Genomic DNA, 288358 nt, shown 5'->3' with positions numbered 1-288358 from the left:
TTGATAAGATCCTAAACCAGGGCAGAGGGGATGGAGAGAGGGATCTGACACTAGAGAGAGTTCAAGGGTAAAACTTGTAAAGCTTAAGATAAGCGGGACGAGGTGGCAAGGAGGTTTCTTGCTTGAGTAACTGTGTAAGTGAGTAAATTACATCTCCCTGTCCCTTACTCCTTCCTGACAACATCAGGATGACAATTAAACTAATTTTATTCTTTAAAAGTGTAGCCATCCTTAAGTTAAATCCTTACCGGTTTTGGTGAATTCTCTGCCTTTTATGTCCAAGGGAAAGGCCAGAAACTTGCCTTCTCAGCCTCCTTTGCAGCCAGGATCCACACACAGGAATCCAACTCTACTTATCAGAGATACTAGAATTTTTTTGGAGCCTAGTGACATGAAGAAGGGGTGCCACAAAATCCACTTTGGTGACGGTGGTCTCTGGTAGATGCAGTCCCTGGACGGGTCAGAGGCAGAGGTGTTAGAGACGACCTCCAGACCCTGCCTTTTGCACGAGGTGAGCTGGTGTCTCTACCCAGTGATGCAACAGTTGTGTCTCCTCAGGGCAGCTCTGTGGTGTGTTTGGGGGGTTATTCCTGGAGACATAACCTTCAGCCCTTCCAGGCAGTCTATGAGTTTTCTAATAGCCTTTCATAAATCTCTTTTCTGCCTAAACTAGGTAAAATGGTTTTGTTTGCAACTAAAATCCCTAAGTGATACACTTCTCCCTGGTAGTTTGGCTGCAAGCAAAAGAAACCTCCTCCTTCTGATTAAAATAGGTAACTGGTTGCCTCAAAGTAAAAGTTACATGATGGCAGCACAATCATTATTACAAATATAGAGTAAGCCTTTACTTTGTGCCAGGCACTCTCATAAGTGCTTTATGCAGGTACTTCATTTACTTCTTGCATAAATTATCTCAAATTTACCAATGAGGAAAGGAAGCTGAGATATCCCAGTATCACACAGCTAGTAAGGGTTAGAACAAGCCACTTGAACCCTGGCAGTCTGACTCCAAATCTGACACTCTTATAACTACCCTAAACTATTTTGGTGTTAGAGAAGCTCATCGTTTATGCAGCCTTATAGTTCATCCAGTCCAAGTTGTATCTCATACCTGATTTCCTTTATTGCACCCCCAAGTGGAGAGTGATTTACTCTCACTAGGGAAAGTGGGGGTATGGGATGGTATTAAGAGGTGGGCGGGGGGGGGGGGGTTCTTTGAGAGTTGATTAGATCATGAGGGTAGAGCCCTCATGAATGGGATTAATGCCCTTAGAGACCACAGAGAGATCCCCTGCCCCTTCTGCCATGTGAAGAAACAGTGAGAAGACAGCTATCTATGAACCAGGAAGTGGACCCTCACCAGACCCTGGATCTGCTACTACCTTGATCTTGGACTTCCCAACCTCCAGAACTGTGAGAAAAATAAATGTTGTTTAAGCCAAAAAAAAGAGAGAGAGATTAAATGAAACAAGAAGACATCCTTGAAATCCCTCCATTTCTAGGAAGCAGGTACCAGGCTGTACTGGTTAGAATGTGTTTGGCTGCAAACAACAGAAGCCCCAATAAGTAGTGTCTTAAATCTTACAGATATATATGTCATTTATCAAGAAAACAGGGTGTAAGCAGTTCCAAGTCTGGTTAAGTAACTCCAGGTTATCTTAGATCCAGGCTTTTGTATCTATTTTGCATTCACAGAGGATTAGATTTTTAGCTTCAGGCTAGCAAAATGGCTGCCCTAGATAGCTGCAGGCATTGTGTTTTTTCAAGACTGCTTTCAAAGTGGGAAGTTGGGTGTGACAGCAAAACCTCCTTTCCAAAAAGATACTCAACTTCTAAAAGTCTCACTGGCCATACCTATGTTTTGAGTCCTCCCCTAAACCCATCACCAACAAATAGGAATGAGATTATCATGAATGGCTTAGATGACTCATCACCTGAAGAAGGGTTAGTCCTACTTTCCCTGAGTACTTTGCTATCTGCCTAAGACCTGAACAAAATCTGGGTTCTGGATCAAGGAAGGGGGTGTGTGGAAGTTTGGCTGTTGGGTAGGCAGTAGATAGGGTTTGCCACAATAGACTGTGGCATCAGGACACTGGGCTTCTGGTCTAGGCTGATTTGTTTATTTGCTTAAGAAATATATTTTTTAATTAGTGTTGAGTGCCATGTGATCTTTGGACCTGCCCATTACTTGCTGTGTATTTTGGCAAGTCATTTGACCTCTCTGGGCTTCAACTTCCTTCTCTCTAAAATGAAATGGCCAAAGTAGATGATTTTGACAAAAAACAACTGAATCCAAAAGCGGGCGGAAGACCTAAAGAGACATTTCTCCAAAGAAAACATACAGATTGCCAACAAACACATGAAAAGATGCTCAACATCACTAATCACTAGAGAAATGCAAATCAAAAACACAATGAGGTATCACCTCACACTGGTCAGAATGGCCATCATCAAAATACCTACAAACAATAAATGCTGGAGAGGGTGTGGAGAAAAGGGAACCCTCTTGCACTGTGGGTGGGAATGTAAATTGATATGGCCACTATGGAGAACAGTATGGATGTTCCTTAAAAAACTAAAAATAGAACTACCATGCAACCCAGCAATCCCACTACTGGGCATATACCCTGAGAAAACCATAATTCAAGAAGAGTCATGTACCACAATGTTCATTGCAGCTCTATTTACAATAGCCAGGACATGGAAGCAACCTAAATGTCCATCGACAGATGAATGGATAAAGAAGATGTGGCACATATATACAATGGGATATTACTCAGCCATAAAAAGGAATGAAATTGAGTTATTTGTAGTGAGGTAGATGGACCTAGAGTCTGTCATACAGAGTGAAGTAAGTCAGAAAGAGAAAAACAAATACCGTATGTTAACACATATGTATGGTATCTAAAAAAAAAAATGGTTCTGAAGAACCTAGTGGCAGGACAGGAATAAAGACGCAGACGTAGAGAATGGACTTAAGGACATGGGGATGGGGAAGGGTAAGCTGGGACAAAGTGAGAGAGTAACACTGACATATGTACACTACCAAATGTAAAATGGATGGCTAGTGGGAAGCTGCTGCATAGCACAGGGAGATCAGCTCGATGCTTTGATGCTTTGTGACGACCTAGCAGGTAGGATAGGGAGGGTGGGAGGGAGGCTTAAGAGGGAGGGGATATGGGGATATATGTATACATATAAGCTGATTCACTTTGTAGTACAGCAGAAACTAACACAACATTTTAAAGCAATTATACTCCAATAACGATATAAAAAAATAGTAGATGATTTTGAGGTCTTTCCTCATATGCCACTCATATCTCTTCTGTCTTTTATAACAGGTTTACATTAAGAACTATAATTTTTGCTTTAGACTAGTGGATATGACAAGCAATAGGATAAGCATGGTGTGTCTTCCAGGGTTTTACCCAAAGATTTGGAAGGAAAGCCTTTGAAATTTTTGTTTTCTGTTATGTAATTGTGGACCTATTATGGAATATGGTGCAAAATTCTCATACTTGGACAATGGCCACGTCTCTTTTGGGGATATGTGTTTGTTCTTCTCTGTAGCTAGAAAACTTTGTGTGTAGCAATGACTAATGTTTTCTTAATTCAAAAAGTGACTTAGATTATTTACTTACCACTTGGGTCTGCAGATTATTTACTTACCACTTGGGTCTGCTTTCTAGATGAGAGGTTCTCAACCTCAGCACATTGATATTTCAGGCCAAAGAATTCCTTGTTGTGGGGGGCTGTTTATGCATTGTAGGGTGTTTGGCAGCATCTCTGGCCTGTACCCACTAGATGCCAGTGACAGTCCCCTAGGTGTGACTACCAAAAATGTCTCCAGACATTACAAAATGTTCCCGGGGGATCAGGGCAATTGCTCCAGTTGAGAACCAATGATGTAGATGGATTAATATTTGAATTCTTACTCTGCCTCTTATTCAGGATTAATAGTTCTGTGACCTTGGGCAAGGTGCCTGATAAATTTCAGCTCCCTTATCTGCCAAATAGGGCCAGTTCATAAGATTGTTGTCTGCATTAAATGAGGTCACAGGTATTGAGTTTAGTATGATACATAGTCTTAATAGGTCTTCTATGAATTTTAGTTCTCTTTCTCTTCGGTTTTCTGGGGATGTAGAACTTTCCAATTGGAAGGGATCTTAGAAGTTATCTTACCAAAATTCTTCATTTTATAAATTAATGAAGGCCATATAGGTAATCTGTCTTCTCAACCCTAAATCTGTCTTTATACTCAACTAATGCAAAAGAGACATATCAAGGTGGAATTGTATAGAGTAGATAAGTTCGAAGGCTTGCCAAGGTTGATTTACAAGATTCTTGCCCCTGTAGATTTCCTCACGATGTATTAGCTGTGAGAGAATTCCTGAAGCACTAAATTCCACTTGTGACTCAGACTGAGTTCAAATGTTTGGTTTCAGGGACCATCAATTGTCTCTTTGGAAGCACTTGTCCTGTGCACTTTGAATGTTGGGGAATGTTAAACATCGAAACAAAACATATGGAAAATGAGAGTTAATGCTCTGAGCCAGACAAACTTAAAAAAAAATTTACAGTCATCAAGAACATATAACAGGGGCTTCCCTGGTGGCGCAGTGGTTAAGAATCTGCCTGCCAGTGCAGGGGACGCGGATTTGTGCCCCGGTCCGGGAAGATCTCACGTGCCGCGGAGTGGCTGGGCCCGTGAGCCATGGCCGCTGAGCCTGCGCATCCGGAGCCTGTGCTCCACAACGGGAGAGGCCACAACAGTGAGAGGCCTGCGTACCGCAAAAAAAAAAAAAAAGAACGTATAACAGCTGTTCAAGAAACAGAACAGAAAAAAAGAATCAAAGATTAATGGGTAACTCCAGTTTTGCTCTTTCTTCTCTGTCAAGGACAGGGCTATTCTGACGAAAAAGACTGGGACAAACTGATAAAAGGGACTAAATCCCTTGAGAGGGGAGATACTGGGTAAAAGCTGTCCTAAAAGAGTTTGTCATCTGGACTAAGCAAATCACTGCATGAGCTATTGGGAGATTTGCTGGTGAGACCATACAACCACTGTTGATAATCTGAGGGACTCATAGAAAATAGGAATCATACTGAAGGACTAAGTATGGGCAAGTATCTTGATTTTCAGGAAATACAATTAATTTTCCCTCCCCACACTCACGAACTATGAATTCATGAGTTTGGCACCAATTCTAGGCAAAATTCCATAAAAGATTATTCTATTAATGCCTTATGAGTGCTTACAAATTAAGCAGAAATGCCTCTAAGTCAGTAGCATTTCAGTAGAACAAGTCATGCCAGAGTAATCTAATTTCCTTTTTTGATTCGGGCTGTTAGAATGGCTGAGCAGGGTTGTAGAGTGAGCACAGAATATCCAGATGACAGCAAGGCATGTCTCTTGTGACATCATTGAAGGCAAGATGAGGAAAGATGGGCAGGATACAGATATCATGTGGTGGCTGCATAATTGTGTCCTGTGAATAACAATTAATGGATCGATAGTGATAAGAAAGCAGATCCCCAGTGGCTACTGCAGGACATTGGCCCTGGGCCTGGGCCTGTACACACTTTATTAGCATATTAACCAGATCAGACAATGAATGTGCCATACCTTCGGCTCTCTGGGAGATCTACTTTGTCCATAGGCTTTAATGAAGTGATAGATGTGTGTAGTCATGGTTTGCGCCAAGTGACCCCAAGTTCCAGGGTACAGCTTATTGAACTCATTGCTCTAGGGATATGTGATCCATGGTATTGATCCTTGTAGATCTGGCCCCTGACTACCTCTCTAGTCTCATTTTTGCTGCTCCCTTCCCCATGCTCCCAAGGTTTAGCCATACCAACCTGTAGTAGCCTGCACACACCAGGTTGTTTTATGCCCCCTTTATTTTGTACATTTTCCTCTATCTGACTTTAGTGCCTTTCTTTTCTGCCTACTTCATCTGCCTGACAAGTTCTTACTCATATTCAAGACTCAGCTAAATCTTTCTGTCCTCTGTAAAGCCTTTCCTTTCCTTCCTACCCTTTTCTGGCACCATTCCTAATAAATTCTTCATCTGAATTTTGGTACTTGTATCCACGGCTGTTTAATAATTATCACAATATATCAATAACTTATTTACTTATCTATTTCCCCTGCCCTCTGTTCTCTACCCCCACCAATTATTGCCCATACTAACACTTCCAGCTCATTGAAGACAGGGATTGGATCCCATCCAGAGCCTGGTATATAACAGAGGCACTCAGTAAAGGAATTAATGAATAAAAAATGAATGAATGAATAAATAGCTTGTGTAAAATCTGTTATTCTGGCTCTCTATTACTGAGTTTCAGCCTGCTGAGCATCACAATTACATTTCTATGTATCCTAGGTGCTTAGATGCAGCTTTCCAAAGGATTTTTAAAAAATACACCAAAGAGGATTCCTTTCCCCTCTAGTCACCTGCTGTCTTAATAAAGGCTTGTAAATGCATTGAAGCAGCAACAGAATCCTTTATCAAGGTGCACACAAACCATACTACCACAACCTTACAGAGCCTCACAGGGCTGTTAGTGCCTTGATTCACTGGGAAGCACACACCAAAAGCCCAATTTTTCAAGACTCCCCTCCTGTGGCACCCAAGAAAGCACATCTATGCGACCTAGATATCAGGAAGAATTTTTAGGAGTGTTGTCTGCACTTTTGAAAAGGGAGTTGAACCTTACTCATCTTATCTCTTTCCTTGACTCAGAAAGTAAGTACCACCTTATTTAAATGCAACCAGATCAGGGAGGCGTGAAGAAGAATTCAGCCTTCCTGGTACTTTAGGAAGAGTCTAATTATTATGGGAAGATCTGGACCTTTTAAAAGGATGCTTTATGGTATAATGAAAGAACTAAAATTCAAATGGGGGCAGCAAATGCAAGTCAGCAGGCATTTATGTCTGTGCCAATTATTCAGTTATAAGTAGCTAGACCAGGCAGCGTTTGTTGCAGGTTGGCAGAGTTGCTCGACTGGAAGACTGGCAGCCTGGCTTGCTACCAACGTCCCTGAGTCCATTCTGGTCCCCATGTAATGGGAGTTGGCATTTAGCACCCTCCAAAATGCAAGGGATGATACTCCACTTGTGATCCTTCACGCTCAGAGCCAGGACTAGCCTTACACGTAAATTCCTGCCAAGTCAAGGGGCAAAAAGCCTGGGGTTCTGGAACAGGCAGAGCAGGGTGTGAATCTGCAATGAATCACAGCATCTGAAGGAAACTCAGACCCAATTAATCACCTCTAAAGGGGCATCTGAATTGATTAATAATGTATATATACAGACTTTTCTGTTTTGATCACAAAGCAAGTGTGAAACACTTACAAGCTTATAATCCTTATTATATGACACTCTGGCCTGTTTGTAAAACCTCCATCTGAAGCTCTCATAGTGCTTAATGGCTAGTGCTTATTAATAATAATAATGTCATATGTTTAGGTAGAACTTTCCAGTGTGGCCTCCATGTTCTCATAATGCCATAGCTAGGAAACTCTAGAGCAGTTGGATCCTGCTTTGTAGTTGAGAAACGATGGTTAGAGGGCTCAACAGAGTGTGAAGATAAGTAGAAACTTAACATGCTTGTGGCTGTTTCTACAGGGGAAGTGTCATGGGCGAAGATCCCTGCAGATATCAGGATGGGGCATGCCTTTTATTTGCTGTGGTTCAAGCTCCCCACTTGTGGAGACAAGAAGACACTGGATCACACTCACTGCTCTTCTCTATTTGTCATTTGAGGTCTAGGGGCCTGAAAAGACATCTGCAGGACCTAGAGAAGGTAAGGCTGGGCTCAGAGAGAGAAAAAAATGTGTTCAACACCCGCTTTTAGCCTCCTCAGAATAACAAGAGCATATGAAGTAATCAGGGCTTTGTGGGGTCCACTTTCAGAAAGAATAGGGCGAAGATAAAGTTAGATCCATGACTTACACTGTGGTAGTACATTTTATGTGTCAACTTGGCTGGACCACAGTACCCAGATATTTGGTCAACCACCAGTCTAGATGTCTCTTTGAAGGTATTTTTTAGATGAGATTAACATTTAAATCAATAGATTTGGAGTAAAGCAGATTACAGATGGTCTCTGACTTAGGATGATTCAATTTACAATTTTTCGACTTTATAATGGTGCGAAAGCATACTCATTCAGTAGAAACCATACATAGAACTTAGAATTTTGATCTTTTCTCAGCCTAGTGATATGCAGTAGGATACTCTCTCGTGATGCTGGGCAGGGCAGGGGGCCGCAGCTCCCAGTCAGCCATGCAATCACGAGTGGAAACCACGGATACGCTTACAACCATCCTGTACCCACACAACCATTCTGTTTTTCACTTTCATATAGTATTCAATAAATTACGTGAGCTATTCAACCCTTTATTATAAAATAAACTTTATGTGAGATGCTTCTGCCCAACTATAGGCTAATGTAAGTGTTCTGAGCATGTTTGTGGTAGGCTAGGCTAAGCTATGGTGTTTGGTAGGTGTATTAAATACATTTTTGACTTTCATCGAAAAAGTAATCCCATCATAAGTCAAGGATGATCAGTACCCTCCATAATGTGGGTGGACCTCATCTAATCAGTTGATGGCCTTAAGAGGAAAAAAGACTGAGGTCATCTGACAAAGACGGAATTTGGCCAGCAGGCAGTCTTGGGACTCAAGCTGCAACATCACCTCTCCCCTGGGTCTCCATGTGCTGGCCTGCACTGCAGACCTTGGACTTGCCAGCCTTCACAATCACATAAGCCAATTTCTTAAAATCAATATCTCTCCCCCCACCCTGGCCCCGCCCCCCCACAGTTCTGGAGAACCCTAACTAATACACATACCATGTACTAGAGTAAATTCAGTTGAATTAAAGAGTTAAATGTAAACAAACAAAAAGGTAAAAGTACTAGAAGGAAATATTGATAAATATTTTGGCAGGAGTGGGAGGGAATGAAAGCTTTTTTTCTTTTCTTTTTTTTGGCATGCTGCGCGGCATGCAGAACCTTAGTTCCCCGACCAGGGATCGAACCCGTGCTCCCTGCAGTGGAAGCACAGAGTCCTAACCTAACCACTGGACCACCAGGGAAGTCCTGAAGGCCTTTTTAAAGCATGCACACCACAGGCAGAAATCATAAAGGGAAAGATGTACAGATTTGATGAGGAAAAGTCCATATCTTCTAACTGTCCAAAAGTATCATGTAAAAAAGTATCATATAAAAAGGTAAATGATGAACTGAGAAAAATTCACAATATATGTTTCAGACTAAAAGTATATTTAATACACAAAAAACTGCCATAAAGGAATAAATAAACTATCCTAATAGAAAAATGGGTAACAAAATGCAAGTCGCAAAGAAAAACAAATGACCAGTAAACATAGAAATGTATTCAATATCAAAGAAATGCAAATACAAATAAAATGTAATTTTTGCCTATCAGGTGATCAAAAACTTAAAAGGATGCTCATATGCAGTCTTATCAATGTTGCAACAAAAGGGACCACTATTGGTGGAATGTAAATTAGAACACCTTATCTTAGACTTCCTTAGATTTCCATGCCTAAGATTAACAACAGACAAATGTGCAGACATTTATGGAAGTATGATAATCCCTGCAATATTTATAATAGCACACACTTGAAAACAACCTAAATGTCCATCAATGTGGTCTTAGTTAAATAAATTATGATAAATCTACATAATTAAAATGGACTTGTGAGTTATATTTATTTAACTAGGCAGATGCCCATTATTTATTAAGTAAAAGGAATTACAGAAAAATATGTACAGTACAATCCCAGTTTTGCAAAAATGTGTATCATATATGTATATAAATCAACATTCTTGAATAGAAGAAAGACTGGAAAGAAATACACCAAAGTGTTAACAGTTGTAGATGGAGGGATTATGGATGACTTAAATTTCTGTTTGTGTGTATGTGGTGGAAAATGGGGAATGTTATCTATACAATTTTCTACTATAACTCTATATTACTTGTATAATAAGAAAAAAGGCTATTATTTTTATTTTTACAGTACAATATGAACGGGGTGGAAGAGGTGACAAGGTGGGGGTGGGGCCAGTAGAATTAGGAACTAAAAATCAGGGGCAACAATTTCCAGAACTTTGTAAGAGTTCAAAAACTGCTGTCCTAGTGTCACATTTGTTATTTTTGTCATTCTTCTGTTTCCCTCACTTGATTTGGAGTATACTTATGAAAAATGGGGCATATTTTGGGGAAGCAGAGAATGGGGGAGGCAAAGAGACTGTGTCCTGTTCATAACCTATGTGATAGGGGTGAGAGTGGGAGGCAACCCTAGAGAGGGGGCATACAGCCTGGAAAGAGAATAGAGAGTAGACAACCCCTAGGGCCACAAGGAGACAGGGGTGGAATGGCCACCCTGAAGGAAGCAGGAGAGTTCAACCTACCAGGAGGTAGGAGTTTGGGGGCAGACACATATGGGGTAGGCCCATCCCAAATATTTGCTGGCCTCGCAGCAAGAGGCCCATATACACATCTCCAGATGTGCACTAAAGTTTGAAAACCACTTCATACTCTATTCACAAAAATCCAGCAGCCCTGCATGTACTTCATAAGGGGAAAATTAAAGGATTCTTCTCTGGAGAAACTGTTCAAAGGTGGAAAGCTTATATATACTGATGCCCCCTGTGAAGAAAGCCAGCTTGCCCAACAGTCAAGCCCACCACTTATCAAGCCTTAGCCATGCAAAAACAGTCTCCGTCAGCATTCTAGTTCCTCATGATTAACCATGAATGGACAATCAAGTACCGCGAAATATTTAGGGAAAGCCTCCAACATTAAAAAGAGAGACCGAACCAAGTAGAGGGGAAAAGAATACAATATATGGAGCAATACCTAAAAAGTTTAGAATTAAAATTCTCTAAAAGGGAAGAGAAGATACTGCATCCCTTAAACAAGAGCAGAGTGCCATGGTTTAACAAAAGAGGTACAATCAGAGAACAAAACAGAACATATAGAAATAAAATAATATGGTACCTGAAAGTTTTAGGGATTCCCATGACTACCCACACATTCAGTGATTCTCTAGAAGGACTCAGAGACGGTTGTAAACATGGCTATTATTTATTACAGCAGAAGATACACAGCAGGATCATAAAGGGGAAGACACATCAGGCAGAGTCTGAAGGAGTCCAGCTCAGGCTTCCAAAGTTTTTCCTCTGGGCAGCATGGGGTTGCTATAGAGAACATGCTTTGGCTTACAGCAGTGAAATATAGAAACCTGTACAGTGTTTTTGCCAGATAAGCCCTCTTAAGACTCACAGTTCACAGCTTTTATTGCTAGTCATTCAAGTATTCTCTGCCTGTGCAACCAGCCACAATTACCAAAGTTCCATACTCTCAGGAGAAAAGCAGGTGTTCATCCTAAATCACATTGTTTGCACAAACAACCTAAGGCTGATAGGACAGAATTCAGTGCCCCAGGCACTCAAAACGCTTTTATCACTTAGTAGCATGGAGTGCATACCAGAGACCAAGTTCCCAGGAGCCATCTTTAAAACCTCCTAGAGATAGCGCCATCAGATTTGCTATGTTAACTCTTTCCTGAAGACTGAAACTGAAAATTCCATAGAAAAAAATGAAAGACAAAATTGAAAAAAATCTTTTGAGAATAGGATGGGAAGAAAGATAGAGCAACAGAAAATAGAAAAATGATAAAACTAGGAAATCAGTCCAGGAAGTTTGACATCTAAGATGAGCAAACAGAAAAAAATAGATGGAATAAAAGTCATAATAGAAGAAAAATTTCCAGACCTGAAGAACCAGAGTTTCCAGATTGAAAGAGTCCATTACCAACACAACCCAGTAGAGGCCCATGAAGAACAGATTGTGAGCTGTACTAACTGCCTTAGTGTCTGGGACCTCCAGCTACACCAAGCTGACATGTTGCCCATTGTTTGCTCTTCAACAGTTCATGAACGTTTCAGTTGATTTCTTTTTACCTGCTTATCTGACAACCACCACTTTTTTCCATTCTCTGCCAAAAGCAAATGTTTATGTGTCTTATTTCTCCTTGGAGGAGTTTGTTTGGAATTTGTGTTACTCAGTTGCCTCGTGAACGGAGCTCTTTGGTGTTCTAAAAAAAGAGTTATCATTTTTAAAAGATTTTTAAAAGGGTTGGAAATCTTTTTTTTGGTAGTTTTATACATCCTAAGGGGAAGTGGGAGTTGCATACAGATTTAGGACCAATACCTGCTGCCATGCCTGGTGTTTACAAGCCCTAAGATTTTTCTGGGAAAATTATTTTAAAAATTAGTTCACATGTTATCAACATCTCCATCTTCAGCAACTTTGTTCGCAATTTCCCCTGGTTTGCTAAGTCACTGAGGAAAAAGCATCTCTATTTGTTTTTCATCTTCCAAAAATTCAATGGTCTCATTTATCCTTACTTTTTCCATAGTCTTTATTCTTGTGAGTTTTTTAAAATTAATTTTTGTTGGAGTATAGTTGATTTACAATGTTGTGTTAGTTTCTGTTGTACAGCAAAGTGAATCCGTTATACACATACATATGTCCACTCTTTTTAGATTCTATTCCCATATAGGTCATTACAGAGTATTGAGTAGAGGTCCTTGTGCCATACAGTAGGTTCTCGTTAGTTATCTATTTTATATATAATAGCATGTATATGTCAGTCCCAATCTCCCAGTTTATCCCCCCTCTTTTCCCCCTTCATAGCCATAAATTTGTTTTCTACATCTGTGACTCTACTTCTGTTTTGTAAATAGTTTCATTTGTACCATTTTTTTTAGATTCCACATATAAGAGAAATCATATGATATTTGTCTTTCTATCTGACTTACTTCAGTCAGTATGACAATCTCTAGGTCCATCTTGTGAGTTTTTAAAAAACTTTTTTATTCCTTTATTATCAGTTTATTTGGGTTTGGGGAGAGACTGAAACAATATACATTTTCATTCTTTCATGTTTATATTGGATAGCTGAACACAACTTATGTAGAGACTGAATCATGACGTGACTTAGCTTTATGTAGCTAAGCTACATAAAGCTTTTTTGAAAAAAATAAATTTATTTATTTATTTTTGGCTGCATTGGGTCTTCGTTGCTGTGCGTGGGCTTTCTTTAGTTGCGGCGAGCAGGGGCTATTCTTCGTCGCAACGTGCAGGCATCTCACTGCAGTGGCTTATCTTGTTGCAGAGTATGGGCTCTAGGCACACAGTCTTCAGTAGTTGTGGCATGCAGGCTCAGTAGTTGTGGCTTGTGGGCTCTGGAGCACAGGCTCAGTAGTTGTGGCTCACGGGTTTAGTTGCTCTGTGGCATGTGGGATCTTCCCGGACCAGGGGTCGAACCTGCACTGACAGGCAGATTCTTCACCACTGTGCCACCAGGGAAGTCCCTTTTTTTTTTTTTTTTTTACAGAACATGGATTTTTAATGAATTTCATACTGCAGTGAAGACACTGAACACTTAAAAACAATTACATCAACACAATAAAAACACCTGCTCCTACACAACACTTATAAATGCACACTTTTCCCCCAAAAGAAACTTTTTTTCACAGATTTAAGCAACAGATGATTTACATACATTATTTACTTTATTTTTTTAAGAAAAATTATTTTAAAACACTGATATTTTAATTTTTAATAACAATGAGGCATCTCTCAGTGAACCTCTACACCTAAGTATACTGGGACACTACTGTTGGGAATTACTGAGCCAGTCAAACAGCTTAGGAATTTTTGCTAAACTTTCCATTTTATTTTCCTATGTAACTGTTTCTTTTTTAGCTTGAATTATTGAGGACATTTTCTCAGCTCTTCATTTGGCTCATAAGCTCTCTATTTTCTGACTAACCATTGGTATGTAAGTTGTCATGGGGTGTGATTGGCCTCTTTTTGGTCAACACCATTTGGAGACTAGTGATACTCATCTAACAAAGGATAGAAGGCCAAAGACCTCAGGGTTTTTCAGTGAAGGCCCTAAAAAGAGGGTGTCAGTCTGTAAGTGGACATGTTTCCTCTCTTCTTAGGGAACTACAATTTCTCTCCTTTGTCTTAGAGTTCAAGTGGTCTTACAGCTTATTAGTAAAGAGAAGTTATTCAGATATTTCTCATTTAAGACATCTTCCAGCAGTCTGGAGGTCAAGAAAATCTTAATAAGTCAGTCATATTTTATAGTTTTATTCACTAAGATTTATTAAGATGAAGCGGATTTCTATGAGTCTCTCTATTACAAATACAAAATGAAATATTTTTTTATCATGGTAGAAGACACATAATACAAAACTAAAATGAACTAGTTTTTAACATGAAAAACGTGTACAACCTTTGTAGAGTCCCTTCCCCTCTCTGGGCCTCAATTATAAAATGAGCTTCTAGGACTAAATAATTTCTGAGGTTCCATTTGTTATTTTTTTAGCAGTTTTACTGAGATGTAATTCACATACTATGTAATTCACCTCGTTAAAGTGTACAGTTTGGTGGTTTTGGGTGTATCGCATTGTTAATTTTTTTAGTTGTGGTAAATATATAAATATAAAACACAAAACAATATAATATACATATACAAAAAATATAAAACATAAAATTTCTCTTTTAACCATTTTTAACGATGTAAGTGTATAATTCAATGGCATTAATTGCATCCACAGTGTTGTGCAACCATCATAACTATTTCAAAAACTTTTTTTATTATTCCCAAATAGATAATTCTATTCTAGCTAAAACTCTACAAAGACCCTCAAACCCAAACTGGAAAAAGACTAATTTAAATTCCCAATCCCAGTGTTATTAGGTCTGTTATGTGCTATTACGCATTTATGTACACTCTGAGTGTTTTCTAAGCCCCATCACAGGCACATTAATGGCTCTAAAGAAAGTCAGAGCAAAAGGGGAGAATGAAATGTGGGTTTTAGTTGGATCTTGTAATTGTGAGCCACCAGAGAGTCTTCATACTCCCGTCAGCAGGTTTCAGTTAACTTTCAAATTAAGCCAGATGGCTTTCAAAAAATATCCACTACCAATTGGTGAATTTGGGAGCTTTTGGAGGCTGTAACCACACATTCTCTCCAGGAAGTGACTGGAAAGCTGTTATGGATACCCCTGCTAAGAGAGGCTCCACATGTCCCTGAATATTCCTTCAGGGTTTGTGAGTTGTTCATCGCACAAGAACTGGCTGAAATTTTCCTTACACATTGCAGTACCTTCTTTGGATTGTTGCTGGATTAATATCTTCATGAGGTGAGAGAGAAATAAAACTAGAGAAGTTGCATCTGTTTGCACATTGACCACATAAATTAAACTTGCTGTCTTTGTGACCTCAGCCTGCCTTTTGTCTGTGAAGAAACTTCAGCCAAAGAATAAGTTTAATCAGAGAAATGAGAAAATGCAGAAACAAAGGAAAACAGTCAAAGGAGACCAAATAATAATAATAATGTAGTCATTAAGCATAGTCAAAGACCTATAGTTCCTCAAGTGCTACAGATAATATTCTGAGCCATATACTGTGAGCTGTCTTATAGATACTGAAACCCCCACTGGGTGGAAGAAGTTAACTACATGATGACTAGACTGCAGCCATGACATAAGCTGCCACAATTCCGAGAATTTGCCTCAAAGAAGTGGAAACAAACTGACCCTGGAACTGAAGACTAACTGTACCTAACACAATCAAGGTGACACTGGTCAGACCACCGATGACCAATTTCAAGATGACTGTCAGGGCTGACTGTGCTGTTTCTGCATGTAGCCCCCTCCTTCTGTCTATAAAAGCTCTTGTCCACTGGTTGTTGCGGGGGAGGGGAAAGGGGGAGTTGGCCTTTGGACAGGAGTCTGCACGCACCCTCCCCCCACAACCCCCATGGCCGGCATCCAAAATAAAGCAAACTTTCCTTTCCACCAGCTTGCCTCTTTATTGGCTTTTGAGCGGCAAGCAGCCAGACCCCACTTTCAGGTGCACTTGGAGTTGCCATCTCCTTCCTTCCTTGTTCTTTCTAAAGTCTTTCAGGGACACTGCTCCATCCATTATTATCCAGAAATTGCACCAGTGAGTAGAAGGCTTAGGGAAGTGAGTTCAGCTGCCCTAAAATAACATGAGGTGCCTTTTTAGACAGTAAATTCTCCACCGCTGGGTGTTCAAGAAAATGTTGGATCATTAGGTATCAAAGATATGGAGGGTTGTTCATGGAGGTGGTAGGGCATTGAGGATGATCAATAAGGTTCCTTCAAATTCTGGAATTGTAAGACATTGTGGGTAGCGTTGCATAGTGGTAAAGAATTTGGGCTTAATCATACAGACCTAGATTCAAATTCTGGATCCTTTACTTAATTAGCTATGTAGCTTTTTTTTTTTTTTAATATTTATTTGTTTGGCTGCATCGGGTCTTAGTTGCAGCACACAGGATCTTCATTGCAGCGTGAGGGACCTTTCGTTGCAGCGTGCAGTCTTCTTTCTAGCTGTGGCGCATAGGCTCCAGAGCGCAGGCTCAGTAGTTGCAGCACGTGGGCTCTCTAGTTGTGGTGTGCGGGGTCTAGAGCACGTGGGCTTAGTTGCCCCCGAGGCATGTGGGATCTTAGTTCCCTGACCAGGGATCGAATCCGTATCCTCTGCATTGGAAGGCAGATTCTTAACCAATGGACCACCAGGGAAGTCCCTACTATGTAGCTTTAAGCAAATTATTTTACCTATTTTTATACTATCTTCATCAGTAAAATGAGTATAATTATAAGATTAAATAAATTCATGCAGGGGAATGCTTAGAACAAGTGTTTGGCAGTTTAATGCATACTTAGTAGATGTTAAGCATTATTGTGATTTTTATAAAAATAGTAAGAGCCACAGCTTTTGAAAAATGAATTAAAAGTTCTGTGCTTATAACCTAGAGCTGCTTCTCAGTATCCATATGACTCTGGGCAAATCACTTCACATGTCTGGGCCTTGGTTTCCTAGTCATAGATGTTTAGATACCATTTCTTTTAAGACTCTTGAAGCGTCTTTCTTTCTTTCTTTCTTTCTTTCTTTCTTTCTTTTCTTTCTTTCTTTCTTTCTTTCTTTCTTTCTTTCTTTCTTTCTTTCTTTCTTTCTTTCTTTCTTTTCTTTCTTTCCTTCCTTTCCTTTCCTTTCTTCCTTTCTTTCTTCTTCCTTCTTGTCAAAAGACTAAGATGATTTTTATGGGATAGTAGTTTCTTAGGAACATTAAAAGACTGAAAGCCAGCCTGGCCTTATGGGCAAATTACTGAACCAGGTGTTCAGCCTCTGCTCTGAGTATTGAGAAATTAATTTTGTGCTGTCTTGATATGCAACCTTAGACCACTGTTCGATAACTCTGTGGCTAGGTTTGTCCAACAAAATTGGAGGTAACCACCCCTGCGTTCTCTTTGCCAGCAAGGAATGGTTTGAGGTACAGTGGGATAAATTTATTAAAGCAGTTTGGGGACTTCCCTGATGGTCCAGTGGTTAAAACTTTGCACTCCCAATGCAGGGGGCTGGGTTCGATTCCTTGGTCGGGGAACTAGATCCTGCATGCCTCAATTAAAAGATCCCACATGCCGCAACTAAAAGATCCCGCATGCCGCAACGAAGATCCCGCCCGCGACAACAAAGATCCTGCATGCCCCAACTAAGACCAAGCGCAGCCAAATAAATAAATATTTAGAAAAATAAAGCAGTTTGATTTTCATTGAAATAAAGTGGCCTTTGCTAAATGTAAGGTCATATTATTTTTATGAGCTAAAGAATCACTTCGGAATCTATAATTGAAAAGGTTAAATCATCTCACTTTTTATATCAAAACTGAGATCTCTGAGAGTGCTTGAAGAGGGATGCTAATTTTTGATTTCACAAGGAGAGTGGAGCCATCGATGATCTATTACTCTTTCATTGTTGTTGCCATTAAACATCAGTTTTCCTGCCTCTGTATAGGAATTCTTAGAGTGTATGGTTTGCTTTTTGGACAATTTTTGATTCTACTCTTGTGAAACTGGGCTTCTCAGTTCTCGTTTTTATGTTACCCCTTGTGAGATTCCTAATCCACTGGAAAGCTGTGGGAGTCCTAAGGATGGAGAGAATGGTGGAGGTGGTGGTTAAGTCTTCTGTTGTATCTAGACTTTATAATGATTGGGTCATGAGCAAGAAGAGGGAGTTAGCCAAGTCTTACAGGATCAACTGGGGTGTTTCTCCTGAGATTCATGTGGGGAATTTGAGTAAGCTGACATCCAAGAGGGTTGAGCTTGTACCCAGATGAGGGGAGGGGGAAGAGCACAGGTAGGTAATAAAAAAAGAGGAGAGCTTGAAGAGTCTATGTAGAGAGGCTCAAATTTCCATCTATGCATGGGAGATCTGATGTCTCTGCCTTATTCCCCGGGTATCTCTCTCTCCCATAATTCCAAAACCAATTTTCTAATCCATACTTCTCTATGGGGCCCCAACCCAAGATATCCAACTGTGGGATGTCCCACAGTTACCTCATACATGTCCCATACTGGACTTAGAACTTTCTCTTACCTCAAGCTGTTCTTCCTCTTGTATTTTAATCTCTTAGTTCAATCAGCCATCCAAATATCCAAGCTAAAAAATCTGCAACCATCCTCAACAATTCCTTCTCCTTGACCCTGCACCACTCATTCAGTAGACATTTACTTACCATTTACTATGTACCATTGCTAGATATTGTGCTGTAACAGGAGAGACAAAGATTATTAAGACATGACCCTGAATATAAGCAACTCAGTTCAGCAAAAGAAGCCAACAGGCAAACACAATACACTCAGATACAAATCCTTTTTTTTCTGTCTCTTAAATGATTCTTGAATCCATTTCCCCTCTCCATTCCCACTGCCAATACTTAAGTTCAGAGCTTTTATTTGGCCCAGATTACTGTAATTATCTGGCATAGTTCCTTCTTTCCGTTCCTATTCTGGAAATACCCTACTCCCAGAGTAATTGTTTTAAAGGCACACTCTGCCTCAACCAAACACCTTTCCAGTTTTGCCTCCCAGCATTCCACATGTCACTCTCTATACTACTCCTCACCTAATTTTAGTCATGAGAGCTTTTGTGGCCTTGAACATACTATTTCTCTGCCTAGAATTCCCTTCTCTATATAGTGGATTTTTATTTCTCCAGTTTATGTCCCTTCCTCCATGAGTCTTTTCTCAAGAACTTAGACAGGACTTAATGCTCCCAGAGGACTCTTTATACCTCCATTTATACCATCAATTATGCTGCATGTTTTTGGATTCATGTTGTTATTATTATCTTTTACTTTGTTTTTGTTTTTTTAGTGTTTTCTCACTGGCCTGTACCCTCATTAAAGGCATATATCTTACTCCTATTTCAGTCTCAGGATGCTAGACTCAGCAGAACCTTATGGATCATCTAGTCCAATCCTTTCATTTTACAAAATGAGGCTGAGAGAGAGAGGCAGGGACGCACCTGAGGTAAAGTAGCCACCTAATGCCAGACCCAGGATGAGAGAAACCAGGCCTTGATTGTTAGAATAATGCTTATATTACTCAAGCTCCCTTTGTAGATCTGAAGGTAGTTCACAGCCAATCTGGACATATCAGTACAAAAGTGTACTTGTTTTCTTAAAGTAAATTCACTTTTTAAAAAATTGTTCAGGTTCCTCTTTTCCTATGCCTTGGTGATTTCATCTATAGATGTCAAAAACTAATAGTTTTTTATACCCCAATCTATGTAGGAACACAATTCCATTGTATGGATGTACTAGACTTATTTACCTATTCTCCTATTGATTGACATTTAAGTTGTGTTCAATTTTTAAAATTGTAAACAATGCACATGGTGCACAAATTTTAAAATTTTATAAATTTATTTATTTTTGGCTGCATTGGGTCTTCGTTGCTGCGCTTGCGGTGAGCGGGGGCTACTCTTCGTTGTGGTGTGTGGGCTTCTCATTGTGGTGGCTTCTCTTGTTGCAGAGCACGGACTCTAGGCACACGGGCTTCAATAGTTGTAGCTCACGGGCTCTAGAGTGCAGGCTAGTAGTTGTGGCGCACGGGCTTAGTTGCTCTGCGGCATGTGGGATCTTCCCCGACCAGGGCACGAACCCGTGTCCCCTGCATCGGCAGGCGGACTCTCAACCACTGTGCCACCAGGGAAGCCCTGGCAGGCGGATTCTTAACCACTGAACCACCAGGGAAGCCCTTAAATTTTAGAATGTTAAATTTTTAGCTTATAGTTGATTCATTGATCAGACATTTATCAAGCTTCCATTCTGTGCCTGACACTGTACCTTTTTTTCTTTTAACATCACCAGTTAGAAGAACAAGCTCTGCCTGTCAGTTCACAAGATGAAAATGGGATTTCTTGATTAACCTTCCAGCCCATAATAAACTTCATCATGAGAGCTATAATTTTAAGAGAGCCTGGTCTGTACAGCTACTGTGCCAGACATTTTACAAGCATTTATCCATAGATATGTAACTAGTATTCTCATTGTACACATGAAGAAACTGAGTCCTAGAGAGGTTAAATAAGCTCTGCAAGGACACATAATGAATAAGCAATAGAAATGAGTTCATTCATTCAACAAGTTTTGTTTTGTTCTGTTTTTTTTGGAGGGCCTACTAAGTGCCAGCCATTATTCTAGAATCACATTGGGAAGTAATACAATGGTAAGTAAACCAGATATGGGGCTTACACTCTGACTGGCAGACAATAAATAAGCAAATAAATGTAGATATTCATAGTGTGTCAAATTGTGACAAGTGCTGTGAAGGAAATGATTGGGTGCAATGGCAGAGAGCGTTGGGGGGCAGGGTGAGGAAGACGGCTGCTTAGATTGGGTGGTCAGAGAGGCCTTTCAAAGGAGCTGACATTTAGCTGAAAGCATGAAAAGACTAGGCAGAGTTCTTCCAGCAGAGGCCACAGCTGGTTTGAAGGCCTGTAATGGGAAAAATCTTGGCAAACTCTGATGTGGCTGCAAGGAAGCTGGTGAGGTCAGGGTGGCCCAGGATGAGGGTGGAGAGAAGGCAGCTTTGATGCTACAGAATTTCCTAGTCTGTGGGTAGGAATATGCATTCTATTTGCCATGGAATGGGACAGCCATCAAAGGTTTAAGGAGGAGGTGAAATGGTCTTATTTATATTTTTAAATAATCACTTTGACTTTTCTGTGAATAAAAGTTTAGAGAGAGGAAAGAGTGGAAGTCCTGAGACAAGTAAGGAGGACATGGAATCCAGGTAGGAGATGACCAGAGCTTGGGCTTGGGTGGTTGTATTAAGGAGGGAGGGAAGGTGGTAGACCTGTCTGTTTCTTGGTGGTGTAAATGGCAGGGCTGTGTGACCTTAGTATCTGCCTCTTCCAGTGCCACAGTAATTGCAACTCGCTGTCTGAGAAGGGAGAGGTCTTACAGAAGATTCCTTTTTCTGGAATCTTTTAAACTCTCTCTGTTGGCTTCTGAAAGTTGAATACTCTTTTCTTTCAAAAGACTTGAAAATGTCTTTGTACTCAGTTCCACCACCCACATTTGTGATGCGCTAGTAAAACACTTCTGCAAACCAGGGCTAGTGCTCACACTGACTCCTGACTTCATGCATTTTGCAAATGCACAGCTCAGTGAATGTGACTTCCTGCTGTTTGTGGTTTACAATGCTGCAAGGGATGACTTTCTATGAGGCAAAAACTGATAATGGTCTCTTATTTTAAGTTACAAATAATTGGGTGGTAAAAGGAGCAGAGGAAGGAAACCCTAAATGCTTTGAATGAATTATTGGATTTATAGCATCTAAAGTGACATTTCTTTTTTCTTCTTTTTAATTTTTAAATATGTTTTAAAAATTATTTTCCCTTTTCTCAAAAACAATGAATATTTATTACCAGAAAATAGGAAACTACAAAAAAGAAGACCCACAATTCCACTTATCCAGAGATATCCCCTGTAATGCTTTAGTGTACATGAAGTTAACTTTTAAACAATCAATTTGCTTTATTTTATTTTTTAACATCTTTATTGGGGTATAATTGTTTTACAATGGTGTGTTAGTTTCTGCTTTATAACAAAGTGAATCAGTTATACATATACATATGTTCCCATATCTCTTCCCTCTTGTGTCTCCCTCCCTCCCACCCTCCCTATCCCACCCCTCCAGGCGGTCACAAAGCACCAAGCCGATATCCCTGTGCCATGCAGCTGCTTCCCACTAGCTATCTACCTTACGTTTGTTAGTGTATATATGTCCATGCCTCTCTCTCGCCCTGTCACAGCTCACCCTTCCCCCTCCCCATATCCTCAAGTCCGTTCTCCAGTACTCAGCCATAAAAAGAAATGAAATTGAGCTATTTGTAATGAGGTGGATAGACCTAGAGTCTGTCATACAGAGTGAAGTAAGTCAGAAAGAGAAAGACAAATACCATATGCTAACACATATATATGGAATTTAAGAAAAAAAAATGTCATGAAGAACCTAGGGGTAAGACAGGAATTTGCTTTATTTTTACTAATATTAAAAATCAGTCATGCTCATTATATACAGTCTAAAGAATATAAAAAATTACAAGTAAGGTAATTTGTCATCCAAATGCAGACATTGGTAACATTTTAATATGCTGTCAAGTCTTTTTAGTGTGCATATTTTGTATAATTGATATACCATCTATTTATTTTTCCACTCAATATTGCAACCAAATAATTTTTCTGTGCTATTACAAGCTCTTCATAATTATTGCATTTAACCACTACATAAAACTGCAATCTGTGTTTGCTACAATGTGCCTTGAATTCCTAACTGTAAAACAATAAATACGTAAAATAAAAATAATACCAACCTCACTGGATTGTTGTGAGAATTAAATGGGTTAAGTGAGTTGATGAGCACAGAGCCTGATGCATTGTTAGCGTTTAATCAGTGTTAGCAGCTATCATTAATTTCTTCCTACGAATTTAGTCTACTTCATTTTTCATTGTTTTATGTAAATCCTTAGTGAAAATCTTGTCTACAAAGCTCTTTCTGTATGGATTATTTCCATTTCTTTTAGAGTTAATCCCCAGAAGTGAACTTACTGGGTCAGAGGGTGGGCATAATGTTAAGAAATTTAACACTGTGTTTGCAAGCGTCCCCACAGGATACGTTGGACATATTGAGATTTGGATTTTGTTACAAGGGGCTGCCTTGTTGGCAATTGCTGTGTGTAGGTGGGTGGTATCACAGGAGATGACCTACAGGGTTAATATTCTGGATTTAGAATAATATTGATTCTCAGTTGCAATATAGAGGAGAGGGAGGCATGCCTTCCTAACTGGGTGTAGCAGAATCACCTAGGGAGCTTTTTAAAAATTTTTTCCCTCTTCCCTCTTTTCAGCATCCTTATGCACCTGCTATGTCAGCATGGGACATGCCTTTTCCTTCTGAAAAAAATCTCACCATCTTCTCTCTTCCACATCACTGATAAAATAAGCACTTTACAGATAGAAGTGTATCATTTCCTTTACCTGTGTTAGACGGGAGAATTTTGAGAAGCAATCAGTGGTTTAGGTGATGGCAAGTAGTGGTTAGGACTTGGTCTGAAGCAAAAGAGAAGATTGTATCTGTCAACTTGGAGAAAGATGGCGGGTGCATGCCTGTGGCTGCCTGTAGTGGTCCACAGCTTTGTTCTGGGCCCCACTAGGAGACTATCTGCTGAATTTAAAGTGTGTGGTGCTTAAGGCTGCTATGGAACCACAGTTATCTTTTTGTTCAGCTCTGAGATCAACTTTCAGGCCCTGGGCTGTTCCCTTTTAATTCCTACACCTCCACCGTGGTGGACTCCTTATCAAAGCTGCTGTTACTCATCTTCCTCAGCCAGCCTGACTATTGATGGCACACAGATTTTTGGTTTCCCCTTGCCACGCTGTTCAGTTGGGGCTTAGCTCACCCCAGCCCCAAGTCTGGCCAGACTCTTTCATCTCCTTGGCCACAATAATTGGTTCAGAGGTGGGCACATGACCCAAACTGGAGGTTTTTTCTTGGAGCTATGAGGAAAAACAGAAAAGTCTTACTTTGAGGTGCAGGCTATATGGATGATGTAAGTGCCAGCTGCTGGAAGCCACTGTGAAACTTTCTGCCCTAGGAGAGGATGAGGCCATATGCAAAGAGAGCAGAGGGAGAGGTGGAAGGAGAAATCGGGAGCTCAAGGACACTGCTTGAACTCCTGGTTTTAGTTGTAGAAACTACAGTCTCTTTTAATACCTTTTGACCCCTTTTTTGCATTTCGTCCACTCCCCACCCCCCACCTCTGGCAACCACCAATCTGTTCTCTGTATCTATGAGCTTGAGATTTTGTTTTGTTTTGATTTTACATATAGGTGAGATCATACAGTATTTGTCTTTCTCTGTCTGACTTATTTCATTTACCATAATGCCCTCAAGGTCCATACGTGTTGTCTCAAATGGCAAGATTTAATTCTTTTTTTATGGCTGAATGGTATTCCATTGTGTATATTACATACCACATTTTATTTATCCATTCATTCACTGATGGACACTTAGGTTGTTTCCATACCTTAGCTATTATAAATAATGCTGCAATGGACATGGGTGCATATATCTTTTCCAGTTAGTGATTTCATTTTCTCTGGATAAATACGTAGAAGTGGAATTGCTGAATTGTATGGTACTTCTATTTTAAATTTTTTGAGGAGCGTCCATACTATATTTTATAGTGGTTATACCAATTTGCATTCCCACCAACATTGCACAGTGGTTTCCTTTTCTCCACATACTTGACAACACTTGCTGTTTCTTGTCTTTTTGGTAATTGCATTCTAACAGGTGTGAGGTAATAGCTCATTGTGGTTTTGAGTTGTATTTCCCTGCTGATTCGTCATGTTGAACATCTTTTCATGTACCTGTTGGCCATCTGTATGTCTACGTTATTATACATCTTGATGAGTAGATAATATTATAAACACTTATAATTCCTTGCAGGCATGGACACAGGTAGCACAAAAATTGTAAGTGCTCAAGAAATATTTGAGTATTAAGTATTAAATAAATGAGTGAATGAGTCAATGGCATAGTATCCTTAACCAATTTGGTTTCAGAGCCAGAGTTTTTTTTTTTTTGTGGTATGCGGGCCTCTTACTGCTGTGGCCTCTCCTGTTGCGGAGCACAGGCTCTGGACGCGCAGGCTTAGCGGCCATGGCTCACGGGCCCAGCCGCTCCGTGGCATGTGGGATCTTCCCGGACCGGGGTACGAACGCGTGTCCCCTGCATCGGCAGGCAGACTCTCAACCACTGCGCCACCAGGGAAGCCCAAGAGCCAGAGTTTTAAAGATTAAATCATTAACCAAGAATGGGCAGGATAGGTTGATCCATGGCATTTAGTAAGATTGCTTGTTAAGAGTTCTAGATAAATTCAGGTGAATTGAAATAAAAAGTTCCAGCTAGTCCAGAATGGCTCAGAGCTGCTTCTACCATGCATCAAAGTAGCATTTCCAGAAACCTGGCACTGCCCTCATTGTCAGGACTGAATCTTAGGAGCATTCTTATTTATACCACCAGCACACAGTCTCTGTCCCTTTTTTGGTTTCCCAACTGTCCTAGACAGGAGTTTCTTCATAGGTGACACCACCTGACAGAAATGAGAGTCCCAGGACATTCAAACCATAAAGCTCTTCAGAGATCACAGCTAGTAAAAAGATACGGACATATACTAATGAGTGTATGAAGGCCCAGAAAGGTGGATTAACTTGCCCAAGGTTACACAGTCTGGGCAAGAACTGGCTGTGAACCTACATTACATGACTAACTGTGTAAGACTCCTTCCATACTACTAGTGGTTTCGAGATCTGGATGCACACTCACATGACCTGCAGGAGCAGCTGTACTGCAGACTCATTAATATGAAATTCTGGGGGACATAAAGCTCTCCGTTTGATTTCAATATATAGCAAGTTTTGGAACCACTGCAGGATCCTGTGTTTTGCTCTTAAACTTCTAAGACCCTTTGTGACATCAACCCAAAGTGTGAGACTCAGTTCCAGTCTGAGTAATGCCCTGATTTAGGGACAGCTCGTTTTTCCCATGCTTTCGATGAATACTTAGACAAACAGACCATGGAAACATTTTATTACTTATAAGCAATCGCATATCCAATATCTCAAGTGTCCTCCCAACAATATTATATTATCCCTGTATTTCCCCAAAGAAACGAACAGTCAGAGAGGGAAAATCACTTGTTTGAGATCATCCAGGCAGTAAATAGCAGTTTGAACCTAGCTCTCTCACTTCAAATTATACATTGTTCCACACTTCCTTTTTTTAAAATATTACTTATTTTTTTAAATAGGTACATCATGCACAAGGTAAAAATCCAAGAGGTACAGTGAGTGAAAAGCAAAGTAAGACTCCCACCCTACCCTGCCTTAGTCTGCTATCTGTCCAGTTTTTCTCTCTGAAGACACCGCTGTTACATGTTTCTGATGTGTGCTTTCAGAGATTATCTATGCATTTTGAAATGCACACATATGTATTTGTCCAGCCTCACCCTCATAAACGGTAGCTTAAAATGCACGCACAGCACCTTGATTGTTTTTTAACAATATATTTCACCTTGGTATACACAGAGCTGCCTCGTTGTTAAATGTTGCATAGAATCCACTGTCTGTGTGTCATATGTTATTTGACCAGTTTCAGTTTGAATAACATATATGTTGTTTGTAAGCTTTTAGCATCACAAACAATTCTGCAATAAATATCCTTATACACATATCATTTCAACATGTGGGAGTACATCTGTGAGCTTAATTACTAGAAATAAGTTTGCCAGTAAAAGGATATATGTATATTTAAAATTTTGACAGATCTTGTCAAATTACCCTACCCAGAGGTTGTGCTGTTTTGTACTGCCTACAGCAATATATGAAAGTGTGTATTTTTCCACACTCTTGGCTACAACGAGTTATTAGTCTTTCAATCTTTGCCAATCTGATGGGTGAAAAAATAGTAACTCATTGGAATTTTAATTTGCACAAAGGTACTTTTAAATTTAAAAAGTTTTAGGGGATTGAACTACAGAGTGAGATTGCAAAATTCCAGAGTACTTGAGCTATGGTTTACTTCCATTTTGAGGAAGCAGTTAATATAGTCCTTCTCCTTAAGCTTTAGAATGATCTCTGAAATTTGGAATTTTGCAACCTTAACAGTTCCCTGGCGTGGGTTTATTCTAAAGGGAGTTATAATTATTGAATAGCTATTATGCGTCAGTTCCTCTATAGGTGCTTTCATGTATGTAATCTCATTCACATTAAGAACACCTAACAACCTTTTGTGGTAGATATTATGACCCCCAGGTTTCAGCTGAAGAAAGATAGCTCCAAATACTTACCCAAGGCTAGCAAGAAGAAGAGGTACTTACAGCCTGTACCACCTGATTTAGAGCCTGCACTTTTTCCCCATTATACTATGTTAATTCTAAGAAAAGGACAAAACATGTATAACCTTAATAAGTCCCTTAAGTCCATGCAGCTCATTCTATCCAGTTACATTTAAAGCAGAAACAAGAGTCCTTCTAAAGAGAGTTATTAAAAATGAATTCTATTCTTTATTCAAGTCTGTTAAGGAATATTGAAAGGGCTCCAATTTCTAGCCTGAACTGCTCTTCTCAAAAACTTCCTCAATCCAGATTCTTTTCCACCCTGAATCTGCTCTGGAGTGTCTCACATCCCAACCTCCCATATTCTTCCTCTATCCCCAGCTCCATCTTCTTCTCTTCCTCCTTCTCCTTCTAGTTGTGATTTAAAAAAGACCACTCAGGGCTTCCCTGGTGGCGCAGTGGTTGAGAGTCCACCTGCCGATGCAGGGGACAGGGGTTCGTGCCCCGGTCCGGCAAGATCCCACATGCCGCGGCGCGGCTGGGCCCGTGAGCCATGGCCGCTGAGCCTGCGCGTCCGGAGCCTGTGCCCCGCAACAGGAGAGGCCACAACAGTGAGAGGCCCACGTACCGCAAAAAAAAAAAAAAGACCACTCATACACACAACATGAGATCTACCCTCTTAACAACTTTTAAGTGTATAGTTCATTATTAACTAATTGATAACATTAATTATTAACATTAAGCATAATGTTGTACAGCAGACCTCTAGAGCTTTTTCACCTTGTGTAACTCAAACTTTACACACATTGAATAGCAACTCCCCACTTCCCCCTACCCCAGTCCCCGTCAATCACTGTTCTACTCTCTTCTACGAATCTGACTACTTTAGATACTTCATATAAGTGGAATCATGCAGTATTTGTCCTTCTATGACTGGCTTATTTCACTTAACATGATGCCCTTGAGGTCTGTTTTCTTCTATGTCCCCTCTTTCCACTATATCCCAGCTCTTATGTAATTCAACTTGATATCTTGTTAGGTTCTTTCTCTGCTTCTTAGTCATATATATCTACCCGTTCTACAGATTCTGCATCTCAAAACACAGAAACTGGCCCAGCCAAAAGAGAGGGAGAAACTAAATGGAAAAGAACACGCATTCTTTTATACAAAGAGAAAATTATAAAGCTCACACGCTTATTGAATTTTGTTAGAGCCACTAATAGATGTCTTAGACAGAAGACTTAAAACTAGAGTTTTAACTGGGAAGATGAGAGAAAAAGTCAGACTGAAACAGAGAAAGGAGGTACAATTGGAATATGTTGGGTCCTAGCACTGCAGTATCCATTGTGGTAGCCGTTAGCCATATGTGGCTATTGAGTACTTGAAATGCAGCTAGGTCAAATTGACACGTACTGTAAATATAAAATGTAGATTGGATTTTGAATGAAGACTTAGAATGAGAAAAGAATGGAAATATTTCATTAACAATTTTTAATGTTGATTGCATGTTGAATTGACAATATTATGAATACATTGGGTTAAATAAAATATATTATTAAAATTAATTTTACCTGTTTCTTTTCACTTTTTAAAATGTGGGACAGGGAGAATGAAAATTATATATGTGGCTCACATAATTGGACAGAGCTGTTATAGAAGGATTCTCTGTAATCAAAGTGCAAGGTGAGGGCAAGGTGCTAAGGCTAGAAAAAGTTGAGGGACTAGGAAGAGGAAGAAGGACAAATTGCGGGAAGCAAGAGGGTCCTGATGTCAGACTTTTCCAATTTCTCCATTGTCTAAAAGCTGTCCTAACTGTATTACATGCACATTACAAACATAAGCACAGTCATATGTGTATTTTATTATATTTTATAATAATTCCCTAATTTGGCTTTTTTGGGTGATTTCTCTCTTTTTTTCCTTTGACTTCTTTATGATGAGATAGAAGGGTACTGTCTTGCTAATAATATAAACTTCATCAAAAGACAATGTTCCAGAGCCTCATTTTCCTTAACTGTAAAATGGGAACAAAAATCTCGTCCCACATATTTAATTAGGTTTTGTGAGGGTCATTAGAAAGTAGAAACTGTTTGACAAATAAAAGTGGTTTTTCTGTGTTGTCATTTGAGAGAGCCAGAGGTCCTCCTCCATTCCATCAAATCTGAGAACATTATCTGAATCAAAAGAAACTTGAAAAGAATCTGCATAAAATTTGGAAGATTTGGGAAATTATGCTGCTTTCCTTTCTATGTTCAACTACATATTTCTGATAAATTGGAGTTGGTGATGGGTGGAGAGGGGGATTAACTGAAGGTGAGATTGCACGATGCATGGTGGGCTACTGAGGGGGAATTCACTCAGCGGCAATGTGGCCTAGAATGGGTATGAAGGGTGGTTCTAAGTTCAGCATGTCGTAGACAGAACAATGGCCCTCCAAGGATATCCACATATCAGTTCTCAGCACCTGCAAATGTGTTACATTACATGGAAAAACGAGACTTTGCAGATGTGACTAAGTTAAGGATATTGACATGGGAAGGCTATTGGGGTGGAGGAGGATGGGACAGTGAAATCACAAAAGTCCCTATAAGAGAGAGGCACGAAGGTCCAAGTCAGAGAGAGAAGATATGACAACAGAAGCAGAGATTGGAGTGATGTGCTTTGAAAATGGAGGAAGGAGTCATGAGCCAAGGAATCAGGGCAACCTCTAGAAGGTGGAAAAGGAGAGAAATATTCTCCCCTAGAGCCTCTAGAAAGGAACACAGCCCTGTGGACACCTTGATTTTAGTTCCTAAGACCCATTTCAAACTCTGAACTTTACAAGTGTTAGATAATGTTTGTGTTGTTTTAAGCCATGATGTTTGTGGTTGTGGTTTGTGGTTATTACAGCAACTATAGGAAAAGAATACACTGAACAATCCTGAACCATGAGTACAGCTTGTAGAGAAAAAGAATTGTGAGGACAAAATGGAAAAGTTTTTTCGATAAATTCTGTAGTACTTTAGAAGCCACATGTGGGAAAACCTCTAACTGAACTTATCACAGGAAGGGGTCACATATTCCTTCTTATTTCACAGAAGCATTGTTGGTTGGAATGCATTGCCAGGGATAGGCACCAAGGAAACAGGGGGGATGATGGTGATGGGAATAGGCTCTGGTTCCAGGGACATAGAACAGCTGCATATTGGGACAGCAGGAGGTCATCTCAGAGAAGGGTCTCTACATGCAGATTCTCAGTTGAAGATTCCTGCCTCAGTTGCTATACTAACAAGGGTCTAGAATGATATTTTAAGTACTCCCTGTCCACTCTGGGAGCTTCCAGAAGTACCTGAGGAGTACTAGAATTAATACTAATTAATTAGTATTAAGTACCTGAGGAGTATTAGTATTTCTAATGTATTAGAAATCCTACTTGAGTAGAAATGTCTTTGAAACTGGTGAATATTAGGTATGAATGATAATGTAACCACATTTGTTCTCATAAGTTGATGCAGTTGGACCATTTGCTCTATACTACTACAGTGGGTGGCTTTTTGACTTGGACTTTTAACACTGGCACCTGAAAATGGGCTCAAATTTAGGTCCAACGTTCTGAAAACTAAAAAAGTTATTTTTATTTGATGGCAAGTATAGACATGAAATGACATGAAACTATTGTCTTTACTTCTCTCACTTGGTATGAAATGCATACACTTCACTGCAGAAATAGTAATGTGTTTGATTATGAGGTGCTGCTCCAGACTTAAGGGTGGAGTGTTATGTAATATATAGTAAATACCTGCTATCTCCTTAAGTCTAAATCTAAAAGCATTTAATCTTAAGAGTTCAGATAAGGGATTATGGAGTTGCAAATGGGACCAGCCATTTACTGGGCATACTGGACTGGATGGTGTCCCCCCAGAATTCATGTCCACCTAGAACCTCACAGTGTGACTTTATTGAGAAATAGGGTCTTTGCAGATGTAATTAGTTAAATTAAGATAAGGTCATACTGGATTTGGGTTGGCCCTAAATCCAATGACTTTGTGTCCTTGTGAGTGAAGAAACACAGAGAAAAAGGCCATGGGACAATGGAATTAGAGACTGGAGTGATGCAGCTACAAGCCAAGGAATGCCAAGGATTGCCAGCAACTATCAGATGCTAGGAGAGAAGGATGGGTGGTTTCTCCCTCAGCTTCTGGGGGAACCAACCCTGCTATCACCTTAATTTTGGACTTCTGACTTCCTCAACTGTGAGAAAATAAATTTCTAATTTTTTTAGCCACCTAGTTTGTGGTAATTTGATATAGTGGTCCTAGAATATTAATACACTGGGCTAGAACAAATTTAGTTGTAGGAATAACAATTGGAGTTAGAATTTTGAAAGTTTGACTAATTTATTCAACAGAATATCTCATTCAGTAAAAGAATAGTAGCATAAGTATAACTTACACAGTGATATTACACTCTCTTTTTAACAATTTTAATAGGATATTCACTGCAACACTGCTTTTAATAGAAAACATTGAAAACTAATTATATAATTATAACGAATAGCAAAATCAATTACAATACATCCATACTATAGAATAATAACCAGCTAAAAAAATTCATGCCTTTGAAAAGCCTTTAATGGCATGAGAAATTGCTCGTGTTGGGTTGAAAATAGGACACGGGAGTTGTCAGAACTCATCCCATTGTACATGCTATATTATGCATTTCAGTGTCTATGTCACACGCTGAATGTATCTCAAAAAAAAAGAACTATAAACAGATATTGAATTCTAGTCAATAGATTTGTTTTTTGTAGTGGCATGAGTTTCATGAGTGGCATGAAACTACTTTTAGTGTATCTTAGGCTTAAGCAAGTAAGTAGATATATTGAGGATAATGGAAGCCAGTTTTTTCACTGTTGAGGAAGGGAGTTAAAAGTGTGAATAGCTGGAATTTGAGAGTATTCTCTGAAGTGTTGGACTGGAACTGGAGCTGTTAGTTTGGATTCATGATTTTTTAGTATATATATTTAAAATATATTATGTATAGATAGATGGATATAGAAAATTTATAATTATATAGGTATGGAAATAATTATATGTAGATGGATAGATAATTTCTAGCTCTTTCTGCTGAGAGGGCCTAGAAGAAATGACCAAGTAGTAAAAATGAGCACACCTAGCACTCAGAACTTGGCTTCTAAATACCACTTTCCAGTAAAAGGAACTAAGACTCCTTGGAAAAATAGCTGATTTCAGGACAGGGTTGGGGAAAGCACAAGATAAATCTGGATCATCTTGTACAAGAAAGAAAGGAATTTCTTAAAGAACAGCAAGAACATATCAAAAGGGCACAGAAGCCAACTTGAAGAGTTCCCACTGGCTAAATATGGGACAATTTGTGCATCAGAATAGATAATGATAGTAATGGATTATAACCCATTAAATAAAATTAAAATCTATGAGGCCATACTTATATCAATAAATGAGTAAATAAAAAATGAGAAGGGAGGAGAGTTCTTTCAGTAGGATACCAACTGCCAAATATAGAAGGAATGATGGAGATAGAAAACCATTAATGGATGCTAAAACTAGTGGATGAATGAGGTTCACTAGCGGGTTTAATGAGGAATGGAATGTTTATATAGTCTCAAATCATCTCCTCATAAATCACGTATTAATTTTAAAGGAAAATAGTCACGTTAGGGTGGAGAGAACTAGCCGAGTCTACTAAGTGATCAAAGTTAACAAACCAATATTATTTGTCTCCTGGTGAGATGCACTGAGAAGGATATAGCATTACTTTGGTAGAATTCCTGCCAAAATGGCAAAACCTGAATCTGATCAGACAAATCCAAATTAAAGGACATTGTACAAAATAACTGGCTTGTACTCTTCAAAAATAGCAAGGTCAAGAAACACACACAGAAAAACAGTGAGGAACTGTTCCAAGTTAAAGGAGACTGAAAATTGTGAGAATTAAATGCACCTAAGATTTGATTTTAGACCAAGAAAAAACTATCTATAGAGGACACTTATGGGACAACTGATGAAATTTGAATAAAGATTGTGGACTGTGAATTGCAGCAATGTTAAATTTCTGGATTTTGATAGTTGTACTGTGGTTATATAAGAGAATCAATGTCATTATTCTTAGGGAGTACACACACTGATTTTTCCAACTCACTCTCAAATGGTTCATACCAAATAGCAGGCATAAATTTAAATTCACATACATACGTAGGACGATAAAGCAGATGAATCAGCTGATAGATGAATCTGGGGAAAGGGCATATGAGGGTTCTTTGTGCTATTCTTGCAACTTTTCTGTAGGAAACATTTGAAATTATGTTAAATTGTTATAAAAATAAGGTACAAACCTCTTGTAGTATGATCATAAGTTTGAAAGTTTAAAATGTTAAAATATATTTATTTACCTTATTTATATACATAGGAAAAAACTGGAAGGAAATACAATAAAATACTTTCAATGATTATGTCCCTGTTTAAGTTTTAGGGGTTATTATAAAGTTTCTTATTTATATTTTAAAAATGTTTTGTTTTCCTACTACACTTGGAATAACGTCCAACGGCTTTAAATGTCCACTGACCTCTTCAGAGGGAGGTATTGTTTATCACTACGTCTAAATAGCCACTCTCCTCTTCCCCATCACATCCTGTCCCCTTTTTCTGGGTTTGCGGTGTCAGCTCCTTTTAATGGCAGAATGTTGGAAACAAACAAACATCCAATCTCAAGGAAGGATTATATATATTATGATACAGCTATATTCTGAACTATCAGGCAGTCTACACTCTGGAAAATCTGTATTATGTGTTATTTCCCAAAAAGAGCTTGGCTCTCCTGTTTCCTGGCTTGCCGTCAAGCTGTTAGAATAAATTCCTTTCTTTAGCTTTCTTCCCTTTCCTTTTGGGCAACTGGAGATAGCCAACAGAACCCAGAGTTCAATTTCCATTGCTTCTTTGCTTACTAGCTGTACAACTTTAGTCAACTTTCAAGTAATTGAAACTCTGAACTGTAGTTTTTCCATCTATAAAGTGGGAAAATTAGTAGTGCCTCGAGGGGTTATTGCAGGATCAAGGGGATGAAGCACTTACGGCCTTAAGCAAAGCACCCACTTCACGGTGAGCGTCAAAGGTCGGTTCTCTTGAGAACTCTTATTTACCCCTTTTTGTGACATCCACATGGTCCCCAGGCACAACTAGCTGCTTAATCCTCGGTGCTCCAGTGGCTTTTTCTTCTTTTTCCTACGAGAGCATTTGCCAGGGTGGATTGAGATTTTTCTTTTTATAAGTTTCTCTTCCCTAGCTGGGCTGAGAGCTTTTCCATGAGCACAAATGTGCCACTTCTATCTCTGTATCCCCAGTGCCTAGCACAGAGTCTGGCGAACAGCAGAGCTCAATAAAAGCCTATATATAGAAAGTGGGGAATTCCAGTTCTAACGACATTTCTCCCATGAAATCTTTTGATACTCTAACTAGGAATAATTTTTCCCTCTGGTGAGAACTGAGTGCTCTGATCACATTCTGCCTTGAACTGTAGTTATTTGTGAGTGTTTTTTCTTTTTAATTTACCCTTGCACCCCCTCCTGCAGCGCCCCAGTCATATGATTGCGGGAACTGCATCTTATTCATCTCTGAAACCCCAACAGTGTCGGCCCATGCATTCTATCATTTGTTTAAGATACAATTCTTGAGCAAGGAGCAAGGGATATGACTCAAGCATTTAATATACAATACAGTTCTTGCCTTTTTTATGTAGGCCTGTTCAGCAAACCACTTCCCCATTGCACAATGAATTCGAGGGTGGGGTTGCTTTCAATGTTAAAATCAGTTAGGGTTACCAGAAGTCATTCACCTACCTCTGAATAAAAAATATTAATTCACAACTTACCTCAAATCCAGCCCTCTCTGTTTTACCAAGAATGTCAGGATAAGAATCTGAATCATTATACATGTGCAAAATAAAATGCAAACACTGAGCAGGACAAGCGTTATTGGAACTGATGGGAAGATAAAATCTGGAATAAATGATAGGATTATAGTTCCCAAGGTCACAAAAGTTTTTAGAAAATTGTCTGACCTTAGCGGCAATTACGTTACACTACTACTTATGGCTATTTAAGATTAATTGCATTGGTTGGCATTACGTTATATTAAACTGACACTGTGGATATAGGACAGCTGAATAGAGATTTGCCAAAGCCCAGTAGCACCTTGGTGAATTTTTTTATCCATTGAACAAATGTTTACTGAGCTTCTATCATGTGCCAGCTCTATGGTAGAAATGGCTGATAAGAGGTAAATATGACAGACCCTGCCCTTGCTTTCATTTTTTTCTTTCTTGCTATTAAGTAATCCAAGTTGATTGTATTTATCCTGGTCACTAAACTTGCAGATTTGCCGTGGGGAATGAAGAGAATATTTATATAGCATTCAGATGTTTTTTTTTTTAATTTTTTTTTTTTTTTTTTTAAATTTTATTTATTTATTTTTTTGTGGTACATGGGCCTCTCACTGTTGTGGCCTCTCCTGTTGCGGAGCACAGGCTCCGGACACACAGGCTCAGCGGCCATGGCTCCTGGGCCCAGCCGCTCCGCGGCATGTGGGATCTTCCCAGACCGGGGCACAAACCCGTGTCCCCTGCATCGGCAGGCAGACTGTCAACCACTGCGCCACCAGGGAAGCCCTCAGATGTTTTGATAGGCACTATGTAAGAACTCTGTATGATTAGTCTCCAGCACAATATTAATGTGTTAAAATCAACCGTGAAATTGCATTTCTAAGGCCCTTTTGCTTTTGACTTCAATATTTCTTAATAGACAAGTCCACCAACTCTCATTTGATTATCAGTTTTAAAAATTAAACTTGTTTTCACCATTTAACAGAGAAATAGTGTTTTGATTCCTCTTAGAATATAAATGCTCCACTCCGAGTGATATTTCATAGAGTTGTTTTTCTTTAATATCCATATTTCCTCCTCAGTCTCACAGAACATTAGAACTAGAAGGGTACTTGGGTATCATCTAACCTAATGCTGGTCAAACATTTCCATTCTTTGCATAACATTTGAATGTGCCTAGGGACTTCCCTGGTGGTCCAGGGGCTAAGACTCTGCGCTCCCAATGCAAGGGGCCTGGGTTCAATCCCTGGTCAGGGAACTAGACCTCACATGCCGCAACTAAAGGTCCCGCATGCCGCAACTAAATATCCCACACGCCACAACGAGTATCTCGTGTGCCACAACTAAGACCCGGAGCAGCCAAAAAAAAAAAACAACTTTCCCAATTAAAAACAACAAGTGCCTCTTTTCTGAAGACCCAAGGTTCTGGAAAATTTTTGCATACCAAACTGTATTTCATTATTAATTACTAATATTTCATTTTTCTCATTTTCATTAAAGACGTTACTGCTAATCATGGCTTCCAATTATTATGAGGCAATTAGAATTATGGCAGTGTGGCTATTGATTCTGGGACCCAAATTACTTGGGTTTGAATCTTCCCTCCACCATTCACTAGCTGAGCAACGTTGACCAAATTTCTTAACTCTCTGTGCCTCAGTTTCCTCATCTGTACATGAATGATAACAATAGTACGTATCTCATGTAGTTGTGAGGATTCCTACATTATTGCAGCCCCCAAAAAGAAAAGGGCCCCTTTGTTATCTTGTCAAACCTAAAAAGCCTTCTATATAATATTAGGTTTCTAATAAAATATTAGAAATACTTTAGCTTGTGAATATTCATTACTACCTTTCAAGACTCCAATGAGTTTCTAGGGAATTGCTATTTGAGGATAAACTTCTCTTTAAAGATGAGGAACTTGAAACTCAGAGAAGTGAGCTGCTTGAGGACTCCCAGCTTGTTAGGGCCCGACTGGCACTGGAACCTGGAACTTCAGATTGGAGGATTGTGCATCTATCAGGCTAATTAGAAGCCTGTTCATAAAGGTCACAAATACACCCAGATCATGTGGTGTGAAACAGACATAGGATGGGAACATTAGAAGCACTTACTGTCATGGGTTCTGTGCCCACTGAAAGCAACCAAGCATTGAAATTCCATTTCATTTGGAATAACAGAAGCCCCTTGACATCTATAAGGAATATCTCCAGAATTTGGAGATTCCAAATTATCAAATATCACTGCAGAATATAACTTCCTTCAGAAAATGCATTAAAGGATAACCGAGGAGTTGAAGTAACCCCATAAAAACCCTTATTAAAGTCTATAAATATTAGACTTTTAAAATAGATACTGCCACAGAAATAAAGTTGACACTATATGCTAATATTATTACTGAAGCAAAGCAAACCATGAGCTTACCTGAACGTACAAAACTTCAGGGAGGACGATGGGTGCCAATGACTGCTGCTGCCCAGTGAAGGGCTGACGGATGGAGCAGTGATCAGGAGTGGCCACACGGCAGGATGAAGTCAGCAAGGCCCTGTACAGAGCTGCCCCACTAACTGCAGACTCTGGGCCCTCAACTAGACTTACTCACTGGGTGCTGAGTGGCCTTCTCAGCTGGTCCCGACGGTTTCCTAGTCCTGTCTCAACCTACTACCCATAACTACCTGTCATGAGCCATCTGGGAAGCTCCTGAGGAGTGGAGATTTGAGAATGATAAACCCAAGAATGCCAGTGGACTGCTGTACTCAGTGTTGCTTAATATTCGTATATAATGCTGAAGGGGCTGTAAATGGATACACTCTTTGGGAGGACAATTTAATATTTCATTATTATTATCATTATTTTTTTTTTGCGGTACGCGGGCCTCTCACTGTTTTGGCCTCTTCCGTTGCGGAGCACAGGCTCCGGACGCGCAGGCTCAGCGACCATGTCTCACAGGCCTAGCCGCTCCGCGGCATGTGGGATCTTCCCGGACCGGGGCACGAACCTGTGTCCCCTGCATCGGCAGGCGGACTCTCAACCACTATGCCACCAATATTTCATTATTGTAAGTTTTAAAAAATATCCATTTCCTTTAATCAGTAAATCCACATCTAGAAATCTACTCTATGGGAATAATTAGAGACACATGGACAAAGAGATATTCAGAGCTGTCTAGCAGCAGTATACTATAGCAAAATATAGGAAACAATCTCAATGCCCATCAACAGGGAACTGATTTAAAAAATTATTTTATGTTTATACAGTGGAAAACTGCACAGCCATTACAAATGATATTTTCGGGTAAAATTTATTGATGTGGGAAAATACTTATAACACCGAGTCAAAAAATCAGAATACAAATCTATACATGCACATTATGATCCCATTTATATGAAAAACTTTATGTCTTCAAATAGAAGATTGAAAGGGAATACACCAAAGTATAAACAGTGGTATATTTAGAGGTGGGATTATAAGTGATTTTTATTTTTCTGTATATTAATTATATCGTTTCTACACTAAGTATGTAGTACCTTTTATTTATTTATTATTTTTAAATTTTACTTATTTATTTATTTTTGGCTGCATTTGGGGCTTTGTTGCTGTGTGTGGGCTTTCTCTAGTTATGGCGAGTGGAGGCTACTCTTGGTTGCCGTGTGCGGGCTTCTCATTGCGGTGGCTTCTCTTGTTGCAGAGCATGGTCCCGAGAGCACAGGCTCAGTAGTTGTGGCTCACGGGCTCTAGAGTGCAGGCTCAGTAGTTGTGGTGCACGGGCTTAGTTAGTTGCTCCGCAGCACGTGGGATCTTCTTGGACCAGGGCTCGAACCCGTGTCCCCTGCATTGGCAGGCATATTCTTAACCACTGCGCCATCAGGGAAGCCCTGTAGTACCTTTTAAATCAACTACCTTTATTAAATAATACATGTACATATTTACAGAATTAAATATGGAATGAAAAGAAATCCAGACACTTAGTTCCTCTTCACATAAACAACACTATTAACAGCTTCTTGTGTATCATTCCAGAGATTCTATGCTGTAGGAGTGGGGTGTCATGTGTGGGTATAAATATGTGTGTGTATTACATTCATTCCTTAACAAATGGAAGAATACTGCAAATACTGTTTTATATTTCACTTAGCAGTACAGTTTGGAGATCATTCCACACTAGTAAATATACAGCTACTCAGTTGGCTGCCTAATATTCCCTAGAATGAATGGAAACATAGTTGGTTTAATCAATCCTCTATTGATGGAGGATTTAAGTTGTTTACTATCTTTTGTTATTACAAACAATGCTACCATAAACAGCCTTGTCTATGTGTCTTTAAGCACAGGTACAGGCATATCTGTACAGTGAATTCCTTGATATAGAATCATTGAGTCAAAGGCTTATACAGAAAAAATACATACTCAAATTTTAAACATTTATTTAATGATCATAGCACATGATCCAGAAACAGTTTATTTAAAAAATATTATAATAAAAATATAATAATCCTAAATATCTTGTTTATTTAAAAATATTATTATTTTGTTTCATTTATCATGATGTGTCTTTCCACTATAAAATAAACAGCAATTTGTTGCTGTTTACTGCAGAGGCTATGTCTATCTTGCCCGTTATAAGTATCTCCAGTATCTGAAATGGTATCTGACCCATCCTAAGTAATTCAACAAATACTGATGGGATAAATGAAAAAATTTAAATGCAGTTTTCATTACTGGTCACTCATAATAATATCACATCCTTATCTTAAGTCAAGTGTTCTAGAAGCAGAGCCTGAGACAGGGTTTTGGGTGTGAGGGACTTATTGAGGGCATGCTCACCACCCTGTCTGTAAGGGAAGGAGGAAGCAGGATGGGACAAGCAAGCAGTCAGGTAAAGATGTCACTTCAGGTAAAGTCTAGCCTTGGCCTGACCCAAGGGGAGCTCTGGAGCATAAATCGCACCACAGAGTTGGTCCCATCCTGAGGTGAGGTGCTGGATATTTTAACCCCTCATCAATCAGTTTTGGGGCTGCAGGCTGAGGGTGAGGGGAACATAACCTCCTAGGAGAGTCAGCTCCTGTGCTGCAGAGGGCAATTTCTGGAGACAGGAACCGTAGTGAGCCATTAGCAGTGAACACGTACCGCAGTTGGGGGATAGCCAGGCACCAACAGGGCACCAACAGTGTCCAATACACCAACTCAACTACTTCCTAGTTTTATTCACATAAAAGAATTAATTTGTAAATATACTCATTGTTCTTCCTAGCTATTGATTCTAAAATTCCTTACTCCTTATCTAATATACATATATGTGCAGGAAGGTAAGCAAATAAATTCATCGTTTCCCCTAAATAATAAAGGTTGGCACAGTATTATCTTCTAATAAAATGTGCTTGCTTCCTTTAAAAAATATACTCAACACACAGCAAAATAAATAAAATAAATTTAGCAAAAGAAAAAACGAGTTAAATTTAGTTCAACTTTTGGCAAAGAACTAAGTAACACTTTCATTGTGCTCAAGTACATATTCTCCTGATTTGGACTTTGTTAATGGATTGCGGTTGGTGATTGTGCTTGAATTTTGACAAATGTCAGTGTTTTTTTAAAGAAATTATTTTATATCGAGGTAACGTTGGTTTATAACATTATGTTTCATGTGTACAACCTTCTATTTCTACTTCCGTGTACACTACAATGTGCTCACCGCCAAAAATTTAGTTTCCATCTGTCACCATTCAGTTGATTCCCTTTACCCATTCCCTGTCCCTGCACACCTTCCCCTCTGGTAACCACTACTCTGTTCTTTGTATCTGTGTGTTTTTGTTTGGTTTGGTTTGTTCATTTATTTTGGATATGTTTGTTTTTTATATTCCACATGGGTGAAATCATATGGTATTTTTCTTTCTCCATCTGACTTATTTCACTAAGCATAATACCCTCTAGTTTCATCCATATTGCAAATGGCAAGATTTCATCTCTGTTTATGACTTAGTAGTATTCTTTTGTAGACATGTATCACATCTTCTTTACCCGTTCAACTGTTGAGGGGCACTTAGGTTGTTTCCATTTCTTCGCTTTTGTAAATAATGCTGTGATGAACATAGGGGTGAATATATCTTTTCAAATTAGTGTTTTTTTTACTCTTTGGATAAATACCCAGAATTGGGTAGTTCTATTCTTAATTTTTTGAGGCATCTCCATACTGTTTTCCATAATGGCTGCACCAATTTACATTTCTACAACAGTGTATGAGGGTTCCCCTTTCTCCACAAACTCACCAACACTTGTTATTTTTTGCCTTTTTGAAAACAGCCATTTTGACAGGTGTGAGGTGATATTTCATTGTGGTTTTGATTTGAATTTCCCTAATAATTAGTGACATTGAGTACCTTTACATGCATCTCTTGGCAATCTGTGTGTTGTCTTTGGAAAAATGCCTCTTCATCTCCTCTGCCCCCAATGTCATTGTTTTACAGGTTTTCTCTTTCTGAGGTTTCTGAAATATTGGCTTCTAGTTTCAAAACGCTCCCTGTTTTGGCAGCAGTTAGCGTAACTCCAAACACATACCAGAGGTGACTGATAATTAGAAAGAAACCTAAAGATTGATTAATCCAAAACTCTAAGTTTACAGGTATAGAAACTGAGGCTCAGAGAAAGGAAATGACTTAGCTAAGGCTGCATGTTGTGTTAGAGGTAGAAACAGGGTTGGACCCCAGTCATCTAGTTTCCCTTCTAAGCTCTCAAAATGACTGACTACTGGTTCCCACAAAGGTACATTAAGCCACAGAGATGGGTTTAGCTTGGATTAAAACTTCTTGTTTCTTTTTTATAGCCTTGACAGTTTTTTCCCAGTGACAATCAACTCTGGAAAAAAACCAACAACTTTGGGAATGAAAATTTTCTGTGTACCCACTACAGTGTATTCAAGTGTGAAATGGGACAAAGACCAGAACAGGTTAGACTTGGATGCTGTGTGGGGAAATTCCTCGACACCTGAGCATTTTGGATTATTCAGGAAATGACTTAGAGACTTGGCTTTCCTCTGTATTGTTGCTCTTGGAATTGCCATGAGGCCAGGGAAAGAAATGGGGCTCACACTAATTATTTACAACAGCTTTCCAAGGGGATCAGAGTTTGTTCTCAGTGAACAGATTTTAAGATCCCAGCCCTTCTGCATCTTCATCCTAAGGAGGCTGGGCTCTGACAGGTTACTCTGTCTCAAGGGAGCAGTGGAAGTCTCAAGGCGAGACATCGACACAGAAGGGTAATTACAGTCTTTAGACAGAATAGGGTTATACATAATTAACAGAGTTGCTTGGTTCCCAAGGGGTCAACACTTGCACAACATTTTCGGTGGATAAGAAGGAAGAAAGCAGACATTTCTAAGTCTAAGAGGATGTTTGGAAGTCTTGCTTGGGCCTATAATTTTAAGAGGGCTGTGTGGTTAAATGCAAATATATGAGCTCAGCCCTCTTGAGCTCTGACCTTCCAGGAAGGAGAAAGAAGCTCATTTTATAGACAAGGAAACAGGCATAGAGGGGAGGTGACTAACCAAGGCCACAGAGCTGGTAAACAAGTCAAACCTGAGCCATAAAACCTTAGCTGCTACTCTACTTCCAAGATGACCAAGATGCATTTCCTAGTGTTTTCTTCCTTTCTAATCCTCTAGATAATAATAAACTATATAAATCAAAGAAAGCATTTGGTATGAGCAAAGTAGGAGTCTACCTTGGTTTCTTTAGTTTGTTTCATTGGGTTTTTTTTGCCAAAAGGTATAAACCCATTTTGTTTTTTCCTATCCAGGCAAAATAGGCTCCATCCCTCACATCTTTGCCAAAGGCCACCTCCTTGGGAATTTCTCATTCCACTGTATCCTAGGATTCTCCCCTTTTAAACATTCAGGTCATTTCTATGTTTATAAACTCCATATTTGTGTCAGGCCTGCTCTGAATTTTCAGGGTCTGGCATCTAGTAAAGGCTCAATAAATGCTGGCTGTAATGAATTCAGGCTGACCTGAGCAGGGCAGTGGCACAGTGAGCACTGTGAGACAGCAGTGTTCTCATGGGTTCAGCTGCTCTGGGGGGCTTCTTCCTTCTACAGCCCCTGGATCCAAGTGACATATCCATAGCTCAGTAGGGAAGAGATAGGCCCAAGTCTCAGGCACAATACACAGGAGGCACTTGCCTAGCTCCTCTACTATTTCTGGGCAGGACAACTCTGCTCCTCCATGCTCTGTGCTGCCTGGAAACCCTCCAGCCAGTAATCATTCTTAGGTTTCAAGTGTATAGCTCTCGATTCCCCTTCCCTTGAGAGGGTTAGGCTTGGTGCCTGGGACGACATGCCCCGTATTCTCTGAATAAAATAAAATTAATACCCTTTGCCCAATAGCATTTGCCATTTATCCATCCCTCCTTTTAAAATATATATTATTACATTTTTTTGCTATCTTTAAAATTACCCTGTGAGCTAATTTTGCACCCATTTTACATATGGGAAAACCAAGGATTGCTGAGGTTAAATAATGTGCTGAAATACACACCCCAGTAAGAGTGAGGACTCAAACCTGGGACGTTTGACTCCAAATCTCATGTTTTCCCCACTTGGGAACAAGGACCATATCTCATGCACTTTGTAACCTATGTAGTGCTTCATAAAGAGTCCTATCCCTTACTGAATGGAATGAAAGGGCTTTCCTATTGATAGAAGCCAGCTGCACAAATCACACCCAAGAAGCACCATGAGAGGCGATTCAATAGGAAGGGGGTTGTGGACCAGGGCTTGACTGTATCCATTTTCTGTATGCCTACTGCTAACCTTCTGGGGCCAGTAAACCTTTCACCAGTGATTCAAAACGAAGAATTTCCAATTCCAACGGGACTATAAACCTCATCTGTGTGCTTAAGGCTGGGAAATCTTTTTCCTAAAATATTTGCACCTCACATTGAGATTCTTCCATTCCTTATACTTTATTTTTCCTCCTTTATTAATTCATTTTGTAAATGTTTATTGTCTACCATGTGCCAGGTACAATTCTAGGCACTTCATCCCATCTCATCCTCCACCTTCCTTCATCCATTCATTCATTCCTTGAAGTCACTTATTATTAACTGTGTATAAGGCATGGATTTTCATTTGTTCTACATTTTTATTGAACTATCTCTGGGTTAATTAGGGAAGAAAATGAGAAATTTAGCGGCAGTTTTCCCAACCAGCTCCAAGTACCTGCCCCATGGAGATGGCAGTGGGGAGAGGGGGGTGGTTAGGTCCAAATGCACACAGCAGTGAAAGGAGTTGAGTTTCAGCCATGCCTTTTACTGACTGTATGATGTGGGGAAACCGCTTACCGTCTCAATAGTCTTGGTTTTATCCTCTGCAAAATGAGGATTACACCACTTACTGCATAGGGCTGTGGAGGATCATATGGGAATTCAAGCAAAAGTGTCTATTCTAGCAAAGGGCTCACTGTGGCCAAAGTTCTCAGCACATGAGATGATGATGTCAGTCCCCAAGCAGCTTTCTTCCTGCCAACACCACCAAGCAGGCGGCTCGGAGGCATCTTGACAACATCGGGCAGCACATGATCTCCCCTAGTCACCTCACAGAGGCTGTGAGGAAGGGTTATGTTAGGGCAAAAGACAGTCCAGTCACAGCCTTTGTCTTTATCAGCCTGAGCAGCAACACAGTCTTGGAGCACAAGGCAGTGACATTCCAATTCCCTGACTGAGCACTCAAGGAAGGGGGTTCTTGGAAAGAGATGAGGGTGGGAGGGGGCTGACTGGCAGATCTGCAGCCTTTTCTGCTCCCCTTGCATTTCCCTTTCGGTAGTTGCCTGTTTCCCGACCTCTTCAGGAGAAGAGCTGAGCTGCTTTTGTTTTTGTGATTCTGAGGAACAGTTGGGGCACTGAGGGGCAGGTAGGGACAGGAGGAGTGTATTTGGTCCCCTGCCCCTCCCTGGGAGATGCACTTTTTGCCTCACAGGAAACCCTATGCCTTCCACATGCATGGAGGTGGGCCAACTCCCCGATGTCTAGGACTCAGAATGGAATTTTCAGGAAAGCAAGGCATTCCTGCCCTTTGAAGTTCCCATCCTGTTTTCCATCTGTGTGCACCGCAGTGTGGGTGCTCAGTATGTGTGCCTTATGAATGGAAGTGTCCTCATCTGGGAAAAGTCACAAGAAAGAAGTCACTTCACCTACTGGCAGACACAATTGCAGCTTCCTTCTGGGCTAGTCTGGGATTGAAAATGTGTTCATTCAGTTATAAACTCACCCAGTAAACACCATATTTAACAAACCATGAGCAGTGCACTCTGTCCTTGCCCTCAGTGAGCTAACAAGACAACTATCTCCTAGAAGGGGTTGTCACTTTGTACTTCTGTAATGGAAACCTGCAATCAATGGAAACTTCCAATGATGAGAACATCTTTCTCTTCCTCATGCCTGGGCCACTCATCCCATAGAGCTTGAAGCTCTCACATAGGTCTGTGGGACAGGGGATGCGGGAACCTGACCTTGAGCTTTGAGCTTTTTATCCCTCAAAAATGGGGCACAAGATCTCAAATCTGCTGGTCTCTCTGTGATCACAGTACAACTTCCTTGAGTCTCAGTTTCCCCATCTGCAAAAGGGAAATAGTAATGCTAGTTTCACAGGTTTCAGGTAAGGATGGAACCAGGAGGGTGCCTTGTAAAATGCTCTACACATGTGGGTTATTAGCACTACGGCCAAAAAACCCCCACCTCAAACCAGGGACCATTTGTAGAAACTGCCCTCTATTGATTGGATGACCTTGAGCAAATTATAATACATGAACTCGCTGTGGCTCAGTTTCCTCTTTTGTAAATGGGAGGCCACCTTGTCTGTTCGAATGCAAGATTGAAAATAACGCCGGGGCATGCCCAGCACCTTGTCGGGTACATAAGTGGCGCTCAGGCGGTGGTTCTCTCCCCCGCACCATTCCTTGACCTCATTTCCCCATGGAGGACTGAGTGACAAGCATTTTCCAAGTCTGCTCGACGCCCCCGCCGCCCCATCGACTCCTGCCCTGCCCCCTGCCACATCCGCAGCTCGAAGAAATGCAGACTTGGAGAAATTTGCGAAGAAGGGAACCAGCCGCCGAGCCCGCGCACGCGCGCCTGGGCCGCCGCCAGGATCAGCGCCTGCTAGTTACCTTTCACCTAGTTCGGCCGGCGAGCTGCGCGGGGTAACTCGAGGGCAGACGCGGAGCCCAGTGCGCCTGCGCGCAGCTCGCTCCCAGCCGCCGCTGGGCGGCCAGAATGTCTATTTTTTGGTGGTTTCCGTTCCCCTCTGAAATGAAGGGTGTGGGCTTTGTGGATGTGCCCTAATTTCGAGGTCTGTCGGGGCTGGGCACAATCTCAGGCCGGCGGTGCGACCGAGGCCCCCTGAGCCGTCACCCCCGGGCATCCCTTTGCCTCGGACACCGCATAACTTCTCATCCCTTCTATCTGTTGTCTTCACGTTCCGCCTTCTTCCACAGCTGGCGGCGATTCAGCTCTGACATCTAGGCACATCGTTTTCCACAAAACGCGGTTAAGAAAGGAGCCCCGGGCTTTGAATGGAGCACACGCCCGCGGAAAAGCCAAGTGGGCACAAAGTTAAAGTTCCCATTTCTGCCAGGGAGGGGCACGGACCTAACGACAGGTTTGAAGTGAAAAGGAGCACATTCTCGGGGTTTTGTTTGTTTTTCCTTCGCTTTTCAAATGGCTACGTTGAAGATAGCCGAGGCTGCCGCGCGCCTCGGGGTTACTGCCGGGCACTGGGCGGGGCGTGAGCAGCGCTGGGGGAGGGAAAGACTTCCTCGCCTTCAGACGCAGCAGTCGCAGAAACGCTTTCAGTCGTCTGGCGAGGTTTTCAGTTCCCAATCACACAATCCCAGCGACGGTTTTCAGGAGTCCTTGTTATCTCTTCTGCTTTAGGGTCCTTCCCTCTCCTGACATGCCACCGATTTAGGGGCAGGGAACAAGATCTAAGATACGGAATAAGAACCAGATGCGTGCAAAAAACATCCCTCTTCTTCCTGTGGCCTGTTCCCGTCTTCCTTCCTCTGGTTCCTGCAGTACAGCCACAAACCCAACCATCGACCAGAGTGATTTAGGATAAGCCCGGTTCCCTCTCCAGGATGGGTATCTTCACGTGTAAGATGTAGGAGTTAGTACGGATGATCCCCCAGGCCCTTCAACATTAAAGTTTAGGTGACAAATCCTAAGATTTTCAATTTCATAATGTTATGTCTTCTCCATTTCAGACAGGGCTAGCAGGCAATGCTGTTAAAGAGAATTACCATCAGAGTTACAACGTTGTTCCGTGACTGGACATTTCGAGGTTTTCTAGGTTTCCTTGAAAGGTTGTGTAACTGTCTCAACACATTACATTTAAGGTTAAGTATATTAGATCATTTTCCCAATGTACTAATAGACATGAGGGCACCTACCCCAAATTATATTTCTTTGACTCTGCCATTGCCTCCAGCATGGTGTATAATGCAGCCAGTTTATTCTCTTAATGAGTAAAAGAAAATTCGTGACTTGCAGGGATAGGGGTCTTATGCTTTCATTTTAATATGAATAGATTTTTAAATAAAACTCATGAGCAGATAAATATATCACGTGAGGAAAAAATGTGAAGGCTGAACATAGAGAAACCATTTAGAACAATGTTAATCTGATAAATCCTAAATGAGTCTATACATTTTAACAGAGAGTATAAAGTCCAGCACTTAGTTAAAAAATTTACTGACATACTTTACGTGGAGGATGGAAATAAAGTAGCAATAAATACAGAGCTTCTTTACATTTCTACCATATGTAATCCCTATGAAAATGCTGTGAGTTGAGTACAAAATAATGGTTTCCATTTTGCAAAGGAAGAAACGGGGGCTAAGAGAGGTTGAACATCTGGCCCAAGGCCACACAACTGGCATGTGATAAAACGAAATCTAGGGTTTCTAAGACCAGGCCTTCTGTTTGAGTAGAGTGCCTTCCGATAATGGGTTGGTGTGTGTGTGTGTGTGTGTGTGTGTGTGTGTGTACTCAGGCGATCAAGGAGGTGGGAGCATGCAGAAGTGGAGAGAACAGATTTGTCTGGATGTGGGCAGAGGATGGGCATTTATAATTATTATTATTATTATAGCTGATATTTATTGAACTTTACAATGTTCCAGGTACTGCATTAGCACCTTGCATGCATGAATTCATTTAATTCTTTTAACATCCTTATAAGGTAAATAATATTATTTTTTTCAAATTGATAAGATTTTATTCTGAAGACAATATAAAATAAGGTTCCATATAATGGTAATATTCATGTGTCCTTGTATTGGATTTTTTTTTATACAGCAGGTTCTTATTAGTTATCTATTTTATACATATCAGTGTATATATGTGAATCTCAATCTCACAATTCATCCCACACCCCCACCCAACTTTCCCCCCTTGGTGTCCGTAACATTTGTTCTCTACATCTGTGTCTCTATTTCTGCCTTGCAAACCAGTTCATCTGTACGATTTTTCTAGATTCCACATATATTAATTAATATACGATATTTGTTTTTCTCTTTTTGACTTACTTCACTCTATATGACAGTCTCTAGGTCCATCCACATCTCTACAAATGACCCAATTTCGTTCCTTTTATGGCTGAGTAATATTCCATTGTATATATGTACCACATCTTCTTTATCCATTTGTCTGTCCCTGGGCATTTATGTTGCTTCCATGACCTGGCTATTGTAAATAGTGCTGCAATGAACATTGGGGTGCATGTGTCTTTTTGAATTATGGTTTTCTCTGGATATATGCCCGGTATTGCTGGATCATATGCTAATTCTATTTTTAGTTTTTTAAGGAACCTCCATACCATTCTCCTTAGTGGCTGTGTCAATTTACATTCCCACCAACAGTGCGAGAGGTTCCGTTTTCACCACACCCTCTCCAGCATTTGTTGTTTGTAGATTTTCTGTTGATGCCCATTCTGACTGGTGTGAGGTGATACCTCATTGTAGTTTTGATTTACATTTCTCCAATAATTAGTGATGTTGAGCAGCTTTTCATGTGCCTCTTGACCATCTGTACGTCTTCTTTGGAGGAATGTCTATTTAGGTCTTCTCTCCATTTTTTGATAGACTTGTTTGTTTTTTTAATATTGAGCTGCATGAGCTGTTTATATATTTTGGAGAGTAATCCTTTGTCCTTTGATTCATTTGCAAATATTTTCTCCCATTCTGAGGGTTGTCTTTTCATTTTGTTTATAGTTTCCTTTGCTGTGCAAAAGCTTGCAAGTTTCATTAGGTCCCATTTGTTTATTTTTGTTTTTATTTCCATTACTCTAGGAGGTGGATCAAAAAAGATCTTGCTGTGATTTATGTCAACGAGTGTTCTTCCTATGTTTTACTCTAAGAGTTTTATACTGCCCAGTCTTACATTTAGGTCTTTAATCCACTTTGAGTTTATTTTTGTGTATGGTGTTAGGGACTGTTCTAATTTCATCCTTTTACACATAGCTGTCCAGTTTTCCCAGTACCACTTATTGAAGAGACTGTCTTTTCTCCATTGTATATCCTTGCCTCCTTTGTCATAGATTAGTAGACCATAGGTGTGTGGGTTTATCTCTGGGCTTTCTATTCTGTTACATTGATCTATATTTCTATTTCTGTGCCAGTATCATATTGTCTTGATTACTGTAGCTTTGTAGTATAATCTGAAGTCAGGGAGTCTGATTCCTCCAGCTCCATTTTTTTCCTTCAAGACTGCTTTGGCTATTCGGGGTCTTTTGTGTCTCCATACAAATTTTAAGATTTCTTGTTCTAGTACTGTAAAAAAATGCCATTGGTAATTTGATAGGGATTGCATTGAATCTGTAGATTGCTTTGGTTAGAATAGTCATTTTCACAATATTGATTCTTCCAATCCAAGAACATGGTGTATCTCTCCATCTGTTTGTGTCATCTTTGATTTCTTTCATCAGTGTCTGATAGTTTTCTGAGTACAGGTCTTTTACCTCCTTAGGTAGGTTTATTCCTAGGTATTTTATTCTTTTGTTACAATGGTGAATGGGATTGTTTCCTTAATTTCTTTTTCTGATCTTTCATTGTTAGTGTTTAGGAATGCAACAGATTTCTGTACATTAATTTTGTATCCTGCAACTTTACCAAATTCATTGATTAGCTCTAGTAGTTTTCTGTTGGCATCATTAGGATTCTCTATGTATAGTATCATGTCATCTGCAAACAGGAACCGTTTTACTTCTTCTTTTCCAGTTTGTATTCCTTTTATCTCTTTTTCTTCTCTGATTGCCGTGGCTAGGACTTCCAAAACTCTGTTGAATAATTGTGGCGAGAGTGGACATCTTTGTCTTGTTCCTGATCATAGAGGAAATGCTTTCAGTTTTTCACCATTGAGAATGATGTTTGCTGTGGGTTTGTCATATATGGCCTTTATTATGTTGAGGTAGGTTCCCTCTGTGCCCACTTTCTAGAGAGTTTTTATCATAAATGGGTGTTGAATTTTGTCAAAAGCTTTTTCTGCATCTATTGAGATGATCATATGGTTTTTATCCTTCAGTTTGTTAATATGGTGTATCACCTTGATTGATTTGCATATATTGAAGAATCCTTGCATTCCTGGGATAGATCCCACTTGAACGTGGTGATCCTTTTAATGTGTTGTTGGATTCTGTTTGCTAGTATTTTGTTGAGGATTTCTGCATATATATTCATCAGTGATATTGGTCTGTAATTTTCTTTTTTTGTAGTATATCTGTCTGGTTTTGGTATCAGGGTGATAGTGGCCTCATAGAATGAGTTTGGGAGTGTTCCTTCCTCTGCCATTTTTTGGCAAAGTTTGAGAAGGATGGGTGTTAGCTCTTCTCTAAATGTTTGGTAGAATTCACCTGTGAAGCCATCTGGTCCTGGACTTTTGTTTGTTGGAAGATTTTTAATCACAGTTTCAATTTCATTACTTGTGATTGGTCTGTTCATATTTTCTATTTCTTCCTGGTTCAGTCTTGGAAGATTATACCTTTCTAAGAATTTGTCCATTTCTTCCAGGTTGTCCATTTTATTGGCATAGAGCTGTTTGTAGTAGTCTCTTATGATGCTTTTTATTTCTGCGGTGTCCGTTGTAACTTCTCCTTTTTCATATCTAATTTTACTGATTTGAGTCCTCTCCCTCTTTTTCTTGATGAGGTTTATCAATTTTGTTTAAAGAACCAGCTTCTAGTTTTATTGATCTTTGCTATTGTTTTCTTTGTTTCTATTTCATTTATTTCTGCTCTGATCTTTATGATTTCATTCCTTCTACTAACTTTGGGTTTTGTTTTTTCTTTCTCTATTTCCTTTAGGTTTAAGATTAGATTGTTTATGTGAGATTTTTCTTGTTTCTTTGGTAGGATTGTATTGCTATAAGCTTCCCTCTTAGAACTGCTTTTGCTGCATCCCATAAGTTTTGGATCGTCGTGTTTTCATTGTCATTTGTCTCAAGGTATTTTTTTATTTCCTCTTTGGTTTCTTCAGCGATCTCTTGGTTATTTAGTAACGTATTGTTTAGCCTCCATGTGTTTGTGTTTTTTACGTTTTTTTCCATGTAATTGATTTCTAATCTCATAGCGTTGTGATCGGAAAAGACGTTTGATATGATTTCAATTTTCTTAAATTTACTGAGGCTTGATTTGTGACCGAAGATGTGATCTATCCTGGAGAATGTTCCGTGTGCACTTGAGAAGAAAGTGTAATCTGCTGTTTTTGGAAGGAATGTCCTATAAATATCAATTAAATCTATATGGTCTATTGTGTCATTTAAAGCTCGTGTTTCCTTATTAATTTTCTGTCTGGATGATTTGTCTATTGGTGTGAGGTGTTATTATTATTATATAATAATAACACTAGTATTGTGTTACTGTTGATTTTCTCTTTTATGGCTGTTAGCAGTTGCCTTATGTATTGAGGTGCTCCTATGTTGGTGCATATATATTTATAATTGTTCTATCTTCTTCTTGGATTGATCCCTTGATCATTTTTTAGTGTCCTTCCTTATCTCTTGTAACATTCTTTATTTTAAAGTCTATTTTATCTGATATCAGTATTGCTACTCCAGCTTTCTTCTGATTTCCATTTGCATCGAATATCTTTTTCCCTCCCCTCACTTTCAGTCTGCATGTGTCCCTAGGCCTGAAGTGGGTCTCTTGTAGATCCCATATATATGGGTCTTGTTTTTGTATCCATTCAGCAAGCCTGTGTCTTTTGATTGGAGCATTTAATCCATTCATGTTTAAGGTAGTTATCAATATGTATGTTCCTATTACCATTTTCTTAATTGTTTTGGCTTTGTTTTTGTAGGTCCTTTTCTTCTCTTGTGTTTCCCACTTAGAGAAGTTCCTTTAGCATTTGTTGTAGAGCTGGTTTGGTGGTGCTGAATTCTCTCAGCTTTTGCTTGTCTGTAAAGCTTTTGATTTCTCCATCGAATCTGAATGAGATCCTTGCTGGATAGAGTAATCTTGGTTGTACGTTCTTCCCTTTCATCAGTTTAAGTATATCATGCCACTCCCTTCTGGCCTGTAGAGTTTCTGCTGAGAAATGAGCTGTTAACCTTATGGGAGTTCCCTTGTATGTTATTTGTCGTTTTTCCCTTGTTGCTTTCAATAATCTTTCTTTGTCTTTAATTTTTGTCAAGTTGATTACTGTGTATCTCAGCGTGTTTCTCCTTGGGTTTATCCTGCTTGGGACTCTCTGCACTTCCTGGAGTTGGGTGGCTATTTCCTTTCCCATGTTAGGGAAGTTTTTGACTATAATCTCTTCAAATATTTTCTCGGGTCCTTTCTCTCTTCCTTCTCCTTCTGGGACCTCTATAATGCGAATGTTGTTGCGTTTAACGTTGTCCCAGAGGTCTCTTAGGCTGTCTTCATTTCTTTTCATTCTTTTTTCTTTATTCTGTTCTGTGGCAGTGAATTCCACCATTGTGTCTTCCAGGTCACTTATCCGTTCTTCTGCCTCAGTTATTCTGCTATTGTTTCCTTCTAGTGTATTTTTTATTTCAATTATTGTATTGTTCATCTCTGTTTCTTTAATTCTTCTAGGTCTTTGGTAAACATTTCTTGCATCTTCTTGATCTTTGCCTACATTCTTTTCCCAAGGTCCTGGATCATCTTCACTATCAGTATTTTGAATTCTTTTTTTTTTTTTTTTTTTTTTTTTGCGGTACGCGGGCCTCTCACAGCTGTGGCCTCTCCTGCCGTGGAGCACAGGCTCTGGACGCACAGGCCCAGCGGCCATGGCCCACAGGCCCAGCCGCTCTGTGGCATGTGTGATCCTCCCGGACCAGGGCACGAACCCGCATCCCCTGCATCGTCAGGCGGACTCTCAACCACTGTGCCACCAGAGAAGCCCTCTGAATTCTTTTTCTGGAAGGTTGTCTATCTCTACTTCATTTAGTTGTTTGTCTTGGGTTTTATCTTGTTCCTTCATTTGGTACATAGTCCTCTGCCTTTTCATTTTGTCTATCTTTCTGTGAATGTGGTTTTTGTTCCACAGGCTGCAGAATTGTTGTTCTTCTTGCTTCTGCTGTCTGCCCTCTGTTGGATGAGGCTAAGAGGCTTGTGTAAGCTTCCTGTTGGGAGGGACTGGTGGTGGGTAGAGCTGGGTGTTCCTCTGGTGGGCAGAGCTCAGTAAAACTTTTATCTGCTTGTCTGCTGATGGATGGGGTTGGGTTCCCACTCTTTTGGTTGTTTGGCCTGAGGTGACTGAGCATTGGAGTCTACCCGGCTCTTTGGTGGGGCTAATGGCGGACTCTGGGAGGGCTCACGCCAAGGAGTACTTCCCAGAACTTCTGCTGCCAGTGTCCCTGTCCTCATGGTGAGCCACAGCCACCCTACCTCTGCAGAAGACCCTCCAACACTAGCAGGTAGATCTGGTTCAGTCTCCTATTGGGTCACTGCTCCTTCCTCTGGGTCCTGATGTGCACACTACTTTGTGTGTGTCCTTCAAGAGTGGAGTCTCTGTTTCTCCCAGTCCTGTCAAAGTCCTGCAATCAAATCCCCCTAGCCTTCAAAGTCTGATTCTCTGGGGATTCCTCCTCCTGTTGCCAGAACCCCAGGTTGGGAAGACTGATGTGGGGCTCAGAACCTTCACTCCAGTGGGTGGACTTCTGTGGTATAATTTTTCTCCAGTTTATGAGTCACCCACCCAGTGTTTATGGGATTTGATTTTATTGTGATTGTGCACCTCCTACTGTCTCACTGCAGCTTCTCCTTTGTCTTTGGATGTGGGGTATCTTTTTTGGTGAGTTCCAGTGTCTTCCTGTTGATGATTGTTCAGCAGTTAGTTGTGATTCCGGTGGACTCACAAGAGGGAGTCTCTCTTTCGCCAGGATAAAATTTCTTCTGGACTCTGCTGTGTACCTTCCACTCTCTCCTCTTCAGAAATAGGGCTTAAATAGTATTATTGGCTCTTTTGAGCAGCCAAGGAAACTGGGGCCTAGAAAAGAGAGGTGAGTTGTCCAAGTTCTCACAGGAAGCAGTAAAGCAAGGATTCACCCTGGGACTGATTCCAGAGCTCAAGGAGGACCTTTCTTCTAGGGGTTTCCCTTGGCTGAAAACTCAGGATGAATTAGCAATGAATGTGAACTCAAAGGGACCTCAGGTTGTGTGACTAGAAATACAGGGTAAAGGATGAAGTGAAGTGTCCTGCTCTCCTATATGATGGTCAGAGGCCACCTGGGAGGCTGAGCTTAGATCTGGGCATCATCTATGAAGACATGGACACTTACCATAAGATGACAGCCAGGAGCTGGGGGTTATCCAAGAAGAAGGGCCCATGGAGGAGCTCTATTTGTCTCCTCTGACCTCTGCCACCACATTGGGACACTTTACATTCCCAAGGCCAAGCACAATATATGAGGCAATGTGCTGTAGTGATAACAGCAAGGGATTCTGAGCCAGATCCATAGAGTTTTGACTCTGCTCATCCCTTCCCAGATAGATCATCTTCGGTATATTCCTTAACTTCTCTGAACCTCAGTTTTCCCATTTATAAAGTGAGGAGAATCAGACCTACCTTGCAGCATTGCTGTGAGAATTTATTGAGATAATGTATGTTTAGTAACCATCCTCTCCCTGTTTCCCACCCCCATGCAAACACCGAGCAAGGATGATTTTAATCTTTGGCCAAATAGTTTAATCAAGTCCTTAAAAAGGATAATTTCACATCTTCAGCAAGGTATTTATGAGACTGAAGTGGTGGTCTTTAAGGGTTTAGCCAGTTTTTTTTTTTTTTAAATAGTGGACTGGAAAGAACTTAATGGATTTGTCTGTATAATGGAACAAGAAGAATTTGGAGTCTCAGGCAATCTGAGGCAAGGATTGAGGGGGAGAGATAGTATGGAAAGGGAAGAGAGAGGAGGATTTAGGATCCTGGAAGAAGGCTGAATCCTAAAATGTGGATGTGGTCAAAGACATTATAAAGAATAGGGATGACTGATACTGAATTTAAAATTGATTGGGTGTTGTAACATAACCCTCCCTTTTCCCAAAGGTTCAGCAAAGTTTGCTACCTATAGGAACACCTTGATAAACTTTGTGTGGATATTAATTTGAGTTAAACATTTGGGGACACAATGTATAGAACAAAAGAGTCCTCAAACAGAATAATTCTGAAGAAGCTGGTATTTAGAGCCTGAGCTAATGAAGAAATATAAGATACCCTTGGGAATTCAAGGAACTATCAAAGTCTGTCTAGCTGTAATTGGCTTTACTTTGCACTGCCAAACGGAGGCAAGGCTGCTCCCTCTCCTCTGCGTGTAAGCACAATTCTAAGCTCATTGACCGCTGGTGATAGAAGAGATTCCCTCAGACCAGGAAGTTATCAGAAAAGAAAGTGGAGAAGTAGCTTCAAGTTTGGAGGCTTTCTGCCCACGGATGAAGGAGCATGTATTGGTATGGTTAAGGAAGACCCCCTATCCCCAGGCTGTTTGTTCCCCATGTTGGAAATTCTCTCAAGGAGATGGTAATTTGCAATAAGTGAGTGGTCTCCAAACACTGCTGAAATGTCCCAAAGGCGGTAGAAGTAAGAGAGCCTTTTGAGGGATGGGATGCTTAGGATGGGTGGAGGGCAGTGCAGGGGCTCTAGGGGAACATGTGAGAGGGTGCTGTAGGAGGTGTGAGCTGCAGAGGAACTGGGGGGCACCAAGGACACAGGGTCTTCCAAAGTCCAGGAAAGCTGTAGCTTAGCTGCTGGTAGGACTGCACTACTCTGTCCCACTCCTAGCACCCGCCCTCATTGCAGGTCCCCCAAAGCAACCTCAAGTGGGCTCTTAAGGCCTTTGAGAATTGTCGAGGGCCATGGAATGGACTTGGAGGGAAAAACATTATTGAGACCTAGGGAATGCTTCCCCCCGCCCCACACAAAGCTCTGGTGGCAACTGTAGCCATAGACTGACACTTATTGGAGAGGTCAAAGAAAGGTAGTATGGTAAGACAGATCCGGGTGTGGATACTGCTATTAATTACTTTCTCTAAACCTCAGTTTTTTCAAGTATAAAATGAAGATAATGACACTTAACTCACAGGGTTATTTGTAAGATAAAATGAGACATTGCAGGTGAGCATGTTTTGAAATAAATACACTACAGAAATGTTATTTCTATTGCTGAGAAACTGTTTGGGGGGCATTGTTTATAATCAGTCATCCCAATTTCCAGCTATATTTTGGTAGTGAATATCTAACGTCACCCCAAAAGAGAAATCAGTAGCATCAGCTGGTTCACTATCTTATATATATTCCATAATTTGTTACACTGAATCTTTCCACTGTGCTACAAGCCAAAAAGAGAGATGAGGTGAGTCAGCTGGCCACTGGGGAAAGTGCTTTCTCGTCTATTAAAGTATCTTCCTCATCCATCAAAAGGCTTACCTGCGATTGGATGCTTTTTTCATTTGCTCCCCCTTTTCTTCCTCTGACAAGTCTCTCTGTCCTTCATTCAAATTGTAAATAATTTCCCAGGTACAGACTACCATCTCTTGAGTTCTTCTCCACCCACCCCATCAACTCTTCTTTTAGCAGTGATGTATTTTTTTTCCCTCTCACATTCTGGCACCCCCAGCTCGCAAATAGAGATATTTAATAGCCATTCCTGCTCTATAACAAAAAATCAATATACTAAAGGAAAATATAGATTTCTGGGGTGGAACAAAAAGGTTCTAGGAAGCAGAACATCTGTCACCTTCATAAGCTGTGCCAAAGCTTCTCATAATGAGACAATCAAAGTTCGTTGGCATTTTCCCTTGACTTCTTTCGCTTCATGAACATTTAAGGTAAAGAGCTGTGATGACTTGTTTTATATTCATTTGCTAGATTCAGAATTACCAAATACATTTGTGGGAAATACGGGAATTTAACAATACGCAACTTGGAATCATCAGTCATGAATGCAGCATCATCAGAAGGCAAATTAATTGTACTCAGTGTGTAAAGACTGTGGGCCTGAGGAAGAGAGAGTATCCTCTTTTAAAAATTAGAGTTGATATGAAGCCTATAAACTGATAAACACTCAAAACAGTTAAGGTAGTTTATTTTATTCCTTGCTTTAGTACCACTTGAACCTGCTATTGCTTTAACTTCCACCTCATTCGAATCTTCCATCCAACACCAGACCTAATAATAGCTCTAGTTATTGAATATTTGTTTTCTTCTTGAGTATTGGGCTTATTTACTTACTGTATCTCACTTAATCCTCATACCATTATGCACATAAAGTATTATTTCTCTCAATCTTGAAAATGAGGAAGTGGAAGCAAGGGGATGTTTAGTAATTTGCTCAACGACACCATTCTTATGAGTAGCAGGGACGGCAATTGGACTTGGCTTGTCTGGCTCCAGAGTCCTTGCTCTGTAGCACTATTTAGAATTCCTTCCCTTGTTGCTGACACAAGATCTTCAATTTCCCCCTCCATATCTGGGTCTGTACTCCTCATTCCAATAAACTACTTTTGTAATACTGCTTTCCTCTTGAACAAACCCAATCGTTATAATAATAACAATATTAGTTACGTTAAAAGGTCTACTATATGCCTATTATGGGGCCAAACTCTCACACAGTTAAAATCAGGTCTGGTGAACCCCCTCACTCCCATCCCTTCTTCATTAGCATTATGTGTAAGAAAATCAGGAAACAAAAATGAAAAAAAAAAATGGACCGAGAAAGTCCTGGAGTCCCTGAGCTGCAAAATTAAAATAAAAACCACTTTCTGTGTTCTTCACAGAGTCATTGTGAGGATTAAATTAGATAATGCATATAACAGTGCTTTGGAAACTGGCCAGATCTCTACAAAGTATTCTTGTAAGCCATGTAAACGTCTAGCTGTATGACCTTGGCAAGTCAGCAGCTCTAAACCTCCATTTCATCACCTCCAACGGGAATCGAAGTTCCTACCACTCAGGGGTGTTATGAGGATTAAGAGCTGCCTAGTGCACAATACAGGGTAGTTGAATCTGTATTTCACTGAGACTCTTTTAAAGTGTGTTTTCAAGGCCACATTCCCCTTTGCTGGCAGTCTCTTCCACTCACATCCCTGAGTCAAGTCTGAGCCCTCAGTTCTCCGGCCTGACTCTGCGTTCACTTCCATAACAGGCTTGCCACGCATAGGAGCTCAGCCACCACTCTACCGAGAACACTCTCCCCTCTAGTTCCTGTCTTGTGCTACAGGTCTCCCCAGTTTCTGACCTTTCTCTTCTCTGAGATCTTCTAGTGCTGGGGAGCATGTTAAAATGCAGATTCTGATTCAGTAGGGCTGGAGCAGTGCCTGAACGTTTATTTCTGACAGGCTCCCAGGTGATGTTGATGCTGCTGGCCCAAGGACCAAGCTTTGAAAAGCGAGAATCTAGCTTGTGAGCTACCCCAGAAACCACCTGACCAGCACGGTTCTGATCCTGCAGCCTTCGCAGCAGCTTCCTGAGTCTTTTCAGCTGGGCTTTAGGCCCCCAGCCCTGGCCCTCTCTGATGGAGGCTCTCCTATGTCCATTCTACCCCTTTCTCCCTGTGACAGAGCCTCCCCTCCCCGCCTTTAGTGGGTATCTGGCCCTGTGGAATGAAGACATGTCCTAGTCCCCCTTCCAGCCGTGTATGGCCATGAGACTACATTCTGGAGGTGAGCAGAAGTGGTTTGTGTTACTTTCAGGAAGATTCCTTAAAGGGAGGGGATATACCCTTTTTCTCCCTTTCCTCCTTCTTGTTGGTTGCAGTGTAGTCATGGTGGCTAAAGCTTAACAGTCACCTCAGGCCACGAGGCAGGTGTGACATGCTGAGCATGGCAGAGCAACAGCAGAGAACCAGCCTGAGTTCCTGGTGCCATGGAGAGCTACACCCGCTCTGCGCTGACTGCCCCCAGACTTCTTCCACATGAGCGGGAAATGCAAGGCGTGCTTGTTTAAGCCACTGATAATTGGCTTCTTCATTTCTCACAGTTTAACCCAAATTATTTGGTCTTGCTCACCGCTAAACTCCCCTCCTTGCTTGTGTCGAGGGGCGGCAGCTGGTGTGTTCCACCTCAACCTCTGAGAAGTATGGTGGTTTCAGCCCCACTCCAGGCTCTACATGGGTCACGTCTCCGGAGGTCTTCTCCATTTCTGTTTTCCACTAAACTCGTTTCCCCTCCCGAACCCTGTGTCACTGGTCCTCTAAGAACCATGTGGTGTCCTTCTTTGAAATACAGACTGCTGGGCCCATGCCTGGAGTTTCTGGTACTAGGCCTGGGAGGGGGCCCCCAGGAATCTGCATTTTAACACATACCTTCAGGGATTTTGGTGCAGGGCATTTGTGGACCACATATTGAGAAACACTGCCCAAGTTTCGTTTTACTTTGCTAATTGATAAAACTATGAAATATTTCAATCCCATACAGAAAAACAAAATGAATAATATAACAAATACTTACAACGGAGCTTTGTCAAATTTTATTTATTTTAACTGTTATAAAGTATTTCACACTTTTATAAACCAAAATTTATTCTTCTGTTGATGGACATTTAGGTGTTTTCCAAATTTTTGGCTGTTACAAATAATTCTGGAATGAACCTTCTTGAATATAGCTCCTTGTGCACACTTGGGGGAATTTAAAATACACTGTACATAAAGTTTACCAGCTTCATCACAATTATAAAGGGGACTTTACATACATGGTTCTACCTTGAAATCTTATAACAACCCCAAGAGGCTGCCTGAAGGGGTAGTAACCTCCACGAAACCCTTCTAGCATCTTCCTCCAATTGTTCTTATCACCACTCGGCATGTTCCTTTTCTGCATCATACACTCAAGTGTCTCTGTAATTCACACTGAAAACAACTGACATGGTGGATATTGCTAGTTCCTCTCTCATATCCATTCGTCCTTCTTTCATTATTACCAGAACATCAGTTTTGTTTGGGATGGCAGCATGCCCAGTTTTTTTTAAAAAAACAAACACATTACTCTCTATCTCCCATGCAGCTGCGCTGGGGGCAGGGTTGGGGTTGCGGGGCGGGGGGACTCTGGCCAGTGAGGCTACTTGGGAATCTGCAGGGGAGTCTTCTGGGCAGCCACTGGAAAGTCTTGCTTTCTTGATACCTGTGCTGTGCCTTTTCTCTTCTTTCTCCTCCTCTTCCTCCTCCTTCTTTTTATCTGAAACAAGGGTGAGAGGCTGGAGGTAGGGCCCCTGCACTGATCCATGAAACCGAGGCCATGTGTGGAGTCTGGTGAAGCAAAGAGACGGGGAGCCTGAGTACTTGATGGCATTGTGGGGCCTCCATAGAATCCCGAGCGCCCACAAGAGAAAGAGACCTGTATTTGATTAAGCCTTCACAGTCAGCTTTCTGTTCCATGCAGGCAAATACAATCCCTAACTGCTACTTAGAATTTCACTTCACTTACTCACGTTTGCCCTATCTTTCTTTCAGTCTATTGTGGACTGGAGATCTCCCTTCCATTAGAACAGATTCTTGGAGTGTGCTGGTCTGAATATAGGTGATGATAGGTGAATGGTTTTGGCTAATTAACTAAAATTTGATCTTTAAGATGGTAAATTCCAGGCCATTTGAGGCTATCCCCAAACCATTTAATTGAATAATTCAGATTCTCTGTCACAAGAGATTCTAATTTTTACTTTAATCTGACTCTTAGAAAATAGCTCTGGTAAAGAATGCAAATGATTTCTTACACCTGAAATACTGATTTAAACATTGTCTTCATAAACTTAGACTTCTGTGCATTTAAGTTTTAAATAGTAACATAAACCCTAACACTTAGAGTAAAGATCTAATATAATAATCTTATCTAGATTATTTCCTTCAAAATTAGGATTCACTTCTAGGGTTGGAAATTCAAGTAATTTGGAAAGAGCTTTTGATAGTTCTGCTGAAATGTATCCAGGCAAACTGTGCCATTTTGAATAGTATGCATTAGTGTCCACTGACCTTTCATTTGGATCCTATCTTCCCGATAAGTGCACACTTATTTTTCTGCTTGGCTTCAGTAATGCCGAGCTACCTCATAGGAGGGCTGTGCAGAAATACTAATGAATATGATTGTCATGCACTTTACAAATATAAAGAGCTACCACAAAACAATGAGGTGGCACCAAGTGTCTGAAATATGCCATTCGATGCAACTCTAGAAGAGGCACTGAAGTCTTGTAAAATAGTCATCTAGCTATGTTCAACGGACACCCAAAGCCAAAAATCTGCATTGTGTTTTGGAAAACTTTAATTTTTCATTTTTAATTGTTACTTTTTAGTGGTGTTTGGTATCATCTTACCTCTGATTTAAACAATAATTCGCTTGAGAATATCAGGTTCATACTTATAGTAAGTCATTTATACAGAATGAATTATACTATTATAAATGAATTAATAGTTTAAAATTAGTAATCGATTACAGATGAGCTGTTATTCATGAAAATTTAAAAAACATTAAAATTCATCTTAAAAAACAGAAATTAGGGCCTGATCTCCCTCCAAATAAGGCATTCTTTGCTTTTCCAGTAACATAGTTCATTCATTAATTCGACAAATAGTTAGATGACTACCATCAGCCAGACATGGGGACAGGAACTAAGGAGAACTGTGCTGGGAATTAAATGGCACAACATATATGAAAACATCTGGTACACTCTTGGTTGCTACTCAAGAGAACCAATAACAGAGGGGCCTCAGAGAATAGAGGAGGTGGTCTAGACTGAGGAGAAGATGGAGATAATGCCATAGTTTGTTCTGATAAGGGCTTTGGAATGGAAGATGAGAACCTGGGGATTGCTCCCTGTAACAGTGGTCAAGTCACTGCAGTGCTGGAGGAACAGAAGTGAGGCCAGGGAGGACTAGAACTGTAATGCTCAACGAGATAGAGGATTTGGAATAATGAATCAAAGGTGAACTTCCACCATGTTCGGTTTGCACACATGATTGCCCAGTGACCACCTGCCCTGATCAAGAGCACTTTAAACTGACCCTGGTCGGGGAGGGGGAAAGGCCTAGATCAACCTGTTAAGCAAGTTACCAAGGAGGAGACACAGTATTGAGAGAAGAAAAAAGGTGTAGGAGTTTCCCAACAAGTCACATGAGAAAATAATTGGGGAGGGAGTTGGAAACAATACAATTCTTAGAGCTTCAGATATCCATATGCCAATAGGATGTGCATAGGTAATAAACAGCATGCAATTGACATGATAACAGAGGACAGTAAATATAGTCTCTTAAGGTGCATTGAGCTGTGGTAGTATGGGAATCAACCCACTTGCTGCCAGTCCCTACTGACAGATAAAAGGACTTCTGTGATACTGAATGTGAATCATTTAGCACGGTGCCTAACACAGGGTAGTTATTATTTGGAATAGAAAAAAATAGCTATAAAACCCTTGTAAATTCCTGATCTTCTCTTCACCCCTACTCCCATCTCTATAAATGCACCATAATCTATCCAGTTTTGCAAGCCTAGAAACCCAGCACCCTCCTAACTTTTTGAAGCACACACCAAATCTTGTTGACTTTAACACATAAATATGGCATTCAGTGCATTTCTCTGTCTCTCCACTTTAGTACATCACCATCATCTCTGGGTCTATTCCAATAGTTGCCCAGCGAGTCTCCCCAGTTCCACTGTTACTCCACTCCCATCTATTCTTTACCATGCAGTCAAGGCCTTCGATTTAAAACAAAATCCATTCATGTCTTCTCCTATGTAAAACCCATCCCCTGTTCCCCATTATTCAGGGTAAAGACAAAGACCACAGCCGGCAGTGCCCATGTGTTCTAGCCTCTACCTGCCTCTCCAGCCCCATCTCTCTGTCCTTGTCCACCAACTTTCAGCTCCTAAAATGTGCCAGGCTCCTTCTTTCCTTAAGATCTTTGAAGATGTTACTTTGTTTGCATAAGACGCTTTCCTCTGTCATCTTTGCCCAGTCCACTCCTACTTATGCTTCAGATATCAGTTTACCTGTTGATTTTCTCTGAGAAAGCCTTCCCTGACCACCGGGTAAGGGGGTTCTCCTAGAACACATACTTGTAGCATCCTCTGCTTTTCCTCACCACAGTTTGTAACTAGTTTTTATAAAATTATTTCTTTAATGGCTCTTTCTCCCACTAGACTATGAACAACATAAGGGCAGGGGCTATGTCTGTTTTTCTCACTGTTATAACCCTAAGACCTAGCAAAATGCCAAGCAAATGGTGAAATACTATGTATTTGATAAATAAAGCATCTATGATATACATCAGATTTAAATATTAGATTAAAAACTATGGTACAGGATGTTGATAATGGGAGAGGCTGTGTGTTTGGAGGCCGGTAAATAAGGAGTATATAAGAACTCCCTGGGCTTCCCTTGTGGCGCAGTGGTTTAGAGTCCGCCTGCCGATGCAGGGGACACGGGTTTGTGCCCCGGTCCGGGAGGATCCCACATGACACGGAGCGGCTGGGCCCGTGAGCCATGGCCGCTGAGCCTGCGCGTCCGGAGCCTGTGCTCCACAATGGGAGAAGCCACAACAGTGAGAGGCCCTTGTACCACAAAAAAAAAAAAAAAAAAAAAAAGAACTCCCTACCCTGAACTCAGTTTTGCTGTGAACATAAAACTGCTCTAAAAAATAGTCTATTAAAAAATTTTAAGCTATTATGCAAAATTTCAACTGTATACAAAATTAGAGAGAATAGTGTAATGAATGGATCCCCATGGACCCACCACCTTAGATCTTAGTATCATTTGAATGTTCAGGGTGACCAGTGAAATAATTTCTTTTTAAATTGACTTCAGATTTTACAACTGACATAAAAATAAAATGATTGACATTTATATATTCTGTGGAAATTATAAATGATAATTTTTTAAAAAGCATAATAAATATGTCTTCACATTTGGGAATTTTTAGTCCCTAAAGGGTCCTAGTGCACTCTCACAGCTATCTGATTTCATAGTGCACATAAGCATTGGCCACTTCACTGTCATTTGGACATCAGAATGCACTGGTCCTCTCAAGAGCATTTGAAATCAACATGAAAACCCTAATTCATTCCAATGACCACTCACCCTCACACTTCAGCACTTTTAGACAAAAGCAAAGACAATTAGCCACTGTGAGTTACACACACACACACACACACACACACACACACACACACACACACACACACACGGCTTTGAAAACAGAATGACTAAGATGTTTACCCAAAGAAATACATACAGTTTCTTGAATGTGCTGGGCTGCTTCCCACCCCTTAGGTCTTTTCACTTGCTGTATCTCTGATGCCCCCGGCTTGATCCAGTGGACTCCCACTCATCCTTCAGCTCTCAATTCATGACCCCTTCCCTGAGGAGCCATCGCTGATCTTCCTACTCTCCCCCTGACATAGATGGCCTTCTTAGTGTTCGAGTATTATCCTTTGCTAACCTCTGACCCTATACTTGATTTACATTTTCTGTCTTCCAGTTGTCTGTAAGCTATGTGAGAACAGAACCATTGAACTGTATAGAGAAGCATTATAATGTAGGAATTAAGCAACAACATATAAGCTTCAGAGTTTATGAAACCTGGCTTCAGATTATAATCTCAGCACCTGGGAAGCCTTATGCAACTGTCTGTGAAGGCTTAGGCAACTAAGCTGAGCCTTTGTGAGCCTATGTGAGCTTTTGTCACATTTTAAGTGACGATACTAATACCTACATCGCAGAGTTGTCATAGGGTTATAAGAGATTATGAACATAAAGCATTTAGAAGAATGAGTATCAAGGACATAGTTACTTCTCAATAAAAATATGTTGAAAGAAAGAAAAAGAAGGAAAGGAAAAAGAAAAGGAAAGAGGAAGGAAGAGGAGTGAAGGCCCACGCAAAAAACAAATGGATGAAAAATCCCCACATTTGTTAACCATTTTTAATCTTGAGGATTGCTCTCCTCTATTTAGTTATGGCGAAATTAGAGGGACTTTTACATTTTGAAGCTGAAATTCTTCCAGTGCACTCTTCCTTTTATGAAGAAAAACATGCTTTTTAATTCTTTTTAAGCCATTACTCTGAGGGGGAATGCACAGATTTGCCTTTCTATCGGCTGATGTGATTTCCATCTTTCAACTGCTCGTTTCTATCCTTGGGCTCATTCATTTTTGATGGGCTTCATAGCCTTTTTTAATCTGAAAATTATATTTACTGGGCACCTACTAGTACAGAGAATTACAGCTAACACAATATTGAAACAACATGGTCTTTTCAATTTTGCTTTCTTATCACCCAGGAGTTGGCAACACTAAGTGTGTGTGAGGTGAAGTGGTGGGTTAGATGACCCAATGTGTGTAGCTCATGTACTTGGGCATCTTGTTTCTGGAACAGGGGCTCTGAATAACAGGTACTTTTATCTTTCTCAGAAAAGCTCAACTTTGAGCTCCTGCTATATGCCCGGCACTGCTGTAGACATGGCAGGGGACAACAAGGGAAGTAAGACTCAACTCCTGCCCTCAAGGAGCTGACTACAGAGTAGGGGGAATTAGACACGGAGATAAGAACAAGCTAAAGAAAATGTCACAGGAGAAACACAAGAAAGTGCTTGAGGTTTCAAAGGAGGGAAAGGGTGTATCAGGTTGGAGATATTACAAAAGACTTTACTTGCTCATCCATTCATCCATTCAATGAAAGATATTTATTTGGTGCCTATTATAAGCCAGGCACTAAGGTAGCTATTAAGAATAAGAGATAAATGATCCAGTATTCCTAACCTCAAAGACTTAATAATAAAGTGGGAGGGACACATATGTAAACAAACAATAACATTCCTCCATTCGTTCATTTATTTAACATTTATTATCTGTTAAGTTCCAGGCTCAGAGATGAAATAAACATGGTCCTTCTGGTAAAAAGAACCCATAATATAGTTCAGGTGATAGGCGGATAAACAAAAAATTCAATCCAGTGTGTTAGGTGCCAATGCTAATTGTGAAATCAGAAGGTGGAGGGTGAAGGGACAGTTAATTCTTTCTGGGGTTAGGGAAGTCTGAGGGGAACACAGTGGAGGGGATATTAGAGGATGAAGGACTTTGCCAGGTAGTTGTAAAGAGGAAGAAGGGTATTTGAGGCAGGCTGTACGACCCGGCTGGAATAAGAAGCAAGAGTCCAGATGTACTGGAGATGGAGGCTAGATTGTGGAGGGCTTTGAAGCCCTGCAGCTAGAAGAATGGAATGTCAAGGAACTTGTTAGGAGACCAGAAAGATAAAAGCATTCAATTAGGAAGAAACAGCATTCCTCAGGAGGAAGTTTCCTCTTCTTGGATTTTGATAGGTACAAATAATGGAGAGAAGGAATTCCAAGAAGAGAAAATAGCTTGAGCCAAAAGCAGAAAGCTCACACATACATACGACTGGAGAGAGTAGTGAAAGCCTATGGGAGCAGCTTTTCCTGTGTGTCTAATTCCAGACATGCCATGTGTCTGGCCCTGACTCTGACCACTGTACAAATGAACACAGCAGGGATAGCCTCCATTCACTCCTCTCTCTTCTTCAAGGTTCAGTCTTGGGGATTCAGACTTTTTTGAAGTTAGGAGACCAAACTTGTTTTTAAGGCCGCCAGATCACATGTCTTTAGAGCCCTGTGACAGAAAGGGTCCTGAGGCTCCAATGCAGACTGACCTATACCAAAGCCTCTGCCCTGCGTTGGCGGCTGGGGAGGCCAAAAAGAACATGCCTGTTTTCTCCTTCTGAGTTTGGAAGTGACTGAGAAATAAGACTAGGAGGCAGACCACTGGAGATCAAAATAACAGCTTTATTTATTGATAAAGCTGACCTGCAGCCAGCTGGGTTCCTGAAATGCCCCTCAGCTCATCTTCGCTAACCCTTCAAAGTTGGCTTAGCCACGCTCACATGGCAGAACAGAATGCAGGTGTCCTGTGGACAGACTGGCTCTAAAAGGATTCACAGAGAGAGAAAAGGCAGGGGCAGATTCACCCGTTCGGTAAGTCACCCCTTCCCTTGGGGCAGGGAGAAGCCGGAGAGTTCCTTCATACTTTTCCATTTCAGGGAAGTGACTTGGAAATTCTCTTCTTTCTGTGGAATGTGAGAAGCAGGGAATAACTATGGACGCCCCCCCCTGCCCCCCACATCCCACCAGACACACTCACACTAACTTCACCTTTTTTGCCTTGTAGGATTTTTATTTTCTACTGCCCGACTAAGCACTTAGCTATTTACTCCGAAGTGGGAAATCTTTCTCTCAAGTCTGCAAGCTCCTTAAAGTCAGAAAGCATCATCTGGTGTTTTTTAAAAAAATCTCTTCCCTCTCATAGAGACTAGGAAGAAAGACAGAAGGGAAGGAAGGAGGGAGGAAGGGAGGGAGAGAGGGAGTGAAGGCAGGAGGGAAGAGTAGCCCTAGGCTGTGCTGACTCTGACTCGCTCCTCAGCTTTCCCAGCTCCAGCTTCCCCCCAGTCTCTCTGCTCCCACAGCTGGAGTCAGTCATTTTTTTTTTTTTTGGGGGGTACGCGGGCCTCTCACTGTTGTGGCCTCTCCCGTTGCGGAGCAACAGGCTCCGGACGCGCAGGCTCAGCGGCCATGGCTCACGGGCGCAGCCGCTCCGTGGCATGTGGGATCTTCCCAGACCGGGGCACGAACCCGTGTCCCCTGCATCGGCAGGTGGACTCTCAACCACGGCGCGACCAGGGAAGCCCGAGTCAGAGTCTTTAGCGCAGGCTTTGGGATCAATCCTGAGGGCCATGACTCCTAACCTAGTCTCAGGTCACCCTGTTCATAGAATGGGGGTCCTGCTGCCTGCAGCTCAGTCCCTGCCAAATAAATGTCTTGCTTACATTCTGCTTATTCCAAGTGGCCCTTCTGGAGGTTGAGTTCTCTACCAGAACCTTCACTCTTAAGGCAGAATCCTTGTTTCTGGCCTCCTGTGCTGCCTATCTGGGCTGATTGTGCCCCTGATAGGGTGATGCTCCAGCACCTTCTTCCCTCTTCTCAGGCTCCCCCTTCTTCTTCTTCTTCTTTTTTTTAAAAATATATTGTATTCTTATTATGTAACTGCTACACTTCCACTTTTTATTTATTTATTTATTTATTTTTGGCTGTGTTGGGTCTTCGTTTCTGTGCGAAGGCTTTCTCCAGTTGCGGCGAGCAGGGGCCACTCTTCATGGCGGTGCACAGGCCTCTTACTGTCGCGGCCTCTCGCGTTCCGGAGCACAGGCTCCTGACGCGCAGGCTCGGTAGTTTTGGCTCACGGGCTTAGTTGCTCCGCGGCATGTGGGATCTTCCCAGACCAGGGCTCGAACCCGTGTTCCCTGCATTGGCAGGCAGATTCTTAACCACTGCGCCACCAGGGAAGCCCAGGCTCCCCCTTCTTGATGAGCCCTTCCCTGACCGTTTGTACTATCCTCAGCAAGTCTTGCTGGGTTATGAGCCCCCAACTTCCCTCTCTGATTTGGCCTATTTGTTGTCGCTAGATCCCTGGTTCTGACATCAGGAGGATGATTCCCTTGAACAAGCACAACAGTAACAGCAGTAACACACATCCAAATCAGGGCTGTCATTTGAAGGAGTCACCTGGGAAGTTTGCATGACATGTCTAGTCCAGGGATGCTGCTATTGTTCCACTTTGTATGTGGGGACACTAAGGCTCCGGGAGCTTTGCAACCCACTGAGACCACACATCGAATGACAAGAGCAGCTGAAACTTCCCCCTCTGCTCTCCTTCCATGTGATTCTCCTTCTGAGGAGCTTACAGGCCACAGAAGTGATCTTATAACTCTATAGCAGTAGTTGTTCATCCTTTTTAAATCATGGAGTCCTTGGGGAATCTGATAAAAGCTAAAGACATGATCCGTCAGGAAAATACACATACACTCAAAACTTCCACACACACCAGGATGAGAACTCCTATAAACAAAGAGACAAACAAACACCTTCCCTCAAATTTCAGCAACTATTATGCAGCAGGATTGTCTTCCTCATCCTCTAGACTTTCATCCCAAATAACTTCTGGCTGTTCCCAAATATCAAATCCCTGAAGGAACGAGATGTTCCTTCCAGTGCTGAGGAGGTCCAAAAGAATGTGCTGTAAAACTCAAAAGGCATTTCCACAAAGAGCATTCCAAAGATGTCTGAAGAAAGCCAGGGTCCCTGGAAAGCACAGCTTCTCCAGATGACCACCTGGAAGAGGGTAGCATCTGTGTTCCTGTCCTGGTTGGCTCTTAAACAATCAGTCCCTTTCCCTGTCAGGCAAAGCTCACAGAGAGGCTTTGGTGTGATAACTTCCCATCTGCTAAGTCAATGAGGGGCAATTCCAAAGCTTAGAGGATACTTCCTCCATGCAGCCTCAGGGGCCTCTCCAGGCAGTTACATGCTTCTTCCTTCCTGTCCCCAAAGCTTTGTGTAAATCTGCGTCTCTACTCTCATCTCTACCTCTGCCAACAGACTTTGAGCACAGACCTGAATGGCAGACACTGGATTCATGCATGTAATCACTGGACATTTACCAAGAGACCACCATGTGTTAGCACCGCAGACACGATGGTGAACAAAACAGTGCTGCAGACTCTCAAGAAAGGCAGACAAACAAGACGTAGCATGCCTAATGCTATCCTCTGGGAAATACAGGGTGCTTTATGGTTCAACCTGTCTTTGGGGAAGGGCACCTTTTAAGCTAAAACGTGATGTATATCTTTCCAGAGCCCAGCACAAAGTATGTGTTTAATCTTAAACATTTCCCTCAGCAAAATCCTATGTTTGCTGGAGGGCTCACTCGCGGAGGGCAACTGCTCGCTAATTTAAGAGAGGCTGTGGTGAACCCGAGCTTGACCATACGGAAAGGCAACTTGCATCAGGTTCAGCTGGTTACCTCCTTTAGCTGTTTGTGAGACATTTGTGAAGTGGTGGAAAAAGCAGTGGATTTAGAACTGGAGGCTGTGGTCCTGAGGCTTTGTCACCAACTACATTCGTGAGTTCTTGGGTCACTCGGTGTCTTTTCGTATATTGATGTCACCTTCCAGAGCAAAGGAAGCTATGAAAGCCCTGTTCAGACTTAAAAGCGTAATCTATCTATCCATCTATCTAATCTATCAACTAGCTGGTTCCAGTTTTGCAGGAAGAGGACGGGGTGACTGTAAATTTCAGAGACCTGCTGAGGGCATTGCTTTGTGGGGCCTGTGCTGCAAGCCTTTTGCTGCCTCACATGACATGGATTTGGCAGGGAGGGGGCAGTTTGAATTCCAGGCGGGCTAAAAGGCCTTGGCCGAGAGGCTCTAACAGATTTCACAACACAGCAGGGAAAGGCTTCCCAAGGAGAGATGGGAGAGGGAGGGTGTGCGTGTGGCTGCAATTCTGCACATTGGACAAGGGCAGGAGATGGGAGAGTCCCGAAAAGCAGGATGAGGTAGGGCGAGAAGACAGTCGGACACCTCCCCTTATCTCCCTGCTAACAACCGCGCTCCCGCAAGACGTACCACCTCAAACTGGCCTAGGGCCCTACCTCTGTCCGCCGCCCCCCAACGCGCCCGGAGAAGTGCGGGTGGAGCAGGCCGGCTTGCGCATGCGCGCCGCTGCGGCCAAACGCTGAACAGAGCCCATCGCTTCTCCTTTTATCTCCTGTTGGGCCTCGGGCTAAATCCACAGCCGCTTCAGAAGTCCGTAGGCGGCGGGACGCGGTGGAGGTAAGAAGAAAAGTGTCAAGAAACGCTTGGGCCTAGAACTACAACTCCCAGCAGACACCGGGTCGGCCACGCCTTCTTGTGGGCGGGCCCGAGGGTCCCCCGCGGCTTAAAGCGGCGAGATCTCCTCGCCGAAACTGCTGGGCGCTGAGCGCGCGCTTTCTGTGTTGAGCTGGGCAGAGTGGGGAAGCGGCGGTGTCTTTCCGTTTTTGCCACTTTGTACCCGAACTAGCAAACACCACAAAACAAATAAACTACAGCCAAGCGTGTTTAGAGGCTTCTATCAGGTTCGGCAGCTTGTTGCTCCTGCTTCACAAATTCTGAATTGCCGATTTAGCAAATGAGAACCTAAAAAATAGCTCGTTTGTTAAATTCCTGTAAGATGAATTATTTTCCCAACCATGTAGGAGCAACTTTATTCTCTAGTTTGCAGGTGGCAGTGGCTGATGTTTAGTCTCACTTTTTTTTTTTGTAAAGACTCAATAAATAAGAGGGGCGTCTTAAATCTTGCAGTAAATCATCTTGAAAAAGTAAAAGCTTATTTGTTGATTTGATAAATGTTCTACTTTAATTTTCCAAGTTTTAACTTTTGTAATGAAGTGTCTTTAAAATGCAGCATACTTGAAATTATGTTTTAAGGTGTAGATTTTAAAATGTACTTTTAATTGTAACCTAATCTTTGAATAGGATGTAGAGGGGTGAGGTTTAAAACTGCTACTCTTTGCTTCTTGCTGTAGGGAAGAGAAAAGTGATGACCCTTAGCATGAGGAATAGCTACCAGAATAGTGCTATTGGGGTCCTAGGCCCTCATGACTATACTGGGTTTCTTGAACAAAGTAGTTTCTTGTATTAAGAACTGACAGTTTTACTGGGTTAAGGCACTAAAATTTAAGAACTTTCCTTTTCTCTTCCTACCTCAAGTTCTAACCCTGATTTCTCACAGCCACTAATAAGCCACCTCCAAATGCCAACAATGAACTTTTGTTTTTTGCAAACAAATACATTTTAAAGGCCTCAAAGGGAGTCAATTCAGAACTTGAATGCAGAATAGTTTTAGAGTTTCTGGGGGGTAGGGGCATGTCTCAACTTCAGCCTGCTGAGATTTATGATTATGTATCCTTTCAGTCTGTGTAGTGTGGCATTTGAGGATAATATGAAATTGGCCAACTTTGCCAAAAATTAACAATCTGTGTAATTTTTATTTGTTCTTTGTGTTGGGGGAGCTCAGCAATAGGCATACTGAAAACTGGTAATAACAGTTGGTGTATAGCGATTTTTGAGAAGACTAGAGTGTAGCTATTGTGCTCTAAACAAACCCTCCATACATTCTGAAACATTAAATAGGAGATAAAGCAATACTCGTGATATTTGGTAATATTTAAAATTTCCCCAGATCTCAAATGTTCTCTCTATAGTCACGAACAGAACATGTTTTCTGGCTATCAGCTCTTCTATTAAACATTCAGTTTATCAAGCCTTAGCCAGCAGAGTAAGAAAAGAAAGCATAAGATATAAGACAATGTTATTGTGTACAAGAAAATTTCAAGAGAACATACAGACAGAGTATTAACACTTTTAAGAGAAGGCAGCTGGAAATAAGGGCAATATATAGTAATCAAATTTATTCCCATTGCCACCAACAAAGGATAAACATCAATTTGACAAAAGATGTCACTTACAGTAGCAACAAAAACATTAGGAACCTAGAATAAATCTAAAAAAAAGACGTGCAGGATTTTAATGAAGGGAAGTATAATACTTTGTTGAAAAACATTAAGAAAACATTTATAAATGGATGGATACATTGTGTTCATGGATGAAAGGACTCTATATTCTTAAAGCTGTCAATTCTCCACAAATCTATACATTTAATATAACCCAAATCAAATTCTTATTGCATTTTTAGTGTATGTATGTTTACATACACTAAGTAAATATTTAGTGTATTGAGAATTCTGTGTGTGACTTGACAAGCTTATTCTAAAATTTATTTGGAAGATCAATGGTTCATGAATAACACATTTTTAAAGAATAAGGTGGGGGCCCTACTACATATCAAGACTTCTTATAAAACTGTAGTAATAAGACAATGTGGTATTGTTGCTGGAATAGGCAAATAGAGAACAGGTCAGGGCCTGTGCATATAGGAGGACTTATGTGATATGTCGCTGGGAGAAGATGGACTCTTCAGTAAATGGTGCTTAGAACATTTAGTTAACCACATGAAAAAAGAAAAACTCTCTCTCTCAACATACTAACTAAATAAACAAATAAATACATTCTGATGGATTAGAGACAAATTTGAAAAGCAAAACTTTAAAAATTTTAGATGTTCTCCTATATATCTTTATGAACTTGGTCTAAGAAGGGATTTCTTAAACAAGCTACATAAAGTTTAAACCATGAAGGAGAAGATAGGTAAATCTGAGTATATTAAAAACAAGTGGGAATTCCCTGGTGGTGCAGTGGTTAAGACTTGGGCTTTCACTGCTGTGGACCTGGTTTTGATCCCTGATCAGGGAACTAAGATCCCACAAGTCGCACAGTGTGGCCAAATAAAATAAAACAAAAAAAAAAAGCAAGTAAGCAAACAAAACTTTTGTACGTTAGAAAACGCAAGTGAAATGGCAAGGCACACACTGGGAAGACATTTACAACTCAAAGAGAGACAAAAGATTAGTATTCAGAACATTTAACTTCTAAAAATCACTTAAAACAAAGACAAATGTTACAGTGTAATGATACCATATAATAGTGAACTAAGATATGACTTGGCAATTCCCAGCAGAGGAAAACCGAATGGCTGATAGTGAGAAGATACTCAACCTCCCTGGTAATCAGGGAAATACTAATTAAAACAACAAGAAGACATCGTTTCACATTTATCTGATTGGAAAAATTAGTAAAACCAATAATATCCAATGTTGTCAAAAATGTCAAGCAACAGGAACTCTCATTTACTGCTGATGTTAGTGCAAACTGGTTGAGTTTGACAGTATCATGAAAAGTCAAAATTAAAAAGCAATTCCACTTTGGACATACATTCTAGAGAAACTCTTGTATGTATGCATAAAATGATATGTTGGAAAATATTCATAGCAACAGCAATGATGATAATCCAAAATAGAAAACAATGAAAGTGTCCCTCAAGAGAAGAATGGATGAGTAAGCCAAGTCATTCAATGGAATACTATAAAGCAGTGAAAATGAATGAATTAGAACTGCATTATCAACATGTATAAATCTCAGAAAACATAATTTGTGCAAGAACAATTACAGAGTGATGTATACAATGTCAGCATGTTACCATTTACAAAAAGTTTGGAACATATGAAACAATACTAGTTATTGATTATGGACACTTTCATATGTAGAGAAAGTATAAAAAAATACATAAGATTAATAAACACCAAATGCAAGGGGAAGGAAGTAAAATTGGAAGGAGCTTCAAATGTGTCTATAACATATTATTCCCTTATTTCTTGAAATTGTCCATTAAAAAAAGGAAAGAAAAAGATGGACTGACTTGTCTGGTGAACTGAAGTTACACTTATATTTTCAAATAACTTTCTGAGTTTCCTTTATAATTCAATCCAATGAACCATCACTCTCTCTCTGTAGGACCCCTTGGCATAGAGGACTAAGGGATGGTGGGGTCTTGCTGACAGCCATCTGCCCAGCTTTCTATCTCCACATTTCCACAACGCAGTGGGACTAGTGGAGATAACATGCTTAGCTGACATTGAGGAGTTTAAATCTGGCTGAGAATCCTTATTCTAGGAACAGGATGGGTGCAGCCTGAGAGCATGGCTCTCTACCGCTGATCTCTGGTGGATGCCGATAAAAGCTGCCGTTTTAAGCACTTAAACACCTCATCTTTCTGTAGGCATCTTCCAGTCAAAATGGGCAAATTAATCTATTGAATCCCAGATGCTAGTGGGATGGCAGCTGAGCCAAATTCTTGAATGAGGGTCTCTTCCCCCTTCTTTAATTGGTTTTCAGTTTTAGCAAAGGTGCTTTTGGGGGTAGGCAAAATGGGTGAAGGTGGTCAAAAGGTACAAACTTTCAGTTATAAAATAAATAAGTCCTGGGGATGCAATGTACAGCATTAAGTAGTGCCAGTTGTACAGGCTGTTGGCTCTTCATCTTTGACCACACTGTCACTGCTCACCCCTTCCTAATCTCCAGATCGCTGGAGATGTTTGAGCCCAGGACTGTAGGGTCTCCATGAGCCATGAGCCATGAGCCATGAAGCAGGCATTCACTACATACTTTGGCTGAAGGTGGTAGGAAAGAGCTTCTCTGTCTTTAGGAAGAGTCTACTAAGCCTTTGCCATGGACAATTGGCTTTTTACCTTCTCAGCTGTTTTTTTGTTTGTTTTTCTTTTTAATTTTTTTTACTTTTTTCCTTTTAATTTTTAAAGTATAGGTGACAGACAATATATTAGTTTCAGGTGTACAACGTAGTGATTTAACATTTACATACATTACAAATAGATCACCAAAAGTCTAGTAGCCATCTGTCATCAAACAAAGTTAGTACAATATTATTGACTACATTCCCTATGCTGTGCATTACATCCCCATGATTTATTTATTTCATAGCTGGAAGTTTGTACCTCCTAATCCCCTTCACTTAGTTTGCTCAACACCCCTCCCACCTTCTCAGCTGGTTTTAATCACATGGTTTTCTATGGGCAAAAAGCCAGCTATAGCTTGTTTCCATAGAGTTGCACCCAGGGAAGGGGAAGTAGTCCATTTTAGATCACAGTATAGAGCTCCACCAAGCAAAAGTCACAAAGGCACGACCCGGAGCTAATAAAAACCCACCACCACCACCACCACATACACACTTGAATTCATTTTACGGGGCTTTTTCCTGTAAGTAATAAAACCACAAAGCATTCACCTGTGTAAACATGATTAAGCTCTAGTATCATACAACTGAAATAAATACCAGCAGTTTAGAGAAAAAAAGTTCTTGGTTAACAGAGATATGATAAACACAGTTTAATATGAGGATTCGATTTCCACCAAAAAAGGAGAGTGATGGTCTTAAGAGGGGGTTTCTATCTTCCAGCTCGTTACTTTAGTTAATCAATGTAGAGCCCAGGCTGCCTCTCTCTTGGTGAGCCTGACTTCCATGGTTTCAGACTCCCAGGCAAGTGAGAAGGACTTAGCTCTCTCGAGGAGTTGATGTGGTGGGCCTTCCTAGTTTGAAAGAACAGGCAGTCAGGTAACTGTTACTGATGGTCATGGTGACGTGTGCAGCCGTGTGTGGGGTTAGAGGGGGCCTGTCAGCAAAAGGCACTGGATGCCTCGTCATCTTCCCAGGAAGTTGTGAGAATTCAGTTTTCTTTCTCTATTTTTTGCTGGTGGAATGTAAAGTATTATTAGTCATCAGATGCCAACTCTCCACATGCATAGTGGACTCCATGGTGAATGGGGGAGGGGAGAATTTATGGCTTTGGTTTCATTCTTCCATTTAGAGAGCTAGGAAATTAAATGGGCTTCACAGCATGGTCACTTCTGATTTGCAAACACCCTACTCATGTGATATAAAAAAGAACAATTTCCTTCTTTCTTCTCTTCTTCCCATTTTTTCTCTCCCCTACTTCTCTCCCCCCGCTTCCTTCACATTCACCTAATCATCCATCCATCCACCCAACCGTCCACCCAATATTGACTGAGTACTTTCTATGCACCAAGCTCCTTAGACCAGTAGTTATGGTCCAGGAATAGAGAGGGTGGAGGCCTATTCAAGGGCAGGAGCAGTGGGGATAGAGGGTATGGCAGAGAAATGAGGGAGCTGACAAGACATGACACCCAGTAGTAGGTGAAGGGTGGTGATGGAGTCAAAGATAACTTCTGACTGGAAGCCTTCTCCCCCCATTTTGCAGAGTTCTACAGTCTCTGCCAGTAACTCTGGAACTTGGGTACCACCTGAAACAAACAAAATGTGGTAAGTACTGCAACCTTTCTACATGTAATTTATAATGCATAGACATGCTGCCCCAAGGTTCTGCTGGGCAAAGTTTCACTTGATATCTATAGTCAACCAATATGCTACCACACAATGATTGTGTATCAGTTTACATAATTAAAAGCTATAAGAAGCTTAAATGGCTGAAAAGTATAAATTTTAACTAAATTTTTGAACTCCCAAAATCATATAAGAAAAACTAGCAAAACACAGAACAATCAGATGGTCCAGGAGACCAACTCTAAAGACAGAGAACATTGATGAAAGAGAGAAGGTATTGGAAATGAGACACATAAAAATGCCCTGGGACCAATCATATAGAAATGCTGAGGGCGAATCATTAGCAAACCTGGAAAAGCATTGCAATAAATATTTGTTATTACAAAGAGCACCTCAATGCAGGGGTTAAAAGTGTACACTAAAGATTGTCACAGTAGGAGGATTTCTCTGGGCCATCTGTTTGAGGCACCTACTCTATCATAAGTGCTTTTACAGGAGACACAGACAGAGCTCAGAGCTGCAGAGAATATACACAGGAAGACAGCTCAGTACAGACAACTCTATGTGGCTGAATCTAATCACAAACAACCATGGGTTGCTCTCTCAAGAGCCTGATTATTGAACTCATTCAGTGCATCTAAGAACATAACTGCTAACTTTGCTTATAATGAAATACACGAATAAATAAATGCATTAATACTCTAGTAAAATCTATTAAAGTATGATGGCTGGTGGAGGTGCAAAGCACCAGAGGAGGACAGGGAAGGGAGAGTATTCAGCTGGGAGGGGCTGTGGTACCACACTGGTTGTCACCCTCCGTGTCCTGGGATGTGGCACAGATATTTACACCGGCCAAGGAAGGCTGACATTCTCCACCTGCGTGTTCTACTTCCTAGGGCAGGCACATCCAGTAATTTCAGAACAATTTCTAGTAATGAGAGTGAAATTAAAAATAACAAGAGAGGGGGATGCAGCTAGCCGAAGTGGAAGGTAAATCACCGGAATCCCAATCCAGCAGTCTTCCTTCTACCTCACACAGCAACTTAAACTCTTGCTTCATTTATTTTTATATACCTCAAAATTCACTCTTTTTAGTGTTCAGTTCTGTAGATTCTGAAAAACACACAGTCATGCAACCATCACCAAAATTACGATGCAGAACCGATCCATCACCCCCCAGGGTACCCTGTGCTGCCCCTCTGCAGTCAACCCTTCCTCCCACCTTTAACCCTGGAAACCAGTGCTTTCATCTCTGCTCTTTAGTCTTTTCCAGAAAGACATGCAAGTGGCATTATATAGTAGCATAGCAGCTTTTTAATTAGGGGATTTAAAACAAAGCGAGCCAACAAGAACAAAGCCAGAGCCTATTCCCTGAATATTCTAGTCAAGCAAAATTTACTGTGCCAGACTCCTCACATCTTCCTAATGCTTCTCAAAATATTTTTCCTGATTGAAGCAACTTTTGTTTCTCTTTCTCCCGGTCCCAACCCTCAGTTTGCTTAAGAATTTGGGGGCAGCTTTGCAGTTGTTTCCTGTGTGGCGATGATTGTGTGTTTGACTCTACAGAGGAGACCGGCTTTGCAATATTCTGTCTGGAAAAGAGGCAGTGTTGTGTTTTTCTAGAAATGTTATAAATTAAGTCTGAACTAAAGAAGAGAGCTCATTTCATGGAGTTCCATTAGGATTTTCTTGAAAGAGCGCAGACAAGAAGGGTGTGGGAAGCACAGCAAAGCACGTAAAAATTATTAAAACTCTAAGGGTCCTCTTTTATGAAGGCCAACTTCATACATAAAGGTACATAAAATTCCTGAAACATAAAACTGTGAGGCATGCAAAGGAAAGCCAACACCTGTGGGTTTGTTGGGGTGCACACAAACGCCATGAGGCAGACAGGCCAGCTCTAGGCACAGCATGAGTTCAGCGCCTAGCTCTCCATCGCCCTCTCTACTCTGGTTCTTCATGATCCAGAACACATTAACTATAAAAACAAATGGTACGAGAGCTGGATTTTACCTTAAATTTCCTTTGGCTATTACTGGTAATAATAAATATTATTATTATTTATTAAAAATGGGTTCAGGGATATGGATTTGTTTTGTTCCATTCCATGAAGTATGGAAATGATAACACTACCTACTGGGGATAAGGATGGAGTGAAACATAGGCTGCTTCCTGTCTCCTCCATCTTCACTGGTAGTATTTATTGTGCATCCTCTCTGGACTAGGATAGTTGCTGTTTGGCTGGTGCTGTCTTAGTATAGTTAACTTCTTTCCATTATGTCACCTTGCTTTCCCAGCCTATTGTTAAATCATTTGCATCAAACCGCTATGTATGCCTGCTGACTGGGACTCGGCCATTGTGCTTATCACCAGTATCAGACAGAGGAGCAGTGAAGGGCACCAAGGGAAACACTATATAAACACAGTGATGGAGATAGTGGCCTGGTGACCCATGGGGACAACATATGCATAAGATCCCTGTATTTTCTCAACTCTCAATTTGTGACAAAATCAAGGTCCCGACAAGACATTAATATATATTTTTATTTGTGAATGTATTATATACAAAGTCTTACCCAAATATCTTATGATTTATTAATAAAAGTAAAATAAAATTCAGTTCTGCATGCAATAAATCTAACTTTTAATATAGAAAAAAGTAAATTCATGAAAAGGATGGGTTTGATGTACAATCTCTGGCATCAGGTGGTGAAACAGATGGTTTGTAAGCACATAGCAAAGGAAACAGCATGGGTTTACTAAGAGCAAACCATGCTAAACCAGCCTTGTTTCCGATTATGATAGGGTTGACACTGATAGAAAGGAGAAATTCCTTAAAATCAGTGTATCTTGATTTCAGTAAGGTTAAAAAGTTTCCTTGAGGACAAGATGGAGAAAAGGCACCTAGATGGTAATGCAGTAGAGCTGTTGCTGGTTAAACAAGTGGCTAATGAACCAGGGCACCCTCGAGGGAGGTATATAGTGGTATGTCATAGGACTGTAATTGTTCCCTGATTTTATCAATAACTTGAATGAAATCTGTACATACCTTTACTCAACGTTTTCAGAGATATTGAGTACAATGAATATCAAAATCAAGGTTTTATAAGAAGAAAAAAGCAGACTGGAACAACCTCCCCAAACTAATAAAAGATTTTTAATAAAGACAAATGTAAAGTCCTAAACCTGTGCTTTAAAAAATGCACAAGTATAGAATGGGGGTAATTTACTTCTTGTTAGTTCATGAAAAGAAGACATGGGTATTTAAGTCAGTTTCAAAAGTAATGTGAGTCAACTGTATAAAATAGTTGCTGAAGAATCGAGTAGTGTTGGTATCAGATGGAAATGGCCATCCCGCTGTACTTTCTTTTTTTTTTTAAAGGATTGGATTTCTTTTAATTAATTAATTTATTTGTTTATTTTTGGCTGCATTGGGTCTTCCTTGCTGCGCGCGTGTTTTCTCTAGTTGCAGCGAGCAGGGGCTACTCTTCGTTGCAGCGCACGGGCTTCTCGTTGTGGTGGCTTCTCTTGTTGCAAGCATGGACTCTAGGTGTGCCTGCTTCAGTAGTTGTGGCACGTGGGCTCAGTAGTTGTGGCGCGTGGGCTCAGTAGTTGTGGCGCAAGGGCTTGATTGCTCCACAGCATGTGGGATCTTCCCGGACTAGGGCTCAAACCCATGTCTCCTGCATTGGCAGGCAGATTCTTAACCACTGCGCCACCAGGGAAGTCTCCCGCTGTACTTCTCAGAGTCACACGCATCAGTAGAATTGTTTCTAGAACCATGTGTCTGATTTCAGGAAAGACATTAACAAACTGGAGCAGATTCTGAGGATCTGACTGTGCTGATTTGAGTCTGAAGATCCCATCATGGGACAAATAGGGGGAAAGAAGCAACATGTACTGAATGTCTACTTAGAGCATAAGAGAGAAGGCAAAAAGGCTGGAGGTCAAAAGGAGGATGGAATAAGAATAGGTGAGCTTCCTACGGGTTTAAACATAATAATAAGTAACTGTGTAGGAAGTGGCTCCAGAACACAAGTTATCTAGGACAGGGAAAGAGTCAAGTAGGACATTCTACTCCTCTCTTGCCCTGAATAAGGGTGAGGAGTGTGTGTGTGTGTGCTCATGTGTGTGCACATGTGTGTGTGTGTGTGTGTGTGTGCAGATAAGTAGGTAGCTAGGTGGTGATGAGAGTGTATGTCTTAGGCAATTTGTGCTGCTGTAACAAAATAACACAGACTGGGTGGCTTATAAACAACAGAAATGTATTTCTCACAGTTTTGGAGGCTAGAAGTTTGCAGTCTGGGTGCCAGTGTGATTAAGTTTTGGTGAGGGCCTCTGCCAGGTTGCAGACTGCTGTCCTTTTGGTGTACCCTCCCATGGCAGAAAGAGGGTGACAGAGCTCTCTGGGGTCCTTTGTATAAGGACAGTATTCCCATTCAGGAGAACTCCACCCTCATGACCTAATTACCTCCCAGAGGCCCCACCTCCTAATACCATGACCTTGAGGCTTAGGATTTCAACCTGTGAATTAGGGTGGGGTTGGACACAGACATCCAGTCCATAGCAGCATGTGCTCCTCGTCCCCTACTCCAATAATGGCTTCCCTCAGGACACTCCAAGTTGTCCTCATCATTCCGTGTTCACTCTTGTCACTAATTTAGTGCCAAGCCTCATGGTAGGAATTGGAGATACAAGGTTGAATAAATCCATTTTCTACATAAAATGAGCTCACAGTCTGGAGGGGCAAATGGGCATGGTGCCTGCAAGTCGGCCCACTGAGCTGAGAAGCCAAGTTAGGAGTCTAGGGTCACTCAGTCCTCAGGGCAGTGACTAAGAGTCATCTGCACGGACGTTCAGAGCTGGAGAGGATTTTGGACACTTGCTTATTTAGTGCATGGTTTTCAGACAGTGCCTGGTGGAATCCTTGGCCTTTTGCAAAGCTGCCTTAGGGGTTGCTGTGTGTGAGAGGGAGATCGAATCAGAAGATGTCTGGCGTCCTCCCTTACTCACACTTCAAGTGGAGAAGCTCTACTCCTGTTTTATTTGTTCATTATCCATAGATGAATTAACTTGCAGAAAGGGTACTGCTACTGCTAAGAATTGAACCACACCCTAAGGCCACACAGGAGGAGAGTGAACAGCGGCCAAAAGAGATTGTGATTTGCTTGATGTGATTACAGAAATGTTTTTGTTGTATACCTACTATGTGCTTATAAAGACTATTCATTCAGTGGTTTATTGAAATACCTAATAAGCCAAGATCCTGTGTGCTTCTAAAATTATCCTAAGATTTTTCCTCAGAAGTTTAGCTTTTTCGTAAAACACCACACTCCCTAAGGGCAAGAATTTTGCCCTACTCAGTTTTGTTTCTCAGATGGATAACACTGTGCCTGATACATATGGGCATTCCAAATGTTTGCTGAATATATGGGGAAGGAATTAAAATAATGTATTAATTGGACCCAGAACAGATCTTCTAACTGATTATGGCAAAATAAAATAAAATTCTGAAAACTTGATTCAATTTTCATGAACCTAATAAGCTGAAAAAATATATATAGATACATTACACTGCATTAGCAGTAACTATAGCAATCAAACTACATATTGATTGGTGTTGGGACGACTGAACATTTGGCTCTGAAGCAGTGTCGTTTCTTTCATCTGTGTGTACCCAGTCTCCCGTCCCTTCTTAGTGAATCCTGGAATCTAAGTCGTAAATAATAATAGAATTCTGCCAAGGATACTTCCCACAGGAGGGATATGTAACTTCCTTTCCTGTGATGCACTGACTCACTAAACAGCTACCCTTGTGAATTCCAATTAGCAACAGCTTTTGTTCTTTCTGGTCAGACTTTTTGGCAAATATAAAATCTTCAGGATTCCTTTAGCCATTTCTAAGTGTAGGCCAGAGGCATTCAGACACGCCCAGAGGCACTCAGTAACCAACTGATCCATGAAGGTCTGGCTTGGGCTTGGCCAGACTGAAGCCTTGACATTGCGGTTCTCCTCCGAGAAGGTGCCTGTTGGGTGTGCCATAAAGACAGCATGACTAGATAGTGCATGGAGAGGGTGCTTTTCCTAGTTTTACCAAAAGTGTTAACCTGTAAAGCTGTGACCAGTGCTTGCATGCATATGCACACACACACACACACACAACCACTGACATATTCATGAAAAGAATCTTTAGTAAAGAACAGAAGCCAAGATTTTATAGACCAAGAAGGGGAGGGGTGATGTTCTTGGAAGGAAGTTGACAAGCAGTAGCTATGAGTTATCCCGAGAAAGCAAGAAAAGGCCCCTAAAGCTATGGGAGCTATTAAGCTATTAAGCTATTAAGCTATTAAGGGCTTTTGCTTAGCAATTCATAACTCTTAAATTTTATACAGTCTTTTAAGGCTGCCCCTCTTATCTAGAGTAAATGGATTATTTTACAAATTGTTCCTCAGACTCACATTCATACATTCTGAGACCATGACTTTATAGGAGAATGTAACTTTCCTCATTCTGGGCAACTGAGTTCTATAGCTAAAGACACTGAGACAAACCTTTAGTCAAGTGTAGCTTGGGCATATTGCTTCTTCTCCCATGAATGTGAAATGGTGCTGGAAGCAGAAACCCACTTTTTGCCATGAGACATGTCAATGGTACTTGTTTTCTTCAAAATAAATCCCAAGACTCAGAGATAGCCTCCATCTCTTCAGTGAAGTTCATCCTCTGAAACTGCTTTTCAGAAGCTGGAACCATATTTTATTCTTTCAACCACATTCATTACATACGGAGCAGCTATCATATGCCAGGTTCTGCAGATACATTACTTAACTGACCACTGTCCTTATCTTCAAGAGGGTACTGGGAAAATGAACAAGTGTTTCTAGTATGTATTGCTGCCTAAGAAGCCACCCAAAATTAACGCTGAAAACAAAACCAGTAATTTATTTTGCTCACAAATCTCTAATTTTGGCAAGGATCAGAGCAGGAGCTCATCTCTGTTCCACATCTTCTGGGGAAGTTCAAAGGCCAGGGCCTGGAATCACCTGAAGACTTCTTCATTAACCTGTATGGAGGTTGATGCTGGCTGTATGCTGACATCCTAGCTGGGGCAGTAGCTATAGCACCACAATATGGCCCATCTGTATAGTCCTTCCACTTCTTCACTGCCTGGTGATCAGGCTCCAAGAATGAGCCCAGCAGAAACCAGCAGAAATTGCATGGCCTTTTCTGACCTTGCTTCAGAAGTCATACAGCATCACAACAGCATGCATTCTGTTCCTCCAGGCAGTGACAAAAGCTCACTCATGTTCAAGGGGGAGGGGAATTAGACTCCACCTCTTCATTGGACAAGTGTCAATATATAGACATGTTTTGAAACTGCCACAAGAAAATAGACAATTACCATGAGATGGAAAAGTGGAAAGAGTAAGCACTGGGCTTGGGCAGAACCTAGAATTAACACCTAATTCAATGGTGGGGGGGCAGGAAGGACTTCCTAAAATAAATTATATTTAATCTAATTCCTGAGAAGTCAGTTGAGATTAGTCAGGAGAATGGGGTAGCATGGTGGGAAGAGTGGTACATGTAGAGAAGAGTAATAAAAAACTGAGCAAGTTTACATAATTACAAGTAATTTTGGAGAGCCAGATGTAAAGTTTGAGAAAGAGTGACAAGGTATGAAGCTGGAGAGGTGGCTATGAAAGGCCTTGTAAATCATTTTATGGGTCTGGACTTTATCCTGCAGGCCATGGAGGAGTCATTGAAGTTTTTCAAGCAGAAATAACATGATCAGATTGGTATTTTATAAAAAAAAACCTCAGCCGTAGTGTAGAAAACTTATCATAGAGGAGGGATGGGGGTAAGACTGGCAGTAGACAACCAGTTCAAAGGCTGTTGGAGTATCCAAATAAGAGATGATGATGGAGTGGGTTAAGGTCATCTTGATGGGGGTGGGAAAAAAGTGACAAAGTCAGGAGATCTGAAGAGTTAGAACTGATGGGACTTGGTGATTAATGGTTGTTGGGAGAGAGAGAAAGGAGTCAAGGGTAAGAACAAGATTTTTGCCTTGAGTAAGCAGGTGATATCATTCATTCTTATATGGGACACAAAAAGAGGAACAGTTTTTGGGGGATGGGAATATGGGATGCTCATGAATTTGGGATTATGGGATACTCATGTATTTGGAATTATGGGATGCTATTTTGAATTTGGAGTGATTGTAGGACATGCAAGTGGAACTATTCAATAGGCTGTTGGATATGTGAATAGAACTTATATAGGAAGACTGGGCTTTGAGAAAAAGATTTGAGAGTCATCAGCGTATAGAATTTATAAATGGCAATTTCAGACTTGGATGAACAGAATAAAAAGAAAGAAAAGAAGAAACCTTGAGGTTTACCAATATTTAAAGAATGGGGAAGAGGAAAAGAACCCCACAAAATGGATGGTAAAATAAGTCAAGAAAGTAGCCACATAGCCAGGAAGTGTGGCATCATGGAAGCCATGGGAAGATTGTTTCAGTAATAGAGGCTATAGAGAAGTCAAATAACTTGAGAATTGAAACAGCTCCTGGGTAACTAAGACAACTGGACCCCTGATGTTCTCTGTTTTCTCCTACACATTTTATGAGGTTAATCTCAGGGCAATGGGATATCCCATGTAACTGTCAAAATCAACTCCAATATCATCAATAAGTAATATGGAATTTAACTGAAGATTTTGTGGGGAGGCGGAGGTGTAGTTACATACTACCTAGCAAAACTTGATGAAAATCTTCTTTATCCAGCTCTGTTCTTTCTCCAAAATGTCTCTTCCTTTACCTCTTCTCTCTTCTCTATGCACAAGCCTCTCCAGTTTCTTCAGTACCACCATCCTCCAATATTTTATCTCTTTTCTTATCTTGTCCCCTCTCCCCTTTGCACTTTGTTTTGTAGGGCCATTAGTAATAAACAATTTTTAAATTATAATGGTTATATTTAGCAACCTGGAGTTTCAAAACAAATTAGGCCAAGAACAATTTTAGTGTAGTGGGATGGAGGGCACATTACAGATATTAAAAATAAGTTAGACTTCTTGTTAAACATGTTAGACTAACCGTATACATTTAACTCCATTCCCTTTTCAAACCTCACTAAAATGACAGCTGTGGCTTCCATGAAAATGTACTCTTCAGATTCCCTGCTCTTAGGAGCATAACTCACCAGTGGCCTTAGCTGCTACCCCTCTAGATCCACCACTGCCTTGATGCCAAGGCCACACTTCCTGTGAGCTGTTCCTGATGGTACATGGTAGGGATACTAATGCAAGCTCATTACCATGAGACTCCTCCAGTGGCAGACATGGGCTTGAAGGCTCTCCCTGGCCTGATCAAATCTTTCTTGGAACCACAATGTAGTTCTGGACTCTTCCTACTCAATCCTCAATTCCTTCCCTTGTTCCCCCTGCAGGCATCCAAATGACATGGCAGTTGGAAGCCTCTGCTGCTCCCCTTTCCCCCAAATAAATATCTTGTATATATAATCCAATCTTGACATCTGCTCCTCAAAGGACCCAAACTAACACGACTGTAAAATTAAAAAGGCAGAAATTCACAAGGAAAAAGAGATAAGGTGACAATAGGAGAGAAATGTCAACAAAATTCTGAAAGATAGAAAGTTGGTAGATGAAAGGTAACTTACAGAGGAGAAAGATGAAACCTAGGTGCCAACAGAGGGGCTAGCCAACAAGAAGGAAGCTGACTTGAGTTGCAGAGTCTTCAAAAGGCTCAAGAATTAGAGGCAGAAAGCACTGGGGTGAGGCTGAAAATATGAAGAAATTGGCTGAAAAGTCTTCATGAAGAGTAATAGATCATCAGATTCCTTCTTTCATGACAAGAATCCAAGTGAACTACCTCTCTTATTACCCCTGTAAGGAGACTGGAGATGCCAATCTTGGGAATACCAGACACAGTGGAAGGGTGATTAATTGCAGACCTACAAGCTGGTGAGAACTCCCCCAATCCCTAGCAACTAGCAGCTCTCTCCTTAAGAAAAACTCTCTGAATGTTGATAGCCAGGGTTACATCTCCCAGATAGGAGATTCAAGAATTCTTCTCTGGAGACACTGGTCTACCCCAAAGAAAATAACTAGTGATACTGTCTTTTGGAGTCCCCCAAACACACTCCCTGTGGCCAGGTACAATCATCATATAGCTAAATCCACCATTCCATATGCTGAATCTCCAAAAGGCATAGACAAACAAACAGAAAAAGGTAAAAGCAACTCAAAGGAAAAGAGAAACAACACAGCAGCAAGAGAAACATTTACGTATAAACCTTTTAGTTACTAGCTTCAGAGAAATAAGAGTAGTTTTGTAACCATGAAACAAAACTAAAATTCTTTAAAAAAGGAAGTCAGAAAATAAAAATATTTCAGAAATTAAAAATATGAAGGCAGAAATAAAAAATTAAGTGGACTGTTTGATGAATAAAATTGTGGAAATATCTATTAAAGTAAAATGTCAGTGAGATAAAAATAGGAAGAAAAAATAAGCAAAAAAAAAAAGGGAAGATCAATCCAGAAAGTCAAAATTTGAGTAAAAGCAACTTCCAGAAAAAGAAGCAAAAAGAAGAAAGAAAAAAAAAAGAAGGAGGAGGAGGAGGAGAAGAAGGGCATTATCAAATAGAAGAAAATATCCCAGAATTGAAGTCTATGTCTCCAGGATAAAAGGGCCCACTGAATGTCCAACATAATGAATGAAAAAAGACCTATACCAAGGCACATTTTGGTGAAATTTCAGAACATTGGCTCAAAGAGAAGCTCCTAAAATCTTCCAGTGAGAGAGGGAGAGGAGAAAAAATAAGAAACTGATCACATACAAAGCATTAGGAACCAGAATGCCAACTAACATCTCAGCAGGAGCCCTAGACTTTAGAAAACCATGCAGCAATGTTTTCAACATTCTTAGGAAAAATGTTTTCCAACCTTAAATGCTATAGTCAATCAAACTACCAATAAAATATGAGGCTGGAATAAAGATATACAAGATCTTTAAAAATTTACTTCCAAAACAACCTTTCTCAAGAAGCTACTGAAGGATATACTCCACCAAAAACAGAGTAAACCAAGAAAGAGCTGAGTGGAGTGACTCAATACAGGAGAGATGTGAGTCTTTGTATTTAGAGGCCTCCAATCAACTCACACCATCAGTTTAGACTCCCCTGTGTCCAGTTCCAGCATTGCAAATTTGAGACCCTAATCCTTACACAATTCTTTTATTAATGTCTGAATCCCTTCTTACTGTCAATCCACTATTATAATGACCTGGTCCAATAATTTCCTTAGTTAATTTATTAACTCACTCACTTACTGAGTGCCCACTGTAGTATAGCTGAATTTGAAGAGAAAATATGGGGAAAAAATAGGCATGAACGATTTTATTTTTCTTTCTCTTTGTATTTTTGTTAAGCCTTCCTTTCCCCGAGGTCAAGGTCTGATTTGAAAGAGGAACAGAAGGAATGTAGATAAAGGAATTTCTCCCACTTTGAATTTTGTATAAGATAGGTATATGCATACATATCATTTGAGATGCATATGGAACCCATTGCATGTGCCAAAGTCCTGGAGAGTAGGACTTTAAAAATGGCCTCTTTCGGGAGATGCAAGAGGGAAGAGATATGGGAACATATGTATATGTATAACTGATTCACTTTGTTATAAAGCAGAAACTAACACACCATTGTAAAGCGATTATACTCCAATAAAGATGTAAAAAAAAAAAAAAATGGGGCTTCCCTGGTGGCGCAGTGATTGAGAGTCCGCCTGCCGATGCAGGGGACACGGGTTCGTGCCCCGGTCCGGGAAGATCCCACATACCGCGGAGCGGCTGGGCCCGTGAGCCATGGCCACTGAGCCTGCACGTCCGGAGCCTGTGCTCCGCAACGGGAGAGGCCACAACAGTGAGAGGCCCCTATACAAAAAAAAAAAAAAAAAAAAGGCCTCTTTCTTCCAAGGAAACTATTAAGACCCAAGTGATGCTGCAAATTGTATTAATTTTCTAAAGTTCATATATTTGAAATCTTAGATTTAGCATTTAAGTCCTATACCTCTAAGCGCAGAATTTTTTTTGCCTTCAACCTGCTTTGGGTTTGAGAGATTGTCTGAGTTATAGGAGGCCCAAATATTTAGCAATATTGGGATCTGCACATGAGTTTCATAGTTTTGATGTGTATTCAAGAAACTGCTGGTACTTGTAAGGCATGTTGCAGATGCAGTTGATGCCATGTTTCTAACCCCTCTGTCTACCTATGCTCACTGGCACCTGCTGTAGAGAGTTTCCAGGGCATAGACAGATTCCCACCCCGAGCACCTGCTTCCCTTTTCTCTGCATAGGGGCTTTCTTGGCACCATGAAGAGCTTGCAGAGCCTCAAACTGGCTCAGCCCAGAAGTGCAGGGGCATCAGCACCCCTGGGGCAGAGGGCAGTTCTCGACCAATGGGAGATGGAAGTCAGTGGATATACTCTCCAGTCTTCCCCTCCACCAGTGGAATGATTCTGGGCAGGGCTGACTCTGCTTTTGCATGACTTGAAGTTGGCTGACCTTGGGTGTAGGGGAGCAAAATTTGCCACTCCAAAACGTGTCTCCTTGGCATGAGGATTATTTTAGGCTATTGTTTTTTTTTTTAACATCTTTATTGAAGTATAATTGCTTTACAATATTGTGTTAGTTTCTGCTGTATAACAAAGTGAATCAGCTATATGTATACATATATCCCCATAGACCCTCCCTCTTGCATCTCCCTCCCACCCTCCCTATCTCACCTCTCTAGGTAGTCACAAAGCACAGAGCTGATCTCCCTGTGCTATGCACATGCTTCCCACTAGCTGTCTATTTTACATTTGGTAGCGTATATATGTCAATGCTACTCTCTCACTTCGTCCCAGCTTACCCTTCCCCCTCCCTGTGTCCTCAAGTCCATTCTCTACTTCTGAGTCTTTATTCCTGTCCTGCCCCTAGGTTCATCAGAACCATTTTGTTTTTTTTAGATTCCATATATATGTGTTATGGTATTTGTTTTTCTCCTCCTGACTTACTCTACTCTGTATAACAGACTCTAGGTCCATCCACCTCACTACAAATAACTCAATTTCGTTTCTTTTTATGGCTGAGTAATATTCCATTGTATATATGTGCCACATCTTCTTTACCCATTCATCTGTCAATGGACACTTAGGTTGCTTCCATGTCCTGGCTATTGTAAATAGTGCTGCAATGAACATTGTGGTACATGTCTCTTTTTGAATTATGGTTTTCTCAGGGTATATGCCCAGTACTGGGATTGCTGGATCATATGGTAGTTCTATTTTTAGTTTTTTAAGGAACCTCCATACTATTCTCCATAGTGGCTGCACCAATTTACATTCCCACCAACAGTGCAAGAGGGTTCCCTTTTCTCCACACCCTCTCCAGCATTTATTGTTTGTAGAGTTTTTGATGATGGCCATTCTGACCAGTGTGGTGAGGTGATACCTCATTGTGGTTTTGATTTGCATTTTTCTAATGATTAGTGATGTTGAACATCCTTTCATGTGTTTGTTGGCAATCCGTAAATCTTCTTTGGAGAAATGTCTATTTAGGTCTTCTGCCCATTTTTGGATTGGGTTGTTTGTTTTTTTGATATTGAGCTGCATGAGGTGCTGTATATTTTGGAGATTAATCCTTTGTCAGTTGCTTCATTTGCAAATATTTTCTCCCATTCTGAGGGTTGTATTTTCATCTTGTTTATGGTTTCCTTTGCTGTGAAAAAGCTTTTAAGTTTCATTAGGTCCCATTTTTTTATTTTTGTTTTTACTTCCATTTCTCTAGGAGGTGGGTCAAAAAGGATCTTGCTGTGATTTATGTCATAGAGTGTTCTTCCTATGTTTTCTTCTAAGAGTTTAATAGAGTCTGGCCTTACATTTAGGTCTTTAATCCCTTTTGAGTTTATTTTTGTGTATGGTGTTAGGAAGTGTTTTAATTTCATTCTTTTACATGTAGCTGTCCAGTTTTCCCAGCACCACTTGTTGAAGAAACTGTCTTTTCTCCATTGTATATTCTTGCCTCCTTTATCAAAGATAAGGTGACCATATGTGTGTGGGTTTATCTCTGGGCTTTCTAACCTGTTCCATTTTGATCTATATTTCTGTTTTTGTGCCAGCACCATACTGTCTTGATTACTGTAGGCTGGTTGTTTTAAGAAACAGAAGACTCAGGAAATTTTTGTTGTTGCTGCTGTTTGGTTTACCTCCCCCTTAACTGACTAAAAGAATTTAGATAAAGGGCCTGGTCCAGGAAGAGCACTAGCACCAGAGATATTTACAAAGAATATGGGCTAAATATGGCAGAGCTTGGGGACCAAAGTCCTCTCCATGTCCCATTGTTTCTGTGAGGCATAACAAGCATGTATTTACCAAACATTTGTTTTTCCCATCTTCCTTTAAAATTGTTTTTATCTCCTTTGAGGTCCCAACATCCTACCCCCTTCTCCTTCTCTCAGATGGCATGTAAATCCAATTGCCTAACTTGTCCTTGGGCCTCATGTTCTTATGGAGTTCCCATTTGTACATAAATTTGGTTTTTCTCCTGTAATCTGTCTGTGTCAACTTAGTTATTAGGCCAGCCAGAAGGACCTAGAAGGGTAGAGGAAAAATTTTCCCCCACAAGAGTTGGCATAGCTGGCAGGATTAACTTCGCTGGCTGACACTACTTGCTCTGAGGCTACTACTGCTAAAAGATCCAGCCAGCAGAATGTAAGAGTTTTTACCATGTCAGTCTCCCAAATCTCTGCCTACAGGGTCTGTTGGAAGCCAGAATGGTAAGAGTGCTTTATTTCCTTTTTCTAAATTTAGGTTAGCAGGAGAAAATACTTGTCGAACTAGTTCCTTAGGTCACAGTGACTCTGGTAAAAGTTTGGTTAATGGCTACTCTTGATTTTTATTGATCCTTTTCCTCTCAAAGAAGGTCACTGATTTTCTTTATCTCTGTCTGTTGTGTTGTTTGTCTTGTTCTATATATTGAGATCTTAGCTTTATGATCAGTGAGAACTCTCTCTGATCTCTACCAGCTGGAAGGCGCAGGTACCAGCATGTGTTTGGTGGTCAGTCTAGTAGACTGGGATTCCAAACAGCTGTAGCCAGTTTGTCAGAACAGGTAGCAACCTGGGCTTGCAACTGGTGTCTCTTTTGTTGGACAGTGCTAGCTCTCAGGGGGAATTTGTCATAAGTCCAAAAGGGGGCCTGTCTTCTCAACCTTTGTTGTCTTGTTAATGCTGGGAAAGTCTTATTCCAATAGTGCCTGCCTGCCGTCACAGAGTGGTGGGTCTATGACTCATATTCTTGTGGGAAACCAAAGATACCATTTGCACTGCACCGTTCTTAGCTCATGTGACAACAAGGTCTTTGCATTCTTAGACTAATTCTGGGAGTAAACTTCCTAGATCTTATAAGGGCTGCATCTTTTGCACTCTCTTGTGGGATGCCTCTTGCATCTTTGGTTAAACCATAAAAAGGTTTATTGGTTTGAGTCGCTATTTCAGATTAATATAAGATCCTACTCATCAATGGCCAGGTAATGGATCCTTTGAATTGGCTATATTTTAAAGAAGAAAATAATGTTTTAGAGACCTCCCATCCTAAACAATTTTGTTATTGATATAACAGCTAGCCTTAGGGACATCCTTAATAAGGTAGAAGGACAGAAATTAGAACAAAAATAAATGTTTACTTAGACCCCTTCAGATTTGCCTTCAGATATTTGCAGATACTGTGAAAAATCAGAACATTGGAATTACAATTGTCCTGTACTTAAGAAAAAGGAGTAAAAAGAACAAGAGGAACTATTTGGAAATTTGGGCAAATAAAAATAATTTTAAACGTCTAAGAACTATGGTTTTAGAAGCTATAAATATCTACCAAAAGAAAAAAAAAAAAAGATGACCAGACAAAAATGTGTGTTCCACCCCATTTGCAGCTAGATATAGATGAAGAGAAAATGTGGGTTAAACCCCAGTTGTAACTAGGGTCCTACCAAACTGCAGCCAGCCCTCAAGGAAATTACAACCTAGAATTATAATGGCCATTATGAGGAACATTCCAATTAGATAAGATCATTTAAAGGGTTCACTTAAAAGCAAGGGCTCCCAAATCAGACAAAGAGAATGGGATACATATTTTAATTGGTATGCAGGAAACTTCAAAAGGCTTCTAACTTCCAAAATAGCTTTGTTGAAAGATTTGTTATAACAGGCAGAAAATAAGCTAGAAGTCCACTGGTCTGACTGAACTCATGACAATAGCTGATATTCAGAGCTAATAAAAAAAATTTAGGCCTCATCCCCTGAGTTAAATGCACCCAGAGAGAAAGAAGAATATTCCAACATAAGTTGCTAGATATGTCAGTCCTTTGATAAGCAACTCACCTCACAGATTTGTCTCAAAAGACTTATAAGTATTCTGGTTTTAGGAAACCAAATTCTTTCTTGGAGGAACTTGCATTCCTTCCCTGTGCCTCTGAGATGTAAACATTCTACAAACTTCAGGGAGGTAATTCTTATGAGAAGAAAAACAAAAGGGGGGAAATTGTCATTTGAAAAATTAAATGAATGAAAATTCATATGTCTTCTTCATCAATATTAGTAGTAAAAAGTTTTAGCCATCTGAGCAGGTAAACTTAGCTTTTTCCAGTTGCCAAAACAAAATTTGCATCCAACTGTTCTTTTGTAAACCAGTAAGTTTTGTACTGTTGTGCCTGTCTCATGATTAAAATTCTTTTTAAACAAAAGCTATAAGATCTATGTTTGTGTCTATCTATATGTTTATGTATGTGTCTATATATGTATGTTTTAGAGGTGTGATAGTTTTCTAACTCTGGATGGTATTACTAAAATTAATTTGTAAAAGAGCTCTTTTAATTTGTTTAAACAAACAAGTGCTCATAAAAAATTCTGAAAAATGTAATGAAAACTAACCCAAATGTTTTTCAAGTTCATGTGATCTAGGATTAATCTTTAGAAGATAAAAGTAAGTTTAAATTTATTGGTTTCATTAAAACAAGCATGTCTTTAGCATTATCAGCATTAAGTATGTTATTTTTATTCTACCTAGTTTTGCTAAAAGGCAAATAAGCTATGTTATCTCTATCACAAAATTTGTCAGCCAGGAAAAAAAAAAAAAGAAGCTTGAGTTGATGGTTGACTTTGTTTAATGTCTCATGAAGTTTTATTTTTCCATAGGTAATCTAAACATAATTGTTTAGAATAAATAAAATTAAATAGATGTAAGTAGGATCAATGTTTTTAGGTAAATTTTAAACAATAATCATGTGTTATGGTATATATACTTAAAAACAGCTTCCAGGGGCTTCCCTGGTGGCGCAGTGGTTGAGAGTCCACCTGCCAAGGCAGGGGACACGGGTTCGTGCCCCGGTCCGGGAAGACCCCACATGCTGCGGAGCGGCTAGGCCCGTGAGCCATGGCCGCTGAGCCTGCGCGCCTGGAGCCTGTGCTCCACAATGGGAGAGGCCACAACAGTGAGAGGCCCACGTACCACACACACACAAAAAAGAAACAGCTTCCAAAATCTTTTTGGTTACTAGAAACCTTAGTGTTCTGCTAAGTTGAGTTAAATGATGAGTTAAGTTAAATTCCTTGAATATCTAAATCACTTCCAAATAAGATAAAATAATGAAACATTAATTGCTAAACAAGTCTAACTTTACCTACTTTTGACCTCTTATTAAAGAGGAGCTAAAGATGTTTGTAAACCTGTTTTGTGCCAAATTGAAAAAATTGTGATATGAGGAAGCATATGTTTCTAGAAATTATTAAATGTATTTATACATTTGTCAATCAAAAGAATGCTGGTATAACAGTTCACAGTTGCTTACTTCTTAGTTTTCACTAGAAACTAAGGTTTCTAAGGGTTAAGTATTCTAATTAATATACATGATTAAAGCTACTAGAAATAATAAGGGAAACAATTTTGCATGCAAGGAAAGTAGAATATATTTTGGGATAAGAAAAGGTGTGAGGTATGGAGATACTTTCTTTGTTGAGGGAAATGCAAGCGATTTTGTCCTAAAACTGATTATTTCCAAATTGGAAAGAAAACAAGGGACAAACTAAAATGGCCATGTAGAAAGTTGTAGAAGGTTTGTGGAAAAAGGAATATCTGGAAAGAAATTGTATGTGTGATCAGGTCTGGCTAAGATTGGAATGAATTTACTTAAGTAAATGAGATTTAATATCAAAAGTAATCTGTTACAAAACTAGAATTTGGTTTTTTCTGTTAAAAGAACAAAGTTTTATTGGACTGTTGGTCTACTCTTGATAAGAAATTGTAAAAGGCTTTCTTTATTTTTTAAAATAACCTGCCTAGAAAACAAGGATTCTATGTTTTGTCAAAATAATTTCCTGTGTTTTTTGTCTTCATCAGGTCTTTGATTACTTAAGTAAACCAAATCTTCCTAATATTAAAAGAGTTAAATTTTGCTCAGAACTATGTAACTTTCTATATTTGCCTATTAAATCTTTGTCACTATGGTTAAGTGGATAACTAACATTTTTCACAGTGATCTGTGATCCTATTTGACCAACTGTTTTAAAACCTTTTGATATTCTTGACAAACTTTCCAAAACCAAATTCTAAATGAAGTCTTTTTGACCTCAAACTAACTTTGAAATTTTCCAGAGGGTCCCTGGAATATTTCAAAAGATGTGTTCTCTCTCCTTATAAAAAGGGACATGTTAAACTAATTAGTCTTATTTGGTATGTTAAACCATTGTCAAATAAGAAGCAATACTAAGCCTTCTGTATGTTTTGTCTCTATGAGTATACGTTATGTGTTCCAGAAATTATGTGAAATTCCTAAAAATCTGATATGTCCTGGTATAATGTTGTCATCATAATTTCAGGTATCTTATAATGTTGTACATCACAAAAATAACGACACTTCCTTATCAAATGAACTCTAACAATAGGCATTTTAAGTCTTTTATTATTTATAGGCAGTTATTATTTTACTCTGTCTTGCAAATATATTTCATCTTCAAAGAGATTCAAATATGTTTCATCTTCAAAGAGATTCATGGAAGGGACTCTTAACACATATTCCAGAATACAAGTTTCTGATGAACTTTCAGATTGTATCACTGAACTGGGTAAGAATTTACAGAACCCTAATGGAAAAACTGACAGCTTCATAAAACTGCTAACAAAAGATCAAGATCAACAAGAATTAATTACATGGGACTGAAGGAACTGATGAGGATGATTATAATTTTTTTTGCGATTTCTTTTTGTTTGAAATATTGCTGATTTTTAAAAATATTTTGTTTTCCAGATATAAGGAAGCCTTCCCTCTTAAGCTAACTATGACTTAGATCAGTTTGGTAAATTATATCTTTATAAGTAGAATTGAGACATTTATCTTTTTCTCCCTACCTGATTCCTCCAGAATTCAGAAATTCTCCATGAGTATTCTTATTTTCATGGCAATGTAGTTATTTGCATAAGTTCAGTAAGAATCTGTTCTTCTTGAAACAGGACACGGTTGGAAACATTGGTTATATTACCAGGACGTTGACTGGAATGTCATATTTGAGAGAGCATTCATAGACTCAGATATGACCACACAGCTTTAAGGAACTAAGGTTGACTTTATGGAGCTAATAAAGCCCCTTGAAAAAATAGCCTAGTACCTTGCTTAGGGTTCCCAGCAGTCTTACCAGGTGAGTAAGGAAGGTTACTCCCTGGCAGGTGAAGGAACCTCAAGCTATTTTGGGGACCTCAAGAAGAGAGTAATTCAGCCAAATCTATAGGTATTGCAGGCAAGTTTAGTGGTGAATTCTTGGCTTGGCTTCCTGGCCTCAAGAGGCATTTAAAAGTGCAAAGTGAAATTCCTTATGAAAAATTCCAGCAAAGCAGATATAAAAGAGTCTGTATGATCAATTACTATTCTTGCTGCACTTTTGTAAATGACCAGGTCAAGTTTTCTGAAACTAGACCTATTTTTGCCAACAAATTAGTCTTAATTTGGCTGTCTTTGGTAAAAATAAGGGTGATTTTAGAGAGAAAAATTAAGTTTCAGTGATACGCTTGTAGATATTAGATTCTAATATTGTCTATCGTCTTTGAGGTTCGTTTTCTACACATAAGCTGTTCTAGATCCTGAATTCTTCTAGTTGCCTCATATCTGGCTACAGCCCTCTCAGCTAACATTTCCAATTTCTCCCGTCCTTTTAACTTGAAATCATTGAGAACTAAAACTGCCCTTTTTTCTGAAGTCCTGCAAACTGAAGCTAGATGATGATAAAATCTTTGGAGAAATCATCCCAACACTTCATGTTTAGACAATCTTCTTCATGCCTGTCGCCGTGTGGGCCAGTCAGAAAGTTTACCAGTACACTTGATGACATCATCAGAGACACTCAATCTATAAACCAGGAAAATCTGATTGCCACTGCCTGCCCTCATTCCATCTAAAATGCTTCAAGCTGGACATTTAGAAATCTTCTCAACTGGCTTCCTTCAGAGGTCTGAAAATGGGATTATGGTCTGCTCCAATCACTAACCATTGTTTTTCTTTTGTTTCCATGGAAATGCCTCTAATTAACCTGATTGCTTCTACCATAGACCTAACTTGGGGAGCCTCACTACATCAATGTCTCCTGAAATGAGTTTAACTGAACTAATCTATTGTCAGAACTAAGAGACTGATTCAGTAAGATGAAACAATCTACCAATTCAACTTTTGGACTGTGAAACTTCTTGGGGAACTTTCAGTGGTGGGACTGTAGGGGAACAAAATATCCCCCCCGCCCCCAAGATGTGTCTCCTTGGCAGGAGGATTATTTTAGGCTGGTTGTTTTAAGAAACAGAAGACTTGAAAAGTCTTTCTTTTTTTTTTTTTTTGCGGTAGGCAGGCCTCTTACTGTTGTGGCCTCTCCCGTTGAGGAGCCCAGGCTCCGGACGCGCAGGCTCTGCGGCCATGGCTCACGGGCCCAGCCGCTCCGCGGCATGTGGAATCTTCCCGGACCGGGGCACGAACGGGGCACGAACCCATGTCCCCTGCATCGGCAGGCGGACTCCCAACCACTGCGCCACCAGGGAAGCCCGAAAAGTCTTTCTTTTTACCTCCCCCTTAACTGCCTAAAAGAATTTAGATAAAGGGCCTGGTCCAGGAAGGGCATTATCAATAGAGATATCTACAGAGAATATGGGCTCAGTGTGGCAGGGGGACCTTGGCAGGGCCTGGAGATCAAAGTCCTCTCTGTGTCCTATTGTCTCTGCACGGCATAGCAAACATTTGTTCACCAAACATTTGTTTTTCCCATCTTCCTGTAAATCGTTTTCCTTCCCTTAGAAGCCCTAAACCCCAAATCCCTTCTCCTTCTCTCAGATGACATGTAAGTCCCAATTGCTTAACTTGTCCTTGGGCCTTATATTCTTAAGGAGTCCCTGTGCATACATAAATTCGGGTTTTCTCCTGTTAATTTGTCTTGTGTCAATTTAATTATTAGGTCAGCCAGAGGAACTTAGAAGGGTGGAGGGAAAATACTCCTCTTCAACAATAGTGAGTGCCCCCCTTAAATTTTGCACCCTGGCTGCCTTCTTCACCCCTCCCTGGTCCTGGCTCTGATTCTGAGGCAAGTTCCTCACAGCTTCTGAGAGGGTTTCCAGCAGGACTGAGCCCCAGTAGCTCACAGTTAATAACCTACTTATTAACATACCTTTTACTGATTTTTCTCTTTTCCTTGTCACACTTTCCCTACTGTCTCACTGGTGCATCCTGGGATTGCCTTTCAAACCAGTACCTCCACCCATTTCCTTTTCAGCTCCCACTCCTGAAGGAACTTAAAGTAAGGCAGGCATTGCTTAGAAATGGTGTTTCCTCTCCCCACCCCCACCCCACATACGATTTATTTAAGCTTATGATCAGCTTATGATATGATTCCATTAGCTGTAAAGGTTTGTCTTCTCTGAGTCAGATCTGGGACTCAGATGTCCTGGTGCTCAGGGTTAGACAGTTACATCCTTCCAAAGACTTCTTTGTACACGTTCAAACACATACACGTGGGCACTTTTTGTTTGGGGTGATTTGAGGAAAGAGGTGCTGGATGTTGTTGCTCCTGTTTTTTGTTTTGTTTTGTTTTGTTTTTGGTGGAGAGGCATTTGGGGAGGTGTGAGGGAAGATACAAACCATGGAAGGATAGGAAGGCAAGAATTGGCTGGATAATTTTCTCAGACTTTCCCTTCACTTGGGCCTATGGCTAAGGGCCTGGCTGCGAGCCCCTGTGGGAATGGTGCCAGGGCAAGTAACAGAGTCTGTGTTCAGACAGACTGGGAAGGTTGGAGTACACACAGTCCTGCTTCAGGACAAAGGTGGCCAAAGGCAGCACACAATGAGCAACACATGCCCTGTGCCCTCCTTTCCCATCTCAGCCCCAGCCCTGGTCCCCAGACCACAGTACTTGTTCTGGCTCAGAGACCAGCCTGCAGAAATGCACAGAACTTGGTGGAGCATCAGGGAAGACCCAGGGCAGGACATGGCAGCTGGACTAACAGAGAGTCTGCATCTCCCATAAGGGGCTGGTGGGCTGCAGCCTGTCTCTGAGCAGGACAAAGCACAGGACCCTGGGTAGGGAAGCCTTTGGGAGGGGGATAAGTTCCTGAACGAGCAGGTAGAGGCACAAGACTGACAAAGTTTAGGAGACTTCAGCCATGTGACCTAGTTTGTACTCACAGGTAGGTGAAACCTGGGCTATTTAGCTAAGTGATGTTTGCTCTAAACTTGCTGGCATCCACGTGATTTAATCAAACTGTCCAGCAAAACGCCTGGGAGTCAATTATCCTGGGCTCTAGCTGTGTCACTAATAATAATCTTGGGCATGTCACTTGACTTCTCTGTTCTTCAGTTTCCTTCATCTTATAATGACCTCATTGGGCAAGATGAATGCTTAGGTTCTTTTTTAATATTAAGATAACCAGAGTTCTTTCTCCAGAAATTGCTGTTGGACACACGGAGTCCTAGAGAATGTCCCACGATGTGGCTCCTGCCTTGGAGTTCAGAAGTGGCCCGTGGGCTTGGGATCCTCTTTCTCTTACAGTGCTCTTGGGTAAAATGTCAGGTTATGGCCAGACACAGTGGAATTGAAAAGGAGTGTCAGCTGCAGCTTCTGTGAATGTCTACTTTGGAACTTTATCTTAAATGTTTGAGAGACAACTCTTTTTTTTTTTTTTAATTTAATTTTATTTATTTTTTATACAGCAGGTTCTTATTAGTCATCAGTTTTATACACATCAGTGTATACATGTCAATCCCAATCACCCAATTCATCACACTACCATACCCACCCCACCGCCGCTTTCCCCCCTTGGTGTCCATACGTTTGTTCTCTACGTCTGTGGAGAGACAACTCTTAAATCGATGTTTTATTGTCCTTGAGACACCATACCTTTGTTGAGTTCATTGTAAATCATAAATTTGAGCATGAAACATAGGTTGCCAAACTAGCAACTAACTGTACCCATTTGTGTTTAGTTTGGAAAACTTGAAAATGCCATTATTGATACTATGTATAAAATAGATAACTAATGAGAACCTACTGTGTAGCACAGGGAACTCTACTCAATGCTCTGTGGTAACCTAAATGGGAAGGAAATCCAAAAAAGGGGGATATATGTATACATATTGCTGATTCACTTTGCTGTACAGTAGAAACTAACATAATATTGTAAAGCAACTATACTCCAACAAAAATAAATAAATAAATAGATAGATAGGTAAATAAATAGAAAATGCCTCTTGCAGCTGTCTGCTTATTCCCTGTCCAGCCTCTAATTGATTTCTGCCCCATGCTTATGTGACACCTTTTTATTATGTTTACTCCGCACAGAGTTGGCCGATTGTTGTTTCAGAAAGTTAAATGGCGTGCCTCCAGTGGAGGTGTGACGTCATGGTGTCCCTGCTTCCGAGAGCGGAAAGTCCACCTCCACAGTGCCATAATCTGGGGGCCCTAGGCTGAGACTTCTCCAAGTGAGCTGCCTCGCCTGGCCCAGGTTGTGATCTGGTGGCACGGCTGGACTGACTGTGAACTGTCCATTTATTTCTGATTGGCAGCCGGGCTGGACAGTGATCAAACAGGACCGTTCTGACAATACAACATGCTGCTCTGTTTCAGAAGTATTTTTAAGGAAGGATGTTGTCCTGGGGGTGCCCAGCAGGGCCGTTGAAAGCAAACAGAAATCACACGTGGTCTAATCAGACGGTCAGTGAGTGGGAAAGTATACTTTTTAAAGTATACTACTAATTTCTGAATATGCCAATACAATCTAATAACAATACTCTCTAATATTTATTGAATGCTGCGTATCAGCTATGTTCTGAGTATTTCTACATATATTAGCTCACTGATCCTTACCACAAACCGGGGCAGGTCCTATTGTTATCCTCACTCTATAAATGACAAAACCAAGGCACAGAGATGTTAAATGACCACACAGCTACTGAAGAGTCAAGACCTGAATTTGAAACCAGACCATTTAGTTTCAGTGTTCACACTTAATTGCTCTACTTTTTTAAGAGTAAGGATGTTTTCATCTATGTGGCAAATATAGAAAGGAATGTTGTTAATTATATTTCAGGCCAAATTAGAAGTGGAGGAGACATAAGGAACAAAACATGTTTTTTCTTTTTTTGTATTTATATGAGATGATGGCAGTAAACTAAACTTATTGTGATAATCATTTCACAATACATGTAAGTCAAGTCTTTATGTTGTACACCTTAAGCTTAATGCTATATGTCAATTATATTTCAATAAGACTGAAAGAAAAAAGAAAAAAAAATAAGAGAAAGAGAGGCCACAGTGAATCCAAGCCCTCTGATATGGCTTCTCAGCCCTCATGAGCTAGCCTTGGCCAGCCTCTGCACCTTGTATGCTGCCACCCCAACTGGGTGACTTTCCTGGGCCCCAGCCACAATAGGAGACTTTGCACCTATCTTGATTTGTTCAACTCCTTGTGCTTTTATGCTTTTACGCAACCTTCCTGGAAAGCTCTTCTTCCAAGTCTGGAGAAATCTTCAGCTTTTTAGACTCGACTCAAATGTTAACTCCTCCGTGAAACTTTCTCAGACTTTTCATGCTGGGTTTTTGCTTGTTTGTGCTTTCTCAACACCTGGCTTATCCCTTCGCCGTAGCTTGTTAAAAAACAAAAATTCAACCAAGTAAATGTGAAAATCTAATTGGCTTTATTGGGCAATTCATGAGCGGGGCAACATCCTATCTAGCAAGTAGATGGATGCTCTGAGGGGTTGTACAAAATGGAAGGTTTTTATAAGAAGAAGGGTGGGATGAGGGAGCTATTAGCAAAAGAAAAGAAAGAATTGTTTTTAGGCCAGGACATCTTTTTGGGGGTGGGAGGGAACAGCAAGTGTTTTATCATGCAGACTGATTCTCCTTCCTCTTGGGTGTGGAGAGGGCCGAAGTGGTAGATTACTTCATTGGTGCTGAATAGAAAATTCCAGACCAGTTGATTACATTTCTGGTGTAACTTGAGACTGCAATTACGTTAGGTATGAAATCTAGTTTTGGTATCATGGGCTTTAGCACAAGGGATGCCATTTTGGGCCTGAGTTTTTTGTTTTAATTTTTTCATTAACAGCTTGCTTCAGGTAATATTGAAACTGTTTTATCTCTCCTCACTAAGCTGTGAGCTCCTTCAAAGCGTGGTAGCATCTAGCAGAGTGTGTGCTTCATAAATGTTTCTTGAAATAATATTGAAACTGTTTTCTCTCTCCTCACTAAGCTGTGAGCTCCTTCAAAGCATGGTAGCATCTAGCAGAGTGTGTGCTTCATAAATGCTTCTTGAAAAAACTGCGTAAAGCAAGTATTCCTGTAAACAGACAGAGTAGGGGATCCCTGGAGAAAGAGAATCAGGCATGGCTTTCTTTACATAAGAGAAGGCATTTTTGGCCTAAGCTATTTTGTGATCTAAGCCTGGCCACAGTGCTTGCCCTTGAACAGGTCTCAGTAATGAATGATAGTAAGGGAAGTGAGGGAAAGCAGGGACAGAGGAAAAACAGTAAAGAAACCAGAGTTCAGCAGTAAGACAGAGCCCTAGTTCCTCCTCAAGGTATATACATCGTAATCTGATACAGATCTTTGAGTTCTGCAGGAACTGAGGCGCCCACGGAGGTGGAGAATGGTAACTACATGCTGAGATCCGAGACTGGTCAGAACCTCAGGAATAGTGATGTTGACCTTTTCTGACCCTCCTGACTTCAGTCAACTAAAGCTTGGACTCTGTCAACCTTTGCCCCAATTCTATGCTGAATTCTCCTCTGCTCCAGCCCCTTCATGAATGTGCATGTACCCTTAGTTTAAAACTTAGCCAATTTTGCTATTCAGAGACATACTGCTTTGGGAAAGATCCCTGGTGTTCTCCTTACTTGCTGCAAGTAATAAATCCATCCTTCTCCCTATCTTTGGCTTGACACCCACCAAGAGGTGAACCCACTTTTTGGGTAACATTCCCATCATTAGGTAATAATGGGCACTCAGAGATTCTGTCTTCAGGCTTATGTAAAGAACTTTATTTTGGGCTCTAATTATCCTGATAATTTTTCAATCCTTTCACTTATTTTGCCTTGTTTGCATAAATTGTTGACTTTACAAACACTTGACTATTTGATAATGAGAGTATACTAACGTATGAATTAAGCAACCACTCTGGTGATGGTGATGATGATAAAGTATATATATATACATGTGTTTATATGTATATATATACACATAAGTAACACCCTTATTTTCAGGGCCAACCATGACACCCTCCCTTTTCATTCTACCAGGTAGGCAGGTATTCAGGTAGAAACTGTTGGAAGATATGTTGTTCCTATCCTGGACATGACAGGAGTTTGGAATTTTTGACACAACTAATGAGAACTGGAGGTTCTAAAACAGAGTCTTTCAAAGTGGGATTTGTTTGAGAATAATTTATAAAATATAGAGAAATCACTACTTGATTTTACTAAAGAGTGAAAATCACAACTGATTATAATTTCTGCCTTTGCTGAAAGTATAGCTCTGCTTCTTCCCTAAATGGTCGCTGACCTGGTCAAGGACGCCTGGATCCTTGTGGCTCAGGTCCCTCAACTTCTTTTATCTTTCCTCCTCCTTCATCATAGAGCTTACCATCTCCTGCTGCAACGCTTTCATATTCGGTCATTTGTTTTGCTGCAGATCCTTCCAGACTCCCTCCTTTTCCACTCATAGTTTTTCTTTACTATGATCTTTTCCCTTGTTCAGTTTACTCTCTTGCATATTAATTTTTTCCCCTTCTGTTGTTTGTTTCCTTGATTCTCCCCAACACTGGACCCCCAGCATTGGAGCCCTCTTCCTCTATGGTTATCCTTCAGATCATCTTTAAGGCCATCTCTGCTTAGCTCAGTGTAATCCTATTTACTCACTAAAACTGTTCTTTGGGGTGTGCGGCATCTAAATCAGGACTTCTAGTAATTAACTCTTGATTTTTAGAAAGGTCATTTTCTTGCTCTCTGGGCTTGGGTGAGAAGGGGAAGAGATGGAATTTTTAGCAAAGTTTCACGAGGGAGAGCCTCTCTCCACACTCACTTCTATCCTTCCCCAATCAGAACAATCTCCTTAGCCATGAAATATCTTGGCCGTTTTATTTTAACTCTCAGCAGAACATTTTACATAATGTTTTGATGTGGTTGTAGAAAACTGATTCCTGCTGATAGAGAAACACTTTGAAAAAAAGTTTTAATTTTCAAACAATGAGTGTAAGCTGGCTGCTCTTACCCTTACCCCACTTCTGAGACTCTCCCCATGGGCTGGGGTGAAGGCGACTGGTAAAAATAAAATTGAAGGTTTACTAATGTATGCAAGTGTTTGAAGAAATTTTTTTGCACATTTCTATAATCTTGAAATGGAGAAGGAATCTGTAAACATCAAAGCCAGAAACCCTAAAGGAAAAGACTTATAGATTTAACAAAGTAAAAAAAAAAAAATGATGGCAATCTGGGGAAAATATTTGCAACATATGTAACATTTGAGGAGTTAAAACACTTGGTTTACAAGAGTTTAACAAAGAAAAAGCTGAACACTTGGATTAAAAAGGTCAATAGACGTATGAAAAGATGTTCAATCTTATTAGTAATCAAAGAAAATATAAATCAAAACAATAGTAAGTTAGATTGGACATAATTTTAACACTGATAAGAATATTGATAGAAAGATGAAAAACTAGACATATTCATACCAATATACACCTATTAGAAAGGCTAAAGTAATGCTGACAATACCTAGTGCTGACAAAGATGTGCAGCAGTTGGAATCCTCATACACTGATGGTGAGAATGCAGAATAGAACAGCCACCATGGAAAACAATTTGGAAGTTTCCTGTAAAGTTAAACATACACCTACCGTATGACCTAGTACTCTCACTCCTGGTTATTTATGCTAGAGAAATGAAAACTTATATTCAAACAAAAAAACTGTATAGCAGTTTTATCCACAACTGCCAAAACCTGGGAAGCAATGTCCTTCAGTGGCTGAATGAATGAGCAAACTGTGGTATATCCATGTAATGAAATACTATTTAGCAATAAACCACCACCGCCCCCAGAACAATGAATGGAATCATCTTTGGATGAATCTCCAAAGCATTACGCTGAGTGAAAGAAGCCAGTCTCAAGATGTTTTAGATGATTCCATCTGTATGACATTCTTGAAAAGACAAAAAATTGTAGGGACAGAGACTAGATCAGTGGTGCCAAGGGTTTAGATGTAGGGGAGGGGAGTGTGACTATAAAGAAACAGGACAAGGGAGTTTTTGGGGAGATGAAACGTTTTTGTGCCCTGATTATGGTGGTGGTAACACAAATCTGTATATGTGTTAAGATTTGTAGAACTGTGTACCAAAAGAAAGAAATGTAAATGTTACTCTATGATAATTGAAAAAAAAAAAATGTAGGCATTCTCACACCCTGTTCATGAGAGTGCATTGTGCCAACTTTATGGAGGATAATTTAGCTATATATATCAAAATATAAAATATGTCTATTCTATTACTTAGCAATCCCACTTTTGCTGAAATATTCTAAGGAAAAGTGCAGCCATGAACATTCTTGTACTGTCTTTGCACACAGGCATTTTTTATGACTGCAAAAAAGAGATAACAAACTATAAGTCTATCTCTGGGGATTTGATTTCAAGTTATAATAATACATACGGTGGACAATCACACATTTAAAATGGTATAATCTATACTTGTCTACATGGGAAAACGTCTATAACATATCATGTAGTGAAAATAATTTACAAATTATTAGTGATATGCAAATATGTGTGTTTATGTAAAATATGTTTATGCAAATATGTAAAAACGTAAAAATAGTTTACAAATAATGTGTATGGCATGAACTTGTTATTTTTTATTATTTTATTTTTTTGCGGTACGCGGGCCTCTCACTGTTGTGGCCTCTCCCGTTGCGGAGCACAGGCTCCGGACGCGCAGGCCCAGCGGCTATGGCTCACGGGCCCAGCCACTCCGCGGCATGCGGGATCTTCGCGGACGGGGCAGGAACCCACGTCCCCTGCATCGGCAGGCGGACTCCCAACCACTGCGCCACCAGGGAAGCCCTGAACTTGTTTTTTAAAATGAGAAGTATATGTCCAAATTTATTCACTGAAAAAAAATCTGGAAGAATGTGCACCAGACACATTGACAGAAGTCATCTCTGGGTAGTGGGCTTATAGTGATTCTCACTTTCCTCTTTGTACCTTTTTCATAGTCTTTTTACCTTTATACTTTTGTTATAGTCTGAACGTTTAACTAGGAGCATGTATTACCTAGGCATTTTTAACATTTATTTTGATTTTTACAAAAACCCATGTAAAGTTTGAAGGTTTGCGTTTTAGACCATGATAAAAATTTCCCAAGTCAAAACAGATGTATTCAAACATTATGTACTCCACAAAAATATCCTGCCCAAATCTACTATAAAAGAGAGCATTTAGCTGTTTATTGCTAGGACTGCAGACACCAGCAATATTATTTCCACTGTTGAACTTTTCACCCGCCAATATGTGTGGGCTACTAACACACTTCCTCATTTTGGGGGATTTGTCTTTGATATTTAAAATGTAATTCTTGGACTCAAGGAACATAACCTCAAGGTATTTATATGGTTAAAAATCAAATAATGCACCTTGTTTAGTATAAAGTATGATCCTATGCATATGGTGATTGGGAGGATAAAATGGAAAGGTTATCTATTACTAAATTTAGAAATTATGTCCTGATTGATGGTTGATTTAAATATAACTTCTTGTCAACCATCTGTTTTTAGAATCAAATTACTATGACTCTACAGTTTCCTTGAAGTCTCAGAGTCTCAAATTTCTGTTTGCCTTTGTATGGTTTTAAGAAAATGAAGAGTGTGAAACTGCAAATTTAGTTTTCATTGTATCATATTTTATATGACACACTGGTCATTTCACAGAAATATAAGGTGGCAAACAAATTGTCTGCAGAAGAAATCATTGTCATTATCTCACTGAATCCCAAGTCATTCAAAACCATCTCCCACACACTGAAGATTCATTTGAGAATGCTTTTGTCTCCCCAGCTGCCCACATGTCTTTCTGATCCACCTCTTCTCCAACTTTGCCTTATTGACCACCCCCAGTGGAATGCTGACTGTTTTTCATCTTGCTTCCTTTGTTTATCTCTAGGGTTTAATTCAATAAACAAAGTGGCTTGGATCAAACTTTGGGCTCTTATGGGTTTGGATGTGTTCTTTGGTCTCAGTTTTAGTTACCAGAAGGGAGTGTTGCTTCTGACCTCTGTGACTCTTCCCTGCTGATTTTACTAGGCCTTTGATACTAGTAAAGGGTGAGATTTTTGAGGAAGTGGTCTTGCTTTTGTTAGAGGTGGTAATGCCTTTTGTTGCTTTGTGAATCAAGTTGCATTCAGTTACAATCACAAAGATGTGCCTTAAAAAAATCAAATTCAAACTAGCAGAAGTAGAAACCCAGGGTTTCGATCTTGGAGGAACAATGTGACTCTTATTATTGATGCAAAAATAGCAAATAAGAACCCTCATCTAGGTTCGATTTTGCAAGATTTAGGTAATTCATTGCCTACTACACTCACACTCTCAGCCACTTCTCCCAACATATTCTCAGGATGTATAATGGACTAGTGTGTCCACTCCCCCACACTCCTCCAAGAACTTCCAGGCCAAGGGCCCACAAACTCAGAAGCCTTTACAGGCAAGTGGAACAGAAGAGTAAATCAGACTGTTTAAGAAAAACGGATTAGTGGGGACTTGGCCAAGGTAGAGACAGCATGTTCCACCTAAAGAGAGCCTCTTTCCAGCATCGGCCAATTGTTGCTCTGTGGGAATGGGCCTCGGGTGGTCAGAGCTTCCACCCTTCCAATAGAAGCAAGAAATAAAGATTTTTGTTGTGACATTTCCAATCTCATCAACTATTTCCAATGAAATACCAACACACTTTAGCCCAAACCACGTGTCAGAGAGCTGGATGTGGCTATGGGCCGCCAGTGTGCAACTTCTGATTAAAAACTAAAGTGCAGGGGCTTCCCTGGTGGCGCAGTGGTTGAGAGTCCGCCTGCCGATGCAGGGGACATGGGTTCGTGCCCCGGGTCCGGGAGGATCCCACATGCCGCGGAGCGGCTGGGTCCGTGAGCCATGGCAGCTGAGCCTGCGCGTCCCGAGCCTGTGCTCCGCAACGGGAGAGGCCACAACAGTGAGAGGCCCGCGTACCGCAAGAAAACAAAAACAAAAACAAAAAACTGAAGTGCATAAATTTTGGGAGTCCAAAAGCAGGGTGCTGATGGAGGCTGTTCCGGGGTCAGGACCAGCATGGACACAATCCCAGCAGTAAACAAGGGTATGTGGGACTTTGAGGCACCAATCAGTGGTACTGCTGTGTGCTAGTGACAGGGCAATTGGCTGCTGAAAATTAGAGGCTGACTGGCTTCTCTAGATCTCTGTGGAAGCCCCCAGGGCTCTTAGGCAGTTCAGGGAGAGGGAGGGGAGGAAGGAAATCTCAAGAAAGAGATATGGGATTTCCTGCTAATAGGTAGGCAAGTGGGGATTTGAGTAATTAAATAAAAGATGAAAAAGAGATATGACCGTATTTGAACTCTAGGCTGGCAAAGTAGTTTATACTGGTTAATCTAATTGAAAATATCAATTTAAAAATCCACAGATTGGAATTTTGGAAAAAAGTCATATTTATTGTTATTATTGGACATTGAGGAAAGGTTATATTGTTGTTTGGGATAATAGTATAGTAACATAATAAATGGCATTAATAATAACAACAGCAGTCTTTTATTTATTAATTTATTTTGGCCACGCCTCGGGGCATGCGGGATGGGACCCGTGCCCCCTACAGTGGAAGCACAGAGTCCTAACCACTGGACCGCCAGGGAATTCCCAACAACAGCTGTCTTTTTTTTTTTTTTTTTTTTGCAGTACACGCGGACCTCTCACTGTTGTGGCCTCTCCCGTTGCAGAGCACAGGATCCGGACGCACAGGCTCAGCGGCCATGGCTCACGGGCCCAGCCACTCTGCGGCATGTGGGATCCTCCCGGACCGGGGCACAAACCCGCGTCCCCTGCATCGGCAGGCGGACTCAACCACTGCGCCACCAGGGAAGCCCCAACAGCTGTCTTTTATTGAGCACTTACCACATGCCAGGCACAGTACAAGCACTTCACATGTACTAGCTCATTTAATACCCATAGATACCCTATAAGGTAGTTTCTACTATTACTTCCATTTGATAGATGAGTAAACTGAGGCACAGAGAGGTGAAGTAACATGCCCAAGGACCCACAGACATGTTGTACAAATAAGGAGTTTTCACTTAGCAATGGCCTCCTAGGATTGGTTTTAAATCCTCTCACTTTTTAAAAAAATTTATAAACCTACTCACCAAAAAGTTCTAGCTGTCTTAACAATTTCATCTCTCCATATTCTCTTCTGTTCTTTGTTACTGTGTATGCATTCTTCTAAAATATGTCAGGTTTTACTGTTTCCATGTGGTGATTTATGGTTTGCCTTTCTGCAGTTGTGAACTATCCCCTCTCACTACTAATCTACGAACTCTCTTCTTAATGCCATTTTTCTTAGGTAAAAAGTACCATATGCTTATCCTAGAAATTTTGTAAAATACAGACATGTATGAAAAAATTAATCCTAATCCCACCATCCACAGAAAATAGCTGTTAACTTTTAGGTGGCATTCTTTCCATTCTTTTCTATACACATATAGTCAATGACAAAGACTACAAATACACTGCTAACTATTTTTACGGAATATAAATCATATATACACATAGCTATAGCTTTGCTTTTTTCAGTTAACATTTATCATGAGTTGTTTCCCATATCACTACCTTTGACAACATTATTTTTAATGACTATACATAGAATTCAATCATATGAGTTTACCAGAATTTATTTTAGAATCTTAGATGATTAATAACCATTAACCATTAGATGATTTACTATTTTAAAAATGTTCACTCCTGGAGATAACATAGTACAAACATTTTGAATATAAGTCTTTGACCATATTTTTGGATATTTCCCTAGGGTAAATTCCTCCAAGTAAAATTAGTGGGTCAATAGCTCTTAACACATGTTGCTACGTTGCCTGTCAGAATGTTGGGGCCATTCACACGCCACTAACACCCTCAGTTTTTTTTTTTTGTTTTTTTTTTGGGGGGGGTACGCGGGCCTCTCACTGTTGTGGCCTCTCCCGTTGCGGAGCACAGGCTCCGGACGCGCAGGCTCAGCGGCCATGGCTCACGGGCCCAGCCGCTCCACGGCACGTGGGATCCTCCCGGACCGGGGCACGAACCCATCTCCCCTGCATCGGCAGGCGGACTCTCAACCACTGCGCCACCACGGAAGCCCCACCCTCAGTATTTATGATCTTCACTTTTACATCACTCTCCGTTTTCCTTAACCTCTCAGTTTATTTCCTTATATGTCAGGACTGGGCCCTCCATTGAGCTGTCTTTTCTCATTCTAGTAGTGTGTTGAGGGCCTCCCATCCCCAGCAGTAAGCAGCCAGATGTGGGGACTTCCTGCTGAGCTTTGTTGGGTAACGGAGCTAATCCAGAGGAACCAGCTTTAGGGTCAGCTAAACTGACCTGTGGGAAGCCCCAGGCCTCTGGGAATGGTGCCCATCCCCACTAATTTACATACCGTGGATGATTCTTCACGGGTAGGTTTCCAGGACAAGTAACCAAGGTAAGAAATTGCTCAGATTTCACTGGACAGCATCAGTCACTGGAAGCATGGCAATGAAGAAGGGAAATGAAGTCCTGCTTCCATGGCCTGGTCACAGCACAACAGCTAGACAGTGTTGTCTTTGAGGGGGCACAAACATTCGTTCTAGAAGCTATGAAGGGCACTGGTGCAGGGACGAGTCAAACCAACACCAGAACACCAAGGGGACAACAACAAAGGGAAGACCATGCACTAGAGAAGGAATCATCTCCAAAATTCTGAAGAGGAAAAAGAGAGGCTTGCCTCTCTAGCGGCCCAAAAGAAAAGGGAAATCTGGAACATTTCCTAGGCTTTCTTTGTTTTTTAATGACTTATCCTCTTATTAATATGTCAGAGAGAAGGAAAGCTCCTGGCTAAGAAATAACAGTCCCTCATCCCAGAAATCACAGCCAGGAATATGGATTCTTAACAAGTGTCAAAAAAGCACTCTGAGTAAGGAGAGAAAAATGCAGATACATCACTCCTGTTATAATAAATGCTTGATTTCTTTTAATCCCAAGTCCAATTATTTTCTTTTCAAACTTAAGGGTACTGTCTGCCCTATTAATTAAGGGTATTTGCCTATTAATTTGAGTACTTAAAAAATATCTGCCTATAATATTTCTCTCTCTCTCTCTCATCTACCCTCTACCCCATTTCTTTTTATCTAATGAATTCTAATCCTCTCTCTTCTCTGTCCCTCCTGCTTCTTGAATAATAGCACAGCAGAGTTAGTCATTTAATCCCATCCCTCTCCCTCAATAATCTTACACAGGAGGACAGGGGTGGAGATGAGAAGGATTTCCAAGTAGGGAAACTACATGAGCAGAGATGCAGAAAGTTTGTGGAAGGGGGAGTGGGTCGATAGGGATGGGGGGATGGAGGAGGCTTCAAAGGCCTTTTGTGTCATGTTTGCAAAGGTCTTTGTAGGTTTTCTTAACGGACTTTGAGGGATTGTTTCTTTGTAAGCAATGGAGAACCATAGGAAGTTTTGAAGGGGAGAAAGATATGATTAGATACTTTTTGTTTTTGTGTTGGCTTGCTTAGCTTTTTTCCCTTCAAGCAAAAATCACTCCATTGTGGTAGGAAAGATAAATAGGAAGAGGAAGAAACTAAAGGCAGGAATAGCAATTTGGAGGTTTCCCAGTCCTTTGGCTTGGATTTAGACAAGTGGGGATGGAGAGTAAGGGACAGATTTAAGAGATATTTAGGAGATTCAATTGGCCTGACTTGGGTGCTTTTTAGGATGAGAACAGAAAGATGAGGTCAGAGAGATGAAAAGTCAAACAAGTATGACTCTGATTTCCCACAATGTGTGGATGAGGATGTCATTAAATGAAATTAAATCATAAGATGCATATGGAGGATGGAGATTTAAAGGGAAGATAAAAAAAAATAAGTATGGGGTTTAGTTGCAGAATGTCCTATTCACTGTTGTGGTGGTAAATGTTAAAACTGGCTTTCCAAAAGAAGAGAAAGAAAGAGAGAGAGAGAGAGAGAAAGAAGAGAAAAGAAAGAGAAAGAAAAGAAAGGAAGAAAGAAAGGAAGGAAGAAAGAAAGGAAGGAAGAAAGGAAGAAAGAAAGAAAGAAAGTATAAAATAAAAGGAAGAAAAGAAAGCCCTGACTGTATCAGCTTTCAATGGTGTTAATATTCCAAACCATGGGCTGATTTTAAGCTCACCCTGTGGAAGTCACTTAGTACAGAATCGGGAAGAGATATACATACACAGTCAGCAGCTCTGAGCTGGAGCGAGCACACCACTGGTCCCACTGGATGCCCCACCATGTATGGGGGGCGTACCATCCCGGAGCCCAGCAAGGAGATGAGAGCTGGCGACACAGGGTTTACGTGAAGCCAAGGGGAGTGGATCATGTAAAAATAAAAAGAGAAAACCAGTATTAGGAGACATTATACAAGGACAGAGGAGTCAGGAAAAGAGTCGTTAAAGAGGCAGGAGGGTCAGAAGAGAACCAGATTCAGGAAATAAAAGAGATGAACTTGTTTCAGGAAGGAAGGTGTGGTGGGTAGTGTCAAATATCAGAGATCAGGTAGCCCAGGGACTTAAAGGAGGTCATCAGCGTTACCCATTCAGCAGTCTTTCTGCACTTGAGGTATTTTTCTGTTTTTCTACATGAAAATGTTTTATAATGATAAGAAAGAAAGCACATATACCCCTCTCTCTCTCTTTTTAAGGAGGTCATTAATGAATCTGGAGAGTGGTGGGGGCCAGAGTTTGCCTGAAATGGGCTGGAGAGCAAATAAAAGGGAGGGATAACAGATGAAATCTTTTCAGCAGTTTGGCAGTTAAAGGCAGGAGAGGTTGAAGGGAGGCAGGTTGGATGGCTGGCTTTTAAAAAGAATTATAGCTCATTGATCAACTAGTAATTCAGGGGAATATGTCTGTCTATAATCCAGACTAACTTGCTGATCCCAATGAGAAGCAGAACAAACATCCTACTCAAGTCCAGAAGCAGTAATGTTTTTGAATGTTGCTACATGTCAATAGGAGTCACATTAATAAAGAAGGGGATTGCATTGGTCCAATTATATTGAATTTGTAGGTACTGAAAGCCTATGCAATACATGGTTTACTCCACAAATAATGGTGATTCCTTGTATGTTTTGTTTGTTTGTTTGAATATCTATAGCTTGAGAATTTGTTTCTAACCATGAATTGGAATTAAACTGACTCAGATATGAACTGTAGGTCCTTTTATTCCACTTCACATGAAAGAAGGATTACCTATTTTTTTTCTTTAATTTTGAGGTACCTGTCATTCTCCAGGAATTCTCAAAAAGTCCAGCTATTAGGTCTTAATTGTAACAAATTCTGCTTGAGAAGTTATTTTTAGAATATTTTCTGTTTTATTCTTCATTGACTTCCTGTAATACTCTATTTTTTTCAGAGTTTCCAGGAATCAAACAGTATGCTATACACATGTGTGGTGAAAATCATTTATATTTAAATAATGTGTGCATGTACATTTATGTAGACAAGTTAACAGATATTATATATCAAAGCAATTTCCAAGCAAAACCTTTTAGGTAATCCCTAATTTAAAAGTCTCAACAGAATGAAAATCTGTAGCTTCATGACCTCTAGCAGGGTCTCCGAGGCCACAGCTGCCTGAATTCTGTAGTTAAAAGATTCCAGGGTCATCTCAGAATAGAACTTCAAGACACCCAGGCTACATTGACAGAATCAGCTTCTCCGGAGCCACAGCAACAAAGAAGGGCCGTTCCACTTGTTTAGAAAGGGTCACCTAGGGTGGGGACCTAGAGTGTTGGTGTTGGTGTTGGTGTTAGCAGGAATTGAAGGACTTGGAGGAAAGCTCGCTGAAGCATACTCTGGAACAAATCGACCTGTGACATTCAAGGGAGAGAATTCATGCTTTTACACTTTCTCAAGGGACACATTCTCTTAACCTCTAACTTTTGGAATTCAGTATTTTTGTCATGTGAACCTGTCGTACTTGCAAAGTTGTGGGCTTGGTGTCAGCAGACTTAGGTCCTGTGTCCCTTGGCCAAATCACTTAGACTTTTTGGGGATTTGGGCTCTTTTACTGGTAGAAATCAACACGACTAATAAGCATATTTCAAACATTATGGTGTGTTCATGTATTCATTGCAGAGGTGAGCAGATTCTTGATACCATAGGTTGTTCTTAGTTAAAAATGATCACATTTGGCGTTGGGGCCATAGACCTGTGTATTCAGAATCAATGGCTGTCCTCTCTGGGGCTTTCATCTCCTTCTTGGCCTCATCTCCTTTCTCCAACAGTCTATCTTTGTCTCATTTGCACAGAACTTACTCTCACCCATTCCCCAAGAGAACAATCTGAGGGATTACTTTAGTAGGGGGTGATCTTGGGAACTATAGCCTTCAGTTCCAGAAAGAATGCTTTTGGTGGTGGGATTTCAAGCACTGTGATAGGTGGATGGTGGGGTGGGTGGGCAGGGAGTGGAGAGTCAGATAGACATAAGCACTTCCATAAGTCACACTTGGAATGGTAACACCTCCTCCAGGAGCTTTCCTTTATATCCAGAGGGTCAGAACGATTACTTTGAGCTCTTGGCTAGATCTGGAGTTTTAAAATTTTGGCATGGGACAATCTTTATAGGCCATTTTCTGGTACCAGAAAATGACATCAATAGTCAGCTACCAACACCCTCTTTGTTTACAGTGCCATTCTTCCCAGGAGCTCAAATGAACAAAATACGCTTTCAGAAAACCCCTGTGAGGCAGGGAGAGCATATATATTCTGTTTTATGGACAAAGAAATGGAGGCAGAAAGTTGTGGATCATGTGGTTCAGTCAAATTTGACCCCAGAACCCATTCTCTCGACCAGGGTTGTCCTTTGACCCAGGCAAGAGGGACTCCTCTCGTGGGCCCTGGGCTGCAGAAGGCTTGGCTGTGGCCCGCCTCAAACCTCATCCCTTCCTAAGCGTGAAGAGACCACGGGACCTAGGGGCCAGGCCACCACAGTTATGAGTTGCCGGGACCCCAGAATTCCTTGCAGTAAGGCCCCTAAGTGCACTTCCAGGGCTTGCATGGGCCCCCTCCCTGGATCCGTCCTGAGTGTTGACAGAACCACTGACATGTGGACCTGGGTTCAAATCATAGCCTGGACTGTAGCATGGAGGGGCTTGTGCAGCTAGGGGCCCACATGCACACCTGGAGGTTCTTCTGGAATATGATGGAGCTGGGGGTGGGAGGAGAAGTTGGCTGGGGGCCAGCTCTCCCACTCCACCACTTTCTTGACAAAACTTAAGTCAAAGGGTGAGGAGTCTGAATGTGAATCCTCCCTTCCAGTTTGCTCCAAAGGTATCTTTGTCAGGTAGGAGAAACTTGTTTTACGTTGGTTGGCTTGATTTATGAGTTAAATATTTGCACTTAAAGTATGTGGGCCTCCATTTGTACTCTTGCTTCTGTTCCTCAAATGTTATGGGCCGTCTTGCTCCTGATTGTCAAAGCCAAAGCCAGAGGAAGAAGGTGGAGAACTGGAATGGTTATGTAATTTTACAAGACTGCGATTCTCTAGCTGCACTTTGCGAATCTGTAGAAACCTAAATACAAGCCATGTGTATCTATCACTGGGACGCTGACCAATATGATGAAAATAAAAAGGGGGCTGGTCCACATTGCTCGGTTTTTTGTGGCCTTTCTCCTCCACCCAGTTTGCTAAGAGAAGGAGCAAGACGCTTTTCAGGGGTCCTCCCGGGGATCTGGGAGGCCCAGGCTGGGAACCCCAAAGGCAGTAAGTCACCTCCTGAATTCCAAAGTCAGGGTTTGTCGTGGAAAACAACACCAGCCAATTGTCCAGAGGACTATCCACCCTCTCCCACACCCTGCGCACTTGAAAGGAAAAAAAGACTAAAGGGTTGGCATCCCGAGGGGTTGCAGCCTCGCGGTCTCTTCCCCTTCCTCCTCCTCCCTCCGCCCCCTAAGTCCCTCTGACTGAGTAAATGAACAAAGGAAACAAAAATTGTTGAAAGCAAGAGTTTAAAGGAAGCGATGTGCACTCGTGCTGTTGGCTGCCCTGAACCTTGATAAGAGTCTCTGTTAGGCGCAGCCCCAAGCCCTGCGTTTGCCGCTGGTCCTGGGCTGGCCTTCCCGGCAGGGGCGAGGGGCGCGGACCCCCACCAGCACCCTCCGCCCCCAACCCCGCGCGCTGCAGGACGTCGCCCGTTTAAGGGGCGGGGCGCGGCTCCACGTGCTTTCTGCTGAGTGACTGAACTACATAAACAGAGGCCGGGAAAGGGGGCGGGGAAGGAGGGAGAGAACAGGCTTTGACCGATAGTAACCCCTGCGCTCAGCGCAGCGGAATCTATAAAAGGAACTAGTTGCGGCAAAACCCCGGTAATTCTGAAGAAGAGTGAGTGCGGCCGGGGCGTCTCCGCGGGCGCAGGTGGGCAGAACAGGGGGCGCCGCGTGACCAGCGCCGCCACAGCCCATTTCTCGCGGCGCTTTGCTCCCTTTCCCCCACTTCTTTCCCAGAAGGGTTTTTCAAGGGGTGGGGGAAAGAGCCGGAAACAAAAAGTGGAAAACAGGTAAGAGGCTCTCCAGAAACTTGGGCTGGGGTTATTGTTTTGTTTCAGGGCCGAGGAGACTTTGGGAAGCGCTGGGTTTCGGGGACTTCAGTCCGAACCCCCCACGTCCCCACCTCCTGCAGCGCAAATGGGGGGGGCGTAAAGGGGGGGGACGTCCTAGGACGAGCTCTGGCGACCTAAAGACGCGGCGCCGCTGTGCTCAGGGTTCGCCCGGCGGTGGAGCCCGGGGAGCATCTTTGGGCGCGGAGACCCGAGCGCAGTACCTGGGGCGCAGTGGAATCGGGGGCTCCTGGTGGTGCTGGGGGCGCTGCAGCCGGAGTGGGGAGAGTGGCAGGTCTGGCACTGAGCTCTTCTCTTTGTTTGGAAGCGCCTGAGCCGGCTGGAATCCTCTCTGGCTGCGGGTCGGCCGGCGCCCACCCGGACAAATGCTAGTCCTCAGTCTCCACTCCGTTCTTGCTAGTTGAACTCTGGTCTGAGGATCGGTCCCCTGCGCCCCCGGACTGGAGCGGCGCGTTCTTGTTCTGCAAGAACGCGACTGGGAGGTGCACCAAACCGGGTCCATAGCGCTAGTACTCATTTGAGGCCTCGGGGGCTTTGTTTGGGTCCTTTCTACGGTCTCCGTACGCTCCCCGGAGCTGTTTCCTGACGCAGCTGGGGCGACGAGAGTTCTGTTTCTTTAAAAAACGTTAGACTTAGAAGGAGGGCCTGAGGAAACCTGGGAGGTGCCCATTCCCCTGTCTCCCATCTTCCTGCCCTTTGCTGCTTGTCTCTTGGGGCAGCCTCAGGCCGGGCACGGGTGGGGAAGCTGGGGCGAGATGGTGTAGCGGAATGACCGAGAGTAACCCCGGCGGGCGGTGCAGAGCTCGCAGCTCCGCTGGCGGGCTGCGCTCCGCGGTTGGGGGAGGGATGGCTGGGCGCCGGCTACGGGTGGCCACGGGGGGACTGATCCACAGCGCCTCCTGGCCGGGTGGCCTGGGAATCGGCTCCTTGGCCGGAGTGAGGCCGGGCTGTACGAGGCGTTGTCGCTCGAGGGTTCCTGACCGAGATGCAGTGAAGACGGGTGTTTGCATACTGGGAGGAAACCTGGGGAACAGGCGAAAGCGCGTCTGGTTCTGTTTTGTTACAATGGTTCCCAACTCCCAGAGGGTTGCTAAATGGAAGGTTCTTGGGGCGTGGGCCAGTGCCAGGGTTGTGTGTAGGTGCCTCTTTTTCAACACTTATCAAAAAGAAGGGAATAAACAAGATAAAAGAAAATAAGGAGAGAGAAAGAAAAAGGGAGAGAGAAAGAAATGCAGCACTAAAAAAGCGATACCATCAGCTTTTAAAACCAACACTTTTCAGTGACACAACAAACTGAGCGAGTAGTATATACATTAATATAATAGAGGACAAATTTGATATTTAAAAAAATTCTTTGGTGATGAAAATCAGCAAGTCACTTTCTAAGGCCCGGTCCCCACCTCCCCACAAAGAACACCTCACAAAATTTTGCAAGTTCAAAAGCAGAGTTTTTCTGGTTCTTTTAACAATAGTTTGGGACTCAAACCCAAGTTTTGATCTGCTTTTCAGACAAAATTTAAATCCCAACTAAAAAAGTACTTAGTTTCTCATTTCCCCTTTTATTAATATTTCAGCCCATCTTCCTCATACCTACCGCAAATTAACGGAGGCTTTCTTTTGCTCATATCGTTCTCTTGAGGCATTTCTCCCAAATGCAAGAAAGTGTGAAAGCATGGAGAAGTTTCCGGAGTAGAACCTCTTCTGATGGTATAATAATTTTCAAGTACAAAGTTTTCATTGTCAGCTTGTTCCCCAAGTGCTCCTTTTATAGGAGCTTTAATGCTTTATGCAGTAATTTATGATAGAGTTTTGGGAAAACACTGGATACACAGAGCACATTAGTATTTACTCGAGAAAAAGCAGTAGAATCAGAGTGACCAGGCTTCGATGACCACAGTTCATTTAAGGGGTAAGAATTTCTACTGTACTCAGAGTAACTCATTAGCCGCCTTGCAGGGACCAGCCTAGTGTTCAGAACGACATATCTGATGGTGAAGGGAATACCTGTGATATGTGTCTCCCCTCCAGATGAGTATTTGAAATCTCAACCCTCAGTTTACATCTAAATAGAGGCCTGTAAGCGACCCTGGACACCTTTTGACTTAGGGCATATTTACAGTTCATGTGAGACAGTGTAAGACAGTAGCTTAGGATTGGAAAAGGGTGATTAAGGGTTGGTTGTTTTCAACCTCTGCTCTAGGAAACCTTAATGCTTACGTTATTAAAAATGAATGAAACTGAATGAAACTCAGCAACACAGCTTTTTATTATCTTCTGTAGTATTTACCTTATATGGAGAGAAGTTGGAATATTTTTCCGTCAAAAATTTTTTTAGGGGATCTTCCCATAAACCAAGTTGCTTATGCTGTATTCAGAGTGATTGTAAATATCTTTGCTATTTTAATTTTTAGCTCCTAAGATAAATGGACATTATCTTAGACTCCTTAATTATGAACTTTTTTTAGAATCTAGAAAACACCAATAGATGTGTGATTTTTACATTTCTAAAATACTCTCGAATCCAAATACATTTTTATTTACTATCTGGATGTTAAAGGAGTAATGAAAGTATAATGCTCCTTACGGTCAATTACCTCAGTATCAAATTTTAAAGATCTTGCTGAAAATTTGTTTTAATTTAACTATTCTGGGAGAGGGGCTACACTGCCCCTCATATTTGCATGTGGAACTAATCATAAGTGCCAAAGTTATTGCAATATTTATTTAATAGACACTATTAAATAGCACCAGGTGCCAAGTACTGATACAAATGTTTTTCAAATACTATTTTAATTTTTACAACAAATCCACTTATTATCCCTATTTTGCAGACTGAGAAACAGAGAGGGTAACTAACATGTCCCCAGCCACACAGCTTGCAAGTGGCAGAGCTAAGTTTTGAACCCAGCCCGTGAGCCCCAGATTTCTTTGACTCCCACACTAAGCAGTGAGGTGGTACAATTTCAGTTGCCATGGGCAGAGCACTTTGTGAGGATGCTCGCTGAGTTCCGGTATATTCATCTGCTCTAGTCTTTATCAGAATCTGCAGCCTGTGTTATATTTCCCTTGTTGCTATGAGTGGGCCAGACAAGTTCTTTTCAGCTTGTTGGGACATTGGTTGTGTAGGGATTGCAACACCATGGAAAGGATAGACAATAAAATTTGCTCAACTCTAATTCTTTACTTGGTTTAAAATGAAAAATTTACTCTCGTTTTAGTCAAGTATTTGTGAGTAGGTCTACGATGATCTTGAAATCTTTTCCTGTGTGATGCATAGAAAATGGATAGACAGAGGATTTGGCTGTGAAAGGATAAGGAACAAAAGAAAAAGGGAAGGGATTTCCCTGTGGCCCACTGGCTAAAACTGCGAGCTCCCAATGCAGGCGGCCCGGGTTTGATCCCCTGTCAGGGAACTAGATCCCATATGCCACAATTAAAGATCCCACATGCTGCAACTAAGACCCGGCACAGCCAAATAAATAAATAAATAAATAAATAAATAAATAAATAAATGAAAGGAGAGAAAAAGGGAAGAGAACTATTAGTTAGCTGTCAGTCTTAATTTTGGTGAATTTTTAAAATTGGTTATTGTACAATATGACTTCTGCTTGTTTTACCCCTAATTATGTCTTGGACCTTCTGAAATAAACCATTTTTCTGTTACTGCCATTACAGTCTAGGAATCAAATTTAGCCTTTTCTTAAGGCATCTTTCTCTGAAAGTACATACAGTTTCAAAGTCAGCTTAATAAAAGTGAAATAGGATGGGAAACTCTTTTTCTTATTAAATTGGTGTAGCACCTTAGAAATAAACTCTTAGGAAAGATTTCTTCTTGATAAAAAGTTACATTATTGTTGATTTACCTTATGCTGGGTGTTGTTTCAAGCGTTTCACACGTAATAATTTAGTTCATTCTCATGAGAACCACATGAGGTGGGTTCTGTTACTATCTTCATTTTACAGATGGGGAAACTGAAGTATAGACAGGGTAAGTAGCCTGATTATGGAGTTTGTAAGTAAGTAGTGGAGCTGAGGCTGCATCCCAGGCAGTCTGGTTTCCATGAATTTACTAATAGCAGGGTAAGGACTTAATTAAAATATCAAAGTTTTGACAAATGAAATACTAGCAAAAGGCAAAAAATGAGTCTCACTTTTCGTTTGGATATTTCCAGCTGCAAATAGTTCCCTGGGTAGGTAACCAGCATAGGTGCTGTTAAAGACGCACATTTTTGAAATATCTGAAGCCAGAGGAAGAAAATCTCACATGTAAAATTGCTTTCAGGTAGTGCCTTTGGTTGTTCTGCATTCTGTTGAGATGATAAGCTGTATTAAAGCAAAGATCATTTACTCTGAGGAGCATCAGACTTGGTTCCTAAAACAAAGGAAAATTTGAAATCCTGTCTTTTTCCATTTTGAAAATCTACTCTTAAGACCTGATTTAAATGCCATCCTTCTCATAAGCTCTCCTGAATTCACACCTTCCTGCCAACACAGAGTTAAAATTAATTATCCCCTTTTTTGCTCCCATAGGATTGGATCACAGCACTATTCATGTCATGGGTTTAATTGTGTTTTTGTTGTTGTTTTCGTTGTTGTTGTTATAGTTCACATTTATTTGTCTTCTTCTTGAGTGTATGCTTCTCCAGAAGGGCTTTGATTCATTCTCCTAGTCCTTAATTCACCCTCCTTGATATGGAAGGGGATTCAATAAATGCTGACTTAAACAAGTCAGAGAGAATGGGGAACTAATTTGGTTTTCTATATTCTAAAGATGAATTAAAATGTTGGGATAATCACAGAAAAGCTAGGAGTTCATTCTTTCCTTAGTGGAGTAAAGTGGAATGAGCCTGATGAAACATGGGACAGCAAAACTGTGGATTATTTTGCTTCAAGAGTAAGTAATAAAACAGTTTCTTGTGAGTTTTTGAAAAAGCATGAACAGAAATTGGAAGTAAATATAATTTGTGATGAAAAATGTGTCATTAATGAACTATTTAAATGGACAGCATGTTCGAAACTACAGAAAACAGTATTGCAAATGCCTAAGGTCTCTCAAAAGGTGAGCCCTATTGATAAAGAAATGAAGAAAGGACGACCAAATGGTATGAAAGTTCTGTGCTCCTTCAACCATCCTACCAACAGCTGGTTAATAAATATTCCTTTTGAAGAGTTAAAACCTGGACAACTTGAAAAGGCTGAAATACTTTATGTTTCAAAATGTGGGACATTTTATGTGAAGTTATCTAAAACTAAAAAGATTTTATCAGATTTAACAGTATTAATTACTAAAGAAGTAAAAAAAAACCTCTTTTTTATCAATGGAAAATATTGAAAAAGGCTTAGAATGCTTGGTAAAATCTAAAAAAACTTTGAAGTGGTATTGATCCAAAGTAGAAAAAAGTGCGTTGATGAGAAAGTGCTTGTTTTTTTAGTAGATCATAGTAGGTATGAAATAGTGCCTTTATGTAATACCAAGGTGCTTACTAAGGAAATCAGAAATATTCCAAGACAAGCTGTGCCTTGTAAATGGATTTGGTTTGAAAATTTTAGGAACATGCCATTTGAGTCCATTGTGTGTTTAATTGCTCATTTGGAAATAAAGATTCTTTTTCTGAAAAAACAAAAAACATTTTATAAAATGTTTTAAATTCATGTAGTCCAGAAATAGAATTATATGAGGAAAAACTCTAGTTAAGTTTAGGTTTATGACAGACTGAGAAATATTAGTATGTACCTAGGCCAGTTTACTTGTTGTAGAACAAACAATTCTGACTCCATTCAGCTTCATTTCTCTTCTTGAGGCAGCTGTGATTTGAGAAAGTGCTGTAGTCTGTGACATTTCACATTAAACTACTTCTATTTGCACATTAATTTATTTTTTAAAAATAAGAATGAGATAATTCACTAAGTAGTTTAGAATTTAATTACTTAAAAATAGCATTTAGTTTAAAAAAAAGCCCAAAATAACCTTTTATGTATAGGATCTTTTCTTTTATTCTTTTTGTGTGTGTGTCTGTGTATTTGTTTAGAACTGCAACATTTTCTATGCCAAATCCAACTTCCAAGAACCATTTGGAAGTCAGAACACTTTATTTGGCTAGTCTTGAAGTCAAGATGTTTTATGATAACTGGTGTTTAGTCCGGGACACTTCCTAGGAAGAATTTTGTATATAAAAAACTAATCAGGGGCTTTCCTGGTGGCGCAGTGGTTGAGAGTCCGCCTGCTGATGCAGGGGACACGGGTTCGTGCCCCGGTCCGGGAAGATCCCACATACCGCGGAGCGGCTGGGCCTGTGAGCCATGGCCGCTGAGCCTGTGTTTCCGGAGCCTGTGCTCCGCAACGGGAGAGGCCACAACGGTGAGAGGCCCGCCTTCCGCAAAAAAAAAAAACAAAAAAAAAACTAATCGGTGGCTATCAATTATTGGGAGAGGATTTTTGACTACATAGAGAATATGATGAAAGCTGTGATTCTCTCCAAAGAAAAAATATACACAGGCATGTACACTCCAAATTTTACATACAATTTGACGTAATTATATTCCACATGTAATTTGAGAAACAGACTAAGGAGTCATGTGACCCTGGGCAAGTCATTTTACTTTTCTGAGATATAGCTTCTTGGTTGATGAGATGAAAGAGGCTGAGTACATGACTTTTAAAGAGCCATTCAAGCTTTTACGTCCTCTAACTCTATGTCTGTAGTCAGGAAAAAGGATGATCCTTTGATTGGAGCTGCCCAGAGAAACGTCCTGAGGGACAGGCTTAGCATTAGTGTAACAGATCGTGTGGGTTTTGAGAGGTGGAGTGGAAATACCCAGGGGAATGCATAAAGAGCGTTTTTGTTTGTTTTGTTCTGTTTCTGGTTTTTTTTTTTATGAGTGTTTTGATGAGAGTGATGATGGAAGAAAAGAAGATGGTGGGAGGAGAGGAAGGTAGAAGCCTGAGGATGTTGGAATTGCCTATTTACTCTGCATTAGGTGGATGAAGACTTGAATCATGGAACCAAAAGGGGAGTTTCATCCAAAATGCAAGGGAAGGAGGGGTTGGTTGATCTCAATAAATTTCAGTGGAACAAACATGATGTAGTGAGACACAGTGAGACATTTGTCTCATTTCTGACTCAGCATCTGGAGAATCTCTCTGAAAGAAAATGTTCATTTGGACTCTCTATTCTGGACATCTCCATTTTGAGTGTAGGTTTTGCTTCTTATATTGCAGTCTTGTTAAGCCAATACATGATAGGAAAAAAAAAAGCTGACTTTTAAGACTCATTCATCCTCCAAGAAAGGATGAGAATTGGACTAACCTTATGAAAATATTTCTAAATATCTCAGAAGACTTTCTGGGGGTAGATGGGCAAGACACAAAGTTTTCTAAAGCATTGCTCTGAATTAGTTGTTTCATAGATCATAGTAGATTAGGACTAGAAGGAAGAAGAAGGGGAAAAAAAAGAAGCAAGAGTTTTCAGGATTGGGGCAGGCATGGGAGGAGGGAAGGAACTGCTAAGAAGTTGTTTGGGTTTCATATCCCTACTTACACTTGCTTTGCAAAATTTCTGTGGGATGCCAGGTTGGGAATAGTTTTTGCCAAGAGTCAAGCCAAGCTTGTTTTCTTGAAGAAGCAAGTCCCCAAGGGGATGACAGCTTGAATTCAGTTGGATCTGGTGTTTAGATGATCCAAGTTTGACATAAAAGGTAGCATTGATGGAAGCAGCAGCTTTCCTGGGAAAGGCAGAGAGAATGTAAAGGCCCAGACTGATGGCTTTATTTTAAAAAAAAAAAAAAATCTCTTTATCTATCTCTCTATCTATCTATCTATATTTATTTATTTTGGCTGCGCCAGGTCTTAGTTGTGGCATGTGGGATCTTTTAGTTGCAGCATGCGAATTCAGTTGCAGCATGCACGCAGGATCTGCAGAGTCTTACCAACTGGACCACCAAGGAAGTCCCACAGACTGATGGCTTTAGATTGATCTGTAGACTCTTCTCCACTCCCAGATGCAGGGTCTTGGGATGGAAGTGGCAGTTTACCTTAGCTGGGGTGAGGTGTGATTTCTGGTACTGGACGAAGGAAGGAAGAGGACGACATAATATTTTAAAAATGTGTGTGTGTGTGTGTATCTGTCTATGGCTAATGTACAAAAAATACCATTAAACTGAAATTCATTTCTTCAGCAAATATTTTTCAAACACCATGTAAATACTAGGTGCTGAACAAATGTCAAAAGACTTTAAGGATCTGCCACCACGACAATCTTTAGCTTGGCGTTCAAGGTTCTTCGACATAAGACTGACCATTTTGACAGCTTTGTCCTGCACTTTAAGAGGCATCCACTGCTCTGGATTTTCTCACCAGTGATGAGCATGTAGTCTGACTCAGTAACTGTCTGTTAACTGACTCTCCCTCTATGGGTTTTCCTCTTTTCTCTGATTTCTACTTTAAGAACCCCTTCCTGCTATTTTTTGGCTTCTCATCGTTCTGGAATCTCACAGCCATGTTTCGTGGTCGGCTTTTGTTTGCACTGTACCCTCTACTCTGATTCCTCACTGACAGAAATTTTGCCCCTCGACCGTGGGTAGATGAGCTCGGCGTGGGCTAGGCCTTGCCCCGCATTACCATATTTTCTCCTCACTGGATCCTGCGGTAGGCAGCGTGTAAGCCCTCAAATTATTTCAATGGACTCACACTTTTGTAATCATCAATACATATATTTTTTAAAGTTAACTTTATATTGGTTCTCTAAATTGAAAGCTGATATCAGTTGTCTCAAATAAAAGGTAATTTTTAAAATAACTAGAATGAAAGCAAATTATTTCTTAAACAGTCTGTCTGTAAAATAAACTTGCTTTCTAAAGGCACTGACTCTGAGACTTGCTCTCACTTTGTTAAAAAAGGGAAATTAAGCACGTGTTAAAGAGACATTGAAGAGAAGATCAAACAGAAACTTTCTCCTTAATGTAATACAGTTTTTACAAAGGCTAAAGAAGTGCTGAAAAGAATGTTTTCTCATTGTGTGATTGAGTGTTTAATACTGTGCCTGTCCATCCCCTAAAATCCTCTAGGTGGAATTTAAGTACTGCTTAAATTCATCTTGTGTAGCTTTCCTGCATTTGGGGAAATATTGAGGCTGCCCCACTTTTCAGACGGTGCACCTGATACAGAGACTAGTTAAATAATTTGTTCCTGGTTCACATGCTTCGATCATGGCAGAGCCGGGGGTTCAAACTCATGTCTGAAACCCAAGCTCCAGGCAGTTTTCTTAGACTCAGAAGATCTTCTACTCCACTCTATTTATCATAAAAGCTTGTTTTCTGTTCTGTGGCTCAGAGTGGTAGAATGTCTTACCTAAATTGACTCCCCAGCAGTCAGTAACTGGAACTTAAAATCTTAGCTTCTTGCCTCTTTAATCCAGGCTTCTCGCTACTGTACCAGAATTTAGGGTAGTATTTACAGTGTCCTTTTAGGAGAGAAAAAAGAAATTGGGTCTATAAGTCTGTCCTTTCAGCTTACAATGGGCACTGAATCTTTGAATATTGAACTGACCTCATTTATTCTGTCTGTTGGTCCGATTTGAATCTTAATAGGTTTTTCAACTGGATTTTTTTTTCTCACTCTCTTAAATAAACATTGCTCTTTGCTTGTAATTTCCTTCTGATTTTCTTTCAAATCAGAAGGAAACCTCCACAGGAGTCCTAAAGGTTGAGTCTTTCCTGGGGACCGTTTCCTTTATGCAAAAGTACAAAAACCCTATGCTAATTTTGGCCATTTAGGATTAATTGTGATTAAAGGCAGTTTATCAGGTCTTTTTTCTTTATTTTTAACTTTAATGATTGTGTTAATTATAGTAAGGACCTTGAGTTCAAGGTAAAGAAAGCCTTTGGTCAAGTGGTGTTTATTCAGTTGTCAGTCCTGTTGCCGGATTTGCAAATTTAGTGGAATTAGTGCCATTTTCCAGTTTCCAACTCCAATCGCATTTCACATGATCACAGTGTGGCTTTCTCCTTGGCTGTCTGACGCTAGGTTCCAGCGGCCTCCATTGAGGGGAGTGGATATGCCCCTGGAGGCTGCAGAGACCAGCAAGGCACTCTGCCTTCAGGTGGAGCTCCACTGGGGACTCTGTGCTCACCTGATGTAGACACTTAGCACACGGTCGCTTGGGAGATGAGAATGTGTGCATTTTTAAATGCCAGTGTCAACCGCAGTTGAAAAAAGAGGCTAGCAGGAGTTCCACTCAATAGTTTAGTTTCATCTTTCCTTAAGCACTTTTTTATCTGGCACGTAAAATATTTGATTTGTGAAGATCTTAATGACAGTAGCACTTTCTAGAAGGAATACTCAAAATTATGATAATATTGGAATAATAGAGATCATTTTCCTCTGGGATCATCCTCCCAGACCTCAAATGATGGAGTTCATGTTGCCATTATTTGTTTTTAAAAGGATAACATCCCTCATTTTTTGTTTGTCAGAATCACAGGTAGGTGAGTTTAAACTTGTGATCTTATTCCTCTTTAATTCAGCGAGGCAGCCAGCAAAGTGGTTTGTTTTGGTTGTTATAGAGAAGAAGTTCATTTATGAAGCTGGAAGGGCAGGGCTTAGACCCTGTACCTCTGTGCCTGCCGTGGAGTCCTGACTACATCCTCACCTACCTGGTCAGCTGGTCCCCACTGGGCTGCAGGGACAGAGGCATCTCGGACACATGACCTGTGCCTGCACTGTCTCAAGAGCTGGCTGGTGAAAGAGGAGGTTCTGGAGAAGGTTGCTGGGTTTGGTCACATACTCTACGAGCTAGAACTGGAAAAGAGCCTGGAGATAAGATAACTTGTTTTGGCAAGAGTAAAAGGAATAAAGTGTTGAGGTGGAAAAATTATATCCAGGTGTTGATATGCTTCACTGAGTGAGTTCTTGACTTGAGCCTCTGGGTTTAGAGTTCAAAGCACCTGAACAATGCTGACAGTCCTGTATTAGTGGCTGAGCCCCTAGGGGAGGTATTCTTGTTAGCTGGCACGTTTACTTGTTTGCTGCCATGTTTACAGGGGTTCTAGCGCCTCAGTCTGGCAAATTACAGATTCTCCTTTGCTCACATGAAGTCCATGAAAATGAATGTCCTTCTCAACAAATTAGAGTGGCTTTGGGGAAAACCAAACTAAATGTACTCCTATTTAACCTGTTTCTTTGAACACAGCTGGAAATTTTGTCATGGTTTTGGGCTACCTGAACCTGTATTTCAATGACATTTCTGACATGTTAGCGTGGTGAACCTGCTTTAACTAATTTTTCTCATCCCTGAGGCCTGACTTCAGAGGCTTTCAAATTCCCCAAGTGTTTCCGAGCACCAAGTGGTCCTGGGCTCTGGGCTCAGTGTGGCAGAGGATGGTAAGATGTTGAGACACCGTAGCTTGCTGCACATGGCTTGCAGTTTAGCAGGGACCACCTGAGAAGTTGGTACACTGGAGGACGTGGTAGGGAGAGCTGAAGAGATGGAGGAATTAGAAGGCCCAGATTGCAAATAGGTAATTGACCTGGAGGCTGGAGGAAGTGGGCTGGAGAAGAAAACTGTGCTGGGTGCTAAAGATGTGGAGGACGGCGGCCTTCACGGAACAGAGGAGCTGACTGCCCCCAGAGTGGGAGAACAGTGTAACTGGGTGGTGGGGTCCCCAAACAGGGGTTTATGGTACAACAATGGCAGAAGTGGCATGAGGATACCAGCGTAACCCTTTCACATCTCCCACTGAGCTGGGCACTGCAGAGAGTTCCAGTGTGTTCTGGAAAAGCCCTTGGGGGAAATCGTGCCATCTGTGGACAAAGAAGGGAGAAGAGAGATGCCTTTAATAAACTGCCCGTTTTGTGCCCCATCCTTGATGAATGCTTTGCGCTGTGAAGTCAGCAGCACTAGTCATTGTGAATAGCTGCTGTTGGCTGGATACTTGCTTTGTTCCAGGAACTGGCTAAATATTTTATATACATTATTTGTTCTATTTAATGGAGAGGATACAGGGACTCAGAATCCCTAGGGTCCCAGAGCAGGTGAGGAGCAGAGTCAGGATTCAAAACCTGCTTTCTCTGACTCCAAAACCTCCCTTCTGTCTACCGGGCCAGTTAATTCAAGAAAATAAGAGTTAAGGACGTCTGGGGAAGTTTGCTGCACAGCGGCATTGGCCTGCAGGAAGTAGAAGGCGGTGAAGGGATTTGGGTTTGTCTGTCCCCAAGTCCTTTGAGCACTGTTATGGGAGATTGGGACTGACATATATATACCAATATGTATAAAATAGATATAACTAATAAGAACCTGCTGTATAAAAAAATAAATAAAATCAAATTCAAAACTTCAAAAAAAAAAAACTTTTTAGCCTGGGAGAAGGTTGAACATCTGAAGATGTTGACCCTTCCGAGATGTAAACCAAACAAAGTGGTTGTTTTGTTGATACAGTCACCAAGCCTTTTATCATAAAATTCTCTTGGAAAATCCTCCTCCAACAACAGGGAATATTATCCCGTCAAGTTTTTCCGCAAATAAAGGATTGCTCGTGGACGTGGGCTTGCTTGTGTTTCTGTATCACTCAGGGTGTTTGTGACTTTGACAGTTCCTTCCCTGCAGGGCCCTCTTGCTTTGGCATTATGATTATAGTTGAGAAAATTTTTTTTTCTATGACATGTAATGTTGACAGGTATTTCATTTCTAGGAGAAAGGTTCATTTTTCCTATATGCTACACATCCCCAACCAGGGAAAAAGCAAATAGTTGTATTGTTTGCTAAAGTCTTCCTTTGAAGGTTGCTCTGTGTTTGTTTAGTGGAAATCAGCAGGGGAAGAAGGGTTATCTCTAACATTTTGTCAGAATTCCTCCATAATTCTACAACAATGAAACAAGAACTTGGGGACAGGACAGGTTTGCTTTCAGAAACCCTGGATCTTGTCAGTTTTAGAAGTCCTGAGATGGTTTAGCTGGTAACAACTGGACTGTTGAGAGTGATAAATAGGATCTTTGCTTGTCCAAATATCAGTGACATGATAGAAATAGATTTACCCTTTTTGAATCTCCTTTAAAATAGAATTGTTGACAGCATGAGGAATTATGCTTCTCAAAGGCTCGTTACAGATTTGTACAGTATTCATGTATCTCTTCTAGCTGTACGTTTTTATGTATTCATGTCATAACTCTCATTTTGAAAATTAGCTATTAGCAAATACTTTTGTCTAGGAAATTGAATATATATTTCAGGGTGAAACAAGAATGTGCAGTTATCTCTAAACTTATTGTTACTAATAATCAAGTAAGTATGATACATTTGGTACTTAAAAAAATATCCCCTTGAGTTACAGATTGTTAGAATTGATAAAATTCATTGGATCTGTATTTTTTAAACAGGTATTGTGATAGCAGAGCCTCTTCTAGAATGACAGGAATCTTCGAGAATGATAGAATGGCTTCCTTTTATCCTTGACTTTTATCTTGGAGGATTTCTTACATCTTTCTTTCTCCTTAAATTTGAGTATTAAAATGTTATGGTTTAAGTAGGAACACAGTTTCAGGGGTCACTGAGTACCAGCCCACGGCCTTTCTGCAGGCCTTTAAGGGTCTAGTGGCAACTAAGGACAGTTTCACTGAGTTTGTGGGTCTGCAATATGGTTGGGGAATGCGAGGGGGTAGAATTTCAGGATTAGCATGAACGACCTTACAGGTAGAGAGCTCACTGGCAACTGGAGACCAGGAAAGAAACTGAGGCAGTCAAATTAACTTCAGCCTTAATAAAACTGATGGCTCAGCCTGGGAGAGATCACGGGGGGACTCCATGGGGCGACTCCCCTCCTTCCACCACGGCAGCCATGTCCTGTCTTCAGTCATGGGTGCAATGAACCTGTTCCAGCCTGGTTTCCTGACTGTCAGTAACCTCACTAGCCTTTTCCCTGAATGTGGCTACTGTTCCAGAGACATATACTCAGAGAGGCAATTAAAGAACAGACCTTTTCCAAGCAAGCATGCTCTGGTGGGCTTACAGATTTCATATCTTCATTCTTCAGGACCCTCTACATCTCTCTGGAGACGAGATGCAGCAACACCTGTGATCCTTGCATTTGCATCAGCATCTCATGAAGAGGCCATTCGTTGAGCTTTACCGCCAACACGTTTACTACAATTCATATGTGATATAGTTAAATCCTGCCGTAAATCCACCTCCTGCTTTTGTTAACGGCTAGTTATCTATTGAGATAAGACATCTAGAAACAGTTTTGTCAGGAGAGATGCTGATCGCTGTTGTCACAGACTTCAACTTCTATCTCACTTCTGGTGACTGTGGGGAAATTTGTCTAACAAAGAAGAACACACACACACATTTATTTATTTATCTATCTATTTATTTATTTGTTTAAAATTTAGAGAAATAGCTGTCATAAAACCACTGGTTTTGGAAGACGAAAATTAGTTGCTGACTGCATATTTGCGGTGTATGAACTCTTTGGGTAGAACTGATAGGAAAAATGTGTTCAGAAGAAGAAGCAGAATTGTAGGAGGAATATAGTAGTGGGAAAGTGGGAACAGTTGTTGACAAGTTATTTCTTGAGAAACCTGGGGGCCAGCTCTAACTCTAGGGGGTGAGTCTGGGCAGGCCACTTGCTTTTGGGGGCCTTGGCTTCTCTATAAGATTGGAGTGTGGTGGAAGCTGGTCTCCAAAGCCACAGTGAGCTCTTTCTATCAGCTGGGGGTTGGCCTTGCACAAGGTTGTCCTCTTCTGCCTTGTGGAGCCGACTTCTCTGCTCCAGTGAGAAACGGTGGCTGTGTGGTCCCCACTGGAGACTGTCCTCTCCTGGAGCAAGCAGGCTAGAGGGTTGGCTCCCACCCTTTGACAGAAACTCAGTCTCACGTGCTCACAGCGTTCTTGCAGGAAGGAAAAAGACCAACCAACCCTTGGTTACTGCACAAACTAAGAGTTTCGGGTAGCAGCGTAAGCACGTGCAGTTTCTTTTCCTTACTACGTGTCTGTAGACAGATTTAATGCTCTAGGAGGGTAGAAGGCAGTCATGGGATGTAGTTCCTGTTTTCCATTTGACTTCACTAAGTGGGAAAAAACCCTCCCACCTTGTCTTTCTAGCATGTCTGCCTCTTCCTCTTTCCTCCTTTCTTCTTTATATTTCTCATGCTCTTTGAAACTTACATGTGAAGTTCAAAAGGGCCAAATGTTTTGGTGAGGAAGGGGGTTGGGGGAGCAGTACAGTAGGTGCTGATTGGGGTCGTCATTTCCCCCACGGCACCAGGCAGGCTTCCTGTGAACGTATATTTTTTCTTTCGCCAGCATCACTGAGTCTGTCTGACATTTCAGGTTTTGGTTTAGGGAAAAGTTAAAAGAATTCACGATCCCAGCTGTCACTTGGTGACCCTTTTGCCAGTAGCATATGGCACACTCTCATTTCACTAAAGAAAGGAGTTACCCACCCCTCGTTACTTTCTGCCTGCTTACTCTGCTTTATTTTTCTTCATTACCCCTATCACCCACTGCCTTAACAACACACTGTTATTTGTCTGTTTTATACGTCCTTGCTAGAATAGAAGGTCCATGAGAGCAGGAACTTTGCCACTTTTGTTCACTGCTGAATCTCCAGTGTCTGGAACAGCACCTGCACATATAGGCATTCAGTAAATATTTGCTGTGGCTAATGGCAGCCTTGCAGAGTTAAGGCTGCAGTTGTTTGTGGAATGAACAGGGGGTGAAGATTTTATTCACTATTTACCTTCCTAGGGAATCACACAATAGCCAGGCTTTACACTATGCAGTACTTAGGTCTTCCAAGGCATGATTTGACTTGTGGACTATGTTAATTATTGTCATAGAACACAAGTGTTTTGGGGGGAGGGAGATCAAATTATTGACATACAATTTACATACAGTTAAATTTCGCCTTTTTGCACGTACAGTTAGATGAGTTTTGATAAATGTATATAGTATATGTATAACCACTACCACAGTCATGGTATAGAATATTTCCATCACTCAATGTTCTTTGAGGTCTGTCCTCTCCCCCACCCCCTGGCAACCACTGATAGGATTTCTGTGCCCATTGTTTCACCTTTCGAGAAAGTCATACAAATAGACTCATACGGTGTGTAGTCTATTGTGTCTGGCTTTTTTCTCTTAGCATAAGGCTTTTGAGATTCACCCATGCTGTTGCATGTATTAGTAATGTAGTCCTTTTTTATTGATGAGTAGTACTCCATTTTAATTTATTCACTAATTGATGGACATTTGCATTGTTTCCAGTTTTGGCTATTCTATATAAGACTTCTATGGATGTTCACATACAGGTCTTTGTGTGACCATATGCTCTCATTTCTTTTGGGTAAATACCTGGGATGGGATGGCTGGGTTATAAGTCTGTGCATGACTTTACAAGAAACTACCAGAGTATTTTATGAAGTGCCTGTTCCATTTTTCTTTTCCACAAGCAATGTATGCGAGCGCCAGTTGCTCCACATACTAACACTTTGCAATTTTAAAAATTGCAGTAGTTCTAGTGGGTATGCAGTGGTATCTCATTGTGGTTTTAGTTTGCATTTCTCTGCAACTAATGATCTTTGCTTATTTGAGAAGGTCATGGTTCAGCAGGCTCTGGTATTCTCTAGGTATTAATAATTTTAGAAGATTAGTGGCACTTGAAGTGAAATTTTTTTAAAAAAAATTGGCCAAAGATTTGAACAGTGGCTTCCTCAAGGTCGTGCTGTACAAAAAAGGTTAGAGTATGGAACTATGTTGAATTTTGGCAAAGCGTGATCCACCTGGGTGACTGATGCAAAGACCTAGAGAGGGAGCGCCTAGGACTTGGCATGAAGGTGGGGAGAAAGCAGATTTCATGGTTCCTCTGGCCTTGGGAGGGCCTTAGCTAAACCTGTTAGTGGGAAGCCTAGCTAGATTGAGTTACACTTTCCCAGATGTCCCAGGAGTCACCTGGGAAGCTCAGCAGTCCTTGTGGCCGTCACAAGTGTGTGGTGAACATAGAGCCCCCTCCCTGGGGACAATTTGCCTGAATCAGTTTATCAAGCTTGAGAAACCGGTTATCACGGGCCCAGGAATGCCACCACCCTTCCATCCTGAATCCCTATTTCTCATGCCCATCTTGTAGCTAATTAATTGAGCAAATATTCCCTGAGGGCTTACTCTATGCCTGATACTGTCTTGCATGCTGGGGAAAACTGCTATGAAGAAAGAGGTCCTGTGGACTCAGAAAGTGGCAGAAACGATGCAAGCGAAAACAGAGGCTGCCCTGGGTGCACCTAGGAGGGGCTCCTAACCGAGTGTGGTCAGGACAGGATCCTAAAGTTGAGGAGCTGGCCAGGCTGACAGTGCTAGGAGCAGCAGCTTCAGGACCGGGAGCGCACAGGAGTCCTCGTGGTAGGAGAGAGGGCCGTCCATTTGGTGCCGTGGGTAGTTTTGCGGGACCTGGTTTAGGAGGTGGGGAGTGGTGAGAGAGGAGGCTGGAGTCATCGGGGAGACCAGCTAAACCAAGGTGAGGACTGGACTTTATCCTCAGGGCAGTGGGGTGCTGGCAGAGGTTTTAAGTGGGCGAGTGGCATACCTGGAACTTGGGTTTAGTGGAATAACTTTGGTTGCTCTGTGATAAACGGATGGAGGGGGCAAGACCGGAGGCAGGGAACCCAGGGAAGTGGCTGTTTTGGTCACGCGGGAGCCAGAAGAGGGTGCCCTATTAACTGGCCGTGATTGTGAAGTAGGACCCTTTCCAGCCAGTAACTGGAAATGTGCATAAGGGCAGAAGCGAGTGTGCTACTAGCTTTGAAACATTGAGAAATCTAGTACATAGTACGGCCTTCTTTTTGGTTTTGGTTTGTTTGTTTGCTTCCTTGGAAAACTGATGTAGAAATGTCCCTTGGGATTCAGTTACCTGAGCAGAGGAGTTCAGGCATTGCCAAACCCTCCTCTTTGGGCAAAATCGCTCCCAGCAGTGGTCACCATGTCCTGAGGTGGGAGGAGGGGATTATGCGGGAGGCCGAGGGCTGTGTCAAGGTGGGCAGGGGAAGTGGGGCAAGAAGCCTGCCTGTTAGTACCCAGTGAAGCCAGAGCAGGACCTTCTACTGCTGCTCCAGGCTACTTCTCGCTGACTTCTCTGCGTGTCTCCTGGAGGGTCTCTGAGGCCGGAATCCATGTCTGGAGACCCAGAAACTCTGCTTTAGGAAAATATTCTCCAAAAAACCTCCTCCTGGCCGTTCTCTTCTTGTGAACATTCTATAGAGGCGTGTCTTCTTTTCCTCTGAGATTCTCCACTCAGATTGAGGGGATTCTGTGTCCTGGTTTGGGCCTGGGGGTCTCTAATACTAGGCCATTCTGATTTCATCCTTCCTACTTTGCCGGAAACCCACATTGGACTTGCTAGAAATAATGGAGTAGAAAAGATTGTTTAGACAGGATATAACCATTTCTCTGTTAGAGGGTACTGATAGACCAGAGAAAGAAAAGTGGGGAGAAGGGAACTCATTTCTTTGGCACTTACAGTGTGCCATGTACTTTGTTGGGGACTTACTTATATTGTCTCACTGAATCCATTGAATAGCATGCAAGGTAGGTGTTGTCTCCCCCATTCTATAATGAGGAAATTGATGCTCAGAGAGCGTAAAGATTTGGCCAAGGGCACATAGTTGGGAAGCTGGACCTAATTCCTGTCTAGGCTCTCTTTCTGCTAAGTTAATTTTCCTTTTTTAATTACAAACTTGTGTTTCAACCTCCTCATTGTTACCTTGGGGATCTGAAAAGATTCTTGTAGCTTCTAAATTAACTAAGTGATTCCTGGAGAGCAGCTTTTGCATGAGAAAAATCTAGCTAATTATTTATTTCTGTGTTTCTGGAATGCAAGCCCTGTCCTAGGCCACTTTCAAAATAATTTGGGATTGCAAGCACGCAGCTCACAATCGAATTCTGGCTCTCAGCGCTTGGAGGCCAGTTGCCATCTTTAAACAACAAATTGTGGATGGACACAGTGCTGATTTAACTCTTCTTTTTGGAGTGAGAATTTTTTTCGGGGGGGGTGGCATCTGTGTCCATTTAGAGTTTTGCTGAGCAAACAATAAAGAAAAGAAATAGGGGGACTTCTCTGGTGGCACAGTGGTTAAGACTCCGCGCTCCCAATGCAGGGGGCCCAGGTTTAATCCCTGGTCAGGGAACTAGATCCCACAGGCATGCCACAACTAAGAGTTCATATGCCACAACTAGGGAGCTGGTGAGTTGCGAGTAAGGAGCCTCCAAGCCGCAATGAAGGAGCCCGCCTGCTGCAACTAAGGAGCCCATGTGCCAAAACTAAGGAGCCCACCTGCTGCAACTAAGACCCAGTGCAACCGAATAAATAAATACATCAATAAATAAAAAGAAAAAAGAAGTAGGTCCTAAGACTTGACTATTTCAGAGGAATCCCTGATTCGTTGGCTTGTCAATGAATGAATTAAAATACATAATAGTAGAGTCAGTCCTTCTTCTCAGACACTGCAGACTCCTTCCATTCTCTCTTCTTTTGTAGAAGTTTTTAATCCAGGTCCTTGTGGGGTGGGGACCAAGACAGTAAAATCCTGCTATAGATCACCCTTTGCATTGAGGTCTGTTTGGACCCGCAGACGTCTAGTGCAATACTTGGTTTTGTATGCACAAGTGGTCACTACATTCTTAGCTGTTTTTGCTGTTTGTTCCTCAGGCCTAATATCCCACCTCTACTCCACCAGAGGCCACAATGATTAAATGAGCCATTTTAGAGGTAAAGCCGGTTTCTGATTTCTGCTAAGGGTTCATGACTGTGAAGTGGCATCAGGGCCTAACTTTGACCTGTGCGTCCCTCCCTTCTTCCAGTTTTCATTTTTCACCCTTTCCCCAACTTTAATTTTAGTGTGACTACCTGGGATTATTCCAGTATTAAATGAATACCATTGTTGAGGGGGCAGCAGGGACACACAGAAGGTTGTATCCCCTGTTTATGAGAACCCCCCCACCCCGGGATGGCAAAACAGTCCTCCAAGGAGGCACTTGTGACAACTGACAAGGAGTAGGCGGGCCCTGTGTACAGGTGCAGGTGTAGCAAGGCCAGAAGTGTGCATATGTCCAGACAATGGGAGCTTGTCAGTTTCACAGGTGATGCTCTCCATCTGCTTTGGCTGCCTTGTTTTTCTCAATGAGATATTGTTTTCTTTCCGCACACACACAGCACTGGCGTGGTCCTCATCACCTGGGAGCCAGGTGTCCGTGGCATTTCCTTGGTGTTTACTCACACCATCTAAGACATCATCACATCTAAGACACGCTGTGACTTTTTCCAGATTAGGAAACTGCTTTATCGATGGTGCCATTTATCACCAGAAGGACTCAACTTTGGAACTAGATGAAAACGTAGTTTGCAGCAAATTTCAGGGAATAGCATAAGTCACTCCAGGTTCAAGGCAAAATTTATAAATGCTGCTGACATTTTCTGAGAGGGGAGGCATTTTCTTAGAGAAGGGAGGCAGGTCTCTGGGATTCCAATATGCCCTTTGCAATCTCAGGGCTTTGGCCACCTAAGGTTGCTCACGTAGGTCTGCCTTCACAAGTGCATTTTTCATTCCCAAATGATCACACCCGTGGAGCTCAATTGATTGGGATAATAATGGCTCACTCCCAGGCTACTGCCAGAAAGCCTGCAGAATCCCTGTTTACCAGAGACCCCAAGGCTAGAAGTTGGGGACTCATGCCTTATGCAGAAGTAGTCGTGAGGCAGAGCTGGGTTTGAGGGCTCAGGTGAGAGGGCTGGTGCAACAGCCCTCACTGGCGTATAGCTTTGCAGCAAAAACTGACGGCGCTCTCCCCTCTTGCTTTATCTTTCAGTTAATGACCAGCCACAGCGTCCCCACTGTGAGCTCCGGCCACTTCCTCCACGGGCTCCCGAGCCTCACGCAGGCTCTGTGGTGTCGGCTGAGGTAACATGGCTTGTTGGCCTCAGCTGAGGTTGCTGCTGTGGAAGAACCTCACTTTCAGAAGAAGACAAACAGTAAGCCTGGGTTTCTCTGGGGGTCCTCCCATGCTTTTCTTCCTGATTTTGAGTTGGGAGGGGAAGAGGGGGGAAAGGGAGTCTTCTTCGTTTTCTCAAAGTGATTGAATGAATCTGGCCCCGGTGGACACGGGACTGTGTGTAGGGTCCTGATCGAGCCCCGTCGCTTATCATAGGGGGCAGATTGGCAACCAGGCAGAAATGATAGCTTTGCTTTGTGCTAGTACCCAGGCCTGAGTTCTGACCTCCGAAATCTGGCACAGAATTGCCCCTTTGCCATCTTCCTCTTAACTTTTGCTGCAGCCCTGGGGGCCACCTGGCTCTCCAAGAGCATCTAATGGTTTCTGGGCAGTGGAAATGAAGTGAGTTCGTGGCCCAGCTCTTAGAGCTCAGAGGCTGGATCTGTTAGTGTCAGTGTGGACTCTTTCCTGTCAGCTTTGACTGCAAGCCTGGAGGAATATAAAACTGAGATTTGTTTTATGTCTGTGGAGGGCTCTAAGCCATTCACTTCTGGATGGGACGGTGATCCTTTCAGTAATCCCGAGAAGGCCATCTTTAACTCTCAGGTGAATGGTGTTTTTCCGTGAGAAGATAAAGGCTATAAGGCCCGGTGATCTCTCTGAAGTTCCGACATCAGCTCTTGGCTTCTCCCTCTCTGAACACTCCTAGAGATCCCGTCCAGTCTCCTGGGTTTAGCTGCACCTCTCTGTAGTAGGCTTCTAAATGTCTGTTTCCTTCCCTGCCTTTTTTCCTGAATTCTAAACCTACATCCCCATTTGGCTGTCCTCATGAAGCTTAACACATCTGCAGCCGAAATGCTCATCTTTCTTAGACTCAAAGAGCTATGAGGGATCTTGGATATAACTTAATTCAGTGTTTCTGAAACTAGACTAATGCTTGGCCGGCCCTTCTTTAAAAGAACAAAAATGTCAAGGTCCTCCTCTGTTCACTAAATTTATTTTTTTATTATAATGTTACTTAAATATGAACGTATGTGAAACTAGATATAGACCCCTTATTCTTACAGGCCATATGACCCATACAAACTTAAAAATTAAATGCAAACAAAATTGCAAAACCAGTACTGTTAATGTAGTAAGGCAGCTGACACTGTTTAGCTGAAGCCGTATTATAGGTAACAATGTGACTATGGTAGTGAATGCTTATTTGTTTGAGTTTGGACAGTCTATATTACTATGTGCTAATGATTCAATTTTCCAATCATTTTTTCCAGTGACCTTCATTTGATATCATTTGGCTTTCATTTGGTCCAATCTCATCATTCACAAGTTGCGTTTGCATCAGTGCCTTTCTTATTGGTCTGCTACAATTATATTGGTGCTAACACAGTCACAAACACAAATATAAACTTAGGCTTGAAATCTTGTGCCAGAACTTGGTTATAAAGTAGGCATTCAGAAAAATCCAGATATGTTTATTCACATTTGCTTAGATGAACATTGAAATGAAAACACAAAATTTTAAAATCCTGACATAGAACTCATATATAATCCCTCATGGATATGTGTGTATATGTGTGACTCTAGAGTCGGTTCTCTAAACCACTATGTCAGATTGCTCTTCAATGGTATTATTAGTTTTTCTATCTTCAGTCTTGAAGTTTCTAACCTCTTTCTTGCCTTTGCCCCTGCCTCCCATGGCTCTGCCCAGGTCCTGGTGTTCCAAAGATCTATACGTTCACCTCCTAATCTGATTTCTTAGCTACTGGGTGGTCCAGGTCCCCTGCCTCTTCTCATCATGGTGGCAGCAGCCCACGTGATGGGCAACTGTCTCTGCTGTGCTGTGTCCATTAGCCGGTGAGTAGGGGAAAGAACTATATCATCTTACTGATGCAAGGTCTCAAGGGCAGTCCAACCCAAACCTGTCATTTTACAGATAAGAACACTGAGGCACAAAGCAGGGAAGGGATTTCCTCAAGGTCAACCAAGAATCAGGAGCACAGTGTCCTGGAACAGGATTTGGGATTGGGCCATCCAGGCGGGGCCAGTCTCTACTAGTCTTGCTGCTTCTTGCTCAATATTGCTTATCAGTTTAAAAAGCATTACGAGTAGAGAGATAGGCGGGCTTCGTCAAAGGCAATTTTTGGCCTTGCGGCAGAGTTCTTGTTGAAAGAGTAAGAAGGAGACAGTATCCTGACACAAAAGGGCTTTTCTAGGTGTTAAACCTACTGCCTGTTAGCTTGTCCTCCCTTCCTGATTTCGACAGGAAATCTATTTTGCCAAACCAGAAACAAAGGGTGGTTTATTTCAGGTTGCACATGCTTAGGTTGTCACAGCTGGAAAGATCTGACCTGCTTCTTGTACAGCTGATGGGATTGGGGTTTGGGGTAGGGGACAGGGGTCCAGAGTGGGTGGGTCATGGAAGTAGCACCAGAACCAATTTCCTGGTGGCCCTACAGGCACAGGCCCTTTTTTTTAGCAGGCTTTGACTTATCTGCATGAAAGATTTAATGCCCATGGATCTCAAGTGCTGGCTGTAGCTACTTCCCAATCCACCTGGCTTGGATCTCTAGATATATTGTTCTATAGACAGTGGAACCTGTTTAGGGTTTTGGTACCACTTTGTTAGCTCACATAGTTAGAACAAGCTCTGCCCAGTAGGCAGGGGAAGAAGTTAGCAGCTCCAAATAGTTCTTGCCCACAGTGTATGGAAAACCATTGCTTGATTTCCTCCTTCTGAGATCCTGGATGTATACACTTGGCCCCAGAGCCTGGCACCGGGGATATGCTTAATAAGTATTTGCTGAACAGTGGGTAAATGCATTAAATGGGCCATTAGTTTACAGGTCTCAAAGAGGCTTCCCTGCTATAGGGGCCTTGTGTGCAGGGAGATGGGAAGAAAGATGTAAAAGCTGGGTGCTGAACAGTAAACCCCGAGCAACCTTCCTGAAAGACGGCCGTTTGCCCTTTCACTCTGTATCCTTGTTTGCTAATGAATCCTGGGGACCTCTCTCTTGTGCTCCCATTATGCAGACTTATGGGGACCATCAGCCAGGGGTAGATTTCCGCTGTTCCTGTTGGGCAAAGAATACATTGAAATTGAGTTGCATAAGTTGGGTGCAAAGCTCAGTTTGGGTCCAAAGTAACGGTTAACTTGTGTGGGTGGCAGTCACTGAGCACAAACAGGGCTTGGGACAGGAAGGGCGAGGGGCTTCAGAGTTCTCAGGGTCCTCATCTGGTTTTAGGCCGAGCCAGAGGCCAAGGTCCCCATGGAACAGATGGGACAGATTACGGCCATATGGCCTCTCCTTTTTGCCTTTGCCATTAATTTTCTCATTTAGATCTGTTTAGCTGTGTGTCTGGGAAAATAGATAATTCTAATTTCTGCATATATCAATATTAAGAGTATCAATATTTGGGGATTGTTTAATGACAAGGAATAAGCTATCAAATAAATAAAAATTAAGACTCCTCGTTTAAGAGCCGCTAGAGAATTTTATAGCATAGACACAAACTTTCTGCACCTCCTCCCGGCTTCCAATTTCACCTAATACATTTCTTTCCTGTCCTTAGTCCTGGCTTGGCATTGCTGGTTCAAATCCAGATAAGAATTCTAATTATTATCTAATTCTAATTCAATTCTAATTCCAGCTTGGCCACTATATGTCTCAATGGCTCAGGGAAACTCATTTTTCCTGAGTTTTAGTTTCCACTTCTTTGGAATGAGGAAAGTTAGAACAAATAGCCATTTATTGTTTCCTTTGGATAGATATTTATTGAACATCTACTGCACGTAACATAGTGTGCTGGGTATACAGGCAGGACCCCTGCCCTCATAGAGCTTACAGTTCAGTGAGGGAAGCAGATATGAAGCACATTATCACATAAGTAGAAATCTCATAACAAACTGTGATAAGTGCTATGAAGGAAAAAAACCAAACTGTCCTACTGTGTTAGGTACTACCAGGCTGAGGATAGGGAGTTAATTTAGAATAGAAGGTCATGACATTTAAGCTGAGAGCCTTGAAGTTCGAGCAGCAGTTAGCCAGGGGAAAATCGGGAGCTCAGCCGTCAGGCCACTGGATTCCAGGCAGAGAGACAGAGGGTGTGAAGGCCACGGGCCTAACGTACGTCCTGGAGTCAAAGAACAGGAAAGCCAGTGGCACTGAAGGAAGACTGGCTGGGGGTGAGTTGGGAGTCAGCAGGGGCAGATCATGCAGCCATGGAGCTGAGCAAGGGCAGCTGAATTTTATGTTACGTGCAGAAGGAGTCCCTGAGGTAGATAGCTCATGATGACGAGGGTCAGATGGTGTGGTCCTTGGCACTGAGGGGACTTGAAGGACGATAGCCCAAGGAGACAATTATAATCATTACATACATACATACATACATACATACCATTTTGTGCTCTGTTTTCCTCTTTCACTTAACATCATTTGGCATATATGTTTCCAAGTAATTTACGTATTTATAATAATGATTCTTGATGTGTAGTCTGTGTTTTGTACTTTTGAAAGTTCTTTTGTATCCGTTATCTTCTTGATTTTCACAGCAATTCTGAGAGGTATGCATTACAATTTCTGTTGCACAGGTGAAGAAAGTGTTATAAGTTAGTAAATTAGTAAGAGGAGGGGCTGGATCTTTTGGGCCCAAATCTGCCATGGGATAATGCCACTGACATTCCTGGTAGCGTTACAGTAATCCATCAATGCAGTTTTTATTTTGTAACTTCATACCCTATTGCCAACATTCAGATGTTTCCCGTGTTTGCTGTTATACATAAGCTACTATAAAGACTTTATACATATAGCCTTTTCTTATTTTTATATTATTTCCTTAGGCCAAAATCTCAGAAGTACGATTCCTAGGTCCAAGGAAATGGCCCTCGACATATATGATCAGATGTCCTTCCGAAGGATCAAACCAATTTAAAAATCCACCATCACCACATGAGGCTTTACAGTTCTGGGAGGGCAGGCGTGGTTTTCAGATTTCTTTTTCCCTCCAGCATTTCTCTGATTTGATCTTTAAGATTTCACTTTAATTTTTCCAGATTTAATTGAGGTATATATCGATAAGTATTTTTCATCGTGATGCTGATATAGCCTAGAGTGTGCTATTGCTTTGATGGACATCCTGTTAACTGGGAAAATTCATTGTCTCCCATTTTACTTTTTTAACCTCTCAGAATAGTCTCTCATATTTTCATCTGTTTCTTTTCCCCATTGAATCGTATTACCTTATCAAGTTCTAAAAGTAGCCTAGCACTATTTTAATGTCCCAAGGACATTGGGTAATGTCTAGAGATATTGTTTGGCAGGTACAGCCCTGGCCAGGGGTGGTTGGTATTGTTGGTTCTGGCGGGCGGAGGCCAGGGATGGGGGAAACATTCTTCCATTCACAGGAGGGCTCCTTACAACGCTTATCTGGCCCCAAATGTCAATAGTGCTGTTGAGAGAAACCCTGCTCTAGAAACACTCGCTCATATGATCCCCATGTTGTTGCTGAGGAATAACGAGGTGGAAAGTCCCCAGAGCAGCTCAGTGTAGCAATTTACTGAAACATCAGAATTTTTGTTTTAATACCCAACCTAAAAGAAGGCTTCTGAGTTTCTAACTTTGGTAAGAAGCATCTTTTGAACACGGTGTTCCTCTCCATCTCCTCTGCCTCGTGGTGGGGGCAGGTGTGGAGGGAGGTGGGTAGGTATCATCAGACTAAGATTTAGAAGAGTTTTCTAGTTTTCTATAGGAGTGTGTAGCAGTAAAGCATCAGTCTTATTTCCAAGCTATTGGGTTGGCCAAAAAGTTCGTTTGGGTTTTCCATCTGGTATGGAAGACCCAAATGAACTTTTTGGCCAACCCAAATATTTATGAGGGCCTATTCTGAACGAAAAGTGCTAAGCTGAGAGATGGGGGAGAAATCTGATTTTGACAATGAGTGGAGCCAGAATGGCATTCCTGGCAGAAGTCAAATTGGGTTTCTAGAGGGAGGCTATTAGGAAAAGAAGTACCTAGAACAGCCCCCTGAGTTTGGAAGGCAAATTCTATGTTCAATGACAGAAATAATTTTAGAGGTTCAGAGTAAAAGTGCATGGAGAGAATTGTGTGTCACGAGTTCTCTGGTTTGAGTGCTGGCTCTTGGAGATGGTCTCTTCATTCATTCATACATGTTAGTATCTCAGCTCAGCATGGCTTATAAAGATCAAGATCTAGATACTCCGGTAATGGGGCAGGGGGTAAGGAGACTGGGGTGCATAGTGGCTAAGAACACACCCTTGAGTTGGACTGGCTTTGAATTCTGGCTCTGCCGTTTACCAGGCTTGTATCTTTGGGCAATTTATTTACTCTTTCAGCCTCAGTTCCCTCATCTGTGAACTGGGTATTATAATAGTGCTAATGGGGTTATTTGAAGATTAAATGAGTTCATCTATGTTAAGTACTTAGAACACTGATACATGGTAAGGCCTATTTAAGTGTTAGCTGTCATTATGGTTGTCAATCTTTTCCTTACCTCTTTCCCTAATCTGCTTACACGCACTGGCTTCAGTTGCTAAAAATGAGTTGTAAGATTTTCTTCATGTTCTTTGCTATCAATGCCATGGGAAAGATCCATTCATTTTTTTTTTCAATCAATCAACATATTTTGAGCATCTGCTCCCCTATTGGATCCTAGATGTGGGGCTACAGAGATGTTCAGGAACATAAACTTTGATTCATTGGGTCAGATCAGTGCCCAGGAGGGCTGGTGAGTGCCAGACTCCTCTTAAGTGGCCATCTTGTAAGGTATATATCTCAAACATGGCTCTGTGAGAGGCAGGATGATGGTTGCAAAAGCACGTCAGGGTCAGTAGATCTGGGTTCAAACGCTGGCACACTCTTTTACCAGGCTATGTATGGCTCATAACCTGCCCCAATCTTACTTTCTTCACTATCTAATGATACCAGCTACCTCACAAAGTTCTTGTGAAAATATTAGAGATGAGTTATATAAATCCCTGGTACACAGTAGGTGCTCAGGATTGGCTGTAGCTATCATAAACCTATAGGCCATGAGCTCATTTTACCTCTGTGGAACCTGTTGGTATTTTTTGACTGTGCCACCTAGTGGGGTCATTTCCTCCCTGGGCCACATGAGTTGGGCAAAACTAGCTGCTAATCTCAACCCTGCCACTGACTTTCTCTGTGACTTACCCTTCCTTGAGCTTTAGCCTTGCCACATATAAAATACAGACAATAATGGTTCCTACATCTCAGGGTTGTTTGCAGGCTTAAATGAAATAATCCATATATAATGTGCCTGCTACACACTTGACTCTAAAAAAGTAAATGGTAGCTACTATTTATCGCAAAAGTACACATAGTAGCTTCAGAGCTTCAGGGTTGATGGCTATCTTACTCATACTCTTCATTAATTTTGGTTTTGTTGGTTTTTTTTTTTTTTTTACTTCATTATTCTTTTCTGAATTTATTCACAGTTAAACCGTTTTTTGGAAGTTTTACTCCCGTCTGTTAATATTTGTGAGTGATTTTATTTAGCTGTAAGCTTGGAATGCATACAATTTTGTGTTCCACTTTTTTCACTTAATATTATATGGTTAACAGTGTCTGTGTTTCATAAACCCTGTTGTAGTGACTGCATAATGTATTGTTGAGTAGATGTGCCATATTTAATTATTTCTCTATTGCTGTGCAATTAAGTTGTTTGCAATATTTTGCAATTATAGTGTTTGAATGAATGAGTAACAGTGTATATAGCTTTTTGACATTTTAAACTTAGTTCTGTGGGATGAATTTCTAGGAATATTGTTTGGTCAAGGGGAATAAACATATCTTTTGAATACATATGGCCAAGTTGCTTTCCCAAAGGGCTCAACTGACTTACATTTCCATCTTTATTATTTTGTAAACTTCAGTTCATTCTCTCACTCAACACACATTCTTAAAGCCCTTATCATGTGGCAGGCTCAGTGAGAAGAAAGGGACACTGGAGGAGGAGCCCCTGCTATGCCCAGTGCTGGTAGAGGCTCAGGGTACTTGGGGAGCCCAAGGAGGGACTTGCAGCTCAGCTGGTAGAGGAGGCTGAATGTCATTTGAAAGCTTGGAGATTTCGCTGTGTGTTGCCTCTTTGGGATTATTTACAGAAATATTTAGCAAGACCAGCCCCATCTTTGGTCTTGGAGACCCCATTGACAGCATGCTTTCTTCCAAAGGACCCATTTGTCTTTTTTTTTTTCCTGGTGTGCTATCTAGAGCAAACTGTTCTTCATAGTTATATGGTAACAGTGGTTTTTTGTTTGTTTGTTCTACTAGAGAAGTAATACATGCTCATTATGGAAAATTTAGAAAACACAGGAAGGTGTTTAAAAAAAATCACCCATGTTCTTATCATCCAAGGACATCCACTGTCCTCATCCATGTATTTCCTTCTAAAAAGAAGATTTAAAAAAGAGTTTAATGTGGAACCATATCAAAGGTCTTTGGAATGTAAAATACCAGAAATCCAATGACGAATAATAAACAAAAGCTAAAACCAATCTGAAGCAGAAAGGTTAAATTAATTATGATCTATTCACAGCATGGAGTATCAAGTGGCCATTAAAATCCATATTTTAAGAGAGTATTTTGTCATGGAAAACACTCCCAGTATGATGTTCAATGAAAAAGCAAAATACAAAATTATATATGCTGTATAATCTCAATTTTGTAGAGAAAAATTTATTATTTATGTATGAATAGGAAAAAAAGACAAAAAATATTAATGGAGAACCATTGTTAGCTTAATTTACTAGGGATTATCTCCAGGAAGTAGGATTAATGGTGATTTATGTTTATTTTTTTCTACTTTTCTGTATATATTTTTTAATTTCAAAATTCTCATAATAAAAATATATGGACTTGGGGATCAAAAAAAATTCTGTTTAAATAAAAGGAGGGATTTCATATCAGTGTTCTCTTGGCTCTGAAGCCACAGTTGTAGTTACTCTCAACCACAAGGGCCCGTGACTATTCAGGGCTCTTTGGTGTTCATCCTAATTAGAACATCTGAGTCCAGAACTGAAAGGAATGAAGGAGGTGAGGCTTCAGGCCATGGAACTAGTTGTCCAAACACCATAGATTCAGTTAGATTATGTCTCATGATTTCCATCCTGTCCCTGTGCTTATTTATCCCCTGGTAACTCACTGAGGCAGGTTTTTCCTTTAGAGAAACCCCATTGCTTTAACTGGTGGATCACAGTTACATATGTTTAATGATCTTCTAACCCACTGGAGAAGGTGGTGACCAGATCTTGATGGATGGGGAAGGACTTTGCACTCTTCCCAGATCTTTCCAGTCCTGGGGGCACACAGGTCACTATGGAACTACATGTGAATTTCCATTGTCCTTTGGAGCCCTATTCTCAGCCCTGCAGAGGGCAACTTTGTGTGTTCCTTTAGAGCCAAGGTGGTGTGTATTTAGCACAGCAGGTTGCCCTGGCCCTCTTCTTTTAACAAATGGTCATAACATACCTGACACTATGCTAAGGCTGGAGATGCAAAGATGACTTGGTCCAGTGCTTGCCTTCAGGGTACTCATATAGGAAGCCAGTGATAAAAACATGATTTCAGGGGCTCAGGGAAACTGTTATGGGAGGAGGATGCATGGGTTACTCTGGGAGCACAGCAGAAGGGCTTCCAGCTCAGACTGAGATTTTAGTAAAGGAAATTGTGCCTGGTTGAATCTTGAAGGATGAGTGGAAGTGAGCCAGATGAAGCAGGGTGGGAAGCATCTTCCCTTTTGTAGGGAAAACACAGAGGTATGGAATAGTAAGTTATAAGGTAAGAACTGCAAACAATTCAGTATTATCAAAGCTTAGAGAGTGGTAAGAGAGGCTGGAGAAGTTGATCAATTGTTTATTTATTTATTTGTTTATTTATTTTTATGGCTGCGTTGGGTCTTTGTTGCTGGGCGCGGGCTTTCTCCAGTTGTGGTGAGCGGGGGCTGCTGTTCGTTGCGGTGCACGGGCTTCTCATTGCGGTGGCTTCTCTTGTTGTGGAGCACGGGCTCTAGGTGCACGGGCTTCAGTAGTTGTGGGCTTCAGTAGTTGTGGCTCATGGGCTCTAGAGCACAGGCTCAGTAGTTGTGGTGCATGGGCTTAGGTGCTCTGCGGCATGTGGGATCTCCCTGGACCAGGACTCGAACCCATGCCCCCTGCATTGGCAGGTGGATTCTTAACCACTGTGCCACCAGGGAAGCTCTGAGCAATTGTTTAATTAACTTTTTTTGTGGATTTCCCAAAGCTCAATAGCATTAGGCTTCCATGTTGTTTTGTTTGTTTAATTCACAGTGCTCTGTCTTATTTCCCACTCAGTGTCAGCTGTTGCTGGAAGTGGCCTGGCCTCTGTTTATCTTCCTGATCCTGATCTCCGTGAGGCTGAGCTACCCACCCTATGAACAACATGAATGTGAGTATATGAGCATCCCGCCTGAGACTTACTGCTGGCAAGTGGAATCCAGGCAATGGGCATGGGCTAAATGTGACCTCTCCCAAGATGCTATCTTTAGGAAACAGTGCAAATGGCTTGGAACAGAAAAGCTAGGCTTCCAATTGTTTGATAAGGCATGAGCTCAGGAAACCATTTTCAGTCCTAGTAGATGGTGATAATAGTAATTATAATAATAGCCAACATCTGTTTCATGCATTTTCAATCATGAAAGTAAAATAACCTTACTGATAGCTCAGAAAGGGGTAATTAAAAGAGCCCGCCTGTGCGCCTGGAGCCTGTGCTCCGCAACAAGAGAGGCCACGATAGTGAGAGGCCCACGCGCCACGATGAAGAGTGGCCCCCGCTCGCCGCAACTAGAGAAAGCCCTCGCACAGAAACGAAGACCCAACACAGCCAAAAATAAATAATAAAAAAAAAAGCCCCCTAAGGCAATACCTTAATACCACTATCATCTGGTGCCTGCCGGGCTTTTTCATATGCATTATGTCTTTATCACACAGTTGCAAATCATGGAACATACAATTTTAAGTAGCATTTGTGTAGAACATCTCAGATTGACTAATATTATTTCATTTGATTCTTATAACAACCTTGTATAATGGACTTTATAATTGCTATCATTTGCTTTAATTTCTTGATAAGTAAATTGGGGCTCAGAGAAGTGCAGGGAATTGCCCGAGGTCACATATGTATCAAGTGACAGTGATGAAATAAAGCTCAGGTCATCTGACTCTCAATCATGTGTTTGGACGACGGCCTTTTCAGTGAGCGTAGAGAATACAGTAGTGGCTGAGAACACAGGCTCTAGGTGTCAGGTTACCTAGGTTTGAATCCCGGCTTCAACACAGGTATGTCGCCTTGGGGCAAATGGCTTGGCTTCTCTGTACCTGGGTTTCCTCATCTCTATAAAAAGGGAATGATAAGACCTACCCCATATGGTTGTTGTGTTATCCCACAGTCACGGTCTTTCTCTCCTGGCTGGGCTTGCTGGATGGATTAATACTGCAAAAATGTCCCGGTCTAAAAGATCAGCATTTGTGGGGGAAGTTTGGCTGGGACCTCTTTTCCACAGCTCCAGTGACTTTTCCTGTCATTAACCAGCTCCACCCACATCCCACCAGCCCTATCGGTGCGCAGGATACAGTTCTTCAGGGAAGAGGTAGGGCTGGGGTCACCTTTGAAAGGTGTTCTCGGTCTGGTTCCGTGTCTCTCAGGGCACGTAGTGGCAGTTGTTTACCTGCTAATTTGCTAGTACACATTATACATATTCAAGTTTTAAAAAACCCCACGAAACCTCAAAACATTCTACCAGATGTGATTTTCTGATTTCACCAAAAAGAAAAAGAGCTTACAATGAAATAATACACACTCAGTTTGTGGGCCTGGAAGGTAACACTGCTTTCTTGTTTGGAACCTCAAAGATCGATGAACAAGTGTGTGTTGGATTTTGTATAAGCATTACCCTAAGCCCCACTGAAGTACACATTTTAGGGAAAACTCAGCTTTTTCATCTGATAAGCTATTCTTTCTCGGGAATTATCACAAGCAGACGAGACAGTGTAAGGGAAGTAGTGCAGGCCTTGGTATCAGACAGACGGGTTTGTTTGGATCCTGGCTCTGCCACTTGCTGAGGTTGTGATCTTGTGCAAGTTGTTGAATTTTGACCCAAATCTCTCTGAATCCAGACCATCAATTCTCAGGAATGTTGTGAAATTCCTATACCTATGGAAGATAGATAAGACTATCTATGTACTTACTGCAACCTTACTTCCTGTTCTCACCGCCTTCTAGGGACCTAGCTGGAAGGGCAGAGAGTTAAGGTGAGGCCTACAGAGGTGTCTTGTCTCTAGGAACAAAGGATTGGTATATAATTCTTCCCCATAAATCTTTCCCAGTTTGACCCAGACCCATCAAGGTCCTAATCACTTCCCTGGGTCATGAGACTCCATTAAGCTACTGGATTGTCATCCTGTGCACCAATGCCAAGTCCTTACCCTGCTTTTATTTGCAAATCAGGTGGGACACGACACACGAGGGAGGGTCTTTGCTTCACTCACCAAGGTTTAGACTGAAGCACGTTGTTGGTGTGCCGGACCAACATCACCCTGCTTTTGGTGCCAGTATTTCCTGGAGGTTAAAGGGGAGAATCCCTTGGTCCTTTGAGTATTTGGTTGGTTTACATAAATCTCCCCTGAATGAGGAGCAGCTGACCTAGGCAAGGGACCTTGTTTGGTTTTCCTTGAACTATTAACAGGGAGATAAGGGGATTAACTGAGTAAACGTTCAACAGGCCAGAGTCCCTGCAGAGGGTGGCCACAGGGTCCAGATCTTGGTTCATCCTTGCTTTGGATGTTGCCTCTCTGGTTGGAATGTGGATAGAAGAAAAAGAAAGATAGAAGGACCCCAATATTGAAATGCAAAGTGTAGCAAGTCCTGGCTGTGGGTGAACTTCTGGGGAGACTCTGTTAGTCCATTTGCATGAAAATAGTAAGCTGAATAAAACTGGGTTTCTGCCTGGGGGAGGGGGGGACTGTGTGATGGAAGGAGTGTTGCTGGCTGAGCGAGAGCCAAGGAAGTACTGTTGTAGGCTGGCCACCACAGTGCCTCAGTAACCCTAACGGGCCCATCCACTGAGCCTTAATCTCTGCCAGGCACTTTACGGCATGCTTTGCTTGTAAAATCTCACTACAGCTCTGCGAAATCGATTGTACTGTTACCACCATTTTATAGATGAGGGAACTGAGGGTTAAGGGGTCCGTGACTTGGCCAAAGTCATTGCTTAGCAAGTTGCAGAGACTGGATGTAAATCCCAGTTGTTTTGACCCTAAAGCCTGTGAAACTATACGGCTCTCCACTACTCAAAGCCATGGTTCTTAATGGTTGTTAACTCTTTTGGGGTCACAGATAACCCTGAGAATAGGATGAGCGTGGAGCCTCAGCCTTTCTGTCACAGGAATCCACACGTGCTTGGTCTCAGGTTAAGAGCCCCTGGTTCCAGGGCACATTTATCTTGATCCCCGTAAGCAGCCCCATGGCCTTTGACGCAGCACACCAGCCCCTGTACACACAGTCCTGCTGTCTGCAAGACGGTCCTCTGTAATGAAGGGAAGGGGACAGAGAGGGCATGGCCTGTTGGATGGGGCTCGGTGCTCTGATGGGAGGAGAAGCAGCAACAGCAACTAGCATAGCTTCAGAGATGGCATCTGACCCCAAGTCAGCACGTTCATTAGGTGCCTTTGAGGAGCTTGGGAGCTAGTGGAGAAGGTGAACAGAGGTCACAGAGGACAGTACCAGGGGGACTGAGGAAAGCCAGCAGATAAAGGAGGCCACAGGTGGAAGGGAAGGAGCATGACTGGGATCACAGGAATGTGGGTTCTACCCCCGGTCCTGCCCACTGACTCCCTGAGTGTTCATCATCCACTTTATCTTGCTGTGGTTTCCTCCTTCAGGTGTGAAGGAATTGGATTAGGTCCTCGCCAGGGCCCCTCTGTGTCTCTGAAAGGCGAGGTGAGTTGTAGAAGATGAAGGAATGAGGAGCCAGTACTTGCTGCCCTCCAGGCACCTTCTGTATATGGTCTAATTAACCCCTCTGGTCACTTCCCCAAGGCTGCTGCCATGAATCCCACTCAACAGACTATAGTAAGTAGATTAAGAACCGCTATCCGATGCCACATTTCCAGCTCAGGGTCAGATTAGTCCAGGGTGGCAGGTCTCAGGGATGTGGGGAATGGGACAGACAGATTTGGGATGGAGCAATGTTTGGTGGAACCAAAAGAGATAAAGGTTCCTATCAAGTCCCAAATCCTTCAAAGAATTAATGTTTCTCCTTCTGTTTTTCTCCTCCTCTATTTCAACAGGCCACTTTCCAAACAAAGCCATGCCCTCTGCAGGAACACTTCCTTGGGTTCAGGGGATTATCTGTAATGCCAATAACCCCTGTTTCCGTTATCCGACTCCTGGTGAGGCACCCGGGGTTGTTGGAAACTTTAACAAGTCCATGTAAGTACCAGATCAGGTTTTCATTCCCAAACTTGTCAGTTAATACTTTTCCTTTCCCTTCTCAACCTCTGGGGAATTTTGAATGGTTGGGTTTGAGTGAAGCTTCTTTTGTGACGGTTTGGGTGATAAAGTCCAAAGAATGAGACCAGAGAGAGCTGCCACCAGGATTTAAGACTGTGTGACCTCACTTTGGTGCATTTTAGGAGTAACGTTATGTGGATGAAAGTCCTGTGGTTGGGGGGCTTTTCCTCCAAAAACTGGTTGGTAAGTAGAGAAGGGAGATATAGCACATCAGCTTTATCCATTAATGAGCAAACATTCAGTTAGCACACACTTATTGTGTGTGGGAAATGGCTGGTCCAGGAGCTGGGGATACAGAGCTGTGCAGAGGGAGGGGCCTGTCCTCAAGGAGCTCACAGCCAAGGCTGGGAGAGTTTGGTCCTCTGTGCTCTCAGATCACCTCTCTGCCTCCAGTGCTGCCCTATCTCACTGCATCGGTCTTTCATCTGCAAGTCTTTCTCAGCCCTGGGTGTGAGCTCCCTGAGGGCCAGGATACTGCTTTCTTCACTTTTGTATTCCTGGCTCCTGGCTTCAACAACAGACATTAGGACTGAGTAAGTGTTTCCCAAATGAGCCGTTGAAGATTCTTGGAAGGCACAGAACCATGGCATGAGTTAGAAAGGACTAAGAACTGCAGGAGATGTAGCAGGACAGTTTAGAGGAAGCTGCTGCCAGGCAGTCAGGGCCACGTTATAATGTTCATGGACCTTAGGCTTTGTGGCTTTCATGAACCCCTTCTTCCTTGCAACAATATTAAAAATTTTATTTTATAACTGTGTTGGTATAAAGATGAGTATAATCCAGGCTGGATTCATTATTATATGCATTCATTCTGAATTTCTGAATTTTTTTTTTCTGATTTTAAAAGAAATTTAAACATTTTGTGGACCCATAAGAGTATCCTGGGCCCTAGGCACTGTGTCTGCTGTGTCTTTTGGATAAGTTGGTCCTGGGGACCTGTGTGCATGTGTGTGTGTGTGTGTGAGAGAGAGAGAGCTTCCTGGAGAGGCGGCAACATGGGCTGGCCCTTGATGGCTGGTAAGATTTGGTTGTATGGACACATGAGGACGAGCATTTGGGGCAGGGTTGCTGGTTGGGTGGCTGTGAGCATAGGGTCTCAGTGAAGTTGGAGGAGGGGGCAGCGGGAGTGGGTCAGGGTCGGCCCACGGAGGACCCTGCAGCCAGGCTGGGTCTTCCTGGCAGGTACTTTGTTCAAGCTGGAGAGACAGCTGGCCTAACCAGGGCTTTTCTACTTTTCTTGCACCCCCTGCAGTGTGTCTCGCCTGTTCTCAGATGCTCGGCGACTTCTTTTGTACAGCCACAGAGACACCAGCATGAAGAACATACACCAAGTTCTAAGGACATTATACCAGATCGAGCGTTCCAGCTCAGGTAAGCAAAAGCCTTCTGTGAATTGGTTCGTAATTGGAAGTTAACCTGCACCAGGGAGAGACAGCAGCCCAGGCGGCCTGGCGCTTTTTCCTTTTAGCTCTTCCCTACGGGGTTTTCCTCCTCAGTGGCTGGGCTGTAAGGCCTCTCTGCAGGATGTATTTGAGAAGAAACTAGGGACTCAGTGAGTGTGCTGGCCTCTTCTGGGGACACAGAAGAAAACCTCCCAGAGAGGAATGGCACCAGCCTGGCGTTAGGACCGTTAGGGGGGCGGCAGGTTGCTGCCAACCTCATTTTTTTGGAGTTGGCCATATGGTTGCCATGAATAAGAAGATTTACAGACGGGGTACTTCCGTGCATGTAAGAGCAGTTAAAGTTGCAACTTGATTTGGAGAAGTGAAAGTTAAGCATTCATTTCTAAAAGGAAAATGCAATTCATCTTCCTCCAGGTCATTTGATTTAGTCTGGTGGGTACTTGAACTCTGAGCTTTAAAAAGTGACACCTTTATCTCTGATCCGGGGTGTGCCCTGGGCAGTTTACTGCATGCCTTCTAGGAAGCAGCTGAGAGCAGGCAGCTTGCTGGCTGAGGCACTGGTTGCAGAAGTCACCACGGAGCAGCCTCCCGGGCCGTGGCCTACCACGGGGGGCAGGGGGCGGTGGGAGCAGACCCCTGGGTGCAGGCCGTGATGACCTGCGTGGTCTGTAGAGACTTTAAAAGCAATAACGAAGCTGACTGAGAGTCAGTCTGCTTTTTATCATCTCCATGCACTGGCGGTTCTAAACAGCATGAGTGATAAATTGCAGCCATCAGGAGTTAGCTGCTGCCACTGCTCCAGGAAAGTACTTTTTTTCTCAGTTTGGTGTTTGGGAGGAATGGGAGGAATGGGATGGGCCAGCGTTTGCTGAGAGGACTCCCAAGAGGACTCGCCATCCTCTTGGCGAAAGAAGAAATGGTGTAAAGTGCTGGAGTTTAAACCAGGCTTGGATTGGAGCTTTCTCTTGGGAAGCCAGACTGTGCTTTCCCTGGGCAGGATAAGAGGCAGTGAGCAGGGTGGGATCTGCCAACAAAGGGAGGCCAAGCAGTGTGGGGTGGTGCGGGGGAGGTGTCATTTCACATCAGAGACAGGTGTGACTGTGCTTGGGCTCCTGGGTCAGCTTCGAGGAGCTCCCAGCTGGACCACTCCTGGATGCACAGTCAGGCCGGATGCTGTTTTCTTGCCCTATAGGCCCCCATCCTGCACACCTGTCTGTCTCAGCACAGGACACAGAGGGGTAGCAATCACCAATCAAGGCATTAGTCCTTCCTTATCCCCTGGGGGCCCCCTGCCTGGTGGACCAGAGACAGAGTCACGGTTATTTCTTCCACTGCAGAGACAGTGTGACCAAGAGGAAAGAGTGCTATGATGTATTACTTTGTAGCTTGGTGACTTTGTGAATAAGTCCTTTAGACCCCTTTGGGGCCACTCTTCTCATCTGTAAAATGGAGACAATAGGAGAACCTAGCTCATAGGATTCTTCTGAGGAGTAAAGGAGATGAACCATTTAATTGCTGAAAGACCACATCTGGCACATAGGAAGCACTTAGTGAACATGAGCTATGACTATTTTGGAGTGGTGCCATCTTGGCCAAGCCATTTAACCTCTCTGAGCCTTAATTTCTTCAGCTGTAAATAATAAGTAACCTGCAATGTGAAATGTAAACCCTAACACAGTTTCTGGCACATAGTACGTGTTCAATAAATGGGAGCCAATATTACTCCTGTGTGTCAGTGATGCATTTCTGAGAACCTGGGCTTGCTCTTCTGCCTCTGCACTGCATGGCCAGAGAAACAGACTATGGTTGGGGGCGGGTGTTGTTTCAGATCTCAGTGGGTGCTTCCTTAGACGCAGAGCAACTAGAGACATGAGTCAGGGTAGAGAAGAGAAAACAAACCTGCATTCAAACAACTTTCTCTGCACAGCTCTGAAGAGAGATCTCTGAGTATGATTGTCTCCCATCAAGGCTTATCTCTCCATTCACCCAGTATGGTCTCTTATCTGCCCTGCAGCTACTTCTTAAGTGCTTCCACCTTTCTTTGCCTGTCTTGCAGCACTGAGCCAGGCCTCAGTCCAGAGGGAAGTGCAGCAGAAATGGTGCTTCTTCCGAGGTGAAATCAGTAACTTTTTGCTGAATTTGAATAGCACTCTAGATTTCAGAGAGCATCTGAGGCTGGGGTATGTTGGTGTAGATCCTGACTTGGAGACCTCTGTTTCTCTGCCCTGACACCCCTACTTACAGCGTGATGGGCTCAGCTCTCTTGCACTGTCACTCTGTGGATGGGAAGGATCCTTGGTTCAGAGTCCTGCCCTCATCAACCTTCTCTACCTAGCTGAGGAGGGAGCCTGCCTCTCCCACGGCAGCTCATTTCAGGTATTGGCAGGATACCCAATATTAGAATACTGGTATTCTAATTATCAGAATCTATTCACTGGTCTGCTTATCTCCCAGAGAAAGAGGCTAATCTATTTCTCTTGAAGTGTTAAAAGACAGCTCTTTCCCCCCCCCCCCTTCCTGAAATCTTTTGTTTTTTCTAGGCTAAATGGCCTCCATTCCTCTCCTGGAATGTCACCCCCCCACCCCCAATTTCTGCCTCTTCTCTGGTAGGTTGTGTTTCAGTGTGTCTGCGTCTTTGTTGAAGTTTATCAGAAATTACAGCAGTCTTCCAACACAGAGTAGAAAGAGCTTTGTCTCCTTTGCTCTGAGCACCATATTTCTGTTAATGCAGTGAGCTTCTTGGCATCCACGTCACACTGCTGACTCATATTCCATGCGCAGTCAACCCAAACCACAGAGCCTTTTAAACATTCAGTATTGCAAGTCACTTGTTCTCCGTTTCTGAATTGTGCTGTTGGCTTCTTGAACCTAAAGGGTTCTTCTAGTTTACATTTTTAGATTCCCTGTGTCATCTCCTCCTACCCAAACCGTTTTAGATTTTGGTTTTGCCATATGTTCTATTTGCTGCTGCTGCTTGTTGCCTGTCATGTAGGAATTTGATAAATAGCTCTCTTTGTTCTCATCCAAGTCATTGGTGACTGTGGGACCAGGGCTGGAGGCTTGGATCAGTCCAAGGCTGGAGACTGACAGCCCCTTTGGACAGTGCCATTCAGGTTCTTATAGACCTACCAACCCGTGTTGTCATCTGTGCTGGGCTACCGGGCTCCTGTGATCTGGTTAGAGGACTCACCTTGTTTTTTCCTTCCACTTCACCTGCTAAATCCATTGGCCTATCCACTGATAATCTGTGGATAGGGGAGTGTCTGCTCAAATACTCTTTTCTAGTCCCATGGTTTTCTGGGCTAGGGCATTGTTTTATTTCCACTTATTGGATGAGACCTTAGAGGCCAGTTAGTTCATTTATAGACAAATGGGTTCATTGATTCAAACGTTCAGCCAGTATTTATTGAACATGTAATATGTCCCAACCACTGTTCTAGGTGCTGGGACACAGAGGTGTACAAAACAAATATGGCCTCTGTCCATACGGAACTTCTGTTCTAGAAAAGACTCTGATCCAGCAGCGGGGAGGGACTTTCCCAAGTTTGCACAGCCACCAGAGGGATATTCTGGGAATGGAACACAGCTAAACCTCTGCTGCCCCGTGCAGTGCTCTTTCTACAGAGGTCTCTTGTGCTGTTCTATTAATCTCCCAACTGGGAAGACCACCAGTTTTAAGAGTTAAGTCATAGACAAGTCTAATTATCCTTGAAACTATCCTCATAAGAAATGCATGTAGGAAGCTTTACAGAGGGGCCCCTCACTCAGTTTTCTCATCACTGGAACTTTTTGGACATTTTATTATCTTCTTCCTAAACCGACAACCACCCAGTTGAGTAGGGGTTAAATTAATGTTTGGGAGTCCAGGTGAGGAGCGTTGCTTCTTCTTAAGTCCCTGTCATGATTACAGTCCAATGGAAGTGTACAAAAAGTTGCACAAATTCTCAAAAACTCCAGAAAAAGTGACAGGTCTAGATTCTGTCTCTGTGAGATGCAGTCTGGGAAGAAGGAGTGTTTCTCTGAGTGAGTCTTGTGTGGTATCTGAGATGATTTTGATCAGTACACAGATGAAAACTTTTCATTTTAACCCATCTCAAATTGCAATTTCATGGGTATTATTGCTTAGGAGGCTGTTAAATAGGAAAAAATTACTTGAAGTTAATTTAAAGAAGGCATCGTTTTATGTGGATGTGGTGAAACTTGTGCAAGTAGTTTGTAAATGCTGGAAGAGGGCTTCCCTGGTGGCGCAGTGGTTGAGAGTCTGCCTGCCGAGGCAGGGGACATGGGTTTGTGCCCCGGTCCAGGAAGATCCCACACGCTGCGGAGCGGCTGGGCCCATGAGCCATGGCCGCTGAGCCTGCGCGTCCGGAGCCTGTGCTCCGCAACGGGAGAGGCCACAACAGTGAGAGGCCCGCGTACCGAAAAGTGCTGGAAGATTGGAAAATGCTGCTGTAAGAGAAAGCGTTTGGGGCTTTGTATTAAGATTTGTTTTGGGGGAGTGATGTCACCAAGATGGTGAAATAGGTCTTTGCTGGCTTTGCTCCCCCCTCACAAGAAGATTCCTTTGGAGAACAAGTTCAGGCTCTGTCCCTCATTAAGTGTGAACCTTGGCCATGTTTTGATTCTTTCTGACCCTCAGTTTACCTGAAAAGTGGAGATTAGCTGCTCTGCGGGTTGTTGAGCATTAAATCAGATGACATTGTAGATGACTGATAGCGAGGTCACAGCACATAGTTGACACGCAGTTAATCTGAGTTAGTTTACCTCCCCGTCTGCTCCTGGCTGCCTTTTGGCTTTGCCAATTTGTTCATCCTCTCTGGGCCTCAGCTTTCCTTGCCTCGAAATTGGGACTTTGGCAAAACAACCTGAACAGTTTCGTCTTGGAAACTTGGTCGGTACTTGGGTGGAGGGATCACCTGGGACTGACTGGTGATGTGGGCCGTCCCCTGCCTGTAGCTCCTGGAGGGCAGGGCTGGGCCTTGCTTGTGGCTCTGTCACAAGCATCAGCATGATAGCAGTACAATCAGGCACATGGTAAGCAACCAGTGAATCTTTGTGGAATGAAGGTTAGAGATAATACCTGCCCTTTCTCCTTCACAGTGTATTCTGAGGGCCAAATGAAAGCACCTTGAAAAGTATAAAATCCCAGCACATGTCATTTTCAAGTTGATCCACTGTGTGAACCCAAGTCACCAGGGGGTCTCAATTACTAATAATGACAAAAGTTCTTAAGCACAGCCTTGGCTTTATTTCGTCTACAAGGTTTACCTTCCAGAACTTTACTGGAAGGGCTGCCATGAACCCAGAGGCTTGAAGTGGATTTACTGAGAAGCTAAAGAAGCTTCACTTTCATAGCCCCCTTCCAAGGCGCTGGTAGGGATCTCAGCAATCAAAAAATTGCCAAAGTAGGATGTTAAAAAAAATATTCTTTTTCTTAAAGAGAGTCCTCCAAACTGTGTCAGCCTCAGGCCTCACACAGCTGCATCTGCCCCTGCCAGAGGCTTGAGGGGACAGGAAGGACTGCCTACTTGCTTGGCCTCCTCTTCCACCCGGGCCTCCAGGTTTGCTCACCACTCCAGCCCACTGCATCCTCTTTGGGGAATCTGGCATTTTCCAGTGGGGCGACCAGCAGGCTGGCCAGAGCTAAGGCCTTCCCAGTAGGGCCGGTGCTGCTCAGATCAGGACTGGGCTAGGGAAGGAGGTATCCCTTTGCTTTCTTACTGTTTATTTCCTGTAGAGCAACTTAAACGTGTTGTTTAGCGATACCTAATGGGCTCATTAGCCTGCTTCCTGCTGGACATTTCAGCTCAAACATCCTCTCTGCCCCAGTGCCTTGCTCCTTCCCCAAATCCTGGAATCCAGACTACAGCTCTCCTTCATCTCTAGGTGGCATCATGGGCCCAGGCCCCTCTCGAGTTTGTATCATGTGTAGTGGTTGAAGACATCCCACATCGCTGAGGTCACGGGTTGGAAGGGGAAGGACTGGAGGAGAGATCTGGGGCAGCGGTGCCTGCATCCTGACACCCTGACTTGGGTCTTGAGTTTTTCCATCCCTGTGACATTTTTGAGTGTCAGTGGAATGGCTGTCATTTTCTATATATTCGTGGTACAAATCTGGCTCGTTTGACCTCTTTGATGTGGCTCTGACCAAGACTTTTATGAAATAAGTCCCAAGGGTTATGCTGGACTTTACTTAGGAAAATGGATCATAACTTTCTGGCTGTTGGGTTTACTGGTAATACTGAGAACTCACTGCATGAACCTTTGATTCTGCTTTGATCTTTCAAAGTCAGAAAGACCTGATCCCCTCAGGGCAGGGCAGGCTTTGGAGACTGGCTGTGGCAGGGAGTTGAGGGAAAGGGTTGTAAAGTTAGCATCTTGTAAACATCCACTGGGGCAGTACAGTTTAGTATTAACAGACTCAGCATACCTGGCAGCCAGACTGCCTTGGTTCAGATCTTGGCTCTGCTGCTTACCGGCTGTGTGACCTTAGATAATTCTGGAGCATCTTTGTGTGTCAGTTTCCTCAAAATGGGGATAACAGTCCTCTCTTAGGGCTGTTGTGGGGAATCATGAGATAAGCATAAAGCATTTAGTACAGTATCTGGCACATCAGGAACACCAGGCTTAGACTTTACTTCATTGCAGGACCATCATGTGAGGTAGGGAATTTTGTTCCTTTTTGTGTACACGAAGGAGCTGAAGCTCAGAGAGGTTAAGTAACTTGCCTAAGGAAGCACAGCTGGCAAAGGGGAGGAATAGGACTAGAACTTCAGACTTCCATACTCTGCTAGTATGTTATTACTAGCAGAGTAATAAAGAGCTGCTCAAAAGAGCAGCCCAGGCTAGCCAGAAAAGTTCCCAGGTCACAAGATACTGGGCATGGATGGACTGGCATCAGAGCAGAGACAAGAGGGCTTCTGAGGGAAATGCCAGGCTTCCTCCACGTCCCGGCTTCGTGGTAACAGACATGGGCAGAACGTTCCCCAAAGCCCATGTACAAAGAACATCCTGTGACTCACAGCCACTTCTTCCCTGCCTAAACCCCTTCCTTCCATTTGCGCAGCTGCTGAAGTTGAGGCTGCAGCCTCGAACTTTGTTTTCTGTCCTTGTGGGGCCCCTGGGGGTCATCTTGGGCGATCAGTTGACCTATGTGTCAACATTATGTCATCAAACTGGAAATTCCTTGAAATCTTTGGATGATTGCAATTCACATCCGTATGCACTTATCAAAAGTTCTAATTTGAAGCCTTAGAGTTTCATAGTTTGAAAGTTTCCCAGACCTGTCAAAACCAGGCAGCGTCTCAGAGCCTAGGCTCTTGGTTTCCATCCAGGGTAGGGCTTGGCCCCAGCTTGGTCTGCCATCAGGGGGATCAGTGCTGCACTGCTGTGTTGAAGTATTGCTTGAACTAAAGCAAATCAAAGGTCAGCTTTACCCAGACAAGAATAGAAAACACAGTTGTACTTGATTCCAGGAAGGCATGTGCCACATAATATCAGGCTGCCTTTAAAGAGTTTGGGTTGTTAACCTCAACAGCAGTGTTTCATGTCTCTTGCTTTTCCAGTATGAGATTTATTTACCTTGTGGGTGGCAAAGAGCAGTTTGGAAGTCCGGTTTGTTTCTCCTTAAAATCTTCGCATTTCTAGCCCTCTCATCGCTGTTGCATTGAGGCACAGAAAGGCAATCTTAGAGTGACACTTTGTCCAACAGACTAAGCTGTACCAGGTTATGATGCCGTTTTACATTTAAATATGTTGTGACATTCAAGTCTTACAACAGCACCAGCTTGGTGTTATCATCCCCATTTTATTGATGAGGAAACTGAGGCTCACAGGGTTACATCTTTTGCCCAAGGTCACAGAGTAAGGCTGTGAATTTAATCAGGGTCTCTCTGACCTCAAGGCTCAACATCTTTGCACCATCCCATGCTGCCACTTTGCCTTATTCCAGTATCAGGACGCATGTGTGGAGTCACCAGCTTTTGATGCCAAAATCATTATGAAGCATTTTAAAAGAATAAAATGATTCATTTAATTTCTATAGAGCGAAAAGAGCCAAAACTTTGTAAGCCAGAGCTCATTGGGTTCAGATTTACCACTTGCTTGCTCTGTGACCTTGAGCAGGATATTAACATCTCTGGGCCTGTTTCCTCATTTGAAAAATGGGAAAAATAATACCTTTCTCATAAGCTTGTTTTAAGGATTGTAGACAATAATACAGGGACTTCCCTGGTAGTCCAGTGGTTAAGACTCTGGGCAACCAATGCAGGGGTCATGGGTTTGATCCCTGGTCATGCAACTAAGATCCCACATGCCGCACGGCACAGCCAAATAAAATACAATGGCTGTGTATTAAAAAAGAAAGAAAGAAAGAAAATAATACATATAATGTACCTGGTGCTCGGTACATGTTAATCCCCTTCCTCTGCTGATAAAGCACCACCATGTCCCTTAATATACGTTTTATTAATTTTAAAAGTAAGAAAAACTGAAGTAATTTATACCTTATATATATGAACAATTCTTCCTTTCCAACCCTGGAAAGAACCCCTTCTCAGCCCCTAATTGATAAATTCATCTTCCCTTCCTTTCCCATGTTCCTGGGCTTCTCAGGGCCCTGCATGCTGATTCTAATCCCTAACTTGTGGTGTTAGGAGCCTCTGCCAATGCTACCTCCCCAGTGTTATCTTTCTTTTCCATCTGGGCTTCCCAAGCCAGCCCGACTGTGTCCACCACCTGCATTGCATTAGCAGAGCTCCTGGCCAGTGTGAACAGGTCACCTCGCCCTCTGGGGCCACGGACTCCACTGACTCTTTGGGGGCCTGGTTACCATTCAGCTTCTTATCAGCTGATGTTAGTCCTCATTCCAGGGGCTCCTGACCACCTCTCCCACCTTGCCCACTTCTCAGTAAGACACAGGTATGCTGTTGCCTTAGCAGATGGATCTGGGAAAGATGTGTCGTGTCTCTTCCCATCCCCCGATTTCAAGGTTGACTGATTCTGGAGTGGCAGAGTGGGCTGGAGGCTCACGGCTCTGCTCACCTGACCCTCTGTCCACCTTCTCTTGGAAGGCAAGGGCAGGGATCCTGTCTTTATACAGCATCTCTTTTATTACAGGCTCCTGCCTTCAAGGAGCGCCAAGAAATATTGCTACTTGGAACCATAGCTCTAGTGTTTTGGGTTCAGTAGCCATTTAGAAGTTTGTTGAACTTATGCAAGTTCCATTCTATGTAGAATAAGGAATATGTGGTTGCTGAAGTTGTGATACTCCCATTGGTCTCAGGAGAAGACTCTGGCTTTCCCGGGACTTGCCACAAAGGGTTCAGGAAGCGTGACCCTAAATATTCTGGTTTCTCTGTGGAACCCTTCACATAAGTGTCATCCAAGACTTTATCAACATTTGTTTTGAACTTGTTTAATTTTTCAGCTTGTATTTTCTCTTGCAGTGTGTGTGAGTCAGTATTCACTTAGTGTCGTTAGTGTTTACTTAACCCACCCCCTAGTATGGCCGATCTCCATTTATAGAAAAATGGAGGTTCAGAGAGTCTAAGTGACTTCTCCAAGGCCACATAACTGGAAAATTCTGGAACTGAGATATGAACCAGGTTAGCCAGACTCCAAAACCTGGGATCTTTCAGGGGTGTCTTGGTGTCCGTCAGCAAGTCCTCACTGTAGAGAAGGAAACTTCTCCTGGGTAGGGAACCCTGGGCCCAGATGACCAGCAGGGAGGTCCTGAGGCTGTGTGTACCCCAGGCTCTTGGCCTCCTCTCACGAGCCCTAAGGAGTCACCCCAGGAAGCAGCCAGGTTATCCTGCCTTACTCCCCTCTGCAGAGCCCTGAACTTCCCAGAGAAGCCCTGGTTTTCCCAGGGAGGGTCCAGCCGTCTCAGTGAAGCAGGCGGGAGCTATCCCTGAAGAAGAAAGTAGAGCCCTAGCATCAGGAAAACAAACCAAAACAACAAAAAGTACCCCAGAAGACACCTGAGTATGTTTGTTCCCAGCCCTTTTCTGGCAGAGAAATGTTTCGCAGTCCTGTTTAGAAGGCCTGGCTTAGGCTGAGTCAAGCCAGGAGCGAGAATCTGGCCGTGGCCCCTCCAGGCCATTGACAGGGTCAGGGCTGGGAGACCCTCCTGGGGTCCTTTTAAGAAGAGTATTTGGGCCTGGGAACCTGATGTGATCTCTTTCTCGACTTCTTTTTTTTTTCATTTGCCTCCTCCACCCACTTCTCAAGCAGCTGATCCTGTGGTTTCTTTTCATGTTGAACAAAAGAGACTACAGCGATCTTGAAACCGGAGCTGGGGACTGGAGGGCACTGACCGGGAGTAACCCCGCCGCCAGCTCTGCTGAGGGCTTCCCTCCTCCGCCTTCCGGGCCGCTGCCCTCCCTCTTTCCTGCTCCCCTCCTTCTCCGCGGCACGCAGGCAGGCTGGGAAGAAGCAGAAGGAACACTACGTGGCCATGAAGGTATCCCCCCCACGCCCCACGGTGCAGTGCCCGTCCCCTCCACACCCCTCTCTCTCCTGCCGTGGAACCGTTTCCTTAGCCTGCCTGGCCCAGAGGACTGGCAAGGAACTGAGGATTCTGTCCTGTTTGTCCTCAGCCCACAAACACACACTTCACTTGTTTTGTTCTTTGGACTCCAAGCTCCTGAATTGTTTTGTTTTGTTTTTCTCCTTTTCTTTGCCCTACCTCCCTGCACCCAAAGCAAAGCTCTCTGGAAAAGGACAGGCCTCCGCTGGCTCCTCAAGTATTTTGGTCCATATCAGAGACACGGCAGCAGGAAGGCAGCAGGAAAGCTCTAGGCGCCTTTTGCTGGATGGGGACTTTTGGTCTTCTCTGCAGGCAGCAAGCACTCATGTTTAGTTTAGTGACCCGTCCAGCTCCCTGATGACCATATTCTGTGACAGCATTTATATCCTCTCAGTTACCCTTGTAAACTCTTGAGGCCCTTTCCCTCCAGAAGAGTACTTTCACTTTCTTGATCTTGGTGTTCACAGCAAGCTGTGAATATTATTAACCCTTCTTACGTCTAAGGAAACTGAGGCCCAGAGAGATTCAGAAGAGTGAGGTTCACGATTACACAGTTAGGAAACAGCTGAACTGGGACCTGAACTCACATTTTCTGATGCCATGTCCAGTGCTGATTTAGTTTTACCCCAAGTGTACCTTTCAGTACCAACTTTAAGAAGACCTCTGAGATCATCTTCTACAACTTACACATTACAGATAAGAAAATCAAGGTCATGTCAGCTCACGTGGGCAAAGTTATATGGACAAGTAAGTGACTGTCTCTTCCATTGTGTTCTCTGTCTTGTTTCCAATGACTGGTTTTTCTTACTGGTCATCTTCCATCTGTGCCCATCCTGGCAGTGATCCTGTATAGGCGATCATCTCCATTGATTCTCTGCAAAATGCTAGATTTATTTATTCTTTTCTAAAGCTTTGAATAGGCAAATTGGTTAGCTTCAACCTTTTCTTCACCTTATAGACAGTGTCACCAGGAAGAATTCAATAGTTCTGTCTGACTCAGGAGCTCAGCCAGGCAAATACATAACACACACATACACACACACACACGTGCATATACCTTAGATCATAAATTCAGTATTGACTTAGTTGGCAAAGTCACTTCTGTGTTCTTATCTATTCTGAAAGCATATGCTTTAGAATCAAACTAGTACTGAAGCTAATGAGGTGTCTTTCCTGAAAGTGATGATGGTATTAGCCGTCCTTATTGAAAGCTTTTCTTGGTTTCAGGCATTATGCTGGGACTTCAGGTGCATTTTCTCATTTAACCCCCAGCTCAGTGCAGTGACGTAGATGCTGCTGTCATCCCCATTTATCCTGTTATTGACACTTCCAACACTCTGCTTCCAGCTCCCACTCACCTGACTATCTTCCTGACCTGGGCTGACGCAGCTGAGGGGGCTTAAAAAAACTCTAACGCTATCTTGACCTGGTTTGTTTCACACTCAGGTCCTGTTTCACCCTTCCCTATCTGCAGCAATCACCTCAGTTCATTACTTGATTCACTCATTTGTGTTCATCCATTCCTCCATCATCCACCATTGCCAGGGTGCCTTCTCTATACCAGACACTGCTGTGCTTTCGAGTTCCAAAGTCCTGGCCCTCAGGCACTTCTGTTCTTCTGGGGAAAAAGATGTGGTCTCAGACAACTGCAGATTGGGGGAAGCACACTTAGGAGGCTGCTAGGGCACAGAGGATGGCCACCTGACCCAGCTTGAGGGCGGAACGTCAGGGCAGGCTTCCTGGAGGAGATGACTTATGGCCCAAGTCATAAAGAAGGGTAGGAGTTAGCTAGGCCAAGAGGAGAAGGGCCATTTCAGACATCAGGCTTTCTCGATATTCTTGGCCTCTCCACTCATTTTCCTGCCAACAACAAAATGGAGAAAACTGAGACCAGAGGTACGAAGCCACCCAACTCTGGCCTCATACTATACCTCGTCCTCTTCCTTCTCCCATTCTACTCCCCAGATCTTAGGTTTTGAGGAATCTCCTCTAATCTCCTTTATCTGCTTGTACATTTATTTATTTTTTCAGAAACATTCAGAACCTGGTGTACACAGCACTATGACTACGGGGTATCCTGGTCCCTGCCATCACGGGAGGCCTCCCTTACCCTCTCCTCACCAGCCACAGCCTCTGGAGACTTCTGGCTCTCTGTCCTTTTCCACAACTCAGCTTCAGCCCGTTCAGCCTGACTAGCCCCTTGAAACACTTGCAGATAATAAGCCTCATCTGGGTCAAATGCTTCCATGAGCTGCCTTCCTCTGGCTCTCTCATCCCTTCTGCTTTCCCTGTTGATTTGCCTCTTCATCTCCTTTGTCATCCTTGGAAGTTCCTTGAGGGCAGTGCCTGTGTCCTTACCTTTTCTCTACACTTCATGGTGGTCCACTAGTAAAGGTGAGTGAAATAAACCCTTCTCAATAATCACAAAATTATCATCATTTTTTGAGCACCTACAATGAGCCCGTTGCTTACTATTCTTGCATTACACGTAAATATCTCTAATCCTCATACCTTCAAAAAGTGGGTACTGTTACCCTTACCTCTAAGGTAAGAAATCTTGGGCTCAGGAAGGCAAAATGAACTTCTCAAAGCCTCACAGTTCATAAACAGCAGAGTCCGGCATCCAAGTTAGGTTATTCTGGTCCCACACCCCTGACCTTTTCACTGCACTATTGTTTCCCAAACTTGGCTGGAATCACCCTGGGGAGTGTTAGAAAATTCTGATGCCTGGGTCTCAGCCCCAGAAGTTCTGATTGCGTCTCCCAGGAGCCAAGGTTGAGAACCAGTGCGCCCCACGGTGCTGCTTTCCCGCGCGCACACTGGCTGCAGCTTGCTGGTGGCGGTGTGTGAATCTGCGTCCACGTGTGTGGTAGCCATGTGACCAGAATTCAAGTTCTCTGTAGCCAGGGATCTTTGGCCCGCCCTGCTGCCTTGCCGCATGGCGGCCTCGCCACCACGTGCAGGTGCACTGTCAGAGGTTGTTGACTGTTTAATCAGCCTCTCGGTTCTTCTTTCTCATTCGGAGGATTCACTGAGAGGCAGTAGGAGTTTGATCACACCCAGCTGTTCTCACCCGCAGAGCCAGTTGACTTACCAGAAACGTCTTGTAAATGCACTGCGCATGCTCCCTGGTCTCAAGAATGTTGCTCGTGACCTAGACCCATCGCAAGTGCAGCGGGGTCGGCCTCCCACGCTTCAGCAGCCCTGCTCCGGAGGGGCAGGCTCTTCTGGACTTGGCTCAGCCCAGTGTCGAGTGCTGTTCCGGCTTTTCACTCTCAGGCGGGGTGTGTGACCCGCCTGGTCACTGAGGCTCAGCTCGTGTGTATATTCTGTTCTGTCTGGAGCTCGGAGAGCTTTCTTCGTCCCTCACTTGACAGGTGAGGCAGTGGAGACACAGCTAGGTGAAATGATCTGGCAAATAAATGGATACAGAGCCCAGGTTTTCTGACCCCCATTGTTCCACAGTGGTTAGTGTCAGGCTTTCCATGCCAGACCTCAGTTGAAGCCACCAGCTTTCCTACCTTCTCCCCGTTTACATTAGGGATACTGGGACACTCAGGATGTCACTTTGCGTCTCTGGGAATATAGTTCTAGTGACTAGGAGTCCTGCTTACTGTTGGGGTGCAGCCTGGGGATCATCCTAATACCTCTGGGCCCTTCTCGGACCTGTAGAGCCGAAAGGAAATCTCCTGTGATGTTGCTCAGTTACTTCCGGAATCTTCCCAGCCCTGATCCCATCTCCTAGTATTTATTATCCAGCCATCATTCACTGATCAGTAATTCTTTGCTTGATCTGGACACCCTGATACAAGGATAAAAGACACAGTCTGTGTCCCAGAGGCATAGTCTGGTGGACAGAATATGCAAATAAAACAACATTCCTAAAAGGATGGTCCCCAGACCCCCTGCATTAGAAATACAAGATGATTATTAAAATGTAGATTCTTAGGCCCCACTCTAGAGCCACTGTTTCAGAATCTCTGGGAATTGGGCCCAAGAAACTGCATTTTAGCATGTCCCTAAGTGAATCTTAGATGCTCTGAGGTTTGACAGCTATAGCAGTGAACACGATGGTGAGAACGCAGTATCATATGTGTTAGGGAGAACCAGGCAGGTGGCAGCCTGCAGGAGCACCTGTTCTCACAAGGGGTGCTGGGCCAGGACCAGCACCTCTTCTCACAAGGGGTGCTGACTGGGCCAGGACCAGCTTCTTGAATGTGTCCTGAGGAATAACTAGGAGTTGGTCAAATAAGGTGTAGCCAGAGAATCATTTCTCTAGAGATGCGAATCATGCTTAGTGTATCCCTTCTATAACTCTGTATTATTAAAGTTTGCTTTAGCAGAACATGCCTGGATCAGGAAGCACTGATGCGAGTCTGGTTGGATTCTGAGCCCTCCTTCTACTTTATCTCTGCACATCACCCTCATAGCTCCCAGGATTAATTCCTGTCCTCTTTAAGCCTCACCTCACAGCCCCATTTTCAGGTCAAACATCTGTTTCTCATCAGTTAAGTGATTTAGGTTTGCTAGGTTTGCCCCCCGAGAGGTGGGTTCGTTCCTGGACCTGTGGGCTAGTCTCTCAGTGATGTCTGCCTGGTCATGAGGTCATGATGGGCTGGTTTTCTCTTTATTGAAAGAAGTTGGGTTATTAAGAGGGAGGGGCAGAAGGAGAAGTGGACACTCAAATGAAATATGGCAGGGAAAATGAGAGCATTTCAGTAAGGGGGAGGGCCTGCCGAGCATCTGGCCGGAAACCTCATGTTTTGGGATGAAGAAGCTGAAATTCAGAAAGATGTGAAATACCCAAGCGATGCCACTAGGCACAGCCTCCAACTCTGGGGACTAAAATTGGATTTCTGGCTAGTGCTTTTTCTGCTTCACTGCACTGGATTGGAACCTTTTCTAAATGTACCTGAAGGGCTGATTATTTAAAGAGAGTCTGTATGACACCCTGCAGCAATCCAATCATTTGGTAGCGTTGATTTTTTAAAATATGTGCATATGTGTTTTCTTAAAGGACGGCAGACCTGGGTGTTGGAGGTCTGTATCACATGTTCCACGTTTAGAACGGAAATGAAACCAAGTCTGTGAAAGCGCTTTGATATGCATAATGCTCTACCTCCTTGGTTCTCAAAGGGTGGGCCCCAGACCAGCCACATCAGCACCGCCTGGCAGCTTGTTAGAAATGCAGATTCTCCAGCCTCATCCCAGGCCGATGAATCAGAAACTCTGGGGGTAGGGGACCAGTCTGTTTTCACAAGTCCTGCAGGTGATTCTAATGCCTGCTCAAGTTTGAGAAGCACTGCTCTGCATCAAGAGGAAACCAGCCCCCGAGGCTTGTGGGAATAAAGGCTTTAAATATCTCTGAGTTTAGCTGTCTGAGATGGCACTGGGGAGACGGGAGCTGTGGGGTCAGGGTCACAAATCTCAGGTGGGTTGATTTTTTTCTTTGAAAAGCAAGGAAAAGCTGTGTGTGTGTGTGTGTGTGTGTGTGTGTGTGTGTGTGTGTGTGTACAGCAGTGCTGCATTCCACGGCTTCAGAAAGCAGTCTTTTCTTGTCTCTGCTGTTAAGGCGAAGCTCCCTGAACTTTTGTTTCTCTGTGTGCTTAAGCCAGAGGCCTGTGGTTATCAATTGGTTTACAACAAGGCAGTCAATATTATGATAGTTTGCTCCGTCGTGCTTTGTATTTATTTATTTTTTGAGTTACATATGAAATGAAAATAAAACGCTATTTCTCCAGCAGGCTTGAAGTTTCAGGACTTCCTGGTAGACAATGAAACCTTCTCTGGATTCCTGCATCACAACCTTTCTCTGCCAAGGCCAACTGTGGACAAGATACTGGGGGCTGGTGTCAGTCTCCGCAAGGTAAGCTGCGACCGTCACTTTCCCTGGTGGGGCTGATGGCAGTGACATTGTTGGAGAGCGCCTGGAGGGAAGTGAATAAAATCCTGTCTGTAATGGCGCTGAAGGAGGTTGTTGGCTCCAATGCAGCTTCACCTGTCTTTACCTCCCTGCTCAGGCTGGCGTTGCCAAACCATCCAGAGAGTGGAATGTACAACCTGGCGTCACGGACCTGCAGGTTGAAATAAAACTGATTTCCTGCCCATCAGTTGGCATTTGTTGATAATGACTCCCTAAAGGGGAGATGAATTTAAGATGAATTAAACATTTTCTTTAAAATTTCACAGTTCTGAAACAATAACCAGGGTTGAGGATTATTACCTAGAGTATCTCTGTCTATAAAATCCAAGACAGGGGCTTCCCTGGTGGCGCAGTGGTTGGGAGTCTGCCTGCCGATGCAGGGGACACGGGTTCGTGCCCCAGTCTGGGAAGATCCCACATGCCGCGGAGCGGCTGGGCCCGTGAGCCATGGCTGCTGAGCCTGCACGTCCGGAGCCTGTGCTCCGCAACGGGAGAGGCCACAACAGTGAGAGGCCCGCGAACCGCAAAAAAAAAAAAAAAAAAAAAAGGGGATTTTCAAAATGTAATGCTTCCTTTAAAGCTAGACGAGAAAGATATATAAGGAGAAAATGCTTAATTTTTTTCCTTAAAATTATAAAACCAGGAAGTAATGTTAGTGTTTATGTAGAATTTTAACCTTAGATTTTCAGAAACTTCCACTGGCATCATTAGATGAGCACACTGCTCTTGTGCGGTGGACAGCAGGCCCAGATTGCACAGTTACTGATTTTCAGAGAAGTGTCTCAAATTTATTCTCTGGCAGAAAGGGGAACTGCTTCCTTACTGTGTCTCATGTCTACATACCAGCTTGTCTTTGCAGTAAGCAGAAGTAGTGGAAATGTTTATGACTGAAAATAAGATCTTTGCTTCACATGATCTAGAATTTTAAAAATTCGAAAAATGTGCTTGCTGCTTTCCCTTATAAAACTGGGAAAATATGCCTTGAGTTTACCAACTGTGTGGTTGGGAGATGGGCCAAAGGCAGCAGGCTTATGAAAATCGTTAGCATGATTTCCATTGCCCTCTACCAATTTCTTATCTGTCACATCCGATCAGTTTAAAGTAAGGGACATCCTAAGTATGGAGGTGGTCCTTGCATGGTAATTAGTCTCTGTGTAGTCAGTGTTCTTAAACCAAATACTAAATGTAGGCTGGCAGCAAGGGCTAGTTAGAGAAAGGAGGAAAAGTGAAGTGTACTTGAGTATCTGGCAGTAGGTGGAAACTTACTTAATGGAAGCCATGGCCAAGCAAGTGCTCTGCAGGGTTAGAAAGCTGCATGGGTCTTGAAAGGCTTTTGGTCCATCACTCCCACTAGGTTGTACTACAAGCAGGTCAGGTTGCACTAATTGAAACAGAGGAAATAGTAACGGAGTAATAAAGAGTCTGAATCATCCATTCATTCATTCAACAAATATTTACTGTCCATATGTTCCAGCACTGTGGACACAAAGAGAGCAAGAAAAACAAAGATGCTCATCTTACTGAACTTATTGTCTAATGGACAGTAAGGACCACATATGAAGAAGTGCAGTTTATTTAGGTCCAGTAAAACTAATTAAATAAGATATGGCCAAGGAAAGGTTCTTTGCTGAAATGAATAGATAAGAATGACTTAGGGAAAATTGGTTCAAGATGGCGGAGTAGACGGACATGCTCTCACTCCCTCTTTCGAGAATACCGGAATCACAACTAACTGCTGAACAGTCATCGACAGGAAAACACTGGAACTCATCAGAAAAGATACCCCGCATGCAAAGACAAAGGAGAAGCCGCAATGAGATGGTAGGAGGGGCGCTATCACGATAAAATCAAACCCCATAACTGCTGGGTGGGTGACTCACAGACTGGAGAACACTTATACCACAGAAGTCCACCCACTGGAGTGAAGGTTCTGAGCCACACGTCAGACTTCCCAACCTGGGGGCCTGGCAACGGGAGGAGGAATTCCTAGAGAATCAGACTTGGAAGGCTAGCGGGATTTGATTGTAGGACTTCGGCAGGACTGGGGGAAACAGAGACTCCACTCTTGGAGGGCACACACAAGGTAGTGTGTGCATTGGGACCCAGGGGAAGGAGCAGTGACGTCATAGGAGACTAAACCAGACCTACCTGCTTGTGTTGGAGGGTCCCTGCATAGGCGGGAGGCAGCTGTGGCGCACCAAGGGACAAGGACACTGGCAGCAGAAGTTCTGGGAAGTACTCCTTGGCGTGAGCCCGCCCAGAGTCTGCCATTAGCCCCACCAAAGAGCCCAGGTAGGCTCCAGTATTGGGTTGCCTCAGGCCAAACAACCAACAGGGAGGGAACCCAGCCCCGCCCATCAGCAGACAAGTGGACTAAAGTTTTACTGAGCTCTGCCCACCAGGGCAACAGCCAGCTCTACCCTCCACCAGTCCCTCCCATCAGGAAACTTCCACAAGCCTCTTAGATAGACTCATCCACCAGAGGGCAAACAGCAGAAGCAAGAAGAACTACAGTCCTGCAGCCTGTGGAACAAAAACCACATTCACAGAAAGATAGACAAGATGAAAAGGCAGAGGGCTATGTACCAGATGAAGGAACAAGATAAAACCCCAGAAAAACAACTAAATGAAATGGAGATAGGCAACCTTACAGAAAAAGAATTCAGAATAATGATAGTGAAGATGATCCAGGACCTTGGAAAAAGAATGGAGGCAAAGATTGAGAAGATGCAAGAAATGTTTAACAAAAACCTAAAAGAATTAAAGAACAAACAAACAGAGATGAACAATACAATAACTGAAATGAAAACTACACTACAAGGAATCAATAGCAGAATAACTGAAGCAGAAGAACGGATAAGTGACCTGGAAGACAGAATGGTGGAATTCACTGCTGTGGAACAGAATAAAGAAAAAAGAATGAAAAGAAATGAAGACAGCCTAAGAGACCTCTGGGACAACATTAAATGCAACAACATTCACATTATAGGGGTCCCAGAAGGAGAAGAGAGAGAGAAAGGACCCCGGAAAATATTTTAAGAGATGATAGTTGAAAACTTCCCTAACATGGGAAAGGAAATAGCCACTCAAGTACGGGAAGTGCAGAGAGTCCCATACAGGATAAACCCAAGGAGAAACACACAGAGACACATAGTAATAAAATTGGCAAAAATTAAAGACAAAGAAAAATTATTGAAAGCAGCAAGGGAAAAACAACAAATAACATACAAGGGAACTCCCATAAGGTTAACAGCTGATTTCTCAGCAGAAACTCTACAAGCCAGAAGGGAGTGGCATGATATATTTAAACTGATGAAAGGGAAGAACCTACAATCAAGATTACTCTACCCAGCAAGGATCTCATTCAGATTCGATGGAGAAATCAAAAGCTTTATAGACAAGCAAAAGCTAAGAGAATTCAGCACCACCAAACCAGCTCTACAGCAAATGCTAAAGGAACTTCTCTAAGTGGGAAACACAAAAGAAGAAAAGGACCTACAAAAACAAAGCCAAAACAATTAAGAAAATGGTAATAGGATCATACATATCGATAATTCCCTTAAATGTGAATGGATTAAATGCTCCAACCAAAAGACACAGGCTTGCTGAATGGATACAAACACAAGACCCATATATATGCTGTCTACAAGAGACCCACTTTAGACCTAGGGACACATACAGACTGAAAGTGAGGGGATGGAAAAAGATATTCGATGCAAATGGAAATCAGAAGAAAGCTGGAGTAGCAATACTGATATCAGGTAAAATAGACTTTAAAATAAAGGATGTTACAAGAGATAAGGAAGGACACTAAAAAATGATCAAGGGATCAATCCAAGAAGAAGATAGAACAATTATAAATATATATGCATCCGACATAGGAGCACCTTAATACATAAGGCAACTGCTAACAGCCATAAAAGAGGAAATTGACAGTAACACAATACTAGTGTTATTGTTATGTGATAATAATAACACCTCACACCAATGGACAGATCATCCAGACAGAAAATTAATAAGGAAACACGAGCTATAAATGACACAATAGACCAGATAGATTTAACTGATATTTATAGGGCATTCCATCCAAAAACAGCAGATTACACTTTCTTCTCAAGTGCGCACGGAACATTCTCCAGGATAGATCACATCTTCGGTCACAAATCAAGCCTCAGTAAATTTAAGAAAATTGAAATCATATCAAGAATCTTTTCTGACCACAATGCTGTGAGATTAGAAATGAATTACAGGGAAAAAAAACGTAAAAGACACAAACACATGGAGGCTAAACAATACGTTACTAAATAACAAAGAGAGCACTAAAAAAATCAAAAAATACCTAGAGACAAATGACAATGAAAACACGACGATCCAAAACCTATGGGATCCAGCAAAAGCAGTTCTAAGAGGGAAATTTATAGCTATACAAACCTACCTCAAGAAACAAGAAAAATTTCAAAACAATCTAACCTTACACCTAAAGGAACTAGAGAAAGAAGAACAAACAAAACCCAAAGTTAGTAGAAGGAATGAAATCATAAAGATCAGAGCAGAAATAAATGAAATAGAAACAAAGAAAACAATAGCAAAGATCAATAAAACTAAAAGCTGGTTCTTTGAGAAGATAAACAAAATTGATGAACCATTAGCCAGACTCTTCAAGAAAAAGAGGGAGAGGACTCAAATCAATAGAATTAGAAATGAAAAAGAAGTTACAACAGACACCACAGAAATACAAAGCATCCTAAGAGACTACTACAAGCAACTCTATGCCAATAAAATGGACAAATTCTTAGAAAGGTATAATCTTCCAAGACTGAACCAAGAAGAAATAGAATATATGAACAGACCAATCACAAGTAATGAAATTGAAACTGTGATTAAAAATCTTCCAGTGAGGGCTTCCCTGGTTGCGCAGTGGTTGAGAGTCCGCCTGCTGATGCAGGGGACACGGGTTCGTGCCCTGGTCCAGGAAGATCCCACATGCCGCGGAGCAGCTAGGCCCATGAGCCATGGCCGCTGAGCCTCTGTGTCCGGAGCCTGTGCTCCACAATGGGAGAGGCCAGAACAGTGAGAGGCCCGTGTTTCGCAAAAAAAAAACCCCAAAAAACCCCAAAAAATCTTCCAGCGAACAAAAGTCCAGGACCAGATGGCTTCACAGGTGAATTCTATCAAACATTTAGAGAAGAGCTAACACCCATCCTTCTCAAACTCTTCCAAAAAATTGCAGAGGAAGAAAAACTCTGAAACTCATTCTATGAGGCTGCCATCACTCTGATACCAAAACCAGACAAAGACACTACAAAAAAAGAAAATTACAGACCAATACCACTGATGAATATAGATGCAAAAATCCTCAACAAAATTCTAGCAAACAGAATCCAACAACACATTAAAAGGATCATACACCATGATCAAGTGGGATTTATCCCAGAGATGAAAGGGTTCTTCAATATACTCAATCAGTGAGATACACCATATTAACAAATTGAAGAATAAAAACCATATGATCATCTCAATAGATGCAGAAAAAGCTTTTGACAAAATTCAACACCCATTTATGATAAAAACTCTCCAGAAAGTGGGCATAGAGGGAACCTACTTCGACATAATAAAGGCCGTATATGACAAACCCACAGCAAACATCATTCTCAATGGTGAAAAACAGAAAGCTTTTCCTCTAAGATCAGGAATGAGACAATGATGTCCACTCTCACTACTTTTATTCAACATATTTTTGGAAGTCCTAGCCATGGCAATCAGAGAAGAAAAAGAGATAAAAGGAATACAAACTGGAAAAGAAGTAAAACTGTCCCTGTTTGCAGATGACATGATACTATACATAGAAAATCTTAAAGATGCCACTAGAAAACTACTGGAGCTAATCAATGAATTTGGTAAAGTTGCAGGATACAAAATGAATGCACAGAGGGGCTTCCCTGGTGGTGCAGTGGTTGAGAGTCCACCTGCCGATGCAGGGGACACGGGTTCGTGCCCCGGTCCGGGAATATCCCACATGCTACGGAGCGGCTAGGCCCATGAGCCATGCCCGCTGAGCCTGCGCGTCTGGAGCCTGTGCTCCACAACGGGAGAGGCCACAACAGTGAGAGGCCCGCGTACTGCAAAAAAAACAGAAATCTGCATTCTCATACACTAATGATGAAAAATCTGAAAGAGAAACTAAGGAAACACTCCCATTTACCATTACAACCAAAAGAATTAAATACCTAGGAATAAATCTACCTAGGGAGACAAAAGACCTGTATGCAGAAAACTATAAGACACTGATGAAAGAAATTAAAGATGATACCAACAGACGGAGAGATAGACCATGTTCTTGGATCGGAAGAATCAATATTGTGAAAATGACTATACTACCGAAAGCAATCTACAGGTTCAATGCAATCCCTATCAAATTACCAATGGCATTTTTTACGGAACTAGAACAGAAAATCTTAAAATTTGAATGGAGACACAAAAGACCCCGAATAATCAAAGCAGTCTTGAGGGGAAAAAAACGGAGCTGGAGGAATCAGACTCCCTGACTTCAGACTATACTATAAAGCTACAGTCATCAAGACAATACGGTACTGGCACAAAAACAGAAACATAGATCAATGGAACAAGATAGAAAGCCCAGAGATAAACCCATGCACATATGGTCAACTAATCTATAACAAAGGGAGCAAGGATATACAATGCAGAAAAGACATAGTCTCTTCAAAAAGTGGTGCTGGGAAAACTGGACAGCTACATGTAAAAGAATGAAATTAGAACACTCCCTAACACCATACACAAAAATAAACTCAAAATGGATTAGAGACCAAATGTAAGACCAGACACTATAAAACTCTTAGAGGAAAACATAGGAGGAACACTCTTTGTCATAAATCACAGCAAGATATTTTTTGATCCACCTCCTAGAGTAATGGAAATAAAAAAAATAAATGGGATCTAATGAAACTTAAGAGCTTTTGCATAGTAAGGGAAACTGTAAAGAAGAGGAAAAGACAACGCTCAGAATGGGAGAAAATATTTGTAAATGAATCATCGGACAAACGATTAATCTCCAAAATATATAAACAGCTCATGCAGCTCAATATGAAAAAAACAACCCAATCCAAAAATGGGCAGGAGACCTAAATAGACATTTCTTCAAAGAAGACATAAGAAGCGTATGAAAAGCTGCTCAACATCACTAATTATTAGAGAAATGCAAATCAAAGATACAATGATGTATCACCTCACACCGATTAGAATGGGCATCATCAGAAAATCTATAAACAACAAATGCTGGAGAGGATGTGGAGAAAAGGGAACCCTCTTGCACTGTTGGTGGGAATGTCAATTGATACAGCCACTATGGAGAACAGTATGGAGGTTCCTTAAAGAACTACAAATAGAACTACCATATGACCCAGCAATCCCACTACTGGGCATATACCCAGAGAAAACCATAATTCAAAAAGACACGTGCACCCCAATGTTCATTGCAGCACTATTTACAATAGCCAAGACATGGAAGCAACCTAAATGCCCATCGACAGACGAATGGATAAAGAAGATGTGGTACATATATATAATGGAATATTACTCAGCCATAAAAAGGAATGAAATTGTAGAGATGTGGATGCATCTAGAGACTGTCATATAGAGTGAAGTAAGTCAGAAAGAGAATAACAAATATCGTATGTTAATGCATATATGTGGAACCTAGAAAATGGTACAGATGAATTGGTTTGCAGAGCAGAAATTGAGACACAGAGTAGAGAACAAACGTATGGACCCCAAGGGGGGAAAGCGGCATGGGGTGGTGGTTGTGGTGTGATGAACTGGCAGAGTGGGATTGACATGTATACACTGATGTGTATAAAATGGATGACTAATAAGAAAATAAATAAATAAAGATTAAAAGAAACCCAAAAAGACTTAGAACTGGCCTATCAGTGAGGTAAGGGGCTTGACTTTCTAGTACTGTGCTCTGATACAAGTAAAAGGAAGAGTTCCACATTCTGAAATTGTTTGAACATAGTTCTTTGCATCAGCTAAATATCTGTATCTACAAATAAATAGTATAAATGCCTTTTTTCATAATTCAGCCCAACCCCAGGTTAAGATATCATGCATTCCAAAATAGTGAGAATTTTCTATTTTCTTTAATAAAAGTGGTTTTAGGAATTCAGACTCCAGATTCCTACTGGGTGAATCACGTGTCCCACTTTTGAGAAAAAGAGTTGGACTCAGGATTTCCCCTCACAAGGACAAGAGTGTGGAGGTGATAAGTCAAATGCCACATTCCGGTTTTAATGTCCTGTAGGATCATGCCTTGACGCATCCTAAAGTTCAGTAGAGACCCTGTGCACTGGATAGAGTCCAGCAGTGTCCATTCTTCAAAGCTGTATTGATGTGAAGTCCCCCAAAAGGCTTCAAGGACCCTTCTTCCCATCTTTGTAATCCAGTTTTGCTTCTCTCTCTTTGCATGAAATGCTTCCAGGTATTTTTGCAAGGCTACCAGTTACATTTGACCAATCTGTGCAATGGATCAAAATTAGGAGAGCTGATTCAACTTGGTGACCAAGAAGTCTCCATGCTTTGCAGCCTGCCAAAGGAGAAACTGGATGCAGCAGAGCAAATACTTCATTCCAACCTGGACATTCTGAAGCCGATCTTGGTGAGTAGGATTGCTGTGTGGAGAAGCTTCAAGCACTAATACTTTTGGAATGTGACATTTTTCCTTGGGCAACGTGACTTTGTTTTTGTAGAAATATAGTGCTGGCTGGGAGTTGGAGACATAATTTGGCTCAGTGGTATTCTAACTGTCCTTTCAAACTTTTGGGCCACCTCTCCAAGAGTAAATGGGGGAAGAGTAAGTAGGGTGTGGCTCTGAGTCCAAGTCTAAGGTCCCTTGTGCCTGTTTCAATCAGAGAAAACCTCCTTTTTTATGGTTTTTAATATTGAAAGGGTTCATGTGAAGAAGGAACTCCACAGATTTTTTTAAAAAATTCTCAAAACCATTGATGGGAAGATGGATATCTATTCATTTTTAAAAGCCTATCAGAAAGGAGACATTGAGATGTCTCAGTGGGAAAACCCTGGAATTGGATGGGAGCACACTCAATAATTAGCTTAATCAATGACAAAATTGCATTCACAGAAAAAAATAATCCCAAGAAAGCCCAGTCCATCAGCTGGGAATCACTAGTTCAGAGAAGCAGTCCATGAGAATACATCCAACAATAGGGATGAGTCTGAGCATTCTGGTCATCTGTGTGTTATGTCTTGTTCCAGAACAGGTATCTTTCTTTGGGTTTCCTTGGAGCTCTGGTGAAATGCCCCTTGAACAACATCCTTTAGCATTCAGTGTTCAGGTTTCCTACTCACCACAGAACTCTCTGATTTGTCAGTAGTTTCTTTTAAAACCAGGGAAAAAGCCCTAGAAGAAGGATGTGCCTGGAAAGAGATGTTCCTCATTATAATAGAAAGAAATTGGAATCCTCTGAGACTTTGCACACCATGATTTCTCTAGAGAAAGATGGGCCCTCCTGGGGAACTAAGAAGGTTCTGTTTCTGGACCCTGTACCTGGATGATACCCTAGAATATTCCTTAGAAACACATGCCAGGGTTTTACACTCTTGACTGACCATCAGGGAGTCCTTGTGTCCAGCTTGACGCTCTGATGCTGTAGCTTCTGCCTGAGGTGAAGGTCGTAGTCAGACTGTGACTTTTGGATGCTTCTGTGGCAGGGTTGATGGTAATCCCGTCAGTGTGAAGGGCTTAGGCCTAATGCTTAAGATCTGTTTTTGTTTTATTCCAGAAATAGTATTTTCTGTTTCAGTGGTTGAAAATGTACTGAGTTATTTTCATTGCTCTATGATTCCACTGGTAATATTTCTAGAGTATAATTTTAGTAAGATATGTTTCTGTATGGAGATGTCTGCAGCCCCAGATAACTGGTCTAAATAACCAGATAAGCTCATCTGTGAAGACACTTGCAGCCTGTTGGCACTTTTTTCATCGTGAGACAGAGGGTCAAAGGTTGTTACAAATGGTAGACCATTTCCTTGGACTGTTCTGGCTGTTTTGCTTTATTTCACAACAAGATCGAAATGTTCACCCTTTCAGCTGGGATGATTCAGACTTTGGAAAGATGGGTGCTTTTAGAAGACATAGTAATTTATTCTGGTGCCCATTCATTGTTTCACTTCTGTTTACTCATTAAACACCTATTGTGTACACAACCCAGTAAAATCCCTCTAATTATGTAATGTCTGAATTATGCTCTAAGTAGAATGATAGTACAGCCTTCATAATCTGACAATCAGCAGCTTAGGGTTCAACTTGAAAATCTCTCCCTAGTTGGGAAAATTAGCGTGATCGAGGACATGGAAATGCACTGTCAAAACTGTCAGCTACATCACAGCGCATCCTGTCATGCTGTGTTTGTGCCTTGTAGACCAGTTGGTTCACGGCGGGTGTTGATTAGGGTAGCTGCCATATGCTTCCTGCCCATCTCTCGGGCATAGGAGCATCTCAGGTTCTGCTCCTGCCTGTCAGCTGTTGCTGTGAGATCTCCCTAAAATCAGAAAATGGGGCTCTTGAATTAGAGCATAATGAGTGGCCAGGATGGCTCTGTGTAAAGATGTTTTAGGGGATACCTCTGGGATGAAGTGACTTCCAAACATTTTGAAATGTGACTCTTACAGCGGTGCCTTAATTGGAGCACTGGGGTTGATACTTGATTGACATTAAGCAGCCTTTTGCTTCTGCCACTTGGGTGGAATTTTGACATGGGTGATGGTAAATGGATGTTCCGTGACACCTCGTTGCACATGGGCAGTTAATTGCGCCAAGATATACAACAGGAGCAGCAACCAACATTGCGGGGGAGGGGAGAGAAACTGTTCTGTCCGCACGTGTTTCTGTACTAAAAGTGGATTTTGAGGAGAGACATGTTTTGAAACATTTCTCCTCTCTTTCTTTCTTTCTTTTTTTTTTTTTTTTTTTGATGTGGCTATTTCTCTCTTTTTCAGCCAAAGTATTCTGACACTTTCTCCTGGGTCTCCTTCAGTTCCCTGATGACCACTTGGACCTCAGTATTTTGACAGAAGTGGGGAAGTGTGGCAGAGTAGAAAGGGTGTAGGCCTGGGGTCATCTGCATCTGGGTTCAAATTCTGCCTCAGCATTTTACCAGCTGTGGGACCTTGGATACATTAGATTCTGTAAGCCTCAGATAATGAGGCTTTTACCTACAGATAACGTAGTTTACCCTTGGTTGTGACTATTGCTCAGGTATATGAAGAGCCTGGCATAAGGCCTGGCACACATTAGATGCTCAATAAATAGAAGTTAATAATTTAATTGATATGAGTAATATAAATTATATGCTGAAAGCAGTGGCTGGTAAGGTAGAAATTTTCTTTTATAAATCAGTGTTAGAAATCAGTCATACCAAGCAAAGTAATCCTGAAGAATATTTCAATGAAAAATTGCATTCTTTGCTTAGGTATTGCCAAGGCTTCTTATCCTGTAGATTATTTGTTTATGCCTTGGTTATACCTTGCATAAAATGAAGGTATGAATTTTGCATATCAAGGTGTTCACAGGGCTGTATTCCTTTTTGGAGGCCCTGAACATGAATCTGTTTCTGAGCTCATTCGGATTGGTAGCTGATTTCAGTTCCTTGAAGTTGTAGGACTGAGGTCCCTGTTTTCTTCCTGGATGTCAGCTGGGGGCTGGTCTTTACTCATAGAGGCTGCCAGCATTCCTTCTCGTGCTTTTCATATTGTCCCTCCCCAGCCACAGTGGTTTGAGCCCCTCTCATGCTTTAAATCTGATTTTTCCTTCTGCTACATCTCCCTGCTTCCAGCCTGAAAGTTTTTTGCTTTTAAGGGCTCATGTGATTAGACTGAACCCATCCAGATAATCTAGGATAATCTCCCTATTTTAACATTCATTACGTTTTACATCTGTAAAGTACTTTTTACCAGGTGAAGTAACTGATTGACAGGTTCCAGAGATTAGGGTGTGGACTGCTTTGGGGAGGGCATTCGTTCTGCCATAACTGCCTTTGGATTGGAACATATATTGGAACAATATTTCACTCTGTCTTTGAAGTGTTTCTCCAGTGCCCTTGGCTTTTTTTTATTAGTCCCGTTTCAGCCCTGTGTACTTTTTTGCTCATATTCTGAGAGTGATTCTAAAGTACAGTAGACACTACTCATTAACGTTTGTAATGCACAAACCAAAGAGCAGTGACTCTGGGAAGCAGAGCATCTCTGAACAAGGCATGAGACATTCATCAACAGAACCAACGCATATTCACTGTCTGTCTACTTTGTACCAGGTACTGTTCTAAGGCACTGAAGGTTCAGCCATGAACAACGCAGACAAGGTCCACGTGGAGCTTTCATTCCATTGGGCACTGAGAACCAGCTTTAAGGCTGAGACTGGAAACTTGAGGAATTCTTCCTAAGTTCTGGGTTCTGTAAAGTGAGGGCTGCCCTTCCAGCAGCTGCCTGACAACAGTCTTGTCTCCTATGGGACACTGTGAGCCCTAGTGAAAGTCTGTGCGGTTATGTAGGCTTGGGCTCTAGTCCTGTCTGTGATGTGAAGATGGTGTCTGGTTTTTTTTGTTTGTTTTGTTTTTTTGCGGTACGCGGGCCTCTCACCGTTGTGGCCTCTCCCGTTGTGGAGCACAGGCTCCGGAAGCGCAGGCTCAGTGGCCATGGATCACGGGCCCAGCCGCTCCGCGGCATGTGGGATCTTCCTGGACCGGGGCATGAACCCATGTCCCCTGCATCGGCAGGTGGACTCTCAACCACTGCGCCACCAGGGAAACCCAGTGTCTGGTTTTTGAGGTGAGGAAAATGGTGTCTGATTCGAGTTAGCAAGGACAGGCATGCAGATTGACCTCCATCTTGCTAACATCTTAGACACTGCACGACCATGTGGCTAGACTGCCTTGACTTATACTTTCATTCAAAAAGGAGAAGTTCTATCTCCATGGAACAAAGTATTCTGTTCCTGTGTCTTCCGATGTGTGTAACACATTCTTGCAGAGGCGGAACTCAGTTCATAGGGCAAAGGAGTTAAGGTGAGTGGTGCTCTGAGGTGCCCAGAGGACTAGTGGGCTCACAGCTGGACTGCACAAGGATCGAAGGAGCAGGTGGAGGAGGAGTGAAGAGTTATCCTTGTCTTGAAGGGTCTTTGACTTGATGAGGTGAATATGTAACAGAGTATATCTGAATTTGAATGACCTTTGAAGCAGCACTCACACCAGTCCATCCCCCACCCTCCTAATGTGCTCTTCCCTTTGCTTTTCATTTTTCTTCCATATTTATTGGACACCTAGTTATTATGTGCCAGGAACTGTGCTGGACACTGAGTTGAAATAAAACACCAGCTCAGAAATTAAAGTCAAATTGACTTTGCTAGGTTATTGCATTTTTTATTTTAAGTTTCAGTCTATTACAACTTAGTTAAACTAAGTTTTTGGTGCGGCACATGCTGCAGCATATACAGAAATATAATGTGTATTATAGAATGTAGGAATATAATGTTGTACATGTGAAATTCATATAATGTTATAAACCATTGTTACCTCAATTTAAAAAAGAAAAAAATAAAATTCATGTGGAAGGAAAAACCTAGTGAGGATAGAAAGAATATAATGAAGTCATTTATTAGGCCCAGAAAAGATGGCACAGTAGACTTGATCATTCTCAGGCCAGTGCCCCAGACTGTCATGCTTTTAGGAAATGTTTCAATGTTGTGATTAACACATTTTGCAGAAATGGGTAGGAGCTTTTGAGTAATACTCATTTGTCTATTCTTCCCTTAATAATAGTACAGTATCTAGTTGTGATCTAAAAATATTGAATAATACATGAATTCCTGTTAGCTTAACACAGAACATACAGTCTTCACCAAAGGTTTTATTTTCCCTCTTTTTCTCCATTTGCCTTCATACAAGAAAATCTTGCCCCCTGTGGTCAATGGGGACCTGTATGAATTCATAGCCAAGGGAATGTTTTTGGTTAAGAAAAATAGTAGGAGGAATTCCAAACTGTGAATGGCTTACCAGAGCTCTTTGGAAATACTATTGGCAAGTTTTGTCTGCCTTTGTCAAGTAAGTATGAGCCGGAGACCTCAGTTAACAGTAGGTGCAGGCCCATGGTTCTCAGGCTTCATCGTGTGGCCTCATTTTAAGGCATATTGGCTGGGGTTAATTTTGTTCAAGGAAGTTAGACATCTTTCAGATCTGATAAGTACTCAAGCCAACTTATATTCTTACCCTTCCTTCATTCCTGCCAATCTCCTTTCCTCCTCCCTCTCTCTCTTATCTTTCATCGAATTAAAAAGAAAATTATGAAATAGTTCAAATATATAAAAAGGTACAGAAATAACATAAAGAACACTCATGTACCAACCAACATCCATCATTTTATTATGCCTGCTTTAGATTCTTTTCAAGAAAGAAAACACTACAGATACAGTTTATGTCACCTGTGTATCCCCCTCTTTCCTCAAAGATAACCGTTATCCTGGAGTGGCATATTTTTATGCAACCATATATATATTTGCATTCTGTTAATAACAATATAGGGTATTGGTTTGCATGTGTTCATATTGTATAGGTGTGCATGTTGATTTGCAACTTGTCTTTTTCACTCAACGTTATGTTCTTGAGATTTATCAATGTTGATAAATGTGGCATCTGGTTCGTTTTAACTGCTGCATGGTATTCCATTTTTATTCTAAAAAAATTTTTTTAAATTTCTTCTTCCAGTCTTTGGCTTGTTTTTTCCCATTGCTGATGGTATCTTTTTGCGCATAGTTTTTACTTTCAGAAGTTGAAGTCGTTAGTTCCCATTTTTGGTTTGGACTTCTGTATTTTAAGAAGGCCTTCCCTACCTTAGGTTCATAAGTACATTTTCTCCTCTATATCTTTTAAACTTTCATTTTTAGTTTTAGCTTTTCAATATACCAAGAATTTAATTTTGTATAGTGGTATGAGATGGAAAAATTACTGTCTTTTTTTTTTTAACATCTTTATTGGAGTATAACTTTACAGTGTTGTTAGTTTCTGCTCTATAACAAAGTGAATCAGCTATATGTATATATATATCCCCATATCCCCTCCCTCTTGCACCTCCCTCCCCTCCTTGCTATCCCAAGCTGATCTCCCTGTGCTATGTGGCTGCTTCCCACTAGCTATCTGTTTTACATTTGGTAGTATATATATGTCAGTGCTACTCTCTCACTTCATCCCAGCTTACCCTTCCCCCTCCCCCTGTCCTCAAGTCCATTCTCTATGTCTGCATCTTTATTCCTGTACTGCCCCTAGGTTCATCAGAACCATTTTTTTTTTTCAGATTCCATATATATGTGTTAGTATACGGTATTTGTTTTTCTCTTTCCGACTTACTTCACTCTGTATGACAGACTCTAGGTCCATCCAACTCACTACAAATAACTCAATTTTGTTTCTTTTTATGGCTAATATTCCATTGTATATATGTGCCACATCTTCTTTATCCATTCATCTGTTGATGGACACTTAGGTTGCTTCCATTTCCTGGCTATTGTAAATAGTGCTACAGTGAACGTTGTGGTTCATATTTCTTTTTGAATTATGGTTTTCTCAGGGTATATGCCCTGTAGTGGGATTGCTGGGTCATATGGTAGTTCTATTTTTAGTTTTTGAAGGAAACTGCATACTGTTCTCCATAGTGGCTGATCTGATCTTTATGATTTCTTTCCTTCTGCTAACTTTGGGTTTTTTTGTTCTTCTTTCTCTAATTGCTTTAGGTGTAAGGTTAGGTTGTTTATTTGAGATTTTTCTTGTTTCTTGAGGTAGGATTGTATTGCTATAAAATTCCCTCTTAGAACTGCTTTTGCTGCATCCCATAGGTTTTGGGTCGTCATGTTTTCATTGTCATTCATTTCTAGGTATTTTTTGATTTCCTTTTGATTTCTTCAGTAATCTCTTGGTTATTTAGTAGCATATTGTTTAGCCTCCATGTGTTTGTGTTTTTTACAGCTTTTTTCCTGTAATTGATATCTAGTCTCATAGCGTTGTGGTCAGAAAAGATACTTGATATGATTTCAATTTTCTTAAATTTATCGAGGCTTGATTTGTAATCCAAGATACGATCTATCCTGGAGAATGTTCCATGTGCACTTGAGAAGAAAGTGTATTCTGTTGTTTTTGGATGGAATGTCCTAAAAATATCAGTTAAGTCTATCTGGTCTCATGTGTCATTTAAAGCTTGTGTTTCCTTATTTATTTTCATTTTGGGTGATCTGTCCATTGGTGAAAGTGGGGTGTTAAAGTCTCCGACTATGATTGTGTTAGTGTTGATTTCCCCTTTTATGGCTGTTAGTATTTGCCTTATGTATTGAGGTGCTCCTATGTTGGATGCATAAATGTTTACAATTGTTATATCTTCTTCTTGGATTGATCCCTTGATCATTATGTAGTGTCCTTCTTTGTCTCTTGTAATAGTCTTTGTTTTAAAATCTATTTTGTCTGATTTGAGAATTGCTACTCCAGCTTTCTTTTGATTTCCATTTGCATGGAATATCTTTTTCCATCCCCTCACTTTCAGTCTGTATGTGTCCCTAGGTCTGAAGTGGGTCTCTTGTAGACAGCATATATATGGGTCTTGTTTTTGTATCCATTCAGCCAGACTTTGTCTTTTGCTTGGAACATTTAATCCATTTACATTTAAGGTAGGTGATTATCGATATGTATGTTCCTACTACCGTTTTCTTAATTGTTTTGCATTTGTTTTTGTAGGTCTTTTCCTTCCCTTGTGTTTCCTGCCTAGAGAAGTTCCTTTAGCATTTGTTGTAAAGCTGGTTTGGTGGTGCTGAATTCTTAGCTTTTGCTTGTCTGTAAAGGTTTTGATTTCTCCATCAAATCTGAATGAGATCCTTGCTGTGTAGAGTAATCTTGGTTGTAGGTTTTCCCCTTTCATCACTTTAAATACGTCCTGCCACTCCCTTCTGGCTTGCAGAGTTTCTGCTGAAAGATCAGCTGTTAATCTTATGGGGATTTCCTTATATGTTATTTGTTGCTTTTCCCTTGCTGTTTTTAATATTTTTTCTTTGTATTTAATTTTTGATAGTTTGATTAATATGTGTCTTGGCATGTTTCCTCTTGGATTTATCCTGTATGGGACTCTTTGTGCTTCCTGGGCTTGATTGACTGTTTCCTTTCCCACGTTAGGGAAGTTTTCAACTATCATCTCTTCAGATATTTTCTCAGACCCTTTTTTTTCTCTTCCTCTTCTGGGACTCCTATAATTCGAATGCTGGTGCATATAATGTTGTCCCAGAGGTCTCTGAGACTGTCCTCAATTCCTTTCATTCTTTATTCTGTTCTGTGGCAGTTATTTCCACTATTTTATCTTCCAGGTCACTTATCCATTCTCCTGTCTCAGTTATTCTACTATTGATTCCTTCTAGAGAATTTTTAAATTTCATTTATTGTGTTTTTTATCATTGTTTGTTTGCTCTTCAGTTCTTCTAGGTCCTTGTTAAACATTTCTTGTATTTTCTCCATTCTATTTCCAAGATTTTGGATCATATTTATTATCATTACTCTGAATTCTTTTTCAGGTAGACTGCCTATTTTCTCTTCATTTGTTTGGTCTGGTGGGTTTTTACCTTGCTCCTTCATCTGTTGTGTATTTCTCTGTCCTCTCATTTTGTTTAACTTACTGTGTTTGGGGTCTCTTTTTTGCAGGCTGCAGGTTCATAGTTCCTGTTATTTTTGGTGTCTGCCTCCAGTGGGTGAGGTTGGTTCAGTGGCTTGTGGAGGGGACTGGTGCCTGTGCTCTGGTGGGTGGTGCTGGATCTTGTCTTTCTGGTGGGCAGGGCCGCATTTGGTGGTGTGTTTTGGGGTGTCCGTGAACTTAGTATGACTTTAGGCAGCTTCTCTGCTAATGGGTGGAGTTGTGTTCCTGTCTTTCTAGTTGTTTGGCATGGGGCGTCTAGCACTGGAGTTTGCTGGCCATTGGATGGAGCTGGGTCTTAGTGTTAAGATGGAGATCTCTGGGAGAGCGCTCATCAATTGATATTACATGGAGCTGGGAGGTCTCTGTTCCAGTGTCCTGGACTCAGCCCTCCCACCTCAGAGGCTCAGGCCCGACACCCGGCTGGAGCACCAAGACCCTGCCAGCCACACGGCTAGGAAGAAAAGGAAGAAAAAAAAAAGAACAGCTAGAACCCCAAGCCAAATGGTAAAAGCAAAACTAAACAGAGAAAATCACACAAAGAAACATACACACTCACAAAAAGAGAAAAAAGGATAAAATAAAAAAATAATAAAAAAGATAAAAAATTTTTAAAAGTAAAAAAAAAGAAAAAGGAAGAGATCAAACCAATAAACAAATCCACTAATGATAACAAGCACTAAAAAGTAAACTAAGATAAACATAAAACCAAAAACCAATCAGACAGAGAAAGCAAACCCCAAGTCTACAGTTGCTCCCAAACTCCACTGCCTCTATTTTGGGAGCATTCATTGTCTTTTCAGGTATTACAGAGATGCAGGTTTATCAAGTTGATTGGGGGGATTTAATCCGCTGCTCCTGAGGCTGCACGGAGAAATTTCCCTTTCTCTTTTTTGTTCGCACAGCTCCTGGGGTTCAGCTTTGGTTTTGGCTCCGCCTCTGCGTGTAGGCCGCCCTCAGGCGTCTGTTCCCGCCCAGACAGGAGGGGGTTAAAGCAGTGTCTGATTAGGGCTCTCTTGCTCACTCAGGCCGGGGAGAGGGAGGGGTACGCTAGTCATAATTGGAATGGAGGGGGAGCCTGTGGCAGCAGAGGCCGGCGTGATGTTGCAGCAGCCTGAGGCGCGCCATGTGTTCTCCCGGGGAAGTTGTCCCTGGGTCACGGGATCCTGGCAGTGGTGTGCTGCACAGGCTCCTGGGGGGTGTGTGGGTAGTGACCTGCGCTTGCACACAGGATTCTGAGTGGCAGTGGCGGCAGCGTTAGCGGTTCATGCCCATCTCTGGGGTCTGAGCTGATAGCCGTGGCTTGTGCCTGTCTCTGGAGCTCGCTTAGGTGGTGCCCTGCCTTCTGTGGGCACGCGGAGCAGGAATCCCCTCTCCTCACACACCTGGAAACAATGCTGTGTTGCCTCTCCAGCAGGTCCAGACTTTTCCCCAGACTCCCTCCTGGCTATCTGTGGCACACTAGCCCCCTTCAGGCTGTCTTCACATAGCCAACCTCAGTCCTCTCCCTGGGGTCTGACCTCCAAAGCTTGAGCCTCAGCTCCCAGCCCCTACCCGCCCCAGGGGGTGAGCAAACCAAAAAATTACTATCTTATATGAGTAACTACTTGTCTCAGCAGCACTGGTTGAATAGCCCATCCTTTTCCCATTAATTTGTAATATTAAATCTGATTTACGTCAGTCTCCTCTCTGTATTTTATAGTGTCCAAGCACAAAAAAGCAAAATGAAGTCTTGAGCAAAATACCTGGATAATGTAAGATTTAAACTTGATGTTGAATTTGAATTGTGTGTGTTTTTAACCCTGTGATGTCAACCCACACCTATATGTGTAACTCCAATCAGCACTCCTTTGAAAATGGAAATTAGTTTGTACTGATTACAGGTTGCCAATACTTACGTTAATGAATTCTGAGCGTTTAATCTCAAACAATGATTAGTATAAAAAGGATCCAAAAAAATGGAATTGACTATTCTAGTTATGACTTATGGATGGGTTTAGTCAGTGTTTTTCTCTTTGAGACCAAAACCTGAATCAGTCAATTAAACAAACAAACCAAAGTTCAGTCTATTGACAACAAGTTCGTGTAGTAAGATACGGTATTGTGTGGAGTTTGAATATCTAAAGGTCTGAAATCCACAGTAAATGTAATGAGGTCTTTATGTTTATGTCCATGGTTAACTATATTCATGGGTGAGACAGCCATTGCAGTAAGGCCTGCTGTGTGTGTGGAGTTTTGCTGAATTGTGTAGCTTCTAAAACAAGAAGAATAAGCTTGCTCCAAAGTTAAGACACTTAAATGGAAAAACCCGAAGGAAAAATCATTACCCAATGAAGATTTAAATTCATTCAGATGGGGAAGACATATTCTCAAAACAACATGAACTGCTCATTGATTTGTCTCCTTCAGGGGAATGCTTGCTAGTGGGGACAACCGGCCAGTGTTGGGTCTGGGGGTTTAGAGAGCTAGCCTTTTGCACTTGGTGACTTGTGTAAACAATTGGTGTGACGTACCTGGCCGCAGACGCGTTTGGCACTATCTTGGATCCCACGCAAGGCCAGGTAAACTGATTGGCTTCTTGTCACTGCTTCACAATCTGAAGTAGACAGCATCGTGTGGACCAGATATAGAATGCACAAACAGCCACACTCGTGCAAAGAGTACTGTGAAAAAGAGGTGTGAATATTGTCCAGGTGCTGTGCCTCAGTGGTTCTCAAACTTCAGCGTGCAAAAAATTTCCTAAGGATTTGTGGGTCTTACGTCTAGCTTTTCACTCAGGTCTCGGGGGCTGGGCATCGGCACGCCTGACAAGCACCTGAGAGTTCCTGAAACCACACCGTGTTGGTGAAACCTGGTTATTCTCAATCCTCTGTCATGATTTAGGTTGTATTCAAGTGCAATTGGTTTTTAATTTAATATTTTCTTTTAATCAACTCATTTGTTTTGTATAAAGAAAAGGAAACTGAATTACTCCTATAAAAGTAAAATCGGTATCACTTACTGTACATAGAGGGTACACATGAATATACATTAAGATAAATGTGTGTGTATGTGTATATATATACATAATCATAGGCAATGATTTTGCTTTAGGTTCTTCCATTTAAATGTCAAGTTTGGGGAAAGTTTCTGTGTATATGGTATAAATATATACCAATATAAGTATATCTGTCATCCACTTAATATTATCTTTTGTTTCTCAGTTTGGCAAACACTAAGAAAAAGGGTTATAGGGGAGAGAGAAGCATTTGCCCCAGGCCGTCAGGAATTAAGGATGAGGATGTCTTGGTTTTGTGCTGAGGACCATTTATAATTTTAGAAATAGCACACTGGAGTGTGGCTGGTATTCTTGCCTTGAGCTGACAACTCTAGCTGTCTGCCCCGTGGAGAAGGGCACCTCGACAAGAGGAAAAGTTCACCCAGAGACAGACAGAAGGGAGGGTGCACGTCCCTTCAAGAACTGGGAAACCCTGTGTGCAGAGGACTAGCCCTTCTGTTTTGGTAGTAAACTTTGGAGGAAGGGAAGAGAAAGGCAAGGATGGAATTGTTTATAATTATAAGGACCTGTGGTGTGCCAGGCACTGTGCAGGGGCTTGCACATGGCCTCTGGTTTAATGTTTTGAAGGCGCTGTGACACGTGCACATTATCGTTTATTCTGCTGTGGAGTTGAGGAAGTGGAGGCATGGGGAGTTGAAGCCACTTGCCCAGGGTTCTGTAGTCACTCCAGGTCACCCTAGAGTGATACGAATCTTATTTCAATGCAGACTTGAAAAAGAAATGCATTAACTACCACATTTTAAGTTTTAAATGTTTACATTAATGTAATTTAGCATTTTTTGTTTTGCTGTGCAATCCTGAACATGTATCCTCTTGTGAGCCTCATGGTAAGCACAGAAACAGTTTTTACCTCCTATGTCTTCCAATTATGACCTCTCGTTATGTAAAAACTTTTCCTTATCAAGGTCTCTGTAAGTTCAACTTTTAGTGTGGTAGCCTTCAGGTGGTAATGTGAACCTGAAGAGAGAAAGAAAAAGCAAACAAAAAGCCCCCCACCTGTTTTCGCTCATAATTACTTCATGGAAGGAATGATCATTAACACAGCCTGCGAGTTGTGTCACAGAGACCTACCTGAGTGTAGCATTTCAAGGAAAGCATGGGCCCATCAGAGGACTGGGAGTGTGGGAAGGCTGGTCTCTGGGGAGTGAGCCATTCTAGAAGAGCTGATGAATCAGGCTGGATGAAATCTTCCAGAGAACCTTTAGACAGATTTTATCAGAAATGTACATTTGGCATTATGCTAGGATATTATGATGAGATCATGATACTAACTTAGCCTTCTGCATTTGGAGTTCTTTTTAAAGGGAAACATCCCAGGCTGCTGTTTCCCAGAGATAATGATGAGCTCCGTCTACTTTCAGCCATCTTCCATGCAGGCTGCCTTATGATTTCACAGCAATCTCTGATATATGACAATATCAAAATGGTTCAGCCTTCTCTAGATTTCTGAGGGTCTGATATTGAATAAAATGATGCCCGTAGAAGCAACAAGGAAAGATGGGTTTTCCCCTGGAGATTTTTTTCCCACTATTTCACAAATAGGAGTGATGAAACTGACCCTGTGTCTTTTTTTCTTTGGAAGCATGAAAACTCAGAAGCAGTTCTGGCCTCAGAGCCTGTGCATCATTGCTCTATTTCTTCTCTAGCTTAGGCTTTCTGCCCTAACCTAGCTTTTCCTTGGGCCTCAATTATTTGCTTAGATTTGCCATGCAGCTAGGCGGCATATTACGATTTGACTCAAACTAGACATAAAAACAAGTATTTTTAAATTATTTTAAATTAATTTTAATATATTAAAAAATAATATATTAAAAATAAGTAAATTTCCAGTGTTAGAAACAGTGCTGACTTGAGTGGAATGAAAGAGAATTCCTTCTTTCCATGCTTTTGGCAACTTTATACTGTCTTCGTTTTTTGTGAGCCATCACACACTTGTTTCTCAAGGCCATTCCCATGTTGTCTTTCTTGCAGAATCATAGACAGAGTCGGGAATTTATGGTCAACTTTGCCTTGGTCACACACACACACACACACACACACACACACACACACACACGAGATATTTTTATCTCTTGCATATCAACTAGTTTAAAATACCCTTTAAAAGCATCCATCAAAGAATTAGTAATTCTTATCTGAGATGAACAACCTGCAAACATACAGTTAGAATAATTTTAGTGTCTTATTTTGATTAGGAGTGGGTTTCTTGTGTTTTAAACTCAAGATTGTGAATAGTTTTAATTAACTTGTTTATTTTTAAATACAGATTTCAGGTTTACATTGAGTTTAGAAACAAATGATTTTTTTTTCTCATTGCAGACAGAACTAAACTCCACATCTCCCTTCCCCAGCAAGGAGCTGGCTGAAGCCACAAAAGCTTTGCTGGATAGTCTTGGGATTGTGGCTCAAGAGGTAAGTCATTTCTTTTTCAGCCCCAGAAGGCAGATCATCCACTATCACTTTTTTCCACCCTGAGTTTGGCTCAGAGGGTCTTTTTGATTTGAATATCATAGGAAATGTAAAATCAGCTTTATATCCGTGATCTTAAAATTACCTGATTTGATCTCCTTACTTTAGAGATGAAGAAACCAAGACTCATAGATGTCTCAAGGTTAATTAGCTAGGGGCTGAAGGCCTGATATCTAGCGTAGAACTTTCTCTAATTACTCTTGGCCCCTAGTTAATGACCCATTTGTAAAGAGGATGATTCCTCCTCATCTTCCGTGTACTGTATTTGTCTTACCAGCAACTTCTCCGTATTTATTTATTTTTTAAAATAAATTTATGTATTTATTTGTGGCTGAGTTGGGTCTTCGTTGCTGTGTGCAGGCTTTCTCTAGTTGCGGCGAGCGGGGGCTACTCTCCATTGCAGCGCGTGGGCTTCTCATTGCAGTGGCTTCTCTTGTTGCGGAGCACGGGCTCCCCATTGCGGTGGCTTCTCTTGTTGCGGAGCACAGACTCGGCATGCGGGCCTCAGCAATTGTGGTTTGCGGGCTCTAGAGCGCAGGCTCAGTAGTTGTGGCTCACGGGCTCAGTTGCTCTGTGGCATGTGGGATCTTCCCGGACCAGGGCTCAAACCTGTGTCCCCCGCATTGGCAGGCGGACTCTCAACCACTGCGCCATCAGGGAAGCCCATCCTTATTTCTTTTTCAGTAGCAAAGCAAGACAGTCTTTTTACCAAAACATTTGTTTGCTGTCTGAAGGGAAGAACATGGTACCCCTAATTCAGATCTTTCCCTTGTCAATATCTGGGCCCTGAGTTCAACTATGGGAATGTAGTCTCCTGATAAAAGTTGAGCTTACCTTTCAGGTCCACGTGTTTACAAGCGTATTAGAATAACCTTTGTCACAGGATCAGGGGGCCTAACTTACAAAAAGCAATTAGCCATTCCTCTGCCTCCCCGTCAGCATGTGCTCACCTTTCTGACACCCAGCCTTGTTTCACATTAGACTTGGAAAGGGGGAACCATTTGGAGCCAGGTGTGTAAAGAGCTAAGCTTGAGGGATGGTGGTCAGAAGCCATGCAGGCCTTAGTATTTAAGACACCGGGTAGGAATAATTCATGGTGAAATTCTCTCAGACTTGGTCCAGTCTTATTATGAGTTGCTTCTCTAAGTCATTTTTTGGGGTTTGTATCATTTTTCTCAAATATCAAAGCTCACTTTATGTCTCCTAAGAATAAAGGCTTGCATGGTCACTATGGGAAATGCAGAACGTTTGGAAAATAGAGAAAACACCAAGATTCAATGCTGTTGATTTATTAGTGTTTTGCTTTGGGGTCTGTTCTGTTTTTCAATTCTGCTCATGTGCGTCTGACTGGAGAGGCGTGGCTTTTGGGTCACTTTCAGGAGGAGAAGCCCTGTTCCAGGCTGCCATCTGTTCTTCCGGTTATGAACGCTGGTGACCGCTCTGTAGGTGGAGAAGCTGGGTCTCCCAGGGTTCTTCCAGGAGGCAGAATGAGAAATAGAGCCTGCCCTGCAAGTCATTTCTCCTGGGCCCCGTTAGCTGACACTGATATGCCCCGTACTGCTCTGCAGGTCCCTGCCAGCCTTAGGGAAAGCAAAGCAGGGACTCTAACATGGGAGGCTGCCTCTAAGCTCACGGTCTGGTTGCAGCTGTTTCCTCTTACGTCACTGGCCTGCCTTTTGTCTGGGTTAAAAAGAAAAATGGAAAGCATGTGATGCTCATGTGGTAGAACCTCTCCAACTGAACAATATACATTTTTCCTGGCAGCTGCTTCCTTGTGCCCTGCTTGTTCCCTGGTCCTGGACGGCAAGGGCCACCCGCTCCTCTCAATGGAACACTAAGTCAAGTCACTTTTGCCACGAGTGACTCATTATCTAACTTGCCGTTTCCCTGGGACAAATGGGAGGAGATAAATAAATAAGTGCACTTGTTGATCTGCTCCATGTTTGGAAAGAAAGTTGGTTGTTTGACCAAAGCACAGCCCTTAAAAAAGGGAAGCTAAGGGAAAAGGGAGCTAAGCTGCCCTGGTTCATGCAGTTTCACCCAATTTCCCTGTGTAATCCACATGACAGATGTGAGTGGGTCCTACTGTGCCCATTTTACCGGTGACACTGAGGCTCAGAAGAGCTAGACAACTTGCCCACAGTCACCTAGTAAGTTAATTGGCGAAACTGGGATTCGAACCCAGGACCGTTGGCCTCGAAAGCCCATGTTCTTGCTACTTAAGCCCACTTTTTGTCTGAACCCTGATGGTAACTGGAATAAATAAAATAATAGATAAATAAATAGATAATAATAAATAAATAAATAGAATAAAAAGGAGACTCTTCAAAGAAAGAAAATATGGATTAACAGGGCCGGCAGTTGGCTGGGAACGGGGACTTTTGGAGCCAGATGAGTGAGAGCGGACATGAGCATCACATCTCAGTGACGGGAAGGTGAGCCTGGGGAGGCAGGGCAGGAAACAGTGTCTCCGTTATCTGCCCAGCACCCACCAGGTGCCTGCCACAGCCGGGTGCTGGGGACTCAGCAGCGAGTGCACTAACTTCCCTGTTCTCGTGGGACTGACATGGGGCGAGAGACAGGAATAAACAGGTCTGTATATCATGTGACAGCAGGAATGCCTGCCATGAAGAAAAATAAAGCCGGGTAAGAGGCTGGAGGGTGATGAGGTGGTGTCTTAAAGGGGGCTGATTGGTGAAGTCCTCTCTGGTCAGGTGACATCTGAGCCTGAGGGGAATGACACTAGGGCCTCCACTCCAAGCAGGAGGAACCGTAAATCCAAAGACACTGATGTAAGGCATGATGAAGAGATGTATGTAAAGACCAGGGAGAAGCTGGGACGAAGTGAGAGAGTGGCATGGACATATATACACTACCAAACATAAAATAGATAGCTAGTGGGAAGCAGCCGCATAGCAACAGGGAGATCAGCTCGGTGATTTGTGACCACCTAGAGGGGTGGGATAGGGAGCGGGGGAGGGAGATGCAAGAGGGAAGAGATATGGGGATATATGTCTATGTATAGCCGATTCACTTTGTTATACAGCAGAAACTAACACACCATTGTAAAGCAATTATACTCCAATAAAGATGTTAAAAAAATAAAATAAAGATCAGGGAGGAGCCCAGCCATGGCCAGAGCAAAGAGAGCAAGTGAGAGGGGAGTCGGAGGTAAGGTCACAGCAGGAGGTGAGTGTGGTGCAGGGCTGCCAAGGCTGGGTCTACACTGAGTACGATGGGAGGCCAGTGGAGGGTCTGGAGCAGGGGCGCCTGGTGTGACCTAGAGGATGAGGGTCATTTATGGTTCGGCTGTTATGCTAGGAGACTGTGATGGGGGCGAGGGCAGGAGGAGGCCATCGCAGTGGATTGAGAAAGTGAGTCAGTGGTTCTTCACTCCACGGATGTCGATCAAACGCCACCTTCCGTGGGCTGGAGGATGAGCAGCCCCCTTCCCTGTGAGGGGGAGGGCTTCACGGAGGAGGTGTGGAGCGGGATTTGAGGTGCAGAAGAACGAGTAGGAGTTTGCCCCTGAGACAGGTTCTGGGAAGAGCCCAGAGCTTGGAATAACTCAGTCATTTATGGTGCTTCTGTCCAAAGATGTGCTGGCTTTAGGTGGGGAGCAATTTGTCCTTTTGATTGGGGGATGGTGGTGGTGAGAAAGAGAAGTGAGTGGCTTTTGCTGTCGTTTAAAAATCTCTAGGGGGCTTCCCTGGTGGCGCGGTGGTTGGGAATCCGCCTGCCGATGCAGGGGACACGGGTTCGTGCCCCGGTCCGGGAAGATCCCACATGCCGCGGAGCGTTTGGGCCCGTGAGCCATGGCCACTGAGCCCGTCCGGAGCCTGTACTCTGCAACGGGAGAGGCCACAACAGTGAGAGGGCCGCGTACCGCAAAAAACAGAAAAAACAAACAAACAAACAAATCTCTAGGGCTGTTGCACCCACTAAGGAAAGGAGAGGTGGTCTGACTACCTCTCCCCTCCCCGTCTGTATACTTCATACAGGTGATGAGAAGATAAAGTCAGGAAAAGCGGGCCGCCTAACTGTGTTCTCCCGGTGTTAGATGCTCCCTCTGGAGGAAGGAATCTTTGTGACCTCTGACCGCCTCTGGGGCTCCTGGTTCCCCTTGCAGGCAGAAGGCAAATGTGGGCTCTGTGGTGCCCAGGACCTTGTCACTCACCGGAGCCAGCAGGCTCTGTGAGATGGAAAACTGGGCCCGGGGGCAAGTGCAGGGTTCCGCAGCCACTCCCCTCTGCTCACCACGCCTCAGGCCTCCAGGCGGTGAGGACAAGCAGTGACATGTCAAGGAATGTAGGGATTTTTTAATGATTTATTGTGAAATGTGTGGAAATACAAAGTGCTCTATAAATATTGAATTATAAGAGCCACTGGGCCAAGAAGTCCGCACAGTGCTGGAGTACGTTGGTGTGTGAGACAAAGAGCTGGTCACGTGTGAGTCCCAGACTCAGACCCCCCGCTGCCTGGGGCATCTGGGTCTTCCGGCAGGGACTGTTCTGTGTTGGGCCCTCTCTGGGACGTCAAATATAGTGTGATTTTCTCCTCGCCACACTGTTTTAGCTTCATCATCTTGATGGGAAGTTGGGCCCTCAGAGAAGTGACTTTCTGAAAGCTGTGAGCTAATGAGAGACATAAGTGGGATTCAAACTCGGTCCCCCACCATGCGCTCTTTCTATTGCCCGACACTCAGCCAAGACGAGGATGGGGACTTCACACACAGCACCTCTTCTTCCCGGGGGCAGAGGGCCCCTCAGTTTCCACACTGAAGTTTGAGGTGTTTTAGAAATGAGGCAGTGACCGAGGGTGTGAGCGGTTCCTGACGTACGCCTATGAACACATAGTCATTCAAAGAAAGCATCCTCTTCTGTAAACTCAGTGATCATCCGAATGAGATAAAGCCCGTCACCAGGGGCTCCCCTAACTGCTAAGTGGTGCTTCTCAGTCTCTAATGTGTCTAGGAGTCACCTGGGCACCACGTGAAAATGCAGATTTGAACTGTAGATAGATAGACCAGAATCTGCACCTCAAACGGCCTCTCCGATGACGCCGATGCCCCTGGTGCCTGGACCACAGAGGAGTAGCAAGGCTCTGACAATCCCATCACAGAGCGATGCCCCTCTGAGAGGTGACATCAGACAAGACATGTTCTGGGCTGAGGCTGTGGCGAGGTCAAGACATTAACCTGTTCATTCCTATTCTGTGTCTTCAACCTGCCCCGCGCTTCCCTCTGCTTTTCCTCCTGATCTGTCCACCAGCTCTTCAGCATGAGGAGCTGGACTGACATGCGGCAGGAGGTGATGTTTCTGACCAATGCGAACAGCTCCAGCTCCCCCACCCAGATCTACCAGGCCGTGTCCCGCATCGTCTGCGGCCATCCCGAGGGTGGGGGCCTGAAGATAAAGTCCCTTAACTGGTATGAGGACAACAACTACAAAGCCCTCTTTGGAGGCAACGGCACTGAGGACGACGCTGGCACCTTCTATGACAATTCTACCAGTGAGTGTCCGTGCAGACCCAAGCCCTGGGCCCAGCCCACCTCGGTCCCAGGCTCAGCCCCGCGGCCCCTGTGGCACCTGCTTCTTCGTGCTTATCCTCACCCTACGTAGCAGTGGTGGGTGTTTGTTTACCTGTCTGTTTGCCCCCCAGACTGAGCTCCTAGAGGAGGGAATCTTAATCAGTGAACTGTCCCCACTTGTGTGAACGGGGCCTGGCACATCCCAGGCGTACAGTGTGTTTATCAAGTGAATGGATGACTGAAAGCCAATCCCTCAGTTTTCTGGGGGATGTCGGAGGGTGGTTCCCAAAGTGATCAAGTATCTTCTCCTTCTTCTCCCCCTCTCCCTTGCCCCTCCCCTCTCCCCTCCCTCTCCTTGAGGTATGCTTTACAATAAAGACTTAACAATAACAACAGCAATAATAAAAGATAACATTTAGGGAACATTTCCTATATACTATGCATTTTATTTAACTTATCTCATTTAACCCTTAAAATAACCCTGCGAGGAAGGTTTTATAACCCCACATTTTATAGGCTCAGAGAGGTTCAGCGACTTGGTCAAAGCCACACCATAGCTAATTGGCAAGAGCCAGGATTAAGCCAGATCTGCCTGGCTCCATGCTTTTTTTCGGTAAACCACGTGGCCTCCAAAATACCTGTTCATGGTGGTGTGTGTGTGCCATCAGACTGAGACATGTGATCTGCTGTTTGTGGTTCTTAGCTGCAAGGTGGCATTGAAGAACCTTGTAACTCCATATCTGTTCCCCACACTTGGGCAGTTTTGTGGGGATGTGTGTCCTGTGCCTGGTGGCAGCCAGAAGCCAGCGTTATAGTTTTAGACAATGGCATCGTTTTCATTGAAAATATGATGCAAGTGAGCCTTTCTCCATTTCTAACTGCAGGTGTGCCTTTCAGACACTGAGTGAGGTGGCTTTTTGTGCGTTATTGTGACGCAAGAACCTTTTATTCTTGTCTGGAGTGAAGCACTCCAGACATGGCAGGTTGCTTTGCGAGCCTGAAGGGAAGGGCACTGTAGGCGGTTTTCTGAAATGCCGTCCCCTCTGCTCCCTCACTTTGTAAGTCAGCCCAAGGGAACCTTCATTTTCACAACAGATATAACTGTGAGAAAATCCTCTTGAAAAAAAAAATTATCTTTGTAGCATGTAGAGGACACTTAGTATCTAAAAGAACCAAGAATGAAATTTTTTTAAAAATCAGGAATCCTCCTGGATAATCAAACCCTACTGTCTGTTATAAATTTGGATTTTTCAGTTTGGGATGTTTATTACATTTATTACATATACTTGTGATGAGGCCTATTAATTAAAGGGAAATTTAAAATTTCTGCTTGAAAACTAAAGTCTGAATTCAGCTCTTTGTTTCCAATAAAAACAGAGTGGTGAGGACTGGTGCAAGCTATTTAGAGTTATAAAGGATTGTGCATAATAAAAAACATTTTTCCATATTGTCTCAGTTGTGAGTTATCCATCGTCAGTGTTACAATAAGCTCTGATTATTTATCAAGCATCGTTCTAGGGGCTGCACAGATAGCATCTCAGTTAATCCTCTCTGCATCTCCGCCAAGTAGATGTCATTAACTTTATTTTTACAGAGGAGCCAACTGAGGCTCAGACAAGTGATGTTGTTACATAGCCATTAAGTGGCAGAGCTGAGATTTGAACCCATGACTGACCAGCTGGCTCCAAAGCTCTTGTTAGTTCCTACAAGTACATTAGCATGCATACAAATATTTGCCTTTCATCCTCTTCATAGCTCCTTATTGCAATGATTTGATGAAGAATCTGGAGTCCAGTCCTCTTTCCCGCATCATATGGAAAGCTCTCAAGCCCCTGCTTGTTGGGAAGATCCTGTATACACCTGACACTCCAGTCACAAAGCAGGTTATGGCTGAGGTAAGCTGCCTGGGCCCAAGAGGCCCTCTACAGAATCCTCCTAGAATTATGGACAAAAATATAAAGGTGGCTTCGGATGGCATGTGTTGAGTATACTCATGGCTCTTCTGGGATTTCCAGAGTGAGAACCTCCAGTTTGACTCAGGCCCAAGCTGACTGTTGAGGGCCAGCTCTCCAGCCTTGGGTATTTGAATCACTGCTGCAGGCAGACACTTCTTGGGAATGGGAAGGACTGGAAAAGGGCTTCTGTGATGGAACATCTTTTCAGGGAGCAGCTGAGTTCTCATGCCTCTGCCTCCCTCTCTTTTTTTTTGCTGCCCCTGGCTCCCCGTTTGACTCCAGGTGAATAAGACCTTCCAGGAACTGGCTGTGTTTCATGATCTGGAAGGCATGTGGCAAGAGCTGAGCCCCAAGATCTGGACCTTCATGGAGAGCAGCCCAGAAATGGACCTTGTCCGGGTGAGTGTCCCTCTGATTACCGGGTACCTGATTGATGCTCCTTACTTTCCCAGAAGTGACTGAGATGAGGATTCTTTACATTGAACCAGTGCAGACGTACTGAGCGTCGCTCAAGCCACAGGCCCATCACTTGGCAGAGCTACAGGTGACGGTGCACAAATCACACCATTTCATGCACATCAGCATCAATGTGTCTGATAGTCAAAATCAGATTTCCAAGAAACCTAGGGCTGGTATTTGGAGCAAGAGTTTGATGATTACAGGACCTTGATTATTTTCATTTCTGGCTCTAGAGCCACAGCATCTTACTTAGCCCTACTATGTCCTAGTGGGTCTTGGACAGAGGTGTGTGTGAGCAAAGGTCTGGTCTGACCTGAGATACCCATTCCCCGAGGCACCGTGTGAGTGTAGAGCTGCTGTTACTGCATGGAGGGGAATTGTACTTAGTGCTTCAGAACCACTTGAAAAGGGATAAATGCTCTAGAGACAATTGGATTCAAAAGCGGAGGAGTCTGAGCATGGAATGTCTCCTTTGCTTGAGTCTGAGTGCCATTTAATCGCATCATCCTGCCTTGGGCTGAGTCAGAGAATCATTAGACTATTTCCTCTCTCCATGGTGAGAGAGGCCTCTTCCTTTTTTCCTGCTGCTATTAAGAAGCACGAATGGATTTTGCCAGGTTTCTTTTCTTGACACCTCATTGATCGGAGGGGCAGCTGGGTGTTAGAGGAGGTATCTACCGTGGGAGGTGCTCTCCCAGGCTGAGGACTGTCCCTTGATGTCCCTGGGAGGGATGATATGCAGGTGGTCTTCCAATGAGGGGAAAGCTGGAGTCATCTTTATTGCACTAGTCTTGCAATTTAATTCTTAAATTGGGAGGCTTTAAAAACCAAGGGACTTCAGTCAGAAAAACATGAACAATAATTTGTATGGATTGACTAAATACTTCTGACTAATAATGATAACAACAACAACTTATGCCCTTCAAGGATGGATCTCTGTTGGACTCCAGTCTCTCCTCCAAAAGGGATTCAAGTGGTCCAGCCACAGACAGTGCCATAGACTTAGGTGTGGTCTCAGGTGTCTTCTTCCTGGTCCTCTCCTTAGAATGTACATTTCTACTTGTTGGACTTCTCTCCTTCTGCGTCTCAGAGGATGGTGAGGGTCCCTGTTGAAGGAACTCCATGAGTTTTAGTCTGTAGGCAGAACGATGCTTCCCCTTCTCTTAAATAGACGGTTTGGCTTGGATGCTCCAGCAGCTCACAGGCTCTCAGTTCTTCTGGGACAAGGCGCTTGCCAACATGGCCATGGCATTCATTAGCACTCCTGCTGGAGAACACAGGATGTGTGATGGGAAATGGAGGAGCTGTGGCTGGGGAGAAAAGCATGGCATGTGGTTTGGAGAGCCTTGGGCGTCAAGCCAAGGACCTTTACTTTAAGCTCTGGAGCACCATGAAAGGGTGCTAGGCAAGGGGAGCTATTACTCTGGTTTGACAGGTGGATTGAAGAGGGGAAAGGTGGAAGGCAGAGTCCAGGGCGGAGGCTATCCAAGTAGGTGGCCAAGGCATTGGCTGGAGGCAAAGCCTGGTGACTGCTTGATTGTGGAGGGGTGAAAGAGAGGGCAGCTTCAGGATGATTCTTGATTTCTAGCTGGTGGACGGTGGGGATGTCCAACAGGCCAGTGGGTATTGGGGCCTGGTGTGTAGGGGGCTGGTTAGGCTGAGACACCAAATGCAGACTCATCAGCCTGCGGGCGGAGGTCGAAGGAGCCTCCTCCAGCTGCTTTCTCTTCTCTACTGTTCACTCCACAAGCTTGGGCCACTCAGTCCTCTGTACCCCCTGCGGCCTTGCGTCTGGTACACAAGGCAATGCTTGAGACTTCTGCGTCTGTTGGGGTAGCTCTTTCTTTTTTTTTTTTTTTAGCTTTATTGAGGTGTAATTGACAAATTAAAAGTGTATGTATTTAAGGTGTACAACTTGGTGTTTTGATATATGTATGCGTTGTGAAATGATCTCCACAATGGAGCTAAGTAACATATCCCTCACTTCACATAGTTACCTCTCAGCAAGTGTCAGGTATACAGGACAGTATCATTAACTATAGTTACCACACTGTACATTAGGGCCTCAGAACTCTTTGTACTGCAAAACTGAAACTTCATACCCTTTGACCTCCCTGTTTCCCCCAGCCCACGACAGCTACCGTTCTACTCTGTGGTAGCTCTTATCTTCTGCTGTCTCTGGCTCTGTCTACACCCGTCGCGTCACCCCACATATCTGGAGGCGCTTCTCCGTTGAGTCATGTAACCCACTGATACTAAACTGTTCTCCTTTCTGAGCTGCTGTTTGTCTCCTTCATCTCAAGCCTCTGCTTTCTCCCTGGCCACTGCTCCTGAGGGGGATCTTTGGTCTCCCGGCCCCTCTCGTGCTCTAGAACGGCCATGTGATCAGTGATCTCACTGGGCATGTCTCTCCAGCCTTGCTGCCCTCCTTGGCCATATTGCTGAGAAGCCACACTGGCCAGGGAGGGCCTCACCCCAAATGCCACGTGTCTTCACTCAGGTCTTATTTGCTCAGTTCCAGTCCCAAACAAGTCATTTCAGAATCACTAACCCATACCCCTGTGAACCTTTGTGAGGTACAATTTTGTACCTATTTTGTTAACAAAAACACATATCTTAACTGATGACAGTATAAATTGTTATTCCCTATAGGAAAACAATTTGGAATGAAAATTGTAAGAGCCATAAAAAATGTGTTATGCTGTGTATCTGCATTTCACACACCCTCAGGGATGTATCCCATACAGAAATAATTTTAAAGAAAAAAGTCACCATATGAGAGAGAATGTTATTGCTATAATAATTGTTATTGTGAGAAATTAGACTAAATGCTGCGGTATGGGAATAGTTAATGAAATTATAGTGTATATACGCTATAAAAACTATTATGCTCCCTTTATAATAAAAAATATGAAGCCACACGGTGAAAAAACTTATATGTTAGTAGAAATAAGACTGATTTAAAAAATAGCAGAGTTTGGCCCCGTAGGGATTCCATTTCAGTAGAGCCAGAGCTTCAGGTGTGTTCTCAAAGGTGTGAAAGGAGTTGCAGCTGATTCTCCTTTCCATGAGCTGAGGTTGAGACAGACCCATTTTTCTGGCAGCACATCTGTGCAGGCCTCTGCCCTGGTCCTCTGCACCTGCTGGTTGAGCACCAGATTGGTTTTCCTTCTCTTCCATGTTGACCCACATGGAGAGCCAGCCAGCTAGGGAATAAGAAATGGAAGACAGGCCTCCTTTGCATCATGACCCGTGCATCCCGCAACTGGAAAAGATCATATTGGTTTAACAGCAGAATTCTTTTCCCAAACTAAACAGCAGAAGTAGGTGTGGCTTAATTCAATCTAGAGATTAGGGTCTTTATGAGGAATCATCAGCCTGGATCTCAAAAGAGGAAGAAGATATAATGTAGTGGGAAGGTGCAGTAGAATCCGAGAGCCCAGTATTCTCACCTGTAAAATGGAAACATTGGGTTACCTATCTCACAGTTTTCTATGAAGATTTTAAAGAAAGACAATGTATGTGAAAGGGTTTTGTAAACCATATAGTGCTCATCAAGACTTAGTGGTGTTTACTACTTGTACTTTGTTATGGGAATGGCAGACGCTTTTGGACAGCAGAGGCAATGACCACTTTTGGGAACAGCGATTGGAAGGCTTAGATTGGACAGCCAAAGATATCGTGGCATTTCTGGCCAAGCACCCAGAAGAAGTGCAGTCCACTAATGGCTCTGTGTACACCTGGAGAGAAGCCTTCAATGAGACCAACCAGGCAATCCGGACCATCTCTCGCTTCATGGAGGTGAGAATCTATTCTGCGGACCTCTTAGAAAAGGCTTTGGCTTCTTTCTCTGAGATGGTGCAATAAGGTTTGGATTGGAGTAAAGTTTAGAAATAATGTGTCATCTTATTTACAGTAGTATCCCTCCACCTAACACAGGGTGTAATGTACAAAAAGGTACTCAATGAATGTTAGTTAAATGACTGAATGAGTAAATCAACAGACCTAACTTCTAGCTTTTTTCTATCTGACTCAAGAATGTCTCTATCCATCGTTTTCTAGGTTTTCCTGTGTTTTGATATCCCAATACCTAATGGCAACAAAGCATTCCCTTAAAAAAGCATTACTTATGAAACTTACCTAAAATCTAATAGGACCGATTACACTTTAAAAATTGAGTCCTAAAAATGATGTGACTTAATAGGGACAAATGAAAGGTTTTTTTGTTCTGTTTGGTTAGTTGTTATGACTCAAAATTAACTAAGAAAACAGAAGTGAAAATGAGGTTTAAACCTCTTTCCCTCCACAAAAATCAGTATAGGTAACTTACCTCTAAATACTTCCAACATTTCCCTTAAATTGCAGTTAAAAACCAAAACAACCCATTTTCAATTGAATATTGGAGAATGACTTGAGAGAGGAGTAGAGAGGGAGGATAAAAAAAGTCATGCACTGAGCGCTTCTCTCTTAGCATGGATTCTGCCTTGGCCACTGCTTGTTTTCCTGGCCATCGGCATTCTCATGTCGGCTGTTCTTCCTTCAGTGTGTGAACCTGAACAAGCTGGAACCAGTGGCAACAGAGGTTCTGCTCATCAACAAGTCCATGGAGCTACTGGATGAGCGGAAGTTCTGGGCTGGGATCGTGTTCACTGGAGTTGCTCCTGGCAGTGTTGAGCTGCCCCATCACGTCAAGTACAAGATCCGGATGGATATTGACAATGTGGAGAGGACGAATAAGATCAAGGATGGGTAAGCTGAATCCCCCCATCATACCAGCCAGTCTTGGGAAAGTCAAGAGCAGCTAATGTGAGTGGAGGTACTTTATTTTAACTAATAATTTGGTAAAAATTTCCAACAAAGTATAACTGAAATTGGTGGCATGATTTTGGTGTAACTGGCTCATTCATTGTGGAGACAACTATTTCAAAGGTCTTAAAATATCATTATCTTTTGGTTCAGCATTTCCATTCAAGGGAATTAGTCCTGAGGAATTAAATCAACAGGAAAAAAAGACATTAGATTCTCTGTGCTAGCACTATCCCTTTCTATAAAAGGGAGCAAATAAGCAAGATAAAAGGGAATGGTTAAGTAAATTTTGGCCCGTGTACTTGTTGCAATGTTAGGGAACTAACGGAGGGGGGAAAACCCAAACCAACAAGTGGTTTGCTCATTCTGATTATATTTATTTAAAAACGTGTGTATGTGTCAGCTGAGACCAGAAAGTAAGATACAGAAATAAGAAAAGTGGCTCTGTAATGGTGGTAGGATTGTGGGTGACTGAATTTTTTTTATTGTATGGTTCTAAGGAATGTTTGATCGCCTGTGGTTTGATTTAAGGTACTGGGACCCCGGTCCTCGGGCTGACCCCTTTGAGGATATGCGGTATGTCTGGGGGGGCTTCGCGTACTTGCAGGATGTGGTGGAGCAGGCAATCATCCAGGTGCTGACGGGCACAGAGAAGAAAACTGGCATCTACATGCAGCAGATGCCTTACCCCTGTTACGTTGATGACATGTAAGTTACCAGCGAGCCACCACCTTTGCTTAACTGGTTAACACTGTCCCCAGGTGGTGTGTACACACACACGCACACACACACACGTCAAGGGAGGAAACAGAATGATTATATTTATTTTATATGTGTATTGACACGGGTCAAAAAATTGGTTAAAACAAGATTGCAGCTACTGCAAAAAAAAAAAAAATTGTTTTTGGAATTCTGTGGGAATTTCAGGAAATAAGATGCCAGATGTAGGTAGCTGACAGTTTGAGCCACGTCACCAGTAATCCTCACTCCTTTCTAGTCCATGGTTACCAGAACTTTTATTTTTTTATACTCCATCCTTTCAGTCAAAATCAGCCCAATCTGCAAGTTTAAGATGTGTCATGACGAGCACATGCCAAACACATCCACACATCCTCACGTCCCCCAAACACAGAGGCACAGCGTTCTAGACCTATAAAAGCAGACTTTGTGTCAGTTTTTCTTCTTCCTCTCTATAAGTGGTAAACCACATTTTCAAACAATGCAAATAAAACCGAACAAGGCCTTTTTATCTTAGACATTTTAGATAATCTTTTAGTGCTTAGTCACTGCTGCCAGGTTCTCACTGTGGGGACTGTGCCTTTGGAGCCAGTGATTTCTTGTGAGAGAGAGAATAGGCAGAGGTGTAGTTATTGCAAGCATCTGAAATATGTCATGTCTCTTCTGAATTCTGGAAACTCTCTTATTCTCTGTTGTGTAAGGGAGAGTGTGTGTGTAGAGATCCAGAGTGCAGAAGGAGCAGGGTTCCTCTCCTTGTATTTCTCCCTGCTTTGCATTGAACAACCCATTTCCTTGCAGGGCTCACTCTAGCTTTTCTAGGTCACCTGGATTTATCTTGTTTTTCACCTTCAGAAAGATTAGCCAGTATTTTCCAAAGGAAGACTTTTCCAAAGACCCCCTAAGCCAAGATTTACTCTAGAAAGGATGTATTAAGATGGGAACACGATGAGAGGTCAGAGGCATTCAGAGCCTTGGCCTATTGTCACGTAGCCAGTTAAGTGCGTAAGTGGTAAAGCTGGGCCTTGAACCTTGAGTTTCAGAGCCCAGATTCCGTGTTCCTTTCACTTCACTGCCTTTTCTGTTCTGCTTTGGAAATCTGAAGTATTACTGAAAAGAGCTGCCTGAAGGGTATTTCTGCACCACCTGTCGTTAACAGTTATGCACGGCAAGCTGATAGTGAGATGGCCTTGAAGATGTTGAACTTTCATGACAGAATGAGTCGGTGTTGTTTTGTTGGTTTTGTTCTAGTACTTTAAAGTCACCCCCATTTAGCTTAATGACATCTGAGAGCCATCTGGTTACTAAAGCAAGCCCTCAAAGAAGTTTTCTTTGTCATCACTTTGTTAGCAGTGTCATCACTGCGTCACCCCACTCACGAAGCGCAACTGTCAGGGTGCACAGGTCTGCCCATCTCGGGCTCAGTACTGGTGCTTTCTCTTGCATGCAGATCCAGAGGTGTTGGCCCAGGAGCCTGGCTTACGCTCACCTTTACTCCTCCCCCCGCCCTTCCAGCTTCCTGCGGGTCATGAGCCGGTCAATGCCCCTCTTCATGACGTTGGCCTGGATCTACTCTGTGGCTGTGATCATCAAGGGCATCGTGTACGAGAAGGAGGCGCGGCTGAAGGAGACCATGCGCATCATGGGCCTGGACAACAGCATCCTGTGGTTCTCCTGGTTCATCAGCAGCCTCATCCCCCTGCTCGTGAGCGCCGGCCTGCTGGTGGTCATCCTGAAAGTAAGGCTGCCTCACCGGCCCCTCCCTGCCCCCCGTGGGCCACGTGAGCAGAAGAAAGGCACGGATTCTTTGGAGGGGAAGGGGTCATATGTGCTGTTCCCTGCAATTCCCTCATTTTATAGTTGGGGAAGGGGAGACCGAGAGAAGGGCAGCAGCTTGTCCAGAGTCAACCCAGCTGGTTAGCAGCTAAGCAGGACTGAACCCAGGGGTCTTGTGTCCCAAGTGAGCACAAGCGTAACTACGCCATGCTGTTTGGCAATGGTTCATGGCAGCATCAGAGTTACTCATTTTCCTAGATGTATTGGGTGGTAATTCTGCCAGAATTTCTAAAAACCATACTCAGAAGCATAGATATTGTTGCACGTTAGGATTTTCTGGAAGCAGAGGCTGAGGCAGAGTTTGGGTATGGGTATTTCTTAGGGATCCACACCTCTAGAGGGGATGGGGAGGATACAGGATTGAGCAGAGGGAAGAGTTGAACTGTGACGCACGGCCAACCCCCCGGGCACTCTTGCCGTGGAGCTGAAATGTCCAGCCCTTTAGGTTACCCCAAGGCCTCCCTCCCTGACACCCCATAGACCCAGGCCCTTCCATTAGTCATTGGAAGGGTGTGCCCCAGGGCCAGGCAGCTGTCTGCAGCTGGGACAAACCTAGAGGGGTTGACACCTGAGGCTGTCTGCTGACAGCCAGACAACAAGCCCTTCCTTGAAGGGGACTCTGTACAGTGCAGTTCTGTGTCCACCCCTTACATTAATAGGTTTATATGCCATTTTTTTCACAATCATTTCATTTAAGGATGCATTGTTTAAAAAAATAAATGTTTTTAAAAGTGGAGGGGTGCAAAGGGAAAGGAAGTAACATTTAATACCAGCTACTATTCATTACAAATGAGCGCTTACTGATTGCCAAGCACTGTTTAAAGCACATACGTGTGCTGTCTTGTGATATCCTCACTAAATAACCCATTTAACATACAAGGAAATGAGGCCAAGGAAGGTTAAGGACTTCACTGGGGTCACCCGACACTGTGGCAGAGCAGTTCTTGCTAAAGTCAAGCCCCCCTCACGCTCTGATGTCTGACTGCCAGGGCTGAGCTATGTGGCCCGGGTGGAGGTCCTGTGGCTGGTGGGTGAGAGCCACTCTGTGACAGCTGAGTGCTGGTAGGTCCTGCTAAAATAGAACCAACTGCTAGAGAGACACTTGAAGAGTCCACAGAGTTTGGATAATTGCGGGGATCCAGAATCCATAGCACGTTCTCATGGGGGATGTTAAGATGGCCTGACCATTTTCCTTGGCTTTCGGAGGAAGAAGCCATGTGGGATACTGTCTCCCACAATTCTGTCTTGGTGCCAAGAGTCGTAGTCCTTATAGAAGAAGGAGAATCCAAGTGATACTATTTCTTGGAAAAACAAAGAACAAAATTGTCTGTTGAGATGAACCTTGGTGAATATCAAGCCTGGACTTTGTTTTGTTTCTGGCTGTACCATGACTTTGATGTGTGGTCTTGGGCTAGTCATTTCCCTTCAGTAGATTTCAGTTCACTCATCAGAAAAATGAACAGCACTGTTCCTCTGTATTGTCTTCAAGATGAGCAGGAATAAGCCCTGGCTGCTTCCCATAGATCATTGCTTATTGACAGTCTCTTATTGGGTCTCTTCCTTCCCAGTTAGGAAACCTGCTGCCCTACAGCGACCCCAGTGTGGTGTTTGTCTTTCTGTCCGTGTTCGCCGTGGTGACCATCCTGCAGTGCTTTCTGATCAGCACGCTCTTCTCCAGAGCCAACCTGGCGGCAGCCTGTGGAGGCATCATTTACTTCATGCTGTACCTGCCCTACGTCCTGTGCGTGGCGTGGCAAGACTACGTGGGCTTCACACTCAAGATCTTTGCGGTGAGTAACTCTGGCCCTTCTGCAGTAGCTGCAGTCACAGCCGCACCTGGTATTTCACTTCTGCTTTATAGTCCAAGCTGAGAACAGAAGATAAGAGATTCTCTTTCCAACGGGACTTGAACCTCAGTTCTAGATTCTATGCTCCTTGAAGGCAGGAACTGTGTCTTATTCAATTGCTTATTTTTAGTCCTCTGAGTGAACACTGGTTGAATTGAATCCAATGGTATTTTTTAGGGAGCCAGACTGCACTGCATGCGGTAAATGACACTGGGGAATGCCTTTAGACAATAGGGGCCAGCTCTACCTTTTGTCTCCCAGCTCTGTTGGCTGTGTTAAGCTCGCCACAGTCGTAGCCACAGATAGAACTGAAAGCTCTTGAGATCAGAAATGGCTCCTTCTGGACTCTTGTCTCCCTTGTGTCCAGTATGGGGTTTCACTTGAGTAATATTTTCTGAACTTCAAGACTGAGGAGCAGGTACTCCATCTCCCTGCAAATCCCGGACTTCACTTCCCTCCCTTGTACAGAGGAGGAGAGGCCTCCGAGGGGGTGCAAGTCCCTATAAGACTGAATTGTCCTGAGTTTTTTGCAGGACGCTCCAGATGCCTCTGTCTGGACCCGTTAGACATCAGCAGCCCCAGACAGGCTCCTATGGCACTGAGCCATCACTGGCCGAGCAGGGAGCTTGAGAGGACCGTGTGTGTGTGTAAGGGACAGGATTGCTGAGCCCTTGAGGCACCTTCGGAAGCATAGAATTCTAAAAGTTTTACATTCCATCATACATGCATTTCTGAAATGTGTGAGCATAATGAGTGCTTATAAATAGAATCATTTTATATGCTGCCAGGGAGCCCACTCCCCTAAAGGGACTCTGTAGATAAATATTTCCATATCTTGCAATTGATCCATTTGGCAACTTCACCTTTCTCCAGGTGACATTTGCATTAGCAGTGTTAGGAGAATGAGAAACAAGGAGATGGATGAGTGACTTCTGCATCTTTCTCACAGAGCCTGCTGTCTCCTGTGGCTTTTGGGTTTGGCTGTGAGTACTTTGCCCTTTTTGAGGAGCAGGGCATTGGGGTGCAATGGGACAACCTTTTTGAGAGCCCCGTGGAGGAAGATGGCTTCAACCTCACCACCTCGGTCTCCATGATGCTGTTTGACGCCTTCCTCTACGGGGTGATGACGTGGTACACCGAGGCTGTGTTTCCAGGTACACTGAGCTTCCACACTGCTTTAGACATCAGCCAGGGAAATGAAATTTCTAGCTGTAATGCTTTCCTTCCTTTGTGCTGGGATTTCTGCAGGGCCTGGGTCTCCTTGGAAAGTGGTTAGGGCTTTGGACCTGTGGCAGACAGTCTCCAAGGAGAAGCATCTGATGCTAAAAGTACAGCTCTTAGTACCGACACAGCTCTCGTTTCTTGAGCACCGTGTGCCAGGCACTGTGCAGAGTGTTTTACATACCTTGGTTCATTTAATCCTCATAAGACTACTCTGAGGGAGTTACCGCTCTAGCCAGTTTTTGCAAATGAGAGAACTATGACCCGAAGAAGTTAAATAACTTGCCTGTGGCCACAAAGCTGGTAAGAGCAGGTGCTTGGAGGTGAACCCAGGTGGGTCACACTGGGTCGGCTAGCCCAGGAGAGTCCTCCCAATGCTGACCCAGGTCTCTAATTCTGTATCCCCTGAATTACCACCAGCAAATGTTCTGTTTCCTGAGTACAGCTTGTGAATAATAAGATACATTGGCTCTCAGCCCTTGCCTGTGCTTTAATCGAATTAGTATTCATAAAAATTCATTTTTATACTTCCCTTAATAAATCTCCTTGACCAAGACCTGCCTTGGATACATTTTCATAGAAGATCAAATTCTGAGAGAGGGAGGTTTAACTCTTTCTGGTTTCACCTACTGATTTTTCTCTAAGGGAGTGTATGTGAAATGTTTTTTACGTACCCTACCTGAACTTCCCACATTGGATATGCAACTTTGTATCATACAGATCTGGATTCAAATTCTGAGTCCTCCACTTTACTGGCTGAGTGATCTTGAGTAGGCTACTTAACCCTCAGTTTCCTCATCTCTAAAGTGGGGATGATACCTGCCTCGTGGGGTTGCTGGAAAGATTCAGAGAGGTGCAAGATGTTTGTCATACACAGGAGATCTCAGCAAATGTTATTGCCTCTCCTCCCCCACCTCCAGTCCATTTTGTCCTGTCTCCAAAGGCTGTGTCAAGGAGAGAGTCAAGGAGGCTGTGTCTGGCTGGGACACCTCGGGGATGCCGGGGCGTTGCTGAGCTTTGCTCACACCTGTGCTTTGCTTTCAGGCCAATATGGAATCCCCAGGCCCTGGTATTTCCCTTGTACTAAGTCCTACTGGTTTGGCGAGGAAGGCAATGAGAAGAGCCAGCCTGGTTTCAGCCAGAAGGGAACATCAGAAAGTAAGTTCTGCTGACCCGCCCTCCCCTTAACTGCAGTGCAGCTGCCCCTACTGGCTGTGGGGGGCAAGGGGTGGCTCTCGGCCTGAAGAACCTAAAACCACCTTAGGGGCGGAGAAATCCCCTGAAGTGACCCTTTCCACATCCTCCCATGCATTTGTGTCCAGTGCTGTTGACTTATCGGGGAGTCACTATCTGGGCTTCTAAGGGACATTTCCTTTGTTCTCTTGGCTTCTAAATAAAGTGGCTCTTGATCTCTGCCTTCACCTCCGCCCACCCCATCCCCCCAAACACATATACACATACTTTTCATACTATCCTGACAACTAGAAAGAAGAGGTAAAGACAGCCGTGGTTATGGAGCCACAACCTCTCTGCCTGCCTTGTCCTGATGACAGATGCATGAGCCTGTGCAGGCTGACGCCAGGTGGCTGCCACAGAGTTTGTTCTGTGCTTCGTAATGTTCTCAGCCTGCATTACCCAGAGCGCACATCCCCTCCTGGCTTCTGACTGTAGGTAGTGATGCCCACAGTTGAGCAAAGGCGCTGCCTTCTGGGCTTTTTTGCTCAGGTTCTTGGAGGGGAGCTCTTTGTGTTCGGTATAGCTTCCTAAGTCGTTCATAAGTCGCTCCCCTGCTGATCTCTTCCGTGCCCTTCCCCCAGTCGCCAGTGGTGAAGTATGATGTTCCTTAGCATGGCTCACGAGTTTCCTTACCACCCGCCATTGCCCGCTGTGCCAGCTGCTTCACCTGCTCTTCCTTCTCTTCTTCCCCAGCCTCCTCTCTGCACCTTTATCACTGTATTCCCATCACCAACACTAGTGCCCAGATAGGCCCTAGATAAATATTTGTTGCCCGTCTGCCTGAGAAACCAGAACTAGCCGTGGAGAGAGGACACTTGTAAAAGTGCAAGCACAGCCCCCTGCGTCTTGACACTCCACTTGTCAGTGTCTTCTGTGGGCTCATTTCCATCCTGTGTCTTCTCACAGTCTGCATGGAGGAGGAACCCACCCACCTGAAGCTGGGCGTGTCCATTCAGAACCTGATGAAGGTTTACCGAGATGGCATGAAGGTGGCAGTTGACGGCCTGGCCTTGAATTTCTATGAGGGCCAGATCACCTCCTTCCTGGGCCACAATGGAGCTGGGAAGACCACCACCATGTAAGAAGAGGGTGTGGCTTTCTCAGAATCAGCCACAGGAAGCTTCTGTCCTACAGTTAGAAATTCATACCTAAGAACATTGCCTTGGTTAGCGGGCCGAGGGCAGAGCATATGAGGAATTGATGAATGTAAAAATATTATCTAATCACAAGAGTGCTTTCCAAATGCTGGTTTTTCTCTAGATATTATTTCTTCAGGTTAAAATAGGCTGGAGGCCTTTAGATGACCTTTCCCCTTCGGTTCTCAGAATTCTGCAGTATTTTTGGAACCTGAGACTGTGACAAGTCTGAGAAAGGGTCTCCTTTGGAGTTGGTTTGGTCAGAACTGTGAGGCAAGAATGTGGAAAGAGAGATTGGCTGTACTGGTGGGAGGAAGTAATTTCCAGGAACTCTGTCTCTAAGCAGATGTGAAAAACAGCTGGGAAGCTGGCTGGCTGTATGATTGCCTTCTCTGGGACCTATAAGGACCTTATAATGGACAGCTTCAGAAGGGAGCACAGGCTATAAACACACCAGAGTTACCTCAGTGGCTTTCAATGTAGTCCATCAGCCATTGCAGAGGGCATTTTGGTGGGGGAAGAGGTAATCTCTTCCTCCTGTTTTTCTTTTATATATTTTTAGCACACAAAATCAATATATTATGAACATTGCAGAAACTCTTTAAAAGGTGTGCAAAAATCCTAACTGCCAAACACAAAAATTACTTTTATCTTTGAATCATTTGTTCTGCTTTGTCCCTTTTACTTGGACGTGATTTTAAGCATAAAAAGAATATATGCTTTAAAGTGTACTTCCCATTGTAAATTGGAATCTTCATTTAAAAAATGCTTGTGCTGAAACTGCCATTTCCAACACATAGGCCCACTCCTAGCTGTTCACTGAAGCAGAGACTCCTTCGCTGTGTCGGGGTCTGTTGGAGTCCATTAGGAAGGAACGGGGCTGGAGGGTTGCTGCCTCTGCCGTCTGCCCGGACGCTGCCGCCTGGAGTGGAGCTTCAGGGCAGGAGGGCCAATGCTGACTCCTGTACTTTAACGTTTCTGTCCTTAGGTCAATCCTGACCGGGTTGTTCCCTCCCACCTCGGGCACTGCCTACATCCTGGGGAAAGACATTCGCTCCGAGATGAGCACCATCCGGCAGAACCTGGGGGTCTGTCCCCAGCATAACGTGCTGTTTGACATGTGAGTACCAGCACAGCCTCTTTGGAGGTGTGTCGTGAGTCACGGGTAGAGTGAGACTTAAGCATTTTACCACCTTTGGGGGTAGCAGGCCTCACCTTCCTGGATGTGTTGAGGGCAGGTCGTCCTCTGACGTTGGAAAGTAACAGAATTGTGGGATGGGGGATGTTATATCAGTCCAGCTGGCGGATGTAGGCCTGGGAAACGGTGCTGTCCGTTCCTGTCCTTCTGGAGTAAGGACATCCTCTCTCCCCGCACACCCTCCCTGAGACCACCACCGCTCTCACCTGGCAGTAGCTCAGGGCCCTTGATATGTGGGTCCCGTGTTTCCTGCTCAGAACTTTTGCCCCCGTTCAGCCTGCCCATCACCAAGCAGGGAGCCGCCATGGTGAGCAGAGAGAGACCTGAGCTCTGTGACCTTGGGCGAGGGCATTCCCCCTTCTGGGCCCCGGTTTCCTCACATCTACAGTGAGCAGCCCGGGCTTGTGTCCTCCACAGGGGCCCCCCTTCTCTCAGGGCTGAAGTCCTTCGAGGTTCAGGAGGGCTGCTCCAGGCTAAGGCCGAGGCAGCTCCTTGGTTGGTGGGGCCTTGGGGAGGGCCCTTTGAGGACCTGCCACTGCCTGATGCGCAGGGGCCAGGCCAGTGGGGAATCGGGTGGACGTGACCTGTCACCCTGCTGCTTTGGCTTCTCAAGTAGCTCATGTGACTGCTCACTGCTCACTGAATCCTTCCTGGAGATTATTTTTCAGAAATTGATAAAGTTAAAAAAAAAAAAAAGGGAAAGAAAAATGTGCCTGTCGTGTTCTGGGGGAGGAGGCACTGTGTTCTGTGCGTCCTGGGGGCCCGGAGCCGACCTGCCCCTCTGTCCCCAGGCTGACTGTTGAAGAGCACATCTGGTTTTACGCCCGCCTGAAAGGGCTCTCGGAGAAGCACGTGAAAGCAGACATGGAGCAGATGGCCCTGGATGTTGGTTTGCCGCCAAGCAAACTGAAAAGCAAAACAAGTCAGCTGTCAGGTGAGGCCCAGAGCTGCCTTCCTCATCCAGCGCACCGCCCCCCGCCGCCCCCGACTACACACACGCAGGAAATACAGCTGCCGCCGTGTCCCCGGCTTCCCCGGGGAGTGGGAGGGTGGGTCAGAAACGTGTTCCGGGCTTGTCCCCAGGTGGGCACCTCCATCCCTCTTTCGCCACCTCTACTGTCACTCACTGGGGCTGGCCCTGGATCCTGTCTCCTCTGTCCCATAGGTGGAATGCAGAGAAAGCTGTCTGTGGCCTTGGCCTTTGTTGGGGGATCCAAGGTTGTCATTCTGGATGAGCCCACAGCCGGCGTGGACCCTTACTCCCGCAGGGGAATATGGGAGCTGCTGCTGAAATATCGACACGGTAACTGATGTGTATTTACTCTGCCTTCTGGGCTGGGAGGCGGCGGGATGGAGGGCGGGCCTCTGGAAGAGTATCTCGTGGCTGTTCCTGCTAGAGCAACAGAATTGCTTTCAAGGAAAATGTGGAGCTGAGCTCTGAGCTCAGCCCTGGTATGCTAGTGGGAGGCCTGGTTTCCAAGACCCTTGAGTTTACACTTCATTCCCTAGGGGCCTGCAAGGAGAAGAGAAATGGGGATAAAGGGCATCCTCTGTGGGCCCCCAGGGCTCCCTCCAGCCTAGAACTTTCACATGTACAGTATAATTATGGTCTCCTATAGACTGAGAGTCCCAAGAGCCGAGGCTGTGTTGTCCTTCATCTCTGTCCCCACGTGGGGCACTAAACTTGTGTGCTGACAGAGTGGATGAATGGATGGGAGAGGTGCAGTCAGCTTAGAGGGGTAGAAGGTACACAAGGTGGTACAGTATGAGGGGCACGGCTTTGGAGTCAGCTTAAGCTGGCCCGAGACCTTGGAAAAGTCATTTAACTTGCCTAAGCTTCTTTATCTATAATGGTGGGAGTGCCCACCTTACAGAGGATTAAGTTAAATGAGAATGCACCTAGACCACGTAGCACACTGGTGGCATGTAGCAAGTTCCCAAATAAACATTCCCGTCCTTCATTCTGTGAGGGTGCAGCAGCCGTCCTCACAGCACTGCCATCCTGGGGGTCATGAGCACACAGGCCTCGGGGTCTTTCTCCCAGGCTTTCCCCTGCTCGTATTTCTGTAGTTCTGGCCACTGTGATGAGTGAGGACAGCAGGCCTCACCTGTGCCTCGTCCTTGTGTTTGTTCCCGGCAGGCCGCACCATTATTCTCTCCACACACCACATGGATGAAGCGGACATCCTGGGGGACAGGATTGCCATCATTTCCCATGGGAAGCTGTGCTGCGTGGGCTCCTCCCTGTTCCTGAAGAACCAGCTGGGGACAGGTTACTACCTGACCCTGGTCAAGAAGGATGTGGAGTCCTCCCTCAGCTCGTGCAGAAATAGCAGTAGCACTGTGTCGTACCTGAAAAAGGTGAGTTGCAGCCTCAGTGCTGGGCTGGTGCCGGGTCCGGGGAGTCGGGACTCATTGGCTGTGAGTGCCTTGTCCACATCTGCCCCATTCTGCCACCTTGACGCCACCATCTCCCTGCTCTGTGTCCCTTTGGAGTCACGTCGTACCTCCTACATGGAAATCTCTGGAGACTTCTGTTCCCATCGTGCTAGCTCTGTTGAATCCCATTTCCTTTTTCCTATGGAGACACAATGAGTGATGGAGAAGGCCCTTAGAGGACTTAATTTTGTTGAAGAAGAAAGACTTACCAAGAGTTAAGAGCCTTAGCTGAAGAATGCCCTGCTGTGCCTGCTCATTACCTTTAAATCTTATTGACCTTAACTTCTAAACTACAAAACGGCAAATATATATTGAGCACCGATTTCATGCCAGACACTCAGTCTGGCAGACTCTGGCCATAAAGGAAAATCATGATAATAGTTGCAGCATTGTTATCATTTGCAAACTTTTTTTTTTTTTAATCTATCATCTCAAAGTACGGAGCAACCCTGGGAAGAAGGTATTGCAATTATTATCCCAGATGAGAGAAGTGAGGCTTGTAGGGATTTGGTTTATTCAGGGTCACCCAGCAAGTGAATAACAGAGGTGGGACCAGAGCCCAATAACCAGGTACATTTTCCCCTGTACTGCAGTACATGCCTGAGATTTATTTGTGTGTGCAAACACTGGCACCCAAAACACTTACATCCCAACCTTGACCTCCTGTCCACTTATTTATCTTTTAACTAATGTCTTGTGAGTCAAAGTGCAGTCTGAGACAAGCAGCATCAGGATCACTTGGGAGCTCATTAGAAATGCGGAAACTTGGGCCCAACTCAGACTTACTAAATTAGAATCTGCATTTTAACAAGGTCCTCTGGTGAGGAAACACAAATTAAAGCTTGAGAAGCACTGAGCTAGATAACCAGGCAGGTAAATCCCACGCCCAAGACGGTCGATGAGGGCCTGGTTACGGCACTCACTGGCAGGCCACAGTTCTTTTGAGAGCTCTGCTTCCCGTGCACACAGCCCATGTGTCAGATCAGACAGTGGCCTCAGAAGCCAAGGCAGCCCAGTTGCATGCCTCCCAGGAGAAGCCCTTTGCTCCGTTTCTCACACGATAGAGCTTCTCGGAAGCCCCCAGGTGAAGGTGGTGGGGCTGCACCTTGCTCGGTCCCTGACCCATTCTTACCTCCTTCTTTGCCATCAGGAGGACAGTGTTTCTCAGAGCAGTTCTGATGCTGGCCTGGGCAGTGACCATGAAAGTGACACGCTGACCATCGGTAAGGACTCTGGGGTTTCTTATTCAGGTGGTGCCTGAGCTTCCCCCAGCTGGGCAGAGTGGAGGCAGAGGAGGAGAGGTGCAGAGGCTGGTGGCGCTGACTCAAGGTTTGCTGCTGGGCTGGGGCTGGGCGGCTGCGGGAGAGGGTGCAGCTTGGTGGCGGATCGGCCTAACGCTTGCCGGGGAGCCTGGGGCTTGGTCTGGGAGCTGGCAGGGCAGTGTCCCAGAGCGCTGAGATGATTGGGGGTGGGGGATCCCTTAGGGGAGTGGGTCTGGCTGCACACTGGACACTGGAGACCAGGGATGTGGAGCTGAGTAGCCAAGCTGATAGTGGAGGGATTGGGGTTCAGTGCCTAGGGAGGGTGAGTGCCCAGGAGAGGAGCAGCCCGCTAGATTTCCCTCAGGAGGTGTGTATAGGAGGCCAGTGTCACCAATAACACATATGGAACAGAAGCCTTTACCCTGGCCATGTCTTCCCCATCCTAACAGCTGGCTGTTCTCAGGAAGGCTCTGGCTCTCCTTCCATGCCCTGTTTGATTAACCCTCTATTGAGGGACATAGAAGGAGCCTCCTTTAAAAGGTTAGAGAAAGGTGAAGACTCTTTTACAGTTCCTTTAGTCAAGCTTTCCATTGAAGAATCCTAGCACTTAGGCAATAGCCACCAGGCTTTCCACCTCAGAAGGCCGGCCAGCCAGCCAGCCAGCCAGCCACCCACCATGCACTGAGGACCTACACTGTGCCCAGCTTTGGTGATACAAAGGTGAATAAGACCCAGCCCCCGCCCCCAGGAACTCTCAGGCCAGAGATGAACACGTGGAATGACTTCAGTGTCTGGACCATGTGTGCTCTGTGGGCAAGCGGGCTCCTAAGGAGTAAGCAAGGGAGAAGGTGGAGAGCGGCCGGCCCCTAATGGGGGGCCTCGGAGTTGGCTGAGCCACGTCTGTTCTTTGGTCCCTACAGATGTCTCCGCGATCTCCAACCTCATCAGGAAGCATGTGGCCGAGGCCCGGCTGGTGGAAGACATTGGGCATGAGCTGACCTACGTGCTGCCCTATGAAGCCGCCAAAGAGGGAGCCTTTGTGGAACTCTTCCATGAGATTGATGACCGGCTCTCAGACCTGGGCATCTCCAGTTATGGAATCTCAGAGACTACCCTGGAAGAAGTAAGTTTGGTGGCTGGCTGTCAGAATAGAGCAGGGCCAACGATCCCGGCACCAGACAGGCAGCCTGCGTGCCCACTGGGAATAGGATCACCGTGGACCCAGGCATTGAGTGCTTAGGTCGTTGGCATCTGGGTTGTGTTGGTTCCAGTTAACCCTTTAAGGTTGTAGTGGGAGATACAGGAAAGAAGTATTAGGATCGCTCCCTGGTATGACTGTGTCATGACCATGCATCGGAAATGGCCAACATTTATGGAAAATCTACTTGTGCCATGTGCTAACCTTGGTGTGTTTTGTTTTTTTCAATCATTGTAACTTCGTTTAATCCTCATAACAAGATGAGAAAGTTGACATTCAGGGACGCCAAGCAAGGATTCAGAATCAGGGGTTTTGGGCTTCAAAGCTCATACTCTATTACTGTGTAAGCAGTGCATCTCTTTAGAGAGACCTCAAGGGCTGGAAGGGGTATAAACTTGTCTGGCCCAGTAGTCTCCAGGTTTGACTGTGCAGCAGAATCATATGAGAATATTATTGACAATAAAAAATCCAAGGCTCAGCTCCAGGGTCTTTGAATCAGAATTTCTGGAGGTAAGGCCTTAATGTCTGTGCTTTTATTGCATGCTTCCTGGGCAGCGTCTGGGCAGATCAGAGTTTGGGAATCATTGGTCTAGTTCAGGTTGTTTTCTGATGTTGGAATCCCTGCCATAACATTTCTAGTGATGGGAACCCCTCCTCTCTTGATATCCTGTCTCGGATAACCTATCACAGTGCTAGCCTACTCAAAGATTTGGGGCCATAGACTTGGAAGAAGCCACTTGGCTCATTCCCTGTAGGTTCAGAACAAATTCCTCCTTCCGCAGTGTCCTCATGTCATAGCTTTAATTTGAAAATGATTGTCTGGATTGATAGCTCTCACCATTGGGGAAATGTTCTCTGGTAAAAACGGCTTCTCTCCCAAGTGACTCTGACAAAGTGTTATCAGTAAACGAGTCTTCTACGTTTTGTCTTTAGGGGCTAGCATACCATTCAGTCATGTAATAATCATGGCAGTTGCTCTCACAATGTGGTGCTTATGACACTCTCACTCACTCTTATTTTTCAGATATTTCTCAAAGTGGCTGAAGAGAGTGGGGTGGATGCTGAGACCTCAGGTAACGCTCCAGGGGGGCTGCGCATTCTCTGGGCTGTGCCCCCTGTAGGCTGTCTTAGCTCACCAGGCTTGTGCCTTTCCCTTCAAATTGTTTTATGACATTCTTACTTTGAGTGTATAGATTTGTTACAGATTCAGAGTTTGTTTTGCTACAAATAAAGTGAAACATGGGGTTCCTTCCTTTTGCCTTCAGATGGCACCCTACCGGCAAGACGAAACAGACGGGTCTTCGGGGACAAGCAGAGCTGTCTTCGCCCATTTACTGAGGATGATGCTGTTGATCCAAATGATTCCGACATAGATCCAGGTCCGTTTGGGCAAGATCTTCATTCCATTGCTGGAAAGTGAATTTCTCTCTTACGTTCTTCTCCGGTGTTATCTTTCGAGGTCCTTGAACCAGGATGACAGATGCCTACAGGGTCCAAAGGGAAGAGAGAGAATGAGAAAAGCCACTGTCCCCTTTTCAGGGTTGTGTATACAGTCAAACCTGAAAGAGCCTGTCCTCACTACTTCCTTCACTGCACTGAGATCGCTCTTTCAAGATACACACACATCAAAAGATGGCCCCTCAATCCTCTGAATCCGTTTCTTATCTTTTCTCGCGTTCATTAGGTGTTTAACTGTTGAATATATGTTCTCTGAAAGGACGGAAGATTTTGAAAGAGCGAGGTGCATTTGCTTTTAGAGTTAAGTGGACCCTTAGACTTAGCTGTTTTGGATGAGTGTGTCCCTGCGTATTTGACTGGGATGGAGAAGCGGGAGGCAGGAAATGAAGCAACTATTGGTAAGAGGTCAAGCCACCGCAGTTAGAAATGGTTTGTTTAAGACAAGGATTTCTATAAAAATTTTTCAGAACAGAAACCTTCCTGACTCTTCCATGCCTGTGCCATGTGAGTGTGTGACTCTCATATTCTCCCTAACTTCATACATCGTTAGTGCTTAGATCACTGGAATGTGTCCACCTGTTACCAAAAATATAATAAATGGGAGACAGAATGCTATTGTGTGTTCTCAAGTATGTCAGCCTACTTACATGGCCTGTTTTGTAGAATATTCTGTAAGAAATTGAGGATGACTTGATTCATCTGAATGGCTTGATGTAGCACCATTATGTGTGAACATCTCTCTTCAGCTGTCTCAAAGCACCTTCATTTTTCTCTGCTCATCAGATAAGAACCCAAAGGCAGGGACTGCTGCTGTCATACGTTTGGGGTCATCCCTTTTCCTTGGATGTGAATTTGTCACCAAGGCCCTTTACTCCTTTACTTTTACCTTCAAACGCAAGCCTCCAAGGTGGTTGCTGAAGATGCTGGAGGGAGGAGCGTGGGGATGTCAAAAATGCCTGATATAATAGGTGACCTTCAGTGTTGGCTTTCTGCAGAATCCAGAGAAACAGACCTGCTCAGCGGGATGGACGGCAAAGGCTCCTACCAGGTGAAGGGCTGGAAACTCACACAGCAGCAGTTTGGGGCCCTTTTGTGGAAGAGGCTGCTGATTGCCAAACGGAGTCGGAAGGGATTCTTTGCTCAGGTGAGAAGTGCTGTTCCAGGCCAAGGACTCAGCCTTCCTTGATGGGCTGCAGGCTCCCTGACCAGTGAAGACAGGGTAGCATCATTGTTATAAGATGGACACTGGAGCCAGATGATCTGTATTTCAATCCCAGTTCTGCTTCTTGCACTCATGTATCTGTTGCAGGTTACTTTTCTGAGCCTCAGTGTCCTTATCTGTAAAATGGGGATAATAATAGTATCTATGATATAATTGTTATGAAGATTAAAATGAGTAAGTGATTAGAATGGACCTCACATTAGTAATTACCGTGTGTTAGTTTTATCGTAAAGGAGCGTATAACAAGGACAAAGTTTGGAAAAACTGGCTGGACAAATTAAACTTTCATAACTTCAGAGATGATATGCCCAGATGCACTCAACATATGAACTTATTGGAAACTTTATTTTTCTCTAAGTTGATGTTTATCTGAAAACTGATAGAAAAGATAACCAGAGGTCAGACAAAAAAAAAAAGATAAACAGAGAAGACTCATTACACTCTTGCCTGCATGTCAGTGTTTGCACGCTAACTTGCTGGGTTAGGAGGGATGAAATTATTCTACTCTATAAAATCAAGAAGTATAAAGAAGTTACAGAGATTCTTCTCTACAGACTATGTGAGTAACGCACAGAATATGAGTTTGGAGCGCATAGACTTAGGTTTGAATTCTGGTTCTGCTACTTATTGTCTCTTTGGCCTTGGGCAAGTTACTTAGTCTCCCTGAGCCCCAGTTACCTTGTTTGTTGATTGGTGATAATGATATTACTACTTAGGGTTGTAATGATAATTAAATGAGATAATGCTCATACAGTTTTTTCCCATGGAATTACTCACCTAGTGATTAACTTTCTGCATTGAAATGCGAGAACATTAGAACCAGGGGCATCATTTGGATCTTTTTTTTTTTTTTAACGGATAAATTTCTCAGGAATAAATGGAAGGAGCTTAGAGTTTGCTTATAAAGTATGTACAAGTCATTGTTTTCAGAGAAGGTACAGGTGTAAAGTTTAAGGTGGTTTAGTAAGGATTTAGATTAATCATGCTTTTTGAGGCCATCGGGGGAAGAAATAGCTGCTCTTCCCTTTCCATGGAGACAGTGCTGTAGAGTGGTTTTATCAAAGTATGGGATCTGAATGGGTCACCTAGTCTGTCTGCAGATTACAAATGAGAAGACTGAGGCCATAGGGGATGTGACTTTACATGGATACGCTTATAGTAGAGAGAGAACAAAACTGCAGGTCTTCTGGCTTCTGGTCCAGGCTTCAGCTCTCAGCTTTTGTCTGAGCTGAGCTCATGGCCAGTGTGGTCTTTCTCAGGTTTTCAGGGAGGAGAGGGACCTGGTGTTCTAAGTCACTCTGACATGTGACCACTGTTTACTCTGTGAAGTTCTCAGCTTGGTGCCCCTGTCAGGGGGCCACAGCCTCTGGCCTTGTGTTGCCAGCTTCCAGAAATGCCCCGGAGGGAAGAGGTTTAGATTTCAGTCTCCATTGCTTCCAACCTGCCAAGAATGCCTTGGTGGAGCTGCGCCCTGTGCACACTCGAGTGATGGCTGGTTGGAGAGGCTGGCTGGACTCACGGGGCCTTGCCCTGTGGCCTTCTTTCTAACCCTTGTCCTTCTCCTGCGATTTCTCTTCCCTCCTACCCCCTGGTTATAGATTGTCCTGCCGGCTGTGTTTGTCTGCATCGCCCTGGTGTTCAGCTTGATCGTGCCACCCTTTGGCAAGTACCCCAGCCTGGAACTTCAGCCCTGGATGTACAACGAACAGTACACATTTGTCAGGTATGCGTTTGCCTTCTGCGCCCAAGGTGGGAGGAGACCTCAGGCCGACCAGGGTGTTTACTGTGCTGAGGGCCAAGGGGAGGGGGACTCGAGAGTTACACAGGGGCATGGATTTATCAGCTGTGGCTACAGCCCTCACACAAACTCATGTTAGATGCAACGGACAGCGGTGAACAAAACCTGAACTAACAGGCCAGTCCTGTTACCGCATTTAAACTCCATTCCTCTTTATACGCTGTTGTGAGGAACATATGTGTTTTATGTAAGTAATCTGCCCTTGCAAAAAATCTATGATTGAGCTATAATATATTTGGATTTTCATAGCTATGTCTTTATTCTGTAGTTGAACACATGGCTTCCATACACTCAGAGCATCGCACCTCCAGGTTCTTGTTTTCTGCATGATGCAATTTGTGTATTTATTATTTAGTCTTTTAGCTTATAGATAATAGCTAGCTAGTGTTTGTTTTTTAGACCAAATTACCAGCTACTCTGTAACAATGCAACGCTTCAAACAAAAGGACAAAGGAATTTCTGCATCACGTTATACAGGAGTTTTCCTCAGTCCCATAGTATTTGTAGATCTTTTGATTGGGGAAGCATGTCAGTGATGTCAAAGGGAAGCTTTAAAGAAAAAAAAAATATATATATATATATATATATATGTATATAATATAACATGTGACTCAGTCTCTTTTTGTCTAATCCCATGCTTCCTTCCTATTTAGTGAAGGTTTACTTTCTTCTTTCCTTTCCAAGCTGCTGACCTTGTATTGCCCGGGGCTGTGGAGCACATGGGCTTGTTTTGTGTTTGTAACCTGTGCTCATCATTACTTGTGTTTTCCAGTTGTCCGTGCAAACATTCAACCCATAACATCAGCCTGCCCTTTCCTAGAAAACCCCTGTGATCTATGCCTAATGGGTAATTGTGAAAGTACTTTTGAAATACCGATCTTTAATGAATTCATGTACTTCACACTAAAATATGTACGTAAATGTGTGTATATATGTGGGTGGGTGTGTACACATGCGTGTGCACATCTCTATACATATAACTTACTTACACAAGCTCCACTTTGGAGTGCTGTATGTTACCTTGATAACAAATATATGGCCAGAGGCTGAGTTCCTTGTGGGTGGGTTCTGTGTTTTATTCATTTCTGTTTCAAGAGTTTGGCACACAGGAAGCACTTAATAAAGTGTTTAATTAAAAAACAATTGCCTTTCTCCTCCCGATTCATGGTTTTAATGAATTGCTGAGCTGGCTGCCTCTCATGTACCTACAGTAATGATGCTCCTGAGGACGTGAGCACGCAGGAACTCTTGAGCGCTCTCACCGGAAATCCTGGCTTCGGGACCCGATGTATGGAAGGAAACCCAATCCCGTGAGTGCCACTTGAGCTGTGAGCCCCGCCGCGGCTGGCTTCTTGTGCTTGTCATCTGCTTTGATCTCTAAACTGCTTTTATCATTTGTATGCCGCATGGTGACTACCATCATTTGCCCTTTGAAACATTTTTTATTTTAAAAAAGTTAATATAGAGATTTAATCAGACCACCCAGGAACAAACATAACAAACTAGGAGAGTCTTCTAGCATCTTGCCAGGCAAATGACTATAGACGTTTGTTTACTGCTTTAGAAATGAATATTTAATTTAAATAGTACTTTATACTGATCCCTTTTCTCCAGCTCCTATACCTAAGTGCAGAGACAGGCTCCCATTATGTATAATTGGCAGTTTTATCAGCTGTTTCACTCTAAAAGCCTGAAAAGATGGCATCGTTTTTATAAAAATGGACATTTTCTTCTTTCAGAGTTGCGTATTTTTATCATATTCTCCTTCAAAGTCCTTTAAAAAAAAGTAGGCAATGTATAAATAAATTCAGTGAAATACCCATACGACTCTTAAGCGTATATGGGAGGAAGGCATGGCCAGAGATCTCTGTGAGTAAAGACAGTGAAGAGAGGTGAGGTGCTTCTGAGAGAACCCAGTGATGGCAGAGGCAGGTTCAAGTTTCTAGGCTCAGGTAGGTTGTTAACCACGGACTGAGGAATTATGGAGAGTGTGGGAAGGTGTGGAAAGATTGGAGAAGGCCTAACTTGAATGCCAGGTTTTGAAGCGAAGATAGTGAACCTGCAGGAGACAGACCAGTGAGCACACCGCCTGTGTGTGCAAGGTTTCAGAACAGATTGCTAAATGGATAGCCATGATGTACTTGTCAGCTCTTATCAATTGAGTACTTACTGAACATTTGTTAGTACTCAATACTTGCTAAGTGATCAATCCTGACAGTATCAGTTCCTAAAAACAAGGTGACCAAGGTGGAGACGGTCAGAGATTTCACAGGACTTCTGATGAGGTTCCACTTGGAAGTTCTCTGTAGGCGAGAGAGGAGAGTGAGATGAGGCAATAACGCAGGTAGGTGGACTCATCGCGTGCCAGCTTCACAGTAGGGACTCATAGATGGACGCCAGCCAAGGAAGGATCTGCAGGAGCCAGGCCTGCGTTGAGAGGGGCAGGCCTGACCTCACAGGCTCGCAGCCTGGGGGCAGAGCACCCACTGACGTGTACTGGGGTCCGTCTGATGTAAGGGGAGACTTCGAGGTTTTTCAGAAAGTAGTGGAACTGATCTCAGCCAGTGATCTTGTGAAGGTTTTAGAGCTTCAGGACGGCACCATCTTAGTCTGACTTTTCCATTTAGTCCAGGTGCTTTAAAGAGAGAACTAGAGGGCAATCCACAAAACTGTTCATTTGATAGAAGAACCATCTAAAGACTGTGGCTCTGCTTCAAACTGTAGAGTTTTGAAAGGGAAGGGATGTTAGAAATGCCTTGTTGAAATGGAAGGGATGTTAGAAATGCCTTGTTGAAATGTGACTTATTGAGACAAGTCATTTCATACTTTTGTTTCACTAGTGGAGAAAATAGGCAAGTGACTTACTGATGGTATCACAGTAATTCAGAGCTCAAGTCAGACGTAAAGGCCTGTCTTTAGTTACCTGGGATGCTTGCAAACAGCCTAGCTCTTCATGTACCGACAACTCTGACCCCTACGAACTGTGCCCCTCCCAATTCTCTACTCGTTTTGAAACATAAAGTGCATCCTGACACTCTCCACCAGGCTTCAGCACGTTGAGCATAAAATGCAGACTCCTTGCAGGCCTGTGTCCTGTGGCTCCGCCTCCCTCTCCTCCTCAGCTCCCATCACGCTCCCTTGTACTCATCACATTCCAGCCCCACTGCCTTCCTGTTGTTCCTTAAACGTAGAAGCTCAGGACCTTTTCGCCTGTGCTCTGTTGCTTCTGCTTGTAATATTTTCCCCCTGAATCCCTGCCTAGCTTGTTCTCTCCCAACATTTAGGTTTTGGCTGAAGTATATGACCTCTTCACATGGTCCTTTCTCACCAGTTACTCTGCCTCTATTTTGCTTCACTTCTGGCTGTCTAAGATCATATGGTTTAATTGTTTGTTCTCGAACTCTTTCCTGGGAATACAACCTCCATGAAGGTTGTATTTGTCTTTGTCTTCTCACCCCAAATTCTCAAATAGGCAGGACAGTGTCTGGTACATAATAGATGCTCAGTGAATGTCTGTTGAGTGAACACATGGGTGAGTGATTGACTGCTGGTGATTGGATTGACTTGAGTTCAGTATATGAGCATTTAGGCCCTCTTTGTGTTCCATCATCCTTCACTGTAAATGAGTCTGTAGCTTACAAGCCTATGGCAGCAGGGAGGGGGGCATCAAATAACCAAAAGGTGAGGGGATACATGCATGTTTGCAGTTGTTATTGATTGGTCCTGTGCTCTGAGGCAACAGGAGAGGTCAGGCCCTCTTGGGTAATCCTACCTTTGACGTCCCTTTGCAGAGACATGCCCTGCTCGGTGGGGGAGGAGGAGTGGACCACCACCCCCGTCCCCCAGACCATCACGGAGCTCTTCCGAAACGGGAACTGGACGATGGAGAACCCCTCCCCTGCCTGCCAGTGTAGCAGCGACAGAATCAAGAAGATGCTGCCCGTGTGTCCCCTGGGGGCTGGGGGACTGCCTCCTCCACAAGTGAGTCACTTTCAGTGTGTGACCGTTCAGGTGGGGTGCAGGGTGGGCTTGGGGAGAAGGAATGGGTGACCTGCCATGTCAGGAGGGTCTCTTTCAGTCTTGATTCTTGTCATAGGGAAAAGCGTGTGAGTTTTGAGAGGAGGGGCCTTGGAGCACATTGTTCCTGTATCTGAGGGAGCTTAGCCTGCTTCTCTCTTTTGAAGTCAGCCTAGTTTCCTTACTGGTTCGAGGTCCAACCGGAATACAACACTCTGGATCAATGAGCTGTGGAAGGCACACTGTGGACTCTCCCCCAGTGGTGGTGTCACGGGACAGACTGTGACAAGCCCAGCTTCATCTCTGCCTCTGCCACAGATGAGCTGGTGACCTTGGACAGGTCACGCTGAGTCCCTGGGCCTGTTTCCTCACCGCTGAATTAGGGAGGTTCGCCCATAAAACTTCTGTGGGTCTTACAACTCTGACATCCTCTGAAACTCTGAGTGTGGGAAACAGTTCTGAGCCATTTTTTCTGAGAATGATTTCAGGAAGAGGCTTGCTTTTGATGTCTCTCTGCTGGCTTATCAGCATCCAGGTTGCAGGGTGAGGAGAAGGAATTTCAAACGGTGTTGAAAACTTAAAGCAGTCCTTCCTGATTGCGTTTCTTTAAAATAAGAGCTCTTCTCTTCATCAGTATAACTCCAATGAACAAAAGAATTCACTAGGCATAGTCAATGGTGCTGCTCCCTGAAAACCTTTTGTAACCATAAAGAATGATACTTCACGGTTTATTCTGATACTTCATAGTTGTTCAGAATAAGTTGCTGGGGCTCTCCTTGGCTTGCCATAATGGCCCTGCTGAGAGCAGAGTGGACCAGACCTTGGTGGCTGGCTGATGGCAGAGCCTGGGCCCTGTGGGCAGTCTGGTCACACTGTGGTACATGTTTGAGGGACATGTGTCATTGTTGTCCTTGATTTGTTTTCTATTCCAATTCTGGTCCATAAAGACACATGCACTTGGTTTTTCTGTGATAACAGAGAAAACAGAACACTGCGGACATCCTTCAGAACCTGACGGGAAGAAACATTTCGGATTATCTGGTGAAGACATATGTGCAGATCATAGCCAAAAGGTCATTATTTACTAAACTTGGCGCCTGCTTAATCATTACTGACCAGAGGAAGTAAAAGCCAAAAAAAAATAGTAGATTGAGTAGTGGGGGGAACATCACATTTTGACCTGATGTTGTCTTTTGGAAGTTTAGGATATTCTTTCAAACTAGAAAAGATGATGGGAAGTATTATGAACATTCAGCTTCAAGACTGAGGTTGCATGGTTCCAGGATGAAAATAAATCTGGATTCAAATTCTAACTGCTGCTTATTAGCATTTTTGACCACGGGCAGCCAGTTATCCTATTAAAGCCTTAGGTTGTATAAAATGTGATAATAGTGTTGCTCTTATTAGTTTGTCATGAGGATTAAATGAAACGATACATGTGAAGTACCTCTCATGGATGGAATGAATGATAATACACGGCATTATAAAGAGAGCCCTGGCCCAACTTAACGGCCCGTCTTGGCTGTGGAGCCTTGCAAGAGCCATATAGCTTCCTGGGGCCTGGGATGGGAATCGTCCCTTTGTCCAACATATCCGTGCCACAAATGCTACCTGCACACGCCCTCTTGGTTATCAGATTGACTGTCACTGTATTGCAGTACTTGTGTTCATGTAACCCTTATTTTATATAATAGTGGCCCTATTGACCTTCAGAGAAATTAACAGGAGACATAGGAAAAAACATAGTATATGTAGGGGTTGGTATTATCCATGGTTTCAGGCATCCGCTGGGGGTCTTGGAATGTATCCCCTCCAGATAAAGGGGGACTGCTGTATTTAGCTGATGCTCAGAAAATGTTTGTTCTAGCTTCCTTCCTATCAGCTTGGTTAGTTGGGCCCCTAAGTTAGGAGTTCTAGTGACTTTTAATGACAAGGGTATTCTTGAATGACAGTTACTGTGAGTTTTCAAGAAAGAGTCATAACCTCTCCATCTGTCATCCATAATTGACCTATTATTTTGAATTTAAAAAAGTTTCTAGTTTGATCACCTCTGTTGGTTTTTAAGTTGTTTTAAATATAAGGCATGACCTTCATATAAATCATAAGGTTTTAATATGGGGAGAAGAAAAGATGCTGATTAGAACTTCTTTCCATTGGCAAGACCCTACAGCAGCAGCCCGACCGCAGGGTTATTTCTGTCCCTTTGTTGTATCCTCAAGTAGATATTTACTCCTTTCTCATCATCAGGAATATGTTTCTTTGGACTGATTTCTGGTTTCTTTGTCTTTGGCCTTCGGCAGCTTAAAGAACAAGATTTGGGTGAATGAGTTTAGGTAAGTTGACCTCGCTGTGCCTTCTTTTCATTTTCCTTGACTCCTAAAGTTCAGGAGGATGAATTTGATGCAGTTTTCTTGGATCCCGGGAAGATGTTAGTTTAGGGATTGTTTTTCCGTTAGCATTTCTGCTCAATGCCCAGCTGCCACTTCAGAGGCCTTTGGAATATTTGGCACACTGATGTCCTTGAGGAGATTTTAGAAGTTCCTTGTGGGTCTCTAGGGACTTGACAGGAAGCACGATGTTTTGAGGGAAAACCTATGCTAGTTAAACTTACCAAATCAAATTCCTAGGAGTCCTAGTGACTCAAGGACAATTTTTCAGGTCATTGGAATAACCAAGGAGGTCTTAGATGAAATAAGAGGCATCAAAACCGTCTATATTCATTGTATTTCAACTCATTTATCCTTCTGAGTTTTTTTTTTTTTTTTTTTTTTGCGGTACGCGGGCCTCTCACTGTTGTGGCCTCTCCCGTTGCGGAGCACGGGCTCCAGACGCGCAGGCTCAGTGGCCATGGCTCACGGGCTTAGCCGCTCCACGGCATGTGGGATCTTCCCGGACCGGGGCACGAACCCGCGTCCCCTGCATCGGCAGGCGGACTCTCAACCGCTGTGCCACCAGGGAAGCCCCTTCTGAGTTTTTTTTTAAATAACAATGTTTCTATTAGAAAATAAAACCAGAGTCCCATCAGGATAGCAAGAATCATTCTCTCCTCTGCTGCAGTCAGGCTGTCTCCGACCCACCCTCCACCTCCACCTCCACCCCTGCCCATATCCCTCTAAGTTTTGGAGGAGCAGATGGGACTGGGGAAGAAAAGAAGGAAGGATCCTTGAAGCCCATCAGTTCTCATGAGAAATGAGACACCTTACATGGCTGCCTCAAAACTTGGCTTTGTCCCTGCCTCTCATCTTCCTTCTTTGCCTTTTCTCCAAGAGCCAGGACTTACTGAGTAACTGAGCAGGGCGGAATCAGGACCTTTTGTGGTTCTGCTATGGAAGAGCCATGGCCTGTCTCTAAACCCTTTCAGGCCTCTCTGGTCAGTGTCTTCACTGCTCATCCTGACTTCCCATCTGCTTGCCTGGAGACCTAGGTTCAGGCCTGAGCCACCAGGGGTAGGAGGAGCATCTGTGAGATGAATGAGCATTCTTTCCTCAGCATCTCAGATGTCTCACTCTATGTATAATCAGACCCAGGTCCCTCCCGCTTGGGCAGGAGACAGAAGAGTTAAGAGATTACCAGAGTCCATCAGAGGAGGCCAAGGTGGAACTTTCTCTGAGTCTTACTTGGGTTCGACTTTGAACAGGCAGTTCATCTAAATGAAGCATCACATACTTCGGTGGCGTCTGTTGCTCAATGTTATTGGACCCCACACCGCCTGTGTTTTAATATCAGGCTGTTCTTTTAGGTACGGTGGATTTTCCCTGGGTGCCAGCAATTCTCAAACACTTCCTCCGAGTGAAGCAGTTAATGATGCCATCAAGCAAATGAAGAAACACTTGAAGGTGGCCAAGGTACAGTGTCCATCCCCAGACATGTCAGAGAGAAAATGAGTTGCTAGTACATGGGAGTAGTTGGCAGGTAGATGATCACCTTGCAGCTTATTGTTTAAGACTTTCAAATACAAAGCCATCACTGGGCATTTAGTGATCTTGGGCCAGCCAAGACTGAGCTACTCAGTATGTTATTTACTACCTGAAAGTGCAGATCAAAAACAAATGCAGAGATTTTAAATCGCTCAATAACTTAAGCATAGCCAGTGGATAAATAAACTGGGCATCAAACATACTTTTCTGAAACAATCTCTGGTTAGACAGGAAATGAATCATTTTCTTTAAGCTGGCAGCTAGTTTTAGCACCTAATAAGCATTCACTTCATTTATCTGTATCTCAAGTTCCCCATTTCTAAGTTTGAATTGGCGGGGGGGGGGGGCGGGGGGGTCAGGTGATATGGCCTCTAGGGTCACAGACGGCAGGGATTGTCTTAGAGTCTGAATCTCTGCCCTTGAGGCACAGACCCCATGTCTGATACATCTGCATATTGAGTGTAGTTCTGGGTCTTAGGAGGATGTCAGGGGAGCGCAGTGAAGAATCCTCAGCCAGGCATCTACATCTTGGGACTTTGAGTCACAGGGTTTCCCTCTGGTTCCTTTAAGACCTGTGGCTCATGGCAACAGCGCTGCTTTAGAAATCTGGTCCCTTGCTTCTCAGGAGCCAGTTACTCAGTGGCTTCAAGGTTCATTTCAATGAACAACGCAGTGGCAGTGTTGCCCTTCTCAAGGTTGTCCCGTTGTGCACAGACCCCAGACTTCCTGTTGCCCTCCCCTGTGAACCATCCCACTGAGGCAGCTTTCTGTCATTCACAGGACAGTTCTGCAGATCGATTTCTCAGCAGCTTGGGAAGGTTCATGACAGGACTGGACACGAAAAATAACGTCAAGGTAAAGCCTTTGTTCCAGTAGCTTTTTTTTTGTTTTTTTTTTGGCCGCTCATTGGTGCTTGAGGGATCTTAGTTACCCAGCCAGGGATTGACCCCGGTCCCAGGGCAGTGATAGCACCGAGTCCTAACCACTGGACCAGGGAATTCCCTCCAATAGCTTTTTGATCAACAATAATCCCTATGTTCCCCCGAAGTACTTTCAGCTCATGATAACATTGATTCATGACAGAAATATCTCTTAATTTTACAATATGATGATGAAGAGAACTTGCTTTGCCACCATTCACACCAGGGGAACCATTATGAACCTGACCGAGTTACTTAACCTATTTAAGCCTCAGTTTCCTAATCTATAAAATGCAGGCAGTAATCGTGGCTACCTCAAAGCTATGGTGAGGGTTAAATGAGTTAAAGATAGCACAGTGCCTGGCCACAGGTCAGTGCTGAGCACACCCTGGCTGCTGTTACCTCTTTGCCGTGTTCTCTGATCATGTTTTGTCTCGTGGTATGACTGGAATTTCTGGAGTGCACATGCATGTTTTGTGTGTGTGCACCTACCTCCGGGAGGGGGTTTGGGAGCAGTACCTTGCACCTGGTGTGTTTTATTTCAGGTGTGGTTCAACAACAAGGGCTGGCACGCCATCAGCTCTTTCTTGAATGTCATCAACAATGCTATTCTCCGGGCCAACCTGCAGAAGGGAGAGAACCCTAGCGAGTATGGGATTACTGCCTTCAATCACCCCCTGAACCTCACCAAGCAGCAGCTCTCGGAAGTGGCTCTGTAAGTATCACTGTGTCTGAATCGGGAGAGGGAGAGGGTGTTTGGGGGAATCATGGAGCAGGGGAAGGAAGTACGAAGCTGGTTGTAGAGTAACAGCTGGGGAAACAGGTTCATTATGGTGTGTTTGGGTTGGTCCAGGCTCTGAACAGAAAATGATCAGTTTATGAATTGGCTGGGCAGGGATTAAATTGCAGAAGATACATGACTCTGATATATTAAAGCCATTATTACATTTAGTGAATTCACATAAAGTAAGTTAAATTGTTAATATAATTCTAAAATATTTTAACTCACCCTTAACACAGTGTTTAATAAAAAAATCAGTTTCGTTTGTTTTGAAATCACTATTTTTAAACTTGGCGAAACATGCTTTTGTCGGCTTGTGTTTAATTCCTTGAGTGTGTGTGTGTGTGTGTGAGTGTGAAGTTAAAACCAGTATAATCTAGTTCAGAGTGTATAGCCTTTGAAATCATAAAGATCTGGGTTTGAATCTGGTTTCTAAACTTTCCAGATGTATGGTATTAAGTGAGGCAATTCATGTAAATTGCCAAGTCCGGCCTTCAACACATGGTTGATATTCAACACACGTTAGGTTCCTTTTCTGTATGTGGAGCATGGCACAGTTATTACTTCTGCTTCACTCATATAGAATATCAATATATGTCACTACGATCTTTATACCATGCTTATATAACATTTATGCAGAGAAATAGTTGATATTATACCCCATTTAATGGACTTATAAGACTATTCTTATAATAAGGATCTGATGGAATTTTTGTACGTGTTAGGTTGATATGCCACGAGCTTTTGTTGTCAAACTTATTTACAGCCAGAAATTGTTGTTTGAATAGTTGCACACTAATATTTCTCCTTTATTAAGTTTTCAAGCTACACTACTCCCTTATGTGTGAAAATTTACAACTTGTTGCTCATAGAAGGTCAAGAATAGTGGAACAAAGTGAATGCCGTTAGGCCACTCTTAGACTTCCTTTAATAGTTTCATTTTGGCAGTAGACCCTTTTGACCTCAGTAGAATCAGTTTTGCATCTGAATTATTGAGTTTTGTTTTTTTTTTCTTGAAAATAATCATCTTTAACCCTGAATAAAATATATGTGGTGAAGAGATTTATTTTCCCTGGGCTATGCTTCAAATATTTGTGTGTGTTTGTGTCCCTGATTGAGTCCTCAGCTGCACTGTCTGTCTTTTTCAGGATGACCACATCAGTGGACGTCCTTGTGTCCATCTGTGTCATCTTTGCGATGTCCTTCGTCCCAGCCAGCTTTGTCGTGTTCCTGATCCAGGAGCGGGTCAGCAAAGCGAAGCACCTGCAGTTCATCAGTGGAGTGAAGCCTGTCATCTACTGGCTCTCCAATTTTGTCTGGGACATGGTAAGAATGCCGGTCTGCTGCTGCTATATAAACCTCCATCAGGGCTCTGGATTGGATGGATGAAAGAGCTCCTGGCCATCAGCAGGAGAAGTTCTAGCTAGTCCAAAGATGAACAAAAGAGGAAAAGGCAGGCACAGTTGTACACTTTCATGTGACCAAACACAGCCTTAAGCCCAGGGCTGATCTCACACCAGAGGAAATCTGTCCACATGGACTGCAATTCATACCACCACCACCTCATTCCCTAAGTGACAACTTTTCAAAGAAACTGAGGTGGAAGACTTAGTCAAAACTCAAAGCCAGTGCCTCTAACTTGTCTGATAGAGCTTTAACCTCCAGAGTCAGGGTGTGCTTTGTCTTACTAGGAACTCAATCTGTCATTTGAAAACTTTATATGTTTTACTGGAAGCTTATCCATCCATTGCAAATCTGTTTTCATGCCAGCTGTAATATATTGCTTCTATTTGGACCAATATGGAGGACTTCAAAGAATTCTGAAGTTCTAATTTTTGTAAAGTAGAGTTGAAATGTATCTCCCTGTGAGGTCCATTAATTTGTAGGCCACACAGATGAAACTTAATTCTTCTCCCACTGGACAGCCCCTCAGATATTTGAAGACACCTGTCATTTATCCTAAGTCTTCCCCAGATAAGATGATATATGAGAACATACTTTGTAATCTCTAAATCACTGTACAAATGTAAGTAATGGTGATGATGTCTGTGTTGATTATAGCAAGCCTCTCAGACTTGTCATTGTTCTGACCTGATTGCCTCTTTGTGGCCATGCTCCATATTGTTAATGAGCCATCTGAAAAGCAAAGCCCAGAATTAATATTATATTCAGGCTGTGGTCTGAATGTTTATGAGTCTAGAGGGAGCTGATCTTTATCCCATATTCCTATTACTCAGCCCAAGGGTATTTCATCTTGGAAGCAGCACTGTCTTGTTGGCAACTTGGCAGTGAACTGTTTCACAGGTATTTTTTATGGGGTCTCTTTCACTGTATACTAATGCAATTGACTTTTTTGAACCTTTATATTTATATATGAATCTAAAACTTGATATATATATATATATCAAACTTTATATATAGCTTTGTATATAAATATAAATGTTGTTAAAAACATATATAAAATTTTATATTAATCCCTGTTAAACTGAATTTTATGTAGTGTCCATTTGTTTTCGTTTTATCTTGATCCAGTAATTGCTTTATTGAGTAAGCACATACATACTGACTGCTCACTACGTGTCTGACTCTGCCAGGCATTGCAGATTCAGAGATGAAAAGATCAAGTCCCTGACTCAGGAATACCACTTATCTTCCTGTGTATTATCTGTTCCTCACTGCTTTAGAACCTCTGAAATTTGCTATAAGCATGTCTTCATCTAAGTTGTTTGAAAAGCACATTTGAGTAGGATGGGACTGAGATGGAGAGCCCTGTGGTCTGAAGCTACAAATACTTCTAACAGCTGACAAGCCCACTACCACCTCCCTGCCTCTGCTCTGCTCTGCCAGCTATGAATTCCCGTAACTGTCCTGTGGTCAAGTCTTTATTTCTGCATTTTAATGCTTGAGACACTGTCAGGACAGACTTTAAAATTAGTCTCAGTGTGATGAAACAGTTCTGACATTCATGTTCTGAGTGCTTACCTCATAAATAGATCACAAGTGAGCTTGAACTTGGGCAGACTATAATATAGCATTAATGATGAAACAGACACAGTCGTCTTCGGGAAGAATAACGGCAGCTTACTTGCTACCTGTGAAATTGAAATTACTCTGACTGGGAACCCATCGTTCAGTAAGTTTACTGAGCGTGGCACCTTGGCTTATCTGTTGGAAAGACAGAAAGGACGTGCAGTTTATAAAATCAGCCGGGGGTAAAATGCTTGTCAACACGTATCGTCCAGTATTTTGATTAATAGTTCTTGTGGCTTCATTAATTCAGAGTTCTTCTTCAGTATGTTTATCTGCCCTTTCTTGTCTGATGATGATGAAGACTTGAGCCGTGTTGTATCTTTGACTTAGGGGTGACCTTGATTTCCTCGTTTCACTTTTAGTGCAACTATGTGGTCCCTGCCACGCTGGTCATCATCATCTTTGTCTGCTTCCAGCAGAAGTCCTATGTGTCCTCCACCAACCTGCCTGTGCTAGCCCTTCTACTGTTGCTGTATGGGTAAGGCACCTCTGGATGGGGCATATGGTATCAGGTGTCAGGGAGAAGGCAGGGGACACCCAGTGGACGTGTGTTTTTGTGCCTCACCAGGTGGTCCATCACACCTCTCATGTACCCAGCCTCCTTCGTGTTCAAGATCCCCAGCACAGCCTACGTGGTCCTCACCAGCGTGAACCTCTTCATCGGCATCAATGGCAGCGTGGCCACTTTTGTGCTGGAGCTCTTCACCAACAATGTGAGTTCTGCAGAAAGAGATGCTGGGATGAGCATAGTGTTTAGTCATGATCTTATTCTGCCTGCCTGCGGTGTTGACACCATGGACCACTCTGTCCTTTTGCAGAGTCTGTCTGTCTTTCCTGGGTTTGCATACCATCTCTCGCTTACCCTTTTCCTTATATGTCTCTGATCACATTTTTCTGTTTCCTTTGACAAGTTCTTGTATACTCCTTTCTGTTTAAATGTTGCTTTCCCCAGTATTCAGTTCTCTGGCATCTTGTTTCCCACTTCAGATGCCCTCTCTGGGTGATGGCATTCATGCTGGAAGATTTCACCACCACCCCTCAGTGCCTCGTGTTGTTCTCTCTCACATCCATGCGTACCTTTAGCCCCGACTCTCCTTTTGAACTCTATTCTCATGTTCTCTCTTGCCCAGTGGATGGCCCCATTTAGATTAACTGAAGGACACCCCAGACTGGCCATGTCCTAAATCATCTTCCCCTCAGAACCCAGTATTTCTCTTGCCATTCCTGTCATGCTGGATGGCATTACCATCCACCCAGTCACCCCAGCTGGGGCAATATTAGAGCCATTTTATATGCTTTGCTTTTGCTTATTTCCCACATTCAGTGGGTTACCTTGCCAGTTCCTCCCATTACAGATCTCTTAAACAAGGTTCCTTGTCCATTCTTGTTGTCATTGCCTTCATCCAGACATCTTAACTTAGCCCACAAAGCCTTTCAGAGGTGTCCAACCCTTCCTTGACAGTTCCCACCACACTCTTTCCCAAGACATGGTAAGCTTTGGCTGAGTGGTCCCTTCAACCCTCCATACTCCTGTAGGCCTGGTTCAAGATCCTCAGCACAGCCGACATGGTCTTTATTCACGTGAACCTCTTCATGGGCGTCCATGGCAGTGTGGCACTTTGGCGCTGGAGCTCTTCACCAACAATGTGAGATACTACCCGATTCTGTGACTCCTCTGTCACAGAATCGGGTAGTATCTCACTAACCCTTCATGACTGAGTTTGAATGTGAAGCTTTCCTTACCTACCTTATGGGAGGTGCTCTCTCTTCCTTGTGCTCCCAAAGCCCACACAGTTCATGCCTCCAGTACAACACACCCAAGTATGTAGTAATTTCCTCTTTCCATGTTTCTTTTCCTCAGAGTAGAGACTAGACTGTTTCTTATTAATCTCTGCCTCTCCTGTGCCCTGCCACAGTGCATCCAGCACATAGCAACTTACTCAGTTGTTGGGTATTTGGCCACTGCTGGATTGATGTATTCGAGAAGAATTTTTTAAACTCCAACAAAACCCTGAAACTGAGGTATTGACCCAGACATGAGCAATTTGCTTTCAAAATGCTAAGCAAATATTTTATGATGGATTAGCTTCTGATTAAATATAATCATGTTTCTAAACTTTGCTCATATTTCTCCCATACTCATAGCATTATTTCAGATTTTCTAAAGAGCAAAATTTTATTACATTATGTATCATCCTCTATGGCTACTGCTATTTATTGGTATCTGAATTCAAAGATTCAGTTTGACCTCAGGGAATCAAATTTCTTTTTCACTTCCATATTTTAGACTTTGGTAAATTTTTAGCCTGAATCACAAAAGACAGTCTCTCTCTGTCTTATTTTTTTAGAAGCTGAATAACATCAATGATATCCTGAAGTCGGTGTTCTTGATCTTCCCACATTTCTGCCTGGGACGGGGGCTCATTGACATGGTGAAAAACCAGGCAATGGCTGATGCCTTGGAAAGGTTTGGTGAGTGACAGTAGTGGCTGTAGGATGTTTTAATAGAGATGGCAGTCTGCATGGGCCTTGGTACTTTGGCCTTTGTTTTGGAAAGAGGGTGGTGACTGGGCACAGGACTTCACTGATAGGGCTCATGTCAGTACAGCTGGTTGTGGCATGGGTCATGTGACACAACCATTTGTCTGAAAGATGAGACAGTAATTTTGGAGGTGAGGAAAATATTGGCTTAAGCTTGGACCCAGTGCCTGATACCACTGGTGGGGTTTGCCAGAGTCATTGGAAAAGTCACACCACAGCTTTGAGAATTAGATACAGGCCAGAGAATCAGAAGGAAAGATGCAAACTTTGGCTCTATTGGGAAAATCATGGACCTGCAGATGGGGTCATATATTACCTTTTACACAGTCTATAAAAAGGTAATTTACTGCAGCTCTTTCTACATTTAGAGTCTTTAAATTTATTTCTCCTGTGGCCACTTTACTATTCTTTATTGACTGGCTCATATAGTTAGATGGGCCATGTTATTTAATGGGCATAGAAGAGGGACCTGTTTTAAACTTGGAGGTACAAGGAGATATATAAGGATTTTAAGGGATATTTACATAAAACCAGATGAGTTGAGTCACCAGGTTACATTATATGCTATTGAAAGGGGCATCTTTTAAACGTGCTTTCTAATCTTTCTTAGTGAAGCTTATAATTTGTTAAAATACTGACCCTAAAAATTACCCTGGATTGTTTGCCTTTTTACAAAGGATTTTTGGCATGTCTCATTAAAATGGAAACATTAGGGACTTCCCTGGTGGTGCAGTGGTTAAGAATCCGCCTGCCAGTGCAGGGGACACGGGTTCGATCCCTGGTCCGGGAAGATCCCACATGCTGTGGGGCAACTAAGCCTGGGCACCACAACTACTGAGCCTGCGCTCCAGAGCCCATGAGCCACAACTACTGAGCCTGCGTGCTGCAACTACTGAAGCCCACGCGCCTAGAGCACATGCTCTGCAACGAGAAGCCACCGCAATGAGAAGCCCGTGCACTGCAACAAAGAGTAGCCCCCGCTCGCCGCAACTAGAGATAGCCTGTGCACAGCAATGAAGACCCAACGCAGCCAAAAATAATAATAATAAATAAATCTTTAAAAAAAAAAGGAAACATTAGATTTCTTAGATGAAGTTACAGTTCAAATACACGTTATCTCTGAAATTCTGATTGATACTGTTTCACAGTATGTTTCCCCAAAACCTTACCCTAAATCAGATTTGGAAAGTGGTGACTCCCTTATTTTTTCCTCCTGGCCACGGGCCATAAACATTGGTATTTCTAGGAATGTAGGCCTGAATTTGAGGAAGGGCCATGGTCTCTGGTGCCTCCATTCTGACTGGATCTCTGCATTGTGTCTACCAGGGGAGAATCGCTTTGTCTCGCCGCTGTCTTGGGACTTGGTGGGACGAAACCTCTTCGCCATGGCTGTGGAAGGGGTGGTGTTCTTCCTCATCACTGTGTTGATCCAGTACCGATTCTTCATCAGGCCCAGGTGAGCTTTCTCTCAGAACTCACAGAGCACCTGGTTGATGGTCACGGAGGAGGAACACAGGGAAACACTCGCCGGTGGTGGTTGGATTGACTTGAACTCAAAACAGATAATCAAACTGATTTTCCTAATGTGGGCATCTCCCGGCCCCCAACACTGCCGACAACTCCGGAGTATGGATTTTACAGGACTGCTTTAGAAACTGGGTCTTTGACTTAGAAAATAACTTGAAAAGTTGATTTGGTTTTTTTTCTGAATTTTTTCCCCCTAAGACCTGTAAAGGCAAAGCTTCTTCCTCTGAATGATGAGGATGAAGATGTGAGGAGGGAGAGACAGAGAATTCTTGATGGTGGAGGACAGAATGACATCTTGGAAGTCAAGGAGCTGACTAAGGTGAGGCAATGAGGACAGGCTATAACAACTTGTCTTCAATTTTTTCAGCTTTATATGTTGGAAACTAGCATTTTGCTGACTCAATAAAAAGAGCATGCTTCCTAAAATGTGCATCTATACCAAGTTTCTGTCAATTTAATTTTATTTAAAATACACCATGGGGACTTCTTAATTAAAGAAATCCTACTGAAAATAATTATACTTTGAATTCTCATTCTTGAGTATATTTGTTTTTCACACATTTATGCATTAGTTATTAAAACATCTAATGTTGTGTATCGAGGCAAAGCTGAAGTTGATAGAATAATGATTGATTTTGAGTTTCATGGTCCAAAAAGCTGGTAAATTTCCATTGCTTAAGAAGAGGGTCTGTTTCAGCCCTTTCTAGGTGCCAGAATCCCAACAAATTCACTTTTTTGTAATCTGTTCAATATTTGCAATGTTTTGATAAACGAATTATTACCCTGTAAAATTTAGTTTTTAAAATATCTACAATGTCTTTACATATTAAATGAAAATTATATAAATATTAATGACCAATATATTTTTTAAAAGTCTGACGTTAGATTAAAAAATAAAAAGAAATTCACTTGTATTTTGAGCTTCAGGGTCATTCAGAAGCCAGTTGCCACAGAGACAGACCAAGGCTTTAGCACATCACATGTGCGACTTAGTCTTATCGACGAGACTTATTTTGTGGTGTGTTTAGGTCATAATTCCCTCTTCCACAGTTGCCTGGGACAGCTGTGAGTCACTGCAGCTCATGAATTTTTGCATTTTGTTTGTTGCAGGTGTATAGAAGGAAGAGGAAACCTGCAGTCGACAGGATTTGCATTGGCATTCCTCCTGGTGAGGTAAAGACACTTTGTCTACCTTGTGTTTGCCCCTATTAATTCAGACTGTCTCTACTGCAATCAAACAGTAATGTCTGTAAGGGGTTAAAAGTGGTTTTAAAAGGCTTCTCCATTTATATCTGTGTGGAGCAATCAGTCATTGAAAGGATGGGGGCCCCATATATCAGCAATTTTGGATAATCTCAGACAATGTAAGAAAAGTATGCACATCCAAAATGTGATTTTGTGATCCATTCCAGGTGATAATGAAATTCAAATAGATTTTAAAAGATAGATTTTCTCCTTTCTCGTTTATGTGTGTATTCTTGTATGCCCTTTAGCCAGATTAGATGGTGAAATTTGACTTGTTGGCTTTCATTACTGTTTTTCACACATTAACTTTGGTCTTAACCTGACGACTCAAATGATATTTACAAATACACCCACACTTTCATTATAAAACATATGTTTAAATATCTATATGATTTCTTAAAACCAAGAAAATAGTTGACTCTTCATTAAGAATGATGTTTTAGGATCATGTTACATGAAAATGAAGCTGAGGTGACTATTTTATAAGGGTCATTTATATTCAGATTTTTAGTAGTTTACTTATACAACTTACCCAATCTTTTTCAGTGCTTTGGACTTCTAGGTGTCAATGGGGCTGGGAAATCATCAACTTTCAAGATGTTAACGGGAGATACCAGTGTTACCAGAGGAGATGCTTTTCTTAACAAAAACAGGTGAGAGAAGTCTGTGTTTTGCCACGGACTTTTTTAAAACTTTATTTAAATGAATATGTTGTTATTTTTCTGATTATAACAGTACTCTGTAGTTTCTAAAAATGTTGAAATATAGTAAAACTGTAAAGAAGAAAATAAAAGTCATCCATAATCCCAGTACCTAGAGATAACTACTATTTACATTTCATTTTAGTCTCACTCTTTTTTTTAACAGCTTTATTCAGGTATGATTTACATGCCGTACAATTTACTTGTTTTAAGAGTACAACAAATGACTTTTAGGCAATTTACAGAATTGTGCAACCATTATCACGATACAATTTTAGAACATTCCCATCACCCCAAATCTCTCTACTTTATATACACATATAAATATATTATAAAATTGACATCATACTACATCTAGATTTTTAAATTAGTTCTTTTGTTGTTAATGACTGTATTATTGTATATGATACAATATATACTGGTTACGTATTCTAAGATGTAGAAATTTTGCTGCATAAAATGCATCTATGTACATGTACCTATAGTTTATTTCACCAATTCCTTATTGTTAGACATTTGTTTCTGTTTTTCATTAAATGTGTCCTTGTATTCATCTTGATTGTTTCCTCAGGGAAAATTCCTACAAGATAAAAGGTTATCTATATACTTGCCAAGTTGCCCTCGCTAAAGGGTGTGCCACCTGTTGGTGTCACCATGGGCTATTATCCGAGAGTGCACAGATCACGAAGCAGTCTGATCATAAGGGGTACAGTACACTTTAGAGTCCTGTTAGGAAATGTTACACTCGAGCACTCGAAATATGTGGGACTTCTCTGGGCTTTTTATATTGGAGAGACGGTACAAGGCAGTGGCTTTCAAACTCTTTGATCATGACCCACAATACCAAAATCAATACATTTTACCTCTCAACCGAGTAAATACACAAAAGCACATAAACAGGCATATAGCTTAAATAAAAGTTTTGTAAAACATTACCTACTCTTCCTGCTTGCAGTGCACTCTGATATTTCTTATTCTACTATCTACCACACCATTTAAAAAATACTGGCTGTGACCCGCTAAATTTATTTCACAACGTACTAATGGGTGGTGACTCACAATTTGGACAAGGGGCTGCTAGCCAATAAAATTGAAAAGAGCAAGGAACTTAATGTACTCATGGCTCTCCTCTGCATCTTACACGTTTTTTCAGTAGCAGTGTAAAGGAGGTTTAAGAGAACAGAATTTCTAGAATAGTTGGCCTAAGGCTACACACCTGCTTTCCCCATCTTGTTCCTAGTACCAGGCTCCTGGGGCACACAGCAATGGCAGCAATAACTGGCCCAAACTAAGGTTCGTCACAGTGCCTGGTTCTGAGAGGTGGTGTGGGCAGTGTAGCTGTGAGGTCCAGGCACAGGGTCTGTGAGCGCCTCAATCATAGTTCTGGAAAAGGCTGGATCTGGGAGTACTAATTTATATGCAGAGAGGAATGAATACTGCTGATGGGCCAAACTCGTGGTTGTCCAGAGGTGGCTAAAGTGCAGCTATCAGCCTGGATGTGACACTGAGCTTTCTCCTACATTAGGGATCCTTAACCTGAGAATGGCTTCATAGGGCCTAAAAACTGCCCCCACCAATATATGTCAAATTGTGTCTGTAGGTATATTTTTTGTTGTCATCAGATTCTCAGAGGGTCTGTGATCAAAAAAACCTTCAAAACCAGGAGGATTCCTGGGTTGAGTATTTAGTGGGACCAAGGGGTCTGGATCATGTTATGTGCGAGTCAATGTATGGGCAGCAAAAAGCAGAGGAAGTCACAGCGAGTTGCTGAGCCTGCTCTGACGTGAATGGAGCAACAGAGCCCATGGTGCATATGACTGGGCCACAGAATCAAGTCGGGGATGGACACTTAGTGTTAAAGTCCCGGGATAGTGTGACTCAGGCTGTTGATAAAGATGGTGCCACAGCTGGGATGGACTTGGGAATTCTGAAATGGGACTGAGCCTGCAGACTGTGGTGCTGGGGGAGCCAGGTGCAAGGACTGGGCAGAGTGTAGGCCAGAACCCTGACTTCCAGGAGGGGCTGGCATCCTGGGGGCAGAAAGGCTTTTCCTTCAAGCTATAGCAGGTGTGCTTGCTGGTGTGTTGGTCATGCGCAAGCACTCTTCCTAGGAATATTAGGCAAGCTGATCTGATCAGAGTATCTAAATGCTTAAAAACCTGACCGGTTTTGTTTTCCTTTGCAGTATCTTATCAAACATCCACGAAGTACATCAGAACATGGGCTATTGCCCTCAGTTCGATGCCATCACAGAGCTGCTGACTGGAAGAGAGCACGTGGAGTTCTTTGCGCTCTTGAGAGGCGTCCCAGAGAGAGAAGTCGGCAAGGTACCGTGGGCACCGGAAAGCCAGCCTGTCTCCCTTGGCGTCCTAACAGTGTACCTTACGGCTGTGACCTTCACACATGACCATCGGCTTCAGGCTGTTCTTCCTTGTGGATGCAGCAATGTGAAGTTTTGGCTCTTCGCAGCTCCTTTCAGGGTGGGAAGCCGCGGTGGGACAGGGATAGGTGAACTGCCTCACACCGGCGGACAGAGAGGGAGTGCTGCTCCCACCCACGCGAGTCCCTGCCCCCCTGCTGCTGGTTCCTCCACACTTGCCAGGTCGTGATTGTATAGAACCTGGTCCTACTCAGTGAAAGAGTTTTCATACGCAAGTGTAAGAAAGCATGATAAAATTCCCAAACCCAACAAAGGTCAAGACGCTTTTTATCACCCTTAGGTTGGTGAGTGGGCAATTCGGAAACTGGGCCTCGTGAAGTATGGAGAAAAGTATGCTGGGGACTATAGCGGAGGCAACAAGCGCAAGCTCTCGACGGCCATGGCATTGATTGGCGGGCCTCCTGTGGTGTTTCTGGTGAGTGTGACTGTGAATGGGAAACTTTGTCCTGGCCTGAATGGAAGACACCTCTTTTCTAAAGTCCTCGATGTCCAGGCCGTGCATGGCTGGCTTGGCAATGGCAAGCCCCCCTCCCCCGATGAGGAACAGCAGGGCAGCCTCAGAGAACCAGAGGGAAGCTCCCTCTCCCCTCTCCTTGACACACATTGGGGTGGCTCTGACATGCCCTCAGATGCTCCAAAGGAGGAAATACTCCAGGGACCTTGTTTCTCTAGCATGGAGAGCCCCAACAGGTGCAGCTGAGGCTGGGTGTGTGATTTGACCTTTCTCTGGACCATACTATATGCCATCTATGTGTTCATCCCCTGAAGACTGAGAGTGTGGATACAGCTTCAGGATCCCCAAGGTAGCACCTGGGTCATAGTTCCTTACATACAGATAAATGGAAGACAGAAGGTCAGACTGACAGTGGCCCTTGACCCTTTTTCTTCTGTAGAGGAGAAGAGCACTGAAGTTATTACAGGAAGAAGCCTTGGGCTGAGGCTTTAAAGTTATCCAGACTATTTGGATTTGGAATTTGTTTCTCTAAAACTAGCAAGTACAGTATAACAGGCTAAGCCAGAGTGAACTAGAATTTTAAAAAAAGAAAAGGAATTTTACCCAAACCTTAAACTGACCTCAGTATCAGACAAAAATAATTTTTAGTATATACTTGTCAGTCATGAAAAGATGGTTGAAACTAAAAGACTTTTCCCCTTCCCTTTCTGTTTATTTGGAGAAATTTCATTTCATAAAAAATTAGAGTTTTCTACTTCAGTGATGCATGTAAAAGTGAACTGGTTGCAAACAGTATGAAATATTCTTGTATGTAAGGTCTGGTTCTTTGGTCCATCAGGAAATAAATAGAATGGTAAGTTAAAACTTAGGCTATTTCAGAGATGCTTCTGAATTTAAAACCAAACCTATCTTTGATTTTTTTTTTCCCAGCACATAATAGGGCTTATTATTATTATTTTTTTTAATAGGGCTTATTTTATTCTAATTACAGGATGAACCGACCACAGGCATGGACCCCAAAGCCCGGCGATTCTTGTGGAATTGTGCCTTAAGTATCATCAAGGAAGGGAGATCAGTAGTGCTTACATCTCATAGGTCTGTAGTGAAGACTTAGCTTGGCTTTTTTGTTGCGTAACTTTTAAGTTTTCCAAGTACTGTATATGATCATTGTATAAAAAATAGAAAACACAGAAAGGCAAATAAAAAAAAAAATTATGATCACCTGACATTGCATCGCTAGGAGACAGCTATTACTGTCATCAGGCCATATATCTTTGCAGAGTTTCCCTATGCAAATCTATACACAGTGTATATGTTTTTTACAAACAAAAATGCAAGCTTTAGCATATATACTAAGTTCTTTTTCCCTTAACAATACTGAGAACATTATTCCAAGTCAGTTAATTTAGATGTGTCATCATTTCTTATAGCTATTAGTGAATAGTATTCCATTAGGATATACCCTAATTTATTTAACCATTCCTCTTTTGTGTAGACATCTGGATCATTTCCAACTTTCTTCACGATTATAAACGGCATGGCAGTGAACAGCGTTTTCCCTCCATCTTCATGTATTTGTAACAGGATGCAATTACGCCCTAGGAAGCTGGGGATCTGTTTCTTTGAAATGCCAAATGACATGGTGACGTTCTGATGGTTATAGGAGCATCTCTCTAAAACTAAACCTCATTCTGTTTTCCCACAGCATGGAAGAATGCGAAGCTCTTTGCACTAGGATGGCAATTATGGTCAATGGGCGGTTCAGGTGTCTTGGCAGTGTCCAACATCTGAAAAATAGGTAACAAAGATAGTTTCTTTGGGATCCCACATACTGAGAAATCGTGTATTTATTCTTTTGTGAGTGTATACATGGTGGCTCTAAAATAAAGGGAAATAAACTGAACAAGATGGTATAGTGGAAAGAATGAGGACTTTGAAGTCAAACAGAGCTGCATGCAAATTCTGTCTTTACCTTTTATGGGTTGTATGCACTTCAGCAAAGTTATTTAACCTCTCTGAGAGGCAGTGTTCTAGGAATATCTACTTTCTAGCTTTGTTATAGAGATGTAATGGGAAGATTTATATGTGCCAGTAAGGTTAGAGCATAGGCTTCAGAGTCAAGCACAAGTTGGGTCCACACCCTGGCCCTACCATTTCTGAGCTACGTACCATGAGCAAGTGACTAACACTCTCAGTTTCAATTTCTCTGTAATATCTGACAGACCTCACAGGTCTAGGTGAGGATTAAATGAAGTCATGTCTAAAGCCCTCGGCAAGGCAGCTCACATAGAATAGGTATTCAGTACGTGACCACTGGTTCCTGCTCTCTGAAACTTATTTCTGGGTCTGGCAGGGACCTCTCTCTTTCATGGCCCAAGTGGGGTTCTCAGAGTTAAATATTCTTTTGAGAAGTTTCCCCAGGGTCTTCCATTTGGACTTTCTTTTTCCTGCTTTCAGGTTTGGAGATGGTTATACAATAGTCGTACGAATAGCAGGGTCCAACCCTGACCTGAAGCCTGTCCAGGAGTTCTTTGAACTCGCCTTCCCGGGAAGCGTGCTGAAGGAGAAGCACCGGAACATGCTGCAGTACCAGCTTCCCTCTTCACTGTCTTCCCTGGCCAGGATTTTCAGCATCCTTTCCCAGAGCAAAAAGCGACTCCACATAGAAGACTACTCTGTCTCTCAGACAACACTTGACCAAGTAAGCTTAGAGTGTCAAAAACAGGTTTCCTTTTCAGAGTGAGGCTTCCTGCCGCTTCTCCACCCACTGCCCATTGTGGGCCCTATAGCACAGTATAGATGAGCTGAGCATGAACTCCTGATCTACTACTACTAGTTATGCTTTTTACCTAACCTCCCTGAATCTGCAAAGGGAGATGATACTACCAACTTCATAGGGTTCATGTGAGAATAAATTGTCATAATAATCATAAAAACTGCAGTTTTTTTATTGAGTATCTGCCATGGGCAGGTATTATGCCAGGTGCCTTATCCCATTTAAATTAGATAACATCAGGTACCAAATAGATCCTGGCACTTAGTAGGTGTTCAGTAAATGTTAGTTTTCAACCCTCTTCCCTTTAATCAGGCCTGTATGAGTCAAAGTAAAGAGATGATTGAGCAGTTGGTGATTTGGGGGGGCAATAATAGAAGGTGAGTTTTTTAGGTTAATGCTTTGTCAAGTATTCCCCTCTCCCTCCCACACAAAATTTTCTAGTTAATCTATTTATTCAATCTCGTATTCTCTAATCTTCACGTGGGGAAAAATGCAACTAGAATAAAGAGAGCAAGTTAGAGCTATTTATAAAGTCCACCTTTATTTTGACAGGTATTTGTAAACTTTGCCAAGGACCAAAGTGATGATGACCACTTAAAGGACCTGTCATTACACAAAAACCAGACAGTAGTGGATGTTGCACTTCTCACATCTTTTCTGCAGGACGAGAAAGTGAAAGAAAGTTATGTATGAAGAATCCTGTTCATACAGGGTGGCTAGAAGAAAGGAGGAACTAGACCTTCCTTTGCACTATGTGAAGTGTTCCAGAGGGAAGAGCTGGAAGATTTTGTGGGAAGAGGTAAACTGGATACTGTACTGATACTATTCAATGCAATGCAATTCAATGCAATGAAAACAAAATTCCATTACAAGGGCGGCGCCTTTGTAGCCTATGTCTTGTATGGCTCTCGAGCGAGAAGGACTTGAATTTAGTTTATTACCTTATACTTGTGTGAAACTCTAGTATGGAACCCAGTGGACATACGGGTTTGACATACTTTTTTGTTCCTTTGTATTCTCACTGGGGTTGCAACAATAATTCATCAAGTAATCATGGCCAGTGATTGTTTATCAAAATCAAAAGGCATCCTCATTCATTAAGCCGTGCCAAGCCAGGAGACTGGTTTCCCGGTGACACAGCCAGTGTCGGCAGTGAGTGCACCGGAATTACTAATGCCAAGTTGCTCAGAAAGCCCGAAGCACCATGGTGTGTCATGCACACTTTTGTGAAAGCTGCTGTACTCAGAGTCTGTTGACATCATCAAATATCGGGTGACAAAATGGTTCCATGTGTGGGGAAAGTCCTGCTTTGATTCCCTCTTGGATGAGCTGCTCTGATGGCGGTGACGTGCAAATTGCAACATGCAAATTGCATGCTAACATGCAAGAGTGAGACTTGGTTTCGTTGTTGTCCTTGCTTGGAACCATGAGTCTCCGAGGCTATGTTTCTCGGACTCTTTAAGTATACTTAGATCCTGGTTAAGAAGCAAAGAATCAGCAACCGCATTGTTGGGGCCTCAGGCTGTGGAAGCCAGGGCACGGGATGAAGAGGATGATGCGTTCAAACCAAGGGAGGCCTGTGTCCATTTGTCCTGATGGTCTGCTAACACGGTACAGTGCATCTCAAGATCTTGTTGCTTGATACAAGCATAGTATTATTTCTGGCTTTTTGGATTAATCTAGAATATGAAAAGATGGAGTTGTATTTTGAGAAAAATCTTTGTACTTTTAATGTTACTTGGAATTGTAAGTTCTGTCAGTGACTTCTGAAACCTTAGAATGGCCTCTTTGTAGAACCCTGTGGCACAGAGGAGTATGGCCACACTGCCGCGCTAGCTTTATTTTTTCACGTAAGTTTGTGAATGGATCATCTAATGCCTAGTGACTAGAAAACAGTGTGATGGCCAAGATCTCATGACAACATTGTATTTAAGTTTCTTTAAGATCGTTTAGAATACTTTTAGTATCAGTGCATTAATCAAGTATTTTTTGAGTGTATGTTGTAACTGAGTATGGATGGATGCGGTGAGGAGATACTAAGTCTCAGTAGATTTCCTGTGCCATGTTTGTCAGCTAACTGGTTTACAAATACAGGTTTTGTTGTGGTTGTGGGAACCCACTGAAAGAATATTGGGCAGCCCACTTTTTGAAGATAGCAACAATGCAAAAGCCAAGAACGTTTAAATGTCATAAGGATCACAAGACTATATAACGAATACTTTCACAGAGAAGACGGCTGGCTTCAAAGCTTGTTGAATAACATAAAACTGTGCTTATGGCATTTAGTACCTTCGAATAATTGACTTTGAAAATCTCAGATACCCCATTCTGACAATCTCAAATTTGTCATCTCTTCAATCACTAACCTATCATGAAAAAAACAAAAAAACAAAAAACAGCAAATGCCCCCACGTGAAGATTATCTCAGACTTTTCTAACCCAGTTTAATTTTTTTAGTCAGTAAATACTTGTTAAAAATAATATTGCACTAATGTTTAATGTCATCTGTCTTGAGGCAACAAAATTATGAGAGAAATACTGTTTGGTAAAGTCATCTTTCAATATCATTACTAATGTCTTCTTCTTTTAAAAAAATTTAGATATTAACTCTAAAGGTGCAAGATTTCAGATCTATCCAAATCTGTATTTTTTCTTTTAAAATTTACTGTATGTTATCATGCAACTTGTTGCTTGGAAAAAGAAAATGACCTTTAGGGGACTTCCCTGGTGGTCCAGTGGTTAAGACTTTACCTTCCAATGCAGGGGGTGCAGGTTCGATCCCTGGTTGGGGAGCCAAGATCCCACATGCCTCACGGCCAAAAAACCAAAACATAAAACAGAAGCAATATTGTAACAAATTCAATAAAGACTTTAAAAATGGCCCACATCAAAAAATCTTTAAAAAAAAAAAAAGAAATGAATGCCGATATTTTCTAAAATGATAAGCAAGCAATGGAGGCATTTTTCCAATAACTATTGGCATGAGCTCATATTTTATGCTATCTTTAATGATATAAAATTTATAGAATAATTGTTTCTCCTTGTTCAATATTTTTCAAAATCAAGCTTCTGTTTTCCCATTTCACTAGAATCATGTTCTAATTCTGTATTATATTAAAACCATGAGTAGCTCCTTTATTTGATTACTCCAAGGCCATGTTTTCAAATATCAAAAGACACTGTGAACTACTTTTAAAAAAATGCAACATTTCAATATAGATTTAAAGGTTCTCTTAAGCTAGAAAAAAGTCTACAGCTACCCATCTACTTCATTAATATTGTTACCTTTTAGACTATCCAAACAGCAGTCTTTTAAATTTTTCTGTGTAAGCCTAATTATAGTAGAAATTTTTACAACTCTCTGCTCAGTCAGGTAAAATTTCTATATAATCCCTGTGGAAATGTAACCATGTGAGTTTCAGAAATTTTCAAAAGTGTTTAAAGATTTCGGCTTTTGCTTCTTTTGGACACCTTAAACCTTATTAACTGTGAATATGAAAAATACAAAAGAAAACAATAACAAAGCCCTCTATAGGTAAACGCCCAGCATAGGTCATTGTTAAAAAACAAATAACCAAACCTCAAACTACTGTATTTCAATATCTGTACTGAAGGCATATGCATTGTGACTATTAAATGTTGCACAGCATTCACTGTATACTAATCATTGACTAAAGGGATGTGTCTGTTTTCTTCTCGTGGTTGTATATATCAGGTAAAAATTTTTTCCAAAGAGCCATGTGTCATATTATCTTGAACCACTTAGACGCTGAGATATTAATTTCTACCCTTGTTACTATTTACTAGTAATAACATAGTGCTATAGTCATATTGTTCTAATTCTCTTCAGAATTGTTGCATCCCTTTTTATAGAATGTTTAACCTTCCATGAGGTTTAAGTATTCTGTTCTCCCGTCTTATACCCTACGATGAAGCTATGTTTCTGTGCTTTTTCTTTATCATTGGCCCTTCATTCCAAGCACTTTATGCTGTCTGTAATGGGATCTATTTTTGCACTGGAATATCTGAGAATTGCAAAACTAGACAAAAGTTTCACAATAGATTTCTAAGTTAAATCATTTTCATTAAAAGAAAAAAAAGAAAAAAATTTTGTATTGTCAATAACTTTATATGAAGTATTAAAAAGGCATATTTCTATGTTGTAATAAGTCACGAAATAAACCTGTGACGGTTCTGTTGTGTCTGTACTTATTTATTTTCGTGCATTCATAGCACCACCTACTGCTGGAGCTTATAAAGTCATTACAGAAGTAAGAAATGTCTGCTTATAGAAGGGAAGACGCTTGGACCCAAAGTAGAAATTTAGAAAAAACTAAATGTCCTGTTAATCACAAAAGAAAATCGAGGGGACTACTTGAAAATAAAGGGTGTTTCGCACTTCCATGGTTCAGTTTTGGTAGTAACTGATACTAAGTTTAAGAGGTTTTAGATAAACTTACTTTGCTTAATGATGATGAAGCTGTAGAGATCTCTGCAAATACTCTGTAGCTAAGCCATTTAATAAAAACCTCATTACTTCATTTGGCACTGAGGAAGCTCAAAGGCAGCCTTCGGTGCTCTTTTGTTTATTCAACCAAAATACAAGGACACAGTGTGGCAGGTGTACCCGCAAGGTGCTGGCAAGAGTGAGCATGCAGGAAAAGTAGGCAAACGTGGGAGGAGAAACGATACTAATGTTGGAGGGGCCTTCCTTTTCTTCTGTAAGAAGTGCTGTGCAGTCTGCGCCCAAGATTATGTAGTGCTACGATATGTGGGTGCATTTGTCACAGCTCACAAGCATCGTTTCTGAGACTGACTGCTAATCTCGGTCCTTGAAGAACCCCTGTCAAACAGGCCCTCTTAGGCAGCACAGTGGAGTCGTGGCTCTGCTTGTGACCACTTGATGGCCGTGATGTGTAGAGAGCAGTCCTTTGCTAAGGTGTGGATCTGAACTTTGCGGGGCGGGAGGATTGTGACTTTGCGACTGAGCCTGGTTGACTGCCCAGCATCAGCATCACAATTATGTCTCTCCCCCTTGAAGTTCACATTATAGCCACTTTAAGGAAATGACAGAAAATTGTGTTTGTGAAAAACGACAATTGAGGGAGAGAAAAAAAAATACTGAAAAATAAAAGGCGGTTAGTTAAGATAATATGTTACTCATGAGTCTTGACCAAAACATTCTTCTATCTAGGAAAAAAGCATGTATAAACATTTACAGGTTCAAAAAAACTCTGGAAACTTTGGAATGCTAACGCATACATTGAATAAGAAAAAGCTTGAGAAGATTAGCTACCTTTTTCAAGGGTTTAACTGTGTTGTCAGGTATTTACTTAATCCTCAGAACCTGCCATATGAGGTAAGTAGTACCATTTGACATATGAGTAAACTGACTCAGAGAATAAGGAACTGTTCAAAGAGACACAGCTAGTAACTGGCAGAGGGTTCTTTCGGTGAAGTTGGGTATCAGTTAAAATTGTCCTTATAAAATCAGTTTGGCATCATTATGCAATAATGTAACAAATACTTCTTGAACTCTCTCATGCACCAGATACTCTTCTAGGTTCTGGGGATACAGTGTTGAAGAAGGTCGAATTCCTGCTCTAATGAACTTGAATTTCAATGGAGAAGTTATATTCATATTCACAACAGATGTGTGGGTAAAGAAATATAATAAATTCAGACAGCACTAAGTGCTAAGAAGAAAATACAACACAGTAACAATAACCACGGAGAGGTGTCAGGCCTCTGCGGAGTGACATATGAGCTCAGATGTGAATAAAATGAACAGGAGCCAACATTTGAAGGTGGGTAGGAAGAATGTTCCTGGAAGAAAAAACACTCGGTGCAAAAGCCCCAAGTGGGAAAATCTTGGCAAGTTGGGGAGCAAGGAGAGAATTCCAGTGTCTCTGGAGTTGTAGGCAATGGAATCAGAGATGGCAGGAACCAGAACTTGTGGAGCCTTGTAGTCCAGTGTAAGGTACCTGGATTTTATTGTTAGTGCAATAAGGAGCTGCTGGAGAGTTTTAAACAAGGAAGTGACTTGATCTATGTTTCAGAAAGAACTTTGCTGGTTATATGGGGAGAAAGGACAGTAGGGAGGCTAAGTAGGAGAGGACGGTAGATTGGGCCAGGATGGTAGCAACAGACATAGGAAGGAATTGTAACGCTGAGGATCTATTTTAGAGATACAGCCAACAGGACTTGCTGATGGGCTGCAAAGGGGATGAGGGAAAGAGAGATATCAAGGTGACTCCTAATTTCTGACCCAAACTAGGTAGATGGTTGTGTTCAAAAGGCAGTTAGTATTTCAGTCTGCAGCTCAGAGGCAAGGACGGGAAAAAAGATAAAAATGGCTGAATCATCGGCACATATATGGTACTTAAGCCTTTGGACTGAATGAGCTTACCTAGAGAGAGGGAAGAGAGAGAATATTCTTGAGGCCTGAGACGCTACCCACATTTAGAAGACACACCAGCAAAGAAAAAAAAGGGACTGGCCAGTTGGGAGGAGGGAAGTCTAAGAGTAAGATGCCGTATATTAAAGCTCAGAATCAAGTGTATTTGGGAAGGTAAGAAGTGGTCGATTGTGTCCAACATGGCTAAAAAGATGAGCAAGGTAGAGGCGGCAGAAGACCATTGATTTTGGTAACAAAGATCCTTGGTGACCTTCAGAAGAATCATTTCAGCAGACTGGCAAAGCTGCAGGCCTATCTGGATTGATTTCAGGGAAGAATAAGAGGTAAGGAAGGGAAGATGGTGAGTATACACAACTCTACAGAGAGTTTTGCTTTGAAGGGAAACAGAAAACACCACAATAGCTGGATTACAAAACTTCTATTTGGATTCTTTTCTTGCCTGTTGATAGTATAGGCTGCACCTGAGCACCATCTCACCTTTCCCTTCTGACTTTTTGTTTGTTTTTTAATCCTTTAGACACTTCTTCTATTAGGAGCCTAACACACTGTACCTTGTTTTCCAAATTCCCTTTAGACAACTAATTCATAATTTACTATATGTTCTAGAAATGTGAAATAATATAACTATAAATATAGACTACAGTATGTTTTAGAAACGTAAAATAATACAGCTATAAATTTATAATATGTCTTAGAAACGTAAAATATAGACTATCAAAAGAGCTTGGAAATACCAAACCTAGTTTTAGAAAGCAGAGGTATACAACTAAAATGGAAATTAAAGGTGTTTCAAGGAAAACCCTAGCGTATCTGTGGTGGTACTGAAGAAACCTTCCTTCTGGGATTACTATCATCCTATTTTCTTGATATAACATAACGTTTACAATAAAGTTGGTAAATTATTACTGTGTCACCATCCTATAGTAACACAGTAAAAGCTCCAGATACGATAATATAAATATAAAATGCAAATTAAGAAAAAATCAAAATGGCTATGTAGGCTTTTATTAGGGCAAGCATTTCCATAAACATAAAGATCTCCTTAAAACAAATAGATGTCCCAAGGATCTTCGTTAAATAGTGATCCAAAATGAACAAAAATTAGTAAAACTGTAAACACATTTCAGCATATAAAACAAGTCTTCTGAAGTTTTTTAAAAATTATTTTCCAAGTGAAAGTTACAAGTAATTAATGTGAAAACCATAATTAAAACAGGTGACACAGGTTATACTGTACTTTCCCAAGGTAAAGAAATATATTTGATATAATATTCTCCTGAATTCCATTTGATATCACAAAATAAACTTTACTGGGCAAAAATGTTTTAAAAATCTCAGATAACACAGACATGATTAAAAGATATACACTGTGTATAAATAATTTAAAGATATTGTCAGTCACAGAAATGTAAAATCATTATATGAATATAAGAAATGCTATAGAGCAAAATATTGTTAAAATAGAGAAGAAGAGATATTCTGAAACAAATGAAAAGTCAAGATTAAGAAGTAGTGGCGACTACATATTTCTAAAGTATAATAGATACTGAAATGCCAAGGGGAAAATGAACAGAACTCTCCTGAGGCGGTAGTGACAATGGACAGAGCTGGCTTTTAAAATGCTAACCGTTAGCAGACACATCTTATGGCAGTTCATGAAATGCTTCATATTTCAGTGGAAAACTATTTCAACGGTAAAAATGATATAGGAATCAGAAGCATATTCTTCTGAGACACTAGGTAATTTACACTTTCTCGAACTGAAAAAAAATTCATAAGAAGGTATATAAAGTTATTGACTAAATCAGATTTGTTCTAAGAATAACTTGTGCTTAGTGAAATAGCTTACCAGCTGCCACAACTCTGGGATGCTCATGAGACTGGTGTCTCCCAGCTGCTCGGCCATGTGCACTCTCGTTCCACCAAAGAACATGAACTGCAGAAATAAACCAGAAATAGATTCTAAAAACTGTGGCATTACTACAAATAAGAAAGACAGAAACATTAATCAGAAACTGAAAGTCCTTTAACTCAAAATAGTGAGTATCAACAAGGTAACACTAAGTATGTTAGTGATAAGATTTCAGAGGGGTCAGAGATTTGGGAGAGAAAGTTATAAGATAATTAGCCAAACTGGTTTTATAGATGAAGAAACAGAAGGCTTTTATTTTAAAAAGCAAAACTATAAAAAAATTGTGTTTACTACTGAAAATTTGGCTGATACAAAGAATATAAAAAGTGCCATAATCTTAACCACTTAGAGAAAACCTCTTTTAATATTAATATTTAGTATATTTCCTTCAAAAAATATGAGTAAAATAAAATTAGGGTCTTGCTGTATATTATGCTTAGAAATAGATTTTTAAAAATCAACAATGAGTATTTTCTTTGGCAGTGATATTAATTTTTAATGGCTCTGTGAATTCCTCCTTATAGATATAGCAACTTTTTGTCCCAACACCTTATTGTTATATTCAAAATACATATTGTTGTTATATTCAAAATAGTGTGGTATTCTACAAAATACTCAAATAAGTGTACTTGTACTTATTTAAATTTTTAAAAAATAATTATAAGTAACATGTGTTAGCTGTATAGATTTTGGAAAATGCAGATAAACAAAAACAGAAAACAATAATCATTTCTAATCCTACCAACCTGAAATAACTACTTTTCAATTTTGGTGTATCTTTTCCATATTTACGTATATATGTATTTATTTTTATATGTTTAAATATTTATATACACACAGAATATATGTTTATGCTTATATAAGATACATGATGTATGTGATTTATGTGTGTCTATTTGTGTATTACAAGTATATTATATACATAGGGTCATATCACATTGTCTCTAAAGTTTCCTTATCATAAACAATGCTGACAAAAACTTCCTTAGAGCAGCACCTATCATGTATATTTATAAAAATAACAATGTCAAAGACAAAGCACTACTTACATTTATTGGGTGCTTCTTATGTGCTAGGCCTGGCTCTAAGCATTTTGCACGTATTAACTCATTTAGTCTTCACAAGAATCCTAGGTGGTAGGTTATGATTATCATTATTTTATCAATGAGCAATGTAAGGCACAGAAAGGTTAAGTAACTCACTCCAAGTCACAAAGTTAGTAAGCGGTGGAGCTGGGATTCAAACCCAGGCAGTCTGGATCTCATTATTTCCTCAATATAATCTCTTAAAATGAAAATTGAGAGAACCAAAGGGAATATCTTATATATACTTACATATGTACAGTGTACATATTATAAATTGTCATCCAGAAACGATGCACTGATTTATACTCCACATATTACTCTTCCCTTTTCTCTTAAGATTAAAAAATGTGCCTACTCATTTTCAGTTTTTTCTTATAAAAGTTATATGTCAATTATAAAAATTAAAATACTACTTAATATTAATTTCATCATTCAAATGACCACTGTATGTTTTACGTCCTTTCAAATTTCCTTCCTGTGTAACTGAACACATCTATACAACTATGCATATTTCCTAGAATACTGGGAAAAATAATTTAAAAATTAAGGCTTTTAATTTATATCGCCAAATTTTGTGGAGGGGAAAGGTTAAGCCAGTGTACCCTACACAGTAGGGGTACTTATTTTTTCCCAGCCTATTTAGTACTATATTTATAAAAGTATGTCTTTATTAGATGAAAATGGCTCTCATTATTGTCTTAATCTGCATCTTCTTTAATATATATATTCAGTAGTCATCTGTACATCTACCTTTGCATAAGTTTTTATGTTTCTCTTTGCTTTTGAATTTCATTTACGGTGTTTTGGGGCAGGCAGAAAGATTGAGCTTTTTTATAATAAAATCATCAACTCATTGTTTTTCCTTCATTGTTTCTTCATTTGTTATTTTGGCTTAAGACATATACTTGTCATTCATATTATTAAATAAATTCATCTATATTTTATTTTAGTAATTCTATAACTTTTTTCTACATTGAAATCTATAACCCATTTGAATTTTATTTTTTAGCATACGGTATGAGATGGACATCTAATAATTTTCGTAATTTTTCTCCTATTCATGTATTTTCCAATTTGAAAATAAATTTTTCTGTATATTCTGATAATTTTCTTAGGTTGTATTATTAGAAGTTAAATTTCTTGGTAAAGATCAGAAGCTCAGCTTTGAATATGTTAGGTGTGAGATGTCCACTGGACATTCAAGTAAGGAAGTTGAGGAGGCAGATGGATATAATGTGTCTTTTAACTATTTTATTACCTATTCTTAGTCACTTATCCTTCCAGGTAAACTTTACATACATTTTTTTAGTTTGCCACAAAAGATGCTCTGAAATTCTGACTGCAATCACTTTCAACTTTAAAAGTTAAATGGCCCAAATAAGTGTTTATTAAATAAGTTAAGGTATGTATAATTATCTGTTTGCTGTGTATACTTGACTAGAGTGTTAGGAAGTAATTGTTAATCATGCACATGCATTATTTCTAATATACATATACACACATATATGTACATGTATACATGTACATAAATATATGACATTTTGGTCTTTTTCTCATGTCATTCATACACACACAACACACACACACACAAATGCAAGGTTGATGGAAATATCCCTGAAGAACCATTAGTTTATTAGAGGTATGGTCACTATATAAATTTTTGCTGTGTTTAATCTTCTGAGTCTTAGTGAACTTAACTTTAGGTAGGAAATTACCTGCCAGAAATTATGCCCTGTGAATGCAAATGTGTGTGTATGTAAATATGTATATGCACACGTGTATACACACACACTCATATGGCATTTGTGTTTACAATTTCATGTTATTGTAGTTTTGGATATCATGTGCTAATTCCTGAAGCTGATTAATCAAAATTATCTAATACAAATGTTGGTACAAACATAGCTATGGACAAATTTCGGGCTCATGTTGACCAGCTGGTATGTCAAATGAAACCAGTAGGCTCCTTTCTCTGACATATTTTTGGTTATAACACACAATTGCCTATGTATGTGATTTAATTGTGCATAATGTCATATTTATAATTAGCTACTTGAGTTCATTCCACTCATGTCCCCTATGAGTTATATTCCTATTGCCCAAGTGTCTAAGCTTACAATGAAAGCAGGTATTCCCACCAAAAACAACTGCAGCTACGCCTACTTTTGGTGGACATGTTTTTTTGTGTCATTTTAACCAAATTCTAATAAGACAATATTACACAACAACTGCCTGGTATAATAGTTTAATAAGTATTGTAAATAATATATATCAGAAAATGAGCCAGTGGGTATTTGTAACAGTTGCTTTTTTAGTTGATTTTTCAGGAATTTGTATTGATACTTGGAAACAAGTATGTGGTCAAGGCACATAATTTTGTTATCTTTCACAAGAGAAAGAAACAAGTAACAAAGGAAGCCCAGGGAAAGCTTAAACAGCAGTTCAGATAAGAATGTGTGTGCTGGGGGGAAGTGATTTTTGTTGCAGGGCAGGAACTAGAACTGTGCTGGGAGAAGAATCATGAGTACTTCATGAGTACGCTCCCTTATATTCATGTCAGGGCTCATTTTCAGCAGCAGTAACTTCCAGTCACCTATAAGAGAGCATTTGATCGACATTTAGTAAAGTCAAAGTTCAGAATAAAGCTGTAAGGAATAATTTTGGCCCTGCCCCGGTAGAGAGACTCAGGATAAAGGCTGTATTGCTAATCTTGAGTGACGGGGCCATTATGGCTCCTCTTTAGTCTTTACAGAAAGTCAGTCTCTATGTAAATCCCCTTCCTGTCCTATTTCTTGAGAAAGGAGTACAAACCTAAACAACAAAAGGAGAAAAATCTTTGGTTAGATGCGCGTATTAGACCAATTCCCGTCAGTTAAAGCTATTTTGTACATTTCTCATTAAGTTTAAATGAGGTTGTCATCCTATGTACTGTGAGGTTCCTTACCCTACCTGCCTGACTTGGGCACTGACCTCAGGAGACAGTAGCAGCTGGGAGGATGCTTCACCACCGGCACCCTGGGCCCCTTTTTAAGGTTCTCTGTCTGCAAAATGCTGGGAGGTTGCGTATTTCGTTAAAAAGGGGGAGGCCAGTTCTGTTGCTAGCTGCTGGTTGACCTTTTACTCCTTCCCCCTTCAGCCTGAAGGGGTCTGTCAAAGGACAAATCAAAGAGAAGCTGGACCACCGCCTGCCATAGGCCCCAATGCTGAGACAGCGATAGCGCGGGGCGGCAAGAACGCAGCAGCTGGCGCTTCGGGGGTGTCCTCACGGCTACCTGGCACCTAGGCTGCAAAAGCCCTCCCGTCCATGGCTGTTCGCGAGCCGGCCGGAGGCAACCCTGGCAGTGGGTCTTCCCCTAACGGCACCCTTCCTCCCCCAGCTTGTCCCGGAATCCTTGCCCTGCGGGTTCTATGACTTGCACTAGAACTCCGGCGACAGCAGCGAGCTCTCAGACCTGGGCTTTTCGGCCTGTAGGCGCATGCGCGGCCAGCGCGCTCCCACCAGTCCCCTCACCCCCCTCCCCTCCCCCAGGAGACATTTTGGGCACGTCCCGGCAGCAGGTACCCGAAGAGCCAGTGTACGAGCGGCCAGAGCCTAGTCAGGCTCCTTCGGATGGCAAGCGTGGCGCGGCTTCGAGCGCTGCGAAGGGCAGCGGCCGGTATTCTTCCTTAAATTTCTTCTGTGGCTTCTCTACTGGTAGGGAGCAGCTCCTGCGCAAGGGTGGATGCAGGCACGGGGCGGCTCAGCTCCTCCTACTGCGGCGGGGCGGGGGGGAGGGGGGAGAGGGGGCGGACAGCCCAGTCAGCGAGGCGTCCGCCACCAGCCCATGCCATGCGCGTTAGGTGTCAGCCCTGACCCTTCGGTGCACTTTTGTTCTCTCAAGAGATGTAACCCCCAGTGTCAGCTGTGACATTAATTTCACCTTATCTCCATGCACACCTGCGTACACTTCGTAAAAGTTCGTGTGTAGAATGCGAGTTTGTGTGACCATTGGGAAGGCAGTATGGATGCGTGCCTGTCATGCTTTGCATTTAACTCGTGGACGTGTTTGCCGGGGTTAATTTTTACTCGGGTGATTTACATGTAGCTAAAGACCAGTGAGCCTTCACTCTTCTTTATTAAGTGCATTCTCTCTCCCTGTCTCTCTTCTTTATTAGTTAATTTTTACCGGGGTTAATTTTTACTCGGGTGATTTACATGTAGCTAAAGACCAGTGAGCCTTCACTCTTCTTTATTAAGTGCATCTCTCTTCCCTGTCACTCTTCTTTATTAAGTGCATTCTCTCTCCCTGTCTCTCTTCTTTATTAGTTAATTTTTACCGGGGTTAATTTTTACTCGGGTGATTTACATGTAGCTAAAGACCAGTGAGCCTTCACTCTTCTTTATTAAGTGCATTCTCTCTTCCCTGTCACTCTTCTTTATTAAGTGCATTCTCTCACCTCCAGCATGGCCTTGTTAGAGTATTTCTTAGTTGCTCAGAGGAATGGGGGCACTGAACTAGATAATGGAAATTCAAATTTAAACAAACAAATCAGCAGACTTCTGATCTTGGCTTCTTATTCTTGATATTGGTCCCAGAGTAACCGCTTTCAACATTTTCAGCTGTTTCTTCTAATGCTTGTTTCCCTTTTTCTGAATTATACACACTTTCTGGTGCTTCTTGATATTTTCAGTTACAGATAGTATCTATTACTTGGAAATTGAGGATATAGGTCTGTTAACATACCATTCACCCAAAATACACTTCCTTTCCCTCATTAAAATAGTTAAAATTTACACTATATTGATCTTTATGCCTGTATCACTAATTACATTACCTTCTTACACACATAACTACACACACAACACATAACCCAATTACACAATAGTTATATTCATGCACACACTGAAGTGATATTGCTTATACTATTAAGGCTAGGGAATTATTAGAGGGCTCTCATCTGTGGTTGTATTGGTTGTGCCTTTGCAAAGACTTTTGAATCATCTGTTCAGAGGAAGGGAGGCTTTTTAAAGTTAGTAATTCCAGAGGTAGTGAGTCAGTTTTTCAAGTTGATGGGCATCCATATCTAACCAAGCAAGACAAAAAACATCACCTGTGCCTGGACTGGATCTTTATGTTTAAGTTCATTTTCTTAGACTTTTTCTCCCTAGAATTCACAATTCATACCCTCATTCAACCCGTATTAATTAAACTCCTTTATGCTTCAGGCAGTTTTACAAAAACTGGGGTGCAGAGGTGAACAAAAGACAAAGTATGTGTCCTCTTGGAACTTCCAGGTTAGGGGAAACAGGTAAACAAATGAAGGAAAAATATGTTAGGGATTAATAAATACAATGAGGAAAAACAAGTAGAATATGGAGAATAGAAAGTGCTGGAGGGAGGTAGCAGAGACTGCTAGCTATTTCCCAATAGCCATTCTTCTCCCACCCCACCTTCTTTGAAAATTAGCAATAGAACCCTTGCAGCTTAGTGCAGCCATGTGACTAAGTCCTGGCCAGTGGGATGTGTTAATGCATTTATGACCTACTCTAAGTGGTCTTAAAGCAGTTCAGGTTGTTGCCCTCTTTGTTTCTTTCTTATTTCTGCCTGCTGGAATGTGGATGTAATGGCTTGAGTTCTTGGACTATGAGGTAGAAACCACATGCTGAAGATGGCAGAGCAAGAGAGAAGCAGCCAGGGTTCTGACACCATGGAGCACCATACTAGGAGCCCTGTATGAACTCCTTTTTTACTTGAGAAATCATTTTCTAGTGGCTTAAACCTATGATCTTAATGAAAAGGAGAGTAACTGTTTTATTTCTCTTTTTCATTTGTTTCTATTATTTTCATTATACCTATCACTTATTCATCACCAAATTCTTTGCCAAAAGAATAAATTTCCTCTCAGTATGATTAAACCCATTAATCAGCTTGTCAGTTTCATCTTCTGGCATTGTCTTTTGGGTGTCTTTTGTTTTCTTGCTCCAGTGTGGACTAATTGTTCTCTAAGATAGCATGGTAGTAATTCTGGGATCTCCTCTCACTGATATCCTGGGGGTCTTATTTACCTTGTGCTGGACCTCCTGTTGCCAGGATTTTATAGCTTTTTGTTTTTTTTTTTTTACTCCTACATTTTGGAGAGGGTGCATGGGAGTTAAACTTTTGAGACTTGCATCTCTAAAAATGTTTTATTTTGTCAACCCTCTTGATTCATATGTTGGTTGGGTATATAACCCAAATTCTACATTGGAAATAATTTTTCCTTATATTTTCAAAGGCAATTCTCCAGTGTATTATAGCTTTTAGTAAGAAATTCATAGCGTTCTGATACCTGATTCTTTGTATGTGACTTGTTTTTCTTTCTCTTTTTGGAATCTTTTATGTTTTTTTCGTTTTCCCTGGGGCTCTGGAATTTCACAATTACATGCCTTGGAGTAGGCATTTTTTTCATCCATTGTTCCTCACTCAGTGACCCCTCTTAATCTGGACACTCTTCAATCCTGAAAAATGTTTGTGTTTCTTGGAGTTTTTTCCTTCTCTTGTCAATCTCTGGAACTTCTGTTGTTCAAACATTCTGCCTCCACTTGATCTTCTCACTTTCTTTTTCTACTATTTTACATCTCTACTTTTTTGGTATAGGTTTTTTTGGGGTTAAGTACCACAGTTTTATCTTCTAACTTATCTACTGAATTTTAAACTCCTACTTTCACAGTATTTATTTACAAGAGCTCTTTTTTTATCCCTACCCCAGAATATTTTTATTTTTAAAAATAATATTCTCTTCTTTTTCATGGGTTAAGTATTTCTATATCTGTGGACATTAATTACAGGTATTTATTTTAGGCATTGCTTTAGGTCTTTTTCCTGCATTATTTTTCTTTCAAGTTTTATTATATTTTCTCTCGTTTGATTCCTTTTCTCTCTTGTTACTAGGGTTTTTCCTATAATATTTTTATGTTTGTGATCCTTGACTATCAGTTCATATTTTGGAGAGAGAAAAAAAAAATTGAGAGCTCTTTGAGTACCTGGAGGTGCGGCTGTCAAACAGTGGGCTTCACTGTAGGGTTTTCTGACTGGGCTGTTTCTTCACTGGGGAAATTGCCCTATTTGCTACCATGTGTAAGTCATTTCTCTTAGTTACCCCTCTGAGGAAACTTCCAGGGTTCCATCTGTGAGTTATAAGCCTTACTGCCAGTTTCCTATGACTGAGGAGGGTAGAATACTGAATATCTCAGTGTTTGGTTGGTAGTCATTCACATAATTTGTTTAAGACTAGTTTTGACACTTTCCTCTGTATCTGGTATTCCTGAATGTGGTTCAGCCTTTCAAGAATGTATTAAATAGGAAAGGCTAAAGTGCTGTAACAAATAGACACCAAAATGTATGTCTCAAACACAGTAGGATTTTATTTCTTGTTCTTTAAGATCTAAAATGGGTTTTCCTAATTGGCAAGCAGCTCTTCTGTATGCGGTGAATTAAGGACCCAGGCTTCTCGACCCTGTGGCTCTGCCATCCTTAGAGCCCCATCATCAACTGCATCTAGTCAGCAGAAAGGGAGAGAGGATTTACAAGGGGAAAGTACTTATCAGATAGTGAAGAGTAGAATGCATGACTGTAACTTAGAGAGAGAACACGTTGCTAAGTGCTGAGACAATTTCCTACTCACTTTCTCACAGGTTTTAATTATCCGCCAAACGCTGTGAGTTAAGCTTTATCTCCAAGTGAGAAAGGTGAATTTCTGAGAGAGAAGTAATTTTCTCAGGTTCACTGCTGCTCAGTGGCACATCCAGGGTTTAAAGCCAGATTTTAAAACCAGTTCAGTTTACCATTTATTTTAAATCAGTTGAGAAATCAATTCACTTTTTAATCTCTTTTAGCTTTACTTGACCATCATGGATTGCTTTTACAGCGTCTTTATAACTTTTTATGCTTTATTTATTCTCAACATTGTATTGAGGGCCAGAGCATTAATGCAAGGGGCTGATAGGCTGTGTCCAAACCCATGGGGCCTGTTGTCTCTTTTGCCCCTTGTTAGGTCCTTCAGGATATTGCCTAGGATTTTCCCATACACACTTTATGATTGAACCTCACATGTCCCTCTATCTCTTATGAAGGTTGACAGACACATGGTTTATAGCAAATCAACACTACACAGATTAAAATTCCTTCAGAAAATCATTCTGTGTTGTCTTTGCAAGATAGCTTAACGACGTTAGTTGAAGTAGTCTTCATATTCAAGATGATTTTCTTCTTATATAGACACTGGATATTAAAAAATACAGTTCCCAATTTTCCCACTCTCTTGGAGTCATTGGAAGTTCGCACTCAGCACAAAATAAACATTGAAAATAGTTAGAGAAAAGTCATAATTTTACAGGCTGCCTTAGTATAAATTCTATTTCAAAGTATATTTCATTGAATAAGGGTCCTGAGCCTGTGAGTGTTCTGGAATGAGACCTCTTGGTAGATTCATGTGACTAGAGTCTCGTTTGTGATTACCTCTTCAATGAGAGCTAGGCCCTCATTTGGTTGGTTAATTCTTTCCTCTTTCCTGTCTCGCTGACCTTCTCCTTCTTAAGAGGTTCTAATAAACATTGATTATTCTCAAATCATATATCCTATTCCTGTCTCTTTCAGAGAACATCAGTGATACCTATTTTGCAGACAAGAGAATATCAGATTCTAATGTGCCTGATATCATGTAGGAGCTGTCGTGTATATTAATGTCTTTTACTTAATATTTTCTTTCTTATTCTCTTTCATTTCACTTTGTGAGGTTCATATTTCCATTTTACAGATTAAAACAAAAACAGCAACCTAGAAGCTCGGAGAGACTAAGAGACAAAGGTAACAAAGTAAGTTGTTCAGATATGGTTCATTCATTTTAATACTCCCCAATAATCCAGTGTTTGAGTATACTGTTGGCCTGTATCTGCGGGTTCTGCTTTAGTGGGTTCTGCACCTGCGGATCAAAAACATTAAAAAAAAATGCCAGACAGTTCAAAGAGGAAAAAACTTGAATTTGCTGCCCACAGGCTACTATTTACATGGCATTTACATTCTATGTACAGCTATTTCCATAGCATTTGCATTGTAGTAGGTATTATAAGTATTCTAGAGATGATGAAGTATAAGGAGGATGTGCATAGATTGTATGCAAGTACTACACTGTTCTCTATAAGGGACTTGATCATGGCAGATTTTGGTATCTGCTGGGGTCTTGGAACCAATCCCCTGAAATACCAAGGGACATTTGTACTATAACTTTGTTATTTCTTCCCTATTGATTTTTAAGTGTTTCCATATGTTTATTTTATAAATAATGTTTCAGTGAGTGGTACATGGGAGTAGCTGGCAGGTAAACATGGTCACCTAACAGTTTATTGTTTAAGACTTTTAAATACAAAGCCATCACTGGCACTTAGTGAGCTTACATTAGTCAAGACCGAGCTCCAGTTAATACTTGAAAATGAAGATCCTATATGTGGAGCATGTCAATTATTGTTTCTGCTTATCTCCTACAGCATATCAGTATAGGTCACTAGGAATTCTATATGGGTATAATGGGTGTATAAGACCGTTCTTATAACAAGAATGTTAGAATTTTTGTTTCTGTTAGATTAATATGCTATACATTGTTGTTTTCCAGTTTACTTACAGCCAGAAGAATTTAACGTATTTGAGTAATTTCACACTAATATTTCTGCATTTATTAAGTTTTCAAACCAAAGCAGTCCTTTGTGTGCGTGAGAATTTACAAGCTGCTGCTCTTATAATGTCAAAAACTGAACCAAAGTGAACCCTGTTAGGCTACTCTCAGACCTTTTTTAAATTAAATTAAATTGAATTAAATTAAATTAAATTCCATTTATTTATTTATTTCTGGGCTGGGCCTTCCCCGACCAGGGTTTGAACCGAGGCCCCCTGAAGCGGAAGTGCAGAGTCCTAACCACTGAACTGCCAGGAGATTCCTTCTCAGACCTCTTTCAATAGTTTCATTTTGGTACCAGACTTTTTCATGAACTCAGAGAAATCAGTTTTTCATTTGCACTGTCATTTTTTTTTACCTCAATAATGTTTTAACTCTGAATAAAATAATTTTATTTATTGAACAGGTTTTTTCCCCTGGGCAATTCTTCAGATATTGCATGTGTGCATGTGTGTGTCCGCCTTGATTGAGTCCTCAGTTGCATCAGTGAACTCTCAGATTCTCACTGACTTTCTCTTTGCAAGAAGAACACGTTAGTGGACGTAATTATGTCCATCTGTGTCATCTCTGTGATGTCCTCTCTCCCGGCCAGCTTTGTCGTGTTCCTGATCCAGGGGTGTGTCAGCAAATAGAAGCACCTGTAGTTCATCAGTGGAGTGAAGCCTGTCATTCTACTGGCTCTCCAATTCTGTCTAGGACATGGTAAGAATGCTGGTCTGCCGCTGCTTTATAAACCTCCAATAGGGCTCTGGATTGGATGGATGAAAGGGCCCCTGGCCATCACCAGGAAATGTTCTAGCTAGTCCAAAGATGAATGAAAGAGGAAAAGGCAGACCGAGTTGTACACTTTCATGTGACCAAACATGGCCTTAAGCACACGGCTGATCTCACGCCAGAGGAAATCCGTCCACACAGACTGCAATTCATACCACCACCACCTCATTCCCTAAGTGACAACTTTTCAAAAAACTGAGGTATAAGACTCTTGTCAAAACTTAAAGCCAATGCTTTTAACATGTCTGATAGATTTTAGCCTTCAGAGTCAGGGTGTTCTTTGCCTTACTAGGAACTCATCTGTCCTTCAGATTCCTGAGGACCAGGTAAGTGAGAGGTGACCGTGCTTCCTGTTTTTCAGTTTTCCCATAGATAGCTAATTCATAATTTATTGTTTTTGCAGTATGTTAGAAACATAAAATAACATAGCTGTAAGTACAAGCTACCAGGAGAGCTTAGAAGTGCCAAATCTAGTTTAAGAAGGCTGAGGCACTCAACTAAAATAAAAACTAAAGTTGTTAGTAAGAAAATCCTAGTATGTCTGTGATGGTACTGAAGAAATCCTTGTAAGGTTACTAGCAGGCTATTTACTTGAGGTGACAATATTTACAATAAAGACAGTACATTATTACTGTCTCATTACCTTATGGCAACACAACAGTAGCTCCAGAGATGAGGATTAAAAATATAAAACACAATAGAAAGAATCAGATTGTATATATAGGCTTTTATTAGGGCAGACATTTCCATAATTATAAATCTCATTAAAACAAACAGATGACCTAACACAACACTGAAAATCAACTATACTTCAATTAAAAAAAAACCAATTAGATGACCAAGTATCTTTATTAAACAGTGATCCAAAATTAAGTAAAAATTAGTAAAATTAACTATAAATGAAGACACTGCAAGCACATAAACCAATGAGTTATCAATGTGCTTTAATACGAGGACCTAATAACATTATTTTCCAAGTAATTGATTATTATTGTAAAAACCATTATTAAAATAAATGACACAGATGATACTGTACTTTTCTGTAGTAAAGAAATGTTTAATGGATTTTTTTATGGATCCCAGTTGGTATTATATAGAAAACCTTACTGAACAAAAACTTTTATAATCTCAGAAAAAGACATGATGAAAAGGTTGATAATTTATGCGTATAATTTAACTATACTATCACAGGTGTGGAAATGTAACAATCATTTGTATGTCAGAAAATGGTATAAAAGCAGAGGGTTGTCAAAATAGAGAACAAGAGATATTCTGAAACAAATGAAAAATCAAGATACTGTAGTAATGGCAACTATTTTTAATGTGTGACAGATACTGAAATACCAAGGGGAAAATGAACAGACTGTTTCCTGAAGTGGTGGTGACAGTGGATACAGAGTAGCTTTTAAAAAATGCAAGGGATATAGCAAATTAGCTTACCACCTCCTTCAAATCAAAGTGAGAATCTCTTGGAAGAATTTAAGCACCATTAACAGACACATCTTATGGCAGTTCATGCAATGCTTTGTATTTCCGTGGAAAACTATTTCAATGGTGAATATGACGTAGGAATCAGAAGCATATTTTGCTGAGACACTAGGTAATTGACACTTTCCCGAACTGAAAAAAAAATTCATAAGAAGGTATATAAAGTTGTTGACTAAATGAAATTTGTTCTAAGAATAACTCGTACCTAGTGAAATAGCTTACCAGCTGCCACAACTCTGGGATCCTCATGAGACTGGTGTCTCCCAGCTGCTCGGCTATCCGCACTCTCGTTCCACCAAAGAACATGAACTGCAGAAATAAATAAACCAGAATAGATTGTAAAGACTGTGGCATTGCTCAAATAAGAAAGACAGAAACATTAATCAGAAACTAAAAGTCCTATTCTTTAAATCAAAATAGTGATTATCAAAAAGGTAGCACTAAGTATGTTAGTGATAAGATTTCAGAGGAATCAAAGATTTGGGAGAGAAATTTATAAATTAATTAGTCAAACTGGTTTTATAGAAGAAGAAACAGAAGGATTTTACTTTATTTTGAAAAAGCAAGATTATAAAAAAGTTATGCTCACTACTGAATATTCTGCTGATGCAAAGAAGAACACTGAAAGTAGCTGAAACTTAACCACCCAGAGAAAACCTTTATTAATATTTATTGTATTTCTTTTAAAAGATGAGAAATATAAAATTAGGGTCTTACTGTATATTTTACTTTGTAAATGATTTAAAAAAGTCAACAATGAGAAGTTTCTATGACAATGCTGTTAATCTTTAACATGTGAATTCTGCCCCATAGATGTAACAACTTTTTATACCAGCCCCTTATTGTTGATTATTTATATCATTCAAAATAGTGTGGTATTCTACAAAATACTGAAATAAATGTTCTTTTACTTAAATTATTTAAAAATTTAAAAATAATGACAATGTAATACATGTTGGCTGTATAGATTTTGGAAAATGCAAATAAATAAAAAGAGAAAGCAGGAATAGTTTCTAATCCTACCACCCAGAATTCACCACTTTGCTATTTTGGTTTATCTTTTCCATATTTATGTATATATGTATGTATTTTTACATTTTTATGTATTTAAAGACACAGCATATATGTTTATGCTTATATGAGACACATGATGTATATGATGTATATGTGTGTCTGTTTGTGTATTACAAGTATATTATATACATAGTGTCATACTACATTGTTTCTAAAGTTTCCTTATTGTAAACAATGCTGACAAAAACTTCCTTAGAGCAGCACCTATCATGTATATTTATAAAAATAACAATGTCAAAGACAAATCACTACTTACATTTATTGGGTGCTTCCTATGTGCTAGGCCTGGCTCTAAGCGTTTTGCACGTATTAACTCATTTAGTCTTCACAAGAATCCTAGGTGGTAGGTTATGATTATCATTATTTTATCAATGAGCAATGTAAGGCACAGAAAGGTTAAGTAACTCACTCCAAGTCACAAAGTTAGTAAGCGGTGGAGCTGGGATTCAAACCCAGGCAGTCTGGATCTCATTATTTTCTCAATGTAAACTCCTAAAATTAAAATTGAGAGAACCAAAGGGAATATCTTATATAGGTACAGTGTACATACTATATGTTGTCTAGAAATGATGCACTGATTTATACTCAGCATATTACTATTCCCTTTTCTCCACTGAGAATGAATCTAAGATTAAAAAGTGTGCCTACTCATTTTCAGTTTTTTCTTATAAAAGTTATGTTCATTATAAAAATTAAAATACCACTTAAAAATTATTTTCATCATTCAAGTGACCACTATGTATTTTATATTCTTTCAAATTTCCTTCCTGTGTAACTGAACACACCTATACAGCTATGCATATTTCCTAGAATACTGGCAAAAATAATTTTAAAATTAAGGCTTTTCATTTATATTGCTGAATTTTGTGGTGGGGAATTATTAAGCCAGTATATGCTACACAGTAGGGGTACTTATTTTTTCCCAGCTTCTCTGGTACTATATCTATATAAGTATGTCTTTATTTGGTGAAAATGGCATCTCCTCATAGTCTCAATCTACATCTTCCTAAATATATATTTAGTAGTCATCTGTACATCTACCTTTGCATATGTTTTTACATTTCTTTTTGCTTTTGAATTTCATTTCTGGTGTCTTGGGGCATGCAGAAAGATTGAGCCTTTTTATAAAAAATTCATCACTTGATTTTTTTGCCTTCATTGTTTTCATTTGTTTTTTGGTTTAGAAATATAGTTCTCATCCATATTATTTTAAAAAAGCATCTAGGGGGACCTCCCTTGTGGTCCAGTGATAAAGAATTCACCTTCCAATGCAGGGCACGCAGGTTCGATCCCTAGTCGGGGAATTAAGATCCCACATGCTGTGGGGCAACTAAGCCCGCGCACTGCAATGAAGAGCCCGTGTGCCGCAACTAAGACCTGATACAGCCAAAAAAAAAAAAAAAACCATCTATATTTTATTTTAGTAATTTTATGACTTCTTTTCTTCTACATTAAAATCTATAATCCATTTGAATTTTATTTTAGCATGTGGTATGAGATAGACATCTAATAATTTTCATTATTTTTCTCCTCTTCTTATATTTTCCAGCTTGAAAATATTTTTTTCTGTATATTTGGATTCTTTTCTTAGGATGTATCACTAAAGTTAAATTTCTGGGTAAAGATCAGACGCTCAGCTTTGAATATGTTAGGTTTGAGATGTCCACTGGACATTCAAGTAAGGAAGTTGAGGAGGCAGATGGAAATGATGAATTAGCTATTCTTGGTCATTCATCCTTCCAGATGAACTATACATGCATTTTCTAGAGTTTGCCACAAAAAACTTTGTGAAATTCAGATTGCAGTAACTTTAAAATTTAACGTTAAAAGCCTCAAATAGGTGTTTATTAAGTAAAGATATGCACTATCTATCTGTCTGCCATATGTTAGTCTCAGTGGAGTGTTAGGAAGTCATTAATCATGCGTATGCATTATTTCTAGCATATGTATGAATATGAATATATATGTATACACATATATACATTCACCTACATATATATGAATGACACAGGAATAGAAAGACCAAAATGTTAACAGTATTATCTCTAAGTAGTGGAAAATGGTTTTTTTCCACCTTTGGTCATGGCCATGATATTTAGTCTCTGTAAAAATATGTATTACTTTTTCATTCAGAGACAAACACTCTATCCCAAGTAATGTTATTTTTGAAAATCAATAAAAATATATTTAGAGGAAAAAAAAGATGAAGAACAGATTTTTCTTAGGCTCCTTGCAGTTTTTTAATTTTATCATTTTGATGTATCATGGAAAACAGCAGTTCAACATTTGGAAAAGCCTTCATAAGTGGTTAACATCCTAAATAAATACTACGTAAAACAGGTATTTTCAACCCTTAAAATGACAAAAAACCCTAAATATTTGGCAATAAAAATGAAATACATGGCATAATCAAAAACAGTGACAAAATACTGGAGGAACTTAGTAGGTCACCAGTACACTTTAAATTTCATAGAAGAAATGGACCACTGTACCTCTGTTGAGTGCTCCATATTCTGTATGGAAAACTCCAATTAGTTTTGAGTAGCCTAGATCGACATGGGCATTAACTGCTCTTTTAAATGCGTCACCCCACAGAGCTGGCCCACCAGGTTTCATCTGAAAAGTTACCAGCTCGTAGACTCCTGGAATAGGGAGAAAATAAATTACAAAAGATATTCAAGAAATTTCTCATCAGGTTAGCATGGTTCCAGTGGAAGGCTAGTCTACATATACAGATTTGGAGGGTCAAACATAAAAATGTTTATGTACACATACTTATGAATTCTTTGCATTTCTTGCATTTTTCCTAGCTTTTATATTTAGAAAGTCTCCATGTTTAAGGGTGAGTTATTAAGCTTATCATAGAGAACAAAGAAAAAGGAAGCTATATTAAGCTATTATCAGAACGATTTTTAATCTATAAAATTAGTCATTTAAACAAATATTGACAATTTATGACAGGATTAGGATTTTTGAGCTGCCTGAGTCCAATTCTAGGTAAGAAATGAATAAGAAAAGTATTTTCTGATCTCATATATTTCCTTCTTTCCAATTCTGAGAGGAAACACTTTTTTGTTTGTATAATTTCCCCCCACAGGTTTCCATTTCTAACAGGAACAGCCAGCAAACAAAGGACCCGAAGTGATATGTGAGATTTTGACGGGAAAAAAGATGAAGAAGGTGGTTTTATTGTTCCTAAATATCCAGGTAAACACTTGAAAATCAGTTTACCTCTTGTCAGAAGTATGGAGCAGGTAGAAAAAAAGAAACTAGGGAGCAAGTAGATTTCAGAAGTAAAAGGTAAAAAAGTACAAAGCAACTAAAGAATTATAAACAACATAGAGGCAGATAACCAAGATGTGACACTGTTCTAGGAGCCACTAAGTTCATGTAGCCAGTGCTGAAGGCTGAGGGGAGGTCCAGGTAGATAGGATCCAAATAAGACATTTCAAATCTCTTGTCATCTAAGATACACTACAAAGTTGGGATTATGGGGGAAAGAAAAATTAGTTAATGCTTTTAAAAAGTCTGCCTTTTGTTTAAAATTAGGTTGAGGTAAATATTTCCCTTAAGTCAGTAAGAAAGTGAAATCAGCAAGAAGATAAATCTTTAATAATTATTTTCAAACTGAGGAATAAGAGGAAAACAAGTTAAACCACAGTAATTCAGCTTAACAGTTTAAATTAATCCATCCCCCCCCAGTTTTACAAGCAAAGATACACTTGTTTTTAGATTAACTGTAATTTGTATAAAAAAAATACTAAGTTATGAGAAAATATCATACATTTCCCTTTACCTACCTATACATGTGTTCTGTGTTCTAGATCCCCAACTTCTCAACCTTTCTTCCCATGTAAACTTTTCATATTCATACCTAAATTCATTATTTAATGCTCATCGTTTTAATTGTAAGCAAAGAGCTCAAATTCATCTTTATCTCTATAATCACAATATATTCCAATATAAAAACAAAGGATTACTTTTTCCTACGGAACTTTAGTTTTTATAGCTTAAAATCTTCAGTATGTTCTTCATTAAAATTCAGTGTAATTTGGAGAGGCGAGCTTACCTTCTTTGGGTGGTTTTTCTAATTTGCACCATGGCACCAGATAAGTAATTTCACTCTCTTGTTTATCAGTAAGACCCATAATTGGAATGAGTAATTGTTCTCGCCATTCCTTATCATTGGCCAAGGCTTTCCGAACTTCAGTTTGATGAGCAAAATTGTCTATGGGAATAACAGGAGTAAGAAAAATAAAACTTTTTGATTTAAAATCACCTGTACACCTTTAATATATATAATATTGTATATCAACTATACATCAATAAAAAAATCACCTGTACTATTTCTGGGTTTCATTCAATTTAGCAAATGTTTATTGAGGCCACATAAGGATAATATGTTATATCACTAGAGATACCAACATAAGTAGTTAGTTGCTCATGGTCTAAAAGGGGAGTGGCAATGTAAACAACCAATGATGTCATATAGTAATGGGCTTCATAGGTGCTACCATTTAGTAGGTAGTTGTGAGACTTAGGTAAGTTATTGAATCATTCTGTGCCTGTCTCTTATTCTGTGAAATAGGGATAATGATACAGGATCTACCTCCAGGGCTGTTGTGAGGATTAAAAGAATTGGTACATGAAAGGAGCTTAGAACAATGTTTGGCACCAAACGAGTACTCCATATATATTATTTATTCTTATTACTTGAGGCATTTAAGTTATAGTGTTAGTTTAGAGAAAGACTGTTTCTTCAGTAGTGCTGGTGGTGGGTAGTCAGGTCAAGGTACAACTGAATTAAATTTAACATAAATGAAATTAAGATTTGCTTTTTCAGCCTCTTTGAACAAACAGCTTCCAAAGAAACAGTGCTAATTCTTACTTATTGACACCCATTCTTTTTACCCAGTACTGTTTCTCCTGTTTGTTACCCAAACAGGTATATACATTTAATAACATACAAGCCTAGTACTATATTTATTATTAGGGCCTAAGGTTAATGGTAAAAGAGTTTTCTATGGTTTATGCTAGAGATAAGGAATAACATCTATCTTAGTGCTTAAGTAAGTTATATCACGATCTTACTAGTAATTTTCTTAATGGGACATAATTCTCCTTGTTGCACATTAAAGCATAAATTGTGTTTTAATGGGGTTTGTCCTATTACAACAGGGAAATCCTCTAAACTATGGCCATGTTAAATATAGAATGAGCACTTTTCACAATAAAGTATGTGATGAATATTAACTCTGGACACTATTATGACTCTTAACTTGATGACCAGACACCAAATGAAATTATTAAAAGTTCTCTGGCTATCATCAAGTCCTGTGTGGACTTCGGAAAGATTAGACACTGGAGTAACAATCTGGGGATTCCTGTAACCTGTTCTTCGTTGTCTACTAAACCAGCAGTAAGTCAACTTCAATATGGGGAGAATTCTAACTCCTTTGCCTTTACTTCCCTAGAGCAGCATAATGATAGTGAATTCCTTGAAACCTTGGGGTATACAAACAAAAGTGGTTCCCTAAATTTAACAAATTATTCAATCTGAGTTGGGTGAGGCCTGGAAGTTAACTATTATCCCCATGAACCTCAACTAACCTAAATTAGAAATACTGAATTGTTTCTACTAAAATCCTGATATCCAGTTGCAGATTCAACAATAAGAAAAAATAACTCTCCCTTTTATGATCTCTACCCACTTGGGCTCTTGCAGTCAATGCTTAAAATTTTTCATAAATGCTCTATACAGTAAACCATTCTATGTTCTTTCTGAGCGTTAAAGGCTAGTTCACAATTTCATGATTTGAAATATGAGATGTCACACTTTCCCAATGATGATACATAGGAATTTGGGCAAAAGTTGTTAGGGGTACCAGTGGGAGGAGTAATCACTGAATTCATTTTTTGTTGTTGTATTTGTTGTTCCTGTCTTTAAAAGTTGAATTTAACCTGCGTGTATTTATAGTAACATAGACCCAAGAGGTAAGTGTCATGTAACATTTAAAAGAGTGAAAATCTATACTGAATACTTAAGCTGGAAAAATCATACCATACTTCCAAATATGAAACACTTTATCGATCCTGCCTCCAAGTTCTACACTCCAGAATCCAACCAATTCAGAGTGAGCTGTCTGAAGATGTATGTTTTTCTTAACATTTTCCAGAAACTCATTCATCTTTGAAGGTTTAACGCAATAAGTACGAAACTCATAGAATGTTCCATCGTATTGTCTGGGGCCTGTAGCAAAAGATGAACACACCTGAAGAAACATAAGGCAAATTTAAGTATCTGGGGAACTTAAGGCTTATAATATCATGTTACAACCAAATCTGAATCTGCAAAGAAGGGACACTCATTAGACTCATACTCCATGTTTGTACCTCTGTTGTCATCTCTCCTTAGAATTTGCTGAGAGATGTTAATAAAGATAAGTACTCTTAAGTGTGCTGAATATACAGCTACTGCTTCCTAGCAGGGGTCCCTTAGCCACCTTTTCATGAAAAGTTAATCTTAAGAAGGCACTAGGGTCTTAATGAGAGTCCTTTATCCAAGAACTACAACTAGGGTTCTAATTAATTACAAATGGTTTACCTTATTTATCCAATATTCTATCTTTAGTCAATACTATATGTGTTACAGTTATATATTTAAATGAACTTTATAAAATATACAGGTGTTCTGGCAGTAATGATGGAAATACGTTTACTTGCAGAAAGATCTTTAGGTTTTTTTTAAAAATGTAAGTTTCAATTCAGGTCAAAGTATTTTCCAAATTCAATGAAGTACATCACTGGTAAAAGAACTGGAATGTAACTAATGTTAAAGGGAATCCATAATCTATTAAATTGCACATGCTGGTAGACTGTATGAATTCTATAAAGGAAAAATCAACAGGTCAGAACTGTCTGAATCATTATTAGGTTTAATTATAGATGCAGTGTGAAGGGCATTTAATCCATCCAATTATACTAGGTTGATGGAAATATCCTTTAAGAACCATTAGTTCTTTTTGTATTAGAGGTATGGTCACTATATAAATTTTTGCTGTGTTTAATCTTCTGAGTCTTAGTGAACTTAACTTTAGGTAGGAAATTACCTGCCAGAAATTATCCCGTGAATGTAAATGTGTGTGTATGTAAATACGTATATGCACACGTGTATACACACACTCATATGGCATTTGTGTTTACGATTTCATGTTATTGTAGTTTTGGATATCATGTGCCAATTCCTGAAGCTGGTTAATCAGAATTATCTAATACAAATGTTGGTACAAACATAGCTATGGACAAATTTCGGGCTCGGGCTTACGTTGACCAGCTGGTATGTCAAATGAAACCAGTAGGCTCCTTTCTCTGACATATTTTTGGTTATAACACAAAATTGCCTATGTATGTGATTTAATTGTGCATAATGTCATATTTATAATTAGCTACTTGAGTTCATTCCACTCATGTCCCCTATGAGTTATATTCCTATTGCCCAAGTGTCTAAGCTTACAATGAAAGCAGGTATTCCCACCAAAAACAACTGCAGCTACGCCTACTTTTGGTGGACATGTTTTTTTGTGTCATTTTAACCAAATTCTAATAAGACAATATTACACAACAACTGCCTGGTATAATAGTTTAATAAGTATTGTAAATAATATATATCAGAAAATGAGCCAGTGGGTATTTGTAACAGTTGCTTTTTTAGTTGATTTTTCAGGAATTTGTATTGATACTTGGAAACAAGTATGTGGTCAAGGCACATAATTTTGTTATCTTTCACAAGAGAAAGAAACAAGTAACAAAGGAAGCCCAGGGGAAGCTTAAACAGCAGTTGAGATAAGTATGTGTGTGCTCGGGGGAGGTGATTTTTGTTGTAGGGCAGGAACTAGAACTGTGCTGGGAGAAGAATCATGAGTACTTCATGAGTACGCTCCCTTATATTCATGTCAGGGCTCATTTTCAGCAGCAATAACTTCCAAGTCACCTATAAGAGAGCATTTGATCGACATTTAGTAAAGTCAAAGTTCAGGATAAAGTTGTAAGGAATAATTTTGGCCCTGCCCCGCTAGAGAGAATCAGTATAAAGGCTGTATTGCTAATTTTGAGTGATGGGGCCATTATGGCTCCTCTTTAGTCTTTACAGAAAGGAAGTCAGTCTCTATGTAAATCCCCTTCTTGTCCTATTGCTTGAGAAAGGAGTACAAACCTAAACATCAAAAGACAACAACAAAACATCTCTAGCTTAGACTCACAAAACAGGACAATCCACGACAGTTAAGGCCGAATCACAAAAATCTATTTTGTACATTTCTCATTTAACTTTTTAAATTTATTTAATTCTTATTATTTTTTATATGTCAATGCCAATCTCCCAATTCATCATTTCTCATTTAACTTTAATGAGGTTGTCATCATCATATTTTCTAGGAAGTTCCCGACCCTGCGTGACTTGGGCACAGACTGCAGGAGACAGTGGCAGCTGGGCAGATGCTGCACCACCTGTACCCTGGGCCCCTCTCTGAGGTTCTCTGCAAAATGCTCAGTTTTATTTCATGTATAATGGGGAAGCCTGTTGTCCTGCTAGCGTCAGGCTGACCTTTTTCTCCTTCACCCTTCAGTCTAGAGGGGCTTGTGGCTTGCCAAAAGTCAGTAGAAGAGGCTGGACCAGTGCCTGGCACAGGGGCCAGCGCCTGGCACAGGGGCCAGCGCCTGGCACAGGGACCAGCGCGGCGAGCCCAAAGGCGCGGGGCGGCAAGAACGCAGCAGCTGGCGCTTCAGGGGTGGGCTCAGGGCCGCCGGGCACCCAGGCTAGAAAACAACCCCATCCATGGTTGTTCCCGAGCCGGCCGTAGGCGACACAGGCAGCCGGTCTTCCCCTAAGGGCACCCTTTCTCCTCCTGCGCGCTCCAGGGTCCTCGCTTCCAGGTGCTGGGACTTGCTCTACAAGTAGGCAGCAGCACAAGACTCCCAGGTCAGGGAGCGCGAGCCGGGTGGTGCGCCTCCCGGGCCCTCCCCTCCCCTCTCCTCCCCTCTCCCAGGGATCATTTTGGGCGCGTCCCCGGGGCGGGTACCTGAGGCGCCAGGGTCCGAGCGGCCAGAGCCTTAGTCAGGCTCTTTCCGAGGGCAAGCATGGCGCGGCTTCGAACGCCGAGAAGGGCCGCGGCCGGGATTCTTCCTTAAACTCCTCCTCCTGTGGCTTCCCGACTAGCAGGGAGTGACACCTGCACAACTGCCGGACGCAGGCTCGGGGCGGGGATCCGCGGGTCAGCTCCGCCTCACGCCCGGGGTTGGGGCGCGGCCGGAGAACCCAGTGCGTAAGGCGTCCGCCTGGGGCCGGCTCCGACGCCTTTTGGTGTCACCTTTCGCCCTTCCTGGCTCCTTTGTTTCCCCAAACGTTCTCGCCCCCATCGTCAAGAGTGATATTAGAATTAGCTGAATGCTGAGGTCGTTCCTGTACCACCTGTCTGGACACATCGCCTCATCTCCAAGAGCTCTTGCATACAATCAGTAAAAGTTCGTGTGTAGAATGAGTGTGTATGATCATTGGGAAGGCAGTATGGATGCGTGTGTGCGTCATGCTTTGCATTTTAAATCGCGGACGTGTTTGCAGCGGTCAGTTTTAGTCGGGTGATTCACGTGTAGCTAAAGACTAGTGATTCTTCCCTTTTGTTCATTAAGTGCATTTTCTCTCCCTATTGCCACCCCCAGTATGACCTTGTAAGGCTCCTAATAATGATATAGATTGTATTTCTCAGGAGCTCAGAGGAATGGGGGCCCCGAACTAGATTCGAAAATTCAAATTTAAATATATATAGTTTGAATCAAATAGTTTTTAAACCTTAAAAGCAAAACAGCAGACCTCTGATCTTGTCCTTCTTATTCCTGAAATTGGTCCCCAGAGTAGTTAACTTTCAACATTTTCAGCTGTTTCTTGTAGAGCTTGTTTATTATTATGTAAACGTCATTATATGCCTTTTCTGGTGTTTCTTGATATTTTCAGTTGTAGATAGTGTCTGTTGCTTGGAAAATGAGGATTTAGGTCTGTTACATACCACTACCCCAAAATACACTTTCTTTCCTGCATCTGATAATGCTTATATTAAGAATAGATAATTGTAACGTTATTAATTTGATTATATTGATGTTTACATAATTACTAATTACATTACCTTCTAAACATATAAATACACTAACTAAATACAATTACACAATCATTACATTCATGCACACATTGAAGTAATATTGCTTATACTGTTAAGACTAGGGAATTATTACAAGGCTATTGTCTGTGGTTGTATTGGTTGTGCCTTTGCAAAGACTTGAATCATCTGTTCAGAGGAAGGGAGGCTTTTTCAAGTTAGTAATTCCAGAGGGTGATGAGTCAGTTTTTCTAGTGGATGGGCGTCCATTTCTAACGAAGCAAGACAAAAAAGCATCATCTGTGCCTGGACTGGATCGTTATGTTTAAATTTATTTTCTGAGGCTTTTCCCCCCTAGAATTAACAATTCATTCCATCATTCAACCCATATTAATTAAACTCCTTTATACTTCAGGCACTTTTCCAAAAACTGGGGTGCAGGGGTGAACAAAAGTCAAAGTTCGTGTTCTCTTGGAGCTTCTAGGTTAGTGGAAACAAAAACAAATGAAGGAAAAATATGTCAAGGCTTAATAACTATGATGAGTAAAAACAAGTAGGATATGGAGAATAGAAAGTGCTGGAGGGAGGTAGCAGAGACTGCTAGCTATTTCCCAATAGCCATTCTTCTCCCACCCCACCTTCTTTGAAAATTAGCAATAGAACCCTTGCAGCTTGGTGCAGCCTTGTGACTAAGTCCTGGCCAGTGGGATGTGTTAATGCATTTATGACCTACTGTAAGTGGCCTTAAAGCAGTGCAGGAGCGGTTCTTGCCCTCTTTGTTTCTTTCTTATTTCTGCTTGCTGGAATTTGGAGTAATGGCTTGAGTTCTTGGACTATGAGGTAGAAACCACATGCTGAAGATGGCAGAGCAAAAGAGAAGCAGCCTAGGTTCTGACACCGTGGAGCACCATACTAGGAGCCCTGAACTGCCTATCTCTGGACTTCTTTTTTACAAGAGAAAATTTTTCTAGTGTAAGCCACTGCTTTGTGGCTTAAACCTATGATCTTAATCAATAGGAGAGTGACTATTTCTTTTTCATTTGTTCTATTATTTTCATTATACCCATCACTTATTAATCACCAAATTCTTTGCCTAAATAAATTTCCTCTCAATATGCTTAAACCCATTAATCAGCTTGTTAGTTTCATCTTCTGGCATTATCTTCCGGGGGTCGTTTGTTCTCTTGCTCCAGTGTGGGCTAATTGTTTTTTAAGATAGCATGGTAGTAATTCTGGGATCTCCTCTCACTGATATCCTGGGGGATATCGTTTGCCTTGTGTTGGACCTCCTGTTGCCAGGATTTGGTAGCTTTTTTATTCGAGACTTGAATTTCTAAAAATGTTTTATTCTACCAAATCTCTTGATTCATATGTTGGTTGGGCATAAAATTCTACATTGGAAATAATGTTTCCTTATAATTTCAAAGGCAATTCTCCATTGTATTATAGCTTTTAGTAAGAAATTCATGGCATGCTGATTCCTGCTTCTTTCTTGTCTCTCTATAAAATCAAGGGAAGGAGTCTGCATAGATTCTTCTCGACAGACTGTGTGAGTGATATAAAGAATATGAGTTTGGAGCATACACACCTGGATTTGAATTCCGGTTCTGGTACTTATTGGCTGTGTAACCTTGGGTAAGTTACTCAGTTTCTCTGAGCCTCTGTTACCTTGTTTGTTATTGGGGATAATTAAACTACTACCTAGGGTAGTAGGGTTGTAAGAATAATTAAATGAGAGAATCTCATTATAGTACTCTCCCATAGAATTAATCACTCAGATTAATTTCTGCACTGAACCCCCAGAATATTAGAACCAGGGGCATCATTGGAATCTTTCACTTTTTTAAGGATAAATTTCTCAGAAATAAATGCATTAAATTGTATAATTTTGAAACTGAAAGGGACACTAGAAATACTTTGTTGAAAGAAGTATTACACTTTTATTTTGCTAGTGAAAATAAGCTCCAAGAGGGCAAGTGACTTGTTGATGGTTACACAGTAATTTAGAACTCAAGTCAGGCATAAAGGCCTTGTCGTTGGTCACCTGGGGTGCTTGCAAACAGCCTAGCTCTTCATGTACCGACAACTCTGACCCCTACGAACTGTGCCCCTCCCAATTCTCTACTCGTTTTGAAACATAAAGTGCATCCTGACACTCTCCACCAGGCTTCAGCACGTTGAACATAAAATGCAGACTCTTCGCAGGCCTGTGTCCTGTGGCTTCCGCCTCCCTCTCCTCCTCAGCTCCCATCACGCTCCCTTGTACTCATCACATTCCAGCCCCACTGCCTTCCTGTTGTTCCTTAAACGTAGAAGCTCATTTCTTTTGTGGGACTTTGTACCTACACTTTCTATTGCCTTTGCTCATAGTGTTCTTTCTCCCCAAATCTTTTCCTGGCTTGTTTTTCCTAATCGTTTATGCCTTGGAAGAAGTTATCACCTTCTCAGGGAGCGTAGTCACCCTTCTCCTCATGCACTGCTTTATTTTTGGCTAAGTGATGTAATTATTTGTTTACTGTCCAATTTCTCTATAGGATTGCAAACTCCTTGAAGGTAGGGACTTTTTCTTATTCACCCAGACTCTCAAATATGCAAACAGTGTCTGGCATATAGTAGCTGTTCAGTGAATGTTTGTTGAGTGAAGACATGGGCGGTAGCTTGGATTGACTTGAGTTCAGTATATGAGTATTTAAGCCCTTTTTGTGTTCCATCACCCCAACCGTAAAATGAGTCTGCAGCTTACAAGCCGATGGCAGCGGGGAGGGGGTCATAAAATAACCAAAAGGTGAGGGTATAGATGCACGTTTGCAGTTGTTATTGGTTGGTCCTGTGCTCTGAGGCAATAGGAGAGGCCAGGCCCTCTTGGGTGATCCTACCTTTGACGTCCCTTTGCAGAGACATGCCCTGCTCGGTGGGGGAGGAGGAGTGGACCACCACCCCCGTCCCCCAGACCATCACGGAGCTCTTCCGAAACGGGAACTGGACGATGGAGAACCCCTCCCCCGCCTGCCAGTGTAGCAGCGACAAAATCAAGAAGATGCTGCCCGTGTGTCCCCTGGGGGCTGGGGGGCTGCCTCCTCCACAAGTGAGTCACTTTCAGTGTGTGACCGTTCAGGTGGGGTGCAGGGTGGGCTTGGGGAGAAGGAATCGGTGATCTGCCGTGTCAGGAGGGTCTCTTTCAGTCTTGATTCTTGTCATAGGGAAAAGCGTGTGAGTTTTGAGAGGAGGGGCCTTGGAGCACATTGTTCCTGTATCTGAGGGAGCTTAGCCTGCTTCTCTCTTTTGAAGTCAGCCTAGTTTCCTTACTGGTTCGAGGTCCAACCAGAATATAACACTCTTGATCAGTGAGCTGTGGAAGGCACACTGTGGACTCTCCCCCAGTGGTGGTGTCACGGGACAGACTGTGATAAGCCCAGCTTCATCTCTGCCTCTGCCACAGATGAGCTGGTGACCTTGGACAGGTCACGCTGAGTCCCTGGGCCTGTTTCCTCACCGCTGAATTAGGGAGGTTCGCCCATAAAACTTCTGTGGGTCTTACAACTCTGACATCCTCTGAAACTCTGAGTGTGGGAAACAGTTCTGAGCCATTTTTTCTGAGAATGATTTCAGGAAGAGGCTTGCTTTTTTTTTTTTTTTTTTGTGCGGTATGCGGGCCTCTCACTGTTGTGGCCTCTCCCGTTGCGGAGTACAGGCTCCGGACACGCAGGCTCAGCGGCCATGGCTCACGGGCCCAGCCACTCCGCGGCATGTGGGATCCTCCTGGATCGGGGCACGAACCCGTGTCCCCTGCATCGGCAGGTGGACTCTAAACCACTGCGCCACCAGGGAAGCCCAAGAGGCTTGCTTTTGATGTCTCTCTGCTGGCTTATCAGCATCCAGGTTGCAGGGTGAGGAGAAGGAATTTCAAATGGTGTTGAAAACTTAAAGCAGTCCTTCCTGATTGCGTTTCTTTAAAATAAGAGCTCTTCTCTTCATCAGTATAACTCCAATGAACAAAAGAATTCGCTAGGCATAGTCAACGGTGCTGCTCCCTGAAAACCTTTTGTAACCATAAAGAATGATACTTCACAGTCTATTCTGATACTTCATAGTTGTTCAGAATAAGTTGCTGGGGCTCTCCTTGGCTTGCCATAATGGCCCTGCTGAGAGCAGAATGGACCAGACCTTGGTGGCTGGCTGATGGCAGAGCCTGGGCCCTGTGGGCAGAGTCTGGTCACACTGTGGTACATGTTTGAGGGACATGTGTCATTGTTGTCCTTGATTTGTTTTCTGTCCCAATTCTGCCCCATAAAGACACATGTGCTCAGTTTACTTTGAATTTAAAAAGCTTCTAGCTCAGTCATATCTCAGTAAATAAGGTTGTTTTTAATTAGTTTAATCCAAAGTGTGAGTCTCATATCTTGGTTACACTTTTCTCCCAAATCAGATTCATAAAGGGTCCTACAGATTTAAGGACAGTTTCTCAGGCTTTTTACATGGACCCACGAAGGACTTGGATGGAAGAAGTGGTATTAAAAGCATTTACTTTCACTGCTTTTCAACTCATTTGTCCCTCTGAGTTTTGAAGGAATAGGTGGTACTCAGAAGAAAAGAAGGAAGAATCGTTGAAATCTTCATACCTTCAGGAAAATGAGATAACTTACATGGCTGCCTCACAACATAGCTCTCTGAGCAGCGTAGTATGGGGCATCTACAGTGGCTCTCATGCTGGGAGAGAGCCAAGGCCTGTGTATAAGTCCTTCAGGTCTTTCTGGTCAGTGTCCCTCACTGCTCGTACTGATTCCCCATTCGTTTACCCTACGATCCAAGTTCAGGCCCGAGCCACCATAGTTGGAGGAGCATCTGTGAGATGAATGAGTATTCTTTCTTTAACATCTCAGATGTCTAACTTTGTCTATAATCAAGCCCAGCCTCCTCCCCTTCCCCGTTTAGCTTCTGTTAGCCCCCTGGGCAGAAATAATAGGAGTTAAGAGGTTGCCAGAATCCAACAGAGGAGATTGAGCTATAACTTTCACCAAATCTAACTTTAGATTTCCTTTAAAGAGGGAATTCATGTAAATGAAGCATGTACAGGCTCATGCTGTATCTGCTACAAAGCGATACTGTGTTCATATTCTCAGTGTTCTAATGTCAGGCTGTACTTTTAGGTATGGTAGGTTTCTCTGGGTGCCAGTACTTCTCAATCATGTCCTCCAAGTCAAAGTTAAGGATGCCATCAAGCAAGCGAAGGAACACTCGTAGCTTGGCAAGTAACAGTATTCATCCCAAAACATGTCAGAAAAAGGGGCCCAGAGTAGTTGGTACATGGGAGTAGCTGGCAGGTAAACATGGTCACCTAACAGTTCATCGTTTAAGACTTTTCAATACAAAGCCATCACTGGCATTTACTGATCTTACGCCACTCCAGACCGAGCTCCAGTTAATACTTGAAAGTGTAGATCCTATACGTGGAGCATGGCAATTATTGTTTCTGCTTATCTCCTACAGAATAATTATATAGGTCAATGGAAATTTTATATGATCCTGTATAAAGGGTGTATAAGACCGTTCTTATAACAAGACTCTGTTAGAATTTTTGTTTCTGTTAGATTAATATGCTATACATTGTTTTTTTCCAATTTATGTACAGCCAGA

General features: G+C 42.1%; 2 protein-coding genes and 1 long non-coding RNA gene across 12 annotated transcripts; 1 reads left to right on the top strand and 2 right to left on the bottom strand.

The window, feature by feature from the left end:
* Positions 1-60155: 60155 nt before the first annotated feature.
* LOC149749013 (uncharacterized) lies at positions 60156-66305 on the bottom strand. Its single transcript, XR_016393600.1, has 2 exons — positions 64921-66305; positions 60156-60945 (listed from the first exon to the last, which is right to left on the bottom strand). It is a non-coding gene; the product is annotated as an uncharacterized LOC149749013 (long non-coding RNA).
* A 4656-nt stretch (positions 66306-70961) lies between these two features.
* Positions 70962-254336, top strand: ABCA1 (ATP binding cassette subfamily A member 1). 10 transcript variants are annotated; one of them, XM_089913478.1, is made up of 51 exons: positions 70962-71361; positions 77259-77320; positions 138647-138809; positions 149118-149211; positions 153111-153252; positions 154586-154704; positions 171006-171130; positions 179682-179858; positions 194307-194399; positions 199727-199967; positions 201742-201881; positions 202224-202340; positions 206004-206201; positions 206944-207149; positions 207738-207914; positions 209457-209679; positions 211346-211567; positions 212574-212778; positions 213890-214003; positions 214988-215159; positions 216206-216337; positions 217207-217349; positions 217581-217718; positions 218556-218776; positions 220005-220077; positions 221037-221239; positions 222339-222387; positions 222580-222693; positions 223768-223916; positions 225593-225717; positions 227004-227102; positions 229584-229773; positions 230788-230882; positions 232110-232142; positions 233549-233654; positions 234507-234581; positions 235192-235361; positions 236576-236753; positions 238820-238935; positions 239026-239170; positions 240806-240929; positions 242325-242454; positions 242724-242844; positions 243636-243698; positions 244317-244423; positions 246657-246798; positions 247192-247326; positions 248357-248460; positions 249071-249163; positions 249823-250066; positions 250694-254336. In XM_089913478.1, exons 3-51 carry the CDS (start codon positions 138744-138746, stop codon positions 250832-250834), a joined length of 6789 nt encoding a protein of 2262 aa, XP_089769604.1. In that variant the 5' UTR covers positions 70962-71361; positions 77259-77320; positions 138647-138743; the 3' UTR covers positions 250835-254336. The 10 variants fall into 10 exon arrangements, with proteins under 10 accessions (XP_089769604.1, XP_089769605.1, XP_089769606.1 ...); XM_089913479.1 differs by lacking the exon at positions 70962-71361 and having other exon boundaries at positions 75393-77320; XM_089913480.1 differs by lacking the exons at positions 70962-71361; positions 77259-77320 and adding an exon at positions 117480-117601.
* A 16387-nt stretch (positions 254337-270723) lies between these two features.
* Positions 270724-281831, bottom strand: LOC111188020 (protein NipSnap homolog 3A-like). The gene is made up of 6 exons (XM_089913487.1): positions 281657-281831; positions 278641-278851; positions 276649-276807; positions 275072-275221; positions 271728-271814; positions 270724-271637 (listed from the first exon to the last, which is right to left on the bottom strand). Exons 1-6 carry the CDS (start codon positions 281714-281716, stop codon positions 271561-271563), a joined length of 744 nt encoding a protein of 247 aa, XP_089769613.1. The 5' UTR covers positions 281717-281831; the 3' UTR covers positions 270724-271560.
* Positions 281832-288358: the final 6527 nt, after the last annotated feature.

The sequence above is a fragment of the Delphinapterus leucas genome, chromosome 6 (assembly GCF_059928025.1).
Source record: "Delphinapterus leucas isolate spDelLeu-1000000601 "Yukka" chromosome 6, BTC_Dleu_Yukka2, whole genome shotgun sequence".
In the NCBI taxonomy this organism is placed as follows: Eukaryota; Metazoa; Chordata; class Mammalia; order Artiodactyla; family Monodontidae; genus Delphinapterus; species Delphinapterus leucas.
This window is presented reverse-complemented; position numbering and strand designations above follow the sequence as displayed.

Coding starts and splice junctions, on each gene's coding strand:
- ABCA1 (XM_089913478.1), top strand. CDS start 138,744: ATGGCTTGTTGGCCTCAGCTGAGGTTGCTGCTGTGGAAGAACCTCACT. Junction 154,705..171,005: donor GATCGAGCGTTCCAGCTCAG/GTAAGCAAAAGC, acceptor CTATTTCTCCAG/CAGGCTTGAAGTTTCAGGAC. Junction 227,103..229,583: donor ATGGAAGGAAACCCAATCCC/GTGAGTGCCACT, acceptor GTCCCTTTGCAG/AGACATGCCCTGCTCGGTGG.
- LOC111188020 (XM_089913487.1), bottom strand. CDS start 281,716: ATGCTTGCCCTCGGAAAGAGCCTGACTAAGGCTCTGGCCGCTCGGACC. Junction 276,808..278,640: donor GTTTCATATTTGGAAGTATG/GTATGATTTTTC, acceptor TTATTCCCATAG/ACAATTTTGCTCATCAAACT. Junction 275,222..276,648: donor AGAAAAACCACCCAAAGAAG/GTAAGCTCGCCT, acceptor TCCCTATTCCAG/GAGTCTACGAGCTGGTAACT.